This window comes from Monodon monoceros, unplaced genomic scaffold (assembly GCF_005190385.1).
Source record: "Monodon monoceros isolate NGI ecotype Baffin Bay Population unplaced genomic scaffold, NGI_Narwhal_1 Super_Scaffold_18, whole genome shotgun sequence".
Classification (NCBI taxonomy): domain Eukaryota; kingdom Metazoa; phylum Chordata; class Mammalia; order Artiodactyla; family Monodontidae; genus Monodon; species Monodon monoceros.
The window spans coordinates 155649252-155868703 of NW_021703774.1; the positions used below are offsets into that span (position 1 = coordinate 155649252).

At 46.2% G+C, this 219452-nt stretch overlaps 11 protein-coding genes across 34 annotated transcripts in view; 2 read left to right on the top strand and 9 right to left on the bottom strand.

Annotated features, from left to right (window-relative positions):
* The window catches only part of LCK (LCK proto-oncogene, Src family tyrosine kinase), a 19626-nt gene extending 13857 nt beyond the window's left edge, over positions 1–5769 (bottom strand). Inside the window, exon 1 of one of the 2 annotated variants that reach the window (XM_029228768.1) lies at positions 5640–5769. The gene's annotated coding sequence lies outside the window, so the exon portion shown is untranslated. Of the gene's footprint in view, positions 1–1992; positions 3362–5639 lie in introns of those variants that run through there. The other variant, XM_029228769.1, reaches the window with a different exon arrangement.
* A 1782-nt stretch (positions 5770–7551) lies between these two features.
* Positions 7552–9143, bottom strand: FAM167B (family with sequence similarity 167 member B). The gene is made up of 2 exons (XM_029229583.1): positions 8662–9143; positions 7552–8039 (listed from the first exon to the last, which is right to left on the bottom strand). The coding sequence occupies exons 1-2, from the start codon at positions 8920–8922 to the stop codon at positions 7809–7811; spliced, it is 492 nt and encodes a 163-aa protein (XP_029085416.1). The 5' UTR covers positions 8923–9143; the 3' UTR covers positions 7552–7808.
* A 3521-nt stretch (positions 9144–12664) lies between these two features.
* Positions 12665–24276, top strand: LOC114898695 (myotubularin-related protein 9-like). Of its 8 annotated transcripts, none has more exons than XM_029228634.1 (12): positions 12665–13134; positions 13316–13424; positions 13597–13722; positions 13838–14011; positions 14492–14718; positions 16054–16215; positions 16405–16546; positions 16628–18403; positions 18508–18659; positions 18741–19034; positions 19883–20085; positions 24071–24276. In XM_029228634.1, the coding sequence occupies exons 1-8, from the start codon at positions 12950–12952 to the stop codon at positions 16853–16855; spliced, it is 1353 nt and encodes a 450-aa protein (XP_029084467.1). In that variant the 5' UTR covers positions 12665–12949; the 3' UTR covers positions 16856–18403; positions 18508–18659; positions 18741–19034; positions 19883–20085; positions 24071–24276. The 8 variants fall into 8 exon arrangements, with proteins under 8 accessions (XP_029084467.1, XP_029084462.1, XP_029084463.1 ...); XM_029228629.1 differs by having other exon boundaries at positions 16628–16846; XM_029228630.1 differs by lacking the exon at positions 24071–24276 and adding an exon at positions 22089–22268 and having other exon boundaries at positions 16628–16846.
* On the bottom strand, positions 19275–27339 carry EIF3I (eukaryotic translation initiation factor 3 subunit I). The gene is made up of 11 exons (XM_029228638.1): positions 27259–27339; positions 27079–27171; positions 25709–25796; positions 25345–25410; positions 24049–24198; positions 23834–23961; positions 20940–21050; positions 20743–20832; positions 20350–20423; positions 19532–19624; positions 19275–19402 (listed from the first exon to the last, which is right to left on the bottom strand). Exons 1-11 carry the CDS (start codon positions 27259–27261, stop codon positions 19321–19323), a joined length of 978 nt encoding a protein of 325 aa, XP_029084471.1. The 5' UTR covers positions 27262–27339; the 3' UTR covers positions 19275–19320.
* A 16-nt stretch (positions 27340–27355) lies between these two features.
* On the top strand, positions 27356–41411 carry TMEM234 (transmembrane protein 234). 5 transcript variants are annotated; one of them, XM_029228641.1, is made up of 10 exons: positions 27361–27396; positions 27686–27837; positions 28640–28706; positions 31190–31282; positions 31562–31620; positions 31998–32281; positions 39230–39409; positions 39693–39866; positions 40106–40239; positions 41081–41411. In XM_029228641.1, the coding sequence occupies exons 1-9, from the start codon at positions 27381–27383 to the stop codon at positions 40218–40220; spliced, it is 1140 nt and encodes a 379-aa protein (XP_029084474.1). In that variant the 5' UTR covers positions 27361–27380; the 3' UTR covers positions 40221–40239; positions 41081–41411. The 5 variants fall into 5 exon arrangements, 2 of the variants coding, with proteins under 2 accessions (XP_029084474.1, XP_029084473.1); XR_003794446.1 differs by lacking the exons at positions 39693–39866; positions 40106–40239; positions 41081–41411 and adding exons at positions 33401–34628; positions 36733–36825 and having other exon boundaries at positions 27356–27396; positions 31562–31712; positions 31929–32281; positions 39230–39351; XR_003794445.1 differs by lacking the exons at positions 39693–39866; positions 40106–40239; positions 41081–41411 and adding exons at positions 33401–34628; positions 36733–36825 and having other exon boundaries at positions 27356–27396; positions 31562–31712; positions 31932–32281; positions 39230–39351.
* IQCC (IQ motif containing C) lies at positions 37817–39434 on the bottom strand. Its single transcript, XM_029228639.1, is given in 4 exon segments — positions 37817–38008; positions 38010–38651; positions 38768–38895; positions 39129–39434. Coding segments are annotated over 4 exon segments (1113 nt in total). The 5' UTR covers positions 39280–39434.
* CCDC28B (coiled-coil domain containing 28B) lies at positions 40210–44877 on the bottom strand. 3 transcript variants are annotated; one of them, XM_029228645.1, is made up of 6 exons: positions 44806–44877; positions 43337–43524; positions 42032–42198; positions 41723–41913; positions 41476–41498; positions 40503–40693 (listed from the first exon to the last, which is right to left on the bottom strand). In XM_029228645.1, exons 2-6 carry the CDS (start codon positions 43498–43500, stop codon positions 40639–40641), a joined length of 600 nt encoding a protein of 199 aa, XP_029084478.1. In that variant the 5' UTR covers positions 43501–43524; positions 44806–44877; the 3' UTR covers positions 40503–40638. The 3 variants fall into 3 exon arrangements, with proteins under 3 accessions (XP_029084475.1, XP_029084478.1, XP_029084476.1); XM_029228642.1 differs by lacking the exon at positions 44806–44877 and having other exon boundaries at positions 40210–40693; positions 43337–44043; XM_029228643.1 differs by lacking the exons at positions 40503–40693; positions 44806–44877 and adding an exon at positions 40726–40925 and having other exon boundaries at positions 41448–41498; positions 43337–44048.
* Positions 44878–47438: 2561 nt separating this feature from the next.
* TXLNA (taxilin alpha) lies at positions 47439–60744 on the bottom strand. 3 transcript variants are annotated; one of them, XM_029229565.1, is made up of 11 exons: positions 60658–60744; positions 59908–60117; positions 58492–58830; positions 57090–57181; positions 56327–56497; positions 54730–54924; positions 52849–52968; positions 52539–52613; positions 51937–52029; positions 51533–51628; positions 47439–50804 (listed from the first exon to the last, which is right to left on the bottom strand). In XM_029229565.1, exons 2-11 carry the CDS (start codon positions 60083–60085, stop codon positions 50478–50480), a joined length of 1686 nt encoding a protein of 561 aa, XP_029085398.1. In that variant the 5' UTR covers positions 60086–60117; positions 60658–60744; the 3' UTR covers positions 47439–50477. The 3 variants fall into 3 exon arrangements, with proteins under 3 accessions (XP_029085398.1, XP_029085399.1, XP_029085400.1); XM_029229566.1 differs by lacking the exon at positions 60658–60744 and adding an exon at positions 60636–60656; XM_029229567.1 differs by lacking the exon at positions 60658–60744 and adding an exon at positions 60356–60376.
* Positions 60745–61297: 553 nt separating this feature from the next.
* KPNA6 (karyopherin subunit alpha 6) lies at positions 61298–114485 on the bottom strand. Of its 3 annotated transcripts, none has more exons than XM_029228906.1 (14): positions 107668–107982; positions 81039–81172; positions 80158–80250; positions 79652–79751; positions 78343–78437; positions 77424–77555; positions 75806–75894; positions 74798–74897; positions 74127–74290; positions 73869–73947; positions 72167–72292; positions 71721–71848; positions 70514–70692; positions 61298–68556 (listed from the first exon to the last, which is right to left on the bottom strand). In XM_029228906.1, exons 1-14 carry the CDS (start codon positions 107792–107794, stop codon positions 68369–68371), a joined length of 1734 nt encoding a protein of 577 aa, XP_029084739.1. In that variant the 5' UTR covers positions 107795–107982; the 3' UTR covers positions 61298–68368. The 3 variants fall into 3 exon arrangements, with proteins under 3 accessions (XP_029084739.1, XP_029084742.1, XP_029084741.1); XM_029228909.1 differs by lacking the exon at positions 107668–107982 and adding an exon at positions 88813–89002; XM_029228908.1 differs by lacking the exon at positions 107668–107982 and adding an exon at positions 114406–114485 and having other exon boundaries at positions 66107–68556.
* A 2829-nt stretch (positions 114486–117314) lies between these two features.
* On the bottom strand, positions 117315–135541 carry TMEM39B (transmembrane protein 39B). 5 transcript variants are annotated; one of them, XM_029230117.1, is made up of 9 exons: positions 134829–134974; positions 133049–133175; positions 132318–132537; positions 131620–131703; positions 131146–131300; positions 123841–124177; positions 122742–122929; positions 119303–119423; positions 117315–117787 (listed from the first exon to the last, which is right to left on the bottom strand). In XM_029230117.1, exons 1-9 carry the CDS (start codon positions 134830–134832, stop codon positions 117545–117547), a joined length of 1479 nt encoding a protein of 492 aa, XP_029085950.1. In that variant the 5' UTR covers positions 134833–134974; the 3' UTR covers positions 117315–117544. The 5 variants fall into 5 exon arrangements, with proteins under 5 accessions (XP_029085950.1, XP_029085948.1, XP_029085949.1 ...); XM_029230115.1 differs by lacking the exon at positions 134829–134974 and adding an exon at positions 135131–135541 and having other exon boundaries at positions 117332–117787; XM_029230116.1 differs by having other exon boundaries at positions 117332–117787; positions 133049–134179; positions 134829–134860.
* Positions 135542–142679: 7138 nt separating this feature from the next.
* On the bottom strand, positions 142680–178882 carry KHDRBS1 (KH RNA binding domain containing, signal transduction associated 1). 2 transcript variants are annotated; one of them, XM_029228418.1, is made up of 11 exons: positions 178207–178882; positions 165959–166083; positions 165223–165339; positions 163718–163864; positions 160938–161071; positions 159949–160150; positions 159413–159480; positions 158578–158636; positions 156109–156301; positions 153439–153498; positions 142680–143743 (listed from the first exon to the last, which is right to left on the bottom strand). In XM_029228418.1, exons 1-9 carry the CDS (start codon positions 178586–178588, stop codon positions 156204–156206), a joined length of 1332 nt encoding a protein of 443 aa, XP_029084251.1. In that variant the 5' UTR covers positions 178589–178882; the 3' UTR covers positions 142680–143743; positions 153439–153498; positions 156109–156203. The 2 variants fall into 2 exon arrangements, with proteins under 2 accessions (XP_029084251.1, XP_029084250.1); XM_029228417.1 differs by lacking the exons at positions 142680–143743; positions 153439–153498 and having other exon boundaries at positions 154957–156301; positions 178207–178767.
* Positions 178883–219452: the final 40570 nt, after the last annotated feature.

Genomic DNA, 219452 nt, shown 5'->3' on the forward strand with positions numbered 1-219452 from the left:
GAAAGAAAGAAAGAAAGAAAGAAAGAAAGAAAGAAAGAAAGAAAGAAAGAAAGAAAGAAAGAAAGAAAGAGAAAGAAAGAAAGAAAGGTGGGAGGGAAGGAAGGAAGGAAGAAAGAAAAAGGAAACAGATCCAGAGAATCCCCAGGACTCTCAGAACCAGTAACAAAGGCAGATTCTGTGGTGAATGAAACAGGACATTCTCTTCTCCCAACTCAGGAATTCAAGGTCAATAGGAGGAATTTTGTAGATTCTAGACCTCGTCTGACTAGCATCTGAAATGTTCTCGGTCAAACTCAAGATCTGTCCATGGTTCACAGAGCACCTTGTGCCAGTTATAAAGGACCACCCCTCCCTGGGGTTTCAAACTTGGAGAGTGGAGTGAGGGCTAGATTTCAGGTACCATCCCTCTTGTCTCTTTGCACAGAGCCCAACACACAGAGTGGCCCTTCTTACTCTGTGTAGAATTGATCAAAAATCCCAGGCTGCGTGAAGCTCCTGGACTAGAGTTTCTGATCCCAGGGTTGTTTAGGAATCATATCACAATGAGCTCTGATTCTTACCAACTTGTTCACTTTTATCAACTCCATAGACATTGCCTCGCCTGGCTGGGCCTAGAATGTGTTTTGTCCCCTTAAAAAAAAATGTAACACTTTTCCTCCCCTAAACCGTAAACCGATTCATTTATTGAACATTCTGTCCAAAATGTGTGCCAGCTTCTTGCCTGGGTTTCTTGCGCTAACGCTTTATGTCAAGGGCAGGCAGGCTCTTCAACTGCAGACCACTGTTGCATTCTGGGCCACCCTGTGGCAAAATCTGTCAGGAATAATTTAAAACATTTTCTTGCCCTTTTTCTTTGGCCAAGATTTGGTTATTGGCAAAGTTGCATATGTTCAATGAATAGCCTTAGCTGTGGATGCCTGCGCAGAACCCTCACCATGGTACTCGAGAATCAGGGTTGACAGCCATGGTAAATAATTTCTAGTGGGTAAAACAAGGATGTCTCCTGAATACCCTCCCTTTTTGTGTGTTCCTCTTTGATACAATACTACTTTGGAATAAACTCTGTGAATTCACAGAGTTCACAAAAAAGAGAACAAAAAGATAAGCCTTCTCTTATGCAAACAAGATGGATTTATTCTCATAAACTGCGAGTGGTTTAAACATAGAACTGATTCTGCTGGTTAGTTATTGCCATAAACAAGGGCTATAGAGCAATTATTCTAAAGCTGGTATTTGTGGTAGAGACCCTCCAACTAGTAACTTATATGTACCTAGTAATTTCTTTTATTGAGCCCCCTTCCTCATGTACCTCTGTCCGTATTTTGCATCATGGGGGTTTTATCAGGACGAAGCCTTACTTACAGTTTGGCGATCCACACCACTTTATTAAAGTTTCTGGAATTCTGCAGGTCAGGGAGGCTCAGCTCATCATATCCATATCATAGTGAACCAAGTTCATTCCCAAGGCCTCCCAGTCACTCACTGACAGAGGGCCTTTGGGCAGGTTACTACACCTCTCTGAACCTCCCTCAGTTCCTTTATCTTCAAAATGGGAATAAAAAAGGAACCTGCGTCTAGGGCCGTTGTGAATGTAATATGTGATATGTAGATGATCTCATATAATAAAGTACTTAACATGGTGCTTGGTACATAGTAAGGACTAAGTAAATGAAAATAGTTATTTGAGGCCTGCGTGGGTATTTCATTACCCCAGCCTTAAATACATTCATTTTCCTTTCTGATTTTTGGCACTTCCACGAGCCACTTTTTCACCTTTAATATATTTACCTCAAATGGAAACTTCACTACCATAAATGGAAAACCAGAACACAACATTGTAAATCAACTATACTTCAATTAAAAAAAAAAACAATGGAAAACCAGTATCACCAGCCATAAATAGAAATCTGTATATATTAAAATAAACACATACTTTAATACCTAAATTCACATTTGTAAATATTCATTCCTTACCCCCCTAAAATCACTCACCTGCATCAGTGATGCACAGGCCATATCTGGGGAAATGCCACACTGTGAGACAGAACTCTGGACTTAGGCCTCTGTTGGTAAGTTAGAGGAGACATAATTTTCTTCCTACTTGGCCAGCCTATCGACAAAAATTTAATGGGTATGCCTTATGTGCCAGGCTCTGATCTAGAGCTGGGGACACAGAGGTGAGCAGTCAGAGAGGCTCCCATCCACTTGGCCCTGCCTGCTGTGTTAGAGGTGGGTGCCCCTCTGGCGGGTCACTCCATTTTCACAGGAGGCAGTAAGGCCTGTCTTCAGCTCACTGATCGGTAACGTCTGTGACCCTGACAAACTGACAACACAAAACAGCAGTATTTGCCAGGAAGTAGCATCTCAAAATCACCACCATTACCCATTAACCAAGTTAACGACATTTAGCTAAAATCGCTGAAAAGATGAGGTAGATCTCCATGTGTTGACATGGAAAGACATCCCAGGTACAACACGGCAAGCAAGTTACAAAACAGAATGTAGAGTTTAAGTCTGTTTGCATTTAAATATGGAGTATAGGGGATTCTTTTAAGCCAGGCTCTGTGCTAAGCCTTCATTTGCATGACTTCATGTAATTCTCATAATAATCCTATGAAGTAAGTGCTATTATTACCCCCATTTTACAGATGCAAAAATTGAGGCCCAAGTGGGGTAAAGGTATTTGTCTGAGGCCTCATAACAAACAAATAAGTGGTAGAGAGGCGAGCTGAACCTCGGTCTACCTGCCTCCAGAGATTAGGCTCTTAACCAGTATGCTTTCCAGCGGCCACACATAGGAAAATCTGGAAGGACGTGCACCAAATTGCCCACAATGAGCATAGCCCAGGAGTGAGATTGGAGGGAGCTGTATTTCTTATATGTCTTTGTATGTCTCTGTACTGTTTAAATTTTTAAAAACTGCCATGTGCTAATTTTGTAGTTGAAAAACAAAAAACAACAAAGCCCCCACGAACACAAAAACTCTGCTAAGAGACACAAGCATTTGAGGAGAATCAACTGTACACTTGCCCTTCCACTCCTCTCCTTGTCTCAAGAGGTGTAGGCATGGAATAGGGGATACAGGAAAAAAGGTTCTGCGACCACAGAAGTCTGAAAAACACTGGGTTAGACAAAATCAAACAGCCACCTTCTCTGGGGAGACTTTCAGAGCTTCAACCAGGGAGACTTTCAGAGCTTCAACCAGCTAATGCTGATGGTGAAATTAATGTGGGACATTTTGTAGCTTAGACCATGTTGATTTGGCCCCAGACCGTTTTCTTTCCAGGTGCCTCATGGGACTAGCGTTCTTTAGAACAAGCATTGGAAATGCAGCTCCAGGTGCTTTCAAACCAACACCTGGATGGTATCTTTGTCCCACCTGCCCCCATCCCACCCACATACTCAGCTCCCCTCAGCATCGCTTTCACTGCGTTGAGCTTGGCCTTCAAGCCATCAGCTTGTGGGTGTGTGGATGGATTTGTAAGATCCAGTGTAATGTATCTGCGGTCCCTGCCTCTGCCTCTGAACACACGTGCACACATACATTTTCCAATGATGATATGAATGGTGTTTTGGCTAGGGAGGGAGGGTTCATGTGTGTGTCTGTGTGAAGTTGTGTGTGGGACCCTCCTCTAAAACAGACCCTGTGGCCCAATCTAGAGTTCTCACACCCACTAGTACACACAGGAAACAAGCTCATTTGCAAAGCCACACCACAAGTGTGAGGGAATGGGTGGCTCACTGGCCTGCCCAAGGTGCTGAGTAGGGGTAATTCTGGTGCAGACATCCCCCCCACCCTTTGGTGCACAATTTGCAGGAGAAGGGGGTGCCTAACCTCTGTTAAGCACCTACTGCATGCCAGGAACCACCCAGGGCACATCACAGCCATTATTTTCTCTTTGATTCCCCACAGGCACTCTGTAAGGAGGGATTTATTATTGCCTCTTTACCAATAAGTAAACTGGAGTTCGGAGAAATGAAGCCATTTGTTCAAGGAAATGGCAGAACTGGAACTGTGCCTGGGTCCACCTGGCTCTGAAATGCATGTCCCTCACGCTACACCAAACCCGCTGGCTCTCTTGTGTTTGGTCTTGCCCTGAGGCCTCTGCCCTCCTGGGACCCAAGAAACAACCCAGGGACAGTGACCTTGGCTTCATGTCCTAGGTACTCTGCAGAATGGGCCTTTATCCTTCTCAGAACTGCCTTGACTCTTCCAGGAAGCCTCCCGGATCACCTAAGGGAAGCCTTCTCCCGTCCTCTGAACCCTCCACCTATTCTCTTGCTCCATCACTTGGCCTTTTTTCCCTTACAGAAGAATCTCTGTCCCTGAGCCCCGAGGGTGAGGGACCCTGAGTCATCTATCAGCACAGGCTGGGTGGGAGAGGGGACGGCTTATGCTGGTCCAGAGTCTGGATGAGGGTAGGGAGACCCAGCATGTTTTTCAGGCCCTACAAGAGGCTGCAGGCCTTGGAGCTGGGGACAAAAGAAAGGCTGGGACATGCTGACTCGGTGGAAACTGTGTTTCAAGAAAAACTCCAAAGGCGGAGAGGGAGGCAGGGGAAACCTGCAAAGTGTGGCTCAGGTGGGGATTTGCCCCGTAAACAGCAGGCTGAGAGGTAGAAAGTGAGGGGGTGGGCAGGGAGCTGACTCTGCTTCCCTGGGCTGCCACCACCTTCCTGGGGTTAGAAGCAGGAATCAGCAGGACCCACTGGCCCTACACAGACAGCAGCAGTGGGAGGGGGGCTAGAGCGGGAGGGAGCAAAGGGAAGAGGGGAGGACTTCCTGCGGACACAATGGCAACTTTCCAGATGGAAGTCCACGCGGTCCTTGCCCGGGGCCAACTGCACCCCTGTCCGGGATAAAAATAGCCCTTCCTCTTCCCGTCTCCCATCATTCTCTCACCCCCCAACTTCCCAGAGTCCGGTCAGATACTTCCACCCGGGAGGCCCCATGCCAGATGATAAATATCCCTTCTCATGCCCACCCGTTCCCAAAGGAAGACTCCTCCTTCTCTCAAAAACTGTTGGTCACTGAGGCTAAAATCACTTCTCACGTGTCCATCTGGATGCTCTGGGTGACTCCTCTCTCTCTCTCTCAGGACAGTCTTGTCATTGGGGTCAGCCCCAGCAACCGGAAGTATTCTTGGGACCCCTGACTCAAGCCTGCCCATCACCTTGCTCCATAGGGGGTGTGTGTCACACCCTAGGCCATCACCCTCTCTCAGGGCCATCACCCTCTCTGCCTCTGCCTTGCTGACGGACTGCAGGGAGGGAGTGCTTTGCCCCAGTCTGGGCCTCAGGAGGCTCATCCATCATGGGATGAGGGACTGGATTTAGGGATTTCTGAAGGCCTTTGTAGTACCTGACGGTCCATGTGCCATATCCCCAAGGAAAATGCTCCCAGTGAGGTGGGGCCTGATGGCCGGCAGTGTGACAGAGGCAGGAGGTAACAGCTACGCAGGAAAAGAGGTCATCCGGCTGTTCTGCCTGTCTTCCACCTGACCTCCAGCCAGGTTTTTCTGTCCCCCAGCCTGAAGGGCTGCTGCATACCTGGGGAGCCTGGCCCCAGGTCCAGCTGCAGCCCTCTGCTATCAGGCCCCCCACCGCAGCCCCTAGACCCCTGCTCCCAGTACTCCTTACCTGCCCAGCCCAGGAGCCCTCTGGCCCCATTCACATGGTCTTCCTGGCCTAGCCTGGCTGCCCAGACACAGCTTCGGCTCCCCTCTCCGTCGTAGCCACTGCGTGTCTCCCCGCGCCCACGTCCCACCCTGACTTCCTGCCACCTCCTGAGGGCCCCAGCAGCCCAACCACAGGCCTCCAGCACCCCAAGCTTCCTGCTGCCATAGCCCCCCGCCTCTCAGCCCTCAGGGGTCCTATACGTCTCCAGTCCAGGCCCTACTCACCCTGAGGGTGGCACTTGGAGGTGAGGGAGGATATTTGATAGAACTTCCCCCCGCCCTCCCAGGGTGCACCTGGACAAGAGATTCAAGGGCAGCCTTGAAACCCCACTGAGCGGGAGGCAAACAGACACCCACTCAGCTTGCAGTGAAGGGCAAGTAGCACTGCTGTCACAGTCTGAGAGCTGGGTGACCCTTTCATTATAGTCGGAGGGCAAAACTAACATCACTTCAGAGTCAGAGGAGAGGACAGCATCCCTGTAACATCACTGGAGAGCAGACACCCGTGTTCCAGTCAGATAGATACCAGGCTCACACAGCTGCTAGACACAGCCATGCCATCTCAGGGCACAGGACAATAGTTTATTATATGCAGAGGGTAGGCTAACACCCCTCTTATGGACAGAACACTGGACAACAGGCTGTTTAAGAAAGCGGGCAGAAAACCTCTTGTCTTTAAAGGGGGCAGAGAAACAGCCTCTGTCGTGGGCAGAGGGCAGGACAACCCCCCCTAATTATAGTTGGAGAGTAGGGCAACCCTTCTAACCAGGTAGAGGCGAGACCACAGCTCCTGTCAGAGGCACAGGGCCTGACACCACCTCCTGCAACAGGTGGGAGACAGAACAGACACTCCTGCCCAGGCACCCAGGTGCAGGCAGCAGACTGGCCGCGCCTTCTGTTATAGGCAGGAGGCGGGGACCTTGTCACAGCAGCAAACAGGTCAACAATCTCCCTTTCTTCAGGGCCCAGGCTGAGGGTGACACCCGTCAGAGGCTGAGGGCCAGGTCACCAGCATTATGAGGAACTCTAGGTGGCCTCTCTCAGGCCCCAAGAGCTGGGCCTTGATCCCACCCGGCGGAAAGCATAAATATGTTGCCACCGCCTAAGCCTGCCCTGGGGGAGCGGGCTGGGGGAGGGGAGCCCACAGAGCATTGTCGGGGTTTGCGAGGCTGTGTGCACCTCAGCTGCAGAGGGAAGGGGGAGACAGGAAATGGGTGGGGGGAAGAGGAAGCCTGAGCTGGAAAGTCAGACAAAGAGGGTAACACAGAAACAAAAGCCGAGAAATACAAAAAACCAAAAACCTACCGAATGACACAGAGCCCAGAGTCCCAGCTGCGGGCCCCAGCTCCCCTTGCTGTGAACCTGAGCACTTCACAGTCCATCTCTGGGCCTCAGCGCAACAGCAAGAACACCACTGGGGCTAGTAATAATACATAATAATGCACATTTATTGAGGGCTTACAGGGCATTATCTCACTTCAGATGTATCCAACTACTTGTGGAGTGAGAATTAGCATTTCCATTTTAAAGACAAAGAAACAGATGCAGGGGTTAAGGGACCTCCTCAGAGTCTCATATCAATAGAAATCAGCGGTGGAGCTGCCACTGAACCCAGGTCTACCAGATCCTGCGTTCTTCAGCTGCCCATTGACCTAAGTCACCTTCCATGGGGGTGATTTAGAATTTTAAGTTCTTTTCCAGTTCTGATCTTGATAAGATAGAGCAACAGAAGTGGAGCTGTGGGGAAGATGGGGATCCATCTGTCCATCTCCACCCCCAAGGTCAGCCTTCTCTCCGGCAGTAGAATCCCTGGTCCCAGCAACAAGTGACATACAGCCACCTTGGGCCCGAATAAATGACTGCAGAGACCTTGATGGGAAGCAGAGGTTTATTGAGAAGCCTGGGAGTCTGTGAACTCCTCCCCTTCCTCCACACCGTCCCCCCTCCCCTATCTGGGGCAGCAGGGGCAACAGGATGCAGGGGCTTTAAGCTCCCAGAGCTCTGAGCATCTCCCGGACCCTCCCCCCATCGGTCTCCAGGTGCTGGCTCCTCTGGGGCACCCCTCCTTTCCTTCTTCCCAGGTGGGCTGGGGAATGGGTAGCGGGTGGCGAGGCAGGCACGCGGGTGCCCCTCAGCAGAGGGTGAAGCGCCGGGCGCTGATGTTCATACGCGTGAGGCCCAGGTGCCGCAGTGGCGGGGCCAGGGCCAGGCCGGCTCTCGGCTCCAGCTCCAGCTCCATCTCGGCCTCGTTCAGCAGCTCTTGGTGCAGGTGACAGACTTGGTCCACCTTCAGCCGGTGCAGCTGGGCCCGCAGCCGAAGCAGCTGCCCTGCCAGCTGCCGGTCCTGTGCCTGCATCTCCCGCTGCGGCCGAGAGGGGGCGTGAGCCTGCTGAACCTCCCATTTTCCCCTCCTGGTCAACACCCTGGGTCTCTGCACTGGCTATGTCCTCCCCACACCCTCACACCCCAGCTCTATCCATCCCATCTCATAGATCTTGCTCTAAAACCAAGATAAACAAATACAGGTACCTGGGGCCCAATCCTAAATCAACTAAATGGAATCTCCAATTTGGAGGCTGGACATTTTTATATTTGCACATATTGGATTGAACCACCTATTCAACACTGGCCTCTTGTACAGCGTGGTCAGTACCTCCTTTGTATCTTTGGGGTATAGCAATTCCCAGAGTATGGGAGGCCATGCCTTCCCCAGCTATAACTGGTTGCCCCACAAGGGCAGACTCTGTCCCCTGAGCCACAGGACCACAAGGTCAGTAGATTGGATGGACTCCTTCTTCAGCAAGGCTCCCTGAATAAAACACTGGACAAGTCTATGCCTGGCTCCTCAGCCCTGGGACAAAGCCACAGGAGTGGGCATTTGCTAGAGGCAGGGTCATTCTCATCCCCTCCCCATACCCAGTGTCTTGTGCCCTAAGGACTGCCCTCAAGGCCCTCTGCAAGGCTGCCCTCCCCACCAGACTCACCAGCTCCCGTCGGAGCCACTCAAGGGCAGAGTCCATTGAGTCGAAGCCGCAAATGGTCCCAGGTCCCCCGGGCTCGGGTCTGGCTTGGGCCCTGCGCCAGGCCTGGCTCTGGACCTGGGCCGTCCACTCCAGATATGAGGGCCGCCGTGTCTGCAGCTGCAGCTTGGCCGTCAGCGCCTTTACAGAGTCCAGGCTCTCTTCTTCTTCATCCTCCTCATCTTCTTCACCCACTGCCTGGAATTTCAGTGGCTCCATGGACATGGTTGGGGATGAGGGACAGGGCAAGTCTGCAGCTCTGGGATTAAGGAAAGGCTGGCAATATTACCCAGGAAGAGATGGCAGAAGCTGAGGGTGAAAGAAATGTGCAGGGAGTGTGCGCTGGTGAATGTTCAAGGTGGGTCAGGGAGGCTTGAGTGTGTCGGGGTGGGTAGGTAGATGGGTGTGGGAGGCTGAGTGTGCAAGGGCTGGGATTTTCCTACACTGCTAACCCAGGAGCCACGTGATGCCTGTCCGGGTGGGGGCAGGAGAAGCCCTGCTCCTCTGGCCCCTTGGATAAAATTTATTGTCTTTGCCCAGAAGGAGACACCCAGTTCCCAGAAAGGAAGTTGCTCCAGGATAAGAAAAGCATCATCCACACCAGAGTCTTGGCCCTCTTCCCAAGACCCAAGTTAAGGGATTGGGGAGGGGATAGGAGGCTGACAAGCTGCCCCCTGTCCTCACTTATGACACTGGCCCTTCAGCAAAGGAATAGGGTCCAGATCCCTGGCTCAGGAGTCAGGAGAACTGGGTTCTGGTGCTAGATCTGTGGGACCTTGGACAAGTCACTGACTCTCTGTTGGGACAGATCACTGATTTCAAGCTATATTCTAAGGAACTTTTGGTTCCCTTGGAAATCCCTCAAGGACTGTGTGCAGGGTAAGGGCACAGCTGTGGATGGGCTCCTAGACCTTCCTCTCCCTGCCCCTCCCAGGGCTTCAACCAGAACGGTTCCCTTTTTAAAACTTTGTATTGAAATATAACACACACAGAAAAATTTACATGTCATAAATACATGGCTTGCTGAATTCTCCCAAACTGAACACACTTATGTAAGTGGTCCCTAGATCAAGCAAAGGAGTATTACTATCATCCAGGAAGCCTCTTTTGTGCTCCTGGCCTATCACAACTCTCCTAAGGGTAATGTAACCAAGCATAGGGCTCGCTCATGTGCCTGCAGCGCAAAAAGCCAAGCTCTGACAGGGTGTTTGCAGCAAAGTAAGGGTTTATTGCAGGGAGCCAAGCAGGGGAATAAAAGCCAAGCCTCAGCTCCACTCCAACTTGGTCTTTGAATGTTGGGTTTTTTTTTAAAAAGGGGAAGAAAAACAATTTTTTAATAAATAAAAAATAAAGTAAAAAAATAAAAAAGAGGAAGAACCGGACTTCCCTGGTGGTCCAGTGGTTAAGACTCCACGCTTCCACGGCAGCAGGCACAGGTTCAGTCCCTGGTGGGGGAAGTTCTGCATGCCGCGTGGTGTGACCAAAAAAAACCCCCAAAATAACAAAAAAAAAAAACAGGGGAAGAACAAAGAGGCTGAGATTAGCCATCATCTTGTGACGTTTCTGTGACATTTCTTTTTTTTCTTTTTTCTTTTTTCTTTTTTTTTTTGCGGTACGCGGGCCTCTCACTGTTGTGGCCTCTCCCGTTGCAGAGCACAGGCTCCGGACACGCAGGCCCAGCGGCCATGGCTCACGGGCCCAGCCGCTCCGCGGCATGTGGGATCCTCCCGGACCGGGGCGCGAACCCATGTCCCCTGCATCGGCAGGCGGACTCGCAACCACTGCGCCACCAGGGAAGCCCCTGTGACATTCCTTAATCGTTGTTTCAGGAGTCAGAATGTCTCTGGTTTATGATTATCTGGCCAGGTGGTCCACAGCTAGGGGCTGATGAGCTGTTACCTCATCTTGTCTTAGAGAAACAACTTGAATTTGTATGTTAATGATGATATCTAGAATAGCAGTTTCAGTACATTAATGATGTTATTGACAGCAGCAATTTTAGACTTCTGACTCTGTTTGTTTGTTTTTGTTTTTTTGGCCATGCCACAAGGCACGTGGGATTTTAGTTCCCTACCAGTGATGGAACCCGTGCTTCCTACAGTGGAAGTGTGGAGTCTTTTTTTTTTTTATTCTATTTATTTTATTTTTGGCTGTGTTGGGTCTTCATTGCTGCGGGCACGGGATTTCTCTAGTTGTTGTGGTGTGCAGGCTTCTCGTTGCAGTGGCTTCTCTTTGTTGTGGAGCACGGGCACTAGGCACACGGGCTTCAGTAGTTGTGGTACGCGGGCTCTAGAGTACAGGCTCAGCAGTTGTGGTGCACAGGCTTAGTTGTTCTGCAGCATGTGGGATCTTCCCAGACCAGGGCTCGAACCTGTGTCCCCTGAATTGGCAGGCAGATTCTTAACCACTGCGCCACCAGGGAAGCCTGGAAGCGCAGAGTCTTAACCACTGGACCACCAGGGAAGTCCCTGACTCTGGTTGATTAGTGTTCATCTAGCACAGGATTGAAGTCAGAGGGGACATAAAAGAGAGTAAAGTTTTGGACAGAGAGATTAATCATAAACTCAGTAAGGAATCTTGGTTTTAGGGGGACTTGGTTTCAGTAATACTACCCTAATTTGACAGCATAGATTAGTTTTGCCTTTTTGTATACTTTCTAGTGGTTCTCAATCTTTTTTTTTTTTTTTAATTTATTTTTGGCTGCATTGGGTCTTTGTTGCTGCACGTGGGCTTTCTCTAGTGCGGTGAGCCAGAGCTACGCTTCATTGCGGTGCGCAGGCTTCCCATTGCGGTGGCTTCTCTGTTGCAGAGCATGGGCTCTAGGCGCATGGGCTTCAGTAGTTGTGGCACATGGGCTCAGTAGGTGTGGCTTGAGGGCCCTAGAGCGCAGGCTCAGTAGTTGTGGCTCATGGGCTCTAGAGTGCAGGCTCAGTAGTTGTGGCGCACGGGCTTAGTTGCTCCACGGCATGTGGGATCTTCCCGGACCAGGGCTCGAACCCGTGTCCCCTGTGTTGTCAGGCGGATTCTTAACCACTGCTCCACCAGGGAAGTCCCGGTTTTCAATCTTTAGCATGGATCAGAATCATCTGGAAAACTTGTTAAAATAGATTGCCCCATTCCCAAAGCTTCAGATTCAGTATGTTTGGGGTAGGGCCCAATAATTTGCATTTCTAACGAATTTCCATCCCAGCTGATGCTGCTGGACTGGAATATTATAATTTATACTCTTTTATGTCTGGTTCCTTTCATAGAGCAGTTCCAACTTTGTGTTATATTATGGGGGGGGGCACCTATGATTCCATTATTTGATGGAAGGCTTTTGCACACACACAGAAGCCTGGAACCTAGTAGACCAGAAGGCTCTTTAAAGGCGGGAGTACATCTTATTTTTCTTAGTAATCAGCACTTAACACAGTATAGTCATCAGTGTTTAAGAAATAAAAGAATACTTGGATGGATGGGTCCTCCAGCAAATAGACTTAAACTCTAGTAATTTACCAGCTTAAGTGTGTCTCTTGCCAGACTGAAAACCCTGTGAACAGAACTTTCCTCAGCCATTCTTGGGTCCCAACACCCAGTGTAGGGCCCAGCTCAGTGTACAGGCAATTCATGTTTGGGCAAAGGATGGAGTGATGAGGGATGGAGCTCCTCAGGGCAGAACTATACCAGAAGCTGCCCCCATAGAGGGCGCCCTCAGGCAGGGACTTCCAGCTGTGGTGGGGGAGGGGTGCCTGCTACACAGCTGCTTGCATTTAAGGTGGACCAAGGGATTTCCCCCACCCAGCCTCCGATGTAGGGGAGGATGCAGACAGTCCCCAGTTTCACACCCACCCTTTCCACCCCTTCCACCAGGGTACAGGAGAAGAGACGGTATTTTTCTTTATTTTTTTTTAATCGGTGAGAGTGCCAGCACCCCACAGTTAAAAAAACCAAAAATGTGAGTGCCTCCTGCGACCCAGGCAGGAGGTAAAGGGCTTAAACAAGAATATTCTCCCCATTTCACAGATGGTGAAATTGAGGTTTCCTTAACAGGTTCTAACCCCGGGGTCTTCACTAAGAAGTGCTGGAAATAGGAGGGGGAAATTCCTGTGAAACTGTGCGATCCCTTTCTCCAAGGGGCCTCCTTAACAGCTGTCCTGCCGGCGTCGCCAGCTGCCCAGCCAGTTCCTGTCCCTTTCGGAGCCCGCGCTCACCCCGCCTGACGCTCCTAGAGTCTGTCCTTCTGCCGGGTCCCAGGCCCACCGCTGGAGGAATGGAGTTCTCGGAGCTGATCCGTACGGGCCAGGCCCAAGCCGAGCTCCTGCGGGGCCCGGAGATGCCCCCGCTGCGCGGCACGCTTTGCGTCACCGGCCACCACCTGCTGCTGTCGCCAGGACCGCAGGCGACTCCAGACCTGTGGCTGCTGCTGTTGCGTAGTGTCGACTCCATCGAGAAGCGGTGAGACGTGGCGGGGACATCCCCGTAGTCTGGGAACGCATGGCTCCGCAGGGAGAGGGGGGAGGGCAAGCGCAGTTGGAGCTGGTGCCCCCCCTGCATAACGTACAATCCTAAGAAACTCCTTTCTCCTCCCCTCTGGTAGAGGTCAAGGGACATTAAGCCTAAGTTTATCCATCCCCAGGGTCGCGGGTGACGCCGGCACCATCACGCTGCGCTGTAAGGACCTGCGAGTGCTGCAGCTGGACATAGAGGGCGTGGAAGCAACGCTGGACATCGCCCGCTCCATTGAGGTACGCCAGGGTTGCACCAGGGGCACTTAAGCTACCCTATCCCGTAACAAGGGGACTCAGCATCCAGTGTTATCGCGGATGCAGGGTGTTCTGGAGTGCGTGGAGAGGCGGGAGCTGCGGAGCGGAGGGCTGGATTCCGACCTTTCCCAGATCCCTTGCCTTCGTTCCCCAGGCGCTGTCCTCCCTGGAATCGGTCATCACCTCCTTTCCGTTCTTCTACCGTCCCAAGGGCTTGAGATTGGGCGAAGCCTGGCACTTCCACCCACCCGAACGCTACTACAAGCGAATAGCTCGCGAGGTCGGCGCAGTCGTGGGGGCCTGGGGATGTGGGAGAGCCGGGTCTGGAAGGGGCGCGGGGACAGGGCACTCACTGTGTGCCCTAGACCTGGTCTTCGCCCCTCCCTGTGCCGCAGACCAGAGCGTGGCGGCTGAGCGAGGCGAACGAGGACTTCAGCTTGTGCCCCAGTTACCCCCGCGCGGTAATCGTGCCTCGCGCCGTGGACGACGATGCCCTGGCGCGCAGCGCCCGCTTCCGCCAGGGAGGCCGCTTCCCTGTGCTCAGCTACTACCACGCTCCCAGCGGAACCGTGAGCCCCACCCCTCCCCAGAGCCCGCCGCTAGGACCCTCTGCGTCCCTCTTGGCTCTTCTCTACACTGGCCGGCCTGTTGGTTGCCCGGCTTCGGCCCGGGCTCCAGCCCTATTCTGGCCCCGCCCACTCAGCTCAACCCTGCCTTCATTGATTCTGACCCCGCCCCTCTCCCTGGTTTCCGAGTCTCGCCAATCTCTGGCCCCACCTCCGGCTGGTCTGGGCCCACTGAAGCCTTGTCCCTCTTTTGTCAACCCATGACCCGCCCACGTTCTACCCAGCGGGTTCCTTCCCCCTCTGGCCACAACCCACCCATACCCGGTCCGACGCTCCCAGGGCTCCTGGGCTACCCCCCCACCCCACGCCCCATACAGCTCTAGACCCGCTCCAGTGTGTAAACCCGGCCTAGGGATCCCCTGAGCAAAGTCCCTGAACCGGGGCCTGGTGGATACAGTTTCCGAGCTGAGTCCCTGTCTGCAGGTGCTCCTACGTTCCAGCCAGCCCCTGACCGGGCCCCAGAAGCGGCGTTGCGCTGAGGACGAGGAGCTGCTGCGAGCTGTGCTGGCGGAGGCTCGCCCAGGGGCCCGGGGCTTCATCGTGGACACGCGCTCGGCCCAGGCCGCCAAACAGGCCCGCATGACTGGCGGCGGCACCGAGGCCAAGGCCGCCTACCCGGGCTGGAAACGGCTGCACCGGCCCCTGGAGAGGTGAGGGGCCTTCCCATCCTCTCCTAGGTTCTTTCGTGCAGGACTCTTCATGGATGGGGGCAGGGGGAGGGCTGTCTTGTAGGAACTTCCAGGACTGTTAGGTCTTTCCTGGTAGCCATCCTGCCAGGTGGGCATGTCCCCACTGACAGAGCTCATTCCTCTCTAGGCACCCCAACTCTGCCTGGGTAGAAAAAGCACTTCTTTACATTGAACTGAAATTTCTCTTCCAGGAACAACCTCACCATACACACACACACACACACACACACACACACACACACACACGTCCCAGCCCTGCCCTTGAGGGCTGTACCCGCACAGTTGTTATCTGCTCCCTCTGTCTCCAGGTGCTGGTAGAACCAAGAGAAGGTCCTGAGGGACTTTTGTGCTTTGAGATTGGACTGCTCCCCTATCCAGGATATAAAACTCTGTTTATTCATTGATTCGGCCAACATTGACCCAGCACAGAGGCTGAGATGGTGGCCAGCCCAGACATGGTTGGAAGATCAGCAGTAAATGGGCAATTAGAATTCAGTGTGATAAGTAGCAGCACAGAAGAGGCGCCCCTCTGTTAGAATAGGTCATCCTAAGAAAGCTTCCCTGAGAACAGGTGAAGGCACTGCAGGTGTGCAGGAGCAGGGAGCCTAGTCATTTGTTCTGTTTTGGAACTGCAAGCACTTCGGTGAGGTGGGAGTGAGGAGTGTGAGGTGGAGGCAGGGAAAGAGAGATGGAGGTAGAGAGGCTAAAGGGGTGACAGGGGCCAGAGCAAAGGTCTTGAATGCCATGATTATGAGCTCAGAGCTTATCCTAAAGGCAGTGGGGAGCCACTGAAGGCTTTTAAACAAGCCTGAAAAAGTCTCAGTTAGACTTTCTGGCAGGAGGTTACTGGTGATCTAGAGCATAACAGTTCCTGGGAAGTAGGAGCAGATACCAGAATCTCAGGAGTATCGTGTTTCTCTTGTTAGACTGGTTCTCCCCAGGGGGTACTGTGTTGCTCCCATCAGACTAGGGTACATCAAGGGTACTGTGACACCTTCATCAAATTGGGGTTTCCCAGGGCATTCTGTTTCTCCAGGGGGCTATGTGACCCCTCCCCAGGCATTGCTATGCTTCCCCAACAGACTAGGTCTCCCCAAAGGGTCTTGGGTCTCCTCAAGTTTGGGGAAACATTTCCATCAGATTAGGTGGGCTCTCCAAGGGGCCCTGTGTCCCTCTTGTCAGATGGGCTCCTCTGAGGGCTCTATGTCTCCCTCACTGGTCTGGAGCATTTGTTCCTAGGCTATGCTCACCAGAGCTTGGGCTGGAGAAGGGATGACCAGACTCCCACTTGTGCAGGGGGCGGCCCCTACAGGAGAGCTTCGTGCGCCTGATGGAAGCCTGTGGGGACCCGGAGCAGAGCATGGACCGCTGGCTTAGTCGACTAGATGGCTGCCGCTGGCTGTCACATGTGAAGGAGGCACTAAGCACAGCCTGCCTAGCAGCCCAGGGCATGGAGTGGTAAGCCCCGCCCCCCACCCCGCCCTACAAGAAAGAGAAGAGGGCAGGGTGGGCAGGGCTCTCAATGTCTGGGCACAAAACCACATCTCAGTAAGCAAATACAGGTTTCAAATGGGTCCTTTATATTCCTGGCCTGGCTACCCCAGGCAGGGAAGGACAGGCCACTGTTGATAAGCCCTGGGCCCACAGGGAAGGGGCCTGCATCCTGGTGCATGGGGCCGAAGGCACGGACAGCACCCTGCTAGTGACTTCACTGGGCCAACTCATCCTAGACCCCTTGAGCCGAACCATGGCTGGATTCCAGGAACTGATAGAGCGAGAGTGGATCCAGGTAAGTGGCCGCCCAGCCCAGCCCTAACCCTCCATCCAGAATCTCCACTTCCTTGTGCCCATCGCTCTGCCCCCTCCCCAGGCCGGCCACCCCTTCCAGCTGCGCTGTGCTCATTCGGCCTTCTCCCACACCCGCCCCAAGCACGAGGCACCCATCTTTCTCCTCTTCCTGGACTGCATGTGGCAGCTGGGCCGCCAGTTCCCGCTGTCGCTGGAGTTTGGGGAGGGGATGCTGTTGGCGCTGTTTGATCACTCCTATGCCTCCCCTTTTGGCACCTTCCTCTGCAACAGTGAAAAGGAGGTGAGCTAAGGGGGTGTCAAGGTGGGTCAGAGGGCAGGCACAGGACAGGGGTGGGTACCTGCTGCATTGGCGCCTACTTTCTTAGAAGACATCTTCGGGAATTTGCTGGGGGACCGTGGTTAGGACTTGGCGCTTTCACTGCTGGGGCCCGGTTCGATCCCTGGTTGGGGAACTAAGATCCTGCAAGCTGCAAGGCACAGCCAAAAAAAAAAAGACATCTTTCCCTTTCAAACGAGTTTCTCTCTTAGAAAAACTCGGAGCGTCCTCTCCTCTCCTACCTCCAGAGCTCACACTTACCCCTAACTTCTGCAAAGCCCGAAATAAATGGGTCCATGGCCAATCCTTCAGACCTACCCCCCACTCTGTCCATAGCCAAGAACAAGTGCACTCCTAGCTTAAAAACAAAGACTGAAGGGGAAAGTTGCTGCCAAAGTCATTTCTGGGGCTCTCTACCACTTTGCAGGGTTGATTCTAGTGAAGCAATAGAGTAGAGGTTGAATGCTGAGTCAAATTGTTTGGGCTCAAATTCTGGCTTCACCACTCACCTGCTGGGCGATCAAAAGCAACCCTGAATCTGTTTCATCAGTAGCAAGCAAAGAATCATAATAGTCACAATAGCCTAGAGGTGGGGTGGGGGCACGTGTGAGGACTGGCTGAGTTAAAGTGTGGAAAGTGCTTAGCACAGTGCCTGGCACACAGTGGGCACACGAGTGGTAGTCATTTTTATTATTTGGTTGGCTTGTTGCATATGCAGCCAATGAGCTCTCATTAGCCATCTTTCTCTCATCAGACTGAGATGAGGGGAGGGAGGGTTCACTGCTCATATTTAGTTATCTTTTGTTGCCCAGTGGCCTCCTCTCCACCATGTTGTCTTTACTAACTCTGCTTATCATCCAGGTTAGAAACATTTTTACCTCCCTCTCCCCCATCCTTCATATTTACCTTTTCTTCTAAGAATTTATTTTTTTTAATATTTGGTTGCACCAGGTCCTAGTTGCGGCTCGCCGGCTCCTTAGTTGTGGCATGCAAACTCTTAGTTGTGGCATGTATGTGGGATCTAGTTCCCTGACCAGGGATCGAACCTGGGCCCCTTGCATTGAGAGCACGGAGTCCTAACCATTGCGCCACCAGGGAAGTCTCTCTACTAAGAATTTCTTAGCTTAGTCCTTTCCTGTCCAAGGCCCCTCCTACTACCCTAATCCAGACTTTCCTTTCCAAGTGGACCACTGGAACAGCTTCCTCACTGCTCTTATTATCTCCACTTTCATCCTTTTTTTTTAACTCATCAGTCTAGACCTATCAATATGCACCTTGGGCCCTTTCCCACTTTCTTGCTTTTGCTCCTGCAGTTCCCCCTAAGTATTTCCATGTTTTTGCACACCTGGTGAACTGTTGCTGATAGACCCAGCTCAAATGGCACACTCTTAATTAGCCTTCCCTGATCCTTTCAAAGCAAAGCTAAGCAGAACTCCTTAAGAACTAGGACTTTGTCTTATTCCTGCTTTATTGTAGTGCCCAGTTCAGGATCTGACTGGCTACTGTCATCTGCGGGAGAGGGTATCACTGCCCTGGGGGAGCTGTCACCCTACTAACCAGCGCCCTCACCTGGAATTCCAGAGGGCATAGCTGAGTCTGGAAGCTCACTCTCTCACTCCCTCCAGATGCCTGTGTGAAGTGAGAACTCAAACACACTCCTTGTGGTCTGGGCTCAATCAGCCAAAAGAGCAACGAAAACTCCAGAACCCGCTCTACGTCCCCAATCCCTTGGCCATCTGGCCCTCTGTGGAGCCCCAGAGCCTGCGACTGTGGCAAGGTGACCCCCTCTCCCTCCTCCTCCCTGGGGGAGTTCTCCCCTCTGCTCAGCTCCCTTACCTGTCCTCCTCCTCTTCCTCAGGCCTGTTTCTGCGCTGGACCCATCCACCTGAGCCTTCAGAGGTAGCATGGGAGAAGGTGTGGCAAATAGCAACAGATCAGAAGACAGAAGGCTCTCAGCCAACAGATTCAGCCTCTGAGTCCCAACCCTAAGTACTGGTCCTTGGATGGTGGTTGAGATGTTCCTGAAACTTCTCCAGGCCCCTCAGCACCTTTGGACCTTGAATGATGGTGCCTGCAACCCAGCCTAGCCCATAATACTGAAGTTCCAGGTTTGAAGTGTCCGAAGTGTAGGGAGAAGGTCCAAATAATAAAGGTATCCATGATTGGTATGAGTTTGCTGGGGCATCACTGAGAAGGGAAAGTGTTGAAACTGACGAAATTTCTGACCAGAAACCATTTATTTCCAAACTAATTTATTTCTCAGAGTCCAAAGCCTTCTGTGAACCTGGCCCATATGGAGATCCGGCGTGTGTGTGTGTGTGTGTGTGTGTGTGTGTGTGTGTGGTGTGCAGTGGAAGCTCGGAGTCCTAATCACTGGATAGCCAGGGAATTCCCAGAGATCCGGCTTCTTTTTTTTTTTTTTTTTGAGATCCGGCTTCTTAAGCCTCAAACTCAAATTCAAAGTACTGTGGGTCGAAGTAGTGGATGCGGACATAACCATCTTCTCCGCCGCTGCTGTAGCTGGAAAGAGACAGGCAGGGCCCGGTCAGAGGCCTGCCCTGGGGGAGGCAGGCCTAGCGGGCAGGGCATGGGAAAGGGGCAGAGGCAGGCAGACCAGGGCTGAGCTCAGCTCCCTTCACTGGGCCCTACCTCTTGCCATCAGGATGGAAGGCAACACTGTTGATAGGTCCAAAGTGACCCTTGATTCTTCCAAACTCTTCTTCAAAGGCCAAGTGGAAGAACCTGGAGGAGAGAGTGGGGTGGGAAGTGACAGTTTATTCATTTTCCATCTCCTTCCAAAACATGTCGAGAGGTACCACTCCCCAAACACAAACTGTAAAGTGGGGAAACTGGGAAAAGGGGAAATGGATGTGAACAGAACAAGACAAAGTTGGGGGAAGATTGGACCCAAATGTCTTCCTTACTATGTGCTGGGCAGTGCTCTAAGAGCTTAACAACTATTAAGTCATTTATTTTTTTTTATTTTTTATTTTTTTGCAGTACGCGGGCCTCTCACTGTCGTGGCCTCTCCCGCTGCGGAGCACAGGCTCCGGATGCGCAGTCTCAGCAGCGCTCCGCGCGGCATGTAGAATCTTCCCGCACCGGGGCACGAACCCGTGTCCCCTGCATCAGCAGGCGGACTCTCAACCACTGCGCCACCAGGGAAGCCCAAGTCATTTATTTAATCTGCACAGTTTTATGAGGTAAGTATATTATCATTGTCTTCATTATACAGTCAAGGGTAATTGGGCACAGAGAACTACAGTGATGTGTAGAGCTTCAGAGCGAGCCCAAGAGTTCATGCTCTTAACTGCTATATTATACACTTGTCACAGGAGGGCCACAAATCTGGCTGCACTTCCTAGCAGCCAATGAATTAAGGGAAGTCTCTTTAGTTTTATGGTTTGTGTCCATCATGAAAGACATTTCATGAAGTTTCAGTTTGGAAGAGCTCCTTCCCCCTTTACCTGGCCTCAAACTTGCCAATCCTGGTGGAAGTGGTGGTTACATCCATTGCTTCCTGACCACCGCCCAGCACCACCTGAAGGGAAGAAGAAACTCTAGACAGGCCCAAAGGGCAGGCAAATCCATTTTCTGTTTTTTCCCCCCACCCCATAAGCCTTTAATTATCTCCCACATCAGATTAGGAATACATTAAGGGTAAGGAACAAACATCCTTCAGCCACCTCCTACCCTGTCCCCTGGGGCTTCCCAATCATTCAGCCTTGTTGCTGCTCTGAGAATCTCCTCTCTGCCTGACACCATTTTCCCCCAGAGATCTTTTCTTAATTGCTAGACAAACAACTAGATCCTGGAAACATTCTGAGGCTTTAGCAAGAAGCTCGGGTGGGGTCCCTTACATGGTCATAGTTGGGAGAGAGGGCAGCTGAGTTGACGGGACGTTCTGTCCGGAAAGTCTTCTGGTGTTCAAGGGTTGTGGAGTCAAAGAGCTAGAGAAGGCAGGGGAGAAATCTGTAAAAGGAGCCTTCTTGGGGGGAAGTCGAGAGCCAGGCTGGAGGGTGGGATCAGCCCCACCAGACCCCTTGCCCGGGCTCACCTTGGCTGTGTTGTCCTTGGATGCAGTGACAAACATAGTCATGTCCCTGGATAACTGGATGTCATTGATCTGCCGGGAGTGCTCCTTAATAGTCACCAATACCTCCCCAGACTGCAAAAGAAAGAAGAGTGAGGCTCTGACCAACCTGATCCTCACTACCCCACTGCTCAGCCAGGGTTCTGGACTGTTTCTTGTTCCATGAAGGGGAGGGGTCTGGGCTGGGGCTGCCTCAGTGTCCCCTGAATCAACATTTACTCCCACTCCCAAGCCCAACCTGGCCCAAGTATGCAGGTTTTGTAAACACTGCTAGTTTACCTAGGAAAACACACACTTATGGTGACAAATCTACAGACCTATTAATTAATCATCATGTAACAGTAGAGAAGTTTCCGTTTAATCCTTCCAACAAATATTTATTGAATGGCTACTATTTGCCAAGCATTGTGCTAAGCACTTAGCGACACCTATTTCCTTTAGTCCTCACAACGATCCTATGACGTACGTATTTTAACAGAAATTTTAAAAGGAATAAACTAAGGTTCAGAGAGGTGATGTGACTGGAGATCCTAAAGCCAGTCAGAGGCAGAATCCACTCGCATCTCCTTCCCTCGTAGGGTCTTGGTCACAGTTCACGAGGACCACTGCTCGTCCATCCTTTTCTTAGGTCTCTTCAAAAGGCCGTCTCATCTCCTGATTTCCCTTCCCACTAAAAGAACCTGCTAGACTATGTAGTACAGAGTTTTAGAGTCTGCCCTTAAAAGTACTTCTCTGGGCTTCCCTGGTGGCTCAGTGGTTGAGAGCCCGCCTGCTGATGCAGGGGACACGGATTTGTGCCCCGGTCTGGGAAGATCCCACATGCCACGGCGCGGTTGGGCCCCTGAGCCATGGCCGCTGAGCCTGCGCGTCTGGAGCCTGTGCTCCTGTGCTCCGCAACAGGAGAGGCCACAACAGTGAGAGGCCCGCATACCACAAAAAAAAAAAGTACTTCTCTGTAGGAGTTCCCTGGCAGTCCAATGGTTAGGATTCTGCGCTTTCACTGACAAGGGCCTGGGTTCAATCCCTGGGCAGGGAACTAAGATCCTGCAAGCCAAGCAGCGTGGCCAAAAACAAACAAACAAAACTTCTCTGTGCCTCAATTTCTCTATCTAGAAAACAAGATTATTAAAAGCCCTGAGGGCGGACTTCCCTGGTGGCCCAGTGGTTAAGAAACTGCCGGCCAATGCAGGGGACACGGTTCGAGCCCTAGTCCAGGAAGATCCCACATGCCTTGGAGCAACTAAGCTTGTGCGCCACAACTACTGAGCCTGCGCTCTAGAGCCCGCAAGCCACAACTAATGAGCCCACGTGCCACAACTAATGAAGCCCAAGCACCTAGAGCCCATGCTCCACAACAAAGAGGAGCCACCGCAATGAGAAGCCCGCGTACCACAACAAAGAGTAGCCCCCACTCTCCACAGGTAGAGAAAGCCCATGCGCAGCAACGAAGACCCGACGCAGCCAAAAATAAATAAATAAAATTAATTAATTTTAAAAAAAAAAGCCCCCAGGGGTAATTCCCTGGAGGTCCAGTGGTTAGGACTCGGCCTCAAACTGGCATTCTCACTGCCGATCCCTGGTCTGGGAACTAACATCCCACAAGCTGCATGGCGTGGCCAAAAAAAAAAAAAAAAGCCCTCTGGGTCAAGGGCCACTGTAAGGATACTGGAACTGGGTCTTAACTGACTTTGAATGACAGGCACCTGGCCTGTGCTCTGTAAACATTTGTTGGATGATTAAAAGGCCTCAAGCATTAGGCCTCAAACAGAGACCCTCAGAAGACTGTCATTTCCTTTCCTGAGTTACTTTCACCTATTCTGAGGGAAGAATGTATTTCTGTCTCCTCCATTAATTTGGACACATGGTAGGGACGTATCTGGCTCTTACATTTCAGGGAACAAGTACCAGCTTTGCAGTCAGGCCTACCTGGGGGCACAGATCAGCTCACTGTTTGCTATCATCAAGCGTTATTTATGTCTTTGCCCTTGGTTCCCATTCCCTTCCTGCAGGTAAGCCTGGTACTTTAGTGGACCACAGTCAGTGCTTGCTGAGTGACTGACTAACCTTTATGGTATTATAGTCCAGTATTCTTCAGAAACCCAGACACCCACATCTGAAATCCGAGACAGCCTGGACTTTACCCTTTGCTCTTGTGGGTCCATCTCATCAGTCACCTCTGAACGTCTCCTGACTGTCAGGTAGTCCACATCCCCATGACTACTGCCTAGTTTACGTCCATTCTCCAAGCTAGCCTGCGAGAGCTTTCTAAAGAGAAAACCTGATCATCCATAACCATTTGAAGATTACCTCCTGCCTAAGGGAAAATTACAACTCCTTTGTCTCCTGACCCGCAAACTATCTAGTCCTGGTTCCTCTCTTCCGGCTTGAAGCTCCATTTATTCTTCACAGATTAACGTACATGCCACCTCCTCTGTGACAGAGGGCACTTTCTGTACTTGGCTGAGACCTCTATGGTGGCAAAACTCACAATCTGACCCACGTGCTAGCTGTTTGCCAGTCTGTCTCCCCTGGGGCAGGGCCCACGTCTGATTCACTTCTTTGTCCTCAGAGGCTAGGATGGGGCCTGGCACTCAGTAGTGGCAGGAGAATGCTTAACTGTGATCATTAGTAACATATCCTGAGTACTCTATGACAAGTTTTTCAAACACCTGATGTCATCTGATCCTTGAAACATCTTACAGATAAATAGGCTCCGTGAAGTTATGTAATACGCCCAAGATCACATAATGAGAAAGGGGTGAAATCTGTATGTGAATCCAGCGCTCTTAACCACTGGGCTTATCCTGCCTCTCATAGAGAATCATTCTGATGGGCTTAGGCCTCACCCACCCCCTTACCTTGGCGCTATACTGGTTGAGCTCTCCGCCCTCATGGCCTGCAATGATGCACTCGCCAAGGGGTCCCCAAACAGCACTGGTGATCTTGGAGTCGTTGCACGGGATCTTCATGTAGGGCTCGTTGTTGTCTGTGTGGGGCAGCAGATGTCAGGCCCTGGGCTCTGGAGTCGAGCCCTTCACCTCAACTCTAGTCCTGAGCCCCAGCACTGGCTCACCAATCTGGCTCGGATCCCGCAGGTCGAAGAAGCTCACGAAGCACTGGTAGCCCATCTGCTTGTCCGTGGAGAACATGATGATGTTGCCCCCGAAGTCAAAGCCACAGGTCCGGACTGCTGAATTGGTCTTGAGTAGGGCCAGCTGCTTCCCTGGAGACAGGCAGAGTGTGGGCTAGCCCTTGCCCACTGCAGGGAGGACTCTCTCTACACTTGCCTATTGGGATTTCCCTCGTGGCACAGTGGATAAGACTCCGCACTCCCAATGCAGGGAGCCGGGGTTCTATCCCTGGTCAGGGAACTAGATCCCACATGCATGCTGCAACTAAGAGTTCGTATGCCACAACTAAGGAGCCCATGTCCTGCAACTAAGGAGCTGGTGCAACCAAATAAATATTTTTTAAAAGCAAAACAAACAAAAAAATACACTTGCCTATCGTCACGTTGCACTGTTTCTCCTGCACTACTGACTCTAGTGCCCTCCCCCACTTTTTTCCTCACTGCTGTGCTTTGGCTCAAGTCTTTTAACTTCTCCCCACAGTCCCTCCTCAGACACCTGCCACTGTGGCACTCACAGTGGACTGCATTCTATCTGTCTCTGCCTCAGAATGCACTCTTCCACAGCAAAGTCCTGCTCTAATTTCTTTGTGTGTCCCCAGTGCCCAGCAAAGACCTGGGAGATCTGGATTACCGGTAAACATTTACTAAATGGAGCAGCTTAATAGGCTCCCCTGTCTTCTGTCTGTTCCTCCAATGCTCCCCACTGCTATCTGGGCTTGCTAAACACGCTCTTCCCTGCTCAGGGACCTCCACGGCATGCCAAATCCTACAGAACAAAGCCACGCTCCCGAGTTTGCATTCAAGGCCTGTTCTGGCCCTAGCCTGCCTCAGCTTCCCCACTGCTGTCTATTTCATCCCCCAAGAAGCAGGAACTCCCGCCAGATCAGATGGCTTGGATATGATACTTGCCCTGCTTTCATTCCTGCATGTTCCAGAGCGATGACCTCTTTCTCATCCTTCAAGCCCCAGCTCATATGACATTTACTTTGGGAAACCTTCCCAGGCTGTTCCCACCCCCATTCCAGGCATTCAGTTGCCCACCTCCGGCCTTCCACAGTGCTCTTTGCTTCCTCTAACATGGCTTATGTCTCACCGTATGCCTCTTTTCTCCTCTGTCTTCTTTATTTTCTTGTCTGTCTCTTTTTCCCTAGACTAAGAACCATCTCTGGATTTATCTCTATTTACCCAGAATCTTTAGGTCCTCACTGTTTGCTGTAAAAGTGAAGGATTCAGGCTTACCTGTTTCACAGTCCCAGAGACGACAGCTGTTGTCAGCTGAGCCGGTGAGGACATGCTTGGTGTCCCCTGAAGAGGGTGTTAAGAAGCATGACAGAGTTCACCTGAGCCCTTGTCCTCCTGGAAGGCCAACTGAATCACCTCCCTATTCAGCACCAGAGAGCCTTCCTTCTTCTCTCATCCTAACCTCCTCATCCAGAACTGGAACTTGTCCTAAATGCTCCCCCAACCAATGAACAGACCAAGGAGGCAGGTAGCATCATTCTCTAGACCCACAAGAGCAACCCAAACTCCCAACTCCAAGTCAGCAGCCTCTCCATTGCTGGCAGACCCTGGGAGCACAGACTCAGAGCAAAGACAAGGATACAGTCAGCGTCCACACACCACACAGCTCCGGTATGGCCCATATAGGTGCCCAGCCTCTCACCATTCACAGAGTACCATACATTGACAATCTGGAGGTGTCAATGACAATATGACAGAGTGATAGGCATCTCAGGCAAAGCAACGGCCTCCTATTTTGCCCCAGGAGCCCCCAGCAGCCTCTACCTAGGCCAGATTCTGCCCTCTCCTGCTCATCTCTTGGGAAACAGCAGGTTGCTGGTAAAAAGACCAACTCCTGGATTCTCCTCTTTCCCACAGGTAAGCAGCAAGGGAGTCAGGAGGCTTGCAAAAAGTCTCCATTTGCCACTATACCGGCCCTTTCCCAGACTCCTAAACCCTCAGAAAAATAAAAGGTCAAGTCAGGTGCGAGCCTAGCAAAACAGTAGCTTTGGTGTTCTGTCCAAATGGGAGCAGTTGGTAGTAGGGAAGCCTGGGTTCCCATCCCTGCTCTGCTACTATCTCACTGTATTATCTCAAAATTAGTGCTTCTCTCCTCTGAACTTCAGTTTTCCCATCTGTAAAATGGTCAGGACAGTAACGCCTTCTTCAAAGGGTAGCTCCAATAAAATACTGTCTAAGGAATTTAAAATATAAGTGACTAACATTAATTAGGCACTCACACACACTAAGCTCCTTACTTGAATAATCTCATTAATCTTAAAGACAACCCCAGAAAGAAGCACTATTACTACCCATATTTTGTAAGAAGGGACACTTTTAAGTTTATAAAGGTTAAACGACATGCTCAAAGTCACACTGCTAGTGAACGCAGCACTCAGGATTCAAATCAGGTCTGTTTGGTTTCAGAGCCCTCACTTTCAGGCACTCGAGTTAACTTCCTCCATATGGAGGTGCCTCAAAAGGCAGTACTGTGAGGGGCTGTCTGCAGTCAGTGAGCGGCAGGAAAGGGCTGACTGAAATGATACCAGGGACATCTTCATTAAGGCCTCTGTGTCCCTCGCCACCCAAGGATCAACTTTCCCTTTCTTCAGGTGGTCTGTTCCCCTATCCTTGTAGAATAGTTTTGTTCTTCCCCAGAATGGTCTCCTCTCCGCTCCCTGAGCAAGCTGACCCTCGTCCCCCTTCCCCTTCCACAAGGTCCCTTGCTTTTCTTCTCCCCGGCTAGTCCTTCCTTCTACCAACAACTGAGTCCTTTCCCACCTCTCCAGGTTTAATGTTCTCGCCCTCCTAATCCCGGGATGGTCTCTCGCTACTTCTCAGAATGGGGCGCTCTTTGGGTTCTCTCTCACGGCAAAACTGGCCTATCCACCCTTCGCCCCGGCAGAATGAACTCGCCCCCTCCCGGGCCCCCTCCGCACTGTCCCGGCGGCTCGCCCTCCGGCCGACGCTCACCGGGTCCTTGGCCACCGTGAAGAGGAGGTCTCCCTCGCGGTTGTACTTAATCTGCGTAATGGACCGCTCATGGCCCTGCAGCAGGATCGGCTTCTGTGGGGACAGGACGGGAGTGTCAGCGCCCAGAATCGGCCCCGGCCCGGACCCCCAGGGCAACAACTCTAACTCAGGGGAACTCACCATGCCGGCGGTGACGCGAGGAAAAACGCAACGCGAGCAGAACCGGAAGAGGCTTTGGCACCACTTCCGGATTACGGGTCTCCGCCCCTTCGTTCCCGGAAGTGGAGAGGAGCGGCGTTGCCATGGCGGCGACCCTGGGTAGGCGGGCCCCGCCCCTCCCCAGGCTTCCAGACTCCCACCCGGAATTCATTTCTACTCCACCTCCATCACCTAACCCCGACCACTGCTGCAATCCCGAACCTGGGCTCCTGGATCCACCTCCCCGGCCTCCCGGGGTCTGTCCTACCCGCCAATCACACCCGGGGCGTTGGAGAGCAAAGAAGGGCTGTAGGGGCGGCGGGCTGGGGATGGGAGGCCGGAGGAGGGCTGGGGCCGTGCCGTGGGGCGGCGCGGCGGGGGAGGGAGTGTCACTCGCATCTCCATCCAGGGCAGGTGCTGGCTCTGGTGCTGGTGGCCGCTCTGTGGGGTGGCACACAGCCGCTGCTGAAGCGGGCCTCCTCGCACCTGCAGCAGGTTCATGAGCGGACCTGGGCCCGGCAGTTGCTGCAGGAGACAAAGACCCTCTTCTTGAATACTGAGGTGCGTCGGTGAATGACCCCTTTCTCGGGCGTAGCCGCTAAGAATTTGGTCTCTGGAGTCAAACAGGTCAGGGTCAGAATCTGCATTCCACCACTTACTCGCTAGAAGCTCTTGGATGAATTCCTTGTCTGCCTTGAGCCTCAGTTTCCTCATCTGTAAGATGGGAATAATGTAACCATCTCATGGGGCAGTTGTGAGTATTAAGTAAGGTGAGGCACATAAAGCACTTAGCATTGGGCCTAGTACATAATTAGGGCCCAAATCTATGATGTTTTGAGCTGCTATTATTAATATTTTATTATGGTGATCCCTCCAACAGACCTTTCCGGAGGGAGGGCTTAGGGCTCAAATTGGCCCTGGGGAGGCAGGATATGGAGAACTACCTCTGAGCCCAACGCTGCCAGTCTAGGCTAGTGGGAAAGACAAGACATAGACACAACCGTCTCTTAGGGCTAAGGGCTTTGAGAGAGGTACAGATAAGTGCTGCGTGAGTTCACAGGAGGGAGGCTGGAGCTAGGGGACCAGGGGAGGGCTTCTTGGAGAGAGTAACACTGGCATTCAGGGACTTGCAGAATGGGGAGGATAGGAACCAGCAGGGCTGAGGGGGAGGGCATTCAGGGCAAAGGCATGGGATTCACTCAGTGACGTTCCCTCTGCCCTGGAAGGGTTCTTTTCAGAGGGCTTAGGCCCTAGGCCCTTATAGCTACCCCTCCCTCCGAGGAAAGGCATATCTCAAAGCTCAAAGAAGGCAGCACTGCTCAGTTAAGCAATCACACTGACTGCAGTTTTCCTCTGTTTCCAGTACCTGCTGCCCTTTTCCCTCAACCAGTGTGGCTCCCTTCTCTACTACCTCACCTTGGCATCAACAGGTAGGTCTCTGGGTTAGAACTACTATGCTTAGTGGTGGAGGCCACCCGGAGAGTCACTGTGGGGAGGGTGTCTAAAACACCTTGTTGCCATGAGTGAGGGAGAGCCCCCTGTCCCTGGTTCCCGAGTTGCACCCTCTTCTCTGGGCAGTAGGGCACAGTGGGCTGGTTATGAGTATGCTGCCAGGCACGAGAGTTGGTTTGAAGCCTGGCAGTCTCATGCAGTGGCAGAGGAAGAAAGAAGGTTCATTTTGCTGTGCCAAGAGCTGGCTTTGACACTCTTGTTTCCACTGCTTGCTACCTGCCTAACCTTGAGCAAGTCCCTTATTTGAACCTTGATTTTTTACAACTGGCTTCATAACACTGAGAGCATTAAATTCAGTGTATGAAAAGCATTTGGCAGAGTACCTGGTGCACACTGTACCAGGAGGAGCTCAATAAACATAAGTTGCCTTTCCCCCACTGTTGTTGACTGCCCTCCACTGCGTCAGATACTGTTCTAGTTTTCACATTTAAAAAAATTCTCATCTCAACCCTATGAAGTAGGCATGATTGTCTCCACCTAGGAGATGAAGTTACAGAACTTTGGGCAACTTATTGCATCTCTCTAAGTCCCACTGCATGTCCGTGCAGAAGGACTTGAAGCCACATATTACTAAAGTTTATGCTCTTGAACTTTGCTATGAGAATTTCACCTCTCCTGGAGTCTCACCTAGGCCCCCCAGAGACTTGACAGAAGTTTGGGTCCCAGGTAGCCCTGGGAAACCCCTCAGAGGCCATAGGAGGGTGAGCGGATAGGCCGACCTCCACACCTGCCCATCAGCTTCAACTAGAGTCACTCCGCTTTCATCTGTCTTATATTTTGGGCTTCTCATAAGACTTCATTTAAAGGAAAGTTTGAAAGCCTCTGCACTCCCTGCTGCCCAGAATGCTGAGCCCTCTGGTCAGCTGACTGCAGTTAGCCATTTACCAAGTTTTGAGCAAATTGGAATTTTAGGATCCTATTATCTCACCACCTACTCTGTATCCTTTAACGCCCACCCATTCTAATAATCAGAACAGTGGTCTCTGTTTATTAAGGATACATTCAGCCAAGGATATACACACGTTATCATATTTCATCTTACAACCCTGTTGTAAGGTGATGTTGTTATCCTGCTATCACTGTTTTTCATGTAGGGCACAGGCTCAGAGTGTTTGAATGACCTAACCAAGGTGACATAGGGAAACCTGGGTCAGCCTCACTCCAGTGCCTTTGCTCTTCCCTTGTACCATGCTGCTTCCCTCCCCAATCTACCGTTGCAAACCAGACTTTAGCAGCCACTGCACTCGATGTAAAGTGTGAAAGCTTAAGGAAGGAGCTCTGAGTAGGTAGCTGTTGTGTCAGTTTCTTGGATGGCTAATGCCAGCCTCGGTGGGGCCTCGCAGGGGCTGAGGAGCTGCACGGTTCTCTCCTCCGCTACCTGAAGCAGGTGAGGCCCGGGAGGGCTGGGAAAGAGTGTGCTGAGAAGCCAACATGCACAGTCTGCCTGGCAGTTACGAGTCTTGTAAACTAGTAACTCAGCTTCTGATTTCGTTTTTTGTTTTGTTTTTTTGTATGTAAGAACTCTTAACGTAAAATCTATCTTCTTAAAAAGCTATAGGTGTACAAAATTTAAGTGTAATAAATTTTAAGTTAACAGTGTCCTTAACTCCATTAGTCTTTTTGAAGTTTGTTTCTTGCAAGTCAGTCCCTCGGGGCTTCAAAACTAAGGAACAGACCCTGGACTGTGGTGACCTCTACTTAAGGCCCAGCCTTGTGGGGCCTGTCCTGTACCTGGCTTCCTACCGCTGACATTTTTTCTCTTCTGTAATTCCCTAAGGCCCAAGTCTGAGCTGAAACAGAAACAAAATGTGCTTCACCTGCAGTTTTGGTTTGTCCTTATCCGTCTAAATAGATTCAATAAGGGCACAGGCTTTGGAGTCAGGCAGACCTTGGTTTAAATCCTCAATTTGCCTCAATTTATGTGATGTCTTTGAGCCTTTGATTCTTTTATCTATGCAGAATGATGCTAATGCTCTTCCTGCAGTGTTTTCGTGAAGATTAATGAGATGTGTGCACAAAGCACCTGGCACATAATGTATACTTGATAAATGTGTTTGGTGTTAATAGCTACTGCATCCTATGGGTTTTGGGTACTTGTCTGTCCAGATGTCCTTGAGATCTCAGAAGTTCTCTTTGAGTGCAAAGATCTCATCCTTACCGGCAAACCAAGGTGGTCCCAGACCTTATAGTTCAGGTCTTCATGCTGGAATCCTGAGGGAGCACTGAATTTAGAGTCAGGAGACCTGAGTTTGAATCCTGAGCTTTGCTGTGACTTCGTCTGGAAAATGGGGTCATGAGATACCCTTTTTAAAAGACTGTCTTGATGATGTAATGAAAGTGTTTTGTGCCTAGAAAGACTTTTTTTTGCATCTCAGAGATTCTTTTCATTCTGATCACTCAGATCTGACCCTAGCTGTGCCCATCAGTAACTCTCTGGCCATCATCTTTACACTGATTGTTGGGAAGGTCCTTGGAGAAGATATTGGTGGAAAACGTAAGTCTGGTCACTGCAAGTTTGGGGAGCCACTACTTGGGCTTTGACACCCCTGGGTTAGTTTTTTCCAGAGCCATCTCCCTTGGCTCGGTGAGGAGAGGAGCTTCCCCGATCCTGCCCCTTTCTTCTGCAGCTCCACTGCTTCCTTGTGGCCGTCAGAGTTTCCTTCCCCTGGGTAGTCTGGGGACAGACCCTGTCTGAGCCCTTCCCTCAGCCCTGCACCAGCTCCTACTGACATGGCTGGTCTCAGAGCCTCTCAACTTCTGCCCATCATGCCAGGAGCATTCGCAGGCATGGTGCTCACCGTGGCAGGAATTACACTCTGCATCGCAAGCTCAGTGACCAAGACCCAGGGGCAACCGTCTACGCCTTGAGTGGACCAAGGCCACCCTCCGGCTCTGCTGTCTCCAGGACGCCCCTGGGCCATGAGGTAGAGGCAGTGAGCATGCAGACTTAGCCCTCCCACCCCCCTCCACTCCCCAGCCTCAGCTTCCTCATCTCTTGGGATAATAGCTACCTCATGGATCATAATAAGAGAACAAAAGTGAAAGGGTTTTGTAACTTCCACGTGCTGTTCACCTGCTGCTCGGATTTAGCACAAGAGACTTCACACGCACCCTCACCCTCAGCGACCTTTCTGTCCCAGCAGCACACTTCCTGCTGTCATGTCAGGCCCCAGGCCCCAGGCCTGCCACTGTTCCTGTGCCTGACCCAGACTATCCCAGCAGCTGGTTGGTGGACCGCAGAACTCCAGCCGCAAGAAGAGAGCCAGCTACAGTCTTTGAGCCAGCAATGCAAACAGGAGGGCTCCAGGGCTCAGCCTTGGCTGGCTGAGGAGGGAACTGAGGGGAAGGTGCATAAGAACAGCAGACGTTGGGGAGAGGAGTTTGCTGTTAGCCTTGCCTGTCCCTCCTGTGAGGTGGGTGCCGGCCCCTCTCAAACAGATCGACATCTATGGGCCCCCGTACTGCCAGACCCCAACGTATGGAGCAATGCCAGGTGAGCGGAAGTCTGTAATAAATGTGTAGTAGACAGATGGAGGTTGGTAAGTATTCTTTTATTGGGACGACCCGCTCCCCAGTTTGTGTTCTTTCCCTGAAGCTCCGTTGGCTACTCATCTCTCTGGCCAGAGAACCTCATAAGGAAATGGCCTCTGTGGCTGGGCTGCTCTGCTCGGAGCGGAAAGGAGGCTGGGCTGTGGGTTTAGGGGCAGAAGAGGGACTGAGGGGCTGCAGCGCACCCTGTGAGCCCAGGGGAGGCCCTGGCTCCTCGAGAACCGGCCGCTGGAGGCTGAGGATAAATGGTGGCCGCAGAGTGGCGGTCCCCAGTTCCTGGCTGCAGCTGCTGGCTCTCAAGATGGCAGAGCAGGGGCCAAGGCTGAGAGAGCTGCCCCAGCTCTGGCCAGCTTTCCAGGATCAGGGCCTCTTCCGCTACCTGTGCTGCCCTCTGGAGGAGGCAGAAGGCCACACAGAACGGAGCCATTAGCACCCCACATCCAGCCTCCAGTCCTCAGCCTGGGGTTTGCCCACCCCAAGAAAGGAAGAGACCAGAAATTAGCATCTGCCCTCTCATTCAACAAGGTAGGAAGTTGGGCTCTGAGAGGTTAGGAGATTTGCTCACAATCACAAGGGAGAAGAATCGTTTCCAGGACCTAGAGCTGCCTGTTTCCAGCTCAGAACTCCTGTCCCAACATACGGCTTCCGGCCCCGGCCCCAGCCCACCTGATCCAGGGGTGCCTCTGTCCAGGTGGCTTCATCATGTGCTACTCCCTGGGCCCCTGCTGTCTCCGTCCTTGCATGGGGAGCCCCATACACTCCCTTGACTCCTGACGCGGGAAGTTACAGGCCGATCGATGCCTAGGCTGAGGAGCCCTCACATTCTTTCCCTTGACCCTCTCTACCAGCCCCCTCGCCTCCCCCCCCCTCCCCTCCGCTCTCCTCCCCTCCCCTCCGCTCCCCTCCCCTCCCCTCCGCTCCCCTCCCCTCCCCCTCACCCAGGACCTCAGAGGATGGCAGGTTAGCTCAGAGGCAGGCCTTTGGCCCCACCCCCACCCCTTCCAAATCCCACCCCTGAAATGTCATGGCTTTGAGTTTCCATGTGCTTCTTTTCATAAACCAGGTCCCTGTGAAGAGGCAAGGGACTGGCCGTGCACACGGGGGAGTAGGAGACAGTCGTCCTGAAGTCCGGACCAGCTCTCAACCTGGGCATTCTGCCCCCATGGAACTCCCTCAGCATAGCAGGGACAATCCTATGTCACTGTTAGAGGCTGGCAGAGAAGGCCTTGGATTCTTGGGTCCCCTCAAAAGAGTAGAGAGCATGCTGAAAAGCTTGCTGGGGGCTGGCATAAAAAGCAGATGGCTCAATTTGCCTGGCTTCCTTTGGAGAGGACTGGGTTGCCTGTGCTCTGTGGCCATTTGCCTGCGGAGGGAACACTGGGCTTGAGCCGTGGGTGCAGGCTGGCCTTACCTTCTCCACTCCCAGTCCAGGTTTGAATGCTCCTGGTGGGAGCTTGGAAGAGGAGATGCCATCCGTCTTCATAGCCTGCATCCTCCCTCCCTGCTCCCTCTTCCATCAGGCTGCCTTATCCAGGGACACGGCAGATGGTGCCTGGTATTCTAGATGACCAGTGAAACCAGGCCGCATCCCCCTACCCCCCACTCGATGCTCACTGGCTCATCTCTTGGGAGGGCTCAGGCTTGGGATAAGATGGGGAGTTGATAATCATCTTTGGACCCTGTTGTGCCAGATATGCTGATTCCGTCTCCAAGCATCCAACCTGGCATTAGGTCCAGCGACTCAGAGTCCTGAAGGTCTTCACAGAGCCCGGATAAGCTGGCTTCGGACCAGTTTCTGGTCTGGCCCCTGGCAATAACTGTGTTAACCTGAACGAATCACTTCACTCCTCTGAACTTCAGCTTCTCCTCTGGAAAATGGGAATAATAATCTCTGTTTCACAAGATTATTGAGAGGATGCAGTGAGATAAGGTCAGAGGCTGAGCTGGAAGAGGACTCGGCTAGTCACTCCTTTTCCTTCCCACCCCCCATGACCCCCTGCCTCACCTACCCCCTGCTGTGGAGCCTGGACTTTGGGTCTGGGGGTTGCCTGCAGTGAAAAAAGAGAAGGCTTGTAGGAGGCAGAGCAGGACATGGAGTCAGGGTGGCTTCCTCTGCTCTAACCTGCTACCCTTCCACCTCACACATACATACCAGCAGTGAGGGACGAGGCACCAGATAGGGGAGGGCCTTGAACCATCCTCTCCGACAGCCACATAGTAATGGCCACTCGCCAGAACCTCCCTTGCTGACAGTGGGAGCCCATCCAGGGTGCAGAGTCTGGGAGAGAGAGGTGAGTACATAAGGGCCGGTGAACAAGATGTGTCTTCATATGCAGCAGACTACAAGGGGGTGGGTACAGCTATTTGAAGGTGCCCTTTGGCTGCTGGCCCTCTGGGCACCAGGGCCAGTCACCCAGGCTCTGCCCTGGCTCCGAGGGCTGGGCTGGAGGGGCCTCTCCCTGAGGCACAGAAAGAAGTCCCATTTGGGGAAACATGCTTTCCTTTTGCTTTTTCATCCTCAAGGGCAGCGAAAAGCAGTAGGGAGGCTCCCTTTGGGGACATTCAGGTCTCCACAGTCCCCAAACTCACTTGCGCACAGCCCCGCTCTGTAATTTCACCTTCTCAGGCAGGAGTTTCAACACTGCTTCCCAGTCCGTGCTGGCAGCCTGGGACAGCTTCAGGCTAAATGGGGGGCTTAACAGGTCCCCATTCCTGAACATACTGGGACAAAGAGCAGCCTGGTAAGGGGAAGGGTCCCCAGAACTACCTACGTGTGAGAGGAAGAAGGATGGCACAGCGGCCAGAAGATGGTCCAAGAACCAGTGCGTTGTTTTTCACCCATTAAGCATGTTGGACTTTTTATATCCCAGTCGCCAGGGGCTCCTGGAACAAATCCACCCACTTTCCCTTGGTCTCCCTGAAACAAAAATCTCTGCCCCTGTTCCCCAACACGAGCACTCACTGGATACAGCAGGGGGAACCTGCAGGTAGCCGCTGTCCAAGGGCCCCATCACATGGCTGCTGAATCACAGGAGGGCCCTGAAACCCGTCAGGCCCCCAGATCAGGAGCGAGTTGAGGCCTTTTGTCAGGGATAGGTCAGTCCAAGGTGGGTAGGGTGAGGGAAAGAAACCAGACTGGGGCAGAAGAGGGGGCAAGGAGGGATGGGACTGGTCATGCCTTTCACCAAAGGGTACTTCTACCTCCCCTAGGTCCCATTCTTAACCCCCTCCCATCCCTCTGTTTTATGGCTTCCTCTTTCCTCTGAGGACCATAGCCTGGAGCTAAAGTAAAGTAAAAGTTTGGGAACGGCACAAGGAACAGTGTCTTGAAATCCTGCACCCAAGAAGGCTCCAGAGCTCCAGGGCTCCTGACTTCCCAGACCAAAGTGGGTGCAGCCCCCAGGGGGATGGGAGAACAGAGGGCTGGGGGCTGGTCGGCCCCAGGACTTACTGGTAGTCTGCTGCTCTTCCCACCTGGATCCTCCCCTCTAGGGTGTAAAGAGCTGAAAGGACAGATAGGTCACTGGTCATCTTGGGGAGCCTGGGTCCTCAACAGCCCGGCAGCTGCCAGAGTCGGGGGCTGGGGCCCAGTTCACCAAGTCTTCCTTCCCACTGGAATAGTCCCAGTCATCTCGGTCTGGGACAGATGCTGGCACTTGAACCTGCCTTAGGTTATGCATCAGGCTGGACATCCAGTCTGGGGTCTCAGACCCAAGCCACAAGATTAAAGGTCGAGATCCTCCTGTATCTCAGAAATTTTCTCATTCGTGAGGTGTGCGGTTTCATCTCATTTTGTATGAGACCGAGGGCAAGTTAAGTGACTCACCTAAGCAACATGGAAGTGACAGAGCCCTGTCTGGCTCCCAACTCCTGGCTCCTTAACTCTCAGCAACCTCAGCTGAGAGCAGAGGAGGACCTGGAAGCCAGCTCTGAGCTGGAAGCTCAGACACTCAAATTATTTATTCTCCCATCTTGAAAAGCATAGCCCCACCCTGTAAAGGATAATCCCAGCCTAATGGAGAGCACGGGATGCCTAAACACAGCAGGGAGGAAGTGATGGATGGATTTAGAGTACTTAGTGGTGGTGGTGATGGTCATGGTGGTGGTAAGGACCCAATCAGGAGCAGCCTTTGGAAAAAGGGGCTCAACCAGCAGAATGTTCTTCCCACTGGTTGGTCCTGGCTGGATGGGCATGAACATCAGTGTAAGACTTTGACTTGAACTGTGGCTCCACGTGTTATTTATGTACTCTTAGGTAGGTTATTTCACTATCTTGATTTCCCCTTCCAAAGAATGGGGATAAGACCACCCCCTTCATAGGATTGCTGTATTCCGTGAGATACACAGGAAGTACTGAACACATGCTGTTGCTATCGCTATTACCTCTCTCCCCAGGCTCTTTGACCAGCTCCAGCCCACTCACGGGAGCTTGCGGAATCGTTCAAAGCCAGCAGCCACATACTGTCCTTCGTTCTGCAGGTCTGCCAGGTCGGTGACAGAGTGGCCATGACAAGGCGTGTGGAGAGCACGCACGGCCAGTGGGGCCTGCACAGCCGATGTCACATCACAGAGGAAGGTCTCCAGGGTGGGGAAGCAGTGTTGAGTCACCACCAGCTGGTGGCCTGGGGAGAAGGGGTCCCCATTCTGGTACACCACTACCCTCTTGGCTGCTGGACTGCCACCTGCCATAGCGTGTCCCCAGTTAGAGACGCAGAGCTGTTGCCAGGCAACTAAGGCAGGGCTGGGAGCAGTGCCAATCAGAGGTGGAGTCCTGCCCTCTCACCCAGAAAGGCAGGGAGAGCCTCCATAGGAGCATCTGTCTGCATTCAAGGTCTCATCCAATCTGCTCTTGGTGGGGCCTCACAAGAGTACGGTGGGTCTGATCACTATATATGAAGAAAGAGCCTGGGGCTCAGTGAGAGAGGCAGTGGCAGAGATCACACTGAAACACAGATGTTCCCGTACCGGGTGGAGCGAGGGATTCTCAGCCTCCCTGCCACTATGCAGCCCAAGGGCTGAGCTTAAAGGAAGATCAGCTTTGGGGGCTGTTCCCCAAGGACGGCTAGTCTGCTCCTGGGCTGTGGCTCCCAGCCAGCTCTGGGGAAGATGCCCCATGTCAGCAGGAAGTGAACAGGAGGGCCCAGAGTCTGTCCTGACCAGAGGCAGAAGGTAAATACAACCAGGCTCAGAATCTAAGGAACACCTTTATTCTCCATCAGCCCCCCAACTTTACTCACCCCAGGTGGCTCCCTATCCCAAAATTTGGGTTGAGCCACAGGCAGAGGATGGAAGTATCCTCCTACCTCTACTGATGCCAGCTCTGTGCTCCAACTTCTCTTGGCCTCATTAGCCACCAGTACCCACGGGCAGGGGCAGGAGGTAGAGCTGGTACCAGGGAGCTACAATGAGGTCTTGTCTCCCTCATTGCCCTTTCATAGAATCCCCCTTTGGAACCTGGTCTTCCCTGGTTCCCCAGGGTCTAGCCTGGTGGTCCTGTTTTCCACAGTCGCGCCCTCCAGTGATCCTCTCCTGTGTGGTCTGACCCTGTGGAAGACAGTTTCTCAGGTGGCCTTGATCTCCATGGTACAGTCCTCTGGTTTTTCCATCCTTCATGGCTAGATTCATTGGAGGTTCTATCTGTGGAGTTTTTATCACTGGGAGTTCGGCCCTTGAGGTGGTTTAGCCTTCCAGAGATCCAGGCCACCATGCTCTGCCAAAGTCCCATCACAGATGACATGGTCCTCTGAGAGGCCCAACTCTCGTGGCCCAGCTCTTTGGCAATCATGCTCTTTTTGGCCTGGCCCTCTGGGAGAGTTGTCTTCAATGTCTGGGTCCTCACAGAGTGTGGGCAGCTGTGTCCTGGCCTTTCCAGAACAGTAGCCCCTAGATTTGAGGCCTTTGTGGGTCTCATCCTCTAGAAGTTTTGTCAGCTGCAGGCAGGTCCCTCCAAAGGTCTGTTCTCCACACTCTGGCTCTTTGGTGAGCCTTTTCCCTATGGCCTGATTATCCCATGGTGTGGGCAGCTGTGGTCCTGTCTGTCTGTAGCATAGGTCCCTGTACTTAGCCCCAGCAGTGGTTTTGTCTATAGTGGCCAGTATTTCTGGGGTTTTATGGGGTTGTGATTTGAGTCTCCAGCAGGAGTCATCCATGTGGTCTGGCTCTCTAGTAGTTCTGTAGGACTGGTCTTCCAGTGGTGGGCCTGGTCGTGACCCAGCTTTCTCACAGCCCTGTCCCCCGTGGTCTGCGCACAAGCTGGGCTCATCTCTGGCCTGGTTCGCCTCTGGGGATCTCAGTGTTTGTTTGAGAATTAGGTACTGTTGGAGAAGAGAACACTGTACCCGGCAGGCCTGCTTGGGCATGGCAGGAGGCTTTTCCCTAAGCCCCACCCTTGGCCCTAAATGTGCAGAGAGGGCTCCAAATTAGTGCCTACCTCCTTACGGCTATTGATGGCCTGTTGCAGCCACAGCAGCTCCATAGCCAAATGGCTGCGGTGGTACTGGAGCTCCTGGAGCTCCTGGAGCTCAGTCTGGCTGTGGGGCAGTCCTGGACCTGCAGCTTCTGTGAAGGAGGGAAGAATGAAGGGAGAAAGCCTTGAGGGGGCAGACAGTGGGCACTGGCCTAGCATTAGACCCTGGCACCCTCCCCCTGCCCACCCATGAGTTGCCCCCAACCAAGCAGAGGGAAGAAGGAAAGGGATGCAGCTTATCTAGCACAAGCCTTTCACTTTTCAGATGGGAAAGCTGACGCCCAGAGAGGGTCAGAGGCTTGCCCTGATCTAGGCAGAGAGGTACCTGGGTTCTCCATCTTTGACATGTCTCTGGTCTCCTCTTGGCTCGGTTTCCTGGTCCTCCTGCTCTGCTCATCCTGAAACCATGGGCTATCATCTCTGCAGGGAAGACTGCCTGAGTTTGCTGAGCTCTCTCCTGACTTCTTCAGTATCATGTCCTCCCAGATGGCCTCTTTCTCAGGCTCTTTACATGGGAAGCAGCTCCATAGTTCCTGCTCTGGATTTGGTACCCTCTCTCCAGCTTTCCAGGTCTGATGGGATTTTGCCTTCTGAGAAATCAGAAAGGTATGAGAGCCCCAAGGCTAAACCCTCCAAGTGTCTGGGTACCATGATATAGCATACAAGTTAATGAGGATTAAGGACTGGGGTGTGAGGAGGTTGAGTCTGCTGCCTTTTCCAATGAGAATAGCTTGTCAGCATGAAGGGTGGAATCCCCTGCCCAGGTCCCTCTTCCCCCTCTCTTCTACCTCTAGGGTGTGTAGTACCTTTGGGAGAAATCGGGGCCTGGGAATCCAGCCCTCAGTCCACTGAAGCGTGCCCAGATCACCCTCGATCTCTCGTACAATAGCCTCATATTCAGCTCGAAGACTCTGGAACTGGCGTCGGACCAAGAAGCCCCGGACGCAGGCCTGGTGTGGAGAACGAGGGGAAAGAAAACCCTTACCACTGCAACATGGGGGCATCTTGGGGGATTCTCCTGGAGAGGTCTGCAAGAGAGGACCCGGCCCCCGGGAGAGGACAGGTGACGCTGTGTGTTGGCGCTCTGGGGGTTCGAGGGAACGTGCTGGGCTGGATCCACCTCGTCGATTGAAGGCCCTTCCCTTAATTTCCCTGATCCCGTAGGAGTGTGTAGTGGGAGTGGGGGGCGCGTGAGGGTCCGTGGGGTCCCCGCATTCTTCAGGCCGGTGGGGCTGGGTCGGTAGGTTCAGAGGTGGGCACGCGGGCAGGTTACTAGACGTGACAGCCTCATCTTGTCCAAAGGTCCCAGTCCGAGATCCCGTGGGGGGGAGGAATCATGCGCACCCCAGCCCGCCCCGCACCTGCAGCGCTGTCACCTTCTGATCCAACCGTTCCCGCTCCATCCGGGCGTAACTGACCCGCCCAGCGCCTGCGCAGTGAGTCACCAGTCTGCGCCGCGCTGGCCTGCTCAGGCCCCGCCCCTCCGTCTCCATGGCAACCTTTCGGATCCTGCCCGGGGCTGGGCGCCAACTGGCACCTGTCCCCACTCCCAGAGCAGCACAGGGGAGTCCAGCCCTGCGACCGGGACCTCCCAAACCAGAAGTTTGTTGCAAAGGGGCGTTCCCGCGAGAGCTGGGGCCCGGGCGCCCCTGCCGAGTAAAGGCGCGAGGAGGGGAGGGAGGACACAGAGCCGCTTTCTTTCTTTATGGTTTAATTCCATCCAATGCCCCCCTCCCCCATAGCACCTGGGGGGGCCGCGGAACACCCAATCGAGTCCGTAAAAAGTCACAGTTTGAAGGGAATGAGAAGGGGCGGTCTGAGCCTGGGTCCGACACCTACACAGCTGACGGCTCCTCAGGCTCGGCGTTCTCAGCCAGGTGCAGCTTCTGTCTGTGCCGGTCAAGGATTGTGATGCTCTGGACCCGGGTCCTTGCAGCCCTATTTTCCCAACCTGCACAGGCTCAGTTTCCCCGACTGCGCAAAGGGGCGGGGGCCAGGGACTCTGGAGTGCTCCGTGGTCTGGGGTTGCAGTCCTCACCTGTCCTTCTTGCTAGGTGCCTTACCCCCTTCGCTTTTGCTTTAGATCATGCAGGAGCGTGCACCCGCACTATTTCTGATAGAACTAGATGCGGAGATAATTTAAGTCAGTAAAAATAATTGTTCAGTGCTGAAAGAATAGGAAGACATCAGACAAGCTTTGCCATGGATTGGTGTCGGCTAAAGTACTTGCTAAGATTTTTTTTTTTTTTTTGTGGCCTCTCCCGTGGCGGAGCACAGGCTCCGGACGCGCAGGCTCAGCGGCCATGGCTCACAGGCCCAGCCGCTCCGCGGCATGTGGGATCTTCCCGGACCAGGGCACGAACCCGTGTACCCTGCATCGGCAGGCGGACTCTCAACCACTGCGCCACCAGGGAAGCCCCTTGCAAAGATTTTGATAAGCAAGTAAAACATATTCCCTGCAACCACCTTTCTTTCTCCTAATATTTGGGGAATTCTTTCTGCACCCTCTACCTGGGTAGGGGGAATTTGTGGCTAATTCTGTAGGACTGAAAGGGGTAAGGATGTTGGTTATCTGTAAAGATTCCTGCAGGGTGGTGGGGAGGCCGAAGCTGATTTTATCTCTGGGAGGCGTGCACACACTTACACACTGTCAAGTCCCCTTGAAAGGATACATAGAATTACTAAGATCTTCCAGCTGTCAAGAGAGAGAGAAAGGGAAGTTTTTGTAAGGAGGGGCACCTGGTCAAATTCCAGATGCTCTGGGGTTCATCTTCTGGTGGGGGGTTGAGAGGCCCAGAGCTTTGGGCTCCATGCACCCCCCAGCTTTTCACCCAGGGGCCAGGAATGGTCTTAGAAGCATGTACCCCTCCACACACCCTCTGGTGCCCCCAGGAACTGAAGCACCCAGCCCTGACCCACATTGCTAAGCAGCTGGTCCAGGTTGCGGTCAGCCATCGTCTTCTTCTGCTCCTCAGGTAGCCCCTCAGTGACCCCGTCCTCCTCCTCCTCCTCCTCCTCCTCTCCACACACGTCCAGGCTGAAGTGCAGCCGGGCCAGCTTCTCCTGCATCTCCCGCACGTGTTCCAACTGCTCAAAGGAGCATTCCTTCCCTGGACAACACCTGTCAGCTCTGGGAGCAAGCTTGGGACCCTGGTACCAGCCACGCCCCAGAGACCCAGCCCTCCAGCCCCACCTACATGCCCTCTAAGCCCCGCCCCCAGGACTCACCGAAGGCCTGCAGCCGGCCTGAGTGGAAATCATTGAGCAGGTTCAGCAGCCCACCTTCCATCTCATAGACGTCGGTCACCTCGGTCAGGAACGAGTGCTGCAGGGGTGTGCCTGCAGAGCCACCCCCACCTCCTGCCAGCACTGGGCGGCATTTCTCCTTGCTGACCCTGGGTGGGTGGGCATGGCCATGGTCACAGGGTGAGTGGCAGCCAGGTAACCCCAGGTCTTCTGTGCCATTTGTCTATGCACTAATTCACCCTTCTTCACCCACTCCCTTCCCTTTACCCATCCCGGTGCCCAGAACAGGGCGAAACATCCATTTACGTTGGTGGGTGGATAGAAGGGTGAGGGTGAGAGGTCAAAAGAAGTCTTTTTCTGCCAGTGATACATCCAGAACCATGCCTGGAATGGGGCTCCGGGGTTCCAGTCTGAGCACCTCACTCATTCTTCCTGTGACCCTGGGTGAATCACTTGTCCTCACCGGTCCTCAGTGAACTTGGGGACAGTTACTCCCTTATTACCATGAAAGCCATCTTACCTCTTCCAAAAATATCTTTCTGCCCCTCTTGTTTGTAAAAACCTTTCCTTTGAATTTTCTATTGCCCTCGGGATAACACTGAATGATCTTTCCAGCTTGGCCCCACTGCCTCTCCAGTTGCGTCTCCTACTATCCCTGCCCCAGCCCTGAGCTTCAGCTACCCCGACTTGGCCATCTCCCAACATGCCTCTCAGGCAGGTGGTGCCAAAGGCACAGGGAAACACAGTAATCAGAGAAAGAACGCATGGGTAGTGGAAACAAACACAGACACTATAGGGTAGGAGGCAAATTTTCAATCATTAAAAAAATTAAGCGGAGAATTCAAATTGTTCACCCGAGTATCCCCTCACCATTTCCTACCCCATGACAATCCAGGACCACCAAATCACCTGTGGTTCCTGGAACCTTCCAGGCAATATTTTCCTACCATACTTCTGCCAGGCAAGCCCCTCAGCTTAGCACATTCTCCCTCTCCAGTGTGCCCAACAGCCTTCTCTGACTCACTTCCTGGAAGTTTGCTCACTCCCTGCGCTGAGGTGCATCACACTGTGTGATCCCGGTGACCCACCTGGCCTTTTCCCAACACACTTGAGAGTAGGAACTGGGTCTGAGTTCTCAGGGGCCGGTGGGGGGTGGGAGGAGCCCCAGGGAAGGCATGGATTACTGCTTAGTAACGGTAGGCTAAGGCCCCCTTTACCTTCCTGCCCACAGGGCTCAGCCCAGAGTTAGGGTCCCTCCCTCCTTGCCCTCTTCCCTTCTGTACCCACCTCTTGAACTTGGCCCGCTGCTTGGGGGATGGCAGATGAGGGAGTCCCAGGGCCAAGGAGCCGCTGTGGCTGGTGGGCACTGGGACCCTGCGTAGTGTGCCTGGGGGCTGGGCTGGCTGGGTCAGGCAGGGCTTGGGACTCCTTTTCTTCTTCTTGTCCTCCATTGGATGCTGGCTAGGCCTCAGGCCCTGGGAGGGAGGCAGTCCCACTGAGACAGTGAGGGGCAAAGCCATCCCTCCACCTAGCAATCCCTGAGAGCTGCAAAGGATGGCCCCCAGACCTTCCTAACTCTCCCCTCAGCTGCCCAGTATGGGCAAGGCCAGGTTCCAGCACCTACTGCTGGGGTCACAGATGTGTATTTGAAGGAACTTCTGTGGCCCACCCCAGGTCCTCCTTGCCTTCCAGTTTTAGCCTGAAAACCTAGGCCCTGCCTCAAAGGGCTGGACCAGACACTATTTTCCTGCCGCTGCTGCTCCCGGGGTTTCCTGTCCCTGTAGCCGAGGGGGCGGAGCTGGCAGAGGAAATGTAGGGGAGACCGGGTGCATGTGAGCTGGCGGGAGACCGGGTGCATGTGAGCTGGCAGGAGCCCGGCTGAGGACTGGGAGTGTCTTAACTCGGCTCCGTCCTGTTTATCAACTGCCTGGACAGACGCTGACAAACCTCAGCATGGAAGGTGACAGAGATGTGGATGGGATCACCTGGGAAGACCCCGGTGTCAGGCAGTAACCCCTGAGGATGGGCAGCAATGGCAGAAGCCGTGGCACGCTGGCAGGGCTCAGTGTGGTTTCCCCGCACTGGCATCCCTCCTCTTCCACCCCACCCCCAATGGCAAACACCAGGAGACTCCCAGAAGTTCCCTGGGACAGACTTCCAGCCGCTTCACCCTCCCCAGTCAGGAAGTCCCCGCTTGGCTTCAGCTGCAGCCAGAGAAGGCCGCGTGGTCGGGCACGTAGCAGGCAGCCTGGGCCTCCAACAAAGGCTGCGCCCGAGGCTGGCACCGCTGGATCTCCCGCCCGGCCCCGCCCCTTCAGCCCCAGGTCCGCGGAGGCCCCCCCCCCCCAGATGGAGGTCTGAAGGCCCTTTACGGGGTTTCCTCAAGCTGCTTACTCCCAGTTTCCACCACCAAGCCCGACTCCGCACTCTGGGATGGCGGTGGCGCTGGGGGCATAAGCATTTAAATGGTACGAGGCTGGCTGGCACGGGTGTGGGACAGCGGTGGTGGAGGGGAGACAGAAGCGCGTCAAATGCCTGGCCCAGCAGCAGCTTGGTTCAATTAAGGACTCGATAGAAAAACTGCAGCGGGAGCCTCGGCTCCCCAGGAATGGCTGGGGGCGACCTGGGATCTATTTCCCACAATCTCCAAAGCCGTGTGCCAAATGGATCGCTCATCTCGGGAGCCAGGATCCGAAATGGAGCATCAGACCCGCGTCATTGAGCCTCTGCACCCACTCCCGAAGTGGGTAACTGACCTGGAGGTTTGGGGTCTGGAGTGATGCTTCCGTGGGGGTTCCCTCCGCCCTCCGCAGCACTCTCCAACTCGGGAACGGAAAGGGTGGAAGCTGAGCTCGCAAGAGGTAATTTGCATTTAAAGAGAAAGTGACCTTTTTTAGAGTGGGATGGAGTAAGACGGGAGGAACATCCCCACATTTATTAAGCTGTCCCTTTCACTCGACTTTACCTCCCCAGCTGAGCTAAGGTGATGACATTGGTTGTGTGATGGCAATCTAAAAAAAAAACCCTTTCACTTTCCTATCAGTTTTGGAGAGAAGTTACAGTCCCTTACCAAACGGTGGCAGCTTTGTCAGAAATGGAGGGGAGGAGGAGGTGGGGGGTAGAGAATGAATGAATACATATATATGGCACGTAAGAAGCACAAGAAGCAGCAGCAGCAGGAAGAAACTGCAGGAGAAGACAACCATCTTTCAAGTGAGTCCCGGTCCCCTATTAAGCATTTTACGTACATTTAATCCTCATAACAACCCTGAAGGAAGGTAGTCATTTTACTGAAAGTCAACAATAGTCTTTTTTTAAAAATATATTTATTTATTTATTTATTTGGCTGCACCCGGTCTTCATTGCGACATGCGGGATTTTCAGTTGCGGTATGCAAACTCTAGTTGTGTCACGGGGTGATCTAGTTCCCTGGTTACAGATCAAACCCGGGCCCCCCACGCTGGGAGCCGGGGAACCACCATGGAAGTCCCAACAGTAGTCTTCTGAGGTAACACCATTCCCCCACAGCACCCAGACACTCTTTGCTGGTAGGTGGTGAGGGCTGTATTCAGTCACTCATGAAATGACAAGACCAAGCCGACCCTCTCCCCACACCCAGGCCTACGGGCCACCTGTGGGGAGCATCAGGTTAGAGCAAAACCAGTGTGATTACCCAGCGCTTGACACCAGCCCCCAGGGGGAAAACTTACGTGCCTGATGGGAGGCTGACCCAGCGCTGCTGGTACCGCCCCAGGAGGCCAGACCAATGGGGCAGCTAACAAAAGACCTGGCAGAAGCACCCAGCTCAGGTCCCCAGAGAAGCATCTGATGCAACAGGAGGCTGCCCTGTAGTCTCAGATAACTGCCCCGGGGCCAGCGCACAGTGACCCTACCTACCTTCCCCTCCCACTGGGCAGGAGCAGAGCCTCCCTGGGGCCGGGCCTCCCCGAGTTCCAGACGGCTGGGCACTCTTTCCAAAGGCACCTGAACAGGGCTCCTTCCCAGATGCTTCCAACACCTAGACTGCTCCAGAAGGGGAGACATTACTTTGGGACTTCCACAACCAGGGGTCTGAGGGAGGGGTCTGCGTAGGTAGGCAGAGGGGACAGCTGGAAGTCCCTCTCCTCCCCTACTAGGGCTGCTAGAGAGTGGCACAAAGGCTCCTCCAGGAAAGTGGCAGAGAGTCCAGGAGCACCTCTAGGGTGAAGTTATTCTCAGAGCTGCTTTAATCTGGAGCTCCAAGAATTGTGGCAGTCTCCCTGGACCCCCTCCAAAAGATATTTAACTGGAACCAACCCATGTGGCCAGCACAGAAACATATCAACCCATTAGGATCCTGGCCTGAAGGGGCAGAGGTTTTGTGGGGGTTGTCACAGCCAGCGTGGAAATACCTGCCTGTGGAGGCCTGGAGGGAAAGGCAGCTTGCCTCTGCCATTTGGGGGGCATTCATATATAATCCTTTGAGCCAGATCAGCCCAGGGAGGGCAGAGAACAGGGTGCTGGGTGAGGCCACCAGTAGGATGTCTCCCTTACAGGAGTCTCAACTTTTACACCTAGCCTTGGGGTGGGTGAACGGGAGTTAGAAACAGCCCATTCTTAAGGACTACGTGCAGTTTGGGTCTTGTCATGGAATGCCAAGGAAAGGAATCAAAGGAACCTGGAGGTTCCTGTGTATTCCCTTGGGTGGGCCAGTGCCAAAAGGATGCTATGCATGGCAGACAGCCCCCAGTGGCAGTGATGACAGTGTCCCCTCATCTTAATTTGGGCCCCCATTGGCCTATGCCCAACTCTCTGGTCTCCTTGCTTTTTGTCTTCCTCATGGACTCGACCGATTTCCTATCTAAACAACTTAGGCGGTTGCCCGTGTCTCCTGGATCTAGCACGAATTCCTTAACCTGGCACACAGGCTCGTGATTTGGCCCCTGCCTCATCTCCCACCAACCTCCTGTGCACCTGCATTGTCAACCACTTCCTCACTAAATGTCAAACTTCCACTTGCCCTTTGGGTCCTAAGGCCCTTCCAGGATCCAATTCTATCCCCTTGCTGAAGGGAACAGGACCTCTCCCATGCTCCCATATCACAACCAACCTTTCTGTACCTAAAACCACCTTTCCCCGTCACTAGCCTGTAAACCCTCAGGGAACAAGGACAATTCTTGTTTTGACAGGGACAACTTTTGATTGAGAAAAATCATATATATATGATGAGCAGCACACCAACTTTGCCAAGGGCTCCACTCAGGCAGCTGAAGTGTATTTGCTAGTGTCCTGAGCCTGCGGTGACTGTTGGAAGGCAGAGCCAGAGACTTCGTAGCAGATGTGGACACATCAGTGTGGCTGGATGGATCCAAAAGCAGCAAATGACCACGAAGGTCAGGAGAGAAAAAAGTTAAGGCAACAGACTCTTTATTTAATGTGGTTTTAAAATACATCAAGTCCCTGGCTGTTGTGAATACCAAACAGAGACAAAAAAAGCTGTCAGCACAGCTTCAAACAAATCTGGACAGCCAGGTTGGGCCATAAGGGAAGCAGTTACAGGGACGGAAGGCAGCACCCTTCCCCCAGGCGGATGCCTGGATGTCCCTAGGATGACCTCCTCTGTGCTGTGCAAGGTGGGAGGGCTGGAGCAGCAGCTGGAGAACCAACTCAGCAGGCCTCGGCCCTCCCCCATAGACACCAGGGCAGCTCCACTGGCCTTTTGGTCAGCCCTCCGAAGGGCCACCAGGGTGGGGGTGGAGGAGGGGAAATAACCATTTTTACAGACATAACATTCTCTTACAGAAAGTGCCTGAGCGCAGCCCATGGTCCAAAAACCTCACGGAAAACAAAATTTTTTAAAAGTGCTGCTGACACCTCTCAGAATCTGGTGTACATGAAGCTCTCAGCTGGACAAGACCCTGAGCACAAACTACTGTCAGCAGAGCCTCACCTGCTGTGGTCCCCTGGAGGAAAAGCTAGCAATCTAAGAAACCAACACAGCTCTTGGTCCTAAAACTGAGGTCATGGGCATGAGACCTGCCCCAGGGAGGAAGGAACTGGTCTTCACTCATGGATAGGTCACCTCTTCATCTGGCCCAGGACCCTGGCCGGTGTGGGCAGCACCCAGAAACCTGGGCTGACTTTGGGAAGCAGAGCAAGCAGAGCAGCTGTAGTGATCGGTTAAGATTTGGTCAACGAACAGGAAGAAGAATGGGGTCCCCAATTATAGCCTAGCCTGGATGCCTAGAGACAGGTGGCTGGAGGTGAGAGCAGAGGTTCTACCCTGCACTGCTGGGGCCACCTTGCTCACTGTAGATCCTCAGCAGCTAGACTTGGTTTCTGAGGGCTATAATTTCCCACACCACACTGGGCTCCAACAGTCCCCTCCCCACCAACACTATGGGCTTTAAGAGGTAGCTGAAGTGGGGCAGGCAATCATGTGGGTCACTGCAGGCCTTCCTGCTCATTTTGAAGGGGGCAGGCAGAAACTTCTGTCTCTTCTCTGTATTTCCTTAGCTCAGCAAACCCCGTATGGGGTTGGCAGCTCTTATGTTCCTCAGCAGAGCAGTATCTCAGCCAGGGATGGCAAATAGGTCTCAACACTCATACTGGTTGCTGGGGGAATCTTGAGAAATGATATGCCAGGGATTTAGCAGGGAATACTCCGAAGCAGATTAGTGGTACCTACCATGGGGGGAAGAGGAGAAATGCTGTGCCATTCATTTGCCATCTCTGGTCTAAGTCCTAACATAATTCAGGAGTACTTAGCACTCTTCATGAACCTAATTATCTGAGGGATTTAAGTTAAGGGCTGAAAAGAGCGGGCTATTTGTGGAAGATGAAGGGACTTATAAGATAATGAATTAACTTCAAGGAAATACAGCAAGAAGCAAAAACTCAACCCTCCGATCCATCTTGGTCTGTGGCTCCCTCAGCTATACTGAAGCTGAGGCCCAGCTGGAGATGGGGTTATAGGACCCCAAACGCAGCGTAGCCCTGCTTCCTGACCCAAGACTCATTCTGCTGTTCCAGAACATTGTTCTGTACAAAGACTGACTAATACACTGGCAAGTTTGCCACCAGCAGGACTTTCAGAGTATAGAGTAGCATGTATGAGGGGTGGGAGTGGGGGTAGAGAGGAAAACAGACGCAACTGTCTGCAGCCATTCTGTGGACGGCTGGGGCTCAGTCAGTGGCTGAGTCTCATTCTTACCCATCAGCTGTCAGATAAGAGCTGGGGGCTCCCACACAGGAAGAAATGGGATGTCAAGGGGGACATATCACAGCTCTTACTACTTGGGCAACAAAATCACGGCAAACCTCAAAAGAATGCACACTGGTGGTGTGGGTGCAGGAAGCAGAAACAGACTCATGAAGCCAAAGGGACAGTCGGACCCGGGGCCCAGCAACTGCCGCACGGAGACAGCGGCGGTGGCATCAGCAGTGGCCTCCCAGGACTGTAAGCTTGTGACAAGGCCACCAGAAGCCCTTTCCTTTCGCTCACTATAAACAAACAATCTGACTTCATCAAGCAGGAATCCTGAGCACCAACATGGCAAAGGTGCCAGGTGGGGTGGTGAGGGGGTGGGGCACTGGAGGCCAGGAACCCAGGCACCACCACCAATAGCACCCCTTCTTCCTCAGAAGATCCTCAAAGCAAACACTGTCATGTGCAAAACCGAAACAAAACCAAAGCAAACAGAACAAAACCCAAAAACCTTCAGAAAGAATCCTTTTGGTGATCTCTTGTCAATCATTTGTGCAGGCTACAGAGGCACCTGTGAATGATAAGGCTACTGCGAAGCATCATTGGCCTGGTCCTGGCACTACCGGAGCGCAGGGGAAGCTGAGGGGCTCCCTACCAGCACATCATCCCGCACAGAACATGCTCCAGGTCCCTTGTCCTAGGTAGGGAAGCAGTCTGATCACTGGCTCTGAGTGCCTTGTCAATGCTCTGCCTGGCGACCCCTTTTCCAGGTTAAGAGAAGCAAGGAGCTTCCAGGAGAGCTAGGAGAGCCAGAGCTGCCCAAGTCCCACTAACAGGAGAACACAGTCATGGCCTGGGTGTGTCACCTGTCATGAACCCTGAAGGTAGCAGGGAGGGAGGGGCTGAGCCTCAAATTGGGCAGGGAAACGCTCACATCACTTCTCCTGCCAGCTTACTGTGACGGCAGCCACAGACGACAACTCCGCTTTAAGACTCTTCAGCTCACAGAAGAGCCACTGACTTCATCTGTACACACCCCCACCTCTGATGCAAGCCCGTTTTACACTTACAGATATAAATGTATGAGGCCTTGCACATATGCCATATGTACGTAAAACTGACCCACAAAATCCAAAACTGCAAAGAGTCAGATGGCAGCCAGGTCACAGCACCCTGGGCCTCAGCGGTGGGAGCCTCACATGGGCCAGGCCTGGCTGGGCTGCTCGCTCCCTTCCCAGCTCCCTAGGCAGTGATGGAGGCGGGTTCCTGGGGCCCAGTTTGGCCTGATGCTTCCATGCTCGGTGCTCCGGGGCAGCAAGGAGCTTCTGTGACCCTTGGGGAGCTAGGTGCTTGGACCCTGGGCCCCTCGCCACCCTGTTCCTTGGAGGTATTGGCAGCCTCCGGCCTTCGCTCAGGGCCGCTGTCAGTGAGGGAAGCCTGGCCTCCAGCACTTAGGTCCTGCACCCTCTTGTTCAGGTCATTGCGCTCTGACTGCAGTGCCCGACACAGCTTCTCCAGCCGCTGTATTTTGACCTGCAGGCCCTCCAGCTCTTTGTCCCGGAGTGTTTTCTAGGGAGAGACATAGGGCCTTCAGTTCCATGTCATCAACGCCCCACCCAACACTGCCACTTGGTAGAAAACATTCACACTTTAACAACGCTGGGCACCGATCAGAGTAAAAAAGCTGGCCGCTTTCAAGTAAACAGCCCTGGTTTATGCTGAGACTTGGCTGTCGGTTGGGGGCAGTGTGGTGTAGAGAAGGGGCATGGCTTGGAAACAATGGATTCCTCTGTTTATCCACCAGATGGCCTTAGCAAAGTACTTGGCTTTTGAGCCTACTGCCTTATCTGTTAAACTGGACTACTAATGTCACCCTCACAGATCTCAAGAGAGCTCAATGAACTGGCACATCTAAACACTCAGCAGGGTCTGGCACACAGCAGCCTCTCCGTCAATTAGTTATTTTCTCCTCCTACATCTCAAGCCACAAAATCAAATTATCTGGGCAGTTCTGCAGCTGCATGCAAGCTATGCGCATCACTGGCACCCCTTGTTTTTTCTGCTCCTTTCCTCCTTTCTTCCATCTGCTCTCTTTGCTTCCCCTACAGACCTATCACTAAGCTCACCACCTCCCTCGGGGGGACAGCCGACAGTGCCTTTGGACTTGGATGGACATGTATGTGAATCCCAGCTCCACCTCATGGCAGCTGCATCACTTCTCGGTACAATGTACAGGAAAGGGCCCAGTACTCAAGAGCCGCACACCCCCAGCCCAGATGCAGGTCCACTCAGCCCACCTCCTCGGCCATCTCAAGCAAGGCCTTGTTGCTGCTCTCCCACCGGGACCGGTACATGGTGGTTTCTTTTTCCAGCTTCTTGATCTTCTTAGTCATCTGGGTTATGTGACACATAAAAGGAAATGGTCAGGGGTCCAGGCTGTCTGTGCATCTGTGTCTCCAAAGTGGGGAACGATCCCAAGGGGGAAAGGTGTTACTGGGCGCAGTCAGTGCCCTCTGTGCCACCCCAGGGTGTCTCCAGTTAAATACAGCCCACCCAGACCCTACTTATGGTCTCAATCACAGCTTCACAGCTCCCCGTGAAGCACTCCAGGGAGGAGGCTTCCTGAAGGCAGGCCCAGTGTTCAACTCTGAATGAAGCTGCTTATGCCCCTGCAGCCACACCCAGTCTGGACCACTGTTACCTTTTCCATCTCCTGTTTGAACGTGGTGAACACCTCACTGCTTTTGGAAAGAGTGTTCTGGAACTCTTCAAACTTCTCCGTGTATAGGGCAAGCTGGGTGAGAAAGAAGCCCACAAGTAAGACTGGGTTTCTCTGGAGGGCACTTCTGGTCAACACACTCAGACTCACCCTTGGCCCTCTGACCCAACAACTCTCTTGAGATACCAGTTTTCTTTAAAACAAAACCCATGTATTTGGAAGGATATAATCTAAAATGTTAAGCCTAAAAAGTAGGATTTGGCGGTGACTTGTATTTTCTTTTATGTTTGTTTCCAAACTTTTCTTCCAGAATGAAGTCTAACTAATGTAACTGAAATCACCCATTCTGTCCCCACCTCCTCAAAAGCAGCACAACAATTCTGACTAGGAGCCGAGTACTTCGAGCTCACCTAGCCACCTGGTCACCACCACACAGGTGCTGGGAGGGTCCAGGGAGAACAAAGTCTTAGGAAGGTCACACAGGAGTCAAGGTGGTCCTAGAATGAGGGTTCCATTTCCCTCCCCGCAGGATGGGGCTCAGCGTGGGGACCACGAAGGCACAGGGGGAGGCTACACAGTCTCACCTGCTGTTTCAGGTGGGTCTCCTGCTGCTTCATCAGCTCGCACATCCTCTGCGACTCCACAGCCTCTTTGAGGAGCTATTTCCGAGACAGGACCCCAGATCCCATCAGAAGCCCCCAGAGGCTACGTCTGGATTTTCTTCGCCACACGCACCATAACCCATCAAGGCTTCCTGCTCTCAGACTGGTGTCTGAGGAAGCAGTGCCCTGGTCTGACCAGACAGCAACCTCTCCCGTACAAACTTGACTATAAGCTGAGCCAGAACCCAACCTGCCTCCTCCCAGACCCCCACCCCTGGGGCCTGAGCCTCACAAAATCCTTCTCCCGCTGGTGCCTCTCCTCTGCCTCCTTCAGCATCTCCTGGGCCTGCTGGAGCTTGGCGTCCACCAGCTGCTGCTGTAGGTCCTTGTGTTTGAAGACTTTGTCAATGTGCTGCAGGAAAGCATCATGAGAGGGGTCCATCTGTCAGGAGCTCCCTTTCTCAGGGAGGCCCAGTGGCTGCAGGGATGCCCCATGTGCAGAGACCAGGGCACTGCCAGCCTGCCACCTCAGTCTGACACGCTGGACTCCCACGTGTCCCATAGGATGTGGGCCCCAAGTCCCTGGAAGGTCTATTGCCCAACCTTACCTTGTGTCTTTCCCACTGAGTCACTCTAGAGTGAGCACAGGGGTTTAAGGATGAGATCAGCTTCCAGGGAGCCAAGTAATAAATACACTCCAATCTCTAGCCTTAAGAAAGATTACGTACTCCATTGGACTGAGAACCCTTACTTCTGGAGCCCAACTCCCTTGTAAATGAGAAGAAAGGGCAAACACGACTTCTCTACCAACATAACAGCTTAGCTCAGTTGGCAGAGATCTGCTGTATCTGTAGGTGAAGATCAGATGTGTGGATCCCAAGGAATGGCTGTCCTGACTGCTGGAGGAGCCCCGGGAACTGGGACCAGGTGAGAAAACAGTGACGGAGAGAAGGTGATGAACGTGAGTGCTACCTCAAAGGTCAAAGCAACTGAAAACAGGGAGGTGGAGAATGGGATATCTTTTTTGGATGGGGGAAGAGAAGGTGGCTTCGAGACATGTCTAGTTTGAGACATGATGAATTTCAGTCACCTGTGATCTACGGTTGGGAGGCTTGTGGGGCAGGATGGGAGTGCCTGAATCTGACTGGGGACGGGGTGCACCTCCACTCCCACAGAGAGAACCAGGGGGAAAGGAGAGGGAAGAGGAAGAGGGGCCTCAGCTGCTTGAAGTAGGTGCCTCACTCTGGTGGCTCAGGAAGCCTCCATGTCTCTCAGCGCTGAGGGACAAGAACCAAACCAACTCCTCTCAAACCAGCCTTCATCCCAGAGGATGAAGCACAGGAAAAGAGGTGGGTCAGGGAAGGCCCCTCCAGGCCCTGCACACGTGATCACTACACTGGACTGTGAGCCCAAGAGGGCAGGGTCTTGCCCACCCCACCCACCACCACACCCCACGGTCTAGGAAGGGGCCTGGTCCAGCCCTGTAGGGTAGCTGCCAATCTCCCTGTTCACAACATTTAAGAAACAGAAGCCCAGAACGCCAAGTGACTGGCGTGTGGGGACCCAAAGAGAGGGATCTGAGCGCCTGGGACAGCAACCAACACCAGCCAAGGGAGTGATATCCTGCCCTTTCAAGTGGCAGGGGCAGCAGAGCAGCAAGTAATCAGAGGACACAGCCCCTAGAGTCGATCACTGAACACCGTTCCGGCTCCTCAAATTCTAAAATACTCTGAAAACTGAAATTGCCCTAACCAAGCAGATAAACTTGTAAGGCTAATAAGCATTGTAAGGTTAACTATAAACCTAGGCGAGAATACTCAGAAGTTTTATTGCATAAGCGTTAACATGTCTGATTTGGGGGTGCTGCCACAAGGCCCTGCTGGGGGTGCTACGTAATACCCAGTCCATGAACATAACTCTAGTCTAAAACGTGGACAGTTCTAATTCCAAAAGACACCTGGCCCCACTGTTTAGGACGAGGTGCTGTGGACCCGCGATTGTGTGGCCACAGGCGAGTCTCTTCTCAACACCTCAGCCCTCATCTACGTGAGGATGTACAACATCACTCCCCTCCCGAGGAAAGGAGGGAGAACGGGGGAAGGGATGAAGCCTAGAAAGCGCTGCCTGGCACCGGCATCCACCCAGAACCCACAGTCCCCTGGCGACCCCTCACCTCCTCCCGTAGCTCGTACTGCTCAATCAGCTTCTTGAGCCTCTCAGCCAGCTCCACGTTCTCCTGGCGCAGCTTGGAATTGCGCTCATTGTGCTGTTCCATCTGCAGCTGGATGTCATTCAGTGTCACCTGGAAGTGCGAGGTCACCTCCTTGCGTTTCTCCTCCTCCTCCCGGGCCCGCTGCACGCCTTCTTCCTGGGCAGAGAAGTCAGCCCCAGCTCCATCATCCACTGTCCCCTGGCCAGACTCACAGGGCTCCCCCACCAGTTCAGGTATGTTCTCTCCCAGTAGCCCTCCCTGCTTTCCAAGTGAGGAGTAGCCAGGATCCAAGAGGTCATGCAATGGGGGCTCCTAATGGACCCCTCTGTATATCGGGTGACATCGAGCCAGAGACTCCCTAGAAAAATGCAGGCATACACGTAAGTGCCTTTCTAAAGAAATCTGGATTTCCTGAGGCCTACTCTTCCAGGCCTCAGAACAGGATTTGGAAGACCTATTTGTCTCAGTTTAATATGCTTCTATCTCTGACCCACCCCCTCTCCCCTGACCAAGTAGTTAAAATTCAGTAATTCCCAGGGTTGGCAGGGCTGTGCAGAGTTAGGCACTCAGACACTGTTGGTGGGAAGGCGATCTGGCAAAATCTATTAAAATTTGCATATTCTTTGACCCAGACATTTCACTTCTGAGATTTATCCTATGGATAAATTCCATGTAATTAGCCAGGGATATATATAACAAGAATTTTCACTGTAGCGTTATACATGTAACAGTGAAAAATTGGAAACGACACAAAACACATTAACTAGGGTACTGATCAGATGCAGCATATCCATACAATGATGCTGTTAAAAAGAATGAGAGAGGCTTATAAAACTGATAGGGAAAGATAAGGCATTGTGTAAAGTGAGAAAATGGAATAGGCTATGAAATAATACATGTATAATAATTTCATTAAAAATACTTTACGTAAGCTTTTATATGTAGACAGGAAAGTCAGAAGGCTGCACTTAGACTTACATATAAGTAGGTTTACTTCCCATTAGTTTCTGCTGGGACCGGGACCGGGGTCAAGGAGGGTGGGCAACAATTACCTTTGATTTGTTAGACTTTTGTCACCTTTGTATCTTTTACATCACATTTATATTAAATTTGTAATGTTTTAAAAAATAAAATACAATTGAGAAAAACACGTTGCAAAATATATTTACTAATGCAAATTTTTAAAGAAATATAAAGGATATATATACAAAAGCTATCTGGAGATCACAGTAATGACCAGGCCTTAACCAGACTGACCCCACCCTAGGAGAAGCAGAGGTTGGAGAAAGGCCCCAGCACTCCAGACTGATGACCCTCTCCACCCTCCAGCTGCTCACCTGGGACTGCTATGGGATGGAGAAACCTAAAGCCCTGCATCCAGGTTCCTTCAACACCTTAGCCTTTATCTCATCTAATACAAGTGCATGTCAAGTGGTTACAAGTAGCTCTCTAAAGTACGGCATCATTGGGGAAATCTCCTTCTATGCCGAAAGCCTGTGCTGCTTTTAGGGGGAAAGCCACCAAAGACAAGTGAGGTCAGGGAAAGCGGCTGGCCCACCTTGAGGGAACGGTTGTGGCGCTGCAGCTCTCGGCACAGGCTCTCGAGCTTGCTGCGGGCCAGGACAGCCTTGCTGTGCTCGCCACGCAGGTGGTCCTTCTCCTGCACCAGCTGGCTCTGCTTCTTCTGCAGGAGCTTCATCTGCTTCTGGGAGTTCCGGTGCTCCTCCAGCTGGTAATGGGGATGGGGACGGCACGTAAGAGCCCCGTGGGGACCCAGGGTCTCCTGAGCTGACCCGACTCTAGCCACCACAGCTCAGGCCGGACACTATAAGGGTGCTTCACACACTGCCCCCAATAACCCCAAGGGCCCCAGCTCAAGGATACAGAAATGGACGCTAAGGACAAGCAGAGGTGCACAGCCAGCAGATGCCGGTTTCTCTCTGAGCTTTGACTGCAGATTCAAAGCTCGCAAGACTCTCAGACCATGACATTCCCCCAACTCTTGGGACACCCATGCCCTCAGATGAGCCCACCTGCTACCCACCTCCTTATACTCAGCAACAGACCCTGGTTCACCATTTCTCTCCTCAACATGATTCCTAGAGTCAAGGTGGCCTTTTCATTATCAACAGATAATCCTTCTGGCTCCCTGGCTTCACAGACCCTCACCTCTTCCTCAGACCCTGTCCTCTCTCAGCTCAGGTCCCCTCCCATGAGCCTATTCAGCACTGTACAGGAGAAATACAATGCGACTCAGAGTAATTAAAAATGTGCTGACCTCCCAGGGCAGGGAGGGTACGAGGAGAATGGGGAGAACTGACCAGCTCAGCATACTTCTTGCACAGAGCCGCGAGCTTCTCCTCTGGGGTACTCAGCGTGTTCAACGTCTGCATCAGTAACGTGATCTCCTTTCCTGCAAAGCACAGGGAGCAAAGGTATGTACCCCCTTCTCTGGGGGCCCCCCTTCAGGTCTGGGCCCACTCTTCTGCCTTAAGGTAGCCCTCCCCTATTCTCCAGCACCCATCACAGAGGACATGCTCAGTAAATACTAATTAAATGAATGACTGAGTCTCTGTCAAATCCCCGTGGTGAGCACCACGAATGGGAGAAAAACTGCCTACTCTACCTACAGGTGAAAGAAAGGTGTCCCACCTGTGAAGTCAGTGCTGTTTCAATGCAAGGAAGGCCCTTCTCAAAGAGGAAAGATGCAAAAGGAACAGGTCTCCTTAAGAACACTGCACTCCAGTCAACAAAGGCAGACAAGAGTGCACTTTAAAATGACTATCCTCCCCAATTAATAAATATAGCTTTCAATATTTGATCCTAAGATTAAAATAACTAAAAAAAAAACCCTTTAAATTAGGGCAACAGGTGGGGGGGTGGGGGAGTAGCGACTAAGACATGGGTGTAATACCACCTTTGATTCTCTGACACACACTAACCCTCCATCCCCACCCAAGTGACTCCCCCATGCCTGCGCCTGAGTCAAAGAGAGGGCCACCGTACATAGCACTGTGCCAGGCTCCTGAAGTGTCAACCCCGGGAGGCTCTGAGAGATCAATGCAGAGAATGCAAATCATGGGCACACAGGCCAAAACAAATCCAACCCACAGATGGGTTCTGTTTGGCTCCTATCGTATTAGTTGCCAACTATTAAAATCTAGAGATTTCACATAGTAACTCTAGATTTCTGGCTTAAAAAAAAAAAAAGCCAGCTACAGGTTTTACATGCTATCAACTCACTGGGACCAGGTGGCAGTCAAGCTTTTGGATAAAGGGGGCATTCTCTTGGTCTCATGGGGCCCTCTGGCTAGCTTGGTTTATTTGAATTTTCAACCCTGGTCTAGTCGAATTCTCTTACTGTGCAGAGGAGTGAAAACTAAGGACCAGAGAGGAGAAACGTCTTGCCCAAGGTCACACAGCAAATTAGAAATGGTGCTGGTCGGCACAGGACTGCCGACTCAGGACTCCTGCTTTCCATCTCTCAAAGAGAGCAGGTTGGACCTCGGTTCCTGCTTGCTCCCAAGGCCAGAAGCCCTTGTGCAGTGAACAACCTGTACACCTCTATCTATAGCACCACTGTCCCGGCTTTGATTAAACGACGTAGTTTGACAGTTCTGGAAGTAGGGTTTCCTCTGAATCCTGGCAGAGCAGGCTAGCCCAGGATGTCAGGTCCAAACTCCCTCCCCTCACCAGCCTCACAAGTAGCTGCCCTCTGCTCACCCAGACCCTTGGCTTTCTTCTTCTCCTGTGGCCTTCGGTGGTCTCGGTCTACGACCTCGTCACTTGCCCGGCTCTCGTCTGTGCCCGGCTCCCCCTTGGAAGTCTCTTTCTCACCATTGACTACTGGGGTCTCTGGCTCGGGCTCCCCATTCCTCGAGGCATAGGTCCTGGACTTCTCTGCATCTTCGGGTTCAGCAGGCTCACCCTGTGCCCCATCCTCGCCTGGACCCCCCTGACTGTTGTCAACACAGTATGTACTGAGGATGTCTTCCAGCTGGCGGCTCAGCTCCTCAGAGACATCCTGGAGGGCCCCAGACTGAGCAGTTTTGGCTTGTGCTCCTTCAGCAGGAGAGGATGGGGGGCAGAGAGAGAAATAAGATGGTTATGCCACTGGTTGGGAGTTTTCAGGCCCAAACGTACTGGTTTGGGTTGCCTAACTTCTCTAAGGCTCAGTTTATTTCCCTGTAAAACGATGTAACTATTTCTCACTACTGCCCAACCACGCTTGTTGTGAGTATAAAAGAAATAAAGTAAGTAGACCATCCAACACACAGGGGTGGCATCATGTAGCAGGAACTCTACATCCAGTCCATCCCCTTCTCCTCCCTGCCAATGTCACCTCTTGCCATTAAAAAAGTTTCAGGGGGCTTCCTTGGTGGTGCAGTGGTTGAGAGTCCGCCTGCCGATGCAGGGGACACGGGTTCGTGCCCCGGTCCAGGAAGATCCTACATGCCGCGGGGCGGCTAGGCCCGTGAGCCATGGCCGCTGAGCCTGCGCGTCCAGAGCCTGTGCTCCGCAACGGGAGAGGCCACAACAGTGAGAGGTCCGCGTACCACAAAAAAAAAAAAAAAAAAAAAAGTTTCAGGGAATTCCCTGGCGGTCCAGTGGTTAGGACTCCATGCTTCCACTGCAGGAGGCATGAGTTCCTGGTTGGGGAACTAGGATACTGCAAGCAGCTGGCGCCGCCAAAAAAAAAAAAAAAAAAAAAGTTCCAGAGGAGACACTGCTTTGGGAAAGCAAGTGTTCTCCTTACTTGCTGCAAGTAATAAATCCTTCCTTCTCTGGTGGGGCAAAAAAAGTCCCAGAAATGCCTCAAATATAAACAGCAGTTACCCACTGGTGAACGACGTGTTTGCAACCTGGATTTGCTGGTTGGGTGTCTCATTTGACTGCCAACCTGACTTGATCCTGTCAGAGCCTTCTCTCAAGAGAGTTCTGTCCCTGTGCTTAGAGTGGGAGCTTCTATCAACTCCCCAGCAGCCAGTGGGGACTGCACAGACTCAGCGCCGTCCTCCTCTCATTCTACATTTCCTCCTTGCTGGGTAAACAGTGGCCTTGGCCTCTAACTCCAGAAGCTGGACCGGCGCACCACAAACTCCTCCCCCTGCCCGCTGGAAAAGCAGAGCTGGCACACACCCTCAGCCTTCCCTGGAGCCTGGATGGTGGAACCTTCAGCTTCTGTCGCAGGAGCCGACTGGCTGGGCCGCCCCTGGGCTCCCTCGGGTCCAGCTTCCGGTTGCCCCGGGGTGTTTTTTGGGTTGGAAGTGTTGCTTGATTGCTTGGCAGCCCCATTCTTTTTGTCTTGGTTCTTCATTGTGGTTTGCAATGTTAGGTTAGGAGCAGATCCTATAGAAACAAACACACTTGCTATTTTCCAGACTTTAAAATTCTTCGCAGCCTGGATCAGAAATCCCAACACCGGGCGCGCAAAGCTTCTTGAAACAAACCGGCAGGCATTCCCTGGAGGGAGCCAGCGGTTATCCCAGTTTCCGGTCCGTCACCGGCGCCTGGTGTGCCCAGGAGCGAGGGAGGAGCGGCCTCCTTTTTCCTGAAGCCACTTCCCGGCACAACACGGCCCCCTCACCACAGGCCGCGCGCGGGATAGGTTCAGGGCCCGGGACTGACGTGGCGGGACGCTGGATTCCCGGTCCCTCCCCGCCCCCCACGCCCCACGTGCCGCTCCCCCCCAAACCCGCGCGCAGCCACCCACGCCTCGCGCGCCCTCCAGCCGCGCGCGCGCCCCGCGCGCGCATGCGCACAGGCCTCAGCCCTGCCCCCCGGCCCGAGCCCTAGCACGGAATCCGCGCGATTCCTCGCACCGGCCAGAAGCGTCTGGGACCACAGACCCTCGGCTCGCTTCGTACCCCTAGCCGACGCTGTACGCACCTCACCGCCGACGCCCTGACGGCTTCGCCCGCTCTGCCCTCGTACCGGAAACCCTGGGTAACTGCTGCCGGCAGAGCCTCCTGCTAGCGCCGCAGCCAATCAATAGCCGGCGCTCGCGCGAGGCTTGCTGGGAAAGATGAAGCGAAGGCGGCCTCCGAGGCGGGTGAGCTGGGAAGGGAGGGGAGGGAAAGGACTACGCTTCCCTCCATGCACCGGGGCTGACCCCAACTCCCAAGATGCAATAGGGTTTTAGTCCTCGGAGCCGCAGACCCAGGAGGTCCGAAAGGAGCCAGTCATTCTGCACAAATACTCACGTCAGCCTCGTTTCTGTCTCGAAGGAGCTATGATTCAGCTCCCAGAGCCCTGCGCCTGGCTGCTTTTTCCGGTACGCCTCCACCACCCCTTTCCTCCTGCTGTGAACATCTACGACTATCTAGGAACCCTGAGGACGAGGGAGAGAATACACTGGGCTGGGCATCAGGCCTGTATTCCAGTCCCAACTTCACTAGTTTGCTATGTGACGGTATTCTTTTCCCTCCCAGGGCTTCAATTTCCGTATGCAAATAGAAGGTTTTAATAGTTTTTTGAACAATAGCTTTCCCGGTTCCTCGTAAATATTGTACTGTTTGTTATTGCCAATTTACAGCTGTGGACTGTAAGACAAAGGTTAGGTAACTTGTCCAAGGTCACATCGCTATTGACTGATTAGAGCAGATTCAAAGCTAGGAAGTCTGGCATCCATCTTAACTACTGGACTACCCTGTCTCTTACTCAGAAGAAACAACCACCACCGTAGGCTTTCCTTGAGGATGAATCAAAATAACTTGGGAAAGTAATTTATTTTTCCATCTTCATTACCAGCTTGAGCCCCTCTCTGAAAGGTGCTGAGGGGGCCCTGCAAGGGGGACTTTGGCCTCAGCAGATTCCTGAGCCTTTTCTGACTGGCCCACCCTCTACAAAGTCCCAATTACACTGGGGCTAAAGGGGAAAAAAAGCCAAGCTTTTCTCCAAGTGTAAGATCACAATTCTTTATCTGTTTGTCTATAGATAATGGGATAAAACCCATCAACCCATGTGCGTGGAATTTAATGCCTAAATGGTTTGTTTGGCTTCTGTTTCCAGCCAATCCTGCCCAATCCCTCTGCCTTTTTTGTTACATCTCTACTTTTACTATCTCCAGGATTTCCCAGGTTTTTGCAGGTGCTTTTCTACCTTCCAAAATTCCCTTCTTGGTGAAACAAAATCTTTTGAGGCCCACTGAGCTCAAAGTTCACTTCAGAACCTTTTCAGTACTCTGCAGTCTGTCCTAGCTCCCTGAGTCTAGACAGAGTTCTATTACAGCATTAGTGATGAGGTGTTGAAATTATTTACTTACAACTCACTGAACGTTCAAGAACTGTTGGCTAAATACTCTAGTCCTAAAGCCTAGCAACAGTCTGGGGGCTGAGAAGGCAGAGAATGTTTTAAATTGTTGTGCAAATTGGGCATCTTTTTAGGGCTCTTAAGATGTTAAATATTTCCCCTAGTTGAAGAGACTTCAGCGCAGTGCTCTTTCCCACCCCTTAGGCAGTGTCTGCCAGGTAACACTGAGAGGCAATATTGGTATAACAGTATAAAGGTGGAACTCAAGCTCAGAAAGCGTTGGAATTCAAGTCTCTCAAAACCAAGGCCCTCATTATTTCCAGAAAAGCATGTAGGAAATCTCTTGAGGAGGTAACATATGAATCAGGCCTTCATGGATTTCCATAGGAAGAGGGTGTTCTAGGCAGAGATAAAGAACATAATATAACAAGGTATACATGGGGTGAGAGGTGGAGTGGTGCACCAGGAAGGGTCAATGGTGGTCTCCAGGGGCCAGCTGGGTAATGAGAAGAACAGACAGGCAAGGAATAAGAAAATTTGATAGAAACATGGGTTAAAAAGTTACTTTCTTCTTTGCTGTAAGAGAAAATGGCAACATTAGCGCCTGCCAGAGTAAGGGAGCCCTCTGGGAGTGGTGGTTGGGAATGGTGGTGATGGTGATGGGTAATAGAGCTCTTGCAGATTGTTTTCATGCAGAAACTCAGGCCCAGGAGTGCCAGATATTTTTAAAATATAGAAACATCTTTTAATATTGGCAACAAATTAAAACTTAAAACGTACTCTGTCAGCCAACCAAAACCCTCCTTTTTGGGTTGTATCAACTTTTTGGCTGCTAGTCTGTAATCGCCGCTTTAGGAATTGATCTAAACCAAAGTGAGGAGTTTGTGAACTACTTTGGGCTCAAAGGGCTGTGGAGTGGTGATGAAATGTGAAAATCTTACAGAAACTCTAGAAAATGCAAATTAAACCACAGTGAGAGCCAGAGCTTCCATCAGTGGTTGCTGGGGGTTAGGCAGAAAGGAGGGATTCCCAAGGGGCATGTGGAAACTTCTAGAGGTGATGGACATGTTCACTCTCTTGACTGTGGTAATGGTTTCATGGATGCAAATATGTCAACACTTAACAAGCTGTTCATTTTAAATATGTGCCATTTACTGTACGTCAATTATATTTCAATAAAGCTGATTTCAAAAATTCTTTATAGCAGAAGCAGGCTGTAACAATTCTTAATTCCACTGTTAGGTCAAAAGTTTAAGCACCCTCACTTCAGTGACTTCCAAAAAATCCAGTCTAGGATCACTCCAAAGAACACGATTTAGAACTTTGCAACAGGTTTTTATTTTTGCTTTATATCTATTACAGTGTTTGAAACCTAAAGAAATACATTTTCTCTTCAAATTTGGATGTGTATATAAATATCATTTGTCTGGACTCAGCACACTCAATGCCATGGTTTCTTGGCCTGTATCTGCTCTGAAATCATCAAGCTTTGTCTGTCTACCCAGGGGCCCTGAGAACATGGAAAACAATAGCCAGAGTTTATAGTTCTTAAAAGCAAATAAATTTGGAAAGAAAAACTAGTAAGGGAAAAGGTTTGATTCACCTTCCTAGGGTCTATAGCTGGGAACCCAAGCTGTTTTTGAGGGACATCTGGTCTGTCCTGGGTAACTGGGACCTCATACCCCCTTTGCTTCTTTAGTGGTTCAATCAAAAGCAGTTCCCACAAATCTGGCTAAAAGAGCCAACACCCAAATCCAGGGCCTGAGGACTGTCGCCATGGCAGAGTTTTCTCTTCCCAAACCCAGAGGCCGAACATCTGACCTACGTAGGGGAGCAGGGCTAGAGTTTAGCGGAGGGGTTCAGGAATGTGCTAATGTGGACATCAGCAGTCAGGCTGGCCCAGAAGCAGTGAGGTGCGCCCAAATGACCTTTATGACACACTACACAAACCTTTCTCCTGGGATGTTCTGGGCCCCAAATTTAATGGTGCCTCTTCTAATTCACAGCCAGGTTTGATTCTGCATGTAGCCCAGGCCTGATGCAAAATGCCCTCTCAGAGGAAAACAGCTTTAATTAACAGACTTACTTGGTTTGTACTGACCTCAAAATTCTTCCCTTACCATGGTCTTCATCTGGGGGTGGGTCTAGGGAACAGCCAATGGGATGACTGAATCCTTTATGAAGGCCTTGGCCAAAGAGCAGCTATTTGCCTACCACATGGATCCCCGCAGGGCCAAATTCTCAGCTTGTTGGCTTAACAAAAAAAATACAAAAGTTAAGACAGAAAAAACACTGGACAAGATTGGTCTAAAATGTGCAATCCTAAAACGGCTATGGAAAAAACCTACTCTGAGCAATTTCTCAGTCTCACAATGCACTTATTTCTAGGATAGTCCTACTTGGAAGATGTTGCTACTGGTTGTGAGGCTTTCCTATGGTTCAGTGCACTGAGCCTTGCACCCTTCCCCAGCCTGCCAGGGAGGCAGACAGGCACACACAATCCTGAGGTCCCCAGCCAGCCTCTTCTCCCTATGGGTCCCTGTAGTGCCTGCAAGGACCTGGAGAATCTGGCTCCTTGCCTTCAATTCGGAATCCAGAAGCCAAGCCCACAAGATGAATCTACTGAGGAATATTCAAGATGATGGATACCAAGCTGAGTGAGTCTTGGGGAGAAGAGACATGGCCTGAACAAATGAGCTGAGGCCTTCAAAGAAGGGCCTGTGGGAGGAGGAGGGGAAGTACTGCTAGGCGTTCATCTCCTTCCCTTCTATTTTGCTGGAAACGGGTAATTGTACAGTGTATGGGGAGGGCAGGCAGACATGAGAAAATTGAAATCTAGTTCATCCTGCTAGAGTTTTCATATTAAACTGGTTTGGCTTAAGAGAAAATGAAGGTCAGTGCCTGAGAGCCTTCTTTCGCTCTTCCTTAAGTGTGGTAGCAGCTATAATCTGTGCAGTTCAGCTCTAAATAGGGCTCTTGGAAAGAGGCTTCCAGGGAAAAGAAAACAGGAGTAGATCTAAAGGTTCTAGGTAAGGAGGAACACAAAGGGTCCCAGAAAGCTGAAGTCATCAACACCTGTTACTTGGAAGGGTCTTTTGTACCCACTGCCTCAAGTAACTAGGCTGGCCAAGTGAGGGTGGAACCTATGTGGTTCTAACAGAAGGTTGCAGCCAATACCATGGCCGGTCAGTCAGCGGGGATAGCTCAGAACTGAAGGCAGGCTTCTAAGACCAGAGAGCCTGTTAATACTAGAGAAGATGACATGGGGGTGGGACGCCCAGAAGGGCTGGCAATAAAGAATAGCTGGCACTGTTCAAAACAGTATTTGAACACTTGAGCTAAGAAAAAGGCTCCTTGTCCCCTTAATCCACACCTAAGTATCTCCAACCCACCAGAGATCTTAAAATGGACATAGCTATGTGCCAAAGTATTAAGATTCCAAACACAAGTCTTCTCAGGCTACTCCCTACAGCAGGTGGGGGAGCCCCTCCATCCCTGTAACATCCATTCAGAAATCTGTCAGAAAGCTCTGACTTCACCTAGGCCAGGGTCTGGAGTCCAGATGGGGACTGCCCACGAAGAGTGGCTGTCAAGCCTGGGCTAAAAAATATTTTGCTTCCCAAGATGGCCAAAGGAGAGAAGGAGACACAAAAGATGATGTTACTGCCTCTGTGGGCTGGAAGAACTTCACCTGTTGACTGAAAAGGGGGTCAGAGGAATACAGTGGGAAAGCACGGTCTGAGGAAGACACTAACAAAGGAAAGCTCCTAGAGGCCACGTTTATCTGAAGAGAAATTTGTCCTCGTGCCCTGGGAGACTTCAGCCTTTGGAGTCCTTGTAGAAAACAGGCTTCGAGTAGTAACCCATGATCAACAGAGTCTTCTCTTTGGTGCACGGCCCAGATCTGAAGCAAAAGTAGATTTGGGAGGAACAGCTGGGGAAGGCAGGATGTGTATGTCTCACGATAAGAATTTGGTCCCAATGTCAGGGACTTAATTATTGCTAGAGATGTACAAAGTAGATCCTACTAAAATAAAATGCTCTGCCCTTTGGACAAGGACAAGGGATGGGGGGTGGCTTTCTTTTGAACTGTAGGAAAATGGTTTTGTAATGGAGTCGGCAGGCCAAGTGAAGAGGGTCCTGCGCCTTGCCTACCTGGGAGAGTGGGGTTGGTAGTTATCATGCCCAACCTGCAGAGCAGCATCTGACTCACTTAGGCAGTACAGCACTGGTGTCACTTTTCAGTGATAGCCACCAGCTGCAACCACTTTTCTCAGAAAATGCCTCTGGAGTTAGATCTCAACACTGGAAAGAGAGGGCAAATTCAAGACCAGTGGCCAAAAACAACTGAATGTTGTATCTGTAAGCAGAGTGGCATGGATTTCACCTGAGCCAGAGGGGGATGTGTAGCAATGGGAGCAAGAATGGCATTGTTCCTGGGGAAGGGAAAATACAGTTTGGAGCAGGGCACCTCTGCCCGACATCTGTGGGGAAGCAGGGACAGGGCAGATTGTGCCTTCAGCTCCACCACTGGCCTACACTTAGCCAGCAACTTCCTCCACCCCATCCCCAACACCTGGGCTTTACTATCACATGTAGTCCATTGAAGCACACAGGCAAGCCATTGAGGCACTGCAGTAGCTCTACTCAAAGGGGAAAGAAAAGGCATTAGGATTATATCTGTCACAGGAAGGGTAAAATCCAAACCATGTACAAGGATCCCAATCAGGGAAGACATCAATCACTCTCAAAAAAAGTCCTGAGGCTGCTAAATATCTCGGATAGGAGACACGGCAGCCATCTGTGATAACTTATGTGGACAAAGGTGTTTGAGACTGAATCTGAGGAGGCAGACTGCTTTCTGGGTTTCCTGATGTAAGCAGGATGCTCAGTGGTAAGGACTAGAGTGTAGACTTCACCGGGCCCTGGGGCCATCCTTGCTCCCTCCATTCAGGTACTAGGACAATCAGACCAGGCTGCTCTGCTATATAAAGGTTCCAGAGCTAAGGGTTGGTCCCTGGTGGTGGCCCGGAACCCAAGCAGAGAGGAGAAGGATCAAGGTCAGGCTTCCTGAGCAAGAGAGCTTCCACATCTCTTTTTGGTCTTCCTCACAGTATCCCACTTACAGAAATTACAGAGACAGTTCCTCCTCTTGAGACCAATTAAGGTTGACCTACGTAATATATAGAATATAAAAAAATACAGAACTTTTTGACATTCTCTCCTTTGGAAGTAAAATATACATGATCCAACTACGGAAGAGGAAGAAGAAGAAAGGCCAAAGGCAGGGATCCACTGGCTATCCCAATACATGACACTCTCACTCCAACCTCCTCTGCAATTTATGGGTCACCAGAGCAAGGACTTTCTCCTCAGGAGAAAGGAAGGACCACAGCCCTCTGTCACGTGCTTAGGAGAAAATACAGCTACCTCAGAGGTTCATCTCAACTCTGAGGGGAATTTTCAAGTAAACAAATGAAGTTGGGTCGCACCACTGGAAGGTGGGTAGGAAACATGGGATCAGTAGCGACACATGGGAAGCCCCGTCTGAAGGCCTGTGTTCCTCTCCCCTCACTCCCACTGGTGTACATGCCCCAGGAGAGTGAAGGGGATCTCCCACACTAAAGAGGTCTGGGCAAGGGGTTAAGGGAGGGAGGGGCCTTTGTCTCATGGTGACCTCCCCCTCAGCCTCTAGTCCCAGACAATGCTGGCAGCTGGGATTCCTAAAACCAGGAACTCATGGCTCTGGGAAAGAGCAACTGTAATACAAGAAAAATGTGCAAAAGAAAAAAAAATTAAATAACGCAATCCAAGCATACTAGATTAATATTCTGTCCGAGCAAGAACACTTTGTTTTGGATTTCTCCCCTCCCCTCCCACCCCCGACCTGTGGAATATTCCATCTGCTCAAGTACCCAAGATAAGAGTTACAGAGATCAGGGCAGAGGACTGGGAAGGATGAAGGAAGATAAAACGGAAGGAAGTCACCACTAAAGAAAAAAAAAATAAAAATAAAAAAGGTGCAAAATTGATTACCTCAGTCCTCCTTTGTCTACCCCTGGGCTCCTGGGTTAAAGACATATGTGCAGCCAAAATCTAGTGTAAGGAAGAAAAACCCAACACGTCCCCTTCTTGTCACAAAACCCAAATGTGAGCCTCAGATGGTTCTGTCTGTCCAGAGGGTGCTCCCTCCAGGGAAGGGGGCGGAGCAGGTCAAGAGCACAGTTTCCAGGGCAGCAGAGGTGTGTGGTGGCTGATGGTGGGGAGGGCTGGTTTCCCGCCCACCAGAGGGCTGCCTTTCCGCTGGTTGGTGGTGCTTCCCATCCCCTCCCCTCCCCGGAGGCAGACATTATAGCTGGAAGCCCTCCATGGGGGCCTCAGGCTGCTGGAAGATAAACTGCTGTTGCGTTTCATCCACTTGGGGAGCCAGGCTGCTATCATCATCTTCTACGCCAAAGTAGTGCTCAATGAGGTCAAAGGCCTTCTGGTAGATCTCCTGGTTCTCATGGCTCTGGAGAAACTCAATTTTATCCAAGCCTATGGTGGCAAGAAGAAAGGAAGGAGAAGAGTAAACTTTGAGTGCTTTTCTCTGGGTCCATGAAACAATCTATTTTTTCCTTCCCTGAGTTATGCTAGCATTTATAAACACAAGTAATATGATCACATCTCTCTTTGATCTGAAAGAGGAGAGCCGAGATCTTTACCTAAAATGACATAACACCAAAGGAAAAAGACCAAAATGTCAGTTATAAACCGGAGAGTCTAGTCCCGATTCTGCTTTTAACCTGGGCAAACCATTACTGTTCTGAATCTCTTGGAGATGAGTGATGAGTCAATCCAGCACTAACAGACCTTGCTAAGGAAACCATAAACAAAACAAAAGGACAACCTGCAAAATGGGAGAAAATATTTGCAACCGATGCGACCGATGAGGGCTTAATTTCCAAAATATACAAACAGCTTGTATAGGTCAATAACAAAAAAACGAACAACCCAATAAAAAAATGGGCAGAAGGGACTTCTCTTGTGGTCCAGTGGGTAAGACTCCGTGCTCCCAATGCAGGGGGCCCGGTTTTGACCCCTGGTCAGGGAACTAGTTCCTGCATGCATGCCACAAGTAAGAGTCTGCATTCTGCAACTAAAGATCCCGCATGCTGCAACTAAGACCCAGCGCAGCCAAAAACAAATAATAATAAATAAATAAATATTTAAAAAAAATGTGTGTTGTAGGTGTACAGAATCTTAAAAAAAAAAAGGGCAGAAAACTAAATAGACATTTCTCTAAAGAAGACATACAGATGGCCAATAGGCACGTGAAAAGATGCTCAACATCACTATTATTAGAGAAATGCAAATCAAAACTACAATGAGGTATCACCGTATACCAGTCAGAATGGCCATCATCAAAAAGTCTACAAGGGAATTCCCTGGTAGTCCAGTGGTTAGGACTCAGTGTTCTCACTACCGGGGCCCTGGGTTCGATCCCTGGTCAGGGAACTAAAATCCTGCAAGCCATGCTGTGCAGCCAAAAAAATAAAAAAGTCTACAAATAATAAATGCTGGAGAGGGTGTGGAGAAAAGGGACTCCTCCAACACTGTTGGTAGGAATGTAAACTGGTGCAGCCACTATGGAGGTTTCTTAAAAAACTAAAAATAGAGCTACCATATGATCCAGCGATCCTACTCCTGGGCATATATCTGGAGAAAACTGTAATTCGAAAAGATACATACACCCCAGTGTTCATAGCAGCACTATTTACAATAGCCAAGACATGGAAGCAACTGGAGTATCCATCAACAGATGAATGGATAAAGATGTGGTGCATATATATAATGGAATATTACTCAGCCATAGTAAGAATAAAATAATGCCATTTGCAGCAACATGGATGGATCTAGACATTATCAAACTAAGCGAAGTAAGTCAGACAGAGAAAAGACAAGTATCATATGATATCACTTATGTGGAATCTAAAAAATGATACAAATGAACTTATTTACAAAACAAAAAAAGATTCACAGACATAGAAAACAAACTTATGGTTACCAAAGGCGAAAGGGTGGGGAGGGATAAATTAGGAGTTTAGGATTAGCAGATACAAACTACTATTAACAAAACAGATAAACAACAAGGACCTCCTGTATGGCACAGGGAACTATATTTAATATCTTGTAATAGACTATAATGGAAAAACAAAACAAAAGAAAGAAAAGAACTTGCTGCTAGAAACTCAGCTGAAAACATGCCTTCCAGCTCCTGATTCTACTATCAATTCTGGAGCTTTATTTTTGCATCTGTACCATAACCTACTTTCTAGGTAGAGCCTATCAGAAACAGAACTCATCTACTGCTCCTCAGAGGAAATGGAACTGGTCGGATAAAACCAGTTCATTCAATGATGACCCCCTCAAAACACACACCCTCACATATGTATACTATTTCAGAGTTTCTCTCTACTTACGGCAGACGTGAGGTTGGGGAGAGGGCACCTACCATAGGCTTCCTCGATGAGGCCACAGTAGGGATTGACCCCTGAGCCACTGCGCTTGCCCTCTTGCTCTCCGAGCCGAAGGATGTTCTCCAGTCCATTGAGGGCGACTTGCACAATCTTTGAATCCATCACAGTCAGCAAGTCGCACAGGGGTTTGATGCAGCCCAGGGAGACCAGGTACCTGAGGGGCAGAGACCAGGTAAGTTCTAAATTAAGACAAGGCAAGGGAGGTGCCAGGCAGGTGCTATGGGGCCTCTGGGTCTCCCTCACACACATCGATGCTCTCAGCAATTCACTCTGACTGAGCTTTCATAACCACCCATCCTTTATCTCAAACTCATCACCCTCCCAATGCTACTGGTTTAGTTCATTTCCATGTAGAAGGCTGCCATGGATTCCTCCTCTTTGTCTCTAATGTCTCCTTGCTGCAGTATTACCTACTTTGAACACATCATTTCCCTGCCTAAAATTTCTGTAGTCCCAGCTCTACAGTCATAGCAATACAATCTGGCTCCTAACCTTTTCTAGCTTCCCCTCTCATTATTCCCTTCCGAGAATATTACATTCCAGTCAAACAGTAAAGGTCTCCAGGTTTCTGATTTTTGTACCTTTACTTATGCTTTTTCCTGTCCAAAATGCCATTTACAACCCTGTATCCTCAAAAGCTTCACTCAGTGGCTATCCTTTTCTCCTAAGGTTTTATTTATACTGAATATATTCCCCTTCCTAAGCTACAAGCTGAAGGCAAGGCACTTCTCCAATTCCCATCACTCCTACTCAAGTTGATAATGGAAACCAAAATCAAAGAGCATCCTCGCACAAAATAGCTTTCCTATTTGCTTCTCCCAAGTATCACTGCCAAAAATGATTTCCCAAAGAAGCTGCTCTGAATGAGCCATAGCATGGTTCTCTTTCATTTGTATGGATAATTGAGAATTACATAGATTTAAATTCTCTTGAGGGTAGAAAGAAGCAGAGGAGAGAGATGTCTGTGTCATAAGTTTCCATTCTCCAGGAGGGAAAAGAGGTACATGGTTTATAGGAATCTACTTCAGATTCCCATGCTACACTCTAGCAGCTTACCAGTTAAACCCTACTGGACAGGGGCAGACCTATCCCAGAAAAGGCAGTTTAGAGGCCACATGTAAACTGTGAGCCAAGAGGTAGAGTACACATATCACTCAAGACAATGGGAAAGGACTGTGATACCTGATTTGTTCAGGGGTTCCTCCTGATGTGGCATTGGTGATGGCCCAGGCTGCCTCTTTCCTTGTACGGAACTCTGCTTTCTGAAGGATTTCAATCAACACAGGGAAGATATTTGCATCTATGACAGCCTGAGAAGAATTGGGGGGTGGAGGGTGGGGTGTGGGGGAGGAAAGAAAGTCACTTCAAGAAGGATAAGCAAATCCAGACCCCAAACCAGCTAAAAGATTAAGACATCTTCCCCTTCCTGAAAGTTCTTTTCACATAGGTAAGACGCTACAGAGGAACCTGGCTTCTGTTACACAGAATCTTTGACTGATAGCATCCATTGACCCCAATTTCAAAAGGGAAATAAATTTTTTCTTCTAGAGGGCAATATCCCACAATGTCTCATGTCCCCAGGCCTTTCTACCTGCTGCCCCCCACAACTTCCCTCCTGCTTGTTCTACCTGTATCTGAGCCCTGTTGCCAGCAGTGATATTTGAAATGGTCCAACAAGCTTCCTTTCGGATTGACTCCTTGGAGCTGCTCAGCAAGTGGAGGAGGCAAGGGAGGGCTGAACAATTAAGAATGACCTAGAACACCAAAAGCACAGGCAACAAAAGAAAAATTAGATAAACTGGACTTAATCAAAATTTAAAACTTTTGGGTACCAAAAGACACCATCAACATAGTGAATTACACAAATCACAGAATGGGAGAAAGTATATACATATCATATATCTGATAAGGATTAATATCCAGAATATACAAAAAAAATTTTTTTAAATGCAGGTGGCCAATAGGCACATGAAAAGATGCCAAACATCACTAATCATTAGGGAAATGCAAATCAAAACTTCAGTGAGATACAGCTTCACGCTTATTAGAATAGTTATCCTTAAAAAATCCAGGCAATGCAAGTGTTGGTAAAGATGCGGAGAAATTGGAACCTGGTACACTGCTGGTGGGAATGTAAAATGGTGCAGCCATTGCACTGTTTTGTGTGCAAAACAGTATGGTGGTTCCTCAAAATCTTAAACATAAAATTACCATATGATCCAATAATTCCACCTCTGGATATATACCCAGAAGAACTGAAAGCAGGGACTCAAACAGATACTTGTATGCCAATACTCAATGCAGCATTATTCATACTAGCCAAAAGGTGGAAGCAACCCAAGTGTCTACCAACAGATGAGTAAATAAACCAAATGTAGCATATGCACACTTGGAATATTATCCAGCCACAGAAAGGAATGAAGGTGTGACATGCTAAAATATGGATGAACCTTGAAAACATTATGCTAAGTGAAATAAGCTGAAACAAAAGGACAAATATATATGGTTCGGCTTATATGAGGTACCTAGAGTAGTCAAACTCCTAAGAGACAGAAAGTAGTATGGTGGTTACCAAAGGATGAGGGGAGGGGGGAATGGGAAGTTATTATTTAAAGGGTACAGAGTTTCAGTTTGGAATGATGCAAAAGTGGTGGAGATGGATGGCGGTGATGGTTGAATAACAATGTGAATGTACTTAATGCCAGTGAACTATACTTAAAAATCGTAAAAACAGAAAAAGTTATGAATATCTGTACACACAGGCACATGGGTGCACACACAAACACAAAAGAATGACCTAGAAAATGAGTGTGGGCTTGAGTGAGACTGCTCACCTGTAAGAAATTTGTTAAGAATCCCACAGAATTATGCAAACTACTCAAGACGCAAAGAATACTCAGATCTCTAGCCTTTGAACAGAGAAACACTGAATACTGTGCTCTCAATGGAAGTGTTACTAACAGGAGAGTAACATGAGACATGGGATTCTAAAGGTCTAGGAAGCAGGGGTGAGGTTCCATAGCTTTTAGTATTTCAAAGGTACCGTAACTCAAAATCTGTTAACAATTACTTTACAATGTCCCAGGTAGTGAGTCAGGTTATTCCATTTAGTTTTTCTTCAATAGCACCCAATGGATGATGACTTGCTTCCAATTTATAGAAAAAAGTGAAGGCAACCAAGTTGCCCCCAAATAATATAGAAAGTGGCAGAGCTTGAATTTTTCACTCAAGCCTATGCTTTCTCTCCTAGATCATGTTGCCTCCTACCAGGACCAAAGTCTGTGGCGGGGAAGGATTTTGTCCATAGACAGCTGTCCTCCTCCTCCTTACCTGGGTCTGGATGTCATCCCCGGTGACGATGTTACCCACAGCTCTCAGGGCAGGAGAAGCCACTTTGTTATCGTTGTGCCTACAGAGGAGGGCGATCTGATCAGTAGGGGGCCAGCACATGGCATTCAACTCGGCTGACCACCAAGGCCAGCAGCACTCATGGCTCCAGACCTTTGGATAGGGCAGCAGACTGCTGACTGCAGTTCTGAGTTGGAGAAGCTTAGGGAATCTGTACCCTTTCTAACTGAGATCACTCACATTAGAAGCTCGACCAATCTCCGGCAGACTCCAGAGTCTATGACTGCCTGGATCTTCTCGTTGGGGCCATCAGACAGATAAGAAAGGGCCCAGCAAGCATCTGCCAGCAAGTCTGAGTCGCTGCTGAAGAGTAGGCGAGACAGCACAGGCAAACAGGGGGAGACCTGTTCGAAGCAGAGAGAGACGGACTCAGGTGGACACGGTTACATCATCTCTACCACTAACCCTAACATCGCTGAGCCCTCCTCTACTTAGTAAGTCTAAGACCTGGAGATTTCCACTACATTAAGCCATCAGGCCCACATTTTCACTTTACCATCCAGGCATATGAGATCACCTACTTCACTGACGACTGCCTTTTTCAGTTTCCCAAGGATGAGACTCTGAGGGTTCCCCAAAGACTTGAAAACTCCCATATCAAAATTCCTCCATATGAAGGAAACTGCTTTCACTCAGGAATTGGTAAGAAGCTCTCTTGGGACTTCCCTGGTGGCGCAGTGGATAAGACTCTGTGCTCCCAATGCAGGGGGTCCAGGTTCAATCCCTGGTCAAGGCACTACATCCCACATGCATGCCACAACTAAGGAGCCCACCTGCCGCAACTAAGACCCAGTGCAACCAGATAAATAATTTTTTTTTTTTTTTTTTTTTTAAAAGAGAAGCTCTCTTACCTTTGCAAACTCTGGGGGTGGGTTCTTGCCTCGGCACAGGTTTGACAGGGCCCAGACTGCATTCCGTGTCATTGTCAGTCGTGTGGACTTGGTAAGTAGCCTGAAGGGGACAGCAAAGCCAGATCCTGAGCAATGATGCTCTTTTCATAGAGCTGTTGCCTACGAACCCCAGGAGCAAATCCAATCAGACCCCTAAGACTCTAGAAGCCTGTTTCTTCCTACCCATAGATTTAAGTTAAGTGAGCCTGTTTGGCCCCAGAGGCCGACCTACATCTTCACAGAGGATTAGGACCAGCTGTGGCTTATTAAGACCATAGCTAATAAGGACAAACAGAGGGCTGGACTGTGAGTAAGCATGCTAAACGTTTAAGATAGGACATACTGTGCCCCTAACTGCGGCCACAAGTTCTAAACAAGAGTATTGTTGTCTTTGGAAATAAAAGCTGAAGGTTTAGTGTGAGGGCTTTGGCCATGCACTGTGGAATGATTTCCTGTGACAGGCCCAAGAAGGAGTTATAATAGTAGCCTATGAGATTGTGGCCTCTCAAGAAAAGCTCCTTCCTCTGTTTTGGTTTAGATGTAGCTCTATTATAAGGGTACAGAGGAAGGGATGGGAGCATCCAGATGACTCTGCAAGGGGTCTTAGATCTGTGGCTTACAACAGAGCTCTCCAATGTACTGGGCATAAACCCATAGCAAATCAATGCATTCCGTAGAGAAGGTTAGATTCTTCCAGATGGGCTAGTCCTTCCTCTCTCCTCTGGCTCAACAATGAGACAGGTATGACCAACATGAGATTCTACAGTGCTACAAAGTGAGGAAGCACAAGACACAGACCAGTGACACAATCTTCTTACTCTCAAAAGATACTATCTTTTACTCTGGCAATGAGAATGCACTTTTATCATTTCTGTATTCACTCATCGTCTTAAGGTAAACTGCTCCCCGAAGATCTGCCACATGGCTGCCGGAAAGATACCCCAGGTCCAGATGATAGTAATTACTCACGTTAGCAAAGGATTAAGGATGGAACAGTTCAAGACGTAATCTCGGCAGACGGAGCTGTCTCCAGCTATGTTTCCCAGTGCCCAGACTGCCTAAAAAAGGGACGATGGAACTGTCACCCACAGAGCCTAGTGGCTTCTGTGAGTACTTTATACTCACAACTACAGAGTGACACCCACCAGTAACCAGGACAAACACCCCATCAAGACCTTAAACACACTAAATAAGCTCAGGTACCCTCCTTGTTAAAACTGAGCACTTGCTCTATTTTAACTCTGAGAGTTCCTGGTTCACTGGGGGAGGCAGGCTGACATTGTACTGCAGCCAGAGAAGCCAGACCAAGACCTCCTTATCCCCACGCCCCAGAAAAGGAGAAAATGATGGGAAAATTGCATTCTTGTAGCCTCATAGGACCAACCCTATATGTAGTAATATAGGAAAAAACCCTAGTACCACTCTCCACTTCTATCCAACCAGTGGAAGAAATGGAAGTTGGGTTTTTATGATCTGTAGGTGCTGAGAAATGGGTATTGTGGTGTCTTTTTTCCAGCACCACCTCTGATGCCCAATGTGTGGAGTTTTTTCTACACCAACAACCAATTCTCTGATACCAACTGTGTCAATTCAGTTAAATTCTGACAGTAACTCGGAGTTAGGGCAGATCCCACAGGCTAGGGGCTCAGTCCCACAAGACTGCCCTCAATTTAGATACTAGCTGCAATTCCCAGGTGCTACCCATACTTCTTACCAACCGGCTATAAATTCAGGAGTTCCACAATCTCCTCCTCAGGTTCAATAATTCACTAGAATGATTCACAGAACTCAGGAAAACACTTTACTTACGTTTACCAGTTCACTGTAATATATACAACTCAGGAAGAGCTAAATGGAAGAGATGCACAGGGCAAGGTATGGGTTGAGGAGTGGGGTTGCACAGAACTTCCAAGCCCTCTCCAGGCACGTCACCTTCCCAGCACACTGAGTGTTCACCAAACCAGAAGCTCTCTGAATCTCACTGTTCAAGCCTTTTTATAACCCAATCTCTAGCCCCTCTAACCTCCCTGGGGAGGGTGGGGTGGAGGGGTGGGAAGAGTCGGGGTGGGGTGGGGCTGAGAGTTCCAATCCTCTAATCCTAAATTTGGTCTTTCTGATGACTAGACCTCCCTTCCTGAAGCTATCTAGGGCCCCACCCGGAGTCACCACTAATGCGGTGACACAGAGACTCAAGGTGTGTCCCAAAGGGGCTCTTTAGGAATAACAAAAGACACTTCTATCACTAAGAAAATCCCAATGTTTTTAGGAGCTCTTTGCTCTTAACCTCTTAACTGGGGATAAAGACAAAATATACTTTATATTATACCACTGGTACCATCAAGAATTAAGCCAGGGCTTCCCTGGTGGCGCAGTGGTTAAGAGTCCGCCTGCCGATGCAGGGGACATGGGTTCATGCCCCGGTCCGGGAAGATCCCACATGCCACGGAGCGGCTGGGCCCGTGAGCCATGGCTGCTGAGCCTGCGCGTCCGGAGCCTGTGCTCCGCAATGGGAGAGGCCACAACAGTGAGAGGCCCGTGTACCGCAAAAAAAAAAAAAAAAAAGAATTAAGTTAAATTTGGGCATTACCTGCTCCTGTACATCCTCAAAGTCCGAGTTAAGCAGCTCTATAAAAATGGGGACAGCCCCTGCTTCAATGACAATTTTGGTCTGCTGAGAGGTTCCAGAGGCAATGTTCGTTAGAGCCCAGGCAGCTTCAAACTGAAAGTGAGATTAAAGCCATGAGTGAGAGGTCATTCCAGATGAGCAGCCGTGCCTACTAGCTGGCTCAGCAATAAGCCTCCTGCCCCGACTTAAAAACAAAAACAAAAAACCACACAAGCCTTTCCCTCTCCACCTTTAAATGATAGGAAGAGGTACTGGCAGTGATAAAACATAATGGGGAGACAGAATTGGGCTTCCATGGTCCCAGGTCTAGTCCTGCACTACCACAGCATCCATGAGTCCTTTGGCAAGTCACGTTTTTATTTCCCGAGCTTCACTTTATTCATCTCTGAAACCAGGATAAGAGTGAGATGGGTCTCTAAAAGTCCCTTTCAGCCAAGTTTCTAGTAAGTTCCAATGGATTGACTCATTACCCATCTGTGAGAAGAGAGACCCAGAGAAGATAAATGGTTCACCTCAGGGTTAGGAGTGGACTAGAACCTCTAGGGTTGGCCAAAAAGTTCGTTCAGGTTTTTCTGTAACATCTTATGGAAAAACCCGAACGAACTTTTTGGCTAACCCAATATACTTATATTTATAATTTAAAATATAACCTCTGAATAATCAGTCTGTCATATTCTGGTATCTTTCCTTTGAGATTGTTTTAGGGAAGAGTTTGTGGGTCTCTTATTTAATTGAGGTCAAGACCTCTGAGGTAACAGCATCTCTTAAATGTTCCCTCAATATCTTGTGTATATCCTAAGAGATGTGTCTGTAGAAACATGCCACTACAATTTCTTGGCAAAAGGGCTTTCATCTGGTAACTCTCCATCCCAGGCCTCACCTGTAATGTACAATTCTCATTCCTCTTCAGAAACTCCACAAACCGATCCACCACTCCTGGAGTATTGATAACTTCATCTATTGGAGGACTAGGTTCTGGAAGAGGGAGAGGAAAAGTCAGGAGAGGCTCTGACTAATGCTTTCACGGGGGTAAGTCCACCATCCTTCCTAGATACTCCTGACTATGCTTCTAAACATTCCCAAACTCCTTTTTGGTGAGGTAGTTTTAACAATAGCTGGTCATGGGGCTTCCCTGGTGGCGCAGTGGTTGAGAATCCACCTGCCAATGCAGGGGACACGGGTTCGATCCCTGGTCCGGGAAGATCCCACATGCCGTGGAGCAACTAAGCCCGTGCGCCACAACTAGTGAGCCCGCGTGCCGCAACTACTGAAGCCTGTGCACCTAGAGCCTGTGCTCCACAATGAGAAGCCACCGCAATGAGAAGCCCACGCACTGCAATGAAGAGTAGCCCCCGCTCACCGCAACTAGAGAAAGCCCGCATGCAACAACGAAGACCCAACACAGCCAAAAATAAATTAATAAATAAATTTATATATATATATAAAAAAACAATAGCTGGTCATTTTTGAACTGTGTAAAATAGCTGAGATGCCAAAGAGTAAAGCCAATCCTAATTTAACTATGCTCGCCTTTGGCTTCCTAAACCTAAGCAAGTAACTAACCTTACTTACCTAAGCAAGTAAAGAATTAAGGGAGAGAAGACCAAGGGAGGAGCAACCCTAGTCTAAACGCTTCCCTTCCAAGACCAGCATTCTTTTCTTGGGAGGAAGAAAAGTCAGGGAGTATTTTTCCCATCATACATCAAATTTTTACTGAGCACAAACTATGTGCCAGACATGGTTCTGGGTACCGAGGATACAGTAGTGAACAAAACCAAAAGTCTACACCCTCGTACAGCTTATATCCTCGTGATGAGAAATATCCTGTTATGTTAGAAGGCAGTAAGTGTAATGGGAAAAAAAAAGAATAGGTAGGGCAGGGTAAGGAGACTGAAAATGCTGCAGGGGTGGGGGGAGCTGCAATTTCTGATAGCGTGTCAGGGTAGGCTTTACTGAGAAAGTAGGATCTGATCATAGAAATGTAGCAGCTGTCACACAGTTATCTGCAAGTAAAGGATATCAGGCAGGGGAAATAGTGCAAAGGTAAGAATGTGCCTGGCTTGTCCAAGGACACCAAAGCCAGTAGGGCTACAGCAGAATGAGTGAAAGGGAATAGTTGATGAGGTCAGTGAGAAGAAACAAGACGCTAGAGTCACGCAGGGCCCCCTGCGGAAGACTAGGCTTTGTACCTTTGGAGAGCAGTTTCCGGAATTTCTGTGTGGTTGCTAATTGCAGGTCAGAATCGTCAGAAAAGAGCATCTCCACCATCTCTCTTGTGATCACGCTCTCCTAGAACATAAAACAGGTTCACAACTTTGCAAACCAATACTAGAGCCACGTATGAGCCCATAATCCTGTTTGGAATCCTCCTTTCTAAAGACTTGAGGGCAAGAGGAAGGGGTTAACAGCAGGCTCAGAAGGTGTTTAATCCACAGCTGCTTCAAGTTGGAACATTTGGAAGTGATTCTTAACCTCTGAGGCAATTGATAGCTTCCCTTAAATGTTTCCTCTGGTGTTTCCATCAGAGATGAATCCTTACTGACTCCTTAAGTTGACCAGCTACAAAAGGGCCCATGGAATAAAGAGCTTAGCATGGTTGTTGGTAAAACTAACTAGATGATGTGAACTGACCAATTTCTGTTCTGTAGAAGCAGGTACTTCCCAAGCTTGCCTGGGAAGCTTGCAAGGGTCTTACCCCAGTGGTAGAGCTCACATAGGAGTCCATGAGGAGACTATCGAACATGGCGGCTTCTTCATTAATCAGCTCCACGTTTCTCCGTTTAAAAAGCTGAAAATAAAGAGAAGAGACGGTGGTAAGACTTCTTACCGAAACAAAGAAAACAAAGTATGACCCAATGTTAAATTATGGCATAACTGTCAAGGAATGCTACTGTATGAGAAAATGCCAAGCTTAATATACTGATGTGGAAAGATATTCAAGGGCTTTACTTTCTATGTTATAGATTGTTTACATTTTTATAAGCAAAAAAAAATCTTTTAAAATTCCTGTGCCCTTTGTATAAAAGGTGATGCATATAAAAGGCTGTGAAGGAAAGAAATAATGGTAAAGCAAAAGGGTGGGCAAAAGCAGGTTAGCATCTAGACCTGGGCAAGGAACCAATTTGGTGGTGGCGTGTGGTGCATGGTGCATGGCAGAGTGTAGACGATGAGGCATTAATACAATCTCAGTTCTAGGGAGACTTACAAAGAATGGACTCAAGAAAGAGAAGTAAGGCAGCCCAGATGGCTGACAAAATTCTTAAAGGGCCAGGCTTGGGGCTGGGCCTTGACGGCCAGATCTAACAGTGACTACTGGGTAAAAACAAGGGGTTAGCACTAGAATGTTATATTGAAGATATAAATGATGTCCAAGTTGTTCTAAATTATGGAAAAGGAATAAGGGACAGTTCTTTCTCAAAGTTCCAAAATTTCTTTACAACAAAGGAAGCTGGATGAGCGGCCCACAGAGATAAGCTACTTTCCCAAGAGGAAAGTGAGAGTGCAAGGTGGAGGTCAACCATGGTGGCTGGCCTGCCTCCCTGAAGAGCGCGTTTGAGAATACTTGGGCTAACCCACTTGTTGCTCCCGTTTCTGCTTCCGGAGCTGAATGCCCTCCTCCTCTCTTCTTCGCCTCATTTCCTCAGGGTTTAGGGCATTGTTCTTATAGCTCTTCATTCGATAATTGTCTTTCCCTGGGCTCGCCATGGTCTCTGGAAGAAGGGAAGATACAAACATATTGGCAAAGGCTCTTAGGAGGACAGCATTTCCTTCTCACTGGCTTCTTTCCCTACCCACCCTCCCCTTCTCAGGGGGACTCACAGGTTCCCAAGGAGGCCTAATAATCTCGGTAACTGCACCTGACATCTCTAGTACCACCCACACACAAACAACACAGTCTCCTTTAATCATAACAAACTTATTAAGTAAGTGCTATTATAGCAATTGATATAAGCAGAGGAGTTAAAAGGTGTAGGCTCTGGAGGCAGATTGTGTGGGTTCAAATACCGGCTCTTCTACTTGTTAGCTGTGCAACTTTCAACAAGTTGCTTTAACCTCTATGCCTCAGGAGCTCATCTTTAAAACAGGGATATAATAATTCCTATTTCATAGAGCTGTTAGAAGGATTATATAGCTTAATACCTGAGCACGGAGTTGTTAGAAGGATTATATAGCTTAATACATGCAAAGTACTATTTAGAACAACAGGCATATGGTAAATGCTCACAAGCTATGATCACTTCTATGACAAGACAGAAAAGTTATATGACTTGCCCAATAAACTCAAATATATTTAACCTACCCAGGTGATATACGTTATTGTGTACCCAATTCAGTGGAATACCATGTATTTTTTTTTAATAACTCATGTGGCCACCCATCTATATTTTAAAGAAATTTAATATTTTATTCTGTAATATGTGCTACATACAAAAAGATGAAACATAATGTAAAGTTACCAAGCAAAATAATACAATGAGCATCTGTCAACTCACCACTAAACCTAAGAACTAGATTATTAATATGCCTGAATCTAGTAGTAGGGTCTTCCCCTATCCCAGGCCCCTCCATCCCCACTCCAACTCCAGCCAAAAGAAAACGGCTATGATGAATTGTCATTATCTTTACTTTTGTTTTTATTAATCACATATATGTTTACCCCTAAATATTGTATCATACTATGTTTAGTCTACTGAGAATTGTCGCCCCTCCACTGGGTTTTTGTTTTTTTCTTTTTGCGGTACGTGGGCCTCTCACTGTTGTGGCCTCTCCCGTTGCAGAGCACAGGCTCCGGACGCGCAGGCTCAGCGGCCATGGCTCACGGGCCCAGCCGCTCCGTGGCATGTGGGGTCTTCCCAGACCGGAGCACGAACCCGTGTCCCCTGCATTGGCAGGCGGATTCTCAACCACTGCACCACCAGGGAAGCCCCCTCCACTGGGTTTTTAAGATTCACCCATGTTTTTGCATGGAGCTGTATTTCTTTAATTTTTCCTATGTCATATTATTTTACTGTATAAACACATCATAATTTATTCGCATTTCCCTGATGATTAGTGATGTTGAGCATCTTTTTCATCAAACTGTTGGCCATTTATACGTTTGCTTTGTAAAAGTGTCTATTCAGGTTCTTTGCCCATTTTTAATTGCATTATTTGTGTTTTTTTGCTATTGAATTGTGCGAGTTCCTTATATATTTTGGATATTAATCCCTTATCAGATATATGGTTAGCAAATATTTTCTCCCATAGCCTGCCTTTTCACTTTGTCGACCATTTCTTTTGCTGTACAGAAGCTTTTAAGTTTTCTAGTTCAAGCTTTCTCGTTTACGTGATCCTACTTATTTATTTTTGCTTTTGTTGTTTGTGCTTTTGGTGTCATATCCAAAAAAATCATTGCCAAGACCAAGGTCTTTTTTCCTGTGTTTTCTTCTAGGAGTTTTAACAGTTTCAGGTCTTACAATTAAGTCTTTAATCTATTTTGAGTTGGCAAATAACACCTTAGTCTTCACTTCCCAGACCCTCTGAAATAGTCTGCAGATCATACTTTGAGAACCCCTGCTCTAAGGAATGAATTGCTGGGTTTAGGCAAGTAGATGTTAAACTTCACCAGATAGTACCACATTGCCTTCCAATGTGATGCCAATTCACACTAGCTCAGCAATATGTACCAGGTTCCCACTGATGTATATCCTATTACTCAGAATTATCACTTTTGCCAATCTAATGAGTATAAGGTACTTCACTGGGATAATGATTTGCATTACTAATAGGGTTAGATTTTATGTTTATTAGTCATGTTTCCCTTTCTGTGAAAAATGTCTGTTTATGGTACTTCGAATATTTTTCAATTGAACGACTTGTCCTTTTCTTATTGATTTATAGTTCTTTAGATATTCTAGTTATTAACCATTTGTTAGTTATTTGTATTACAAACATCTTTTAGGAGTTTGTATCTTTTCATTTTTTGCAATTTTCACTTTATGGAGTTCTTTAACAAGTTCTTAATTATAATGTAGTTAAATTTTTCTTTAATACTTAGCTTTTTCTGTGTGTCTTGTTAATAAATCCTTTCACGCTCCCAAGGTCAGAAAGATACCCTCTCATGTCTTCTGAAAGTTTTAAAGCTTGCCCTTTACATGCCAGTGTTTCATATACATGAAATTTGATTATTTGTGTATAAGCTTTAGGAAGTTAACACAAAGTCTGAACATTAATGACTTAGGTACACAGGTTAGGAAAAAAAAAGAAAGAGAGAAATCATACAGCAGAGAGAATCAACAAGGCAAAACTTGGAACTTTCAAAAGATGAAAAATAGTCAAGTCTCTGGTGAGATTTCTCAAGAACAAAAGAGGACACAATGTTAGGTAACTAAAGAGACTGAAAAGCGAATATGAGCAACTTTATGCTAGCTAACATGTTTGAAAAGACAAATTCCTAGAATAATATGACTTGCCAAAAGTGACTCAAACAGAATGTGACTAGCCTTATAACCATTAAATATACTGAATCAGCACTAAAGAATATTCCCACAAAGAAAATGCCAGGTTTAAATGGTTTTACAAATGAGGTTTTTAAATAAATAAATTTATTTATTTATCTTTGGCTGCATTGGGTCTTTGTTGCTGTGTGCAGGCTTTCTCTAGTTGCAGCGAGCGGAGGCTACTCTTCATTGCGGTGTACGGGCTTCTCATTGCAGTGGCTTCTCTTGTTGCGCAGCACGGGCTCTAGGTGCGTGGGCTTTAGTAGTTGTGGCTTGCAGGCTCTAGAGCTCAGGCTCAGTAGTTATGGCACATGGGCTTAGGTGCTCCATGGCATGTGGGATCTTCCCGGACCAGGGCTCAAACCTGTGTCCCCTGCACTGGCAGGCAGATTCTTTTTTAAAAAATTAATTAATTAATCAATTAATTTTTGGCAGTGTTGGGTCTTCGTTGCTGCTCACAGGCTTTCCCTAGTTGCGGTGAATGGGGGCTATCCTTTGTTGCGGTGTGCGGGCTTCTCATTGCGGTGGCTTCTCTTGTTGCGGAGCACGGGCTCTAGGTGCGCAGGCTTCAGTAGTTGTAGCACGTGGGCTCAGTAGTTGTGGCTCGCGGGCTCTAAAGCGCAGGCTCGGTAGTTGTGGCGCATGGGCTTAGTTGCTCCGCAGCATGTGGGATCTTCCCAGACCAGGGTTTGAACCCATGTCCCCTGCATTGGCAGGTGGATTTTTAACCACTGCGCCACCAGGGAAGTCCTGGGCTTTCTTTTTTTTCCCATAAATGTATTTATTTTATTTATTTTTGGCTGTGTTGGGTCTCCATTGCTGCACGTGTGCTTTCTCTAGTTGCGGCGAGCGGGGGCTACTTTGTTGCAGTGCACGGGCTTCTCACTGTGGTGGCTTCTCTCGCTGTGGACCATGGGCTCTAGGTGTGTGTCCTTCAGTAGTTGTGGCAAGCGGGCTCAGTAGTTGTGGCTCACGGGCTCTAGAGCACAAGCTCAGTAGTTGTGGCACATGGGCTTAGTTACTCTGTGGCATGTGGGATCTTCCTGGACCAGGGATCGAACCCCGTGTCCCCTGCATTGGCAGGCAGATTCTCAACCACTGTGCCGCCAGGAAGCCCCCCGGGCTTTCTTTCTTTCTTTTTTTTTTTTTTGCGGTATGCGGGCCTCTCACTGTCGCGGCCTCTCCTGTTGCGGAGCACAGGCTCCAGACGCGCAGGCTCAGCGGCCATGGCTCACGGGCCCAGCCACTCCGCGGCATGTGGGATCCTCCCAGACTGGGGCACAAACCCGTGTGCCCTGCATCGGCAGGTGGACTCTCAACCACTGCGCCACCAGGGAAGCCCCCCGGGCTTTCTTTTTAATTGCAGTGAGCAGGGCTACTCTTCACTGCAGTGTGCAGGCCTCTCATTAAGGTGGCTTCTCTTGTTGCAGAGCACAGGCTCTAGGAGCGCAGGCTTCAGTAATTGTGGCAATGGGCTCAGCAGCTGTGGCTCGTGGGCTCTAGAGCGCAGGTTCAGTAGTTGTGGCACACAGGCTTAGTTGCTCCACGGCATGTGGGATCTTCCTGGATCAGGGATGGAACCTGTATCCCCTGCACTGGCAGGCATATTCTTAACCACTGTGCTACCAGGGAAGTACCGGAAAGGACATTCTTTTGATAACAATACAAAAGAAGGATAATATGAGAAGGTCCTATACTTTTCCTATATCACTTATGAACAAGGATACAAAAATTCCAAATAATATTAGAGGGAGGTGGGGGAGAGATAAATTAGGAGTTTGGGATTAACATATACATACTACTATATATAAAGTAGGTACACAACAAAGACCTGTAGTTCACTGTATAGCGCAGTGAACTACACTCAGTATTTTGTAGTGACCTATAATGGAAAAGAATCTGAGAAAAAAAAAATATATATATATGTATAACTGAATCACTTTGCTGTACAACTGAAACTAACACAACATTGTAAATTAACTATACTTCAATAAAAAATAAAATAAAAAAGAAGATAATGAAATAACATCATTAACTGTACTGAAAAAAACTGTCAAACTAGAATTCTATGCCCAATGAAAACACTTTCAAAAATGAAAGTGAAATAGACTTTTTCAGACAAAAGCTGAGACTCTGTCTCTAGCAGACCTGCACTAAAGAAATGCTAAAGTTGTTCAAGCAGAAAGGAAATGATACCAGAAGGTAACTCAGATCTTCACAAAAGGAAGAATACTAGAAATGGTAAGAAGTAGGTACACATACAATAACTTTCCCATTTAAAAAATTTCCTTAAACCTAATAAGATAAAATGAGAATTATAAAAAATAATCCAAAAGAAAGCAGGTAAAGAGGGAAAAAAGAACCAAGAACATAAGACAAATAGAAAACAAACTCATTTCCAGAGTTACAACATTATAATATTCAAATGTCCAGTTTTTAATTTAAAGAAAATTACAAGGCATACAAGGAAAAAGGGGAGTATGGTCCATTCAAAGGCACAAAATAAATGGACAGAAACTTTCCCTGAGGAAGCCCAGACACTGGACAATCTAAGACAGACTTTCAAACAACTGTCTTAAATACACTCCAAGAGTTAAGGGGAAAATATGGACAAACAACTAAAGGAAATCAGGAAAACAATGCTGAACAAAATGAGAATATCAACAAATAGAAAAGGAACCAAAGAGAAGTTCTAGAGTTGAAAAGTGTAATAACTAAAATGAAGAATTCACTAGAGGGGTTCAACAGCAGATCTGAGCAGGCAACAGACAGAAGTAGCAGGCTTGAAGACAGGAAAATTGAAATTATGCAGTCTGAGCAGAAAGGGAAAAAGAATGAAGAAAAGTGAACAGAACCTAGGGATCCATGGAACTCCAACAAGCAAATCACAATATATGCATTTAGGGAGTCAAAGAAATGGGAGGGAAAGGGAAAAAGAATTCTGAAGAAATAATGGCAGAAAATTTCCCAAATTTAATGTAAGACATGAATGTACCAATTAATCATGAGAAAAATTCAGACCCACATCTGGATACATAATCAAACTGTTGAGAGCCAAAGACAAAAAGAAAATCTTGAAAGCAGTAAGGAAGAAGTGACTCATCACATACAAGCCAACTTCTCATCAGAAACCATGAAGTCCAGAAGGCACTGAGATTTTTAGTGCTAGAAGAAAAAACTGTCAAAGAATTCTGTACCTGACAAAACTGTCCTTCAAAAACAAGGGAGAAACTAAGAAATTCTCAGATAAAAGCTGAGGGAGTTTGTTAACCACTAGACTTGCTCTGTAAGAAATGCTAAAAGGGAGTCCTTCAAGTTGAAAATGAAAGGAAATGAAAGGACACTACACAGTAACTTGAAGCCAGTAAAGGTTAACTACATGGGGAAATACAGAAGCCAGTATTATAGGATTTTTGGTTTGTAATGCCACTTTTTATTTCCTACATGATTTAAAAGAAAAACATATAAAATAATTATAAACCGATGCTATTGCGCATACAATATATAAAGATATAATCTGTGACAGCAACAACATAAAGAGGGGATTGGAGCTGTACAGGAACAGAGTTTTTGTACGCTCCTGAAGTTAAGTTGGTATCAATCCAAACTACATTGTTATAAATTTGGGATGTTAAATGTAATCCCCATGGTAACCACAATCTCTCTATACAAATACATATACACACACAAAATAAAAATTAAAAATATTCACAAAGGAAATGAAAACAATTCACTACAATAAACCAACTAAATACAAAAGGCAGTAATAGAGGAAGAAAGGGACAAAAAAAAGCATAAGGCGTATAGAAAAAAAAGAAAATGGCAGAAGTCCTTCCTTACCAGTAATTACATTATACTTTTTTTTTTTTTTTTTTTTGGCTGTGCCACATGGTTCAGGAATCTTAGCTCCTCAACCAGGAATCAAACCTGGGCCCCCAGCAGTGGAAGCACAGAGTCCTAACCACTGGACCACCAGGGAATTCCCGAGTAATTACATTATACTTAAATGGATTAAACTCTCCAGTCAAAAGGCAGAGATTGGCTGAGGATTAAAAAAACATGATCCAACTATATGCTGCCTGCAAAGACTTACTGTATATCCCAAAATGCAAACAAGTTGAAAGTAAATGGATGAAAAAAGATATTTATGCAAATGGTAACCAAAAGAGAGCTGGGATGGCTATACTAATATCAGATAAAAAAATTTAAGTCAAAAACTGTTACAAGAGTCAAAGGAGGACATTACATACTGATAAAAGTATCAATTCATCAAGAAGATATAACAATTATAAATGCACCAACTAGAGCCCCAAAATATATAAAGCAAACACTGACAAAAGTGAAGGGAAAAACAGTTCTACAGTAACATTTGGAGACTTCAATACACCACTTTCAATAATGAATAGAACCTAGACAGAATATCAATAAGGAAATAGAAGTCTTTAACATTATAAATCAGGTAGACCCAAAAGACATATAGAATACTCCCACCCAACAACAGCAGAAAACGTCTTCTCAAGTGTGCATGGAACGTTCTCCAAGACAGACCGCATTAAGCCATAAAGAGTCTCAACAGATTCTAAAAGACTGAAATCAGACAAATTATCTTCCTTCACCACATGGAATGAAGCTAGAAATAAATAACAGAAGGAAACTAGAAAATTCACAAATATGTGGAAACTACAGATTCTTAAATAATAAAGTTGGAGAACTCACACTTCCTGATTTCATAACTCACTACAAAGCTACAGTAATGAAAACTGTGTGGTACTGGCATAAGGATAAACATATAGATCAATGGAATAGAACTGATAGAAAAGAAAAGAAAAAAAAAATTGACAGAATAGAACAGAGTCCAGAAATAAACTCACACATCCACAGCCAGCCAACTGATCTTTGACAAGATGTCAAGTCCATTCAATGGAGTAAGAATAGTCTCTTCAACAAAAGGTGCTTGGACAACTAAATGTTCAGATCCAAAAGAATGAAACTGGATCCCTAGCTTACACCATACATAAAACTCAAAATAGATCAACAACCTAAATATAAAAGCTATGACTATAAAACTCTTAGAATAAAACATAGGGGTGGGACTTCCCTGCTGGCGCAGTGGTTAAGAATCCGCCTGCCAATGCAGGAACACGGGTTCGAGCCCTGGTCCAGGAAGATCCCACATGCCGCAGAGCAACTGAGCCCATGTACAACTACGGAGCCTGTGCTCTAGAGCTCGCGAGCCACAACTACTGAGCCCACGTGCCACAACTACTGAAGCCTGCATGCCTAGAGTCCATGCTCCACAACAAGAGAAGCCACCGCAATGAGAAGCCTGCACACCGCAAGGAAGGGTAGCCCCTGCTCACCGCAACTAGAGAAAGCCCGTGCACAGCAACGAAGACCCAACGCAGCCAAAAATAAATAAATAAATTTATATATATATAAAATATATAATAATAATAATGGTCAAAATGGTGAATTATATTTTACCACAAAAATTTTTTTAATTGCAGCATTATGTCCTCCATTTAAATCTAACATACAATCCCGGTTTTAACATTTTTTTTTTTTAACATTCTGTATTTGTTTATTTGCATTCATTCATCACAGGGCCAATTATATTAACTATATTTTCTTATTTTCTGTGTTCCTGATGTTCTGGCACTTGGGGGCCTTACAAACCCAGGAGAGACTGCCACTCCCATGGCTAGCTAATTCCCACAGATAACAATTGTGCCTAAGAGCATGCCTTTGCAAAGGAACCAATCCAGAGCCATATCTACTTTATCTTGTCTGTACATCCAGGAGGCAACATTCCTGTGCTTCAATCATCCCAGGGCCCAAAAAGTAGTAGGCAACTAGAGACTACTCTCATAGCCCAAAGCCCTCCAGAATTATTCAAATTAGCCAGTCCTAAACTGTTTACTCTGCCCTGCCTTCACTTTCCCTCTGAAGCTCCAGGCTCTGGCCTAATCCTTCTGCTTGCTCCTGCCCCTTCTGCCTCCTGACCACCCTGGTGTCTTCCTCTGTGACCCTGTGTGGCCAGTGGTGACCCACTTCCCACCCCCTAACCACCCTGCCCCAACCAGACCTGTGAGTATAATAAACTTCTTCCTTACAAACCTCATTCTTGCTTCCTCCTGTGGCCTCAGTGACTTTATCATACCTTACTCAATATTTACATTTTAAAAACAATCTCATTATTTTAAAAAACTGATAAAAGTGAAGGTGATAATGTTGAAGTATGAGTGGAGGAAGCATTACCAACTTGGTTCTTTCTCCCTTTATAGGCATTTCTCATCCTCTAAATTTCTCATCTGAAACAGTTAATAAAAGTATTGCAAAAGGGATGAAAAATAAGCTTTATAGGCACACAGAAAGGGATAATTAACTCTAATATTGCCTCTCTTCTGGAGTGGTTGGGGTGAATCATGATGAGAGTTGAAAAAGAAAGCTCCCAAAGGCAAGATTAGGGCTGGTTCTTCAAGCAGGAGATCACCTTGAGGACACAAATGGAATAAAGTACATAAATGTGAGGGGGAAGAGTAGTCTATAAAGAGAATCTGAGTGAAAAAGAGATATAGAATGGAAGTTGAGGAGAGAGCTGAAATAAGGAAATGAAACTTCAGAGAAGGTGCCTCTGTTCATTCTGGAAAGTAGCTAGGCAAACCAATAGCAGCAGCAGGGTCTTACAAGGTGCAAGTTTCCACATCCACTTGGCAAAGCCCAAGTCCATTTACTGTTTAAAAGTTCTAGGGGGCTGCAGTGGCCTCCCTCTGGGGTCCCTGATTACCCCTATGCCTGGAAACAGGCACAGGACAAATTTCTAAAGGGAGCATTGTGGACTGCTCTCCCCCTTTACCTGACACATGGTTTTTCATGACTCTGAGCCTGGGCTCTCCCAGAGGGCTCTCTTCCTTCAAGAAGAGCTGACAGTGAAGCTGGAAGGAGAACCAGGCTGTACTTCTTTAGTCACCATGGTGACAAGAAACTATCACAAATATGTGCTTATGAATTCACTGGAGAAGCCAAGCAGGAGGTTAGACTGGAAGGAGGAACATTTGCAGAAGCACATCTGGAATCAGCAACCAAAGGAATGCTGGACGCTCATTCAGGGACTATCAGGCAGAGGGGCTTTTTTCATCATGCTCTCCCTTATTTGCTGAGCCCAGATCAAGAAATCCACAATACAAATATATCAATACCTTTTCAAGCATCTGACTGTCTCAGGTAGCCTTTGAGTTTTCTCAGTCAAGGAACTCTCTCAAAGTGAATAATTCCCTGAAGTTGTACCTCTCATTTCTAGGAAATAACTGGCTAATGTTGCCATGCATTTTCTAAGCTTTGAGAACCAAGGAACTAGCAATAAAAATACAAAATAAGTACAGACCCTATTATGGCCTGAATTGTACTCCATCCCCCACCAATTCATATGCTGAAGTCTTAAACCCTAATACCCCAAAATGTGACTGTATTTGGAGATAGCATCTTTAAAAAGGTGATTACAGTTAAATGAGGATACTGGAGTAAGGCGTAATCCAATATGACGAGTGCCCATATAAGAGAAGATTAAGATACAGATGCACTTAGAGGGACAACACCATTTGAACACGAAAACAGCCATTTGTAAACCAAAGAGAGAGGTCTCAGAAGAAGCCAACCCTGCTAACATCTTGATCCTGGATTTCTAGCCTCCAGAACTATGAGAGAATAAATTTTTGTTGTTTAAGCCACCCAGTCTGTGGTACCTTGTTATGCAGTCTTAGCAAATTAATACAGGCCCTAATTGATAGATGAATAACCTGTGTCTCAAGTCACACACTAAGCGAATAGCCAGATTACTGCAGTATTCCATTTAATCAATGGTATGTTTAAAATTTTAAGATTCATAAAATTTTTAAAATTATGCAAATTTTCTTAGAAAAATGGCATACTACATAAAGCCAGCTTTCCTGTGTATGGGATGGGAGTGATATTACGACAGCTGCTGGCTCTAGGACTTTGCAAACCAAAGTCTTACATTCATGGTCTGTATTTAACACTATGAAGTAGTCAGTCAGCCTTTTAAAATTATTTCTCAGGGGAATCCCCTGGCAGTCCAGTGGTTAGGACTCCACACTTTCACTGCCAAGGGCCCAGGTTCAATCCCTGGTCCGGGAACTAAGATCCCACAGGCCACACGGTGTGGCAAATAAATAAACAAATAAACAAACAAATTCTCTTGTCCTGGTGCTAAACTGAGTGGGGGCTCCTCTTTGCAGAGGGCAAGTTTCTAATAAAATGTACCTCCCCAGGCACAGAAAATGAGCTAAACTTAATGCCCCTTCCTTCAGGAATGTAAGAAACCTGATTCCTCCCAGAGTGAAATGGCTTTTTTCAGCTGGCCTCTCTTACTTCTCACTAGGAATTCTCTACCAAATGTGCATCAGTGTAAGATTCCTGAGTTAAAACATTGGCCACATGCCAGTTAATTAAAAAGGAAGAGCTAAGAGTGTACTGGGATATAGAAACTCTCTCTAGATATAATCTCCAGTCTTCACAACAATCCTGAGAATCCATTTTACAGACGAGAAAAATGAGACTCAGAGGTTAAGTGACAAGCCAGGAAGCTAATAGTCAACCCTGATCTAGTTGGTCCCAAACTCCAGGTTCTTTTCATTTCCTGAAAAGGGAAGCAATTGGTAACAGCAAATCCATCTATATACCGTGCTGCCAAAGGGAGCACAACAGCAAATCCATCAGAATTCTGGGTTGGGGACTGCTCTGTTACCAATAAACGAATCTGCTCCCATTCCAGAATTTCAGTTAACCACAAACTCAAATGCCTTAAAAGGTAAAGAGGTTTTTTTTTTTTTTTTTTTTTTTGGCTGTGCTTCACTGCTTGTGGGATCCTAGTTCCCCGACCAGGGATTGAACCCAGGCCACGGGAGTGAAAGCGCTGGGTCCTAACCACTGGACCGCCAGGGAATTCCCAAGAAGTTAATGATTTTTTCTTGCGGTACGCGGGCCTCTCACTGTTGTGGCCTCTCCCGTTGCAGAGCACAGGCTCCGGACGCGCAGGCTCAGCGGCCATGGCTCGCGCGCCTAGCCGCTCCGCGGCATGTGGGATTCTCCCAAACCGGGGCACGAACCCACGTCCCCTGCATTGGCAGGCGGACTCTCAACCACTGTGCCACCAGGGAAGCCCAGCTAATGATTTTTAACGGGACAGTTATAATAGGACAACAGGGATTGGGCTCACACTCAATTTTCATAACATTGCGCCAGCCAAACAAAATTTAATTTTAACAAGGGCTAGGGTGAAATGAGCTGTTAAACAGCCCTTGGTTTGAGGACAATTAAATAATTCCCCAGCACCATGCTTCTCTTTTTAAAAAATGTTTTCTTACACCAGATCTAGCTGACCTCTACAACAACCAATGAGAAAGATTAGTCAATTAGGAGCATATCCACTTAACAGCTAGGGAACTAGGTTCAGAGGTACTGTGACTTGCACAAGATCATTTAGCTATCAAGTTGTGAAGCTGGGACTGAGATCTAGACCCTGTAATTCCATAGGCCTTCTCTTTTCATCCAACCTCAGAGAACAACTTCTTTTCATTCTCTGATAAGACACATAATTCTATTCAATTTGGCTCCTGGGCTCCTGCCCTTAGACTAGGTTCCATCCATCTTGATCTATTTACTCACAGTCATTTTAACTTAAGAATTACTAGGGCTTCCCCGGTGGCGCAGTGGTTGAGAGTCCGCCTGCCGATGCAGGGGACGCGGGTTCGTGCCCTGGTCCGGGAAGATCCCACATGCTGCGGAGCGACTAGGCCCGTGAGCCACGGCCGCTGAGCCTGCGCGTCCGGAGCCTGTGCTCCGCAACGGGAGAGGCCACAACAGTGAGAGGCCCGCGTACCAGAAAAAAAAAAAAAAAAAGGAATTACTGACCACTGACTAATTTTCATTAAATTTTTATCTTGTTAAAAAAAATGAAATAACATAAAAAAACCAGTTACTGGCAATCAATTTTCTAATTAGTGCATGAGAACTGGGAGCAACTGAAAACTAGTACTGGGACTTCCCTGGTGGTCCAGTGGTAAAGAATCTGCCTTGCAATGCAAAGGACTTGGGTTCGATTGCTGGTCAGGGAACTACGATCCCACACACCGCGGGGCAACTAAGCCCGCGCGCCACACCACTGAGCTCGTGCACCTCAACTAGAGCCCGCGTGCTGCAAACTACAGAGCCCAGGCCCTCTGGAGCCTGCGTACCACAACTAGAGAGAGAAAACCCGCACGCTGCAACTAGAGAGAAGCCCGTGCACTGCAACGAAGAGCCCACGAGCCGCAACGAAAGATCCCGCATGCCACAACTAAGACCTGATGCAGCCAAAAATAAATAAATCAATAAATAATTAATAAATCTTAAAAAAAAAACTAGTACCAAAGACGTTTGCCTAAGAGATTCCCCCCTCCACCCACCATATCTGACTTTGTAGGAATTCAACCTCATAATACAGGTTTTTCTTTTGCAGTGAGTTCTCTCCCTAGACCACAAATCCAACCAACCACAAAACTGAAGTATATCTGACCCTTTGTGAACACCTATACCATCAGAATTAATTAAATCAAACTTCCTCCAAAGTGGATGAAACCAGCTATGATGCTCGGATTGGAAGGGTAGGAAGATAACACACAATACACAAGTGACAGATACAGAGACTAATAAATGCAATCATTTTCAAAGAGGTTCTTCTAAAACTTACATGGCTGGGTTTCTTATCAAAGATGACAACAAAGACTGGCTTAAATTTTGCCTGTCTTCTTGCTGGTCTACCTGGTAGATAACTGCTGTGAATGCATACAAAGTTGATGGCAAAATTTTGGTACATTTAAAAATTTTTTAAATTGAGGTATAGTTGATATACAATATTATAAAAGTTTCAGGTATACAACAGATTTGACACTACTGATTTATAACTTTGTTAGCTAAAATCAGCAATGTAGGACTAGTTCCAGGAATCTCACCAGCTACCAATTCTTCATACTGAGAATCAGCCAGACACTAATCTTTTCATTGACTACCTGCCCCCCCAAGCTACTGCCCTACTTTTCTGTTCTAATGAATAGGAAAACGATTTTTTCAGCAGAAAAATAGTTTTTTTAATTAAAGAGGACTACCTGCCCTCTTTATTATGAATTATTTAAACACTTAAAGTTACAAATGTCATGACTTGGCACTGCACCCTAATTACTTTAGTAATTGTCTCATAATAACGACCTTCTTATATAACTACAATACCATTTCAAACCTAAGAAAATTAACGAAACACCTATTATCTAGTCCATATGCAAATTTCCTTACTTCAAAATGGCTTTTATAGCTAGTTTTTTCGCCCAAATCAGAATCTAGTCAAGTTTCAGCCCTGTATTTAGCCTTCTATTTAACATTTTATTATGAAAAATGTCAAATATATACAAAAGTAGACAGAATAGTAAATAAAATGAAACTCAATGCAACAATCATTCAGATTCAATAATCAACTAGCTGTCATTCATCTATGCTTCCATCTACTCACAGACCCTGGATCATTTAAGGAAATTCCTGGCATATCATTCCAACAACATATATTTCAGTATGTAACTCCAAACAATAAAAACGGTTTTTAAAATTACATAATTATTCCAACATTTGGTCACTTTTTTTTTTTTTTTTTTTGGCTGTACACGGGCCTCTCACTGTTGTGGCCTCTCCCATTGCGGAGCACAGGCTCCGGACGCGCAGGCTCAGCGGCCATGGCTCATGGGCCCAGCTGCTCCGCGGCATGTGGGATCTTCCCGGACCGGGGCATGAACCCGTGTCCCCTGCATCAGCAGGCGGACTCTCAACCACTGCGCCACCAGGGAAGCCCCATTTGGTCACTTTTAATCTACAATGTCCCTGTCCTCCTTTCCCCCAACCCTTTTATTTACTTGTGATATTGACTCTCTGAAGAATGCCTTAATGCCTTAAAGAATGCCCCACATTCTAGTTTTGTGCCATTAATTTATACCCCTATCCTGTGTGTTTCCTGCAAAATGGAAGTTGGGTCTAGAGGCTGTAACAGATTCAGGTTAAAAATACACTTTGGCAAGAATACATATAGGTGATGTTCTGTGCTTCACACTACATCACATCAGGAGGCATCTAATGGCAGGTTGCTCAGATGATATTAAATTTGATGGTAATCAGATCTCTCTTCCTGAAAGTCATCTATGTACCCTAAGTCTCCATTCACATAAAATTAATGTGACATGTTTCTTGACTATTACACATTTTATGTGTAAGATATAATAACATAATGAAATAACCAACTTTAAAAAATAGGCATTGCCAATATTGTTGAATCTCTGTGTGCTCTGTTTCACTCTAACTCTTCAAATCTGACTTCCATTCCTTCTACTCCAAAGAAACTGCTTTTATCAAGGTCACCGATAACCTCCACATTGCCTTATCTAATGGATAGAAATTTCTGTCCTCTTCTTAGCCCCTCAATAGTAGTTACTAATCCCTTCTCTCGAAACACTCAGTTTTCTTGGCACCACTGCCAACCTCATCCAATCTTCTCAGTCTCTCTTGATGGCTCCTCTTCCCTATATCTACATATTGGTTTCTATCTTCACTCTCTCGAGGTGATTTCATCCATTCCCGTAACTCCCAAATTTATGTCCCCAGCCCAGTCCTTTCTCTTGAGTTCCAAACTCATATATTCAACTACCTATGGAAATCTTCACTTTCGTATCCAAAACTAACTTAATTTCTTACACCCTCCCCCCACCCCCCGCCCCAGCAATACCAACAGCATTTACAAGTTACTTAATCCAAATCCTAGGTTAAAAAAAACCATCATCCTTGACTCCTTCCCTTCTCACACTTTTCTGATCTAACCTACTGACAAATCCTGAATGTATCTTGAATGTATTTACCTCTCTCATCCCATACAAGTCACTATCATCTCTTGCCTGGTTACTACGACAACCCACCCCCAACCCATCACCACACAACAAAATCAGAGCATAGCACTGCTCCCATGTAGAAGTAAAATCTTCTTCACAATTTAAGGCGCTGCCTATATCTTCATCTCATCTCATTCAACTTTTTACCCTCAGTCATCATATGCTCCTGTCACAATGGCTCTCTCAGTATTTGGAAACTATCAAGCTGTTTCCAGATACAGTCTTCACATTTCCTGTTTTCTTTCTGTCCACAATGCTCTCCCCTAGCTCTTAGAATTGCTAGGTCCTTCCCCTGTCACACTAACCCAAAGTAAGCTACTCCATTTTTGTCAGAACACCTGTTTAATTTCCTTCGTTACACTATGTACAATCTGTATCTGTTCTCCTGTGTAAGTTCTACAAAAACTTCTGTTGTATCCCCAGCATCTATGATATATACAAATATTTGCTCACTGAATCACTGTTCAAATATCTAGTCAATACTTATCGAGCACCTACACTGTCCCAGACACAAGGTGTAGCTGTAACAGTTGCTTAACAAGTGTTTGCCAGTAAGTGTAGGGTAAGGGAAGAAATGTACAGCAAAGGAATCTTCCTTGTGACTGGAGTGGAGCAGAACTTCCAAAAGCAGATTTTAGAAAGATTTCTTCCCAGAAACCCAGAAAGCACAGGTTTCCTCCAGAATTGGTGTGAAAAGTGAATAGAGACGTTCTGTTGTAAGGACACACACACACACACACACACACACAAATAAACTTAAAAAAAAAAAAGACTGCAGGACACAAATGGCTCAGAAAAAGACATTTTAGACAGCTAAATCCAGTGACCTTGTCAGTATTCATTCTATTTGACTTTCTAATTTGTCACTGATGATCACTTCTGCCTTCTTGAAACTCCACCCATGATTCTGAAGGCACCACCCTCTCCCAGTTCTCTCACCTTTCTAACCACTCCTTCTCAGGGTTCATACTGTGTTCCTCTCCCAACGCCAATCTCTCAATGTCAGTGTCTATCAAAATTCTACTTTTGGTCCTCAGCAGAAGCAGCCCCCTTTCCCAAGTGACCTCCCTTAGCTTCAACCTCCACTTTTACACTAAGTACCAAATCTCTGTTGTCACAACCTTTGCCTGTGTGTATTTCCAAATGCATACTGGCTATCTCCACCTCACTTTCTCTCTCCTTAAACCAGTTTCTTCTCCTAGGTTCCCTAGTTAGGAGTTAATGCCATTACCATTCATCTGGTCTTAGAGTCAGCCATGAACTTTCTATTCCCCAAAGACAACAGGCTGGCAAACTGATCTTCACCTGTACCAAAGATTCTCTCCTTAACCAAACTCTATCCAGGCTCCTCTGAGCCCTTTCTCAACTAGGTTCAACCTTGGCCCATCAAGATTTGAACAAAAAACACTAACATAGTTTCTAACAGCTCAAGGTCACATCACTAGATGACCCTAGCTCCCCTTAAAGTGCCTGCCTGAGAAAATCTCAAGGCTGCCAAATGAATTTACGGTTTCAGCCAACACCTGAATATAGGGTTCCTGTTTCCCAGGCTCTGTGGGAGGGTAGGAGACTACCTTCAATAAGCCCCAGTAGCAAACCCAGTTGGGTTTCATGTGGACCACCTCCCCCTTCCTTGCATTTTGTAATTTTTCATTTCCCTGACTTTACTGAGCTCTCTCTCACCCCCACCTCCATTCCCTCATCCTTCCTTTAAAACACCCAGTTACCTCTGCACAAAGTTGAAATCAGTTCACACTTTTCCCTATTGCAATGGTATATTACTGATTAAAATCTGTCCTTATCGCTTTGGTGTCCAACTTTATCTGTGTTTATCTTTGTTTACCTGGTACTACAAACTGGTTCCCACTGACAACCTCCAATGGCCATGTTTTAGTTCACAACTCATCACCTCACTTCTAGATCATTAACTCTTTGAGAGCAAGAATGTGTAGCACAGTGCACAGCACATACATACTCTCAAATGTTCTATTCAACATTTTTAAACTTCAGTTTTCCAAAAGATCTGAAGTGGTTTATAATAAATTCAACAAAATAAAAATACCAAACCCAAAAATCTGGAAAAGGAATATACACATATGCATAGAAAATGGGGAAAGATGAATGCAGATCAGCAGAACCCAAGAGTCATTTAATTATTGAAACTGACTTGCATTTTGACATGTCAGCTACCTGTCAGCCAAAATAAAGCAATATGAGTGAGCTCTTACATAATTCTCAATATCCATGATGGTGTCCTTTGAAGCACAAAAGTTTTAAATTTTCACTAAGTCCAATTTATCTTTTTTTGGGGGGTGGGAGACTGCTTGTGCTTTCAGTGTCATGTCTAAGAAACTGTTGTCTAATCCAAGGTCATGAAGATTTACTCCTGTTTTCTTAAATGAGTTTTATAGTTTTAGCTCTTTACATTTAAGTTTCTGATCTAAGTTAATTTTTTTAATTTTATTTTTACTGTTTTATTTTATTTATTTTTTGGTTGTACTGCGCGGCATGCAGAGCTTCCCCAACCAGGGATCGAACCCACACCCCCTGCAGTGGAAGCAAGGAGTCTTAACCACTGGACCACCAGGGAAGGCCCTAAGTTAATTTTTATATATGATGTAAGGCAGGAGTCCAACTTCATTTTTCTGCATATGCATACTTATTCTTTGTAGGCAATATATATATCAATAGCACATTAGGATAATCAAAATAAACCAGTGATTCACACAAGTCCTTTCTTAATGAATTTAGCATTAATTGAGATGCCTTCAAAGTTTTTATGATAGAACCAATCTACTAAACTAACAAACTCCTGTGATATATAAGTTCCTTTCCTGTGTCAAGTTACTTATTTCCATGTCCTGCTAGGAGACCTCCATCAGGCACCAAGGCAGGCAAGGATCATGATGCTCCTGCCAAAAAAATCACACATCTGTGTCCTTGCTGCTAGATGTGAAAAGAAGCAGTCTTCTCAAGTCCAGTCCAGAATGCTTTCCAAAGTCTCTGACCGTGGTGGAAAGTTTTTATCTACTAAATCCAGACTAAAAGCCTTTTGAAAGCTCTTTCAAAAATGCCAAAGTCAAGGACTTCCCTGGTGGTCCAGTGGTTAAGACTCCACACTCCCAAAGCAGGGGGCACTGGTTTGATCCCTGGTTGGGGAACTAAGATCCTGCATGCCACAGGGTGCAGCCAAAAAAAACCAAAACAAAACAAAAATGCCAAAGTCAATCTCTAATCTCTGCAGAGGGTATGTTCCCAGGGAAGATTCAAATTTGATTGGTAATGATTTAGAAACAATTTGCTTAGCTTTTAAGTCTAAGCTCATACAGAACCCCCATTTTATTTATTTTTTATAAATTCTTTTTGTAAATATTCATTTGTTTATGGTTGCACTGGGTCTTTGTTGCTGCACATGGGCTTTCTCTAGTTGCGGTGAGTGGGGGCTACTCTTCATTGCGGTGCACGGACTTCTCACTGCGGTGGCTTCTCTTTGTTGCGGAGCACAGGTTCTAGGCACGTGGGCTCAGTCGTTGTGGCGCACGGGCTTAAACACTCTGCAGCATGGGGGATCTTCCCGGACCAGGGCTCGAACCCGTGTCCCCTGCACTGACAGGCGGATTCTTAACTACTGCACCACCAGGAAAGTCCCCAGAACCCCCATTTTAGAGGTGAGAAAACTGAGGCATAACTTGCAGAAGGACCCAGCTACTAAGTGGAAGACTAATCCAGATCTTTGAAGACTCTAATCCAGATCCTTCTGTCTAAAGCCAAAGCTCTCTCTATTACATATACTCTGCTCAACAGCATACTAGCCACAGGGGTCTCCTTTGTTATTTCTTCGAAGAAGTGTGCCAATGTTTCTTCTTGGATTCTACCACCCTAACCACTGCCCGACTCAATCTGTCAATGACATGTGGTCCAGTTCTTGCCAAGAATAGGGAATACAGGGCTTCCCTGGTGGCGCAGTGGTTGAGAGTCCACCTGCCGATGCAGGGGACACGGGTTCGTGCCCCGGTCCGGGAAGATCCCACATGCCACGGAGCAGCTGGGCCCGTGAGCCATGGCCGCTGAGCCTGTGCGTCCGGAGCCTGTGCTCCGCAACGGAGAGGCCACAGCGGTGAGAGGCCCACGTACCACAAAAAAAAAAAAAAAAAAAAAAAAGAATAGGGAATACAAATATCAGAAGATACCAACACAGGGACTTCCCTGGTGATACAGTGGATAAGACTCCGTACTCCCAATGCAGGGGGCCTGAGTTCGATCCCTGGTCGGGGAACTAGATCCCGCATGCTGCAACTAAGAGTCTGCATGCTGCAACTAAGATCCCGCGTGCCACAACTATGACCCGGCACAGCCTAAATGAATGAATGAATGAATGAATGAATAAAAAGGTATCAACACAGATATGAATGGAAGTAGAATTTTGTAGGGACTGGCAGTGGTTAGGTAGTCATTTGAAGGCTATTTGCCACTTCAAAGGAAAACCAAAAACAAACATTTGAGTTAATCCTCCCTGTTCTGGTGTAGGTTTGAAAATCTTTTTAAAAAGTTTAACATTGGGGGCTTCCCTGGTGGCGCAGTGGTTGAGAGTCCACATGCCGATGCAGGGGACGCGAGTTCGTGCCCCGGTCTGGGAAGATCCCACATGCCGCGGAGCGGCTGGGTCCATGAGCCATGGCCGCTGAGCCTGCGCTTCCGGAGCCTGTGCTCCGCAACGGGAGAGGCCACAGCAGTGAGAGACCCGCGTACTGCAAAAAAAACAAACAAACAGAAAAAAAAACAAAAAAAAAAGTTTAACATTGGGACTTCCCTGGTGGCGCAGTGGTTAAGAATCCGCCTGCCAATGCAGGGGACACGGGTTCAATCCCACATGTCGCAGAGCAACTAAGCCCGTGTGCCAAGACTCCTGAGCCTGCGCTCTAGAGTCCGCGAGCCACAACTACTGAGCCCGCATGCCACAACTACTGAAGCTTGCGCGCCTAGAGTCCGTGCTCCGCAACAAGAGAAGCCAGCGCAATGAAGAGTAGCCCCCACTCGCTGCAACTAGAGAAAGCCCGTGCGCAACAACGAAGACCCAACACAGCCAGAAATAAATAAATAAATAAATTTTTAAAAAAAGAAAAGAAATACTTAGGCTGAGCGAAGGCACTGTGCTGGATAGAATATCAACAGGCACACTGGAATAGTGTGGTATTACTGAAAGGAGCTACAAAGCCAGACAATCTGATTTCTGGTCTGCTACTTAACAAGTATACAGCCTTGGGTGTCACTTATCTGTATCTCAATTTTCTTACCCTTGCCCTGTCTACCTCAGAGTTACAGTGAAGATCAAATGAGAATACACATGAAAGCACTTTGTAAATAGTAAAATGCTGTGCTAGTAAGGTAGAATTAGGTTTGGTAATAGTTTTTCAAACTTCTGGAATTTCTCTCAGAGCTTTTTATGACCAAGAAATACTGCAAACAAGGAAACAGTATGAAACAGTTCTGACAGCATGAGGTTCTCAGGGTGTTTGTTATCTGTAAGCCTGTCAGAACTGTCAATAACCAAGACAATGGGAGAGACTTCTCTATGGACAACTGGATTAGTCCATAATGGGGCCATAATAAGGCTGCTCATATTCTGGCAGATCCTCACAAGACTGGGCTGAAGAATGATCACTCCAGGAAACAAAGCTGAATCTATAAATCAGGAGGTCTGGCTAAAAGATCATGTGGGAAAAACAATCTTCTGTACACACAACTATATATTCAAAGCTCAAGGCCTAAGTGAAGCATGGCACACTGAGATACTGCATCAACCAGATAGCTGATAGTCCAAGTTCTCTAATCCTAATTCTCTCCTAGGATTTACTAGTCCTTTTGGCCCTTGAATCTACATATAAATGCAATGCTCAGACCTAGGAATGGGGAAGTAAGGGGTGGTGAGAGACATAGGAGAGGCCCAGGATAGCTACAGTCCAATTTCTCCAAAAGAAAAATTCCAAATATCCCTTGTAGACTGTGCAGAATCTGGAGGCTCTTACCTTCCTAGCGACACCCCATTGCCACTATCACTAGGTGCTACAAGGAACTAAAATGAATTACTTAAAGTAGGAAAACCAAAGCGCTTACCTTCCATTTCAGTCAATGCAAAAACATTCACTGAATATCTCCCAAGCACTCACACTGCTCAAGGAATCAAGGTGAAAAGAGAAATCCAAATGGTTATCTCCAAACTGACTCAAATAGACAAGTGATTTATTATTCATTTAATAAAATGTATGTGCCAGGCACTGTGCAGAAGCTTCTGCCTTCAGGAAGCTTTACAACCTAGTTTAGTCTCACAGCATCAAGAACAACAAACAGGGCTTTCCTGGTGGCGCAGTGGTTGAGAGTCCGCCTGCCGATGCAGGGGACATGGGTTCGTGCCCCGGTTTAGGAAGATCCCACATGCTGCGGAGCGGCTGGGCCCGTGAGGCATGGCCGCTGAGCCTGCGCGTCCGGAGCCTGTGCTCCACAACGGGAGAGGCCACAACAGTGAGAGGCCCGCGTACTGCAAAAAAAAAAAAAAAAAAAAAAAGAACAAAAAACATAATGAATCTAAGTGTGCAATGATGTCAGAGAGTGGAAGTGAGAACTATTTTTACTGTGTGGTGAGTTCTGAAGTGGTCTTTGAAGGCTAGATGGTTAATATTTCTAAAGGTAATGGTGTAGGGAGGGACCGCAGTTTACCAGGAGCAAAGATTAGAGATCAGAAAGCCCAAGGTTGGTTTGAGGGACAAGATCAGTTTGGTTAGAGAGGTATAAATACAAAGGCCCACAAGCAAAATGTCTTTGGGATTAACAGTGAACTGCTGGCCCCTATTCTGCAGCACTCCGCCCCTCCATCCCCAGTCTTCAGACAAGGAGGGTTCTGCATGGCCTGTAGGTGTATTACACAAATCTCTCTGACTAGCTCTTCATTTCAACCTTTGGTAATAGGAGAAAGGGTTTTTCTAACAGCCCTTGTAACAAAATAAAAGCAGGATTTCTCTAACCTGTACATATTAATTCAAAAAGGAGGAGCTAGATTTGGGATGCAATCTTCTGAGGAGCCCAGGACAACATGGGGAAGAAGAGCCACACTGAGAGGCCACACAAAGGGAACCCTCTCTGTCCTCATTAGACATGCTACGGACAGACACTCAATGCTGCCCCTCAAGCCTTGTCAGCTCCTTCCAATATGATGTAGTGAGAAAGAGCACTGATTTGAGAGTCAGGTGAGCTGGTTCCAATCCCAACTGAATAACCATGGGCAAATTACCCACTATTTTGAGTCTCTGCTTCCATTACCTATAAAATGAGAATAATAAACTTTATAGCCCAGTATGATTGATGAGGTAACGTGAAAGTGTCTAGGGTCTAAATGCTGAATCAATGGTATTTCCTTTTTCTTCCCAGCACCTACTTTGAAAGGCTTCAATTCCCCATGAGGGCAATTTCCCAGAAGTCAGAGTCAAAGAGGACGACTATATTTTCTTGCTCTCCATTAGCAGGTGGTTTTTCCTCTTCCTTTCTCCTAACACTGTAGCTCCTTTCTCTTAACCTTTATCCTTCTATTCCATCTTCATTCCCTCCAAAGTTAGGCTGTAAGAACCAATAAGCCAGAGTTTTTTGTTTTGTTTTGTTTTTTTAGGCCACGCCGTGTGGCATGCAGGATCTTAGTTCCCCAAACAGGGATCAAACCTGTGCCCCCTGCAGTGGAAACATGGAGTCTTAATAACTGGACCGCCAGGGAAGTCCCGAGCCAGAGTTCAGAAAGGGCCTGTTCTCTACCATTTACCTCACCCCAAGATAAGCAATTCTAACCACGTCTCATTACAATTATTGCTTCTTTGGAAGATTTAAAAGCTGATGACTTTCAAATCTACATCTGCAGGGCATATCTAATACTCAAGGGGTTCCTTCTATCCATGTTCCATAAGCACCTCAAATGCTTAAAAAAAAATTTTTTTAAGTCATCATCTCCATAAACCTGCTCCTCATACATTCCTTATACATTTCATTATCCACAATCCCGTATCTGGAATTCTGAAATCAAAAGAGCTCGGAAAATAAGGTTTTTAGTATATATAACACAAAATACATTTAGCAACAAAACCTGAACAAAATTAACATGAGACTATTTATAGCCCTTATTAATCCCACTCAATTAACAGTCAAATGATTTGCCTGAAAATATTAATATTATTTGACTATACAGGGCTCTATCCCAGACCCTGCTGGAGGTGTTATGCACTCAAAAGGGTGAAACTGGTTCATGGGGGAGGGGGAGAACTTAGATATTACAATGGTATGTGGCCCTCCAAAGCTCAACCTTACAAATAAAGACTTATTCCCTAGTATCTAATTTTTCTTGCTGGATTTTCTTGAGTATTACATGAGCAGCATTGACACTGACTTCATAAAAGGCAGACAAGAAGTATGCAAGAACTATACTACAAAGCTATGGCAAACAGACAGCCATGACTGGGGGACTTTCTCTTGACTGATGGCTGAATCTTGAAGTCATATGACAAGAGGTGGCCTGAGCATGCCTGTTTTGCCCTGTGGATGTTATTTATGTTTGATCCTCAGTGCTTCTGTGTGTGACATGGGTTTTGATAATTAAATTAAAAATTTACATTTTATTATTTAATTCTACAAATTAAAATGTGTCCCAATTAATTATGCCAAGTGCTAAAAAGAAAAATGTTAACAATATCTGAACGACTATCTAGCAGCTAGTTAAAAGTTATTTTCTCATATCAGCAAAAGTTAAAAAGTTTACTAAAAATAATTTTAAGAAACTGATTTTTCTCTATTGTTTTGTTTTTGCTGGAAAATGAACAACTTTAAATGATTTTTAAAAATCTGATTACACTGTTTCTGTATTTATAAATACTAATTTGCATATGCAATTTGATACATTACAACTTATGTAAGTAAATAAAAGTTACTCAGCAAATACAGCTATAAAACTTAGTTAAATGTAAATAGCTTTTTAACTTTTAACCTAAAAATCTTGTTTAGTCGCTCTTAACCTTGCACTGAATAAAAAGCAAGCTTTATGCTTACTCATTTTATGTATAAAGCACAGACATACTTACTGTACATAAAAAGATATAGAGTATATCTGCATGTTAAAATTTCATGGGAGGGATGCATTAGGGAAAAGAGATGTCTAAAAAGGCTTCTTAGGAAGGTGATAATGGATGGAAAGGTTGAGGAAACAATGCTATAAGGGATTAGGGATCTGTACCAGTATCTTCTCAGCTTTTCAAGTCAGAAACTTGGGAGTCACCCTTGACAACTCCTTTCCCCTCATCCCCATATCCAATCACTAGTAATGGTCAGCTTTATTTCCTATTTCTGGACTGTCTCTGTCTCTTCTTCTCCATTCCTACCGCCATTACCCTAACTCAGATCTTCATGATCTCTTGCCTAGACTTTATAAGAGCCTCATTAACCTGTTCCTTTTCTCTTTACTCCAAACTTCTTGAAACAGTTTGTCTCTCCTCTCTTATTTCTTAGCCCACTCCAATCTGCTTCCATGCTATCAAAACTGTTTTCGTAAAAGACACTGATCAAGTGCAAAATGCTAAATTCAATAGACCTTTTCAGTCCTTATTTTTCCCGTCCTCTTGGCAGCACTCAATCTTGATAGCCATATCCTTCTTCTTGAAATACTCTTTTCCGTTGGTTTATGAGACATCAATCGCTACTTGTTTTCTTCAAATTGTGGCTGCTGATCCCCTTCTTCCCGCACACTAAAGCTAATGAAACTTGAGGTCCTCTTTTCAGCCCATCTCCCATGATATACATTTTTCATAGGCACTATCAGTGACTCCCGTGGTCTTAGTTACCATATATAAACGGATGATTAATCCTCCATCTCCATCCCCAGACCCCACGCTTGAGCCCCAGACTTCTCTATCCAGTTGTTTTTTGGACAGCTTCCCTTGGAGGTCACAGAGATACCTCAAAAATGTCCAAATTTAAACTCAACTCAGTTAAAAGCATCACTATCCACTCTGCTGCTCAAGGCAAGAGGCCTAGGAGTCATGCTTAATTCCACCCTGCCCCAACCACTTTCAGCCTCCAGATGAAACCAATAACCAAGCCCTGCTAATTCAAATTCCTAAATCTTATTCTCCACTGTTACTACCTCAGTCTCCATCAACATCTCTTGCTAGGACTACCACACTACTTAAGAACCAACTACCTCAAGAACCTCCTGGTTGGAATGTTATCGCAGTCTAATTCATTCTCCCCAGAGCAGTCAAGCAATAAAAATAAATAAATTTGATCACGTCATTTCTGAGATTAAAACCTTTCAATGGCATTTCACTGTTATCAGGATAAGGTCCAAATATCATTCCCCCTATGCTACCAACCCACCTAGCCTACCAATCTTTTGCTTGTGAAATAATCATTTCACCCTGCCACTGACAACTATCCATAGATCAGCTCTCATTAGCTTAAAGGCCTTCCCTGATCCCCCTACGCCGGGGTGGACCCCCTTATTATATAAATCCATAGTACTGCAGACTGCTCCACTCAAAATATTTATCATTTTATAATGGTCTCCGAAGTATGCGATACAAAATCAACTGGGACATAGGAAGAAAAACATACACATATGTTGTAACTGACACACATATATATGTATATAAATAACATATACAAATGTTACATATATATAAAAATAATATATACGAATGTTACATATATATAAGTAAGGCTTACCTTTATTATGCATTAGCCTATTAATACTGGCAACTTTTATCTGTTGGTCAGGTGGCCAAGTTTTCCTGAAGGAAGACTGGGAGTTATACCAATCAGGTGAAGACACTAGTTCATTCACATTTATCATACTGCATGACACTGTAGTTTGTGTGCCTAGTTAAGTGGATTTACAAGATAGCTAGTTTTAACTAAATTAACATTCACAAAATAAATAAACAGCTTAGAGTCCTATCAAGAAACTGAATGGGGGCTTCCCTGGTGGCACAGTGGTTAAGAATCCACCTGCCAATGCAGGGGACATGGGTTCGAGCCCTGGTCCAGGAAGATCCCACATGCCGTGGAGCAACTAAGCCTGTGCGCCACAACTACTGAGCCTGTGCTCTAGAGCCTGCGAGCCACAATTACTGAGCCCACATGCTGTAACTACTGAAGCCTGCGCGCCCAGAGCCCGTGCTCCACAACAAGAGAAACCACTGCAATGAGAAGCCCGCACACTGCAACAAAGAGTAGCCCCCCACTCACTGCAACTAGAGAAAGCCCGCACACAGCCACGAAGACCCAACGCAACCAAAAATAAATAAATAAAATAAATAAATTAAAAAAAAGAAAATGGGGCTTCCCTGGTGGCGCAGTGGTTGGGAGTCCGCTGCCAATGCAGGGGACACGGGTTCGTGCCCGGGTCCGGGAAAATCCCACATGCCGCGGAGTGGCTAGGCCCGTGAGACATGGCCGCTGAGCCTGCGTGTCCGGAGCCTGTGCTCTGCAAGGGGAGAGGCCACAACAGTGAGAGGCCCGCGTACCGCAAAAAAAAAAAAAAGAAAAAAAAAAGAAAATGAATGGAAGATAATGTTAATAATGCAGGAAGAGGAACAAAGAAACAGCAGAGCTGATGTCTCTGGAAGTAAAAGCTCCTAAGTACCAGAATTTCACCTGCCACATCACAATAAAACAAAACAAAATAACATAATGACCAGCTAATCAGATCTAAGTCAGCCAAAGATTTAAAATTATCTAGAAGATTATTTAAAATATGGACTTACACTCTCTCATGCACCTTACTCTGAATGTATAATATGCTTAAAAATAATACTTACTGAATACACAATGCTATCATGATCAGCAAGACATTTAAAAACACTTGTCTTGGGCTTCCCTGGTGGCGCAGTGGTTAAGAGTCCCTCTGCCAATGCAAGGGACACGGGTTCGAGCCCTGGTCCGGGAGGATCCCACATGCCGCAGAGCAATTGAGCCCGTGCACCACAACTACTGAGCCTGTACTCTTAGAGCTCGCGAGCCACAAATACTGAGCCCACGTGTCACAACTACTGAAGCCTGCGTGCCTAGAGCCCGTGCTCTGCAACAAGAGAGGCCACCGCAATGAGAAGCCTGTGCGCCTCAATGAAGAGTGGCCCCTGCTCGCCGCAACTAGAGAAAGCCCGCAAACAGCAACGAGGACCCAACACAGCCAAAAATAAATAAATTAAATAAATAAATTTAAAAACACTTGTCTTAATCCTTTTATAATAAATACGGTGTATATATTTCTTGGCCTTGCCTCACGGCTTGCGGGATCTTAGTTCCCCGACCAGGGATCGAACCCGGGCACCCTGCAATGCAAGCAGAGTCCTAACCACTGGACTGCCAAGGAATTCCCAAAATGTGTTTAGATTTTAAAAGTTAGCTTGTAACATCTAAAAATTTTTAATCTGTTATGAAATCATATGAAAATTCAGATTTCCAATCTCAAGGGGGAGAGGGATTGTGGAAAGGGATGCGAAATTATGCAGTAAGGCAACACTAGACCTACATTCTGTCATGGCAACAACTGGCTGGACCTCATCAGATTGCACGGGACTCTAGTTGGCCCGCCAGTCTACATTTGGTTGATTTTACTCGATTACCCATTAGAATTTAAGCTCTAGGATTTCACTAAAAATATATATATATTTTTGTCTGTTTTGTTCACTGCTGTATTTCCAGGGCCTAGAACAGTAGCTGGCACACCATAGGCATTCAGTAAACATTTGCTGAAATTAACAAATAACAGTTGCCTGCCTAATCCCTAAAAATGTTTCTGACAAGTATTCATAATATGTTTCTGCCTTCCCCTAAAAGACAAATTGATTTATCTTTTATATTTAGCACAGGGCCTGACACATACTAAGTACTTTATTTGCTCACTGTATGACTAATAGCAATTAGTTATCACTTACTGAGTACTCACTGTGTGCTAAACACCATGTTAAAACACTTTACAAGCATTAGCTCATTTAATCACCCTAACACTCCTATGAGGCAGATGCTATCACCACTGTTTTAAGAGATGAGGAAAATCAATCTCTGGAGATTAAGCAATTGGTCAAAGCTCTAATTGTATTACAGAATGAAATAACTGTAACACAAGATAAAATATGAAAAGAGCTATATGAAAGGCAAGAACAAAGTGCTACAGAATTCAGAAGGATAGTTCACTTCCAGTTTGGAAGGCGTAACACACATATTTGGGAAAGGTCCCTGAGGGAGGTAGCATTTAAACTAAATCTTGTAAAACAGCCAAGATTTTCATAGGAAAAGATGGGTGGGGAAGGGATTGCTTTTGTCACTTTCTCTACCAGGAAAGGTGAAGTACATACCAAGGAGGTAGTCTGAGTAGAATGCAGGATATGTGGATAAATATTAAATCGAGTAAGACTAGTAAAGTCAACAGGAAGGCCTTGAATACCATACCCTATGGGTTATGATTTTATCCTGTAGACAAAAAGAAGTCCATGAAGGTTCCTAAACTAAGGAGAAGAGTGATAAGACCAGAAGGGTGTTTTAGCAACATTGCTGCAGCAGAACTGGTCATGGTAAGGAGGCTATAGAACAGATTTAGAAGGCTCCTGAAGTAACAACACCTTTACAATTTACAATATTTTCTGACATCTAGTACTTCACTGACACTTCACTAACAACATTAATAAATAGTATTATCATATTTTCACATCAAGGAGCCTGAGACTTAGCAATTTTAAAGACCACAGAATTACGTCTTTGTGGGACTATGCTGTGAGAAAAACATACACAAAACAATTTAGGGAAGACATCAGTAACAGGATCACAGTATCCAACAACTGCCAATATAGGAAGGGAAGAAAAGAGTAAGGAACCAAAGATAGGTAAGATTTCTATCTTATGCCCTAGTGTCTGGGCCAGTGGTCCCACCATTAACAAAAATGTAGGAAAGGTACAGCAGGAAGGGGGAGTGAGTTTGATGCTTGTGGGACACAGTTTAGTAGCTCTCTAAGTTGCTGTTATGAACTGTGGGGTGGGTGGGTGGGTGGGCAAGGCTGGAGGGAAACTAAGAAATGAGCTAAATTACTTCCTGACCTGGAGGCATTATCAGAAAGGTTCTGTTACTTGCAGCAAACCAGAAGCAGCTTTTCGTATCCTAGAGCCCAGTGACAGGACAGTTCCAAAAACATCATGAAGAAATCAGATTCTTTCCGTCTTCTCGACCCTCACCCTTAGAACCGCCTGCTCTTATTTCTAAATTCTGCCTCATGATCCCAGCATTGCTAATGGCAATTTCAGAGTCAGAAAAGGGATCTTTCCTTTCCAGAGGCAGAACACAGCCCTTAATAGCCCATATTTTGGTTAGAACCATACTACCTGAGTATTTCCTCTATTTACTAGCTGTGACCTTGCTTAAGTTACTGAACCTCTCTGTGCTTCAGTTTTCTCAACTAGAATGTGAGAATCTGAGAAATAAATGAATTAGTATTACAGTACTTAGTGCCTAGCACATAGCAAGTTCTATGTAAGTGTTCGCTATTATTATAGCTTTGCTATCTCTCTATCTCTTTGAAGCTCTCACACTTTGGTGATACCTGGGTTAAAATATAAAGTGGCAAAAAAACAACAGAATAAAACTTGGCAAATAAGGAACTCTTTTTCAGAAGTCCTCCAGGCTTCCCTTCACATTCATTAGCCAAAATCTGCATCACATGCCCATACTTAAATCAATCACAGCCTAGGGAGATAGAATTACAATGATTGGTTTAGTTTATATCAATCAAGACCTACCCCCTGGGGCTGGGAAGGTGCTGCCAGATTCCTGGTTAGCAGGATGGCAGGAACAGTGATAAAAACGACCGGTGTCTGCCAAGACTTAGTCTTGAGAGGCTGCGGTCTCTGCTAGGGAGGGTTAGAAAAAGTAACTTCCAGAGCTGCAAGCCTCAACCCCACAGGGTTCCTAAGAGCAATGAAATCACTGCAAAGGTCTGTTAAGGCTAGTGAAGTTTGGCACAGGAGAAATAGTATAGGATATAGGCCAGAGCTCGAGGAGCGTACTCTTGAGAGGCAGTGAAACACAGCAGGTTCTAGATTCATGGAGGTGTGACGCAGGCCATGTTAGTGTTCCCAGCCCTAGGGCCTAGATCACCAGCCTTGGACTTAATCACCTAATCTTCTCAAAGCCTGTTTACTCATTTATAAATGGGGATAACCCAAATTATCTCAGATTTGATGTTAGGATTAAATGTAAGGATACATTTCACCCCGTAGTATAAGGATCAGAGAAAAAAACAAAAATAACCAACCCACACACAAAAACCCCACAAAACAAAAACCCCAATGGCCTGGTGTTCAGAAAGACAAGGTGCAAGGCGGGATGGGGGTGGCGGGGAGGTACCTGAAATGGAGTTGCAGAGAAGAGAGGAGGCTGCCTGACTGTAGACTAAAACTCCCCTTCAGGACCCTGGTCAGGTTCTGTTGCTCTATTGAAGAACTTTCATTTCAAAGTTTACCAGAAAAGGATTAAATTTAATCACACCTGAAGTCTTCTTAGAGGTTTATGTGCAGCAAAATGGATAAGAATCTCACTTCTGGCTTTGCTGTAACTAACTGTGTTATATTCTCTGAGGTAGTTTCCCCATCTGTAAAAACTGAGTAAATCGCTGTCAAATTTATTTCACTGGGCTTAATAAACTAAGTATTAGCCCCTTCCCTTTGAGGCAGCAGTGTTCCTGAAATTGAAGGCCGATACAAAATCTATAACATAAAAGCCCCTAAAATTTTTCATTGATTCATAAAGTTGCAGCTACAAGGACAGGCCTATCAGTCTTAATGGAGAATTCTGGAAACCAGAGTACTTAAAGGAAAGGAACAAACATTACTGAAAACATTATTGAAGGTGGAAAAGAATCTGTTCTGATATTTATAGAGCCCTTACTAGTCTCCAAACACTGTGGTATCTTATTTAATTCTCAAACACCTCGATAACCCTGCCCCCTCCCCTCTTTCTAGAGATGAGGAAAGGAAGGCTCAGAAAGGAAGAAAATAACATTTATCGTGGACTGTACTGGATGTTTTCCATATGCATCACTGCATCTGACATTTAAGTGACTTCTCTGGATGAGAGCTACGAAGTAGCAGGCAGGATTATAATACCAGATCTGATTCTAAAGTCATTGCCGTGCAGCTCAAGGGAGTAATTTATGTTTCCTCAGGATCAGGTTTCTTACAAAACTCAATCCCAGAATCTCAATCCCCACCCCCAACACACCCACAATAGTTGGGGTTAGCAATTCACTTTGCAGTTTTCCAGTTTCTTTCAGATTAAAGATTTCAAAGTGGGCCCACTAGCAAAAATACAAAACACCTTTACAACTCTGCCTAGGATTAAAAGCTTTCTTTCCCCCTTTTCCAGCCCAATCACTTGGGGGCCAAGCCATAAAGAACAACAGCTATAAACTAGGGCTCTGGAGCGATCAACCTGGTTTAAGCCACTGACTGTGTGACCTTGGGTAAGTTACTTTACCTCCCTAAGCCTCAGTTTCCTTATCTGTAAAATAGGGATAATAGCAGTATCTATCTCAATAAATAGGTTGTGCATATTAAATAAAACGTGACATGTAAAGCAATCAGAGCAATGCCTGCACACAGGAAGAGCTTAGCAAATTTAATAGTTCTCATTGCTGGAGAAGAAGTACCACTGATGGTTCTGTCCCTAAGTCCAAAGACTTCGCCATCGTATTCTCTCTGAGCACAGGCCTTGCTACCTGGAGTCCCTTTAGAAAGAGCAACAGGTCGCTCCTTTTCTCCTAACCAGGGCCAGGCCCAGACCTATACATGACTACGAGATCTTGGCACTGGTTTTCTACCACTACGAAGGCTGTCACTCTGAACCCAACCGAACCACCCCATTTCCGCCTCGGCTCGGTAAGTTCTCCCGGCCTTCAGCGGCCCAGGCTGCCTTCGGCATGGCTGCCCCTGGTTACAGGCCTGGAGCTGGCTCGCCTGGCGTCCCTTCGCCAGAGAACTCTCTCTGCGACGTAGGGAGGATTTCCCTGAGTTTAGGGCAACCAGTGAATCCAGTTAAGAGGCGCGTCGGTCAGACACACGCCGGAGAGGGCTGCCTTAAACGCCTCCCGGGCCTGCCACCGGGAGCCCGGCCCAGACCGGAGGGTCAGCCCCTTTCTAACCTCCGGGACGCGTGGGGTCCGGCCCAGGGCCACCACGTGGGGGCTCCAGGAGTGGCAAGGTGTTCCCGAAACCAGCCCCCAAAGACTGCTCCCCGCTTGGGCCCTAACCTGGCCCCAAACTGGCCTGAGCGGCGCTCCCGGCCTGGCTTCTCCCCTCAACCCTATTTGGAGGAGACTCAGACATCCTCTGCAGACTGCAAACAGGCTCTCGCCAGACTCCAAGCCCCGACACTGCCTCAGCCCGAGTCCCCAATTGCCTGGTTTCCTTACTCACCCATCGCGGCTCCGCTCGCTCTTACTTGGCGGCGGCAGCGGCGGCAGCTTCGGCGGCAGCTTCAGCAGACAATATGGCGGATCTACAGGACGGCAGCCCGAAACGGACAAACAACTTAACAATCCCGGGAAGAAACGCGCTTTCGGCCCCACCGCCTAGTTCACAGCGACGACCGCATTTAAAGAGACCGCTGCTACTAAAGGCGGGGAATAAGGATGGAATATGAAAGGAGTGGGTGGAGAAAAACTGGGAGGGATACCTACTAAAGAAAGTTAAGTGTGCTTAGGATTTCTCAGCTTTTTCTGCTATTTCCTTTTTGTAGTGAGGTCTCCTCCCGTAGAAACTTTTTCTCCCAGAAAGGTATTCCTTCCTTTTGTAGTTAAAACCACCCATAGACCCTGAGCTGGATATATGAATAAGGAGTCATCTGGAAAGGTGAAGTGACTTGCTCAAGGATATAGCGATAAGGAAATGAAGAAGTCTAGAGTAAACCCGATTACAATCTTATTGGGAGATACAAAGTGGAAAAATAATGAGACCGGTGCAGTGCTTTATAGTTGACAGAGCTATTTCATTTAGCCTTACTGCAAGCTCTCTGAGGGCACAAGTCAGTTCTATAGTGTTCATCACTGATCTCCAGCACCTAGCACAGTATCTGGCACGTGGTATGTGCTCCATGAATAATTGTTGAATGAATAAACAAACGAATGAACAGATCTGTGAGTTACGCAAAAAAAGGGATATGATCTCCCTTTTTAGAGATGAGGAAATTGAGGCTCTGAGGTTCATGCATCTTTTTTTTTTTTTAATATTTATTTATTTTGGCTGTGCCAGGTCCTTAATTGCGGCACACGGGATCTTTAGTTGGGGCATGTGGGCTTCTTAGCTGCAGCATGTGGACTTCTTAGTTGCGGCATGCGAGACCTAGTTCCCCGACCAGTGATCGAACCCACGTCCCCTGCATTGGAAGGCAGATTCTTAACTACTGGACCACCAGGGAAGTCCCGTTGTCGTGTGTCTTTTGAATCATGGAACTTATGGCTGGTACACATTAGACCTCCCTTTTTGCATAATAGGATTCCGGTCCTTCTGTCCCCCACCTCAACACACAGAGGAAGGCTATGTCTTCAAGTCACTGGTCCCAAGGGGGAGCTATCTTTTGGAAGTCCAGGTCCTGCCATAACAAATTGCCACCTCTAGTTGTGGACCTGGCCCACCGAGGGAAACAACTCAAAAAGCCAATTCTAGGACTCAGGGTCAGGAAAGGGAGTGTTATCTTTCTCCTCCTACTGCCACTGCTCAAGGTCAGACCTCTTCATTCTCTGTTGGTCTATTTTACCTGCCTCCTCACTGGTGTGCCTCCAGGTTCTCCCATTTGCACCCATTATCTCTTTAAAAGCAGAGACCTTATCATGTCCTCTGCTTAGTGATTTCCTACTAACGGCCTTAGGTAATGCCCAAACATTTCAATCTGACAGTTAGGCTGGTCCTTACTGACTTCTTGGGCTACTCTCTGCCAGGCAACCCAGGCTCCATCCATATTTGGGGAACCACATTCCCCCAAATATGCTCCTATCTTCTTTTGTGCCTTTGCATATGCTCTTTCCTCTGCTTGGAACACAATGCCCTCCCTTCCCCCTTGACTATGAGGTGAACTACTCACTTTCAAGACCGAATACAATTTTCACCTTCTTGAAAAAGCCTGTCTTTCCAGACAGAGTCAGACTATCTGTCCTTTCTGCTCCCCGGTGCCCTGGACACACATTTTCCTCAGCAACTGGCAATCTAGGTTGTCCACAAGGTGTCTCTCTCTCCTGGTTGTCTATGAAGGGACAGTATCTTCCTCATCTTTGTTTCTGTCCCAGTGCCTGGCACAATGCCTGCCTCAGCAGAGGTACCACAAACATTTGCTGCAGTGTCTGCCTCCTGTACACCACCATTGGAGCATCTGCATAACTTGTAGCCAAACAAGGGCTCAGGGGACACGGGCAGACTAGATGAATGGCTATGACCATGTCTCCTCTCCTGCCAGCCCCTGAGCCCTCCATCCTATGCTCCACAGGAGCCAGGTGGCCTTCCAAGTGGCTTTGTTTCCATACAAGCCCTTGGCCTTGCTCACACACCCTCCCTAGCCTAGAGCCATGGGTCCCCCCTGATCCAGTCCCTGCAGACCTTTCCAGATCCAGCCCATCTCCCCCCAACTTTCCTTATCTTTCTTGCTCTAGGAACCACTTTCTGCTTACCTTCTCCAAATACCCCAGAATGCTACTGCTCGGCTTGAAGCGCCTTTACCCCCTCTTGTCCACCTAGGAAGTGGCCGATACAACTCAGACTATCCCCTCCTCCAAGAAGTCCAGAGAGCATTAAATGTTCTCTCCCCTGTGCTATTCTGTACCTTGTAACTGTTATACCCCTCCCAGTGTAGTGACTTGTTTGCTTCTGTGTCTTGGCATCTTCACCATGTACCTCGGCATCTGACACAGAGCAGGGTCTCAGTGACTGCGTGCTGGGAATCAGTACATCACATTCTGCTGGGATAGTAGTGTTATCTTTCAGAGGGTTTTGGGACCCAGCACTACCACTTCCTAGCTGTGTTACCTTGGGCAAGTCATGATAGATAGCTCCCTGAGCTCCTGTTTTCATCTATAGGAGTGACAGCACCTACCTCCTAGGGTTGTCATAAAAACTGGATTAAGACAAGGCCTGTCATACACGTAGAGCAGCCTCTGGCACACAGCGAGCATTCAGCCAGCAGCAGCTACCATGCTACGGTGACCTCGGGTGTCTCATCTTTTCTCCACCGGAGAAGGCAGAGCTCACAGGGGCCCCAGAAGCCACACATGGGGTGTCCTGGCCAAGAATCCCACACCTCTGCTCTCTGCCTGACAGGCAAGAAAAGGAGAAAGAAATACAGGACACAGGCTTATTGGGAGTATAAAAATAGGACTTTTTTTTTCTCCTCATAATCACATCAATTATCAAAGAAAAACAGTATGTAACAAAAATACAAAGCTCTGGTGGATTTTTTTTGTCTGTTTTTTTTTTTTTTTTTTTGCCCCCCACCCATCCCTCCCCAACAGCCGCTTCCCAGGGAGCCCCTGGCTGAAGCCTGGATGCTGTCCCTGGGTCGCCCTGGGGCTCAGGAGAACCGGTGGTCTAGGTCCCTCTGGGGGTTGACCGAGTACGAGTAGGCCTTGCCCAATACCAGGCGGTCTCGCAGCAGCTTGAAGAAGGCGTAGTAGTTGCTGAAGAGGATGAGTGCCAGTGAGATGGTCTGGTGCCACTTATCAGAGGACATTAAGGAGTACAGCTGGTAGACGATGACAGCGCCCTCCAGCAGCAAAAGGATGTTGAGGATCCGCAGGGGTTTGCTGAAAAAGAACTGCCCAGGAAAGAGTAGGCATGGACTCAAAGTGGGCTCCAGAAACCTGCCTCTTGGAAGGGGGTTCTGGGTAGGCCAGTGAAGGGGTCAAGCTCTTGGGCCCCATGCAGACTTGGGTGGGGAGGAAGACTTCGTAGGGTTGGGTGTGGACCTTGCCATCTCTCTGCCTTTGTTTGTGGTGTTCCTTCTGTCAAGACTACTGCGTCCCACAGAAGCTGTTTAAGATCCGGATCAAAAAAAAACAAAAAAAAGATCCGGATCAACTCCACCTCCTCCCAGAAGCTTTTCTTGAGAAGTCCTGCTTGTTCTCTCAAACTTTTGCTGGTCGAAAACCAACACCTTATTATATGTGACTTCCTGGGTACTGTCAGGCCTGAACAAAGTAGAATCTTATGACAGAGGCATGGAAAGTTATTATAGACTCTACAGCCTGAGTCATTTACTATTTCATGTGTAGCATCCCCCGCTAGGCCGGAAGCTTCCAGGGGACACGGAGACACATCACTCTTACCTGGTGTCTACAGGGCAAGGTAGAGTGTAGAGACTAAGAAAATTTTTCTGGTCAGTTTAAAAGAATGATCGATGTCCAGGGATCTTGATTCTGCAGGGGCCAAGGTACCTAAACCTCAAGAGCTGATTATAGGATGGCAGGAGAAGTGCCAGGAAACAGGAGTCCGAGAGACCAGCACGCCAGGCTCAGCTCTGCACCTGACAGGCTGCAGGACCTTGGGCAAGTCCCTTCCCTGTCTGAACCTCAGGTTTCTCTACTGGGAAAAGAAGAGGTTAGCCCAGATCAATGATTTCTCAAACTGTGTTCCTCAGAGCCCCAGGTTCCAGGAGGTCTTTTAGGGGCTACCACAGTGGTAAGCAGGAAGAGAGGGGAGTTCCAACCCTTTCAAACAGAGCAGCGCCATGAAGTCCTATATACTGAACTTCAGTTTGACTGAGTTGGAAAAAAGGATTTTGACAGTAAAATAAGTAAATAAAATGGAAACCACCAGCCCAGATGATTTTGAGCAGCCCTTTCCATTGTACTGAGTCCATGAGCCATTACCATTAGTTCCCAAGTTTCCCAGTAAGGCACCCTTGGAACAAGTTAAACTCTCTAAGCTGATTTCAGTACCTGAAAACCAGGACAGCCCTGGTATTTCTTTCATACACAAGGTTCTGGTGAAGACTGAATGGGAGGGTGCATGGGAAGTGTTTACCACAGTGCCTGGCACACAGTAAGGAATGACGAGTGTAATTATTTTCACCACCAACAACCCCTCCTTTTGTTGTATCATCTTTTCTACCTCCACCCAATGTTTTCAAAGATCTGGTACCAAGTGAGCTACAGTTATGAAGGGATCATTTGTATGGCTGTCCTTGGGCTGCACACGTGCATTGTCTTCTTTTGGATTTGGGAAATACCGAAAATAGCCGCCTCTTGCTATGACATCACCTTCCTGCCCAGCTGATCCTCCTGCCCTCTAGATCAGGCCCCACCCCTCCTTCCCAGGGGAGGAGACTCACGTGGAACCGGAAGTGGGAGACATCGGAGGGGATGGCCACGTTGTAGTGGCCCACTGCTTTGTAGACGTTCTTGCTGTGCTTCACCAGCACGCCCTGTGGCCACATGCATTCTTCAGTCCACCTGGAGGCACAGCCCGACAAAACCCCCTTATGCCCAGCTCACCCACACAAGGGGATGTGAGAAGACTGGGCATGGGGTGACCACCAGGGCTCTACTCCCATTTCTATCACTTAGACACAATGACTTTCCTTTTCTGGGTCTTAGTTGCCTTTTCTGTAAAATGGGTAAGAACTGTAAGAAATTCACTGCACTGGGAGTCGGAAGGTTTAGGGCTGACATTCATGTCTCTGAGGGATTTCAAGAAAACCCTTTTCCCTCCCTGGGGTCATTTTATTCATCTAGCCTCCCATCAGTCTCACCTCTAGCCTCCCAGCAGTCCACCACACAGCTGCCCGAGTGGTCTTTGTGAAACACCAAGCCAAGCCTGACTAGTCTCTCCTCAAAACCCTTTGAAGGCTTTCCGGTGCCCCTGGAGTCAAGTCCCCAACAATGTGTTACGGCCTCCGAGTCCCAGTGTGGCCTTCCATGACCCCCACCACATAGCGCCTGCTCAAGCCACCCAGAACTGCCTCTAGTTCCTCCAGCACACCTGACTGCTCCTGTCTCTTCATAAGGTGCTCGCTCCAGCTGGGCTGCTCTTCCAGATGCCTTATCCCACAGAGTTCAGCATCTTTTAAATGCTCCCTGAATCTCCTGCTACCGGTCCACTTTCCCCAATGTGTTGTCACTTATTTATTTCCCTGTATCCCTCACTAGTCTGGGAGCACTGAAGGGAAGGGATGGTGTCCAGTTCATTTCTGTGTCCTCGGAGCGTGCCACAAGGCCTGGCACAGAGGCGCCCCAGAGAGCATGTGAATAAGGTTGTGGGACCAGTGAATTCTCTTCCATTGTTCTTTGAGATCTCCCAGGAAATCTAAGGGTCCTGGGCCAGAGGACTGAGAATAACTGTCCACAAGAAGCTCAATCTCATGCTCCTGTCCTGTCGATTCCTTCATTTAAAAAACAGTTACCATGTCATATGCAACAACATGGATGAACCTCACAAACAATATGCTGAATGAAAGAAGCTGGACCCAAGAAGAATGTCTACTGTATGATTTAATTTACATGAAGCTGTAGAATAGGCAAAACTAACCTATGGTGAAATGAAATGAAAAGATGGTTGCCAGGGGGAGGGGGTCATTGGGAAGGGCCATAAGGAAATTTTCTGAGGGGCTGGAAATGTTCTGTATCTTGATGGGGGAAGGGTTACATGGGTATGTATGTCTTTATCAAAACTCAAGGAATTGTACACTTCAAGATCTGTGAATTTCACTGTATGGAAATTCTACCTTAAAAAAAGCTCACATACAAAAAACACAAAAAATTTGCTGTTGGACCTATCACAAGCCAGGCATTTGCCAGGAGTGAGGAGATGGCCGAGCGCTTGACAGACAAGGACCCTGACCTCCAGGAGCTTTAGTCTTGGAATGACAGGCAAGTAACTAAGCAAACACAGCAGAGGAGGAGCACAGGCAGGGCAGGGACACTGAACCTATCCTGGGTGGTCAGGAAAGTGTTCCTGGAGGACGCAAAGTGCTAAAGGATGAATAGGAATTAAACAGGAAAAGAAAATTGGAAAGGTCACTCCACGCAAAACATGCATCATAGGCAAAAGCCTGCATACAAAAGTACATACAGGGACGTCCCTGGTGGCGCAGTGGTTAAGAATCCGCCTGTCAATGCAGGGGACACGGGTTCGATCCCTGGGCCGGGAAGATCCCACATGCCGTGGAGCAGCTAAGGCCGTGCGCCACAACTACTGAGCCCATGCGCCACAACTACTGAGCCCATGCACCACAACTACTGTGCCTGCACGCTAGAGCCCGCGAGCCACAACTACTGAAGCCTGTGTGCTTAGAGCCCATGCTCCACAACAAGAGAAACCACTGTAACGGGAAGCCCGAGCACCACAACAAAGAGTAGCCCCCGCTCGCCACAACTAGAGAAAGCCCCTGCGTAGCAACGAAGACCCAATGCAGCAAAAAAAAAAAAAGAACATACAGAATTGGAGGATCCGAAGAGGCTGGGTCTGGCTAGAGCAGAGTGTGAGTTGGGGCATGGGAAGAGACGGAGCAGAAAGGCTGGTAGGAGTCAGTTCATCACGGGAAGCCACGTGAAGGAGCCTGGATCTTACCTGAGGACCATGGTGAGCCATGGGCAGGTTTATCCTCATATTCAGCCATGTACTCTCTTTCTACTCCCCCCTCCCCTCAGAGCCTTAGGCTAAGCCAAGCCCCACTTCAGCCCATTTGGCAATATCCATCCACTCTCTGGACCACCTGGACAGAGCCTGAGAGGGACCCTGACTGGCATGGAGGGCCAACATCAGGAGGCTTGGCCTCTGCGGCCTCCCTTCGCATCTCTGTGGGCCTACCTCTACAAACCTGTCCTAGGGGCCTCTTCTCGGCTGGGCCTTGTGCTGGGCCCAAGACTCAGATGTGATTCAGAGATGGTCCCAGCCTTGAGGAGCTTCCAGTCTAATGGGGGAATACAGGCAGGAAAATTAGCATAACCGGGGTAAAAAGACGGTGATGAAGGGCTGTAGAAATGCTAGGCACCAGGAAGGATGGGTCAGGCTGAGGGGAGGACAGTCCAGCCCCTCAGGGCTCCTGAGCAGGGTGTCTTCTGCCTCTGCTCTGAGTGCAATGCCATCCTGCAGCTGGGCCTTCTTCACCCCACTCATCCTAGTTCTTTGTGTACACGGCTATCACCCGCACCAGACTGTAACTCCTCAAGGGGTCTCATCTTAGCCATTTCCTCCCTGTGGCTTTTCTTCCCTGGCCAGGGTATGTCATCAACTAACACAGCACCATACCCTGTTACCAGACGGATGTTTCTAAGGCACACCTTGGAATGGGTCCCTCCACTGTTCAAAACCCTCCATAGCTCCCCTCTGCCTATAGGTCAAAGTCCAAGCTCCTTTGTCCAATACACAGCACCAGGCCTGGGACAGCTTAGGTAGAAGTAAATGCTTGCTGAAAGAGTAGATTAGCCAATGACTGGATGGATGAGTGAGTGGAAGGAGGGAAGCAATGAGTGAATGCATGAGCAAATCAGCCAATGAGCAAGTACCTGAGTCAGTGAATGAGAAAGTCAATGAGTCTATGAATTTACCACCTGCCTTCCTCCCATCTTCAAGACACTGCAAGTTACCCAAGGACAGGAGACATGTCCTTCCTGGGCCCTGCCATATCCCACTCTGGCCACAAGGCCTAGCATACAAGACATGCTCAATAACTATTTGCTGATCGAATGAATGAGTTGATGAGCAGGGAGGTGAGTGACTCCAGACACTGACCGGGGGGGCCGGGGTCGAGCAGAGAAGGGCAGACTCACGGGTGCTGCAGTACATTGGAGCACAGTGCTGGGTCCACCTTCTGCCAGCAGCCCAGGTGGGCAGCGGCCTTATGCAGCAGGTCGCAGTAGCTGGCAGGCAGCAGGTGCTGCATGAGGATCACCGAGGTGCTGATGGACACCAGCAGGAAGAGCTCGCAGGACCAGCGCTTGTCATAGTAATGTGTGTTCTGGGGGCAGCGGGAGGTGGGTGAGACCTTGGACACCCATAATGGCCTCACTCCCTCCCCCATCCCTGATTCCATCTGTCTCGGAGATCAAGACAGCCCTAGAGAGACCTCGGGGTGGCCTGAGACGAAGGACTGAACACCTAACAAAGGTGGCTTAATCATGGGCTTAAACCCTATGCCCACTACTCAGTTTTCTACAAAGAAAAATTCTTCCCACTCTGAGCCAGAGAACAGGCTCTGGGGTTCAACAGAAATGAGTTCAAATCTTGCCTCTGCTGCTTAGTCACTATGTGACCTTGGGCAAGTCATTTCACTTCTCTGGGCTAGCTTCCTCATCTGTTAAATGAGGATAATATGAGTAACCACCTCTGAGAGGCGTGAGGAGGATTATAATACTCATCAAAGCTCTAGCAGGTTGTAGGTGCCCAACGGACACGAAGTCCTCTCAACCCCCAATCATTCAGTGCAGCCCATCCTCAGAGAAATGTGTCAAGCCAGCTGGGGAGGTACCTTCCCACATGGCCATACAAGCCAGAGAGAGAGCACAGGCCTTTGGAGTCCCTCAGATCTGGATGAGTCCTGCCTTTCGAACTTAATGACAAAGCAGGACACTGTGACGTGCCTGTGCCAAAACCGCCACACTGAAACACCAAGTCACCGCCTTCCGTTACCAAGTATTACAAACAACAATGCCATGTCCCCCTTGCTGGCTGGGTGACCTCGTGCGGGCCACGTCCATTCAGCGAGCCTTGTTTTTTCCACTCTAAAATGAAGGCAGGAGTCACTCTGGCCCTCAAGAGCACATATGGGAATCTCATCAAGAGCAGCAGAGTTATTTATGCGAGCAAGAGGGCTCCTGGGGGGCAGGCAGCAGGGTGAGGCCCCTTTCCTCCCTGGGTCAAGCTACGCACCTTCACGAACCAAACAGGCACAAAGGCCACGTAATAGGCGCTCAGCATGGAGCTGACCAGCACCTCCTTCATGCGCCAGTTGAAGTCCATCTTGAGGAACTCCACCTCACTGCGGATGAGGCTGGGCGACAGGCAGCAGGCGTGGGTGGGCATGGCGTCCGGGCCGTACAGCTGCCGCGTGTGCTGCTTCCACGTCTCCCGCAGTGTCAGCAGGTAGTCCCGGCTCCGTGCCAGGCCACTGACCGCCTCCCGGGGACCCATGGAGGCCATGTGGCTGAAGAGGTTTGTCTTGCGGAGGTCACAGTTCAGCTGCAGGAACGGAATGTACATCCCAAACCTGCTGGGGAAGACAGTGGTGAGGGCAGGCCTGCCCAAGGGCCAGGATCCCAACTCTTAACCACCAAGGGAATCTTCTTTCCTCCTGGGCTTTAGCTCTCCTGGCTGTTCAGAGGGGAGACTCTACCGGTCCCTCTAGCCATCCAGCCTCCCAGCCAATGATCAGTCATTCAACCCATGTATTAGCACTAAGTGTGTGCCAAGCATTGTGCTGAGCGGCAGGTATACAGTAGGAAGCAAGACACGAGTCCCGGCCCTCACAGACTATTGCTGCCTAGCAGTAATCTTAACAGTCCACATTCACTGGGCACAACCAGTGCTCCAGATACTGTACTAAGTGCTTTACATGCATTCTCTTCTTTTGTTTCTCTTAACTCTGTGTTAGGTACTGTTAGTTTGTGCCCTTTTCAGCTGAGGAAGCTTTGACTCAGACAGGTGGAGTGGATTCCGAAAGCTCCCACAACTAGTAAGGAAGTAATAGAGCTGGGATTCAAATCCAGAACTGTCTGGCACCGGTGATCAAGACAGATACTCAGCAAATACTACCAAGTAATTCATTAATTGAAAATATACATGGGGAAGAGATATGGGAACATATGTATGTGTATAACTGATTCACTTTGTTATAAAGCAGAAACAAACACACCATTGTAAAGCAATTATACCCCAATAAAGATGTTAAAAAACAAGAAAAGAAAAGAAAATATACATGGTACCACAAAGGAGAGGTAGACATTGTCATGGGCGCACATGGGGGCAGCTCTTTAGCTTGCACAGGAGGACAGCTCAGGAACAATATTTATTGTGTGTCTATTATGTGCCAGGCACTGAAATGGGCCCTTGAACAGTACAAACCACTTCCCCTGAGGAGTACCCCTAGGTCAGGGCTGGAGCTAATTAGTTAAGAGATAGAGTGTGTGGCTGATATCATTTAAGGAGAAAACTAGACAGACCCATAGCCCAGAAGAGTAGATCATTAAAGTGGGTAAGTGCCAAGCACAGTACATGGAACGTCATGATAGGTGCTCTTGACAGGCATTCCTTGTTTTAGCTTAGGGCCTCTCAATTTCCCCAGGCCCTCAGACGTAGCTCCAGGAGGGTCCCTGAGCTGCTGCCAGGAGCCAGACCCAGTGAGAATGCTACATTTTCTTATCTATAGTAATGTTCTCTTTCTTTATTCTGAACTTCCAGGAAGGGATATGTGAGTGTTCTTGGGCACTCATATAATTAGCCTCTTTGGGTTTTTGCTTTCTGGCCTACAGAATGGGAATGCTTCCACTTCTCCTAGGGTAAGGTTCAAGTAAGATACCTTAGAGAATTCTGGTCAAGAGCATAACCTTTGGGGTCAAATAGGCTAGGATTAAAATCCCAGCTCTGCCACTTACTAATGCTGTGATTTAGGGCAAGTTATATAATCTCTAAGAGCCTCAGTTTCCTTAACTTGCCTTAAGTTACCTACCTGTACTGATTCTCTATGCTCAGTCAGGCATTATGCTAGTGTTTTTATACATACTCTCTTTTAATCTTTGCAACAATGCCCAGCATGGTGTCTGGCCTAAAGTAGATCAATACAATTTTGTTTAGAAAAGAAAGAGGTCAATGATTCTGTGGGACAGAAAAGAACACTGAAATGGGATTCCCAAAACACTCTTCAGGGCACTTGGTGGGAATGAGGGCGTGGGGCACCTACACGAACATACAAGGGCTTCAGACTCAACCTTAAGGAAAAGTACTTAAGAATCTTCTTGGCTTTCCCACTAAGAAGGACTGCCGATACAATTAAATTATTTGATAACAGCGAGTAGCTGCTCTGACAGGTCACAAGTTAGAAACAACTTCACATGCAAGATGGCAGATCCTCTTTCATCCTCTCCATCCTAGATGTGACAGTATCAATGTAGAAAGTAAATAAATAAAAGTAGAAAATAAATCCACAACAGCAAAGAGAATGGGAGTGAGGGTTATCAGTACATAAGTGATTCTGACAAATTTCCATCTGCAGATGGAAACATGTTGACAGATGAGGAGGTCATCATCTAGAGTAGCGCAGTCCAATAGAAATATGAGTCACACACGTAATTTAAAATTTTCTAGTAGCCGCATTAAAAAAAAGGAGAAATTAATTTTAATACTCTATTTTACTTAACCCAGTATAGACAAAATATTATCGTTTCAATATATAATCATTATTTATGAATGAGATATTTTACTTTCTTTTTTTGTACTAAGTCTTCAGAATCCAGTGTACGTTTTACACTAACAGCACATTTCAGTTAAAACTAGCCTATTTCAAATGTTTAATAACAATAGGCAGCTAGAAGTTACTAAACTGGATAGCGTAGGTCTAGAATGTGCCATGAGAGGGTTACAATGGGGGTAGGAGCTTATCTGCCCAGAGTGACCCAAGAGAGACTGGCTTGAAGTGGGCACATTTGATAGAGGGTAGAAGTGAGAAGCAGGGCTGAACAAATGGGATTAATCACAGATCTGTATTCATTTATGAGTCACTCCCTTTATTCTCCTACAAACCTGACACAATCTGCCCTGAAAGATTCTTCTCTAAAGAAACTGAATAAACTGAGGAGAACTGAGGTCTCTAATGGGGGCACCCTAGAGTAATACCCCCCTCCCCTTTCTGGTCTATGGGTGCCCACAGCTTGACAATTAGCACCTCCCTCACTCTTCCTAAAGCAAAGTCTACCAGTCAGTGTGCCCTGCCCACATACTTAGAATTCCCAGTCAAACCTCCCATTCACGTATACAATGGCAGAGGGAGAGAAAGTGCATTCCAAGCCACTCAGTCCTCCACTCTTAAATGTAAACAGACAACCAAAGAAACTAACTACACTTAGAAAACTAGCAGCATGAAACAGAAAAATTGACCCAGTGGAAAGAAAAAATTGAGGGAACGTAAGAGATCTTTAAAACAAGAACAGAATGCTATGAGAAAAGAACAATCAGAAATCCAGAAAGAGGACTTAGAGATGAAAAATATGATTGCTGAAAAAAATCTCAATAAAAAAGCTGGAAGATGAAGTTGAGAAAATTCCCCTAAAGATAAAGTAAAAAGAAAGAGAAAAAGATAGATAGAGAAAGAGAGAGACAGAGTCAGAGAGAGAAAGAAAGAGGGGAGGGAGGGATGGAGGGAGAGGAAGAAAGATGAAAAATATCAGGGAAAATATAAGAGAAACAGATGACCAATCTATGAGGTCTACCATCCGACGCAGAGAAGTCCCAGAGAGAACAGAAAAAATGGAAGGGAAGACATTATCAAAGAAATAATAGAAGAAAATTTCCCTGACCTGAAGAAATACACAAATCTCCAGGTTAAAAAAGTCCTAGAGTACTGATAAGATGAATGACAAAAGTTCCATATCAGACACATTCTTGTGAAATTTCAAATAATCAAAAGACAAACAGAATGCTCCCAAAAGCTTTCAGAAAGGAAAAAACAAGTCATCCACAAAGTAACTGGAATCAAACTAGCATCAGACTTCTCATTAGAAACACTGGATGCTAGACACAATGGAGCAACATCTTCAAAATTCTGAGAGAATATGAATTTGAACTTAGAAATCGACATTTGGCCGAACCATCAATCAAGTATGAGGGCAGAATAAAGACATTTTCAGACATGCAAGGACTAAGACTGTATATACCTCCCATATACCCCTTGTTAAGAAAATTACCTCATAATGCACTCCAGCAAAATAAAGGAGAAAACCAAGAAAGAAGAAGACACAGGATCCAAGAAACAGTGGATCCAACCCAGGAGGGCAGGAAAGGAAGTCCCAGGCTGAGAGCTGTATAGCAGGCTTAAAGAGCAACCACTCCAGACTGGAGCAGGAGGATGGAGGGCTCCAGGAGGGATGTCTCTGGAGGGAAAAATGGACTCCAGGCAACAGGTAGTATGACTGACAGGCTGGATAAACTTGAGGATATGTTGAAGGCCCATCATTCTTTTGTCAACAAGAAAAAAGAAAGGCAATTAGAAACTCCAAGAAAAATAAAAAGCTATATAAGAAAGTTACAATCTAAATATGAAGCAAACTAAAATGTGGCATGGTTTTAAGCAATTGATGGAATATAAGAAAAGAGAAACCATCTGACCTTGACACTAGGAACATTCTTATTTTAAGAGGCCCAAGATTATAATTCAGTAAATATAGAGAAGGAATATCATCTACACACACTACTTGGTCCTGCAGTGAATAATATTTTCATACTCACAATAATATCAAGGCCACTTATTGGTTTTTAATTTTTAGAATTAGCCTTAGACAAAGAATGGAAGACTTAAATGTGGCTATATAGGAGAATGTGAATGTCAAGCATGACAATATAAGAGTACAGCTGCCAGGAAGTGATAGAAGGAAGAGGGGAGGAAAAGCCAATGGACAGGGCTCCTAATATTATGTTCTTACATAAAAGGGATTAAGACACTGACTATTGTTGATGGAATAAAAAACACAGGCATAGGGCTTCCCTGGTGGCGCAGTGGCTGAGAGTCCGCCTGCCGATGCAGAGGACACGGGTTCGTGCCCCGGTCTGGGAAGATCCCACATGCCGCGGAGCAGCTGGGCCCGTGAGCCATGGCCGCTGAGCCTGCGCGTCTGGAGCCTGTGCTCCGCAACGGGAGAGGCCACAGCAGTGAGAGGCCCACGTACCGCAAAAAAAAAAAAAAAAAAAACACACAGGCATACTCATATTATTGAAAAAGAGGCCCAACAGAAAATTAAAAATAATAACAATTATCAAACACTAGGAACAGTACGGATGGAAGGTGAAGTAAATCTTCATCTGTCAATGCAGGGAATCAATGTATATGTGCATGTGTGCGTGTGCACGTGTGTGTGTGTGTGTGTGTGTGTGTGTGTGTGTGTGTGGTATGCTTGTATATGCACAGAACATTCATTTCCAGGATATACAAGAAACCAGAAGCATGGCGGTTACCTCGTGGTGGTTAGGTTCCCTTCCTTCTAAGAGTGGAAGGGAAACTGGGTAGCTGGGAGACAGGAGTCAAGGGAAGAATTTTTCATTCTACGCTCTTTTATCTGTTTTTCAGTTTTAATGATGTGAACCTATTACCCAATTATAAAATCAATAAATAAATGTGTAAAGAAATAAACAAAAGCATAAGGATATTAAAATTACGGAGGTAACTCAGAGAACACTTAAAACCAGAAACAGTAAAAGAGGTTGCTTTTGAGAAGTGGGACTAAAAATCTGGAGGGTGGGGTTAAACGCTGTTTCTCATCATAAGCTTTTTTTTTTTCTTTTGGCCACACCACACCTCGTGGGATCTTAGATCCCTGACTAGGGATCGAACCCGCACCCTCAGCAGTGAAAGCACGAAGTCCTAACCATTGGACCACCAGAGAATTCCCATCATCAAGTTTTTTAGCACTATTGAATTTGATTTTTTTATGATATACATGTCTTATATTAATAAAAATTTAAAGATTAAATAATATAAAATAAAGCAAAATATGAACACTGGGTGACGTCTGAGTAGTCACCAGAAAGTGTCAAATTAAGGCAACTGTTGACACTTCTAATCAGTACAATCTTGGAGGGCCATTTGTTGATATCTATCAAAAATGTAAAACATACCTTTTGGTGCAATAATTCTACTTCTGGGAATCTGTTGTACAGAAATTTTGGACAAGTGTGCAAAGATGTATGCAAAAGAATGTTCCCTGCCTCATTGTTTCCAATAGGGAAAAGCTAGAAACAACTCAAAAGCCCACCAACAGAAGACAAACAAAACAAATTGTGAAAAGTCTATTCAATGGAATATTATGAGGCCATTTAAACAACTGAGGCAGACCCATATATACTGCCATGGGAAAATATCCAAGTTATATGACTATGTGAATGTGTAATAAATTATACATTATCATGCATAGAGATTAACCCTATTTTTCTGTTTTTAAAAAATGTATATGTGTGGGTACTTGCACAGAAAAAATTTAGAAGGACATGCTGCAAGATAATGGTTTTCTGGAGGACTGAGATTATGTGGGACTTCATTTACTATGTTAAAAGCTTCTGTAAAGTTTAATATTGTTACGTGACACATGTATCACTCTTATAATTAAAAACTAGTTGTAACTAAAGCAAGTGTGATTTGGCTCCTACCATGACAGTGACCTTTTGATCACGCAGGGGAGAGACGAGTGTCCAGTTCTGAAGCTTCCCAGGGAACAGAGGTGACCCAGCCTGAGGAAGTTCATGACTCAGAAAGCCCAGGGGTTGGGAAATGACTGTTAATGCCCAGGCCGCCAGCAGCCTGCCCCAGAAACAGCCAGAGTGGACATCTTGCCAAAGCTCTCCCCAATTCTAGTCCAGAAAGGGGCAGGCCTGTGCTCCTCCCAGACACTATCTTTCCATCCTCAACAATCTGGGTTCTGGCAAGACGGAGGAAGTGAGTGAGCAAAGAGGACACACAGACAGACATACAGATATGCATGTGAAGATACACACACACACACACACACACACACACACGCTTCATGCACAGACACCCACACAGAAACATGCGTGCACCCAGGTGCTTGCAAGCATACATACCTGGGGGAGGCACCGAGAGACTACATAAACACTAAGATATGCAAAGAGACAAGAGAAAGAGAAAGAACCAGAGAGAGAGGAAAGGAAGAGAGAGGAAGATGAAGCCCGTGCATACCCCCTCAGGAGCTGTGGGATATACACTCAGATCTGAGTCCCCTTCTGACCTCCCCCTTGAGGGCACCTTGGGGAAATTATGCCTGCCGTCTCAGTTTCTGCTCCTGCAAAAGAAAGCTAATCGTCCTGATCTCAGGACGACATTGTCAGACAATGTGAGAGGGTACTGTTGCTGCCTGCCTGTGAGTCTACTGGGTACGGGGGCCCAGTGCCCAACCACACTCAGGGCAGAGGTCAGGAACAGGTGCTGGGCAGTGAGGGGGTGGAGTGAGGGGTACTCACGGATAGCAGAGGAACAGGAGGTTCAGGAAGGAGTAGGTCCTGAAGAGGTGGATGAGGGAGCGGCACAGACTCCAGCCTGTTGCCGTGAGAACGGTGAAGCGGGTGAGGAACAGCATGATGGAACGAAAGAGGGAGACCTTCCCCCTCTGAGAAGCCTGGGTCAGGGCGAGATAGGACGGGATGGGGCCTTGGATGGAGGTCATGGGGGCTGTGCCCAAATCCCACCCAACATGGCCCGTGGTCCCGCCCGGGGAAACGTGGGGCAGCAGGCTGGGCAGAACCTGGCAAGGTGAATCCTTTCCCTCGACGCCCAGGAAACTCCAAGAGCCGATGGGATGTAATACTCTTCAACCAAGTTCAAAGGGAGCCCCAAGGAAATGCCTCAGGGTTGAAGGGCTGGGCACACCTCCTTGGTACCCCCATGGGTAAAGGGGAGTCCCAGAGTTCCCCAGCCAGCCTCTGGGACCCAATCACCTCCTTCACGATGGACCCAATGAAGCGGCGGCCCAGAACAATGGTGGTCACCATCAGCAAGTTGAAGTCGATCAGGTGGAAATTCTGTCAGGGGGCAGAGGCTGGGGGTCACGTGGGCCCCCTGCCCATGTACGGGCTTTTCGCATACCCACCTCCCCCTGCCCAGTCCTTTCCATCAGGACTGTCCCCACTCTCTGACCTTCATAGGCCTCCAGCTGAGTCAGACCAGGAAAATACCTAGAGGAGTAGAACAGGACCCAGAGGAGGAAAGTGGGACAGTCCCTGGAGACAAGAGAGTGGTGTGTGAGCCCTCTTGCTCTGATCACCCATGCCCCTGCCCCTGCACCTCTCCTTCTGCACAGAGCTCTTTCCTCTCCTTGAAATAGCCATGTATGCCTGTGACTCACCTCCCCCACAGGACTTAAGACTCTGTGCTCCTTTAGACAAAATCTGAGTCAGATTCATCTCTGCTACCATTACACTGTGTAGTGTGGTGCTGAGCACACTAGGGGTGAGCGCTCAGGAATCATCAGTTTCCTGTTCTTTTTATACCTCTCATGCCCAGCATGAGGCCAAACACACAGGGTTCTGCGTAAGCTATGCTAAACTAAAACCAAACATGTCACTCACTCACACACACACACACACACACACACACACACACACACACACACAGCGGGTCCTAGCTGGGCACCTACCAGGGAGGTGTGGGAGGGCGGGTGGGAGGGCGGATACCACCACACTGTCTTGTAGATGTTGATGTAGTGGACGAAGAGGGCTATGAGCTGGCAGAAGAAGAGCTGCAACTCAAACAGAATGCTGGCCTGGACTGGCAGCTCGGGGATCTTGCAGTGCTGCAGGGGCACGACCGTCTGGGTGGCCAGTGGGGGGCTGGAGAGGCCCGTCCCAGAACTGCTCCTGGGGGTGTGAGGGAACAACGTCAGGAGCTGACCTGAGAACCCTACCAAGAAGCACTTCTGGGGCACAGGATTGCGAAGCAGGACCAGAAAAGCAGCTCAGGGCAGGGATGGAGTCCTCCTAATCCTGCCTGTCAGACAAAGGAGATGACAGAGCCTTTTCCTATTCATAAGCTGATTCAGTCTTTCCAACATTCCCCAGGAAGGAAAGAATTATTAGGTCCATTTTACAGATAAAGAAAAGGAGGCCCAGAGAGGGGAGACAACTTGTCCAAGCCACCAGCAAATCAGAAGCAGAACTGTAACTGGAATCCAGGCCTTCGGGTTTATTACACTATGTCCCACTGCATCTGTCCCACTGACCACCCTCTGGGACTTTTCTGCTGCTCCCCACCCTTTAAGCTCCCATCTGGCATCTAGGGTATCACACCCTAGAGCCCAGTCAGGGAGAGCTTTGTCCAGATCACTCCTGAGAGCCCACGGTGAGGCACAAGAGACAGAAAGTAGTTTACCTGGTGCGGGAACGGACACTGGTGACTGATGCGCTGGAAGTGTGGCCCCCACCTGAGCCCCCAGAGGATCCTGGCTCACAGAGTGGATTTCGACAGTAGGATGTCCTGTTGGGACCTCTTCGTCCTCCTGCAGGGCTCGACATAAGGTAGATCCTCAAGCCAGAGGGCATATATCAAGCATAACAGCAATGATACTGGCTGCCAGTTACCTGCTGTCTCATTTTGTCACTCAGTTACAGAGATCCATGATCTGGCCCCTGCCCACCTCTTCCAACTTATCTCCTACCATTCCCTGCCTCGCCCCCATGCTTCAGCCAGCCTGGCCTTTCTCTCTTTGAGCAAACCAAGCTTATTGCTACCTTCTGCACTTGCTGTACTCTCTGGAGAGCCATTCCCTGCCATTTTGTAAGTATCTGCCCCCATAACTCTCTATCTTATTTCTATATTTTTTCACAATTCACTCTTCATCCTATTCATTTGTTAACATATTTACTGTCTATCTTTCCCACTGGAATGGAAGGCCAGTGAGGTCACTATCCTGATCTGTCCTTTTCACTGTTGTATCCCCTCCTCCTACCACAGTGCCCAGCATGAAGTAAGTGCTCAATAACTGTTGATGAGGGAATGAATCCGGAAAGGTTCCACAGATTGGTAAACTCAGTTTACATTGTGTCACAGGTAGTCTGGGGGTCTGGGTCCTGCGCTCTTAGCGCTGGGGTACACTGCTCCTTTCAGATACTACAACTCCCTGTAGGTTTACAGTTATGGGCACCCTTGAAGTTTTTTCTCCAGGACCCAAGATCCAGCTCAGTGGGCATCCTGGACTCTCACAGTCAGGACCCAGGGCCTGAGCACAGTGTCAAGGGAGAATGGTGTGGTTGTGAACCCAAAACTTGGACCTGCAACCTCTTTTTCTAGGCTTAGTAGTCTAGCCCAAGCTCCCAGGCATCACCCTGCACAAAAGTCCTGCACAAAGCTCCAAGGCACCATCCCAGTCCCAGTCAAAGTTATAGCCTTGTTCATACCTCCTCATGGCAGCAGAGCAGCCTCCACGCACTCACACCCCTTGCCCTAGCTTCTCAGCCTGTAAGTTTTTCCCACACGTCTCGGAAAAGTTCTTGCCCGGGAGCTCTGCCCCAAACAGCCCCCAGCCCCAAAGCTCTGTTCATGCACTACTGTACCTGGCTTAGAAAACCCCACACAGGCACCCTCAGTCCAGATGCTCTGCCCACACCCACTCTCCTCTGTTTAGAAGCTCTGCACCCACATAAAGCCCCTCAACCCAGAAGCCCCGCCTACACACAATTGTCAGCTCATAAAACCCGCCCACAAGCCAATAAAAGCTCTCTCTGCCTGGCTCCACAGTGGGCTCCCTTCTTCTGGAAGGTCTCCTTCCAGGCCCACCTCGCCAGTACAAAGCCCCTACTGCCCAGAAAGTTTGCCCCTGCACCGGGGCCTACAGCTCAGGAGCTCCGCCCTTAGCACTAAGGCCACGCCCGCCGTTAAGCCTCGGCCCACTCTAGCCCAGAAGACTGGGTCCCCACCAAAGCCCCCAGGGAGCCTCCGCATTTGGAAGCCCCTCCCACCGCTCCGATGTCCCGCCCCCACAACAGAAGCCCCACCCGCTAAACGACAGGAGGGGGCGGGGTCCCTCTACGCCCACATCCCCTCCCCCTCCCCTCGCCGGGATCCTGTCCGCGTGGGGGAGCAATTAGCAGCTTGGCCGTCCTAACCCCCGAGCCCGCCCGTTCCCGGGCCGAGTTGGACCCGCGCCGCTCACCCATCTCCTCCCCCCGGCGCTCTCCGCTTCGCCGCCGCAGCTCCAGCGGGCAATATGTCGGAGGCGACGGCGGCCGGGAGAGGACTAACCGCCGCAGCCCAGTCCCCTGGTATCAGCTGCGCGCTCCCGCCTCACCGCTAAATTTGCATACAAGGCGGGCTAGAAGCTGGGGGCGCGCTTCTTAAAGGGGCCGCTCGGACCAAGGCAGTCCCGCGCGCTCTTTGTCTCGCGGTCCCCCACGCGTTTCCTGCAGATGCTGCTGAAAAGCCCGAGAGGGAGGGGAACCCACCTCCTTCTCTTACCTTGCGTGCCTTCTCCCAGCACCACTTCAGGGCCGAGGGAGGGGGCCGGAATAGCCTCTCGGTTCCTGCATCCGTGAGTGTTCCTCCGGCGCCTCAAACTCATCGCGTCCCAAGTTGGGCTTTCATCTTTTCCCTTTGGCCTTATTGCTCTTAGGTCCACCCCAATCAAAACCTGGGAGTTATTTCTCCATTTCCTTCTACCCCCACATCCAATCTTCCACCTAGTATTGCTGACCCTAAGTCCTAATTATTTATCACATCTGACCCTATCCGTCTTCCACCACCTTAGTTCAATTCCTGATTCTGCCAGTTCCAAGACTTGAAATCCTGTTTCTTGCTCTTTACTGGTAATATTCACCTTATAGGCCTTGGTGGCCTATAAGGTGAAATAATGCATGTAGAACAGAGTCTATTTTTGTTTTTTTCAGAGTCTGTTGTAATTAATGTTCGCTGTCATTACTATTATGATATATGGCAAGCACTTAACACAGAGGAAGCACTCGATAAATGAGCTGCTACTAGTAACCGTTATGATTTCTTCCCTCATAAGACCTATAAGATGTCTCAATCGTCTGGTACCTCCGTTACTTAGCACAGTCTTTGGCACATAATAGACAACAAGTCAGTTAATTAAATGATTTAGTAGATATTTAATTAATAGATACTCACAGAGCTTACAGTTAAATGGGAGGAGATGGATAAAAAAAATTAGTAAATTCTGCAGTATGTTAGAAGGGAATGATTACTGTGGAGGAAAACAGGAAAGGGGGATGGGAGGTTGCAATTTTAAACAGGGTAGTCAATAGGCTTCATTGAGAAGGTGACTTTTGAACAAACACTTGAAGGAAATGAGTGAGTCAGTGCTGCAGATATCTGGAGAAAGGGGGCAGTCCAGGTAGAGGGGAAAAGTCATTGGAAGGGCCCTCAGGTACAAGCATGCCTGGTGTGTTTAAGAAACAGCAAGGAGGCCAGTGTGGCTTGGAATGGAATAGACATGAGAGTCAGACATGAGAAGGAATGGACCTGTGGCTTTTACTCTGAATGAGGTGGGAGCTAGTGGAGGGTTTGTACATCCATTTTAAAAATTAATTAATTAATTATTGGCTGCATTGGGTCTCCATTGCCATGTGTGGGCTTCTCATTGCGGTGGCTTCTCTTGTCGCGGAGCACAGGCTCTAGGCGCACAGACTTAGTAGTTGTGGAGCACAGGCTTTGTTGCTCTGTGGCATGTGGGAACTTCCCGGTGCAGGGCTCAAACCAGTGTCTCCTGCATTGGCAGGCGGATTCTTAACCACTGCACCACCAGGGAAGCCACCTGAACTTCCATTTTTAAAGAATCACCAGCTGCCCTGTGAGAATAGACTGTAGTGGCACAAGGGTGGAATCAGGGAGACCAGGATGCTATGGCAGTGATCTTAGCAAGAGATATTAATAGTTTGTACCAGACTGGGTGAGGTGATGAGACATGGTTGGAGTCTGGATTTGAAGGTAAAGTCAACAAGATTTGTTGACAAATTTGGATAGGTGTGTGGAAGAAAGAGAAGATCAGGATTAGTCCGAGGTTTTTAGCCTAGGCAAATGGAAATATGGAGTTTAACACATATACATCTATTATAGATTTTATACCAAGTCAGGCCTTCCTTTCTGGGGAAAAAGAGGCACAGGGAGGGAGAATGACTGGGTCACAAAGCAGATCACAAAGCCTGCTTTTTCTTTTTCCAGCCAAGGAAAGTCTGGTTAGAAGAGCTCTTTCTGACCTCTTTGGAGTACTGAATTTGAAGTGTATCTTGTTAATTACCGAATCCCCAAAGCCTAACACCACCTGGCACGAGATAGGCATTCAGCTAGGATTAGTTCAGTTGAATTGAGGTAGTGGCAAACTGGCTCTTGAAAAGGCCAGTTGGGAAGGGAAGCTAAAAGGTTTTAGGAATATTCCATAGAAGACTGAGGCTGGGACATTCCTGGGAACTCATTTTAACTCAGGTCAGTAAACATTTCTGAGCATCTATTATATCTTGGGCACTGGGGATACAGAGATGCCCCTCATCAGTGGGAGACAGAGAGGAGAATCAATAAATTATGACAGTGTGATAACAATAGCAGTATGTACCAAGTTCAGAGGTGAACGGAAGATGACTAACCCTGACAGGGGAGGTAGTCAAGAGAAGGCTTCATGGGAGAGGACATCAGAGCTGGTTTCTGAGAGACGAATAGGAGTTTGCCTGTTATACTCCTCAGGGAGAAAGCAGTAGCTTGAGTCTGGTAATTGCCTTACTGGGGCTGGTGGCAGGGGACTGTCTAGCTGTGCATCTATTATATGGAAGGTACTGGACCTTGTACATGGCAAATACTCAGGAGACGTTTGCTGAATTGATTTGAGGGCATTTGTACAACCCAGGTTAAGAGGGTAAGGCCACTCAAATGGACCACTATGCATGTAACCCATGACCTGTGGCTCCTGCCCACCTTCTACAGGTTGACTACTGATTTTACCTGCCCAGCATCCATTCCTCTTTCTTCTGGTAAGAATACCAATTTTCCCTTGGGAATCTATCTTTCCTCCCACTCTCTCAGGCCATGTGGTTTAGTGCGGCTGCCTTACTCTGCAGTTTCAGTGTATGCAGATAACCCTGGCCTGACAAATCAAACCATTCCATCCCTGCCACATCAGGCTACACTGACTGGTTGGGGTGAGGGTGGAGGTGTGTTAGTGACCCAAATTAGGCCAAATGAGATGCAATCCTGGGATCTTTGCTAGAACTACTGGGAAATAAATATTCCCCCCTCTGGGATGGCTAAGGAAATAAAATATAAACTTGAAGTTCTTGGTGGTTATCTTGCCACCTTTTGGGGGGAACTAGCTGACAATGAAAGAAACACAGAAAAGTCAAGAAGTCAGGGGGCTTCCCTGGTGGCGCAGTGGTTGAGAATCTGCCTGCCAATGCAGGGGACACAGGTTCGAGCCCTGGTCTGGGAAGATCCCACATGCCGCGGAGCAACTGGACCCGTGAGCCACAACTACTGAGCCTGCGCATCTGGAACCTGTGCTCCGGAACAAGAGAGGCCGCGATAGTGAGAGGCCCGTGCACCGCCATGAAGAGTGGCCCCCGCTCGCCGCAACTAGAGAAAGCCCTCGCACAGAAACGAAGACCCAACACAACTAAAAATAAATAAATAAATGTATTTAAAAGAAGTCAGGAGACACTTTCTTGATGGCATCATTTGATCTAGTTATACCTGAAGCCTTTATGGACTTTGCTGTTAACAAAAAGCCAGTTTGTGTTTAGTGTCTGACAACTGCTACTGCAAGAATCTAGAACAATATACACTTCTCAGTATCTACCAGAAGCGTCTAGGGCCTTAATCCTTTTACATCTGCCTCCTACAGGCTCCCTGGGAAAATAATCATAAGATGGCAGGATGTTGGTTAGGTTCTTGTCCTCTAGATCTGTGGCCCCACATCTCAGCTGTTTTGTGACCTCGAAGCCCTCACTTCCCTCCTGTATGTCTTCATTTCCTGATTAACTTGCTCTCTATTGGCTCTTCCAGGAGCCTTGAGTTTTTGAGGAAATGCCACTGGCTGTAGGCCAGTCATGTGTCACTGGATATCAGGAATTGGGATCTCTTCCTTGGTCCTGTTATTCTGGGGCCAAGGCTGGCAAGTCTGATCAGTTTTCACCCTGGATTATGCAGACCTCTGGTGGTACACAACGGGGGTCCTGAAACCGCAGGATAAAACACAATACTGCTTCCTGGAGTGTCAGTTTTATTCATGGCAATGTAAGGCAATATTTTCAATATTAAAAGTGTAGTTATCCAGAGCACCTTCTCTGAGCCAGACTTACATGGAATCAAATCCCGGCTTTACCACTTACTAGGTGCACGACCTTAGGAAATTACTTAACCTCTCTGTGCCTTAGTTTCCCCAGTGTAAAGTGAGAATAGTATAACTCACAGGTGTAGAGAACAAGCTAGTGGTAACCAGTGGGGAGAGGGTAGAGGAAAGTGGCAAGGTAAGGGTAGGGGATGAAGAGGTACAAAGTACTATGTATAAAATAAGCTACAAGGATATATTGTACAGAACGGGGAATATAGCCAATATAAAGTTATAATAACTTTAAATGGAGTATAGTCTATAAAAATTTCGAACCACTATGCTGTACACCTGAAACTAATATTGTAAACCAACTATACCTCAATTGAAAAATAACAGTGAGGGTAGTGTTAGTATCTATCTTATGAGATTATGGTGAAGATTAAGTTAGTCTGTGTAAAGTACTTAGAACGTACCCGGTGCCTGGGAAGTGCTATTTAAGTATCACCTGTTATTGTTATTAAAACATGGATATATTATTAACAAGAAAACTAATGTGAATTTAAGATCGGTGACTTTTGAAGAAATGTCACCTGAATCTCTGCCTCAGCTTCCCAGAGATTTGCTCTTTTGCCAGCAAGAATACTTACAACATCGAATTTTCACTACAAGAACGTACCAGAGAACCCAGATGTCTTCATGTTCTTTTAATTTCCTGGGCAATTCTCACTTCCACGTACATGTTAGTCTCCCCATCCAACCTTCCACATCTCAGGGACACTCACCCACCTGTTCTCATCCAGACATTTGTTCTCATCCATGTCTTATAATATTTGGTTATTACAAAGATAATATATGCAAGCTTGAGAAAATGCTGCATTTCTTCAGTTTTTCAAAAATGTATGGATTTTGGTATGTAACGTACGGGGGGGGGGGGGGGGCAATGAAGATAGAGAAAACAGCATGAGCAAAGGTCCAGAGGCAAGCTATGTTCCAGAAGAGTAAGTCATTTTGGCTTGGGAGAATGGAATATGGGGCTGGAAAAACAGGTTAAGTTCCTATCAGTTGAGGATCTTGAACACTACAGGCTACATACAGTGAAGAGTTTGGATTTGATTTCACCTCTCTAATCCTGTTTCATCTGTAAAATTAGGGTAATTCTCATGTCGTTGAATTGTTGTGAGGATTAATGACCTAGAGAAGCAAACATATGGCAGAGTTATCCTATATAGGAAATGGAATGGCTGTCATCAGGAGTTGGGGTCAAGGATTCTTCTTAGTATAGAACAATCCCATCTCTCAGGGCGGCCTGCAATTTAGTCCCGCTTGAGGTATTATTTCATGCAATGCACAGCTAAGCCACCAGAGGGAGCTCGACACAAAGGAAGCACAGCTCCCAGCTCCACAGGAAAACTGGTGGGCAGGGCTAGGCAGGGGATGTGGAATTCTGGACCCAATCCAGAGCTTCTCGATGGTAGGGGTAGGGAGTGGATCCAGGCGCCCCCTCTCTGGCCCTCTTTTGTTTCTTAGACCCATCCCAACGAGAGGAGTGAGCATGCTGCTGCAAGCTAGAGTTTAGCAGCTATTCAGATTGAAGAGCTCTAGGATGGAGGTGGGCGGGGAGTGGGGTAGAAGAGAGTGAGGGCCAGATCCAGTTTGGGGGCCTGAGTTTCTGTATCTTAATCAAAAAAGGCTTTCATCAACTCTACTCATAAGGGCCAAACTCCTTAGAACACCGTGGGCCAGGCCAGGTCGTCTAGCCAGGCCTGGGAACTTCAGAAAAGGAGCTGGGGCTACAGCATGAGGAATGGGGGGCGGGGAGAATGGGAGGCAGTGCCACATCAGCCTTTAGAGTGGCATCTACATTGCCCTGGGACCCCAGCACGCAGGTCTATCAGAAAGGGCTGTGGGACCTAGCTGCTCCAGTCATGACTTACTAACCAAACTTGTTTCATCGGATTTTTACAAAACCTCCTTTACCTTACCTTCCCCACTTAACAGTGATTTAAACAGGGACTTTTCTGTTACAGATGTTAAAATCAAGGCCCAGAGGTATTTAGCAGTTAACCCAAGATCAAGTGGTACTCGAGGGCAAAGCTGGGCCTGGAAAGCAGTAAGAACCGCTCTGAGGGGCCCAGGAAAGGGAAGGCAGGCAGACAGAGCAACAGCCTTCAGAATCGCTGCAGCAAGCGCTGGCTCTTGGCCAGACTTCAAGCCCGCCCCTCAAGGGCCAGCTCTGCTTCTAGGCCCCAGGCTGCCAAGCCCCGCCTCCACACTCCCACCCCAGTCCCCTGAGAGTCCATCACCCCGGCAACAGCCAGAGAAAGGCCCAGCTAAAATATTTATGGCTCAAAACAGTCCAGAGGCTTTGGATGGGGGAGGGGGAAAAGCTGATGTCATCCCTTCTCCGCTTGCAGGCGAGGTGACTGACATGCAGGGCAGCTGGGTGGGTGGGCCAGGCCCACTAGGTCAGGGCTCTCAAAGGAAAATCCCTAGGGCTGCAAGTGGTAATGGGAGGAGGGAGTATGTGATAGACTCGACAGGTGACAGGGCTGGGTAAGAAACACAAGCCGGAAAAGAGGAGGAAGGACACCTAAGTGTTGAGCAGTATTATGCATAGACTCTGTGTGAAGTATTTCACACACATTTCAGTTGCTTCTCAGATGCCATTCAGTGGATTGGGACGATTATCCTACTTTTACAGAGTAAACAGGCCCAGAAAAATACACATAAGTGAGGAGCTAGGATTTGAATCTAGATGTTTGGCTTTGGCCCTTGTGGACTTTCCTGTAATTCCATGGCTCCCAAGTAGGTATCCTGCATCTGGGGGTTGAAGGCAAGGCTGCCTAGAATCTAGCGCTGGCTTCTCAAATAGTGACCCAGGTTCTGCACCTCCATTTTTCCATGACCAGGACGCCACCTGATTCCCTAACTGCCCCCTGTCCTAAATTCCTCTCCTGTCTGCTGGACTGAATCAGGTCCTCAAATGCTAAAGAAACTGGCCACAAGATGAGGCGTAGGTGACTAAGAAGTCAGGGAAAATGAAGCCTCAATGGCCAACTCTGGACTGAGTCTCAGTGCAAACAGACTGACAAACTCATCTCAGTTTGCCTGGGACTTTCCTGGTTTTAGGACTGAAGTTCAATATCCCAGGAATCTTCTCAGTCATGTAAAACCTGGATCGCTTGTCACCCTAAATAAATCTCTCAAACACAATGCTTTACTGTTTAAAAGTACTTGGTGGCTCTAAGAGGTACAAACAGGTCAAAAGCAGGGGCTATGGAGTCTGAGCACCTTTCTTTAACCTTAGGCAAGTTATTTATCCTCTTTGAGCCTGTTTCCTCATCTGTAAAATGAGTACAGTGGATTGGAGGATTAAGTCAAATAGTACATATAAATGCTTGACATAGTGCCTGGTACAACTAAGCATTCAATAAATTATTAGCTATTATATATTTTTTGTTTTTTTGGGGGGGGGGTACGCGGGCCCCTCACTGCTGTGGCCCCTCCCGTTGCGGAGCACAGACTCCGGACGTGCAGGCTCAGCGGCCATGGCTCACGGGCCCAGCTGCTCCGCGGCATGTGGGATCTTCCCAGACCGGGCACGATCCCGTGTCCCCTGCATCGGCAGGCGGACTCTCAACCACTGCGCCACCAGGGAATCCCAGCTATTATATATTTTAATCAATAATGAAGATAAAAATGGGCTTAGAGGTTAAACAACTTGCCCAAAGTAAATCAACTGATTTCAAGGTCCCTTTACTGCTAAGAACAGAATCCAAAGCTCATTAGAATGCCTCAGGCAGCCTGGATAGGTCTCTCCAAACTCAGCCCTTCCCCTGGTTCCCTTGTTGGGATAAATAACCAGAAGGCATTGAAGGAAGAGTGTAGTATTAGAGAGGTCCCTAACCTCTCCGGGTGCTCAGTGTAAAACCAGCCTATGGCATTGGCCACAGGAAACCAGAAGTCTAGGAAAGGCTGACTTTCCAATCCTTTAAGAGAAAATGTTAGGACAAATGGCTAGCCCCATATAGCTGGATAGACAGTGGGAGCTATACAGGGGACCTCCTTTGGCTCTCTCCCAAAGCTGATAAAAGCTACCGGAGTGGGACTATTCATCACTTGACTGAACCTTTATTGAGTTCCTCAGTGCCAGATGTTTGCTGGGGAAGGGATATAGTCCAGAGTGAAGTGGGAAAAGCCCTACTCTATCCTTCAGGAGATTTTTGGACGTTAGTAATCAAAAATGAAGAGAAAAACAGGCCCCGAGGTTAAATAACTTGCCTAAAGTACCCGAACCTTCTAACCTGACTTTCCTCAGCCTGTTACAGAGTTGGTGGCCAGCCACTCTCTGGGAGCTCTCTGCAAGTGTTCAAGGCTGGCATCCACAACACACGTGTGGCAGGGTGGGATACAGGTGGTGGTAGGGTGTTCCAGCCAGTGCTGCTGGAGACTAAGGGGAAGCAGGCAAACTGGGAATGACACAGTAAGAGCTGCCAGTTTATTCACGTCTAGGAGGCCATGCTGAGGATACTGTTAGTCCCCTTCAATTCTTTAAAGTCCTAAGCAGGTTTAACTGTTAGCATCACAGCCCCCTGTAGCCCTAAGGACTCCATTCTGGGCCTAGGGACTCTTAAGAGGATTCTGGGTGGCTTTCTGTGGGTAAATCAGACAGATCAAGAGGTGGGTGGGAAAAGACTGTTGATCTCCTCTCCTGGGTCTCTCTGTGCTCAGCAAATGCCCTCAGGCCAGCCTTGACACAGCAGGCGGCTCTCCTGGTTTCCGGGAGTCCTCTGATGCTGCAAAGACATAGGCAGAAAATTAAGAAGCATGAAGTTGCCGTATCGGGGGCTTCCCAGCTTCCCATTTGGCTGGTCTGCCTCCCTCACAACCTCCCCACCCCACAGCACAACCCCCGTTGCTGCATTCAGGACAAGGTTTTTAGGTACACAGGTGGGTAGAAAACAGAAGTCCACAGCCTATGAGCTCCTTTTGCTATCCGTCAGGCAATGAAAATGGAGACTCACACCTCCCACCTCCCATCCTTGGCCATGCCTGAGCTGAGTGATTTGGGGCAGAATCAACTAGACCTTTGGGGCCTTTAACTATACAAGCTTTGGGGCCTCCAGCTATAAAAAGGGGAAAATAATCTCTGCTCTCTCAGAGATGTGAAAAAGATAATGATTAACAAAGAGCTTTAAATCTTTTGGAAGAAAGGGAATGGGGAACAGGAATCTTCTCGTAGCTATTATTAGTACCTCAATCCTAGGCTCCGGGGTCCACCTCTTCTGGCCTTATGAGGGGTTCTTCCTAGCCCCCAATTCTCGGCGTTATCCACAGGAGAGACACATCCTAAGCCTGGGGCACAGGTCAGAGCCCTAATCTTATGCCAAAGCCTGTAGCTGTGCTCTTCATCTTAAAAAAAAAATGCCCCAGTTTTTCAAGCCAGTAACTTGAGAGCCCTCACTGGTACATCCCTATTCTCCCACATCTAATCAATCATTCTATCTCTGAAGTTCTTGAATCCATTCATTTCTCCAGTGTAGGTTTTCTCATTCATGTCTTTCCTCATAGGTCCCCATAACCCATTCTCCACTCAGCAGCAAGTGAAGTTTAAAAAGCAGAAATCTAATCGTGTCACCCCTCACTACTGGAATTCAGTGGTCTTCAGTGATGACCATAGCATAAGGCCCAGATTTCCACCTCACCTTGAACCTGCCTCAGTCCTACACTTTGCCTAGAATGTGTTTTCATGCCCTTTCCCCAAACCATCTCCCAAACTCTCTGCTTAGTTAACTCTGCCTTTAGATGTCAGCTTAAACATCATTTCTTCAAGGAAAACCCCAGAGCTAGGTTAGCTCCTGTTGTATACCCTCATAGCACCTGTTCCTTTCTTTCACAGCATATATCATAACTGAGATGATTTATGCTATTTATGAGATTAATATGTTTAGTGTCTGTGTCCCCAAATACACTATAAGCTCCACAAGGTCAGGGACCAATTTTACCTTGTTCACTTGCCACAGACTCTCCATTGCCTAGCACACAGTAGGTGTTCCAATTTATAATAATGAATGTATTTTTAAAAAAAAGAACGAAAGGGGTCATTCATACTGATCTCTGGAGAGAAGCTTATGAAGAATCATATCAGAGCACAAGGTATTTCTATTTCTCAAAGGCAGATGCAGAACTTGTTTCCTACATTCCAACCCTGGAGAGCCTGAGAGATGAGGAGCACCCCATTTTATACCTAAAGCTGGGCCGTAAGTAGGAAGCACGAAGGCTGCAGGAGCCAGAGGAAAGCAGAGAAAAATTAGCTCTGTATCTAAACCCAAACTCTTCCATCTCAAATTCCTTATGTGCCTGGTGAAGAGACTGGCTATCCTGAGGTGGGCCAAGGTAGGCTCCCAAGGTTGACAAGAGAATAGCTAATCCAGGCATCTTAATGCAGTATTAAGAACGTAAACAGTCCCCAATTTTCCAGCAATGTGTTCTACTTTGGTAATTAATCTGGGCTGCCAGCCTGGCTGTACCTCACACTCTGCCTGGAAACATGTCAAACGCGCTGTCTTTCTTCAGGAGTCCCCACAACCTCTCCCAATCTGACCTGGAAATGACAAGGCCTCCTTGAAGTAAAAAGTTCCCTGGTCTAGTGGGGGGAAGCACTGTGACAGCTTGTGTACCTGTCTGAGAACTCCTACCTGCCCACTGCTGCCTGAGATGCAGCCAAAGACAACCAGCACAGCTTAGGCTAGGAGGGAGAAGTACACCTACTGCTGAGAAGCTGCTGGATTTGTAGTCAAGGAATGTCAAGAAGCTAACCTCCAGCAGCACGGTTATGAAATTCAAATCCCTTTCAGATACAAGGCTCCCTCCTTTTAGAAGAGAGAGCTAGTGTTCTCTGGAAGAGAACACATCCTCAGCCCCAGAGCCGTAACAGGCTATTGAGCAGAAGACCTCCAGCCTGGGGGTTAGAAAATTGATTTTTAGAGGTCAGTGAGCATATCTGCTCATTACCTCAAACAAGAGGGTTTGGTCTACTGCTCGAATGCAGCCTCATTGGGAGCCCAGGGGAGCTATCAGGCCACAATAGGACTAGGGTGCAGTGCCCACCATAGGTCTTTGCTCCCAGGGAACAAAAGACTGCGCAGTTAGGCAGTGCACTGTGCTTCCTCCCCTTGCCCCCAGCAGCTGCTGTCTCAGACAACTGTATGCAGCCTGTCTGCTCAAGGCTGTTAAACATTCGTCAGATGCTTGCTAGCTTTAAACATGCAACGGCAATTAATCCAGAGAGCAGGAGGTACACGAGGGTCCAGAGAGAGAGAAAAAGGGAGGGCAAAGAAGGATCCACTTCTTTTAACTTGAGGAATCTGGAAACCAAGCTAGGGGCACCACACATCCTGTATATCAAAGCCCGGAACTACTTTCAGTGTAAGCTGATCTTCTGGTGGCCGCTGTAGGTACAGAGGAAAGACCAGGAGGCAGCTAAGTAGTAGCAGAAAGACTAGGGTCTGAACTCTAGTTCTTGGACCCTGTGGTCATCCTAACCTGTGCATGTCAGTTTCCCAGGATAATCCTCACTTCACAGAGTTGTGAGAATTACATGGGATGCTGCAATATGATACTCCCCGGAGAGTTAGCACAGAATTAAGAGCTTAAAATGGAGGCAGAGACTTCATTCATTTAAGACTTAAAAGTGGTGAAGCAAAGCCTTGCTTAGTAATTCCTTAAGAGGGAAGTTTCCATCAGTGGAGACTCACAGAGTTTTGGTCTCTAATTCACAGGGTGGGTGAAAGGGATAGGATACAGGATGATGCCCTCAAGATATGGTGAAGGCCTAACACCCCACCCTCAAAGAGCCCAAATATCTAAGAGGAGAGAAGGTTATTCTTTCTGAAAAAGGTAAGAACCATATGGCTTTTAGGTAAGAGGGAGCAGAAGTCAGGCATGGGGAGGGGAGAACACCTCCTTTGCTCTCCCACAAAGGAGTGGTGCACTTTATGGAAGATGATTCCCTTCTGCTTCCCTTACTTCCCCAACTCACCAGCACAAGGGCAAACACGAGTGTGTTCAAGTCACTCCCCTACTTAAGGCCTTAAAATAGCTCCCTAAACTTTAGAATAGTGTCCAAATCCCTTGACTAAAATTTAGCTTTTCAAAATTGGCAGTAACTTACTCTCCTAGCCTCTGTTTATAGCTAACATGTACTGACTGGGTGCTTATTACATGTCATGTTGAATGTTTTACATGCATTAATTCACCCAATCTTCACAACAATGTTATAAAATAAATGATATTATCCTCCCATTTTATAGATGATGAAACTGAGACTTGGAGGGGATAACCCATCTAAGGTTCCAAAGCTAGTTACACTATGTAAAAATGTGTTAAACTGTGTAAAAGTGGGAAAATAATAGCTACTTTACAGGTGGAGCAGACAGTGCATGGTACACAGTAAAGAATGTTAGAATTGACAAAAATGCAATAATAGCTAAGTAACCTTTATTCAGATTTTAACATTTCTGAAATCAGGACGCATCTTACACTTATATGAAAACAAACCACTGTGTCAGTTTAACTGGCAGTATTTTTTATTTCTTCGCAGTATTTAATGATGCATCTTATAATACATGGCCTCAGTGTCAATGAAATATGGTGTTCATCTTATAGAAGCAGCATGCTTTCAGCATAAAGAATGGGCTTTGGTATACAAAAATGCTGATGTGGACCTCCTCCACAACTTGCAATGCAACTGTGGTAATTTACTTCACCTCTCCTAGTAACAGCTGCCTCATTTACAAAAACAGAGACACAGTAGACATGCAAATTAAATTTTCTTCTCCCTTAGCCAGGCAAAGCTGCCTATTTTCTCTACATCACTTTCTCCTTTTAAAAAAATGGGGTCAAGACCAATTAATGGGAATAGACAGAAAAGTAATAAAATGAGGGAAAATTAAAATGACTACTTAATAGTAACTCTGCCAGCTAACAGCAGCCTGTATAGGCTCACACAAAGCACGAGAACATAGCAAGAAAAACGGAGTCCACGTGCTGCCTTATGCATTCTAACTCAAATGATCTTTGGGTGACATACAGCCGCAGAGGTTTGAGGCCAGGGAGGGATTATTTAAGCTTCGAATATCTGAGCAAAATATCCACCATCACTACCTTTATCCCCCTAGTTCACTTGGTTCGGGAGCACTCTGCATACGTATAGGCAAGAAGCCTTATGGGTCCTAACTCTCAGGCTGCTGTTCCTGAAGAAAACACAGTCTGAGTCTGCTTCATCCTTGGTGGCCAGAAAGCCCTAGCAGCTGCTGATGCATCTTCACCTACACTCCTAGCCTGGGACAGGAGGGGGAAGTGGTGGGAGAGAAAGCAAGAGTGGACAAACCCTAAGGCTACCTGAATACTGTCATATCCCTAGGTAAGGAAGGGTGGGGAGAGTTCCCTTAGCAGCAAGTGTCATCTATAAGAGTACCCTGGAAACCCTGGAGGGAGATGGGGGGAGGAGCAAGGGAGGCTGATGGTGGGGGAAGGGCATGTAGGGCCTCAGCCTTTGAGCCTCTGGAGAACTACATACGGCCAGGCATAGCAGCTAGAACAGCCTCATTTCCACTTTAGCAGCCTGCAGTATTACAGACATGATTTGGGGTCACCCATACCTGGGATCAAATCCCAGCCCCACCACTTGCTAGCTCTTGATGATGCCAAAATAGTCCAGTCAGCTATTATTTATTATTGAGTAGCTACTATATGCCAAAAATTGTATTAATCACTTTAAGTAATACCTACTTCAAAGGGGAATAGATCTATACCTCTATAGTCAATTGATTTCCAGCCAGGATGCCAAGATCATTCAATGGGGAAAGAACAGTCTTTTTCAATAAACGGTGCTGAGACAACTGGATATCCACATGCAAACGGATATGAACCCCCCCACCTCATTCCATATACAAAAATTAACACAAAATGCGGGCTTCCCTGGTGGCGCAGTGGTTGAGAGTCCGCCTGCTGATGCAGGGGACACGGGTTCGTGCCCCGGTCTGGGAGGATCCCACATGCCGCGGAGCGGCTGGGCCCGTGAGCCATGGCCACTGAGCCTGCGTGTCCAGCGTCTGTGCTCCGTAACGGGAGAGGCCACAACAGTGAGAGGCCCGCATACCGCAAAAAAAAAAAAAAAAAATTAAAAAAATTAAAAAAATTAACGCAAAATGGATCATAGGTCTAAATGTAAGAATTAAAACTATAAAACTCTTGGAAGGAAAAAGGTATAAAATTTCAGGACCATGAATGAGACAATGGCTTCTTACCTATGACATCAAAAGCACAAGCAATGAAAGAAAATAACAGATAAATTGGACTTCATCAAAATGAAAAACTTCTGTGTTTCAAAGAAAATAAAAAGAGAACTCACAGAATAGGAGAAAATACTTGCAAATCTCATATATGATAAGAGTCCATCATCCAACTATATAATGAACTTACAATTCAATAATAAAAAGACAAATCGTCCAATTTAAAAATTGACAGAAGATTTAAATAAACATTTCTCTAAAGAAGATAAACAAAATGGTGGATAAGTACATGAAAAGATGCTCAATGACATTATTCATTAGGGAAATGCAAATCAAAACCACAATGAGATACCAATTCACACCCAGCAGGATAGCTGTAACAAACAAAAAGAAAATAGCAAGTGTTGGTAAGGATGTGGAGAAATTAGAAACCTCATACATTGCTGGTAGGAATGGTGTAGTCTCTGTAAAAACAGATGGGCAGTTCCTCAAAAAGTTAAACAAAGAGTTACCATATGACCTAGCAATTCCTCTCCTAGGTATACATCCAAGAAATTGAAAACATGTCTACACAAAAACCTGTACATGAATGTTCATAGAAGAATTATTCATATTAGCCAAAAAGTGGTAAATGGATAAATAAAATGTGGTATATGCATATAATGAAATAGTATTTGACAATAAAAGGAAGTGCTGACAACATGCTACAACACGTATGAGGCTTGAAAACATTATGCTAAGTGAAAGAAGCCAGTCATTAAAGATTATATGTTGTATAATTCCACTTTATGAAGTGTCCAGAATAGACAAGGTGATAGAGACAGAACATGGATTAATGGTTGCTTAGAGCTAGAAAGGATAAGCTGATTGTGGGGAAATGGCTTAATGGGCACAGGATTTCTTTTCTGGGGTGAGAAAGACGTTCTAAAATTGATTGTGTTGATGATTGTACAACTCTTGTATATACTAAAAACCCCCGAATTGTACACTTTAAATGAGTGAATAGTTTGGTATATGAATTATATCTCAATAATCCTAATATGCCTTTTAATCTGTATTAATAGAAGCTAACCAGCGGCTGCAACTGGCAGGTGATGGGCAGAATTTGGCTTGCAGCATATGTTTTACAGGGACTGACACAAATCTAAGCAAACATTAAACAACTGGCAGTATATAAAATCCAAATTTCTAGTTTTTCTTGAAAATCAGATCTAGCAAGTCTAACAAATAACTTTTAGAGCTGGGAAAGAAACATGAGTGAAAATGATCTTCAGGGACTTCCCTGGTGGCGCAGTGGTTAAGAATCCGCCTGCTGATGCAGGGGACACGGGTTTGAGCCCTGGTCCGGGAAGATCCCACATGCTGTGGAGCAACTAAGCCTGTGCACCACAACTACTGAGCCTGCACTCTAGAGCTCGCGAGCCACAACTACTGAGCCCTTGCGCCACAACTACTTAAGCCCGAGCGCCTAGAGCCTGTGCTCCACAAGAGAAGCCACCGCAGTGAGAAGCCCACGCACCGCAACGAAGAGTAGCCCCCTCTGGCCGCAACTAGAGAAAGCCCGCACGCAGCAACAAAGACCCAATGCAGCCAAAAATCAAAAAAAAAAAAAGATCTTCAAATACATGATAGGAATCCCTTCAGAAGTCCAAAATAGAATCAGTATAAGCTACTAGAGTGACATTCAAAATGAGGGAAAACTTCTAATACTTGGAGCTGTCTTAAATGAAATGGGCTGCTTTGGGAAGTAATATTGTTTCCTATCACTATATGAAGTACTGATGTGTACTATAACATACATGAACCTTGAAAACATTATGCAAAGTCAAAGAAACCAATCACAAAAGGTGCATATGATTCCATTTATATGAAATGTCCAGAATAGGGAAATCCATAGAAACAGAAAGTAGCTTAGTGGGAGAGAGGGGAATTGGGAGTGACTACTAACACGTATGAGATTCTTTTGGGGTAATGGAAATTTTCTGGAATTAAATAGTGATAATGCTCAAACAGCACTGTGAATATGCTAATAACCACTGAACTGTGCATTTTAAAATGATTACAATGGTAAATTTTATGTTATGTGAATTTTATCTCAATTAAAAAAGAAAAAGGTAGAGAGGACCAAATGAGATAGTTTTTATTAACTGCTTAGGATATTATGATGCACATAGTGATACATGTTAGCTATTATTATCAACTCCATTTAATGATAAAGAAATAAGACACAGAGCTGCTATATAAAAAAAATAATAACTAAAATAAAATTCAAATCATAAAAAGAAATGACACAGGGAATTCCCTGGTGGTCCAGTGGTTGGGACTAGGTGCTTTCACAGCCATGGCCCAGGTTCAATCCCTGGTCAGGGAGCTAGGATCCTGCAAGTCGTGTGACACAGCGGGGAAAAAAAAAAAAAAAAAAAAAAAAAAGATGTTCATTATGCTTAAAAAAAAAAAAAGGAAAGAAAGAAATGAGACAGGGGGTAAGGGTTTTTTTCTGGTTGTTAAAACAAAGACAAGGGCTATGATGAGGCACAGCCAGGACAGGTCCCCAGTCTTCCCTGGCTCTAAAACTTATAGATGTAATAAAGTTCACAGGTAGTGACAGAAAACACTGGGACCGAAACTGCACACCCAGAATAGGCAGACCACTGGCAGGCCTGGGTCTGCCAACAATGGAACTTGCCTTTCCAAGCACAAATTACAGGCCAAATGAAGAAAGACGTTTCCCCAAAATTCTGCTCTTCAGACTACCTTAGGAAGAGTTGAGACTAAATTCTCTGCATTCAGGGACTTTCCCCTAAAATTTTCTAACCATTCATGTGACCAGTACCAAACTTAGGACTTCTGGATGCACAGAACCATGCTCAGTACACATGGCCCTCCTTAAAGCCTCCGTATCGCAGAGGCTCCTGGCTGAGAGGTGGGTTTGGAAGAAATGATCTCCAAGAAGGCAAATTTCACTGTCAAAGGACACAGTATCTTTGGCCTCCCTAGTTGGATCCTTTCTCCTCAGTGCCCTCATAACCCTAACAACTTACTCAGGGGCAGAGAAAAAATCAATAGGAAGGCTCACTCAGTTGTCAGAGCCCCCAACTACCCAACCAGGGAGTTAAAATTTTTTAGGGAAAGAAGACTAATATTTACTATGTATAGGGCACGGAATTGGTTGGCCTTATATATATTTGAACTCCTTCAGTTTGCCAACCACTGTGAAGTGTACATTATCACTGTCTTCCTTCTCAGATGTGGAAATAAGTGATGTGTTTTAGGTCACCAAACAAAAGATAGCTCATAGATTCAACTCCAGGTTTCTCAGGTTCCATGTCCTTTCTACTACACCACAATGTCTCTAACCAGGGGTCTCTTCTGCGTGAGAAATACCCCTTCCTTAGATTAAAAGTGGTATAGTATGAGAGGTAAGATGTTAGGTTCTGGCAACACATAAACTTGGGCTTGATTACCACCCACACTAATTATGTAATCCTGGGAAGTCACTTACCCTCATTAAGTCTCAGTTACTTCTGTAAAATACGGTTATTACTGAATAACTGTCGTTTGGTTGCTCAGTATCTATTTCTTTCCTAATCACATCCTGACTTCCTTTTGAGGAATTATTTTCTTACTGCATACTGGTAAAGTATGGGCATGTGACTCAAGCTAATCCAGTCTGACACTTTGCCTCTCTAGAACTTGAACCTTGAAACCAAACATGGCTAAGAGTGTACTTATTCCAGCAATAGTGTCCAAGGAGCTAATCCCAGCTTTAGAACCACTCCTGTGGTCTACCACTGCTGTCCCAGTTCGCTGTAGCCACTCTGGTTCCCAAGCAAGATTTTCTAGCCTTCATGTTAAATCTGCGGACCCCTAATATCCTTCCAATAAATTCCCTTTCATTTACATGAGCCAGTCACTTTGTTGCTTATAACCAATGAACTCCAAATGAAACACCACCTTGTCAGGTTATTGACAAAATAGAGTGCGAGTCAAAAGATGTAAGCTGACAGTCTGGTCATTACAAGTAAATTCAATATGGACTGTAAACCAACGTAAAAGCATGGTCAGGTTGTAAATATGGTACAAAGTACATACAAGCAAGATTTGCCCATTGATTACCTCCCAGGCTACCACCTGGCAAAACTGTTTTAGTTACGATAAAAGTCCAATATCCTTAATAGAAAGCCACCTTAACATACCTGACATGGGTCTTCACTACCCATTCTACTCCAAGAAATGCCTCAGGAGTTTTCAATCACCTGAAAATGGAGAAGTAAGAGATAAGTCTTTTAAAGAGGAAGTTCTAAAGACATACAAAATAAAAGATAGAGATCCTGCATGCAGTTTACACATTACAGGAGAGAAACATGCAACTTTAAAGAAATTTTAACTAACATTTCATTGTGAATATCAATACGGGGACCTATAGGGGCTCACATCCTTGTACATTTTAAAATAGCTGAGCAGAAAGCTTTACTTTGGGGAGCAGCAGGTCTAAACTACAGTCATTGAAATTTTACAATGTGTCATTTAAGATGTCAGACTTTGTGCCCAGGTTACATTACAGTTCACTTGTGATGGGCAGGATTATTAAGAGTTATGGCTAATTTATGCGGCAGCATATGGTTTTTCTTTTTACAGCTATTTTTATTAAACAAGTTTTGCAAAGTTTTAACATTAAAATTAACAGCTAAAGAATTGTTTATGCAAGTTGCTGTCACAGTTTATGTAAAAGAGAAATATGTGCTATTAAAATCAGACATTTAGGTTACCTTTGGTTTTTTGCGATGCATGTTAGCTTTACACATCCTGATTCTCTTGCGATAATTTTCCTTTAAAAAGGGGGGTATAGAGTGATCTCTTTTCATCAAAACAAGACATAATGCCCTGAAAGCTGACTTCAAACCACGGTTGAAAATTCAGTTATTTACACTTTATCACAATCTACAAATACATTTTTTTGTTGGTGTGTTTTAAAAAGAAAAAAAATGTCCATCATGCACTGCTGCAGGCAGCTTGGCACTTCATACAAGAGGATTTTTCACCCCCGAGCAGTTTAGGTGGCTCCCTTAGGGAAGGCATGAGAACCCTGAGAATTAATGTAGAGGAGTGGAAACAGGGTCAACCAATTCCATCATTTCCTCTCTTGGTCTCTCAGGAGGGAGGTTCAGAGCCAGGCTATCATGCCACATCACATCCTGCCCCAGCCCAGTTGATTTATTAACAACATTTCTGGGATTGGAAGGGAAACCCATAAGGGCACCCAGGGTTTGCTGAATTGTCATTATCTAAAGGCAAGTGCTATCCCTCTCCAAGTTCACAGAGATTATTTGGTGTCACTCTTAGGGCCACCTACAGGCTCTACAGAAGGTGCAAACTAGGATGGCTGGCACTTTAAGTACTGAGGCCTATGTATGGAAACCAATCCAAGTTTCAACTTAGTTGGATTTTTCTCTCCAAAAATTAGAGCTTGTGATAAGGATTGGATAAAACTGCTTTCAACAACTTCCAGGGGGTGAAAAAGCTTTGGTTATTTTTAAACTAAAACTTAACAACTCATAAACTTTTTTTTGGTAAACTTAAAATAAAATACCCCCCCACCACTTTTAAGAATGTCTCCAACTTTTAACAAGCCCATTAACTTTAGAGTTAATTTAAGTTTATTTGAAAGAGAAAACTATTTTATTGTCCACCCAAAAAAATGACAATTCATCACATTTACTTTGATTAAAAAAGGACTAAACTTTATTGACAAACTGCTGCAGACATTTTGACATAAGTTTAAGCTACCTATTTAGGCAGACTTACACATGTAGCATTTAATCTTCCAAGAACAAAATGGGAGGACGGTACAAATCCAATTAGGACTTTAACTTATGTACAAAGTGGATTTTGATTCCTTTTTCATTCAGCTGCAGTGTCCCTTTTTATATCATGCTAGTGTTGAGACATACTTGACTAACTACCTTGGTAACAGTTCAATATTGACAACCGTCAACTTAAGAAAATCATCAGCTTTTGGCCCCAGTGTCCAAGTGAGCTTTTCATGGAGTGTAGAATCTCAGATGGACAAAATACTTTGCCTTTTTAAATACTGAAATGTTAATTATTAGTACTATTACTGAAAGGTTGTTCGTGACTAAAAAGCTCTGCATCAAATTCAAGTGGCCAGCCCCTCTCCCCATATCAACCTCTTTGAAACCTACTTCCCACTAAGTATCTCTCAACACTGTATGTCTGGGGCTAGATTTCAAAACCCACATAATGAAAAAGTCAGTTTTACGAACCTAATTTTGTTGTTGTTGTTTTTAAGTCAATTAACGTTAAAAATTGCATCAACTATTTAATTCATGAGGATCTTTCATATTAAAATTTAACCTTAAGATTCAACCGCCATGTGCTTTTAAAGGAAACGTTTTTAGAGACGTCTGAGCTCACTTTTACATGGTGGCACCTACTGCCGTTAACGTTTGTGATTTTAAATCTTAAACAGCCCTGAATTTTGAAATGTAGCCTAGTTTGGGATTCTGCAACTACAACTTTACGGGATGCCTCAAGTCAAAACTAAGAGAAAGTTAACAAGCCTTAACTTCAGAACCTTTAAGCAAGCAATGTCACTTTTGAAACTAACAGGTTTGTGGTTTTTTTTTTTTACTCAACTTCTGTTTTATTAGAAAAGGTACATTTCTGTTTATATTTAAACAACAAAGAAAAAAAGCATCTACACACTTAAAAAATTAATTCGATATTCCTAAATCTATTTTAACTCATTTTAAAATACTACATACAGAAGCCAGAATGCAGAGTTAAGAATGGAGTAAGGTGGGGGAGAAGAAGGGGACCACGAAGAAAAACACTTAGACAATTACTTGTCTGTTGTGGGTAAAGCAACAGGAATCCTGGGAGATACAAGAAATCAGTAACAACTTTGCTCATAACTGATATTTTCCCCTCATGTTTGTTTTTAATAACGTCCATATGGGTGCTCTCTGTATGCTCCCTTCACCGGCCTAGCTGGAGGGGCCTTCAGCGACGGCCTGGTCCCATTCCAGTCATCTTGGCCTGTGGGGAAAAAGCAAGAACAGTTTATAACCCATGTGCCAATGGCATTTCCATATGGGCAGGCGTAGGTCACCTGGTCACCAAAAACACTGCTTTGCTTCCAATGTCTTGCCACCTCCTGGGTGGTCCTTACTTTTTTACTCTGCTTGGCCCTCCTGAGCAGCTTAGGCAATTTTCCAACTGTAGGACAGTTTTGAGTGGACAGACAGAGGAAACAGTTCAGGAAGAACTTGGAGTGATGTCCAGGAAAGAAGATGTCCATAGGCAACATAATCTATACTCCAGCCCCCAAACCTGAATAAACCTAAAACCTTGCTTGGGAAAATGAGGAAATCGACCTCAGTGGATCTGCAATGCTCTTTCCTGTTTCCAAAGCAATTTGGCACAGAGCCTCAGGTAAGGTGACAATTTCTGGAAGTCTTTCAGATTGGAAGCAGCAGGTAGCTCCCTTCCTATGCAACAGCAAGTCTGATTTCCCCATGGAGAAATGTCCTCTGGCTCCCTGGGAAGAGCAAGCAATGGCCACGTTTCAAGAGCCCTCCACCAGCAGAGCTGGTTCACTGTTCTGGCAGTGGGAAGTACAATCAAATGTGTTAACAGCACTCATTAGGAGAATTTATTATCTACTTTTTTGTGCCAATAGTCCAGAGAAGCCAGACAACATGACTGACATCCTCAAATGGTTTTCCTTTGTGACAGGGAAAAGCCTATAGGAGAGATGATCACTTACTAGAGCTGATATCTTATGAACATGAGTTGTGTTTATAAGCTTATTCTTCCCACTCACCCCCAGATGTTACTCAGGCCTGTTATTTCTCTAGCTCCTTGCATTCACAAACATCTGCTTCCATCATATAGGTCTAAAACTCCTTTATGGATGTTGCACAAAGCCCTATGCTATCTAAGCCTGTTTATACCTCTAGTAAAATAGATATGTCCATCACTTTCCAAGTAGCTTCTGGGTACCAACAAGACAGTTTATTTTTCTAACTCTGCTTATAAAGGCAGAAATCAGAACAGATTAACGGTGGCAACATCATACCAGGAGAACAAGGAGCAGCCTGCCTATTTCAGTGCCGTCTTTTCTCCAGCAAAACAGAAATGTAATTTAGTCAAACACATACAGAGGCCCCATTGTGCTGCTTCACCGATGAAGGGAAATACCCTGGAGCAATCATACCACCCTTCTAAATAGTGGCATACGAGCAGAGAGCAGTGCAGTGTTACGGATGGCAACTGTCCAGTACCATTTAGCTAGAACTGGTAAAAACTGTTTCTCTGGGCAAGCAGCTGACTGGTTCCTACATACTGTGCTGAGCAGTTGAGGAGTCTGTCTGTGGGAACCCTAAGAGGCTCCCTCTTTTCAGTTAGGGGTAAGGGAGACTGTCAGCTAGTAACTTAAACGGTCAACTGCTGACCCGCTTGCCAAAGTCTCTGGACTCCCCTTGGGTATGCCGGAAACACCTCACATTTAAAAGGCTGCTCTCTCTGCATCTACTGCCACATGGTACTCCCTCTGGGACCCATTAATACAGGGCCATAACTGGCTCTTGAGGATACTCCTGAGCAATGTGTTTTCAACCAAGCCTCAGGAAAGGCAGTTTGGTCCTGCTGCCATTCCAGCATCTATATAGCTCTCTTAGGATTATAGGACTGAACTGAGATGTCTCCAAGACAGTAAGGAGCTTGGTGCCAGTACTGCCCTGAATTGGCTTCAGCCCCCAGTTTCTAATCTAATGGACACTATTCCTGCCCCCAACCTGCTCTTGCCGTTTAGGTTTCTTTCAGCTAGCATTTCCTCTACACTGAGATTCTTCATGATGAGATCCAAAATTGTTTTTAAAAATGAGGTGGGGCAGAAGAATTGGATATGATTAAATTCTTATTATCCACTGCCGTGGCCTAGGTATCAGCAGCAAAGGCCCAGCAACATAACCCAGGCCTAGCCATCTCCCAGCCTAAAGTACAAAAAGAATCAACATCAGCTGAAAAGCCTGCTGCTCCAACCAGGCCAACCTAGACCTGAGTCCTAGTTTAGGACATCTGCTTAGCCGTCCAAGAGTAATAGCACACCTATCTCATTTCAGTAAGTCCTTCTTTCTACCGCACACCACACAATTTAAGAGCAGGACTCCTATTGCCACATCTATCAACATATTGGCCTTCTATTAGAGGTTTCTCCTTAGATGCATGACTGACCCCCAATAATCCAGTCACCAGCATTATCCAGGGCACTTACTTGCACATTTTGTCCCAACACAGAAATAAATACATACCATATGCTTCATAAGAATCTTGAACCTCCCCATGTCCATAGTCATAATATTCTGAGTCCCTGAAAGCCAAAGACAGAGTGTTAGAGCTATGTAGTAACCATGTTTCAGTTTTACCTTTCTCCCCAATACTTCCATATTTCAGTCATTTTTTTGTGGGTATAAAAAAAAAAGATGCTCATTTTACCCCATCTCCAAACCACAAAATATTTCCAAAGCATGTACACACTAGGTACTCATTTAAAAACTGTGACAACCATAGCAAAGAAAAACGAATAGCAACAATTTAAAGTGAAAAAGCTCAATCCAAAAGCTCAATCTTAACCACAGTGTACATACACATGTATTCACAGGGCTAACTGGAAGAGATTAAAGAAACATGAAAAGAACTGTTCTGTCCTCATTGTAGAATTATGAGACCTTTTCAATCACAGTTAAGATATATATATACACATACACTAAAAATGTTTTTTAAAAAAAGAGCAGAAAAGAACCTGACTTACAACAGTGGGATTCTAGTATCCTTTTAAACTTTTATGCAACTTTAATGTGGCTGTGACATTTTTTAATAATAAATCAAAATAATTTTAAGGCCTCTTCCCTTTGTTTCCATGTAGTCACAGCTCAGGAATTTTTCATCTGCTAACCCCAGATTCTACACTATAATTTAAAATTCACAGTTATCCAAATTTGCAGATCCAAGTGTGTGCCTTATAGACGTCAAAAGCAGACGAGACACCCTGCTCCTTAGATTTGTGCTGCCTAAATCTCTCAGTTCCTCCAACTCCCTCTTATCCATCCCGAGGACATGAAACAGCACTTCTACTGCCTGACTCACCCTTGGCTTTGGCTGTAATAGCCTTCGTAGCCTTCATAACTCTGTTCTGCATATGTATCATCATATCCCTAGAACAAATAAAATGAAATAGAAAGTCAGAATCACGGAAAGGAGGTAAGGTAATTATATCCCATGGGAGTATGGCGGGCTTCTGGATTAAGAGAACATGGAATTTCCCTCCAAAATGTTAACACCTGTTGTGGAATAGTCAAGAAAAGAAAGGACTAAAGAAAAAAAAAAGAAACCATGTTTCTTTTGAACTTCAACATCATCAGCAGTAGTAGTGTGAGTTCCTTTAGTAACACACTAAACATCAAGGGACAACTTATTTCCTGTTTAATCTACATACATACAGTAAACCATGCTTAAAAATGGAAAACTCTTCTCATAGTTTAACACTCACTGCAAGAGAAGAGGGCAGATTCCAAATCTTACAGGCAGTCCCTGCCACCTACATCAAGGGCCAAGGTCCTGTCATTCAACTTCCTTTGGCAACCTGTTAGGTATTAGGAAATGGCATTGTCCGAATGTCTTACATATTCTTCATAAGTTTCTGGTGCAGGTGGTGGAGGCAAAGGTATTCTCTGGATGCCTGCTGTCCGTGCTCTTGGTGCTGGAGCACCCCTCACAGTAGGTGGGGGTGGCACTCCTCGAGTCACAGTGGCACCTCTGGTGATGGCTCCTCTCACTGGTGTACCACGCACTAAAGCCCCCCGAGGTGGTCCAACACCTCGGCCCCTGCAAAAAAGAAAGTTTATTTTAAATGGAGATTTTTATAAATAGGCTACTTTCATGTTCAGATTTGTTTGCAAATTCTGGAGCTAGATAGATTTTACAATGCCTTAAATAGACTATTATCAAAACACAGAGGAATGGGGAGTTCCCTGGTGGTCCAGTGGTTAGTACTTGGCGATTTCACTGCCGTGGCAAGGGTTCAATCCCTGGTCAGGGAACTAAGATCCCACAAGCCACTCAGCGCAGCCAAAACAAAACAACACAGAGGAATGTGTAGGTGGGTAAAGGACCCATACTGTAAGGCTCCCCAGGTCCCATGGTGGACCTGTTAATGTCTCATTAGTGGCGCGTCTGCCTTGGAGAGTCTGAACAGTCCATAAAGGTCAATCAGCAAAGGTAAAATTCTAAAGTCAAAGACCATTTAAGAATGCTAAAACTGTCCAAAAGTTAAAAAAGCTTTAGCCCTGAAGTCCTAAAGCTTCAGGACTGCTGTACCTGATTATAGTCAAAGTGACGAAGATCTGGAACTCCACTCTTTTTTTTTTTTTTGGCCATGCCATGCGGCTTGCAGGATCTCAGTTTCCCGACCAAGTATTGAACCTGGACCACAGCAGTGAAAGCGCCAAATCCTAACCACTAGACCACCAGGGAACTCCCTAGAACTCCACTCCTGATGCAACATACAAATCCTGAGACCCTTTCTAAGCTGGAGATAAGGGCACCAGTAAAACAGAGATGGTACCAGCAGTCAAATTCACATCCCATTTCTAGTTGTCTCCATTATTTATACCTGGGAACAGGTGGAGGAGGAGGTGCAGCTCCCCGGCCTCTCACCGGCACCCCACGTCCGCGAGAGGGCTCTGGTACTCCATTCAAGTAGGAGAGCTCTAGGAACTGCTCCTGGCAGATATCATCCATCATATCCTGTGGATAAAAGATAATGGGAAGGAGTGTTATTCTCTACCTTCTGCTGAGAAGTCATCTAGCCCATACGGGCCTTGGATGCTAAGAACAACTTTGAAAGCCCAGATGAAGTCTCAGGTCATTCATTCTCTGAAGTCAAATGGCACTCTACCTGTCACCTCTTTGAGGAGAGTCTTGATGGTAGACCCCTCATTATTCAGATGAAGTTCTTCACGATGTGGTCCCTGCCTAGCTCTCCAGATCACTTCCATCCTTTCTCCATGTATAACCTCCTTTCAAGCCATGCTGAACAACGTGCAGTTCAGAACATGGCATACTCTTAAACATCCACTCTTGCAAATAGTTTCCTCTTTCTAGAATAATAAAAGCCACTACCATTAATTAAGTTCTATGGCTGGGTACCATATAATAAACTTTATATAGGGTTTTCAGTTTAACCTTCAAATTAACCCTGAAATAGGCAGATCTTCCCATTTTACATTTGGGAAAACAGATTCGGGAAGTATAAAGCAATCAGTCTAAGGACACAGAGCTAGTAAGTGGCAGATTCTACATGTAAATTCAGAATTACCTGTCTCCAAAATCTAGGCTTTGAATCATCAGACTATGTTATTGCCTTTTTTTGTCCACCTGAGGGACTCTTAACTCTCACAAGATTTAATCTAAAATATTACCTCACCTCTTTTGAAAAACTTTCTCTTGATGCCAACCCTTCACTCCCTCCTCTTTTCCCACAGCACTATGTAATTTTCTCTAAGCACTTACCACATCACTTTGGAATTGTTTGTATGTCTTTCTCACTAGGTTGTGAGCTCTTCAAGAGCCATTTTTGTAACTTCAGACCCAAGCATAGTATTAGGCACCTACCAGATACTTAACAAATGTTTGGGATGAACAAGGAACCTGAGGCTCAGAAAAGTGATATAATAACTTGTCCAAGATGATGCAGATAAAGCTCCCAGTCCAGTGCTCTTCCTACTGTACCAGGTTCTACGGGGAAAACGGAGGGCTCTGGTCATGGACGCAAAAACAGGCTCACTTTTTTTCTTCACAAGGGGGAAGAATTGAGCCAAATGCCATTTGCAAATCTTTTCACATATTTCCTGAAGAGAATCACTCAGTCTTAACTTCATGCATTTTTATATATTCCAGGTGTATACAGCTTTTAGAAGATTCTAATCACCACAGAGATGCGCCCCCTCACCAACTCTTCACCTCCTCCTACCGTACACATTTCTGCTGGTTGAGATTCATATTGGAGAATCAAGGGACCAATGATGGGCCATTTGCTCATATTCCTCTAACTGCCACAGCAACACTGAGGAAACCCAGACCTCCCTGGCAGGCTTCTCTTTTGAAGATCCACTTACATGGAAGCCTTATAAGCCTAGCCCTTTTGAGAAATATGCTGAGTCTAATGATAAAGAGGAGATGGGCATTCCCCTGCAGTCCTTCAGAAAACGGATGGCTCAGGATGCTTCGACATATACCTCAAAGAGTAAAAAGCATATCCTCAAGGGAAAATTTACGAGCTCTGAGTTTTTCCTAGGATACTTTAAATTGGCTGTTGCATGTTGAACACTCTAATGATGACGAGGTACTTAGAAGCAAAGCAGCTGCTGAGACATTTAAGACAGTGTTGGAATCCTTGGAGCTCAGCATTACAGGTACACACACCCTATAAATTTTTGCTCTACCAATTCTCACATGCTGACACAGTTCCAACTCCCTCATTTTACATATACAAGAAAACCAGGAACTATATATATCACCTCCTCTTAGTGATGAAACTATGATGCTTACTCAATTCTAGCTGAATAGTACTCCAAATGCTTCTTAAGGTTCCAGATTCATACTTGGTTATTAAATATTCAACAGTAAGTAGTTTTCAGACTAACTCTGAAAACTAACAGTTCTTGCCAAATGGCAAAAATTCATCATTTTCTACTTACTCAAAGAATGAAATCTCTGACCAGGTAATAATAAGCCAGACAGGTAACCTGGTCTGTTCCAATTCTTCCAAGGCCTTAGTTACATTCTGAAAGGAGCTGTACACCAATCTGTTTAATATTATCAACAGTTAAGCCTACAATCATCATGCCTCTTTCAAATCATCTCTACTTGAGTAAACTCCTCCAGGAGAGAAAGCCCTGAATGCACTCAGGTCGGAATTCAATCCATTAACACTGGAGACTAGAGGCTTCTTGCTGTTATCATCTAGACTCTCTAGAGTCTAGAATAAAACCCCCCTAAGTGCAGGGGATTATGACCACCTTAGTCATTTTCCTATCATAACCTTCTGGTTCCACTCTAGCACCAAAATACACAATTTAGTGAAGATCCTGTTAAATCCCTGTTAACCAGATGTTAAAATGCCAGACACACTGTGGATCCAAAATATTGACAAAAGATACTAGTATACAACTAAAACCACATTAGACATGAGTGGGAGAGTGGCCTTGGGGCACAGTGGTTTGAAAACCAGATACAAATAATGGACCACCTCAGAAAAATGAACATAAATGAAGAATTTGGTATATAATTTCAGGTTATGCAGACACCCTGGATAAGAAACCCTGCCTTAGCAATAAGCACAAGATCCCAGTTTTCTCTTGCTCAAAAGATACAGGATATAGATTTCCTTACTGGTACTAGAAACTTCTTGACTTCCTCCATAGCATGGGCCATAAGAGCATAAGCCTCACACGGGGGTCCAAAAACTTCAATGAAGACATGCAGATCCATATTCAAGTGGGCATATTTGGGGTCTCCACCTCTGCGCAGCTCTTCCTCCTGCGGACAGATGCACAAAAACATCGCATCACTTGGACTAGGGAGAAAATGACACCTTTACCTCTAGGCCAAAGAGGCATTGAGAAATGACCCCAACACCTAAAAAAACAGAAAAGTGTAAGAAAAAAGCAAAACAAACTCTGGAGAATAGTAATTTACACAGTCTGCTAAACCTGCAATTAGTCTGCTGCTCTTCTGTTTTAAATCACTGGTGTATTCACTGGAGCTCTTATTAGAAGGTATACAAGAGACAAACTTATTTCCAGTTTCCATTCAGACCACAGCTGTTTGCCAAGCATTCATCCATTCACTCATTTATTGCCAAGCATTTGCTTTTAAATCCCTGGTAGAGCTCTTAATCACCAGCTCTTCTTATCTGCTTATATGGTCTGGGAAGTTCTAGGGAAGGAAAGAAGTCACGACAGAGAGAAGAAAATCTCATGTAAATCTCATTAGCTAGAATAACATACCTCAGCCCTAACTGTATTCATCTAGTGGGAAATGTGAGTGGACAAAAGAGGGTCTGAGAAAACATGTTTGTCAATTAGGCTGCATAAAAGGAGGCCTGGGGCTTCCCTGGTGGCGCGGTGGTTGACAGTCCGCCTGCCGATGCAGGGGACATGGGTTCATGCCCCGGTCCGGAAAGATCCCACATGCCGTGGAGCGGCTGGGCCCGTGAGCCATGGCTGCTGAGCCTGCACATCCGGAGCCTGTGCTCCGCAACGGGAGAGGCCACAACAGTAAGTAGCCCTAGAAGGCTAAGACTATTCTGTTTCGGTGGTAAGTTTCTCCACACTTACAAAGAGCATAAAGAGTATGGGGCTATGGCATGGAAAAAAAAAAATAAGCATTAGGTTCTGTTGTTAGGATTATTCATGGTTCCTTTTGTAATATCTTCTTTTAGAAAGCCTCACATTCCAGCTGGCTATAAAACAAACCAGCCAACTAATCCTCAGACTCACCTGCACTCACAAGACTAGTGCTCTCACTTTTCCACATTACTGAAAAGGGAATGTGCTGCTCACATTTTAGTGTCTTTAGTCTCAGTAAGTTTCAGTACACCCAGCTCCCCTTCCAAGTTTTCATAGATAAGCTTACTAATGCCAAAGTTGCTACTGCTGTTTCCATTACTATGCAGTCAAAGTCAGAAAGAAAACAATTACCAGGGCACACCTAGGTTCTTCCAGCGCTGCCAAAGAAGTGAATTAACTGGTCTATAATCTCTTATATCCAATGCAAATTTAAGGGAATCACATTCCGTACATACGCAAGTGCTAACTTCCATAAGGAATCTATACTGGACTCTGGGCTACTGGAAGGCATTAGGGTGTCTTCTTGCCTCATTAATGTGAGCTTACCTTGGCCTTGTCTCTCATTGAGCCCTTTCCCAACACAGAAATCTTTGCACCAGTCTCTTCTTGCAGTCTTTTGATTGTATTCCCTTGTGGTCCAAGGATCTTCCCCACAAAATTGAACTGACAGAAAATAAAGACAGATTTCTAAACACATATGTTCCTATAAAATATTTTCACACGTATTATTTATCTTCAATAATCCTGTAAAATAGGTAGAGTATTACCACTCCCTTTTTACTGAAGTATTATACTGAGGCTGTATGGATAAAGTGATTAGCCTACGGTTATACAACTGGAAAGTGGCAGTTCTTAGACTTGGATTTCCTGATGTAGTTTGGCACTCTTTCCATATCACACTGCAACCCTTCATACTTTTACATAAATATTTTAAAGCCAGTTACTTCAGAACAGAACAGACATATGGTACCCTTTGGTAGTACTGGTTTGATAAACTAAATATAACTAGTTGCTTTCCAAAAAAAAAAACTTTGAGAAAAAATTTTTTTTTTTTTTTGATAAAAAAAGATGATTATATTTCCATCCTGGCTATAGCTATGCTATTAGTGACGGACTTGCATGTTTCAACTGCCAGATACATATATGGGACAGAACCTTCACCAGCTTAAGTTTCTGACACATCAAAATCTCTGTAAGTCTTCTGCTACAGCTCACGCTACAAGACATACTACATACTCTCATACTACAAAGACAACTCAAAGTGAGGCACTCTTTCCCTTACCTTGGGATACTGCTTGACAGGTATCAGAACCCTCTCCTTCAGCTTCATGTTCTTGTGAGAAAATAAATCCAAGTAATTCTCCTCATCGTCCTTTTTTGAATCCCCTTTCTGAATCTTCTCAATTTCTGAATAGGACAAACAGAATTTAATTTAGCTTTTTATTTTAAATAAAGGCAAAATTCTGAGTCTGCTCAGCTTAAAGCAATACACAGAGTACTGTGTAATGAGAAAGTGCTAATTTCAAATGGAGACTGGGTGAAAGCACCAAAGCTAGATGAAGCTAACTAGGAAACCCAAAGCCTGCTTCTAATAAGAGCAGTCTGCTCTTCCACTTCTAGTGGAAACCTCTACAGAGACATTCAAATGTTCTTAACACAAAATGGATTTAGCAGTGAATTGGGGAAAAGGGGATAAACGAACTAAAAAAATTAAAATCTGCATCAAGAAAAAAGTACAAAGTCATATCTTAATGAAGAAACAAAGTCAATAATTTAAATACACAACCGAGAATCCCATTAAAATTCTGTAACAGTAGTGCTTTGGATAGTAGTAATCCTTAAGAGTCTGAAAGATCTGGTTTTTACTCTGCCACTCACCAGTTGTGTGAACTCTGAAAAATTTTTTAATTGCTCTGAATTTTGGTTTCCTCATTGTAAAATGGAGGCAATATCTACCTCATGAGGTTACTATAAAGACAGAATAAAATAACATATGTAAACATGCTAATTAAAGCCCATTTCTTTCTTTCTTTTTTTTTTTCTTTTGGCAGGTGGGATCTTAGTTCCCCGACCAGCAATCAAATCCGAGCCCCCTGCAGTGGAAGTGTGGAGTCTTAACCATGGGATCGCCAGGGAAGTCCCAAAAGCCCATTCCTCAGGAAGTGTTTTAATATATACTGAACACTACCTAGCCCAAATTCACTCAGTGTCCTAAAGGAAAAAATGCACCAAAATAATTTCAATTCATGGGTTAAGACAGCTTCATCAGCTAGAACCTTAGCAACCAAAAAGATTTTCTATCATTAGGGAACTTCATTCACCCATCCATCCATTCATTCAGTGACTGCAAGTGTTTGAGTGCTTCCTATGGAGAGGCACATGAAGGGACAGATACAGGTATGATCACTAACCACTATGGAAGACTTACTAAGAGCCAGGCACCTTGTCCTGTAAAGTATATGAGAAACAACAGATCAAGTCAAACATGGTCCCAATCTCCACTATGTTTATATACTAGAGTTCCCAGTCTATGAAGTCAGCAATGAAGTATAGTTAAATGCTACAACAGAAGTACTAACAGAGATGGGGGCCAAGTATGGAGGCAATGAAAAGCAGCAACTAAAAGGTTATATACTATGGTCCACTGAGAACAACAACCAAAAAAATTATACTCCCTAAAATTAGTGGAACATTCTAACTAACACAGAATGTTCTCCTTATATAACATTTCCAGTGTTTCTTCTATAATTTTAAGGCAAGTGTTCTCAAACTTCATCGAATCACCTGGAAGGTTTGTTAAACTAGACTGCTGGGCTCCAATTCCAGTCTGGGATTGTGTTAGGAGTTTGCATTTGTAACAAGTTAGCAGGTGATGCTGATATTGCTGCTCTAGGGATCACACTTTGAAAACCACCAGTTCTGTATAAAGACATACGACTTCAAACACATACTGCAAATCTAAACCTTTAACAATTAAAAAAAAAAAAACTGTTTAGACTAAGTCCAGCTGTAAAGTACACGGATGAAGGAAAGTTACTGAGACTGACAGACTACAGAGTTCAGAATTTCAAACTGAAGGCTTCTGTTTATTAAAAAGCCTAATTTCAGATGTTACACTCTTATAAGAACGGTAAATGACAGTGCTCTTTGCACTCCTATTTTTCATTGCTTGGCATAGAAAACAAATTTAACCTTACAATCAACAGACTAAATGCTTCTTCATTCAACACCTATTTGTTTACTGTTTCACTGGTAGTGTATCCTGACCCCACCCCTTCCCACTTACTACTAATATTAACTTTTTGTAGTCTCTAGTTTTGAGCCTACCACCTCTGAACACACCTCTTGAGTTTCTGGGCTGGGAAACTGGGTACTCAATCTTCCAAAGTCCACAGGAACAAAGATGCCACATTTCTAATCTGAAACATTCTAAATATGTGGAACAAATTACATACTTCATTCATCTTAACTATGTCTCTCCGTGTGTCCTAATTGCTGCCATCTAGTTAGGCCCTTCAGCTGTACTTTATACCACTTTCCAGAAACTTTAATTGGTTAGAACAAGAAGATAAGACTCAAAGTCTGTTAATCTGTACTCCCATAGGAAGCAGGGATGCAAAAATTGAACCCAGTAGAAAGGTTTGTTTAATATCAATGTAATGTGCCCCGTGAATTTAAGACCTTTCTATAACATGGATCCTTCTGCTATATTTTGAACTAGGCAGATCTTAATTAGGATCCCCTTGTCCACTTACCTCACAATTTAAAAAATAACGTTAAAGCATTTTTAGAGAATTCAGAGAACAATGATTTAAGTAAAACAGAACTGAAAAGATAAAACAATCAGGGGGTTAGCCTAGAAAGCAAAAGAATAAGAAGCAACTTGAGCCTTCAAGAAGGGTGGTCTTCCATGTTTGGAAGGGGAAGGACCAAATATTTATTAAATGCCTACAATGTATCAAACTCCATACACATATTACCTCATTTATCCTAAAAAGTAACTCAGTGAAGTAGCTGGTACTATCCCCATTTTATAACTGAGGAAACAAAATCAGAGAAGTTAAATCTCTAAGTCACAAAGCTGTTAAAGTAGTAAGAGAGTAAGGATTAAAACCCAGGCTTTCTCTAACTTCAAACCTCATGCTTTTATTATTGCCTTTCAGTGAGGAGTTGTGGGGGGCACTTTAAGCAAAAAAGAGCTGATTCTGTGAAGTTTTGGGAAGTACTGCTTATACCCCCAGACACTGTCATGCAGCTAAAGACAACAAGAGGGCTCTGCGTGTGCCTCAGATGTTCAGCTGCCTGATCTTTTCTTTTTCAATTCTTTTTTTTTTTTCTCCGTTTTTCTTTTTCAATTTCTCTTCTTGGCCTCACTTCTTGTGGAGGGCTAAGGAGCAGGCTGTAATGGGAAGAAAATAAGTCAAAGAGAAGCTTCCTAAAAATGCCTCACCCTCAGGCAAAAGTACTTTCTAGACAATCTTCTGAAATTGACTCCTTTACTTTTTTTTTTTTTAATTTATTTGTTTACTTTCGGCTGTGTTGGGTCTTCGTTTCTGTGTGAGGGCTTTCTCTAGTTGTGGCAAGCAGGGGCCACTCTTCATCGCGGTGCACAGGCCTCTCATTATCGCGGCCTCTCTTGTTGCGGAGCACAGGCTCCAGACGTGCAGCCTCAGTAGTTGTGGCTCACGGGCCTAGTTGCTCCGCGGCATGTGGGATCTTCCCAGACCAGGGCTCGAACCCATGTCCCCTGCATTAGCAGGCAGATTCTCAACCACTGCGCCACCAGGGAAGCCCTGAAATTGACTCCTTTAAAAGATCTTTGCTTGGGCCTCTGGAGACCCTGGATATCTCAAGAGTCAAAGAAAGAAAAGCTAAGGTGTAAACAACACAGAGAGGTTGCTTCAAAGTTAGATGCTGACATTTGCTTCAAAGTTAGATGCTGACAATAATCATATCTTACCGAGTGCCTTTCATGTGTCAGGACCTTTGTATTTATTGTTTCCCTTTGTCTTTATAACCAGGATTATCCCCACTTAACTAGTGAAGAAATCTTGTCCAAGATCACAAAATTAGTGACAGAGCAGGTATTTAAACCCAGGTTATTCCTTACGTCAGTCAGAGCAAATTCAACAAATCTCGTGGCTTTTCTTCTACTCTTTTACTATAACTTAATCTTTCCTTTTTTTGGTAGGTGTTATCACAACCAGACTGTTAGCTCCAAAGGATGAGAACTGTTTCTTAAATGTATGACTGACAGGAAAGAATCTGAGTTTTGAAGCTAAACAGAACTGGGTTTGACTCCCAGCTCTGCTACATGCTTGCTGTGTGACCTTGGGCAAGTCATTAAACCTCATTTAGTCTTCCTTCTTACTTTTAAAAAGGAGGATTTTTTTTAATGGAAGAAAGAGTTAAGGAACACAAAACTGTTAATACAAGAGAAGTTTGAAAAAAATTATATACAGATTTTATCAACTGGACTGGCTTAACTAAAAATGGCTATCATGTACATTCCATTAACTGAACATGTGATAAGGAGCAAGACAAGCAAGATTTTCTGACTAAGACATCCAGAGATAGTGCTTCTAGGAGGGCAAGATTCATAGGATATCTGCTCCAAAAGGTCAGGTGTCATGCCCTCCTCCAGACTATCAATGTATTTGGTTCATACATCTAACGACAGCACACCTTCCCCTGCTATGAACAATTTCTGGACCCTTGCCATTATTAAACTAACTGCAATTTATAGTACAGTGTCTACTAGACAACAGGCATGTATAAACATTTACCAAATTAAAGAAATGTACCATGAACACCCCCTAACTTCCCTTAACGACTCATATAACTTCATCATTCCCAAATTTATACTTCTTTGCCCTGTATCTTTTCTGTTGGTAAATCCTTTTGGAATCACAAATCCAGTAAGTTCATTAATTTTGTATAAAACCACTCCATTTTTTTCATTTTTCAAATTATTTATTATTTAAAGCAAGAGTACCGAGTTATAGGTTCTTAATCTGGTTTGGGGTCATGAGCCCCTACAGACTAGCTCCCCAGAAAAAGATACCAACACAGTATTTCACACACAGTGTTGACTAAGGGTGGGTACTGGCTCAAAAAAAATCCCTCAATGCCTGAGTTAAGAGCACTCTAAGGGGCTCAATTCCCACATTCCAGGATAGCGGCAAACTCTATTATGGCATATCGACCATAGTCTCCCAAATCTCTTAGGGTACAACTTAAGAGTTTAAGCCTTTTTTTCTCTTAAAAACAAAACAAAACAACAAACCACTTTATTTTGAGATAACTGTAGATTTACATGCAGTTGTCAGAAATATGAGATCTCGTGTATCCTTCACCCACTATTCTCCATAACATTTTGCATATCTATAATATCATAACCAGAAAATTCACATTAATACAATCTTACTGACTTTACTCAGATCTCACCAGTTTTGCATGTACTTATGTGTGTGTGTGTGTATGTTTGCTTAGTTCTATGCAATTTAATCATGTGACCACCACCACAGTCTCAGTACAGAACAGTTCCACCACAAAGATCCCTCATGCCACCCTTTTACAGCCACAGTCACCTCCTTTCCTCTCTCCCCAACATTGGCAACCACTAATGTTCTCCATCTCAATTATTTTATATTTTCAAGAATGTTAAACTAATGGAATTGTACAGTGTGTAACCTTTTGAGATTGGGTTTTTCATTCAGCATAATTCTCTTGAGGGAATTCCCTGGAGGTCCAGTGGTTAGGACCTGGCACTTTCACTGCCAGGGCCCAGGTTCAGTCCCTGGTCAGGGAACTAAGATCCTGAAAGCTGTGCGGCCTGACCAAAAAAAATCTCTTGAGATCCATCCAAGTTGTTGCATTTATCAATAGTTCATTTCTTCTTCTTGTTGAGTAGTATTCCATGGTATAGATGTACCACAGCTAAACTATTCATCAACTGGAGACATACGGGTTATTTCCAGTTTTTTGCCTATTATGAATAAAGCTGCTATGAACATTCACGTACAGGTTTCACATGAATATAAGTTTTAATTTTTCTGGGATAAATGCCCAAGAGTACAACTGCTGAGTCGTATGGTAAACACGTTTAGTTTTGTTAAAAACTGCTTTATCACAGACCTATGCACGCTAACGATATTTTACTTAATTTTGCTAGTATTATGTTCCATAAAAACAGTATTGTAGGGCTTCCCTGGTGGCACAGTGGTTAAGAATCCGCCTGCCAATGCAGGGGACACGGGTTCAAGCCCTGGTCCAGGAAGATCCCACATGCCGCGGAGCAACTAAGCCCGTGTGCCACAACTACTGAGCCTGCGCTGTAGAGCCCACGTGCCACAACTACTGAAGCCCGCAAGCCACAACTACTGAGCCTGCGTGCCTAGAGTCCATGCTCTGCAACAAGAGAAGCCACCACAATGAGAAGCCTGTGCACTGCAATTAAGAGGGGCCCCCACTCGCCGCAACTAGAGAAAGCCCACATGCAGCCACAAAGACCCAACACAGCCAAAAATAAATAAACTAAAATAAAAAAAATAATAAAAAAACAGTATTGTACCATAGGTATGTAGCCTTATGGGATTGACTTTTTCACCTAACATTAGATTTCCAAGATTTCTCCATCTTGTGGCATTCAGCTATAGTTTTCATTTTCACTGCTGTATTAAGTATTTTATTTTGAAAATCTCACAGTATCCAATCAATGGTGAAACAAAGTGCACTATTTTATGAGTGAGACATTCATGGGCAAGAGTTTCTTTGAGTACATTCCTAGGAATAACCTTGCTCAATTTAAAGAATTTGAATGTTCAGCTTTCAAAGGAAATGCCGAACTGTTATCCAAAGTGGTTGTACCGATTCACACTTCTACCAGCACTGTTCCTTCTAATCCACATCCCCTCAAGCACTAAGTCTTGTTTGACTTCATTTCTGTCAATGTAGCAGGTTTTCACTATCTTCCTGTCTCCAAAATTTTTTTTTTCATTTATCTTCATTTACTCTTTTAGCTACTTAAAAATTTTATTGAAGTATAGTACATTTACAAAGTTGTGTTTAATTTCTGCTGTATAGCAAAGTGACTCAGTTATACACATATATATTCTTTTTCATATTCTTTTCCATTATGGCTTATCACAGGATATTGAATATAGTTCCCAGTGCTATACAGTACAACTCCTTGTTGTCTCTCTCTTTTAGCTACTTTATATTCAATATGTCAAGTTGAAAAAAATAAATCCAGTTTGGAATTAGTTTGAAAAATGCAAAAAACCAACATGTTAATTTAAAAGTTGTCATCTTTATAAGACTAGTTCCTCCTCCCACCAGGACATGGCATATTTCTTTTTATTCACATCTTCGTTTACTACTTTCAATAAAATTTTAAGTCGACAATGTGATCACAATATTCCTCATCTGTAATATTGAGATAAAAATTCTTCCTGCCTCATAGAAGGGCCATGAAGATGGAATTAATGAGTACCACAGGTCATGGCACATGTTATATGCTCTACAAAGGTTACAGATTGTTATTGTTTGTTATGAATATTCACATACATTTTGAATTGATTTTTATTGCCTATCCCGAAGTTTCTGCTATTCTAAAAAATGAGATCATTTTGTCAATTCTTTTCTAATTGGCTACTGCTTCTGTATCAGAAAGCTACTGATTTATACATCTTTACCTTGTAATCAGCCACATCACTCACCATTTTCCTAGGTAAACAACCATGAAGTTGTTGCAAATAATGATAAATTCTGCCTCTTTCTTTCCTAATATTTATACTTATACCTACACAGTCATCCCTTGGTGTCCCAGGACCAAACTCCCATACCAAGATCCAAGGATGTTCAAGTCCCTTATATAAAATGACATAGTACTTGCATATAACCTACACACATCCTCTTGTATACTTTAAATCATCTCTAGATTACTTATAATGTCTAATACAATGTAAATGCTATGTAAATAGTTGTAAATACAATGTAAACCAGCGCAAAGCCAATTCAAGTTTTGCTTTTAGGAAATTTTGGAATCCCTCCCACCCCCCGAGTATTTCTGATTCATTGTTGGTTGAATCCACATATATGGAGAACCCGTAGATATGAAGAGCCATACTTGGTCTATAGTTCCTTTGCAATTCCACTTTCTGGTTTTAATAGGTCTTGCTAGCTCTGTAGAATGAAATGGGGACATCTAGGTGTATTTCCATAGTATACTTTAAATAAAATAAAGAAATATACTATTTTGAAATTTCAATAGATTTTTGTCTGGAAATATTCTGCACTGAGGGTTTTTTTTTTGGCTGCTCCACTGCGTGCGGGATCTTAGCCTTGAGCAGGGATCGAACCCATGCCCCTTGCAGTGGAAACATGGAGTCTTAACCACTGGACTGCCAGGGAAGTCCCTGCACTGAATGCTTTTGGAAGATGAATTTCTGCATATCTTTTCAAGATCATCTGGGGACTGTTAATCTACTGAAAATGTTTACTTATTCCTGAGTCATTTACACTAACTTGTATTTTCCTAGTTATAAAAAGTAGAAAAAGAACACTGATATACATAAAAACATCTTATGTTTATTGTGTAAATATTTAACACAAATAATATGATAAATTATTTTTGTTTCAGAAAACAAGCATGGGTACCCTCAGAGTCTTTGTATGTCTGCAAACGCATTTAATTGTCATCGTGGTTGAAGATCAATTTGGCTAATATAGAAATCTATATTCAAAATCGAAATCCCTCAGAATTGCGTTATTTTTCCATCATGCAACAAGGATGAATATTCATTTATCAAATATTTAGTAAGAGGCCACTCTGTGCAGCACTCTTAAAGGAACAGAAGATACAGCCATGAACAAAGCAGACAAAAGATCCCTGCCCTGGTAGAGCTGACATTCTAGTCATAAAGAAGCGGCAGCCAACAAGCAAACACATTACCAACAACATATGGTGCATCAGATGCTGCTAAGTGAAAAATAATATAAAGCTGGGTAAAGGTACAGGGAGGGCTATGTGGCTGGTAAAGAAGAGTGGTCTGGGTCTTGTAGCACCTCTTGGGAAACAGGCAGAGTTGCCCGGAGGAGTCACAGTCCTCAGTGCTAGGCTCTGCTCTCCGGGTTTCCTCCTCCTTCTTTGTCTTGCCTTGTGATCTTCACTGCCCTGTTGGTTAGGACTTTGATGTGTTCAGAAAATCTGATGAAACAGATTTTCTTTTAATATTTTAGCACAAAATTTATTTTTATGTTTTTGAGTACAATTTGTTGCAGGTACTATAGTGGTGGGTGGGGTGGGGCAAAGAAGGTTAGGTGTGCGGATCCAGACTCAGACTGACTTCAAATCCTCCATACGCTGCTTACTAATTTTGTTACCTTAGGCAAATGATTTAATCTGTTTGCCTTGGTTTCCTCATAAGTAATAATAATAAGAGTAACTTCCTCATAGTATTCTTATGAAGACTAAACATTTGATGTAAAGTGCTCAGGCCAGTGTCCAGCATCCAGTACAGTGTTAGCTGTGTTTTTCTTACCTGTATCCTTATCAGAGCTTAAATACTACTATTCCGTCTTCTCAATCTCACTTTCTCACAATTGGTTGACTTCACTACGACCACTTTTCCAGATCATTCAAAAATATCTTAAAATAAATCAACTGTATTTCAATTCAAAAAAATATCTTCAAAGCCAGGTCCAACATATATCAAGACTTATCCATGCTAAGAAATATTCACATATCCCAAGTTAGTTTTCTCAATGAGCCAGCATTACCTCAATCCCATTTCTCCAATTAAAATTCAATTTGGTTAAAGGAAAAAGACATCAAAAAAGCCCAAGTTTAGAAGATGTGGCACGTATATACAATGGAATATTACTCAGTCATAAAAAGAAATGAAATTGAGTTATATGTAGTGAGGTGGATGGACCTAGAATCTGTCATACAGAGTGAAATAAGTCAGAAAAACAAATACCGTATGCTAACACATATACATGGAATCTAAAAAAAAAAAATTGGTCCTGAAGAACCTAGGGGCAGGACAGGAATAAAGACTCAGACGTACACGTAGACAGTGGACTTAAGGACACGGGGAAGGGGAAGGGTAAGCTGGGACAACATGAGAGGGAGGCACTGACATATATACACTACCAAATGTAAAACAGATAGCTAGTGGGAAGCAGCCGAATAGCACAGGGAGATCAGCTCGGTGCTTTGTGACCACCTAGAGGGGTGGGATAGGGAGGGTGGGAGGGAGATGCAAGAGGGAGGGGACATGGGGATATAGATATATGTACAGCTGATTCACTTTGTTATACAGCAGCAACTAACACAACAATGTAAAGCAATTACACTCCAATAAAGATGTTAAAAATAATAATAAAATAAAAGGTGTTAAGAGTGGGGGGGATAAAAGCACCCAAGTTTAAAAAATGTAAGAAGGGTGAAAATCGGAAGTAACTTTTAAGGATCAATAGTTTTTGATGGCTATCCTAAGAAACCATCTTTTACTAAAAAGACGAGCACCATACTGGACACTTGATGTGCTCAGAAAGGCAAAAAAAGCTTGCATTTTCATACCTTACTCAGTACCACGAATTTACAACTAGGAGAAAACTGGTGACATGTTATTATCTAATGATTACAGGTCAAAGGGAACTGTGCTGGTGCTTTTTACACAACATTTAATCCTCACAACTCACCATCCCACTTTACAGATGAGGTTACTGAGGTTCAGAAAGTTTCCCGAGAGTAGGTGACTAGTCAAGAGTTAGAATTTCAAACCCAAGCCAACACCTTAAAATTCTAAAGTTTGTTATTTTATTCTCATTTAATATAGACTGATTAAAGACAGGAGGAAATAAAAATAAGACCCAGTCAACCTATACCATTTAGTCTGACGTTCCTGAATCTGCATGTACTTGCTTTCAAACACCTGGTGTTTGCTATATGCAAGACAATATGAAAAATATAAAGATTTAAAAGCATTCCTTGGGGCTTCCCTGGTGGCGCAGTGGTTAAGAGTCTGCCTGCCAATGCAGGGGACACGGGTTCGTGCCCCGGTCCAGGAAGATCCCACATGCCGCGGAGCGGCTGGGCCCATGAGCCATGGCCGCTGAGCCTGCGCGTCCAGAGCCTGTGCTCCGCAACGGGAGAGGCCACAACAGTGAGAGGCCCGCGTACCGCAAAACAAACAAACAAACAAAAAGCATTCCTTGCCCTCAAAGAGCTTGCCAGAAGAACACAATGAACAGTAATGTTTCAAACAATCTGTGTTATAGAACAGCAAAGCACAGAGTTGAAAATGTAAGCAGTTTATCTAAATGTTCTTATTCTTGACCACCTCAGGCTTTGTTTACTGTGTTTAAAAGTAAAGACCTCTAACCAACGGTGGGAGACAGAGAACAAAGGGAGGGAAATGATATTTTCATAACGGACGTGTCCATTATATCAACCCTGCCAAAGAGTCCAACTACTCATTCAGTGTTGGAATGCTGTGAATTTTTATTTGCTTAATAAAATTTAGGTATCATAAGATACACTTATTAAAACGTTTTAACTAGAAGAGAGAGCAAAACAGACGGCTTTAGGGAGAAATCAAGGCGACTAGGTGATGGCCAGTTTTGAGCAAAAAAGGAGTGCTAGTGTACACACAGAGAACAAAGACTACTATTCCTAATCTATTTCAGGACTGAAGCAAAAAAAGGGGGGGGAGACCATGCAACTTCTTTCAATTTTTTTCCCATCTTACTGGGAATGTCATGGAAACCATCCTTAATCTCCCTGTATCACCCCCTTTCACTGTCTCTAGGTTTGTTTTTCCCTTCTCCAATGACGAGCACGCGTTGTAAAATAAAGGGATCCAACCGCCTGGCTCTACAGCAATTGACCATCTTATCGGCCGAAGTCGGCAATCTGATTCGGAAAACCTCAAGCTCCGATTCCCACAGGTTGCTCCTGCCTCCGAGCAACTCAAGCTCCAGTTACCGCGAAGTCCGACCCGGCCCCGGCGGCCGCGGCGCGCTGGACAGGGCACCCCAGCCTCACCCCATCTCACCTCGGCCCTCCCTCCCTCCCTCCCGGCTCAGGCTGCCTTCACCTCCTACACCCTCAGTTGAGGCGCCGACCGCCACCCGCGATCAAAAAGCTTCCCCTTTCGGGGAAGCGGGAGATGAAGGTTCATTTCTGGAAGAATCTGAGCACTCGGAGCGCGGGGCAGCTGCAAGAGGTGGGAGGGGGAAGGGTCGGCAAGGGGGCGGGGAGCGCGGCACTATCCATCAAAATCTTTGCGCTAAGAGATCGCCAAGTCCCCTTCGGGCCTCCACTGCAGCCTAGGAATTCTCCCTCGCACCCTGGACCGGAATGGGAGTTGTAGAAGCTAGGGTCCCGAAGACGAGGACGAGATAAGGGGAGTCCACGACTGCCTGGTTCCCCAGGGGGCGGTAAGGGAGAGGAACAAAGCCGCTACCACCCATGACCCCGGGTGGCCGGGCGACCCACAGGGACCCCGGAGGCGCCCTTACCTGCCGTCAGCAACTGCATGGCGTGAGTGAAGGACGGGTCGAGCGAGTCCTTCTCAGCCATGAGTTCGGGCAGGTACTTGTTCTCCGGCTCCATCTTGACCGAAGCAGTGGCTGAGGGGGGCAGCAGCGGGGTCGGCGCTGGACCGCCCACAGTCGCGTCGGGCCCCGTGGCCGAGGGCGGCAGCAGCGGCGGCGGCTGCGTGGCGGGCGAGGCCCGGGCGCCCCCCCGGGACCCCCCTCCGCCTCCCCGGGACCGGTGAGGCAGCGGCGGCTGCCGAGACGGCGCCTGACGCACCGAGGGGTGGGCACCTGAGGGGTCCATGGAGCCGCTGCGGCCCGAGGACCGGCTCATGCGCGCGGCGGGGTCGTCCCGGCGCTGCATTGTGGAGGATTTGCGATCGAGGGATCGAGGAAGCGACGCGGCAGCGGCAGAGGCCCGAGCGACGGTTGGCGAAGGTGGGAGAGCGGGAGCGACGGCGACCGAAGCCGACCCGAGCGACCCAGCGAAAGAGAGCACCGGAAATGAGGCGGCGCGCGTGCGCAGACAGTACCGGCACCGCCCTTGGGTTTCTCCGCGGAGAACAAAGTCCCTGGTCAGGCCACGGCGCCTGCGCACCGCCGCGGAGCCCGAAGAAGTCGCCTCCCCGCTCCCCTTTTTCCTCCGAGCCCGCCAGGCCGGAGCCTTGTGCGCGTGCGCGGGTGTCCGCGGGCTCCGTTAGTTTCTTTTCCTCGTGACTCGGCGCTAGAGGGACACGTGTCTCCTCCCACTTATGGCCGAGAGCGCGGAGGGGGCGGGGGCTGTGGAATGTCTTTGTCTGCACGCGGGCCCGCGGCTTGTGGGGCGGGAGACCTGATGCTCGCGGGGCCACGCCTCCTCCAACGGCTGAGCTGTGGAACTCAATGGGGTGGGGGAGGGGGGAGGGGAGAGGGGTCACTGAAGTATGGAAGTGAAAGAAGACCCGCCTGGGGGACGCGGGAGAGGAAGGAGAGAGAATTGGGGCTGTTTGGGCAGAAAGAGAGGAGGGAGAGATTAGCGTGGAGAAGGGAAGACTAAAGGAGAGTCTGACTCAGAGTTGAGGGGTGGAGAAGGGAAGCTTACAGGGGGACATTGAGGAAGGACGGGTCAATGGAAAGACTGAAGGCTATTGGAGGAGTTAAACTAAGAGGGAGGGTTCAGATCGGAGACCTGATACCTAGCCAGGAAAAGGGCCCCAGACCAAAGCAGGGAATCCAAGGAGTACGTATCCCATGGTTTCCAATATAGTAGGTTCTTAAACGTTAGCCGTTGTTGATCAGAGAAGTCGTCTTAAAGGGCGAAGCATTTTAGCTCTCTACATATAGTACTGCTTTCTGCAGACGTGTTTCTTCCACAAAAACATGGGGTAGAGGCCAGCTGCGTAATCATTAGGGTGGCGCCTTCTACGGATGTGAGTGCTAATCCTCCTGCCCTTCACGATGAATAAATCATTCCACACTTGCTCAAAGAGACAGACCCTTACCGCTGCTCTCAAGGCCAAGGTATAGTGGACAGTCTCCCACAGCGTTCTCCTCATCCTGGGGTGCTATATGCAAATGAAAGCTAGGTCTTTACTTTCCCATAAACTCTCAAAACACCTGGTACCTTCTCTAACCCTTTCCTTCCCTCCACAGATTTTTGCTTCCCTCATTGAAAGCACTCGCTCCCATCCCTTCTCCTGGATCAGTTCCCCTAATAAGCCCACACTTTTCAAAAGCATTTCTGGAAATTGTCTTCTTGGTGCCTGGAAACTGCTGATATTTAGATCTGAAACTTAGAAGCCTTCAGCTAGGGAACATTAGGGGCTGGCTACCTTCTTGGGGGTAGGGAGACAATCACCAGCAGAAATGAGAACTGAACACAAATCCCTCCGTAAATTATCACATATATGTTATACATATTTATCTCCAGTGTCTAGGGCAGTACTTTACTTTGAGGTCACATAGGTAGTTTATAGTCAAGTAGGAGGGGGAAAAATGGTTTTGAATAATTGTAATGAAGAATGTAAAGTGACAGGTGTCCAAAGATAAATTAGGTGGGATTGGAGTTCAAAGTGGAAGATAGATTTCGGCCAGGAGAGAATGAGTTCCAGGCAAAGGGAAGTGTGAATAAATGAGCAGAGATGAGAATGTCACAAATATTTTAAGAAATGGGAGTAATCCAGTTGTGGACTGTGAAGAAATAGGTGAGTTGAGAGAGCAAATGCCTGGAGGAGGGGAAAGGGGATGAGGAGGGTTTATAGCTCCCTTGCAACACATTTCTGCTGCTGTCCTTGAAACTCCTGCTTGGGTGGTGGTGTTACAAATGGCTGAAGTGTCCTTGCTCTGTAATGAGATGCCTAGATGTAGGTACCTTGAGCTGAGGCTAATAAAACTTTGATAAAGAAGTGTCTGAAAAGGCATTGGGTAGTGGTATCTGTGGGTTTCTAGACTAGACTCAACATTCTTTCCAGGAGGCTGCCAAACCTTTACGTACTTTGTCTAAAGGTGGGGTTGAGGCGAAGTTTGAGCTCTTCTTCCTAGTGAGACACACAAAAGGTAATCTCTGAGGTGATGGGTTGTGAGGCTGCAGTGTAGTTACCAAGTAGGCGAAGCAACAGCCTTCTGTTTGGCGGAGGGGGGCCTTCCCTGGAGTCAGGGAAGAGTAATTCCTGTCCTGAAAGCCTAGATGTCTGGATTTCATTTTGTGTTGACCATGATATGCTGCCTCAGGTTCACCTGAAGGTATTAACAGCATGGCCTTGTGAAAAAACTGATTTTGGAGTGAGGCAGACAAATTCATAAGCCGACGCCTTGTCCTCACTGTGTGTCATTAGGAGAACTACAACCTGTCTGAGCCTTCGTTCCCTCCTATATAAAGTGGAGATAATGACATCTACCTTGCAGAATTGTTGTGAACATTAACAAATACCAGTGTAAACCTCCTGGACTTATAAGCAGAATAATAATTATTATTCCACTTAGTGCCTAATGAAGATTTTTGGGTGTTTCATGTTAGCTGTGGATCTGAAAGGCCTGTTCTCTAATCTGTCTCGTTTTCACTGACTATAGCTAGACTTTGTTTTGGGGTGGGGGAGGGAGAAGTTCCTTCTACCCTATTTTCTCCCTTAATTGAGTTACTGTGGTGTAGGATGCAGGAGCAATTGAGAGCATTGTGATTCCGATGGAGTTAGGTCCAAATCGGGCTCTTCCTCTTACCTGCTGGATAATTGAGCACATTACTCAAATTTGCTCAGCCTCTGCTTTCTCCTGCTTGATAAAAAAGGGGTCATAACAATCCTACCTTTGGGCTGATAGAATTAAAAGTGATAGTGCTTGTAAAGCACTCAGCACAGGAACTGACAGTTAGTAGGTGCTTGATAAGTGATAGCGGCCATTGTTATTACTACACACTTTATTGAGTACCTTATTGCATACTTTCACTTTCATGTGAGTCCCTAACTGAGGGGCTGGAGGATTTTTTTTTTTTTTTTTTTGCCTGTAGCTGCTTGACCCGTGCTTGACCCACCAATGGAGGATCTGTAGCCCCGTCCGCCTCCCCTGCTTCACAGACGGTTTCCAAGAGAAGAAGGGCTCCAGCCCTGGGTAGTTTCTCTTCTCGGAAGGAAGTGCCAAATATGTGGAGGGTGTGGAAGGAGAAAGCAAGACTGAGAATATTTAATTTTTTTTCTAAGATTTTTTTTTATTATAAAAATATACGCTTTGAGTATTTGACATCTCTGTGCTTCATTTCTTCTTCTATAAAATAGGGCTAAACTACTACCTGGGAACTCCCTGGTGGTCCAGTGGTTAGGACTCTGCACTTCCACTGCAGGGTGCACGGATTCGATCCCTGGTCGGGGAACTAAGATCCTGCATGCCGCATGTTGCGGCCAGAAACAGAAAATAAACAAAAAACTACTACCTACTTCATAGGGCTCTTATGAGGGCTTAAAGAGTGCATTTATATAAAGTAATTAGAGTAATGCCCAGCAGATTATAAATACCAAATATTACATTTTATTATAAAAGATACATGCTTCTAGTTTTAAGAAAAATCTAACTATAAAAAAGGCATAAAGTGAAAAGTAAAATTCCCCTTAAATTCTGACCCATTCACTTGACTGCCCTTCTCTAAAGACACTATTCGGTGGTTGCTTGTGTAGCCTTCCAGACATTTTTATTGCATCTATTGTATATGTAAGTCTATCTTTTTTTTTTTTTTTTTTTGTGGTACGCGGGCCTCTCACTGCGCTCTAGAGCCCGTGCTCCGCAACAAGAGAAGCCACTGCAATGAGAAGCCTGCACACGGAAACGAAGAGTAGCCCCTGCTCACTGCAACTAGAGAAAGCCCCCGCGCAACAACGAAGACCCAAAGCAGCCAAAAATAAATAAAAATTAAAACAATAAGTCAAATAGAGACATGGAAAATATATTTTTTAATTAATTTATTTATGCGTTGGGTTCTTGGCGCGCAGGCTTCAGTAGTTGTGGCACGTGGGCTCAGTAGTTATGGCTCGCAGGCTCTAGAGCGCAGGCTCAGTAGTTGAGGCGCATGGGCTTAGTTGCTCCACGGCATGTGGAATCTTCCTGGACCAGGGCTCGAACCCGTGTCCACTGCATTGGCAAGGGGATCCTTAACCACTGTGCCACCAGAGAAGTCCCCTCTACTTCATTTTTCATGGTAGCATATTATTCCACCAAGTACTTCTCAATCCGTTCCCTTCTGATAGAAGTATAGGTTGATTCCAGCTTTTCAGTATTGCAAATGATGCTGCAATGAGCCCCACCATCTTTGTGCATTAATATCAATATATCTCTGGGATAAGTTCCTAGCAATGACACAGAAAGACTGTGCCAAGCAGCAGGATAAGCAGCATCCTCTTCTCGTACCTCCTCAATCAATTCTGGGTACTCTCTTCCCATAGTTTTGTTTTTTTAAACCTGATTTTATTTTATTTTTTCATGGAAAGGCATTTTATTTTAAATACAGCAGTGTGTGCATGTCAATCCCAAGCTCCCAGTCTATCCCTCCCCCACCCCAGTAACTGGTAACCATAAGTTCGTTCTCTAAGTCTGTGAGTCTGTTTCTGTTTTGTAAATACGTTCATTTGTATCATTCCATTGTGTACGTGTACCACATCTTCTTTATTCCCTGCCCATAGTTTTAGTCTTTGCCAATGTGGTAGATGAAAATGGCATGAGGGTCAACATTGAGTAAGAGAGTTCATGCCCTCAAGGAGCTCACTGTAGAGTGAAGGGAACAAATATATAAATCAAGAGTTAGTAGTGTGAAAAGTGTTATCACAGAGGACCGTACAAAGAGCTGAAGGAATGCACCGGAAGGAGTGACTGGTCAACTGCCAACGTAAATGAGGAAAGTTGGATTTGGGGGGAAGATGCCAGGTGGAGTGGGGGCAGGGCATTTAAATGTTGGCACTTCAGCAGAGCTTGGTTCCGTGCCTGTTCTCCCTCCTCCATGATCTGGAATGTAGATCTCTAACCCAAACTTCTGAGTTCCAAATCCAGGTAGCCAATTGCAGCCCTGTTACATCCCCATTTCAATGTCTCAGAGACCCATCAAACTCAACATGTCCCCAGTAGAACTCAAACTTCTGCCATGAGCAGTGCTGCTTCAGGGCTCAGATGACTTGAGAAATTAAATCCTTCAGTTAGACCCAGTCCTGCTCCAGCACCTCAGAGCATCAGGGCCAGCAACACTTAAGGAGGCATCCACTTTCAGGGCCATCTCCTTGCTTGCCTCACTCTAGTCCAGGGGTGTTCTTAGCGTTCCCACAGAAGGCACCCTTGGTAGGGGCAGTGGGCAGGGACAAAGGGGGTCAGAGCAGGGCTGATGTGCCCAATGACTTGACCCCACTGCTTAGTCACACAGTCATGTGTGAAAAGTCCCTAGAAATGTCCCAGAAATACTTGAAGGGAACTTTGCAGGGGCAACAACAGGAACTTGGGACGATTAGTGCTCATGTGGCTTTGTTTGAGTCCACAGGGTTATGAGGCCTGCGTGATATTTGGATTATAATAACTTTTTTTCTGCCTGACCTGCCATCCAGAGCAGCTTGTGTGCCGGAACCACTTCTGTCTTTATATAGACAGAGGCTGGCACAAAGCAGGCCTTTGATAAATGTGTGTTGACCAAGTAAATACCTGCTAAATAATTAAACTCTCATTCTCCTCGTTGCCTTCACCACCAACCTGCTTCTCCTCCACTGTTCCCTGTTTTAGGGAACAACACCCCCAACTTACCACACAGCCAGAAATCTGGGAGTCATCCTTAACCTCTTTCTGCTGCCTCACCGCTCTATGCCTACCCTACACAATCCATGCCTGAATCCTATTGTTGTTTATTTCATAAATGGTGCCCGTCAGTGTTTCTCTGTCTCCACTACCTGTGCCTCCATCTGAGGTGCCATAGTTCCTCACCTGAACTTCTGCAACCTCTGAACTGGTCCCCAACTTCTTCTCCTGCTCCTGCCCCTCTTCTCTACTCTCCACCCAGAAGCCAGCATAATGTTTTCAAAGTGCAAATCTGATCATATCTGTGTGTGTGTGTGTCTCTCTCTCTCACACACACACACACATACCCTGAAACCTCTTCAGTGGCTTCATATTGCCCTTAGGATAAAAACCAAAACCCTTACCATGTCTGACCCAGCCCTGCCCTCATGGAGAGCTCTGCCTGGCTTTCCTGCCTCATCTCATGCCATTCTCCTCAGTTCCTTTGCTTGGCAACCCTGGCCTTTTTCAGTTCCTCAAACAAGCGAGACTCCTGCCTCCTCCGGACTGTCTGGTTTCTTCTCCAAAAACTCCAGTCACACCTCCCCTCGCCCCACTCCAGTCCCTCCCTGCTCCACCTCTTTTCCTTAGATACTGTAATTCCTACACATCCTTCAGACTTCTAAAAATGTCATTTCTTCAGGGAAGCCTTCCCAGATCCCCAGGGCAAGTCAGCTTAGCTCTCGTTGTTATATGTTCTCAGGGCTCATTCCTAACACTTACCACATTTGAAGTTTACTTCTTCATGTGATTATTTGAGTAACATCTACCTCTGCCACTTGAATGTAAGTCCCATGAGGGCAGGAACTTTGCCTGCGGTGCTGATGGTTATGTCCCCAGCAACCAGCACATATTGGATTGGCTGATCAACAAAGAGTTGTTGGCTCAGTGAATAGAAATAGGAACAGCACATGCAGAGACATGAAAGCATTACAAAGCTTGGCATGGCGCCCTGGAATGGCAAGTCACATGGTATGATCTAGACTGGGGGTGGAGGGAGGTGCATGGAAAATGGCAGGAGATTTTTCAGGCCCCAGAGGTAGTCCATGTCTTGATGTTCAAGTAAGGAGATAGAATGCCCAGGGGGAGCATCAAGATCACATGGTCAGAGATGTACAGCAGAGAAGGAAACCAGTGGCTCACAGCCCATATCTGGCCTGTGCATATGTTTTAATTGGCTTGCCTAATTAAAAAAAAAAATTGAAAGAGTTGCCAGTACTTATACATTGGGAGATTTCACATATTTTTTTTAATTCTGCATTTCTAGTTTTTCTCAAAACATCAGCTGTTCTAGAACACTGGGTTTGTACTCCTGCAAACAATAATTAGCTTCCACCTTTAGAAGGCACTGCCTCTAACTTCCCAGGCATTTTTTTTCTACCAGCCTGACTCTCTAAGCATTTGAGTTAGTGACCCAGCTCTAGAGGGATCATTCTGGTGGGCAGAATGGAAGAAGAGACTGGAGAGGGTTGAGCGGGTGGGGGAAGGGCAATGGCAGCGGGAGGAACTCAGGGAACAAAGGGAGTTCATATTCAACTTGGAGACACCTAGGCCCAAGGGACCCTACATCTGGACTCAGTCAGCTGAGCTCAGGCTTGGGGTGGGGGAGGGGAATAATCTTCAGATCCTAGGGCCCTTCTTCCACCATCAGAAGCTTTGTTTGGACCAAAGAGAAGATAAAAACAAAACAGGAAATCCACTGTGATCCTGGCTGGTCTGAGAGTAAATGAATGGAAACTTTAGAGGTTTAGCAAGATAAAAGCTACCTTCTTCTGGGCCCGCCCTTGTCCTCTCCATGTCTCAGAGAGATATAAGATAGATAAGACCATGGTCCTTAGTACAGAGGAAATTGACAGTCTTGTTGTGGAGGAAGACATTTAAATAACTAAATAGTGCTATATAATAGAATAGAAAGCATTCATTCATTCCACAAATATATTTTGAGCCCCTACCATGTGCCAGGTACTGTGTTAGGTGCTGGGAGTATAGTCATGAAGAAAATAGACATGGTCTCTGCCCTCATACAGTTTACACCTAGGTGGTTTGGGAGATCAGTGGATGATGGAATTAATTCTGAAGGATGGGAGCTCTTGAAGGGAAGCATTTGGGCTGGGCCTGCAAGGAATAATAAAATTTTGCTAGGAATTGGGTTGGAGCATAGAAAGTCCATTCTAGTCAGAAGGAGGAACAGGAAGAACTGGTGAGAATGCATGAGATGTGTGAGGAATAGAGAAGTGTTGGGTTGGAATGATTTTTATAGGAGAAGAAAGCAAACTGTTTAGACCCCCAAGTTGTTTTTTAATCTAAATACCATTGGGTTGTTGTCTAGAAATTAAATTCTTTAAAATGGAACTATTTCAAAATAACTAAAACAAGAAACAAATCCAGAGGTGAAAACACCTTTGTCCCACTGTATGTGGTTTCACCGTAAAATAAGGTAGTCATTTAAAATTAGCATAACACTCCAGAAATTACATGTTGAAATCAGAGGTTTTGAGTTTCTCTTTTCAAATTGCCTTCAGAGCCTAAAGCTCATTCTTCTGACTATTATCAAAGCTGACAATTTGTTTTTGTTGTGTTCATGAATTTATAGTTGACTCTTTGAATTAACACATATGCAATTTATGCAGTAGCATGAATAGCATTTAACATTAAAGCTGACAAATTTTTATTCTTTTTTTTAAACTTAAAAAAATTATTTATTTATTTGGCTGTGTCGGGTCTCAGCTGCAGCATGAGGGATCTTCATTGCAGCATGTGGGATCTTTCATTGCGGTGTGTGTGCTCTTCGTTGCGGCACGCGGGCTTCTCTCTAGTGGCGCGCAGGCTCCAGAGTGCGCGAGCTCAGTAGTTGCGGTGCACAGGCTTAGTTGCCCCGCAGCACGAGGGATCTTAGTTCCTCGACCAGGGATCGAACCTGCGTCCCCTGCATTGGAAGGCAGATTCTTAATCACTGGACCACCAGGGAAGTCCCCAAATTCTTATTCTTGAGGGTGAATTTAATTTGGGGAAACAGGTAATTCAGAGCCAAAGTTAGTAAATAAGGTAGTAATCAAATTGGGAGAAAAATTTCAAGTAAAGAATTGAGTGTGACTATAGAGTAGTGAATCTGATTTATTTGTGTAAGTTTTAAAGTGATCCTCAAATACTTTTGACAGATGATGGCACTGTCAGAACACATCCACCCAAAGCATCTACTTAAAGAACAGCCCTTGTTTTATTCACGCATGCATGCATTCATTCAATAAATATTCATTAAGTACCTACCTAACAGATGCCAAGTGTTGTTCTGAGTGTCGAGGTAAGTGGTGAGCAAGATAGACAGGGTCCCCGCTTTTGTGCCGCTTTCTAAATAAGGGAGATGAATAATCACCAAGCAAACTAACAGGGTTGAAAGAAGTTTCAGAAAGACAGTAAAGCAAGATACTGTGATAGAGTGACTGGGGGTTGTATACTTTAGGTGGGATAGTCCCAGGAGGTCTCTCTGAGGGGGTCCTGATGAGGGAGAAGGAGCCAGTCATGACCCGTGCTGAAGGAACCTTGCTCTGGAAAGAAGGAACAGCAAGTGCAGGGGCCCTGAGGCAGGAACTGGCTGAGAGAATTCTAGGAATAGAACAAGGGCCAAATGGCTGGAGAATAAGTGAGCACAGGGGGTAGATATAGGAGTGAAGTGGGTGAGGTAGGGAGGATCAGAATCCAGTATGGCCATGTAGGTTGCAGTAAGGAGTTTTCTCTGGCTTCTGTTCTCTGGAAGAACAGAAGCACAAAGACCAATGAAAAGGCTATTACAGTAAATACTCAACAAATATTTGTTTATTTAGTACAGAAATTAACCTGTGTTTTATTGTTGTTATTTTTTCTTCCAGTTTTATTGAGACAAAATTGACATATGGCACTGTATAAGTTTAAGGTATATAGCATAATGATTTGACTTACATACATCAGGAAGTGATTATCACAGAAGTTTAGTGAATGTCATCTCATATAGATACAAAATTAAAGAAATAGAAAAAATTTTTCCTTGTGATGAGAACATTACATCCCTAGTACTTCTTTATCTTATAACTGGAAGTTTGTACCTTTTGACTGCCATCATTCAATTCCCTCTGCCCTCACTCCCCGCCTCTGGTAACCACAAATCTGATCTCTTTTTCTATGAGTTTGTTTGTTTGTTTGTTTGCTTTTGAAGTATAATTGACCTACAACAGTATGTCAGTTCCTGTTACACAACATAGTGATTTGAGTTTTTCTTTTTTTTAAAATAAATTTATTTATTTATTCATTTATTTAATTTTTGGCTGCATTGGGTCTTCGCTGCTGCACGCGGGCTTTCTCTAGTTGCAGTGAGCGGGGCTACTCTTTGTTGCAGGGTGCAGGCTTCTCATTTTGGTGGCTTCTCTTGTTGCAGAGCACAGGCTCTAGGCAAGCGGGCTTCAGTAGTTGTGGCACACGGGCTTCAGTAGTTGTGGCTCATGGGCTCTAGAGGGCAGGCTCAGTAGTTGTGGCGCACGGGCTTAGTTGCTCTGCAGCATGTGGTATCTTCCCGGACCAGGGCTCAAACCCATGTACCCTGCATTGGCAGGCGGATTCTTAACCACTGCGCCACTAGGGAAGCCTTGAGTTTTTCTTTTTGGCTGCAACACGTGGCTTGCAGGATCCTAGTTCCCCAACCAGGCATTGAACCCAGGCCATGGCAGTGAACGCGCCGAGTCTTAACCACTGGACTGCCAGGGAACTGCCCTGATATTTCTATACACTTCAAAATGATCACCATATGTCTAGTTATGATATGTCACCATGTAAAGATATTACATAGTTATTGACTATATTCCCCACACTATACATTTCATAACCATGACTCATTTATTTTGCAACTGGAAGTTTGTACTTCTTAATCTCCCTCACCTATTTCTTTCCTCCCTTTATCCCCCTTCCCCTCTGGCAACCACCCATTTGTACTCTGTGTCTCTTACTCTGTTTCTGTTTTGTTATGTTTGTTCATTTGTTTTGTTTTTTAGATTCCACATATATGTGAAAACATACAGTATTTGTCTTTCTCTGCCTGACTTATTTCACTTAGCATAATATCCTCTAGGTCCATCCATGGTGTTGAAGTGGCAAGATTTCATTCTTTTTTTAAGGCTGAGTAATATTCCATTATATATATATATGACACATCTTCTTTATCATTTCATTTATCCATTCACCTATTGATGGGCACCTAGGCTGCTTCCATATCTTGGCTATTGTAAAGAATGCTGCAATGAACATAGGGGTGCATATTTCTCTTTTAATTAGTGTTTTTGTATTCATCAGATAAATACCCAGTAGTGCAATTGCTGGATTATATGGTAGTTCTATTTTTAATATTTTGAGGAATCTCCAAACTGTTTCCATAGTGGCTTCACCAATTTACATTCCTACCAACAATGCATGAGGGTTCCCTTTTTTTCACATCCTCGCCAACACTTATTATGTGTTGTCTTTTTTTCTTTTTGGCTGCGCTGTGAGGATTGCTGGATCTTAGTTCCCCGACCAGCGGTTGAACCTGGGCCCTGGCAGTGAAAGTGCCGAGTCCTAACCACTGGACAGCCAGGGAATTCCCTATATGTTGTCTTTTGGATAATAGCCATTGTGACAGGTGTGAGGTGATATCTCATTACGGTTTTGACTTGCATTTCCCTGATGATAAGTGATGTTGAGCATCTTTTCATATGCTTATTGATCATCTGTATGTTTTCTTTGAAAACAGGTCTATTCAGATCCTCTGCCCATTTTTAAATTGGGTTATTTGTTTCTTTGATGTTGAGTTGTATGAATTATTTGTATATTTTGGATATTAACCCCTTATCAGATACATCATTTGCAAATATCTTTTACCATTCAGGGGGTGGACTTTTCTTTCTTTTTTTTTTTTTTTTTGCGGTACGCGGGCCTCTCACTGTTGTGGCCTTTCCCGTTGCGGAGCACAGGCTCCGGACGCGCAGGCTCAGTGGCCATGGCTCACGGGCCTAGCCGCTCCGCGGCATGTGGGATCTTCCCGGACCTGGGCACGAACCCGTGTCCCCTGCATCGGCAGACGGACTCTCAACCACTGTGCCACCAGGGAAGCCCGGCCTTTTCATTTTGTTGATAGTTTCCTTTGCTGTGCAAAAGCCTTTCAGTTTGATGTAGTCCCATTTGTTTATTTTTGCTGTTGTTTTCCTTGCCTGAGGAGATATATCCAAAAAAATATTACTAAGACTGATGTCAAACAACTTACTGCCTATGTTCTCTTCCAGAAGTTTTATGGTTTCATGTCTTACATTTAAGTCTTTAATCCATTTTGAATTTATTTTTGTGCATGGTATGAGACCACTTTGATTCTTTTGCATATAGCTGTCCAGTTTTCCCAACACCATTTATTGAAGAGGCTGTCTTTTCCCCATTGTATATTCTTGCTTCCTTTCTCATAAATTAATTGCCCATATAAGTGTGGGTTCATTTCTTGACTCTCTATTCTGTTCCACTGATCTATGTGTCTGTTTTTGTGCCAGTACCATACTGTTTTATTACTGTAGATTTGTAGTATAGTTTGAAGTCAGGGTCAATGAATAATTCTTGACCATCTCCTATGTGCCAGGAACTGTGCATGTGACTAGGGATATAATAGTGAATAAGATGTGGGTTCCTCCTTTTGGGTTGCTGACAACAGTGGGAGATACAGACAAGTAAACTGGCAGTTGCTTATTGGTATAGTAAATGCTAGAATAGGTGTAAGGTACAAGGTGCTGTGAAAGTACAGAGGAGGCTCACCAATCTGAGGGCTTAAGGAATGCTTCCTGGAGGAGGTGCCATTTAAGCTGAACTTGAAGGGCCTCAGGAATTGGCCATGGGAAGGGCTGGAGAAGAGCATCCCAGGCCTTAAGGGGGCGTAGAGGGGAGCAAGAACTTGGTGAAATTGAGGACCCACAAAGAGTTCAGCATGGCTGGGTCTTGGAGGTATACATCCTGTAAAAAAAGAAAGCAGCCTTAAGTTTTGTGTTTTTTAAATGTAAACCTTTTGAGTTTGCATAGGATAGACTTTCAAAAGTTTTTCAGCAGCAGAAGGACATGGTTCAGGGGACTGCCCAGCCCTCAATTGCTTCTCTTCCTGATATCGTCAGTCATAATAATAACCTGTTGAGCTGTAACTTTGAACCTGATACACTCAGTGTTGAAAAACACAAAGCATTCTTGTTGAACACCTGTGGTTATCCCTAACTAGATGAAAAGAGAAGGGAAAAATCATTATTCTCTGAGTAATGGAAAAGACCTAGCCAGGAAACTGCCTGAGACCACTTAAATCCTATCATCTGTGAGGCCATAGCCTGGGGGTGTGCAGTGTGGCAAAGAGACTTAGGGCCTGCTTAAAGCTTTTTTAAGGACACTTGACAAATCCAGCTTATCAAAGGATGGGACCAGTCAGTTGACTCTGTGCTCCAATAAACTGACTCATTAGGTTTGTCCCTAACCTCTAAGGTAGTTGTGCATAAAAAGATTCCTTATTGGCACAGTTGGTCTGTATTTCTTGGGATAATGGTTCACTGCCTGTATAATCACACTTTTTTTCTGAGACAAGCTCACTAGGGCACTTTCAGATACCTTTTTTGATAGAATGGGCTGTTCTTTACTAGGACCTAGGAACTTGGAATCACAGAAATAATAATAGCCAACATCTACATGTGTTCAGTTTATTTCTCACAATAGTCCTATGACGCTGGTACTGTCATTCCTATTTTGTTGTTGAAAGAATAAAAGTGCAGGGAAGTTAAGTCACTTGCTCAAGGTCACCAGGGATTTGAACCCGGGCAGTCTGACTCAAGAGCCCAAATTCTTTTAAAATGAATTAATGTGGGCTTCCTAGGTGGCGCAGTGGTTGAGAATCTGCCTGCCAATGCAGGAGACACGGGTTCGCGGTCCAGGAGGATCTCACATGCCGCGAAGCAACTAAGCCCATGCGCCACAACTACTGAGCCTGCACTCTAGAGACCATGAGTCACAACTACTGAGCCCACACACCACAACTACTGAAGCCCGCGGGCCTAGAGCCCGTGCTCTGCAACAAGAGAAGCGACTGCGCTGAGAAGCCTGTGCACTGCAACAAAGAGTAGCCCCTGCTCACCACAACTAGAGAAAGCCCACGCGCAGCAAAAAAGACCCAACGCAACCAAAGATAAATAAATAAATTTATTTATTTTTAAAAATATATAAATAAATTTATTTATTTTTAAAAAGAATTAAAAAATAAAATTAATCTATTTTTTATTGAAGTATAGTTGCTGTACAATATTATATGTTACAAGTGTACAATATAGTGATTCACAATTTTTATTATTTATTTATTTATTTTGGCCATGCCATACGGCTTGTGGGATCTTAGTTCTCTGACCAGGAATTGAAGCCATGCCCTTGGCAGTGAAAGTGTGGAGTCCTAACCACTGGACCACCAGGGAATTCCCTACAATTTTTCTTTTTCTTTTGTTTTCTTTTTGGCCGCGCAGAGCAGCTTGGACAATTTTTAAATGTTATATTCCATTTATAGTTATTATAAAATGTTGGCTAAGTTCCTTGTGTTGTACAATATATCCTTGTAGCTTACATTTTCTCTTTTTTAACATCTTTATTGGAGTATAATTGCTTTACAATGTTGTGTTAGTTTCTGCTGTATAACAAAGTGAATCAGCTATATGTATACATATATCCCCATATCACTTACCTCTTGCGTCTCCCTCCCACCCTCCCTATCCCACTCCTCTAGGTGGTCACAAAGCCCTGAGCTGATCTCCCTGTGCTATGCAGCTGCTTCCCACTAGCTATCTATTTTACATTTGGTACTGTATATATGTCAATGCTACTTTCTCACTTCGTCCCAACTTACCCTTCCCCTCCCTATGTCCTCAAGTCCATTCTCTTATCCTTGTAGCTTATTTATTTTATACATAATAGTTTGTACCTCTTAATCCCCTACCCCTATCTTGCCCCTCCTCCTTTCCCTCTTCCCACTGGTAACCACTAGTTTATTCTCTACATCTGTGAGTCTGTTTCTGTTTTGTTATATTCATTTGTTTATTTTAAAATCCACATATGAGTGAAATATACAGTATTTGTCTTTCTCTGCCTGATTTATTTTACTAAGTATACTACCCTCAAGGTCCACCCATGTGGTTGAAAATGGCAAGATTTTACTTTTTTAAGGCAGAATAATATTCTGTTTTGTATATCTATATCTATATATCTTCTTTATCCATTCATCTGTTGATGGACACTTAGATTACTTCCATATCTTGGCAATTGTAAATAATGCTGCTATGAACAGTGGGGTACATATATCTTTTTGAATTAGTGTTTTTGTTTTTTACAGATATATACCCAGGAGTGGAATTCCTGAGTCATATGGTAGTTCTATTTTTAGTTTTTTGAGAAACCTCCATACTGTTTTCCACAGTGGCTACACCAATTTACATTCCTACCAACAGTGTGTGAGGGTTCCCTTTCTCCACACCCTCACCAACATTTTGTTATTTGTAGGCTTTTTGATGATAGGCCATTCTGACAGGTGTGAGATGACATGTCATTGTGGTTTTGATTTGCTTTTCCTTGATGATTAGCCATGTTAAGCACTTTTTCATGTGCCTGTTGGCCATCTGTATTACATCTTTGAAATAATGTCTACTCAGGTCTTCTGCCTATTTTTTAATCAGGCTTTATTTTTTGATGTTGAGTTATGTGAGCTGTTTATATATGTTGGATATTAACCACTTATCAGTCATATCATTTGCAAATATTTTCTCCCATTTAGTAGGTTGTCTTTTTGTTTTGTTTATGGTTTCCTTTGCTATGCAAAAGCTTTTCACTTTAATTAGGTCCTATTTGTTTATTTTTGCTTCTACTTCCTTTGCTTTTAGGAGATAGATCAAAAAAATATTGCTATGATTTATGTCAAAGAGAGTTCTGCCTATGTTTTCCTCTAGGAGTTTTATGGTTTCCAGTCTTATATTTAGGTCTTAAATGCATTTTGAGTTTATTTTTGTATATGGTGTTAGAGAACGTTCTAATTTCATTCTTTTCATGTAGCTCTCCAGTTTTCCCAGCACCACTTATTGAAGAGACTGTCTTTTCTCCATTGTATATTCTTGCCTCCTTTGTCATAGATTAATTGACCATAAGTGCGTGGGTTTATTTCTGGGCTCTTTATTCTGTTCCACTGATCTGTGTGTCTGTTTTTGTGCCAGTACCATACTGTTTTGATTACTGTAGATTTGTAGTATATGCTCAAGCTAGGGAGTGTGATTCCTCTAATTCTATTCTTCTGAGAGCCCAAATTTTTAAGCACTACACCATAGATGTGACCAATTTAGGAATTTAAAGAAAATGATACAACCATAAACTCCTAAAATTATGTAAATTGGTAAATTTTGGCCTCTAGTTCTATAAAACTAGGTGTAATTATACTGAATTTGGTGATTCTACAATGGCGTCAATACAATGCCTACGAAAAAACATTTACAACACATAAAAACAGAATTTCTTTGTACCATTAAGTTGACCTAAACGAATTAATTTATTCTCAAACTATTATAATATTAAGTTGCTATGATAAAGCTCATGTTAAACAATTGCGTTTTCTTTCTTAAAGTTTTAAAAATATTTATTTAATTATCTATCTATTTTGGCTGCGCTGGGTCTTAGTTGTGGCACGCAGATCTTCCTTGCAGCATGCGAACTCTTAGTTGTGGCATGCATGTGGGATCTAGCTCCCCGACCAGGGATTGAACCTGGGTCCCCTGCATTGGGAGCACAGAGTCTTACCCACTGGACCACCAGGGAAGTCCCTAAGTCATTCTTCACTAAACATTTATTGAGTACTTACTATGAGCAAATTAGGTGTTGGGAATATAAAAAAAATTTTTAATAAATAAATTTATTTATTTTTGGCTGTGTTGCGTCTTCATTGCTGTGTGCTGGCTTTCTCAGTTGCAGCGAGCGGGGGCTACTCTTCGTTGCGGTGCACGGGCTTCTCATCGCGGTGGCTTCTCTTGCTGTGGAGCACCAGCTCTAGGCGTGTGGGCTCAGTAGCTGTGGCACTCAGGCTCAGTAGTTGTGGTACACGGGCTTAGTTGCACCACGGCATGTGGGATCTCCCTGGACCAGGGCTCGAACCTGTGTCCCCTGCATTGGCAGGCGGATTCTTAACCACTCTACCACCAGGGATGTCCAGGGAATATCAAAATTAATGTCAGTTGCTGCTCTAGTATACAAGCTAGCTGGGAGGCAGAGGTGTTCACAAACTGCAGTGTGATAGGTACTCTCTAAGAGAGGTGTCAAAGAGCTATGGAACAGATTTGAAGTTTACTCATTTATTTCACAACTTGGATTTATTTTAATCTCCCTCCCCCTGACCTAGAAAATGGCCATTTGGTGGCATGTAAAATCTCAGAGAAATACAATTATTTTTTAAATTTTATTTTGTATTCTGTCATAGTATAGGGTATCAATTCCCAGTGCAACAGAAAAAGATCTGGAGGGATACCCATCAATTTCCAATTGTTACCTTTGAGAAATGGAACAAAGAGAAAAAAATTTCATCATCACTTTACACCTTTCTATATTGCTTTCAGGTTTTTATTTTTTTTCTGGTCACGCCGCGTGGCCTGTGGGATCTTTGTTCCGTGACCATGGATTGAGCCTGGGTCATGGCGGTGAAAGCGCCGAGTCCTAACCACTGGACTGCCAGGGAACTCCAGTTTTTTCAATTTTTAATTAAAAAATTGGTTAAAACTCTATGCAGTTAAATAAGTAGTATAAGTGAAAGAAAGAAAGGAAATAATGTTTATGGCCTATCTCAGCAAGGAGGATATTGATTTGGGCTTAAAGAACGAGTAGCAGGGGGCTTCCCTGGTGGCGCAGTGGTTGAGAGTCCGGCTGCCGATGTAGGGGACACGGGTTCGTGCCCCGGGCCGGGAGGATCCCACATAACGCAGAGCGGCTGCGCCCGTGGGCCATGGCCGCTGAGCCTGCGCGTCCGGAGCCTGTGCTCTGCAACGGGAGAGGCCACAGCAGTTAGAGGCCCGCGTACCGCAAAAAAAAAAAAAAAAAAAAAAAAAAATGAGTAGGAGGAATTCATGGAGTAGAGAACAGGGAGAGAATAAAATATAATCACAGAATACCTGTTCCTTTTTTCAGATTGGCGTAGTACCTCCTTCACACCTGCCCCTGTAAATTAATTTGTTGATAGCATCTTGTCAGAAAACAAATATACATTGAGTTCCTGCTCTATGCCAGTGTAATAGGTACCAAGGCAGTATAAGTCAGAGCTCCTGCTCTCAAAGCATTTACAGTCCCACTGGGGAATTAAGACAATCTCAGAACAGTTAGGGACAGCCCATGGTTAAGTGCCAACGGGTTTGGCCCATGAAAGAGTAGGAAAAGCCGAGTACACTGCCAAGGTTTGAACCTGGGAGCATTGGAACAGTGGTGCCATTTATAAAAATGGAAAGTTGGAAAAGAGAGCTGTTTTGAAAGCAGATATACCTATAGTAAAATATCACAGTCTATGTAAATTACTATTTGACTATGCAAACGAGCAGGGATGCGTAACTAATGCTTAAGCTGAAGGGTGCCAGGAACTATAATAATCTCTACCTTTTATTGAATTAGACTGGGTGCCAGGCACTGTGCAGGGTTGTTTGCATACATTATCATTTAATCTTCACAACAAATCTATGAGGTCATTATGACTGCTGTTTTTCAGATGAGGAAGTGAGACTGGGAGAGGTTGGTCTTGCAACCAGTGGGAAAGTGATGTGTTAGGATTTGAACACGCCTGTCCAGCTCCAAATCGCTATGACACTATGCTGTGCCATCCAGGAGGATGTTCGAGATACCAACTCTGCCCTCCGGTGTAAGTTGAAGGCATAGACAGGTGTCTCAGTAGGCATCGACCAACTCCTCAGACAGGTAGCTCTCCATCACCACCACCACACCAACATCAGAGGAAACTGAGAAAATGATAACTGCGGAGAATGTGGAGACGAAAGGTCAGAAGAATAAGGAGTAAGCCAAGGAGGTTGAAGAGCCTGGGAAGAAGGAGAGAGACAGAGAGAGAGAGAGAGAGAGAGAGAGAGAGGGATCAGGGGATCAGAGTCAAGAAAATCATGGGGGACAGGGAGGCGGTCTCAAAAAATTCAGAAGTGATCACCAGGGTCAAATAGTATAGAGATGGCTAGAAGAATCAACAGGGGATTTCCTTGGTGGCGCAGTGCTTGGGAATCCACCTGACAATGCAGGGAACATGGGTTCGATCCCTGGTCCGGGAAGATCCCACATGCCACGGAGCAACTAAGCCTGTGCGCCACAACTACTGAGCCTGCGCTCTAGAGCCCGCGTCCCACAACTACTGAAACCTGAGTGCCTAAAGCCCGTGCTCTACAATAAGAGAAGCCACCGCAACGAGAACACCATGCACCGCAATGAAGAGTAGCCTCTGCTCGCCGCCAACTAGAGAAAGCCCACACACAGCAACGAAGACCCAACGCGGTCAAAAAAAAAAAAAAAAAAGAATCAACAGGAAAGAGACCACTGGCTTTGATAAAATCAATATGCTGCCACAAAGTAAGTCACTTTGAGCAGGCTTTTGTCTCTCAGTAAAAACTACCGAACAGACTATGTGGAGGATGCTGGAAAGAGGGTGATGATTCTGTACCCATGCAGCTAACATTCCCTAAGCACCTTCTAGGTGCTCAGGCTCAGTTGATGGCTGGGATCTATCCATCCCATTGACAAGGTCGGTATTATTAACGTTTTCTTAGAGAGGGAGACTGAAGTTCAAAGAAGTGAATTAACTCTCCCAAGGCCACACAATAGAAGTAATGGAACTAGGATCTCAAACCAGGTCTGCGTGGTCCTAAAGGCCTCCCCACTTTCCACCTCACCAATGTCTGTGCTGGAGTGTGCACTGATGGCTCCATGACAATAAGATGAACATCTACCATTTAGTGAGCACTTTTTGGGCACTAAATAGTGTGCTAGATAGTTTATGTATATTATTTTGTGACACCCTTTGAAGTAGGTGTTATTAATTCTATTTTACAGGTGGGGAAATTGAAACTCAGAGAGGTTAAGTGGCATGACCAAAGTCACACAGCTAGAAAGCAGTTGAAGTGGCCTATATATGAAGCTGTGGGCTTCTATTGCCTCTCAAGAATTTCTTAAAGGAAATTTCTACTCGGGACCCAATAGGTGACCAGCTAGTTCACTTAAGTTTTATGTCATTAATTGTATCACACACTTCCTGGGTGATTTTCAGTGGCTCGAATGCTGAACTCCTGGTGGCAGTTTTCCTGTATAGCATAGTATAACTTCAAGACCGCTCTACTGAGTTGCAGTGCTTTCTCTTTACCACATTCCTTGCTTCACCCCAGGGCTTGAGGACTGTGTGTGGCTTTTAAATTTGCTTTTCATCAGGGATGGAGAAAGCCTTGAGAGTTCATCCTTTGCTTTAATTGTTAGAAGTGTTCCAGCAGAATCAGGCATTTGTGGCTGGCCAGTGCCACTCCCTGGCTGTTGCAGCAGCCGGCATCACTTTTCCTGTCTGAACTTGGTGGGAAGAGGCTGGCTGGGTCGATAGAGACGTCCACTCGGCAGTCAGGGCCTGTGAGACAGCTAATTCTCTCCCAGAACCTTCGCTCTGGCCTGGGCAAAACCTAGTGAAGGCACCATCTTAGTGACAGCAGCCTGCGGGGCGAGGAGGCAGACACGGAGATTTCCCTGTGGGGTTCTGGGCAGAAAGAAAGCTGGAGATGGGCTGACATGTGATTGGTGGGCCCGAGCAAGGAGGAAGCAGTAGGCCCAGTACATCTCTTCCCCTTAGTTGTTAGTGAGGGCCTCAGGGAAAATGTCAGCCTTCCTGATCTGATATCATCTCTAGCCCCTGCTGCATAACTTGAGCGATTCCCTTTCTGCACATGGTCAGCAGCAGATTTTTCTCAAGGTGAAAGCAATTAGGCCTTCGTCTCCTCCTCCCCCTGCTGCTGGAAAGGAAAGGAAGATGCAAGGGAAGCCGTCTCTGCCCCTGCCGAGGTCCGCCAGGCTGCCCTGGCTCGTTATGGTAATTGGCTCCCCCAGTTGCTCACACCTCTCACAGGTTGTCCTGGTCTCAGGCATTTCGGTGTCCCTCAGGGCTGACACACTGAAGAGGGCAGAGCTGCTGCCTTTACACTTCTCTCCAGAACAAGAAAGAGGGCATCTCACCCCGCTCAGGGCAGAGAATTAGCTGGAACACAGTGAGCCAGGCCTGAGCAGCACACACAGGTGGGGCTGCCTCTCTCTGGAAGATTCAAAGCCAGGCAGGAGAAAACTCTTTGGAAGGTGGAAGAATTTATTCATTTGGTTAACAGCTATGCCAAGCACTCTGCTAGGAGTTCCTCGTCCCTGTCATCTTGGAGCTGCGGAGAGCACAGTGGGTACAGGAGGTAGAGGCGTGGGAGAGGTAGGGAGCAGGAATTACAAAGGTCTGAATGTCGCAACAGAGGAGGGCAGGATACCACGGCGACCTGATCTACCGTAGACATCAGGGAGGGCTGCTTGGAGGAAGAGACTTTTGAAAAAGGGATAAAATCTCATGATAAAATATTTAAAGGTAAAAAGAGGAAAAATTGAAAATAGAAGCTTCTGATTATCCGCCCCTCCCCCCCAGTAGTAACAGCTGTTAATACTGTACTTTTTCAGGAATTTTGCTTATGTAGCCAGGTATAAATACATATATATGGCACTCCTTTTAAAAAATGGGATTCTATTAAGCACCTACTCTGCTGGTTACTTTTCCTCACTTCACAATGTATCCTGTGCCTTTTTCCACGTCAGGACAAACTTTGCCTCATTCCTTTTGAAGGCTGTGTGTGGTATGGGGAAGTGATTTTTGAAAAGGCAAAACCTGAAGAACGAGTGATGTTAGGAAGGCAAAGGGGTGGTGCTCTAAGGAACAGAATGTCGGAAAACAAAAACAACATAGATCTCCCGAACCATACCTCCTAACATCTCCCCTCCTCAGGTTTTCAGACCTCCCTCCCTCTCCCTAGGGCCACATTTCCCCACTCTAATTTGCAAAGCTATTCAGCTCCTTTTGTCTTGCCTACCCCTGGGGAGCTTCATTCTTCATGCCAACAAAGCAACTTATTAAGTATTTTCCTAAACAAAGATCCCTATACCCAGAGAAAAATTATGCCACTCCCCTAACAGACAAAAGTAGCTGCAGGCAGTTGTGGTTTTAAATAGCAACTAAGGGGAAAAAAATCTGTTACATAAAGCACCTGGCAGTTTTTAAATGGCGGCTGTTGGTTACTATTATTATTTTACATGTGCTGATGGATGAATTCGCTGCTGCAAGAACCCTTCCTTCATCCTGGAGTACCCACCTCTTGGCAGCTTTTAAGGGCAGGGATGGTGTTTTATTTGTCTTCATACTCCTAGCTCTCAGCACAGGGCCTGGCACAGAGCAGACATGCCAGAAATAAGTGCTGAGTTGGACACTCAGAGGCTGGAGTGTGCTGCTCTGAGCAGACGCTGAGTCCTGGGTGCTGTGGGCCTGATGAGATCTGAACCCCAATATAGATGCTTTGGAACAATAGAGATCAGAATCCAAAAAAGACTTCTGGCCCTGGGGGACTTCGCTATCAAGCTGGGTCTGGGGAACTGTCATCTCATATCACAAACTGTAAAATATTGATAGTCCCTGGGTCAGTGCTATCATAATTTCTTTTGTCTTTTGGAGGAGGGGCTAAGCTTCACTCCTGGCTTTTTAGGTATAAAATAGTTACAGTAATGCGCACAATCTTTTTTTTAACTCTTCTAAGTACTTTATTTTTATTGAACTATAGTTGCTGTACAATATTCTATAAGTTTCAAGTGTACAATATAGTGATTCACAATTTTTATAGGTTATGCTCCATTTATAGTTATCATAAAATATTGGCTATATTCCCCGTGTTGTACAAATGCACAAATCTTAAATGAACAGCTGGATACATTTTTATACTGTAAGCACCTTTATAATCACCATCCAGATCAAGATTCAAAACATTTTCAGCACCCCAGCAAGCCTCCTGTGGCTCCCTTTCAGGTGCATCTCCTCCCACAATAGAAACTACTGTTTCTGACCTCTATCACCATCAACTAGTTATACCTGTTTTTGAGCTTTTTATAAATGAAATCACCGTCTGGCTTCCTTCATTCAACATTGTAACTGTTAAGATTCATCCATGTCAGTACTTAGTTCCTTTTTATGTGTATGGTGTAGTATTGTATTGAATGAACATATAACAAAGGACACTTGGTTTGTTTGCAGCTTTTGGCTCTTTTTTTTGCGGTACGCGGGCCTCTCGCTGTTGTGGCCTCTCCAGTTGCAGAGCACAGGCTCCGGACGCGCAGGCTCAGTGGCCATGGCTCACGGGCCCAGCCGCCCCGCGGCATGTGGGATCTTCCTAAACCGGGGCACGAACCTGTGTCCCCTGCATCGGCAGGCAGACTCTCAACCACTGCGCCACCAGGGAAGTCATGGCTCTTCTTTTTTTTTTTTAATTATTTATTTTATTTATTTTTGGCTGCGTTGGGTGTTTGTTGCTGCACACGGGCTTTCTCTAGTTTCAGCGAGAAGGGGCTACTCTTCGTTGCAGCGCGCGGGCTTCTCATTGTGGTGGCTTCTCTTGTAGAGCACGGGCTCTAGACGCACGGGCTTCAGTAGCTGTGGCATGCGGGCTCAGTAGCTGTGGCATGCGGGCTCAGTAGTTGTGGCTCACGGGCTCTAGAGTGCAGGCTCAGTAGTTGTGGTGCACAGGCTTAGTTGCTCCGTGGCATGTGGGATCTTCCCGGACCAGGGCTCGAACCTGTGTCCCCCGCATTGGCAGGCGGGTTCTCAATCACTGCACCACCAGGGAAGCCCCTTGGCTGTTCTGAATAATGCTGTTACAAACATTCTTTTACGCATCTTTTGGCGGACTTAAGCACTTATTTCTCTTGGCTATATATATATGTGAGTAGAATTGCTAGGTCATAGTGGATACATATGTTTTGCTTTAATAAATACTGCCAGTTTTCCAAAGTGGTTATGCCAATTTACACTCCTATTAGTAGTGTATGGGAGTTCTGTTTGTTCGGCATCCTTGCTAATACCCAATATTTTCATTCCTTTTAATTTCAGCCATTCTGGTAGATGTATAGTGGTATCTCATTGTTTTCATGTGTTTTCCCTAATGAGTAATGATGTTGTTTTCATATGCTTATTATTGGCCATTTGGTTGTTCTTTTCAAAGAGTCTGATCAACCTTGATCCTCTCACCCAGAAGTGTCTCACCCACACTTCAATGACCATCCTTGTGCTGCTTCCAGAGGTTCTGCTCCTAAACTCTACACCCACATATCCAGATGGCTCTTTGATATCTCTAACAGGATGACCCTCATGCTCCTCAAAAACATCCCAAATTGAAATCTTTTTTTTTTTTTACATATATCCACTCTTTTTTTTAGATTCTTTTCCCATATAGGCCATTACAGAGTACTAAGTAGAATTCCCTGTGCTTATCTGTTATCCATTTTATATATAGTAGTGTGTATATGTCAATCCCAATCTCCCAACTTATCCCTCCCACCCCATCCCCTGGTAACCATAAGTTTGTCTTCTACATCCACAACTCTACTTCCAAACTGAAATCTTCATCTCCTCTTAACCCCAAATCCGTTTTCCTTCCTTTTTGCTCAGGCCCAGTTCATAATCTGGCCCATCGTCTTCATTCTCACTGTTCCTCTTAACGTTCAGGCCAGAATCTCACATATCTCAAGAAACTTGCAAGACCTGTTTTCTCCTTTCCCCTTTCATGCCCCTCCTTGTTCTGAGACCTCCTCAAGTCTCAGTTTACAGTCACTTCCTCTGGGTTAGGTGCTGCCTATGCACTCCCTTAGCCACTTCCTTCCCACCATGTCATTTATCACACTGTGTTGTAATGACCAGAATCATTGCCTGAATCCTTGGATCAACCGTCTGTTGTTTTTGCCTACTCAGCATTCATTCCCCTCTTCTTAGTTAGTACTGCAATTTTCCCTGGGAACAATCCCTCCACCCTCAATCTGTATGGTCTAGGTAGAGCTGCACAGGAGGGTGTGCCTATCACTCAGGCCTGGTTAGTCAGCATATTCCATCCTTAAGCCCTATAACTGGGTCAATGTTAAGCGTGGAATCAAGGTAATTGATCAGAGCCAATCTTAGGATTTTTACTGGAACAACTGGGAAAGAAACAATCTTTTTCAGGGGCGGGGGTGGAGGGATGGTACTGACAGGCTAAGAAGAAAACCTGGAGCGAGGGGCAGCCATCATGCCACCACAAGGAGAAAAGCTGCCTGAGAATGGAGGAAACCCAGAGGAGAGCAGAGTCAAGGTAGGAAGAGACTGACTCCCACTGACATTTTTGAGCCCCTGGATCAACCAGCCTGAAGCCCATCCTACCAACTGACTTTTCAATTAAGTGAGCCAATAAATTCCCCTTTGTTGAATCCAATTTGAATTGGTTTCTGTCACTTGCAACAGAAAATGTGCTAATATGTTCCCGCCACTAGACTGTAAACTCCGTGAAGGCTGCAGTGCCTGGCATAGGTTAGGAATTCAGCAAACAGGGGTTTAAGGAAGGAAAAGAAGGGGTCCTCTTCTTCACTTTGCTAGGTCCTTCCTCCCAACTTCCCCTGCCAGCTGATGCTCCAAGCACCATCCTCAAGTTTACCTTTGCTGGTCTGAGGGTTGCTCACTCATTCTCGGCCTTGGATCTCTGTTCCCTGATTCCTCTTTAAGCTTACCTGCCTGTCCCACTAGACACTCTGATGGCTGTTCCTCAGTTCTCTGTTCTCCAGATTTTCTTTGCTGGTCAATCCAACCAGCCACACATTCTGGGTGGGAGATCTCTCCTCTGCATTACTGGAGCACATGGATTCTACAGAAAAAGCCTCCTCCAGAGCATGTTTTTCATTTTTAGTGCTTTGATGGGTTTTCTAATAATCTCACTTAGCTTTATTGTTAAACTACGGAGTAGCAGTTGTTAAATGCATAAGTTCAGGAGGCTGACTCAAAGGGTCAAATCCCAGCACTGTCACTTACCATCTGTGTGACTTTGAGGAAGTTACTTAACCTCTCTGTGCCTCAGATGCCTCATCTATATAAAATGGAGATGATAACAGTGCTTACTTTATAGTGTTTTTGTGAGAATTAAATGAACTGATTACTGTAAAAAGACTTGTTTACACTGCGGGAAAAATACCACATGAAACATTTCACAAAGGAAGTGAAAACAAGGCCAATTTTCCAAGTGGCTAAAGACGGTTTGTTGGCAGTGGAAAAAAGGGCAGGGTGAGCGTCTTACCAGTAACTCCTAGTCGGTTCCTTTGCTTTCTCTATTCTGTCCTTAATGTGTTCTGACATCACTAATGAAATTTTCTTCAAGTGTTTGGCATCTCATTAGGGTTTGAGAGCCAGAGTGGTGACCAAGTGGGTTTAACCACAAAGGGACGATGGTGGTGCCTGCTCCAAAAGCTTGGGAGACAGAGTCACTTACAGTGTACAGAGTGCGTGCATAGCAAGTTAGGTTCCTCGACTGTGATGCCAGCACATGTATATACATGTTAGAGAGGAGGTTCAGGAACTCCTCCAGCCGCTACCTAACTCTGGGACTGCACATAGCTGGGCTGTAGTAAAACATTTCGGTTTTAGGAGCTTGGGCTTCATAGCTGGTCATTCCTCCTGTTGCTTGCTTGTGTGAACTTAAACTAGTAATTTAATCCTCTCTGAGCCTCAGCTTTCTCCTCTGTAGATACGGATAAAGTAACTGCTTCTAAGGTGCCAATCTGAAGGGTGCCAATGACAACATATTCTATATATGGATAGCACCTACTTTACAAGGTGGTCATGAGGATTAAATGAGATGGTTTCTACAAGGCAATTAGCTCAGTGGCGTGCGCATAGAAAGCACTCAGTAAATAGGAGTTGCTATTATTAGTTATTTTACATTCAGAAGTACTTCTGGTAATAATCACCATAATAGCAGGAGAGTGTAGGTCAGGCAAGTTAATGAGGAAGGTTTCTGAGGAGATCCTAAGGCTTAATCTGGGTTTGAAAGGTAGGGAGGAAACTATTTTGACAAAAAATGGTTAGGGTGAGTTGTTTTGTAAAAGAAGAAGAGGGAACAGGTGTCTGTGTGTCCAAAATGAGATACTTGGATGCCGCTCAGCCCTGTCCTTAGGGCCCTGTTGGGCCGCTGCCAGTAGTGGGGAATCCCAGAAGCTTCTCTGGCTTGGCTGCAGAAGGAAAGAGACATCTCCTATGGAGAGAAAGGGAAGTCACAGAGCTGCTGCCTCGTGGTGCCCAAGACTGGGGCCAAACCGGCCGGCGGACAAATTTCCGTGGAGGCAAGGGAGCTGGCGGGGTGAGGGCAATACCCGCAGGCTCCTTTGCCTTCTGGCTTCTTGCTGGGCATGTTCAATGGGGAGTCTGTGGATGAGAGGCAAGAGGAGAGAGAGGTATTTGTGCCCCCGGCTCCCTCCACGGCTGGCGGTGTGCTGTGATTGACAGTCACTGCTCTTCTTAAGGAGGCCTCTTCTCCCAAACTCCCTCCCTCTGGGTTCAGGTGACTATCTCTCCTCTGTCCCTTCAGGCCTAGGGGTGGTGACAACTCCTCAGCTGTTACTGGCCCTAGGTTACCACACTACCCCTTGTGGTTCTCCTACACCGTCTGTACCGTAGTAAATAAACCCTCTTCAAATAATTCTAATTTGAATGTGCCATCTGCTTTCAGTTGGGACCCTGACTGATGCCTTTGCCAAATAAGGATTCTTTTGGTTGTCTTAAGGGAGAAAGAGAGAATGTGAATTCTTGTCTTGTTATTGCCTCACATACCTGGAGCTTGAGGTACAGACTTTAGACGTATCTGCTCAAGTGTTTAGGCAAGAGCTCCAAGTCTGCAGGCTTGAGTCTTTTTCCATCCTTCAGCTCTATTTCCTTTGGATTTGCTTGGCACTCAGGCAACCCCCAGCGAATCCAAGCTTATCTCCTCCCAATGTCAAGTCCACAACCAGGTTCATCTCTTTCCCAATGGATTCAACAAAGGTCCAGCATGCTCATTGACTCCGCATGGGTCACAAGTCCACTCTCAGATCAATTGCTGTGACCGGGGAGATGGGATAAGCAATTGGCCAGACGTGGGTCACATGCTCTCCCCTGGAGCTTGAAACAGAGGTGTCAACTCCACCCAAATCTCAAGGCCTAAGAGTGGGGGAGGGTGGCTCCCCAAAGAGAGTGACGGTACTTTAACCAAAAGAGGAGTGTGCATGCCGAGCAGGGCAAAACCACGAGTCTATTCTACCTGGCTGTGTGAATTTAGATAAGTAACCTAACCTCTGGAACTTTTATGTCCTCTTCTGCAAGAGTACTAAGAATAGCTAGTGATTATTGAGCAGTTAATGTGTGCCAGGCCCTACACTAAGGGTTTTAGATGAATCTTTGTTTAGTAGGGACCATTTTTCCTCCTCTCTACAGAAAGGTAAAACAGCTTTCCCAGGGTCACAAAAGCCTAGATGTGGCAGAGATGGAATTTGAGCCCAGGTTTGTCTGACACAACAGCATATACCACTATACCAAACTGCCTGTTAGTTTAGAGCCCAGCTTGTAGGGTTGTTGTGAGGATTAAAAGAGATAAAAATACAGCCAACGTTTATTGTGCTCTTACTATGTGCCAGGCCCTGGGCCCAATGCTCTATCATGGATTCATATTGAATTATTGGAACAACTCTCTCAGTCCTGAAAACACCTAGCACAGCCCCTGGCCCAGTAGGAATTCAATGATACCTTCCCTCCCCTTATGCTCCTGATTTTCCCCTTCGTGTTGGTTCTAGCATCTATCTCCCCTGTGTTCCAGGTTCTTCAAAGTTGCACGGGGTCGCTGAGCTATTTGCCCTCCTGCCTAGAAGCTGAGAAAAACCAGGCTCAGGACCCACAGAAGTTTGGAGAAGTCCTCATGGGGAGACAGGGCTCAATCAGAAGAGAGCAGGTGGGAAAATAGGCATGAGGGAAGTGATGTGACTAGCGTCACAGCAACTGTGTTTTTCCCCGGAGCAACTTTGGTCACTTTTAAACATCTCGGGGGTTTGGGGTTTACCCATTAGGGAAGTGAGAGAAGTAGATGTGAGGACCAGATATAAGTTCTGGTTTTCCCTCCAATCCCCCCGGACTGCTTTCATCCTGAGGCTACTTGTCCATTATCTTTGACTCTTCCTTTCTTCTCTTCGTCCTGTTAGGTGCCAGGACCCGATGATTCTCCCAAATGATTGTTGTTACCTGAAAGATTGTTTGTTGAAAGCTTTGACCAAGTTTTCTCCATTGGGATTGAGGGCAGGGACTGTATCTTTCATTGTTTGCGCTTCCAGCAACTAGACGCATGTTTAATTGAACTTAATATTAGTGATAATTTATTCAGAGCCTCCTGTGAGCCAGGTATTTTACTGATTATCACATTTTATCCTCACAACTTTGTGTTATAGCTATTGTTTTTATCCCTATTTTACAGAAGAGGAAAATGTGGCTCTGAGAAGATAGGTGACTTGTCTAAGGTCATGAGGCTAGCAAATGGCTAAACGGTAAGCCAATGAGTAGCTTGGACCTCTCTTTTGAACCCCAGACTCGCATGTCCAACTGCTTATTTAACGTAACTTCTTGAATGTCCAATGGGATCTGAAAATTAACATGTCCAGGATTGAGTTCCTGGTGTCCACTCTCCCCAGCCCCCAATCAGTTAATTGCAACTGCATCTTTTAGTTGCTCAGGACAGAAACCTTGAGTTATCCTTAACTTCTCTCTCTCATACACACTAGCTCCAGGCTATCAGCACACTTGGTGAGCTCTGCCTTCAAAATACCTCCAGATTTGACCCTTTCTCACTCTCTCTACTGCTCCCTTTCTTTCTTTTCTTTTTCTTTTTTTTGGCGCCACAGGGATCAAGATCAAACCTGGGACCCTGCAGTGGAAGCGTGGAGTCCTAACCACTGGACCACCAGGGAATGCCCCTCTACTGCTCCCTTTCTGGTCTAAGCCATCAACATCAGTCACCTGGATTATTGGAATAGCCTCCTCACTGGTTTTCTTGCTTTGCCCTCTTTAATCTACTCTCAACAGCTTCAGATGTCACCCCTCTGCTCGAAAGCTTCAACGGGTAAATTGATGAGTAAAAGCTAAAGTCCTTACTCTAAGCTACAAGGCATTATCTGAGCTGGCTTCCTGAGACTTCTCTGACCTCATGTTCTAGTTTCCTCCTCCCTATCACTTCAGAGCCTTTGCATATGCTGTTTACTCTGCCTGGAAATCTCTTCCCCCAGATACACACATGACTTGCTTCTGGATCTCTTTCAGGTCTTTGTTCCAACGCCATCTTCTCGTGAGGCTTTTCCTGGACATTCTACCCCAAATTTGACACCCTCCACTGATATTTCCTATTCTCCTTCCCTCTGCGATTTTTCCTCCTTAGGACTTAGCTACATCTAAGATAATATATACTCTGGTTTATTACCAGTCTTCTCACTAAAATGTACGCTCCTTTATAGCAGGGGTTTGGTCAGTTTTCTTCAAAGCTGACTCTCCAACTCCTTTAGCAATGCCTGGCACATACTAGATGCTTGCTAAATATTTGTTGAATAAACTTATGAATGAATGAATTTAGAAAGAGACTTGAGGTCTGTTGACTCATCCCATTGCTTCATGCTACCTCTCCAAACTCAATGTCTCTATGATACACAAGTAGCTATTTGATGGTGCTCACACCAGGCCCGCAGTGCTGCTGGGGCTCTTGGGGATTAGTCAGTAAATAGCACCCTCCCTGCTTGAAAAAGTTCTGAATGATTTGATAAATAAGATGAGGAAATAAGATATATGGAGACTAAAATAGCAGCCTTATTATTGATAAAACTGATGTTGGAGGTAGTGGCTTATGTCTGTGGCTAGGTGTGCTTCCTAATATTGACCCCAGAATTAGAGCAGCTAACCACCCTTCACTGGCAGTGCCTGATGCTGTAGAGAAATAGACATAGAGAAATAGGCAGAACACCTGATGCTGTAGAGAAACAGACATAGAGAAATAGGCAGAACGCCACCTCCAGGAGGAAACGAGTGTGCAGAACTGCACATACCAGTCCTTTATCCCAAACTCAGATAGATTAAGTCACTTCTCTCCTTTAGGAATGAGTTGGAGGCAGAGAGGAGCCAGGATTATTACATCAATGGATGCCTTTCCCATGGAAGGGAAAGATCAGGAAGAAATTATGAGTGTTTCCCATTTAACGATCACCAACTCTTTTTTTTTTTAAGCAACAGCTTTTTTGACATATAATTCACATACAATAAAACTCACTTTTCAGTATAAAACTTAGTGATTTTTAGTATATTTACAGAGTCGTGCAATCATCACCACACTCTAATTCCAGAAGATTTTCATTGCTCCAATGTCCTTTGAAGCACAAAAGATTTTTAATGTTTACAAAGCCCAGTTTATCTATTTTTTCCTTTTGTTGCTTGTCCTTTTGGTGTCATATCTAAGAAACTATTGCGTAATCCAATGTCATAAAGATTTGCTCCTATGTCTTCTTCTAAGAGTTTTGTGGTTTTAGCTTTTACATTTAGGTCTATGATATTTTGAATTAAATTGTTTATATGGTGTGAGTAGGGATCCAACTTTTTTCTCTTGCCTGTGAATAACCAGTTGTTTCCTTTGCACTCTTGTCTAAAATTAATTGAACAGGGACTTGCCTGGTGGTCCAGTGGTAAAGAATCTGCCTTCCAATGCAGGGGACACCGGTTCCATCCCTGGTCAGGGCACTAAGATCTCACATGCCCGCGGGACAACTAAACCCATGCGCCACAACTACTGAGCTCGCACGCCTCAACTAGAGCCCGCGTGCCGCAAACTACAGAGCCTATGTGCTCTGGAACCCATGCTCCACGCTACAGAGAGAAAACCCGCACGCCACAACTAGAGAGAAGCCCGCGCCGCAACAAAAGAGCCCACGTGCCGCAACTAAGACCCGACGCAGCCAAAAATAAATAAATGATAAATAAATCTTTAAAAAATAAAATAAAATTAATTGAACATAAATGTAAAGGTTTACTTCTAGACTCTCATTTCTATTTCATTAACCGTATTTTTATTCATATGCCGGTACCACACACTGATTATTTTAGCTATGTAAGAATCTTGAAATCCCTCCCTGCCACACTTGTTTTGGCTATTCTGTGTCATTTGCACTTCCATATAAATTTTAGGATCAGCTTGTCAATTTCTGCACAAAAGCCAGCTGAGGGCTTCCCTGGTGGCGCAGTGATTGAGAGTCCGCCTGCCGATGCAGGGGACACGGGTTCGTGCCCCGGTCCAAGAAGATCCCACATGCTTGCGTACCGCAAAAAAAAAAAAAAAAAAAAAAGCCAGCTGAGATTTTTTTTTTTTTTGCTGTACGCGGGCCTCTCACTGTTGTGGCCTCTCCCGTTGCAGAGCACAGGCTCCAGACGCGCAGGCTCAGCGGTCATGGCTCACGGGCCCAGCCGCTCCGCGGCATGTGGGATCTTCCCAGACCGGGCACGAACCCGTGTCCTCTGCATCGGCAGGCGGACTCTCAACCACTGCGCCACCAGGGAAGCCCCCAGCTGAGATTTTGATAGGCATTGCATTGAAACTGTAGATCAGTTTGGGGACCATTCCCATCTTACTCCCCAGAATGCCATCTGTTCATTCCATTCCATGAACAAATTTCTTTCCATTTAGGTCTTAGATATGTTTTGGGTCTTCTTTTAATTTCTTCTTTTATTTTTTTCAACAGCGTTTTATAGTTTTCAGTGCATGTCTTATACTCCTTTTGTTAAATTTGTTCCTAAGTGTACTATTTTTCTTGATGCCATTGCAAAGAAAATTATTTTCTCAATTTCGTTTTCACATTGTTCATTGCTAGTTATTATGAACTGAATGTTTGTTTGTGTCCCCACAAAGTTCATTCACTGAAATCCTAATCTCCAATGTGATGGTATTAGGAGGTGGGGCCTTTGGGAAATGATACGGTCATGAGGGTGAGCCCAGTGAATGGGATTAGAGCCCTTATAAAAGGGACCCCAGAGAAAACAGCTGTCTGCAACCCGGAAGAGGGTCCTCACCAGAACCTGACCATGCTGACACCCTGTTCCAGCTTCCAGAACTGTGAAAAATAGATTTCTGTTTTTGTTTTTGCGGTATGCGGGCCTCTCACTGTTGTGGCCTCTCCCGTTGCAGAGCACAGGCTCTGGACGCGCAGGCTCAGCGGCCATGTCTCACGGGCCCAGCCGCTCCGCGGCGTGTGGGATCTTTCCCGGACCGGGGCACGAACCCGTGTCCCCTGCATCGGCAGGCAGACTCTCAACCACTGCGCTACCAGGGAAGCCCTCTGTTGTTTTAAAGTCACCCAATTTGTGGTATCCTATGATAGCAGCCTGAATGGACTAAGACACTAGTGTATAGAAATTCAACTGATTTTTGTGTATTGATCTTATATCCTGCAACCTCGCCGAACTCATTTACCAGTTCTAATAGTCCTTTTTTTGTGTGTGGATTCCTTAGGATGTCCTATATCATGTCATCTGCAAATAGAAATAGACTTCTTACTTTCCAATCTAGATGCCACAATCTCCAACTCTTACCCTGTCTTTCATTCTTCTGACACATAGCCTTTAGGCCAATCTGCCTAGTGTTTTGCTTTCAGCTTAAAGTAGGAGTTGGAGACCCATGTTCCAAGCCAAGTTTTGCTGCTGATCTATTTCTGTTTCTTCAGGTACAAAATACTTTTGAAAAAATGACAAATTATAATGAGAAAATATATATGAAAATTGTAAATGTTTTTCCCTGCATCTATTATGTACCAGGCCCTGTATTCAACAGGACCATCACAATGTTCATCCCCAGAGGGTGCCAATAATATAGAAAACAATGTAAATAATGCCATCTGGAAGTGTGCAATAAGATTTTCCCGATTCCAAATGCTTATCTTCAATCCTAACAATAATGCGATGAGATTGATGTTACTAGTTCCCTTTTAGAAATGAGAAAATCAGGGTTCAGAGTAGTTAAGCGACTTACTTAAGGTCATACAATTGGTTAAGTCTCCGAGTCTGGATTTGAACCCAAGTCTTTCTGATTCTATTATATCACAGTGTCTTTTGAAAAATATTATTTAAAAAATTTAAACAAATTTTATCTTAAAAAGTAATAATACACATGGTAAATAACTTAACAGTACAAAAGGATATACAGTGAGAGTAGGTCTCTTTCTTATTGCTATCTCCAGAGACAGTCATTATTATTAATTTCTAGTGTTTCCTTCCAATGTATTCTATACATATCTAAATAGATATGTATACAGTTATACAGATCCTTATTTAAGACACACACGCTCACATTTATTGATGGTTACATATCTCACTTTTTTTTTTAACTTAACAATGAATCTGGGAGATCATTCCACAGCAGCACATGAAGATCTACCTCATTCTTTTAAACAGCTGCATACTATTCCATTTTGTCCAAATGCTCCCATACTGAGGGATATTTAGATTATTTTCAGTTTTTTGCTGTTACCAACAATTCTTCAGCAATCATCCTTGTATGAATTTATTTGTACATGTCAAGCTGCCTTGGCAAATACTTGAAAACTAATTAGAACCATACAAGAACAAGAGCTTTTATAATTAGGATGATTGCATTTATCTTCTTGCAACCCTGTCTTCTACTTTCTCAAACCTCAAGTCCAGACCATCAGTGCTCTCTAGTGGGCAGGAAAGGTCTCCATCACTGGCTCAGCACCCCACCCTCAAACAGGCCATGACCTGGTCTTAGCCAGGCTGAGTCTAATGACTGCAAACCCATCTGGACAGTGCTGTCCATACCAAGCCAGAGACTCCCAGGAAACATTCTATTCCAACTGCTAGAGCAAGTGGTGGTGTGCAGCACACTGATGACTGCAGGGGTAGCCAGAAGTCACGGCTCTGGGATGACCTTGGCCAGTCAGGATGCACTTGGTGTGCTGTTTAGCTAGATAAGGCTCTGACCTGTTCTGACCAGGAGAGGGAAGTAGTGAGCTGCCTAGCGTTTCTGCCAGACTCATGGAAGGCGCTTCTCCCTGAACAAGGAGCTTCTGTCTGGAGCAGCTCCACAGAACAGGGCAGCCAGGTAAATCTCCCTGTGCTTGAAGAAGGAAGGTATGTTAGAGGTAACCTGGTGGTAGAACATGCGTTGAGGACAATATAGGAGAAAATAAAATCAAGGTAGCTCCCTCCCCTTATGAAAATAGTTTTATTTTTTCTCATAAATATAATGTACACGCATTATACAAATTTCAAACAATACGTGAAAGTACAAAGAAGGAAAAAAAATGCCTGAAATCCCATGGCCTGAGATAACCATTGTTCACATTTTTGGCAATATTTTTGTAACCTGCTTTTTTTTTAAACTCGAAAAATGTTGTGAACACACATCCTTGTCAATACCTTTAATGTCAGAGGCCTCAGGACTTGTACTTACATAAATGCTTCTTCAATTTTTCCATACAAGTTACCCCAAAGGCAGAGAAGATGAATGCATTGCTGGGTGAGTGCTGTGTGAGACAGTGTGTGTGGTGCTGGAATGTAAGGGAGTAGGAGAAACTTCTTTGAAATATCGAGCTTTTACCTTAAAATTTCAGACAAATTTTGCATTATACTCTATAATACTTTGCATGCTACTCCATGTTTATTTTTATTTGAAAATATTGTGTCTTTTGTTCTCCTAATCTTTATAATACTCTGTTGTATGTTTGTACTATCGTCTATTAACCAAAACAGTGTTGAACATTTCAGTCATTTCCATTTTTTTTCCAATGTAAACACTACTGCAATGAGCATTCTTATGCATATGTATTTTCTCTTGTCTGATTATATCATTAGAATAGAGTTCCAGAATGGGGATTTTTAAAAATAAAGATATTCTTTCCTTCCTCAATGCTTTTGAAAATTTGGCACAAATGATGAAAAGGGTGCTGATGGGGAGAGGGATTATCCCTTTAGCTTCCTTTTGTAGTCCTGGCTGGCACCTACTAGTGGCCCGGCTCTAGGCTTGGACCCAACCCCTCTTCTGCATTCAGCACAAAATGATTACATGGCTTCTTGGTGTCCAGCACTGTGCTAAGCTCTTCTTTCCACCTTATCTCTTTCAGTCTTAACAACAACCTGGTAGGGTAAGCATTATTATTCTTATTTTACAGAGGAAGAAGCCAGTTCAGTGAATCCATGTGTTTTGGCCAAGGTTACACAGCTAATAATTGAATGTGTGTGTGTCTTGATTAGGAAGCCAGGGTCTTTGTCAGCCTAATAAACAGCCTTGGCTGTAGACTTGTTCCTAGGATGGTTGTCTAAAAATATTTTAGTTACAAGAAAAAACAAAACAAAACCCCCCAAAACACTAAAGCTATTGTAAATTTTAGAAAAGGCAGGGAGGGTAATGGTGGAGGAGACAATTATATGAACACAGAGAAATCTCTTGGAACCCAAAAGGAGAAGTAATTAGCCTCATGAGAGATCAGGGAGCATCTCTCTTTTCCGGTCTCTCTCTTCTGTTCTCTCTCTCTCTCTCCCTGAGAGGTCACAGCCTCTGCTTCCATGTGTGAGTCAACCTAATTCTTGTTCAGCAGATCAGTTTCTCTGCTTCCCCATGAATGTGACCTTCTCCCAGCTGCCAATTTACATCCCCTCAGTTTAAGCATGCAGCTCAGACTGAACTAGGATCTCTCGGTCCTAAACCCAAATCCCCAGGAGAGAGAATCTGATCTGATTATGCTGCAATACATGTCTACTTTTGGTCCCACCAGTTGTGTAGTTGGGGGGCAGGGTTCAGTACTAACATAGCTGTTAGTCTAGTCTGTCAGTAGGGGCCCGTTCTTAGAGAGACGAGCTCACTGTGGGATGGGCAGATTCCTATAAAGGTGTATGTTTATGTCTGCTATGACTCCCTATCTATAGAATCCAAATATTAATCTGCTGTCTTTTGGATATGTGACAGGAACTCAACTCAAGATGACTTAAACAAAAAAAGAGAATTTACTGTCTCTAAGACAACAGTCAAGGGCTTGGATTTAGGCACAGCTAGATCTACTTGCTCAAAAAATGCCATTAAGAACCTACCTCTTTTGGAGATTGGTTCAAGATGGCGGAGTAGAAGGACGTGCGCTCACTCCCTCTTGCGAGAGCACCGGAATCACAACTAACTGCTGAACAATCATTGACAGGAAGACACTGGAACTCACCAAAAAAGATACCCCACATCTAAACACAAAGGAGAAGCTGCAATGAGATGGTAGGAGGGGTGCCATCACAATAAAATCAAATCCCATAACTGCTGGGTGGGTGACTCACAAACTGGAGAACACTTATACCACAGAAGTTCACCCACTGGAGTGAAGGTTCTGAGCCCCACGTCAGGCTTTCCAACCTGGGGGTCCAGCAACGAGAGGAGGAATTCCTAGAGAATCAGGCTTTGAAAGCTAGCGGGATTGACTGCAGGACTTCGACAGGACTGGGGGAAACAGAGACTCCACTCCTGGAGGGCACACACAAAGTAGTGTGCGCATTGGGACCCAGGGGGAGGGAGCAGTGACCCCATAGGAGACTGAACCAGACCTACCTGCTAGTGTTGAAGGGTCTCCTGCAGAGGCTGGGTGTGGCTGTGGCTTACCACAGGGACAAGCACACTGGCAACAGAAGTTCTGGGAAGTACTCCTTGGCTTGAGCCCTCCCAGAGTCTGCAATTAGCCCAACCAAAGAGCCGGGTAGGCTCCAGTGCTCGGTTGCCTCAGGCCAAACAACCAACAGGGAGGGAACCCAGCCTGACCCATCAGCACACAAGCAGATTAAAGTTTTATTGAGCCCTGCCCACCAGAGCAACACCCAGCTCTACCCACCACCAGTCCCTCCCATCAGGAAGCTTGCAAAAGCCTCATAGATAGCCTCAGCCACCAGAGGGCAGACAGCAGAAGCAAGAAGAACTACAATTCTGCAGCCTGTGGAAGGAAAACCACATTCACAGAAAGACAGACAAAATGAAAAGGCAGAGGACTTTGTACCAGATGAAGGAATTAGATAAACCCCCAGAAAAACAACTAAATGAGGTGGAGACAGGCAACCTTCCAGAAAAAGAATTCAGAATAATGATAGTGAAGATGATCCAGGACCTTGGAAAAAGAATGGAGGCAAAGATCGAGAAGATGCAAGAAATGTTTAACAAAGACCTAGAAGAATTAAAGAACAAACACCTAGAATAATGAAAGAACAAACAAACAGAAATGAACAATACAATAACTGAAATGAAAAATACACTAGAAGGAATCAGTAGCAGAATAACTGAGGCAGAAGAATGGATAAGTGATCTGGAAGACAGAATGGTGGAACTCACTGCTGCAGAACAGGATAAAGAAAAAAGAATGAAAAGAAATGAAGACAGCCTAAGAGACCTCTGGGACAACATTAAACACAACAACATTCACATTATAGGGGTCCCAGAAGGAGAAGAGAGAGAGAAAGGACCTGAAAAAATATTTGAAGAGACTATAGTTGAAAACTTCCCTAACATGGGAAAGGAAATAGCCACCCAAGTCCAGGAGTGCAGAGAGTCCCAGGCAGGATAAACCCAAGGAGAAACATGCCAAGACATATAGTAATCAAATTGACAAAAATTAAAGACAAAGAAAAATTATTGAAAGCAACAAGGGAAAAATGACAAATAATATACAAGGGAACTCCCATAAGATTAACAGCTGAGTTCTCATCAGAAACTCTACAAGCCAGAAAGGATTGGCATGATATATTTAAAGTGATGAAAGGGAAGAACCTACAACCAAGATTACTCTACCCAGCAAGGATCTCATTCAGATTCTAGGGAGAAATCAAAAGCTTTAGAGACAAGCAAAAGTTAAGAGAATTCAGCACCACCAAACCAGTTCTACAACAAACGCTAAAGGAACTTCTCTAAGTGGTAAACACAAGAGAAGAAAAGGACCTACACAAACAAACCCAAAACAATTAAGAAAATCGTAATAGGAACATACATATCGATAATTACCTTAAACGTGAATGGATTAAATGCTCCAACAAAAAGACACAGGCTCGCTGAATGGATACAAAAACAATACCTATATATATGCTGTCTACAAGAGACCCACTTCAGACCTAGGGACACATACAGACTGAACGTGAGGGGATGAAAAAAGATATTCCATACAAATGGAAATCAAAAGAAAGCTGGAGTAGAAATACTCATATCAGATAAAATAGACTTTAAAATAAAGAATGTTACAAGAGACAAGGAAGGACACCATATAATGATCAAGGGATCAATCCAAGAAGATATAACAATTATAAATATATATGCACCCAACATAGAAGCACCTCAATATATGAAGCAACTGCTAACAGCTATAAAAGAGGAAATCGACAGTAACCCAGTAATAGTGGGGGACTTTAACATCTCACTTACACCAATGGACAGATCATCCAGACAGAAAATTAATAAGGAAACACAAGCTTTCAATGAAACATAGGCCAGATACATTTAATTGATATTTATAGGACATTCCAACCAAAAACAGCAGATTACACTTTCTTCTCAAGTGCGCATGGAACATTCTCCAAGATAGATCACATCTTGGGTCACAAATCAAGCCTCAGTAAATTTAAGAAAATTGAGATCATATTAAACATCTTTTCTGACCACAACACTATGAGATTAGAAATCAATTACAGGGAAAAAAACGTAAAAAACACAAACATGTGAGACTAAACAATACTAAATAACCAAGAGATCATTGAAGAAATCAAAGAGGAAATCAAAAAATACCTAGAGACAAATTACAACGAAAACACAATGATCCAAAACCTATGAGATGCAGCAAAAGCAGTTCTAAGAGGGAAGTTTATAGCAATACAAGCCTACTTCAAGAAATAAGAAAAATCTCAAATAAACAATCTAACCTTACACCTAAAGGGACTAGAGAAAGAAGAACAAACAAAACCCAAATTTAGTAGAAGGAAAGAAATCATAAGGATCAGAGCAGAAATAAATGAAATAGAAACAAAACAATTGCAAAGATCAATAAAACTAGGAGCTTGTTCTTCGAGAAGATAAACAAATTTGATAAATCTTTAGCCAGACTCATCAAGAAAAAGAGGGAGAGGACTCAAATCAATAAAATTAGAAATGAAAAAGGAGAAGTTACAGCAGACACCTCAGAAATACAAAGCATCATAAGAGACTACTACAAGCAACTCTAAGCCAATAAAATGGACAAATTCTTAGAAAGGTATAACCTTCCAAGACTGAACCAGGAAGAAATAGAAAAAATGAACAGACAAATCACAAGTAATGAAATTGAAACTGTGATTAAAAATCTTCCAACAAATGAAAGTTCAGGACCAGATGGCTTCACAGGTCAATTCTAACAAACATTTAGAGAAGAGCTAACACCCATCCTTCTCAAACTCTTCCAAAAAATTGCAGAGGAAGGAACACTCCCAAACTCATTCTATGAGGCCATCATCACCCTGATACCAAAACCAGACAAAGATACTACAAAAAAAGAAAATTACAGACCAATATCACTGGTGAATATAGATGCAAAAATCCTCAACAAAATACTAGCAAACAGAATCCAACAACACATTAAAAGGATCATATACCATGATCAAGTGGGATTTATCCCAGGGATGCAAGGATGCTTCAATATATGCAGATCAATCAATGTGATACACCATATTAACAAATTGAAGAAGAAAAATCATATGATCATCTCAATAGATGCAGAAAAAACTTTTTTTTTTTTTTTTTTTT

What these genes read in the sequence shown, in the direction of transcription:
- TXLNA (XM_029229565.1), bottom strand. Translation starts at nt 60,085, where the DNA reads ATGAAGAACCAAGACAAAAAGAATGGGGCTGCCAAGCAATCAAGCAAC. An exon ending in TCAAACAGGAGATGGAAAAG is followed by an intron (nt 51,629 to 51,936) that starts GTAACAGTGGTC and finishes CACATAACCCAG; the next exon opens with ATGACTAAGAAGATCAAGAA. An exon ending in TGCTTGAGATGGCCGAGGAG is followed by an intron (nt 50,805 to 51,532) that starts GTGGGCTGAGTG and finishes GTCTCTCCCTAG; the next exon opens with AAAACACTCCGGGACAAAGA.
- CCDC28B (XM_029228642.1), bottom strand. Translation starts at nt 43,569, where the DNA reads ATGGCTTTGCCCCTCACTGTCTCAGTGGGACTGCCTCCCTCCCAGGGC. An exon ending in CAGCGGGCCAAGTTCAAGAG is followed by an intron (nt 42,199 to 43,336) that starts GTGGGTACAGAA and finishes CCACCCACCCAG; the next exon opens with GGTCAGCAAGGAGAAATGCC. An exon ending in TGGACCAGCTGCTTAGCAAT is followed by an intron (nt 41,499 to 41,722) that starts GTGGGTCAGGGC and finishes CTCTCTTGACAG; the next exon opens with CTGGAAGATCTTAGTAATTC.
- TMEM234 (XM_029228641.1), top strand. An exon ending in AACGTATGGAGCAATGCCAG is followed by an intron (nt 32,282 to 39,229) that starts GTGAGCGGAAGT and finishes TCATCTCTGCAG; the next exon opens with GGAAGACTGCCTGAGTTTGC. An exon ending in CCTTCTGAGAAATCAGAAAG is followed by an intron (nt 39,410 to 39,692) that starts GTATGAGAGCCC and finishes CTCGTACAATAG; the next exon opens with CCTCATATTCAGCTCGAAGA.
- EIF3I (XM_029228638.1), bottom strand. An exon ending in CCAAGGACAACACAGCCAAG is followed by an intron (nt 20,833 to 20,939) that starts GTGAGCCCGGGC and finishes TGCCTTCTCTAG; the next exon opens with CTCTTTGACTCCACAACCCT. An exon ending in TTCCATCCTGATGGCAAGAG is followed by an intron (nt 19,403 to 19,531) that starts GTAGGGCCCAGT and finishes GTCTCTTTCCAG; the next exon opens with CTACAGCAGCGGCGGAGAAG.
- FAM167B (XM_029229583.1), bottom strand. Translation starts at nt 8,922, where the DNA reads ATGTCCATGGAGCCACTGAAATTCCAGGCAGTGGGTGAAGAAGATGAG. An exon ending in AGTGGCTCCGACGGGAGCTG is followed by an intron (nt 8,040 to 8,661) that starts GTGAGTCTGGTG and finishes TCTCGGCCGCAG; the next exon opens with CGGGAGATGCAGGCACAGGA.
- KPNA6 (XM_029228906.1), bottom strand. Translation starts at nt 107,794, where the DNA reads ATGATAAATGTGAATGAACTAGTGTCTTCACCTGATTGGTATAACTCC. An exon ending in GCAACAGGGCTCAGATACAG is followed by an intron (nt 71,849 to 72,166) that starts GTAGAACAAGCA and finishes AATTCTTCTCAG; the next exon opens with GCTGTCATAGATGCAAATAT. An exon ending in CCTCATCGAGGAAGCCTATG is followed by an intron (nt 68,557 to 70,513) that starts GTAGGTGCCCTC and finishes TTGCCACCATAG; the next exon opens with GCTTGGATAAAATTGAGTTT.
- LOC114898695 (XM_029228629.1), top strand. Translation starts at nt 12,950, where the DNA reads ATGGAGTTCTCGGAGCTGATCCGTACGGGCCAGGCCCAAGCCGAGCTC. An exon ending in CTGCACCGGCCCCTGGAGAG is followed by an intron (nt 14,719 to 16,053) that starts GTGAGGGGCCTT and finishes CCACTTGTGCAG; the next exon opens with GGGGCGGCCCCTACAGGAGA. An exon ending in TAGAGCGAGAGTGGATCCAG is followed by an intron (nt 16,547 to 16,627) that starts GTAAGTGGCCGC and finishes CCCCCTCCCCAG; the next exon opens with GCCGGCCACCCCTTCCAGCT.
- KHDRBS1 (XM_029228418.1), bottom strand. Translation starts at nt 178,588, where the DNA reads ATGCAGCGCCGGGACGACCCCGCCGCGCGCATGAGCCGGTCCTCGGGC. An exon ending in CAGAAACTTATGAAGAATAT is followed by an intron (nt 159,481 to 159,948) that starts GTAAGACATTCG and finishes TATTTGTTCTAG; the next exon opens with GGATATGATGATACATATGC. An exon ending in AGATTCTTATGAAGCATATG is followed by an intron (nt 156,302 to 158,577) that starts GTATGTATTTAT and finishes TTTTCCCCACAG; the next exon opens with GCCAAGATGACTGGAATGGG.
- TMEM39B (XM_029230115.1), bottom strand. Translation starts at nt 135,233, where the DNA reads ATGAGTTTGAGGCGCCGGAGGAACACTCACGGATGCAGGAACCGAGAG. An exon ending in TCCAATGTACTGCAGCACCC is followed by an intron (nt 119,424 to 122,741) that starts GTGAGTCTGCCC and finishes CTGTGCCTCCAG; the next exon opens with GTGGACTGAAGAATGCATGT. An exon ending in TCTCCCACTTCCGGTTCCAC is followed by an intron (nt 117,788 to 119,302) that starts GTGAGTCTCCTC and finishes TTTCCTGGGCAG; the next exon opens with TTCTTTTTCAGCAAACCCCT.